Here is a 288358-nt window from a genome sequence, read left to right as displayed (position 1 = left end):
ATATAGTTTAAAGTTTGAGTCTGTCATATTAGGTTTTGGATTTATAGCTGTTTTTGTGTCTATTGCTTCAAAAGCATTTTCAGATAATTTGTGTGTTCTGAAGAAACTACAAGAGATATCTAACCCATACTTTCTGTGCAAGAGGGGCTTGTACATCTGCACAACATGTCTTTTAAAGTTTGAACCTATCTTATTGCATTTTTGAGTTATAGCAGTTTTTACTGTTTTTTTGCTCCAAAAGCCTTTTAAGCCCATGAATAGTTGTTTGTGAGTTCTGAAAAAAAAAAACAAGAGCTATTCAAACCCTATTTGCTGGGCAAGTAGGACCTGTAAATCTACACAATATATAGTTTAAAGTTTGAGTCTATCATATTAGGTTTTGGATTTATAGCTGTTTTTGTGTCTATTGCTTCAAAAGCATTTTCAGATAATTTGTGTGTTCTGAAGAAACTACAAGAGATATCTAAGCCATACTTTCTGTGCAAGAGGGGCTTGTACATCTGCACAACATGTCTTTTAAAGTTTGAACCTATCTTATTGCATTTTTGAGTTATAGCAGTTTTTACTGTTTTATTGCTCAAAAAGCCTTTTCAGCCCATGAACAGTTGTTTGTGAGTTCTGGAAAAAAAACAAGAGCTATTCAAACCCTATTTGCTGGGCAAGTAAGACCTGTAAATCTACACAATATATAGTTTAAAGTTTGAGTCTATCATATTAGGTTTTGGATTTATAGCTATTTTTGTGTCTATTGCTTCAAAAGCATTTTCCGATAATTTGTGTGTTCTGAAGAAACTACAAGAGATATCTAAGCCATACTTTCTGTGCAAGAGGGGCGTGTACATCTGCACAACATGTCTTTTAAAGTTTGAACCTATCTTATTGCATTTTTGAGTTATAGCAGTTTTTACTGTTTTATTGCTCCAAAAGCCTTTTCAGCCCATGAACAGTTGTTTGTGAGTTCTGAAAAAAAAACAAGAGCTATTCAAACCCTATTTGCTGGGCAAGTAGGACCTGTAACTCTACACAATATATAGTTTAAAGTTTGAGTCTATCATATTAGGTTTTGGATTTATAGCTGTTTTTGTGTCTATTGCTTCAAAAGCATTTTCCGATAATTTGTGTGTTCTGAAGAAACTACAAGAGATATCTAAGCCATACTTTCTGTGCAAGAGGGGCTTGTACATCTGCACAACATTTCTTTTAAAGTTTGAACCTATCTTATTGCATTTTTGAGTTATAGCAGTTTTTACTCTTTTATTGCTCCAAAAGCCTTTTCAGCCCATGAACAGTTGTTTGTGAGTTCTGAAAAAAAAAACAAGAGCTATTCAAACCCTATTTGCTGGGCAAGTAGGACCTGTAAATCTACACAATATATAGTTTAAAGTTTGAGTCTATCATATTAGGTTTTGGATTTATAGCTGTTTTTGTGTCTATTGCTTCAAAAGCATTTTCAGATAATTTGTGTGTTCTGAAGAAACTACAAGAGATATCTAAGCCATACTTTCTGTGCAAGAGGGGCTTGTACATCTGCACAACATGTCTTTTAAAGTTTGAACCTATCTTATTGCATTTTTGAGTTATAGCAGTTTTTACTGTTTTATTGCTCCAAAAGCCTTTTCAGCCCATGGACAGTTGTTTGTGAGTTCTGAAAAAAAAACAAGAGCTATTCAAACCCTATTTGCTGGGCAAGTAGGACCTGCAACTCTACACAATATATAGTTTAAAGTTTGAGTCTATCATATTAGGTTTTGGATTTATAGCTGTTTTTGTGTCTATTGCTTCAAAAGCATTTTCAGATAATTTGTGTGTTCTGAAGAAACTACAAGAGATATCTAAGCCATACTTTCTGTGCAAGAGGGGCTTGTACATCTGCACAACATGTCTTTTAAAGTTTGAACCTATCTTATTGCATTTTTGAGTTATAGCAGTTTTTACTGTTTTTTTGCTCCAAAAGCCTTTTAAGCCCATGAACAGTTGTTTGTGAGTTCTGAAAAAAATACAAGAGCTATTCAAACCCTATTTGCTGGGCAAGTAGGACCTGTAAATCTACACAATATATAGTTTAAAGTTTGAGTCTATCATATTAGGTTTTGGATTTATAGCTGTTTTTGTGTCTATTGCTTCAAAAGCATTTTCAGATAATTTGTGTGTTCTGAAGAAACTACAAGAGATATCTAACCCATACTTTCTGTGCAAGAGGGGCTTGTACATCTGCACAACATGTCTTTTAAAGTTTGAACCTATCTTATTGCATTTTTGAGTTATAGCAGTTTTTACTGTTTTATTGCTCCAAAAGCCTTTTCAGCCCATGAACAGTTGTTTGTGAGTTCTGGAAAAAAACAAGAGCTATTCAAACCCTATTTGCTGGGCAAGTAGGACCTTTAAATCTACACAATATATAGTTTAAAGTTTGAGTCTATCATCTTAGGTTTTGGATTTATAGCTATTTTTGTGTCTATTGCTTCAAAAGCATTTTCCGATAATTTGTGTGTTCTGAAGAAACTACAAGAGATATCTAAGCCATACTTTCTGTGCAAGAGGGGCTTGTACATCTGCACAACATGTATTTTAAAGTTTGAACCTATCTTATTGCATTTTTTAGTTATAGCAGTTTTTACTGTTTTATTGCTCCAAAAGCCTTTTCAGCCCATGAACAGTTGTTTGTGAGTTCTGAAAAAAAAAACAAGAGCTATTCAAACCCTATTTGCTGGGCAAGTAGGACCTGTAAATCTACACAATATATAGTTTAAAGTTTGAGTCTATCATATTAGGTTTTGGATTTATAGCTGTTTTTGTGTCTATTGCTTCAAAAGCATTTTCCGATAATTTGTGTGTTCTGAAGAGACTACAAGAGATATCTAAGCCATACTTTCTGTGCAAGAGGGGCGTGTACATCTGCACAACATGTCTTTTAAAGTTTGAACCTATCTTATTGCATTTTTGAGTTATAGCAGTTTTTACTGTTTTATTGCTCCAAAAGCCTTTTCAGCCCATGAACAGTTGTTTGTGAGTTCTGAAAAAAAAACAAGAGCTATTCAAACCCTATTTGCTGGGCAAGTAGGACCTGTAAATCTACGTAATATATAGTTTAAAGTTTGAGTCTATCATATTAGGTTTTGGATTTATAGCTGTTTTTGTGTCTATTGCTTCAAAAGCATTTTCAGATAATTTGTGTGTTCTGAAGAAACTACAAGAGATATCTAAGCCATACTTTCTGTGCAAGAGGGGCTTGTACATCTGCACAACATGTCTTTTAAAGTTTGAACCTATCTTATTGCATTTTTGAGGTATAGCAGTTTTTACTGTTTTATTGCTCCAAAAGCCTTTTCAGCCCATGAACAGTTGTTTGTGAGTTCTGAAAAAAAAACAAGAGCTATTCAAACCCTATTTGCTGGGCAAGTAGGACCTGTAAATCTACACAATATATAGTTTAAAGTTTGAGTCTATCATATTAGGTTTTGGATTTATAGCTGTTTTTGTGTCTATTGCTTCAAAAGCATTTTCCGATAATTTGTGTGTTCTGAAGAAACTACAAGAGATATCTAAGCCATACTTTCTGTGCAAGAGGGGCTTGTATATCTGCACAACATGTCTTTTAAAGTTTGAACCTATCTTATTGCATTTTTGAGTTATAGCAGTTTTTACTGTCTTTTTGCTCCAAAAGCCTTTTAAGCCCATGAATAGTTGTTTGTGAGTTCTGAAAAAAAAAACAAGAGCTATTCAAACCCTATTTGCTGGGCAAGTAGGACCTGTAAATCTACACAATATATAGTTTAAAGTTTGAGTCTATCATATTAGGTTTTGGATTTATAGCTGTTTTTGTGTCTATTGCTTCAAAAGCATTTTCCGATAATTTGTGTGTTCTGAAGAAACTACAAGAGATATCTAAGCCATACTTTCTGTGCAAGAGGGGCGTGTACATCTGCACAACATGTCTTTTAAAGTTTGAACCTATCTTATTGCATTTTTCAGTTATAGCAGTTTTTACTGTCTTTTTGCTCCAAAAGCCTTTTAAGCCCATGAATAGTTGTTTGTGAGTTCTGAAAAAAAAACAAGAGCTATTCAAACCCTATTTGCTGGGCAAGTAGGACCTGTAAATCTACACAATATATAGTTTAAAGTTTGAGTCTATCATATTAGGTTTTGGATGTATAGCTGTTTTTGTGTCTATTGCTTCAAAAGCATTTTCAGATAATTTGTGTGTTCTGAAGAAACTACATGAGATATCTAACCCATACTTTCTGTGCAAGAGGGGCTTGTACATCTGCACAACATGTCTTTTAAAGTTTGAACCTATCTTATTGCATTTTTGAGTTATAGCAGTTTTTACTGTTTTATTGCTCCAAAAGCCTTTTCAGCCCATGAACAGTTGTTTGTGAGTTCTGAAAAAAAAACAAGAGCTATTCAAACCCTATTTGCTGGGCAAGTAGGACCTGTAAATCTACACAATATATAGTTTAAAGTTTGAGTCTGTCATATTAGGTTTTGGATTTATAGCTGTTTTTGTGTCTATTGCTTCAAAAGCATTTTCAGATAATTTGTGTGTTCTGAAGAAACTACAAGAGATATCTAAGCCATACTTTCTGTGCAAGAGGGGCTTGTACATCTGCACAACATGTCTTTTAAAGTTTGAACCTATCTTATTGCATTTTTGAGTTATAGCAGTTTTTACTGTTTTATTGCTCCAAAAGCCTTTTCAGCCCATGAACAGTTGTTTGTGAGTTCTGAAAAAAAACAAGAACTATTCAAACCCTATTTGCTGGGCAAGTAGGACCTGTAAATCTACACAATATATAGTTTAAAGTTTGAGTCTATCATATTAGGTTTTGGATTTATAGCTGTTTTTGTGTCTATTGCTTCAAAAGCATTTTCAGATAATTTGTGTGTTCTGAAGAAACTACAAGAGATATCTAACCCATACTTTCTGTGCAAGAGGGGCTTGTACATCTGCACAACATGTCTTTTAAAGTTTGAACCTATCTTATTGCATTTTTGAGTTATAGCAGTTTTTACTGTTTTTTTGCTCCAAAAGCCTTTTAAGCCCATGAATAGTTGTTTGTGAGTTCTGAAAAAAAAAAACAAGAGCTATTCAAACCCTATTTGCTGGGCAAGTAGGACCTGTAAATCTACACAATATATAGTTTAAAGTTTGAGTCTATCATATTAGGTTTTGGATTTATAGCTGTTTTTGTGTCTATTGCTTCAAAAGCATTTTCAGATAATTTGTGTGTTCTGAAGAAACTACAAGAGATATCTAAGCCATACTTTCTGTGCAAGAGGGGCTTGTACATCTGCACAACATGTCTTTTAAAGTTTGAACCTATCTTATTGCATTTTTGAGTTATAGCAGTTTTTACTGTTTTATTGCTCCAAAAGCCTTTTCAGCCCATGAACAGTTGTTTGTGAGTTCTGGAAAAAAAACAAGAGCTATTCAAACCCTATTTGCTGGGCAAGTAAGACCTGTAAATCTACACAATATATAGTTTAAAGTTTGAGTCTATCATATTAGGTTTTGGATTTATAGCTATTTTTGTGTCTATTGCTTCAAAAGCATTTTCCGATAATTTGTGTGTTCTGAAGAAACTACAAGAGATATCTAAGCCATACTTTCTGTGCAAGAGGGGCGTGTACATCTGCACAACATGTCTTTTAAAGTTTGAACCTATCTTATTGCATTTTTGAGTTATAGCAGTTTTTACTGTTTTATTGCTCCAAAAGCCTTTTCAGCCCATGAACAGTTGTTTGTGAGTTCTGAAAAAAAAACAAGAGCTATTCAAACCCTATTTGCTGGGCAAGTAGGACCTGTAACTCTACACAATATATAGTTTAAAGTTTGAGTCTATCATATTAGGTTTTGGATTTATAGCTGTTTTTGTGTCTATTGCTTCAAAAGCATTTTCCGATAATTTGTGTGTTCTGAAGAAACTACAAGAGATATCTAAGCCATACTTTCTGTGCAAGAGGGGCTTGTACATCTGCACAACATTTCTTTTAAAGTTTGAACCTATCTTATTGCATTTTTGAGTTATAGCAGTTTTTACTCTTTTATTGCTCCAAAAGCCTTTTCAGCCCATGAACAGTTGTTTGTGAGTTCTGAAAAAAAAACAAGAGCTATTCAAACCCTATTTGCTGGGCAAGTAGGACCTGTAAATCTACACAATATATAGTTTAAAGTTTGAGTCTATCATATTAGGTTTTGGATTTATAGCTGTTTTTGTGTCTATTGCTTCAAAAGCATTTTCCGATAATTTGTGTGTTCTGAAGAAACTACAAGAGATATCTAAGCCATACTTTCTGTGCAAGAGGGGCTTGTACATCTGCACAACATGTCTTTTAAAGTTTGAACCTATCTTATTGCATTTTTGAGTTATAGCAGTTTTTACTGTTTTTTTGCTCCAAAAGCCTTTTAAGCCCATGAACAGTTGTTTGTGAGTTCTGAAAAAAATACAAGAGCTATTCAAACCCTATTTGCTGGGCAAGTAGGACCTGTAAATCTACACAATATATAGTTTAAAGTTTGAGTCTATCATATTAGGTTTTGGATTTATAGCTGTTTTTGTGTCTATTGCTTCAAAAGCATTTTCAGATAATTTGTGTGTTCTGAAGAAACTACAAGAGATATCTAACCCATACTTTCTGTGCAAGAGGGGCTTGTACATCTGCACAACATGTCTTTTAAAGTTTGAACCTATCTTATTGCATTTTTGAGTTATAGCAGTTTTTACTGTTTTATTGCTCCAAAAGCCTTTTCAGCCCATGAACAGTTGTTTGTGAGTTCTGGAAAAAAACAAGAGCTATTCAAACCCTATTTGCTGGGCAAGTAGGACCTTTAAATCTACACAATATATAGTTTAAAGTTTGAGTCTATCATCTTAGGTTTTGGATTTATAGCTATTTTTGTGTCTATTGCTTCAAAAGCATTTTCCGATAATTTGTGTGTTCTGAAGAGACTACAAGAGATATCTAAGCCATACTTTCTGTGCAAGAGGGGCGTGTACATCTGCACAACATGTCTTTTAAAGTTTGAACCTATCTTATTGCATTTTTTAGTTATAGCAGTTTTTACTGTTTTATTGCTCCAAAAGCCTTTTCAGCCCATGAACAGTTGTTTGTGAGTTCTGAAAAAAAAACAAGAGCTATTCAAACCCTATTTGCTGGGCAAGTAGGACCTGTAAATCTACGTAATATATAGTTTAAAGTTTGAGTCTATCATATTAGGTTTTGGATTTATAGCTGTTTTTGTGTCTATTGCTTCAAAAGCATTTTCCGATAATTTGTGTGTTCTGAAGAAACTACAAGAGATATCTAAGCCATACTTTCTGTGCAAGAGGGGCTTGTACATCTGCACAACATGTCTTTTAAAGTTTGAACCTATCTTATTGCATTTTTGAGGTATAGCAGTTTTTACTGTTTTATTGCTCCAAAAGCCTTTTCAGCCCATGAACAGTTGTTTGTGAGTTCTGAAAAAAAAACAAGAGCTATTCAAACCCTATTTGCTGGGCAAGTAGGACCTGTAAATCTACACAATATATAGTTTAAAGTTTGAGTCTATCATATTAGGTTTTGGATTTATAGCTGTTTTTGTGTCTATTGCTTCAAAAGCATTTTCCGATAATTTGTGTGTTCTGAAGAGACTACAAGAGATATCTAAGCCATACTTTCTGTGCAAGAGGGGCGTGTACATCTGCACAACATGTCTTTTAAAGTTTGAACCTATCTTATTGCATTTTTGAGTTATAGCAGTTTTTACTGTTTTATTGCTCCAAAAGCCTTTTCAGCCCATGAACAGTTGTTTGTGAGTTCTGAAAAAAAAACAAGAGCTATTCAAACCCTATTTGCTGGGCAAGTAGGACCTGTAAATCTACGTAATATATAGTTTAAAGTTTGAGTCTATCATATTAGGTTTTGGATTTATAGCTGTTTTTGTGTCTATTGCTTCAAAAGCATTTTCCGATAATTTGTGTGTTCTGAAGAAACTACAAGAGATATCTAAGCCATACTTTCTGTGCAAGAGGGGCTTGTACATCTGCACAACATGTCTTTTAAAGTTTGAACCTATCTTATTGCATTTTTGAGGTATAGCAGTTTTTACTGTTTTATTGCTCCAAAAGCCTTTTCAGCCCATGAACAGTTGTTTGTGAGTTCTGAAAAAAAAACAAGAGCTATTCAAACCCTATTTGCTGGGCAAGTAGGACCTGTAAATCTACACAATATATAGTTTAAAGTTTGAGTCTATCATATTAGGTTTTGGATTTATAGCTGTTTTTGTGTCTATTGCTTCAAAAGCATTTTCCGATAATTTGTGTGTTCTGAAGAAACTACAAGAGATATCTAAGCCATACTTTCTGTGCAAGAGGGGCTTGTATATCTGCACAACATGTCTTTTAAAGTTTCAACCTATCTTATTGCATTTTTGAGTTATAGCAGTTTTTACTGTCTTTTTGCTCCAAAAGCCTTTTAAGCCCATGAATAGTTGTTTGTGAGTTCTGAAAAAAAAACAAGAGCTATTCAAACCCTATTTGCTGGGCAAGTAGGACCTGTAAATCTACACAATATATAGTTTAAAGTTTGAGTCTATCATATTAGGTTTTGGATTTATAGCTGTTTTTGTGTCTATTGCTTCAAAAGCATTTTCCGATAATTTGTGTGTTCTGAAGAAACTACAAGAGATATCTAAGCCATACTTTCTGTGCAAGAGGGGCGTGTACATCTGCACAACATGTCTTTTAAAGTTTGAACCTATCTTATTGCATTTTTGAGTTATAGCAGTTTTTATTGTTTTATTGCTCCAAAAGCCTTTTCAGCCCATGAACAGTTGTTTGTGAGTTCTGAAAAAAAAACAAGAGCTATTCAAACCCTATTTGCTGGGCAAGTAGGACCTGTAAATCTACACAATATATAGTTTAAAGTTTGAGTCTATCATATTAGGTTTTGGATTTATAGCTGTTTTTGTGTCTATTGCTTCAAAAGCATTTTCCGATAATTTGTGTGTTCTGAAGAAACTACAAGAGATATCTAACCCATACTTTCTGTGCAAGAGGGGCTTGTACATCTGCAAAACATGTCTTTTAAAGTTTGAACCTATCTTATTGCATTTTTGAGTTATAGCAGTTTTTACTGTTTTTTTGCTCCAAAAGCCTTTTAAGCCCATGATTAGTTGTTTGTGAGTTCTGAAAAAAAAACAAGAGCTATTCAAACCCTATTTGCTGGGCAAGTAGGACCTGTAAATCTACACAATATATCGTTTAAAGTTTGAGTCTATCATATTAGGTTTTGGATTTATAGCTGTTTTTGTGTCTATTGCTTCAAAAGCATTTTCAGATAATTTGTGTGTTCTGAAGAAACTACAAGAGATATCTAAGCCATACTTTCTGTGCAAGAGGGGCTTGTACATCTGCACAACATGTCTTTTAAAGTTTGAACCTATCTTATTGCATTTTTGAGTTATAGCAGTTTTTAAGTTTTTATTGCTCCAAAAGCCTTTTCAGCCCATGAACAGTTGTTTGTGAGTTTCGAAAAAAGCGCAAGAGCTATTCGAACCCTTTTTGCTGGGCAAGTAGGACCTGTAAATCTAAACAATATATAGTTTAAAGTTTGAGTCTATCATATTAGGTTTTGGATTTATAGCTGTTTTTGTGTCTATTGCTTCAAAAGCATTTTCCGATAATTTGTGTGTTCTGAAGAAACTACAAGAGATATCTAACCCATACTTTCTGTGCAAGAGGGGCTTGTACATCTGCAAAACATGTCTTTTAAAGTTTGAACCTATCTTATTGCATTTTTGAGTTATAGCAGTTTTTACTGTTTTATTGCTCCAAAAGCCTTTTCAGCCCATGAACAGTTGTTTGTGAGTTCTGAAAAAAGTACAAGAGCTATTCAAACCCTCTTTGCTGGGAAATTAGGACCTGTAAATATACACAATATATAGTTTAAAGTTTGAGTCTATCATCTTAGGTTTTGGAGTTATAGCTATTTTTGTTATTATTGCTTCAAAAGCATTTTCAGACTATTTGTGAGTTCTGAAGAAAATACAAGAGATTTCTAACCCATACTTTCTGAGCAAGAAGAGCTTGTACATCTGCACAACATATATTTGAAAGTTTGAACTTATCATATTGCATTTTTGAGTTACAGCAGTTTTTACTGTTTTTATTGCTCCAAAAGTCTTTTCAGCCCATGAATAGTTGTTTGTGAGTTCTGAAAAAAGTCCAAGAGCTATTCAAACCCTATTTGCTGAGCAAGTAGAATCTTTAAATCTACACAATATATAGTTAAAAGTTTGAGTCTATCATCTTAGGTTTTGGAGTTATAGCTGTTTTTGTTGTTATTGCTTCAAAAGCATTTTCAAACAATTTATGAGTTCTGAAGAAAATACAAGAGATTTCTATCTAACCCATACTTTCTGAGCAAGAATGGCTTGTACATCTGCAAAACGTATATTTGAAAGTTTGAACATATCATATTGCATTTTTGAGTTATAGCAGTTTTTACTGTTTTATTGCTCCAAAAGCCTTTTCAGCCCATGAACAGTTGTTTGTGAGTTCTGAAAAAAAAACAAGAGCTATTCAAACCCTTTTTGCTAGGCAAGTAGGACCTGTAAATCTACACAATATATAGTTTAAAGTTTGAGTCTATCATCTTAGGTTTTGAAGTAATAGCTGTTTTTGGTATTATTGCGTCAAAAGCATTTTCAGACTATTTTTGAGTTCCTAAGAAAATACAAGAGATTTCTAACCCATACTTTCTGTGCAAGAGGGGCTTGTACATCTGCAAAACATATATTTGAAAGTTTGAACTTATCATATTGCATTTTTGAGTTATAGCAGTTTTTACTGTTTTATACTCCAAAAGCCTTTTCAGCCCATGAATAGTTGTTTGTGAGTTTTGAAAAAAGTACAAGAGCTATTCGAACCCTTTATGCTGGGCAAGTAGGACCTGTAAATCTACACAATATATAGTTTAATGTTTGAGTCTATCATATTAGGTTTTGGATTTATAGCTGTTTTTGTGTCTATTGCTTCAAAAGCATTTTCAGACTATTTGTGAGTTCTGAAGAAAATACAAGAGATTTCTAACCCATACTTTCTGAGCAAGAAGAGCTTGTACATCTGCACAACATATATTTGAAAGTTTGAACTTATGATATTGCATTTTTGAGTTATAGCAGTTTTTACTGTTTTTATTGCTCTAAAAGCCTTTTCAGCCCATGAACAGTTGTTTGTGAGTTCTGAAAAAAAGTGCAAGAGCTGTTCAAACCCTATTTGCTGGGCAAGTAGGACCTGTAAATCTACACAATATATAGTTTAAAGTTTGAGTCTATCATCTTAGGTTTTGGAGTTATAGCTGTTTTTGTTATTATTGCTTCAGAAGAATTTTCAGACAATTTGTGAGTTCTGAAGAAAATACAGGAGATTTCTAACCCACACTTTATGAGCAAGAAGAGCTTGTACATCTGCACAACATATATTTGAAAGTTTGAGCTTATCATATTGCATTTTTGAGTTACAGCAGTTTTTACTGTTTTTATTGCTCCAAAAGCCTTTTCAGCCCATGAATAGTTGTTTGTGAGTTCTGAAAAAAGTCCAAGAGCTATTCAAACCCTATTTGCTGGGCAAGTAGAATCTTTAAATCTACACAATATATAGTTCAAAGTTTGAGTCTATCATCTTAGGTTTTGGAGTTATAGCTGTTTTTGTTGTTATTGCTTCAAAAGCATTTTCAAACAATTTATGAGTTCTGAAGAAAATACAAGAGATTTCTAACCCATACTTTCTGAGCAAGAATGGCTTGTACATCTGCACAACATATATTTGAAAGTTTGAACTTATCATATTGCATTTTTGAGTTACAGCAGTTTTTACTCTTTTTATGGCTCCAAAAGCCTTTTCAGCCCATGAACAGTTGTTTGTGAGTTTTGAAAAAAGTGCAAGAGCTATTCGAACCCTTTTTGCTGGGCAAGTAGGACCTGTAAATCTACACAATATATAGTTTAAAGTTTGAGTCTATCATATTAGGTTTTGGATTTATAGCTGTTTTTGTGTCTATTGCTTAAAAAGCATTTTCCGATAATTTGTGTGTTCTGAAGAGACTACAAGAGATATCTAACCCATACTTTCTGTGCAAGAGGGGCTTGTACATCTGCACAACATGTCTTTTAAAGTTTGAACCTATCTTATTGCATTTTTGAGTTGTAGCAGTTTTTACTGTTTTATTGCTCCAAAAGCCTTTTCAGCCCATGAACAGTTGTTTGTGAGTTCTGAAAAAAGTCCAAGAGCTGTTCGAACCCTATTTGCTGGGCAAGTAGGACCTGTAAATCTACACAATATATAGTTTAAAGTTTGAGTCTATCATCTTAGGTTTAGGAGTAATAGCTGTTTTTGGTATTATTGCTTCAAAAGCACATTCAGACTATTTGTGAGTTCTGAAGAAAATACAAGAGATTTCTAACCCATACTTTCTGAGCAAGAATGGCTTGTACATCTGCACAACATATATTTGAAAGTTTGAACATATCATATTGCATTTTTGAGTTATAGCAGTTTTTACTGTTTTGATTGCTCTAAAAGCCTTTTCAGCCCATGAACAGTTGTTTGTAAGTTCTGAAAAAAGTACAAGAGCTATTCAAACCCTCTTTGCTGGGCAATTAGGACCTGTAAATCTACACAATATATAGTTAAAAGTTTGAGTCTATCATCTTAGGTTTTGGAGTTATAGCTATTTTTTGTTATTATTGCTTCAAAAGCATTTTCAGACAATTTGTGAGTTCTGAAGGAAATACAAGAGATTTCTAACCCATACTTTCTGAGCAAGAAGAACTTGTACATCTGCACAACATATATTTGAAAGTTTGAACTTATCATATTGCATTTTTAGTTATAGCAGTTTTTACTGTTTTGATTGCTCCAAAAGCCTTTTCAGCCCATGAACAGTTGTTTGTGAGCTCTGAAAGAAGTACAAGAGCTGTTCAAACCGTATTTGCTGGGCAATTAGGACCTGTAAATCTACACAATATATAGTTTAAAGTTTGAGTCTATCATCTCAGGTTTTGGAGTTATAGCTGTTTTTGTTCTGTTGGGAAACAGTGTTAGGGCTTGGTCTAAGATAAGATAAGATATTCCTTTATTGTCCCACATGGGGAAATTTCATTGGTGCAACGCAGGTAGATATAGAGGTAGATACAAAGGTAGATACAGAAGAACAGATCACTTATAGGAAGTCTGAAAAACACTTTCAGTAGAAGATCTCCTATAAACAAAAACTCCCATAGACAAATAAATAAATAAATACCATTGCATGCGATCACGACAGTAATTGCACATGAATATGTGTCACGACAGCACATAGATTGCACATGAATTTCACAGTAATTGCACATGAATTGCACATGAATTCCAACAGCAATTGCACATACGACAGAATTGCACATCAGTATTAGGTTAGGTCAGTATTGCGACGGGATAACGTGACGATCTCCGGGTAAGACGACTGTTCTCCGCAGTTTCATGAGTTCCTCCTTTGTGTAAACGCGGTACGGCGCCGGCCGGGGGGCGGGGCCGGAGCCGGGGGGCGGGGCCGGAGCCGGGGGACTCAGAGCCAAGACACATCGCAACGACACAAAGAGATGTGATAAAATGTAAATATATGATTATATTTGTGTGTTAAAAGTTATCTGCATCATTAGCCTGGGGGGAGGGAAAGGCATGTTTTTCTAATAACATGTGTGAAGATGTTGTAGAAGCAGCCGTGAGGAATGTTCCTCCCATCCTGGGGACCAGATGGGTAGAACATTCACCAAGGTTTTTATCTCTAAAGATAATACCAAAGAGTCGTAAAAGACAAGTGCCTTAATGTGAAGCTGACCAATGAGAAATGTGACCCGCCTCCTTTTTATGTGTGATTTTAATAAAATGACTTGTAAGAGGGAGGAACGCTGAGAGTGATTTTGGAAAGTCGTTCAGGTTGCTTACAACATCTTGACTCGGCTAAGCCTTCCTCTCCCTTGCAAGCCACACAAAAGACTGACGTTTCTGTGTCGTTTAATATTCTAAGTTGAATTATGTTCTCTGACTGTTAAGTAATAGCATTGATTCATGTGTAATTTCTTGACATTTTAGTGGTCCTATCGAGCCGGACGACCAGCTGCCCTTCGCGGAGATTGACGGGTGAATCGGTGAAGTCTGTGCACAGCTGAAAGAAGTCCACTTTTCCCGTGGCCGCCCATCGCACCTCATTCTCCGCGAGGACAGCCCGTCGTTTCGAGTCAGCGGAGAACAGACGACAAAGAGGTCAGAAAAAATTTTGTGTGTGAAAAAGAGTTAGCCATAAAACGTTTTATGCATTTAGTTTGATATTTACTGGAAAAATATTGTAGGCAGTTAGGTATTACTGAGGAAATACCCAGTTTCATATTACTGAGGAAATATTGTAGGCAGTTAGGTATTACTGAGGAAATACCCAGTTTCATATTACTGAGGAAATATTGTAGGCAGTTAGGTATTACTGAGGAAATACCCAGTTTCATATTACTGAGGAAATATTGTAAGCTTATGGACGAGATAAGTTTCTCACATAAGCAGGGAGTTTAAATTGCTCACCACGAGATAAGTTTCTCACCGAAAGTGATTTAATGTATGCTTTGTGTACGAGTTTGTTACTGACATAAAGACGAGTGAATGTAAGCGCTGTGCACGGGCGTGGTAAGTAAGGAAGTGTGAATGTGTGAATGAGGATTAATAAGTGATTCACTAACGAGTGTGAGAATCACAATTAATCATACAAGGGTCACAAGGCGTTATTCTGAGAGATCTAAAATTTGCAGTCACGGGTGAATCTTAAACACCACGTTTATGTCCGGAGAAATCTAATAAGGAATTTTCTCTAGAAGCTTGACATTAACCGTGACTGTAAAGCAAGTAGCATCTCTCTCAGACGACCGAGACCAAATAATGATGGAGCCAGAATTGTCACCCCAAACTGTAAGACCAAAAGACAAAAGAAAGGTCAAAAGAGATGAGGATCTGACAGATGCTGAATGGATGCGCAAGTATAATCCAGAAACTGTAAAATTTCTCCAAAAATGGAGGAAGAAATACGGGTTTAATGGGACTTTAGGAGTAGAAGCGACAGAAAGATTAATGGGAGGGTTGATAACTCATGATGGCATGAAGGGAAGAACTAAACAAAACCCAGGAAAACAGATAATAGCCGCTCAGGCCTGGTTAAAAGAATCCAGATCACGAGCAGAAAGAAAGGAAATACTGGAAAAAAGAACCGGTATTTTTGCAGTTGCTAAAAAAGAAGATAATACTGGGGAAAATTGGCCGCAGCGACGACCCCCACTGCTGGTGCCGGGGGGGGAGGCGGGACCAGGACCAGGGGAAATCCAGGAAGCAGTAGAGGCACATTCACATGACGAAGAGAGTGTGTCAACTTTTAAACAACAGCAAAGAGCTCAAAATTGGGAAGCAAAATTACCGGTAGAACAAACTCCTCCTCCATATAATACTTACCCAAAGCCAGTATCAAAATTGTATCCAGCACTACCTACGTTAAGTGTTCCCGTAGATTATGCCCCAGAGGGAGCAAAATTAGTGCAGGCTGATCCATTTAAGGAAGGATCGAGCAGAGTGTTGCGGGATCGTGAAAGTTTAAAGAAACCTCAAAGATACTGTGAGGAATATTCAACAGCAGAGGCATATCCAGCAATTGAAGTCCCAGACGGGGCGGGAGGGACGACATACGTGTACAGGACATGGACTTTAGGTGACGTTAAGGCCGCTCTAGAGGGAGTAACGAAACCAAATGTACACATTGATAGATGTCTTAATGAATTATCACTCCTGATAACACAGTACAGACTAAATGAGGCAGAAATACAACAGGTCCTAATGCAACATCTGGGCCTTCATTGGATACAATTAAAGGGGAATTGGGATCCGTTCAATGCAGGAGTAGCTAGACCATATAATGATGTACCGGGGGATGAGGCTACGACAATGGCCAGATTGCAAGAAGGAGCAGGAGGGGGAGTTTGGGGCAGGGCAAGGGCACATTTTACGAGGCCGGCGGATTACCTGAAGATAGCGCAAACTAAACAGGGGGATGGAGAAACAGTTCAAGAGTTTAGATGCAGGCTTACGGGGATATTTAAAGATAACAGTGGAATCCCAGAAGACGCAGCTGCTGATAGCGTTTATCAGCAGCAGTTGAAAAGAGCAGTAATGGACGGACTTAAGCCCCAAATCCAATGGTGGCTGAAGAAAAATTATGTACATATGGCAACAGGAACACTCGAACAGTTCACAGAACAAGCAGTGCATGCAGAATCAGTGGAAAAAGAAAAACAGAAAAAAAGTAAATTAACAGAGGCGTATGTTATGGTGCCATTAGAAGAATGCGTCCAGACAAGCGTAGGAAAGAGGGGAGCAAGGGGAAAAACAGGTTACAGAGGGGGATATAGAGATAAGAAAAGAGAGGAACAAAGAGAGGAGGATTGGAAATTGGGAAAGTGTTTTCTCTGTCACAAAACTGGACATGTGGCGAATAAATGCCACAAAAAGAGGGACAGGAGAAGAACTGAGGAGGATAGTGAAGAAGAGGAAGAGGCATGACTAGATAGGAAAAGTAAGTGCAGGACAAAGGAGGGTGACTCGGACAAGAAACAGACAAAGAATGAGGGGGACGAAGAGACAGAAATGTTTTTAAATTTAGAATATGTCAACAATAAACACAGGCCTGAAGTGACGATATGGGTAAATGGGAAATTACTGATATTCTTAGTCGACACAGGAGCAGAACGGACAGTGTAGGTGTGACTGCACCAGGGGAGGCTGTAGTACAGATGATATCAGCAAATGGACAAACAAAAAGAAATCCACTGAGTGTACCTACTAAATTTAGGTGGGAAGAGACAGGGGAAGAAATTTTAGCAACAGCTGTGATGGATTCAAAGTGTCCGCATAATCTTTTAGGAAGAGACCTAACAACAGCACTAGAAATGGCAATAGTGCCTCTGACAGATGGGACAATGACCGTTATAAAACACCCGTTACATGAACCCATCAGCGGAGCATATGTCACAGAAGGGACAGGATTGCCATACTATTCATGGACACTAGATTTACCTACAGGTGACTCAGGAGAAATAGTAACCACACTGTTGACATTGGCAAAAGAAAACACAACCAGCCCCCGTGACATTAGAAAGCGAGATCAGTTACAAATGACGTTGCGTTACAAAGCCACACCAGGACCAGACATGACTTACGACGAAGCTGTGAATAAACTAGGTCCGCAGATTATTACAATAACTAATCTGTATTATCATGAGGGAACCTCGTATTGCGATGTAGACGTGAGTGAAAACGTAACATTGCTAATGTCTTCCCAGGAAAAACGGCATCTGCCATTAACTAAAGCAAACAATGCCAGGTGGGAGGATATGGGACAGATAGTCAAAGATAACAGACGAGCTAAAGACTGGGAAAACACAGGAGAAGGGAGAAAGCAGATTAGCAAGAGGACAGGATGGACAAGATGTCCGTTATCTTTACGTATCACAGTGACAATTAACAGCAACACCACCTCAGGGGGGGGTTGACGTGATGGGTAATAGGAAAAGTTAAAATTAACAGGGAAAGAATTTGACATTCTAATGTAAATACCTGAAGGATTGTTGAGATTCAATCAAGAATTGAATAGATTTAAATTAGACAATATCATCTAAATTTAGACGTTATAGAAGTTATGAAAACCTGTGACGCATCGTGGTTTATTACAGACATTATTAATTAATCTACAGCTGCCAAACAAAATAGCTATATGCAAATGCGAAGCACATAAAAAGGGAACAGACCGAGTAACAATAGGGAATAACTTAGCGGATGAAGCAGCAAAAAAGGCAGCACAAGGCCAAGTTACTATTTTGATAACAGAAGAAAGTGCTTCACCAGACAATGAAGATCCTCTCGAGATATTGAAACAACGGCAAAGTGATGCACCACAGTCAGAGAAACGAGTATGGATTGCTAAAGGAGCAACAAAAACTAATGGACTATACAGAAACATTGACGGAAAGCCATGGCTACCGAAGTCGTTGTTCAAATGGGCTGCAGAAATGAGCCATGGGCTGTGCCATGTCTCATGTGGAGGGATGGATGGACTAGTAAACAAATATTACCAAACATATGGATTCAATACTTATTCAAAAAAATGTTGTAAACAATGTTTGATATGCACAATGAATAATGCGCAGGGAAACATGAGACCTAAGAGAGGAAAATTCCCAGCACCGAAGTATCCATTTGAGGTGATACATATGGATTTTATACAGCTAAACAAAAGACAAGGAGTAGAATATTGTTTAGTAATAATAGACGCATACTCTAAATGGGTAGAAATATTTCCAACCGCAAGCCCTGATGCAGTAACAGTAGCAAAAGCTATATGTAAGCATATAGTGCCAACATTTGGAATTCCAAGAATCATAAGATCAGATAATGGAAGCCATTTTGTCAACGACGTGATAAAAACAATGGCTGAAAATCTTCAAATTACTTTAAAAAACCATTGTTCCTACCACGCGATTTCAGCGGGTTTAATTGAGAGAAGCAATGGGACTATTAAAAATAAATTAAGTAAAGTAACTGCTGAAACAGGACGACCATGGCCAGAATGTGTGGAGATAGTGAAGTTGAACATGCACATTATGCCCGCGGAGGGACAGACATTATCACCGTTTGAGATCATACATGGAAGACCTTTCATAATGCCTGGACTCTCAGAAAGCCCTGCAACCAGCAGTGATAAACCTACGGACTTATCATGGCATATAAGACAGACAATGCATATGAGAGAATTGTTTAAAATACACGAACTGCCGAAAGACTCTCTTTTATCACCACAGCCTGTCCATGTTGGAGATCTGGTGTTTACAAAGGCACTGAAGCGGGCCAAGTGGAACAGCCCAAGGTGGGAGGGGCCGCACCGTGTCCTCCTCACCACTCCAACTGCTGTAAAAGTGGAGGGACGTTCAACGTGGGTACATCTTTCTCACTGCAAAGTGAGGAATCTTTCTGACCTGGCGGCGGACAACACAGCGGCGGACAACACAGCGGCGGACAACACAGCGGCGGACAACACAGCGGCGGACAACACAGCGGCAGATCCATAAGATCTACAAGACGCAGGACTTCGGTGTATTCTTCATTTTTGTATGCAGTGAACACAGAGGCCACAGCGCGTAAAGTGCTACACTCTGCTACAATGAACGGGAGCCAGAGACAGCAAAAAGACGTACGTGTTATCATCATCGCAGCGACGGCGGTAATATGGGTGCTGACACCTGTATTATGCATCGGACAGTCGGGGCCACGTGAGAGAACAAACAGCAAGCCAAAGGTACTCTGGGCACCCAACCCATGTTCTAATAGATCAGCATCCACTTGGATGCCACAATTGTGTATACCTGTGAATGAAACATACATTTTTGAAATTCCATACGCAGATCTGAAATACAGGGGGAAGAAAATAACTGATCAAATTGATGTAGAAGAGTATGAAATGTATATGATGGTGGGGCAGCAAGATAGTAGCTGGGAAAACACAATGGCATATTCAGGAAAATCATGGGAGCCATACGCTACTACAGCCGCCGCACAAAGATGGAAAGGTAAAATAGAAATGGCTCAGACTAGTGGTAATGTGTTAATAACGGTAAATCTACACAATCATCAAAATAAGACAGAATGTGAAGTATTCAGACTGTATTGGTGGGTTCCAGGACCAGCTCTGGATCCATTCTGTCATATTCTTGTATGTGTTGTAGCGATCTCAAGCAATCAGGCCCAGGCTCAGACACTAGACACAGTAGGAAGGGCAATGCGGGGATCCATAATAGTTACCAATAAAAAGCAATTAACGCCAGACACCTTTCTATACATGGCAACGGGTGCACATATTGCAACAAATATGTGGATACAAGAAGCATTAGCAGTGGCAAGACCTCTGCGAAAGGATTGCATAATATGCATGACAGTACGACCACAGTTATTATTAGTAGATGCGATAATAGTAAACACGACATGCGTCCAACACCTAGCCAACAGAACCATGAATAATAAACTATGTGCCAATTATGACAGAGCATTTCCAAAATTGACAAATAATATGCAACCGCCATTGTTTACATTACCTAAAAGCGCCTTTTTTGTCTGCTACAACATAACTACATGCAAAGTTAATGAAATATGCCTTAAGATGGGAAATGTACCAGTTCATATGTGTAACCTAACTGTGCAGATAGCGGGAGGAGGTCTCTTGGATACCCAACGCCAGGATGTATGGTGGTGGTGTGGAGACACCGTGCTGAGAGGACACTTGGAAGCAAAGGGAGTAGGACTCTGTACCTATGTATCGCTCTTGTGGCCAGCCGCGGTCATAACAAGCATCACCCAGAACCATACTGAAAGGTCAAGGCGAGACGTTAGTGGACAATCTGGTATGCTCCCAGTAGCACCTGATACTACGTATATAGATTCTATTGGGGTACCCAGGGGAGTCCCTGATGAGTATAAGCTGGCTGACCAAATAGCAGCAGGGTTTGAGGGCCTTCCGCTTGTCTCTGCGATATTTCCCATCACGCCGCACAAAAATGTGGACAGAATTAATTATCTGTCTTTCCAATTACAAAGGTTGACTAATCTGACTCACAATTTAGGACTTGCTCTCGGGTCACAGTTGCATCACACCGCTTTAATGGCGTGGCAAACTCGAATGGCAGTAGACATGTTATTAGCTGAAAAGAAAGGAGTTTGTTCGATTTTCAAAGGTCAATGTTGTACATTCATTCCTAATAATACAGCCGCGGACGGCTCAGTCACAAACACTCTGTCACAATTGAGAACTATGTCTAGAAAAATGAAAGAACACACTGGAATAGACAATAAAATCTCAGAATGGTTAGAAAGCTGGTTCGGCAGGTGGACTGGTATCGTGGTTCCGGTACTGACCTCACTGTTGGTAATAATTGCCTGTTTTGTGTTTTGTGGATGTTGTTGCATACCAATGTGTAGACACACTATAGAACGTACAGTGGAAGAAGCAATCACAAGCCGAGGGCATCATAGTTATGCCTTAGTAGCTATAGAAGAAGATGAAACTGACAAGTATTAATGTGCATGACCCTTTGAGTGTAAAATGTATTATGTTCACACCAATATGAAAAACATGTCGAAAACTGAAAAGAGTGATGTGTTCGGATATGAGAAAGTGGGCTAATGCTTTGATAAACAGGAGGGAAATGTGATAAAATGTAAATATATGATTATATTTGTGTGTTAAAAGTTATCTGCATCATTAGCCTGGGGGGAGGGAAAGGCATGTTTTTCTAATAACATGTGTGAAGATGTTGTAGAAGCAGCCGTGAGGAATGTTCCTCCCATCCTGGGGACCAGATGGGTAGAACATTCACCAAGGTTTTTATCTCTAAAGATAATACCAAAGAGTCGTAAAAGACAAGTGCCTTAATGTGAAGCTGACCAATGAGAAATGTGACCCGCCTCCTTTTTATGTGTGATTTTAATAAAATGACTTGTAAGAGGGAGGAACGCTGAGAGTGATTTTGGAAAGTCGTTCAGGTTGCTTACAACATCTTGACTCGGCTAAGCCTTCCTCTCCCTTGCAAGCCACACAAAAGACTGACGTTTCTGTGTCGTTTAATATTCTAAGTTGAATTATGTTCTCTGACTGTTAAGTAATAGCATTGATTCATGTGTAATTTCTTGACAAGAGAACACTCAATCCAGCCGAATAAAGTCAAAACAAGTTAATTTAAAGCGATTCCAGTGCGTGTATATAAACGTGTACCGACGACACGCCGTACTTTAGCGCGGCCGGAGGGCGCGGGGGGGGGCTGGTGGGCTCGCTCGGAGCTAGCTCACGTCACAACAAAACAACGAACGCAACGAAAAACGCTCAAATCCAGCCGAAAAAAGTCAAAAACAGTTGAATTAAAAAAAATATTCCAGCGCGTGTCCCTATCGTACAGTAAAATAGAAAAAATATACTAACTATTTTAACAAAATATAGGAGATAAAGCACAATAAGTGTGAGAAAGAAGAGAGAGCGTTTACACCGGGCTGCCAGCTGTACCAGCGCCTTATGACGCTCAAGTGTTAGGGCCTAAGCTACAGTGATTGGGCTTAGGCAACAATGTTAGGGCTTTGGCTACAGTGGTGGGGCTTGGGCTACAGTGGTGAGACTATGGCTTAAGTGTTAGGGCTTGGGCCAAAGTGTTAGGGCCAGGGTTAGAGTCATAGGGCCTGGGCTGCAGTGTTAGGGCTTGGGCTACAGTGGGAGGACTTAGGTTACTGTTTTAAGTCTTGGGCTACAGTGTTAGGCCCTCTGTTACAGTGTTAGGGCCTAGGCTACAGTTTTAGGGTCTGGGCTACAGTGTTAGGCTTGGGCTACTCTGTTAGGAACTGGGATACAGTGTTAGGGCTCTGAAAACAGTGGGTCTTGGCTACAGTATTTAGGCTTTGGTTGATGTTTTAGGGCTTGGGCCACAGTGTAAGGGCTTGGGGTACATTGTTATGGCTTAGGCTAAAGTCCTAGGGCTTAGGTTACTGTCTTAAGGTTTGGGCTATAGTGTCAGGGCCTGGGTTACAGTAATAGGGCCTGGGCTTCAGTGTTAGGGCTTTGGCTTAAGTGTTAGGGTCTAGGCTACAGTGATTGGGCTTAGGCTACAGTGTTAGGGCTTTGGCTACAGTGGTGAGGCTATGGCTTAAGTGTTAGGGCTTGGGCCAAAGTGTTAGGGCTTGGGTTAAAGTGTTAGGGCATGAACTACAGTTATAGGGGGGTGTGAGCTACAGTGTTAGGGCTTGGGCTACAGTTTTAGGACTTGGGCTGCAGTGTTTGGGCTTGGGCTACTGTGGTAGGGCTTGGGCTACAGTGGTTGGGCTTAAGTTACAGTGTTAAGTCTTGGGCTACAGTGTCAGGGCCTCTGTTACAGTGTTAGGGACTAGGCTACAGTTTTAGAGTCTGGCTACAGTGTTAGGCTTGGGCTACTGTGTTAGGGCCTGGGCTACAGTTTTAGGGTTTGGGAAACAGTGTTAGGGCTTGGGGTACATTGTTAGGGCTTAGGCTAAAGTCCTAGTGCTGAGGTTACTGTCTTAATGCTTGGGCTACAGTGTTAGGGCCTGGAATAGAGGTTTAGGACTTGGGCTGCACTGTTTGGGCTTGGGCTACTATGGTAGGACTTGGGCTACAGTGGGAGGACTTAGGTTACTGTGTTAAGTCTTGGGCTACAGTGTTAGGCCCTTTGTTACAGTGTTAGGGCCTAGGCTACAGTTTTAGTGTTTGGGCTACATTGTTAGGCTTGGGCTACTGTGTTAGGGCCAGGGATACAGTGTAAGGGCTTGGAAAACAGTGGGTCTGGGCTACAGTGTTGAGGCTTAGGTTAATATATTAGGGCTTAGGCCACAGTGTTTGGGCTTGGGATACATTTTTAGGGCTTAGGCTAAAGTCCTAGGGCTTAGGTTTCTGTCTTAAGGCTTGAGCTATAGTGCTAGGGCCTGGGTTACAGTAATAGGGCCTGGGCTACAGTGTTAGGAAATGGGCTTCAGTGTTGGGGCTTTTGCTTAAGTTTTAGGGCTTGGGCTACGGTGTTAGGGTCTAGGCTTCAGTGATTGGGCTTAAGCTACAATGTTAGGGCTTTGGCTACAGTGGTGGGGCTTGGGTTAAAGTGTTAGGGCTTTGGGCTACAGTTTTAGGGCCTGGGCTACAGTGTTAGGGCTTGGGCTACAGTTTTAGGACTTGGGCTGCAGTTTTTGGGCTTGGGCTACTGTGCTAGGGCTTGGGCTACAGTGGTTGGGCTTATGTTACTGTGTTAAGTCTTGGGCTACAGTGTTAGGGCCTGTGTTACAGTGTTAGGGCCTCGGGTGCAGTTTTAGAGTCTGGCTACAGTGTTAGGCTTGGGCTACTGTCTTAGGGCCTGGGCTACAGTTTTAGGGTTTGGGAAACAGTGTTAGGGCTTGGGGTACATTGATAGGGCTTAGGCTAAAGCCCTAGGGCTGAAATTACTGTCTTAAGGCTTGGGCTATAGCGTTAGGGCTGGGTTAGAGTCACAGCGCCTTGGCTACAGTGTTGGGGCTTTGGCTTACGTATTAGGGCTTATGCCAAAGTGTTAGGGCCTGGATTGAAGTTTTAGGGCCTAGGCTACAGTTTTAGAGCTTGAGCTACAGTGTTAGGGCCTGGAATACAGTTTTAGGACTTGGGCAGCACTGTTTGGGCTTGGGCTACTGTGGTAGGGCTTGGGCTACAGTGGGTCGACTTAGGTTACTGTGTTAAGTCTTGGGCTACAGTGTTAGGCCCTGTGTTACAGTGTTAGAACTTGGAAAACAGTGGGTCTGGGCTACAGTGTTTAGGCTTAGGTTGATGTGTTAGGGCTTGGGCCACAGTGTTAGGGCTTGGGGTACATTGTTAGGGCTTAGGCTAAAGTCCTAGGGCTTATGTTACAGTCTCAAGGCTTGGGCTATAGTGTTAGGGCCTGGGTTACAGTGATAGGGCATGGGCTACAGTGTTAGGAATTGGGCTTCAATGTTAGGGCTTTGGCTTAAGTGTTAGGGCGTTGGCTACAGTGGTGGGGCTTGAGGTACATTGTTAGGGCTTAGGCTAAAGTCCTAGGGCTTAGGTTACTGTCTTAAGGCTCAGGCTATAGTGTTTGGGCTTGGGCTACAGTGTTAGGGCCTAGGCTACAGTTATTGGGCTTAGGCTACAGTGTTAGGGCTTTGGCTACAGTGGTGGGGCTTGGGCAACGATGGTGAGGCTATGGCTTAAGTATTAGGGCTTGGTCCAAAGTGTTAGGGCTTGGGTTAAAGTATTAGGGCATGAGCTACAGTTTTAGGGCGTGAGCTACAGTGTTAGGGCTTGGGCTACAGTTTTAGGACTTGGGCTGCAGTGTTTGGGCTTGGGCTACTGTGGTAGGGCTTGGGCTACAGTGGTTGGGCTTAGGTTACTGTGTAAAGTCTTGGGCTACAGTGTCAGGGCCTGTGTTACAGTGTTAGGGCGTAGGCTACAGTTTTAGAGTCTGGCTACAGTGTTAGGCTAGGGCTACTGTGTTAGGGCCTGGGCTACAGTTTTAGGGTTTGGGAAACAGTGTTAGGGCTTGGGGTACATTGTTAGGGCTTAGGCTAAAGTCCTAGTGCTGAGGTTACTGTCTTAGGGCTTGGGCTACATCGTTAGGGCCTGGAATACAGTTTTAGGACTTGGGCTGCACTGTTTGGGCATGGGCTACTATGGTAGGGCTTGGACTACAGTGGGAGGACTTAAGTTTCTGTGTTAAGTCTTGGGCTACAGTGCCCTTTGTTACAGTGTTAGGGCCTAGGCTACAGTTTTAGGGTTTGGGCTACATTGTTAGGCTTTGGCTACTGTGTTAGGGCCAGGGATACAGTGTAAGGGCTTGGAAAACAGTGGGTCTTGGCTACAGTGTTGAGGTTTAGTTTGATGTATTAGGGCTTGGGCCACAGTGTTTGGGCTTGGGATACATTGTTAGGGCTTACGCTAAAGTCCTAGGGCTTAGGTTTCCGTCTTAAGGCTTGAGCTATAGTTTTTGGGCCTGGGTTACAGTAATAGGGCCTGGGCTACAGTGTTAGGAAATGGGCTTCAGTGTTGGGGCTTTTGCTTAAGTGTTAGGGCTTGGGCTATGGTGTTAGGGCTTGGGCTAGAGTGGTTGGGCTGAGGTTACTGTGTTAAGTCCTGGGCTACAGTGTCAGGGCCTGTGTTACAGTGTTAGGGCGTAGGCTACAGTTTTAGAGTCTGGCTACAGTGTTAGGCTTGGGCTACTGTCTTAGGGCCTGGGCTACAGTTTTAGGGTTTGGGAAACAGTGTTAGGGCTTGGGGTACATTGATAGGGCTTAGGCTAAAGCCCTAGGGCTGACATTACTGTCTTAAGGCTTGGGCTATAGTGTTAGGGCTGGGTTAAAGTCATAGGGCCTGGGCTGCAGTGTTAGGGGTTTGGCTACAGTGTTGGGGCTTTGGCTTACGTGTTAGGGATTATGCAAAAGTGTTAGGGCTTGGATTAAAGTTTTAGGGCCTAGGCTACAGTTTTAGGGCTTAAGCTACAGTGTTAGGGCCTGGAAAACAGTTTTAGGACTTGGGCAGCACTGATTGGGCTTGGGTTACTGTGGTAGTGCTTGGGCTACAGTGGGTGGACTTAGGTTACTGTGTTAAGTCTTGGGCTACAGTGTTAGGCCCTGTGTTACAGTGTTAGTGGACTTGGAAAACAGTGAGTCTGGGCTCCAGTGTTTAGGCTTAGGTTGATGTGTTAGGGCTTGGGCCACAGTGTTAGGGCTTGGGTTAAAGTATTAGGGCATGAGCTACAGTTTTAGGGCGTGAGCTACAGTGTTAGGGCTTGGGCTACAGTTTTAGGACTTGGGCTGCAGTGTTTGGGCTTGGTCTACTGTGGTAGGGCTTGGGCTACAGTTGTTGGGCTTAGGTTACTGTGTTAAGTCTTGGGCTACAGTGTCAGGGCCTGTGTTACAGTGTTAGGGCGTAGGCTACAGTTTTAGAGTCTGGCTACAGTGTTAGGCTAGGGCTACTGTGTTAGGGCCTGGGCTACAGTTTTAGGGTTTGGGAAACAGTGTTAGGGCTTGGGGTACATTGTTAGGGCTTAGGCTAAAGTCCTAGTGCTGAGGTTACTGTCGTAGGGCTTGGGCTACAGTGTTAGGGCCTGGAATAGAGTTTTAGGACTTGGGCTGCACTGTTTGGGCATGGGCTACTATGGTAGGGCTTGGGCTACCGTGGGAGGACTTAGGTTACTTTTTTAAGTCTTGGGCTACAGTGTTAGGCCCTTTGTTACAGTGTTAGAGCCTAGGCTATAGTTTTAGGGTCTGGGCTACAGTGTTAGGCTTGGGCTAATGTGTTAGGGCCAGGGATACAGTGTAAGGGCTTGGAAAACAGTGGGTTGGGGCTACAGTGTTGAGGCTTAGGTTGATGTGTTAGGGCTTGGGCCACAGTTTTTTGGCTTGGGATACATTGTTAGGGCTTAGGCTTAAGTCCTAGGGCTTAGGTTACTGTCTTAAGGCTTGAGCTATAGTGTTAGGGCCTGGGTTTCAGTAATAGGGCCTGGGCTACAGTGTTAAGAAATGGGCTTTAGTGTTGGGGCTTTGGCTTAAGTGTTAGGGCTTTGGCTACGGTGTTAGGGCCTAGGCTACAGTGATTGGGCTTAGGCTACAATGTTAGGGCTTTGGCTACAGTGGTGGGGCTTGGGTTAAAGTGTTAGGGCATGGGCTACAGTTTTAGGGCGTGGGCTACAGTGTTAGGGCTTGGGCTACAGTTTTAGGACTTGGGCTGCAGTGTTTGGGCTTGGGCTACTGTGGTAGGGCTTGGACTACAGTGGTTGGGCTTAGGTTACTGTGTTAAGTCTTGGGCTACAGTGTCAGGGCCTGTGTTACAGTGTTAGGGCCTCGGCTGCAGTTTTAGAGTCTGGCTACAGTGTTAGGCTCGGGAAACAGTGTTAGGGCTTAGGCTAAAGACCTAGGGCTGAGGTTACTGTCTTAATGCGTGGGTTATAGTGCTAGGGCATGGGTTACAGTAATAGGGCCTGGGCTACAGTGTTAGGAATTGGGGTTTAGTGTTAGGGCTTTGGCTTAAGTGTTAGGGCTTGGGCCAAAGTGTTAGGGCCATAATATTAGGGCTTGGGCTACAGTGTTAGGGCCTAGGCTACAGTGATTGGGCTTAGGCTACAGTGTTATGGCTTTGGCTACAGTGGTGGGGCTTGGGCTACAGTGGTGAGGCTATGGCTTAAGTGTTAGGGCTTGGGCCAAAGTGTTAGGGCTTGGGTTAAAGTGTTAGGGCATGGGCTACAGTTTTAGGGCGTGGGCTACAGTGTTAGGGCTTGGGCTACAGTTTTAGGACTTGGGCTGCAGTGTTTGGGCTTGGGCTACTGTGGTAGGGCTTGGGCTACAGTGGTTGGGCTAAGGTTACTGTGTTAAGTCCTGGACTACAGTGTCAGGGCCTGTGTTACAGTGTTAGGGCAAAGGCTACAGTTTTAGAGTCTGGCTACAGTGTTAGACTTGGGCTACTGTGTTAGGGCCTGGGCTACAGTTTTAGGGTTTGGGAAACAGTGTTAGGGCTTGGGGTACATTGATAGGGCTTAGGCTAAAGCCCTAGGGCTGAAATTACTGTCTTAAGTTTTGGGCTATAGTGTTAGGGCTGGGTTAGAGTCACAGGGCCTGGGCTGCAGTGTTAGGGCTTTGGCTACAGTGTTGGGGCTTTGGTTTACGTGTTAGGGCTTATGCCAAAGTTTTAGGGCTTGGATTGAAGTTTTAGGGCCCAGGCTACAGTTTTAAGGCTTGAGCTACAGTTTTAGGGCCTGGAATACAGTTTTAAGACTTGGGCTGCACTGTTTGGGCTTGGTCTACTGTGGTAGGGCTTCGGCTACAGTGGGTGGACTTAGGTTACTGTGTTAAGTCTTGGGCTACAGTGTTAGGCCCTGTGTTACAGTGTTAGGGCTTGGAAAACAGTGGGTCTGGGCTTCAGTGTTTAGGCTTAAGTTGATGTGTTAGGGCTTGGGCCACAGTGTTAGGGCTTGGGGTACATTGTTAGGGCTTAGGCTAAAGTCCTAGGGCTTATATTACAGTCTCAAAGCTTGGGCTATAGTGTTAGGGCCTGGGTTACAGTGATAGGGCATGGGCTACAGTGTTAGGAATTGGGCTTCAATGTTAGGGCTTTGGCTTAAGTGTTAGGGCTTTGGCTACAGTGGTGGGGCTTGGGCTACAGTGGTGAGGCTATGCCTTAAGTGTTAGGGCTTGGGCCAAAGTTTTAGGGCTTGGGTTAAAGTCTTAGGGCATGGGCTACAGTTTTAGGGCATGGGCTACAGTGTTAGGGCTTGGGCTACAGTTTTAGTGCTTTGGTTACAGTGGTGGGGCTTGGGCTACGGTGTTGAGGCTATGACTTAAGTGTTAGGGCTTGGGCCACAGTGTTAGGGCTTGGGGTACATTGTTAGGGCTTAGGCTAAAGTCCTAGGGCTTAGGTTACTGTCTTAAGGCTTGGGCTACAGTGTTAGGGCTTGGGCTACAGTGTTAGGGCCTAGGCTACAGTGATTGGGCTTAGGCTACAGTGTTAGGGCTTTGGCTACAGTCGTGGGGCTTGGGCAACGGTGGTGAGGCTATGGCTAAAGTGTTAGGGCTTGGGCTAAAGTGTTAGAGCTAGGGTTAAAGTGTTTGGGCATGGGCTACAGTTTTAGGGCGTGGGCTACAGTGTTAGGGCCTGGGCTACAGTTTTAGGGTTTGGGAAACAGTGTTAGGGCTTAGGGTACATTGATAGGGCTTAGGCTAAAGTCCTAGGGCTGAGGTTACTGTCTTAAGGCTTGGGCTACAGTGTTAGGGCCTGGGCTACAGTAATTCGGCCTGGGCTACAGTGTTAGGAATTGGGCTTCAGTGTTAGGGCTTTGGCTTCAGTGTTAGGGCTTGGGCCAAAGTGTTAGGGCCAGGGTTAGAGTCATAGGGCCTGGGCTGCAGTGTTAGGGCTTGGGCTACAGTGGGAGGACTTAGGTTACTGTTTTAAGTCTTGGGCTACAGTGTTAGGCCCTCTGTTACAGTGTTAGGGCCTAGGCTACAGTTTTAGGGTCTGGGCTACAGTGTTAGGCTTGGGCTACTCTGTTAGGAACTGGGATACAGTGTTAGGGCTCTGAAAACAGTGGGTCTTGGCTACAGTATTTAGGCTTTGGTTGATGTTTTAGGGCTTGGGCCACAGTGTAAGGGCTTGGGGTACATTGTTATGGCTTAGGCTAAAGTCCTAGGGCTTAGGTTACTGTCTTAAGGTTTGGGCTATAGTGTCAGGGCCTGGGTTACAGTAATAGGGCCTGGGCTTCAGTGTTAGGGCTTTGGCTTAAGTGTTAGGGTCTAGGCTACAGTGATTGGGCTTAGGCTACAGTGTTAGGGCTTTGGCTACAGTGGTGGGGCTTGGGCTACAGTGGTGAGGCTATGGCTTAAGTGTTAGGGCTTGGGCCAAAGTGTTAGGGCTTGGGTTAAAGTGTTAGGGCATGAACTACAGTTATAGGGGGGTGTGAGCTACAGTGTTAGGGCTTGGGCTACAGTTTTAGGACTTGGGCTGCAGTGTTTGGGCTTGGGCTACTGTGGTAGGGCTTGGGCTACAGTGGTTGGGCTTAAGTTACAGTGTTAAGTCTTGGGCTACAGTGTCAGGGCCTCTGTTACAGTGTTAGGGACTAGGCTATAGTTTTAGAGTCTGGCTACAGTGTTAGGCTTGGGCTACTGTGTTAGGGCCTGGGCTACAGTTTTAGGGTTTGGGAAACAGTGTTAGGGCTTGGGGTACATTGTTAGGGCTTAGGCTAAAGTCCTAGTGCTGAGGTTACTGTCTTAATGCTTGGGCTACAGTGTTAGGGCCTGGAATAGAGGTTTAGGACTTGGGCTGCACTGTTTGGGCTTGGGCTACTATGGTAGGACTTGGGCTACAGTGGGAGGACTTAGGTTACTGTGTTAAGTCTTGGGCTACAGTGTTAGGCCCTTTGTTACAGTGTTAGGGCCTAGGCTACAGTTTTAGTGTTTGGGCTACATTGTTAGGCTTGGGCTACTGTGTTAGGGCCAGGGATACAGTGTAAGGGCTTGGAAAACAGTGGGTCTGGGCTACAGTGTTGAGGCTTAGGTTAATATATTAGGGCTTAGGCCACAGTGTTTGGGCTTGGGATACATTTTTAGGGCTTAGGCTAAAGTCCTAGGGCTTAGGTTTCTGTCTTAAGGCTTGAGCTATAGTGCTAGGGCCTGGGTTACAGTAATAGGGCCTGGGCTACAGTGTTAGGAAATGGGCTTCAGTGTTGGGGCTTTTGCTTAAGTTTTAGGGCTTGGGCTACGGTGTTAGGGTCTAGGCTTCAGTGATTGGGCTTAAGCTACAATGTTAGGGCTTTGGCTACAGTGGTGGGGCTTGGGTTAAAGTGTTAGGGCTTTGGGCTACAGTTTTAGGGCCTGGGCTACAGTGTTAGGGCTTGGGCTACAGTTTTAGGACTTGGGCTGCAGTTTTTGGGCTTGGGCTACTGTGCTAGGGCTTGGGCTACAGTGGTTGGGCTTATGTTACTGTGTTAAGTCTTGGGCTACAGTGTTAGGGCCTGTGTTACAGTGTTAGGGCCTCGGGTGCAGTTTTAGAGTCTGGCTACAGTGTTAGGCTTGGGCTACTGTCTTAGGGCCTGGGCTACAGTTTTAGGGTTTGGGAAACAGTGTTAGGGCTTGGGGTACATTGATAGGGCTTAGGCTAAAGCCCTAGGGCTGAAATTACTGTCTTAAGGCTTGGGCTATAGCGTTAGGGCTGGGTTAGAGTCACAGCGCCTTGGCTACAGTGTTGGGGCTTTGGCTTACGTATTAGGGCTTATGCCAAAGTGTTAGGGCCTGGATTGAAGTTTTAGGGCCTAGGCTACAGTTTTAGAGCTTGAGCTACAGTGTTAGGGCCTGGAATACAGATTTAGGACTTGGGCAGCAGTGTTTGGGCTTGGGCTACTGTGGTAGGGCTTGGGCTACAGTGGGTCGACTTAGGTTACTGTGTTAAGTCTTGGGCTACAGTGTTAGGCCCTGTGTTACAGTGTTAGAACTTGGAAAACAGTGGGTCTGGGCTACAGTGTTTAGGCTTAGGTTGATGTGTTAGGGCTTGGGCCACAGTGTTAGGGCTTGGGGTACATTGTTAGGGCTTAGGCTAAAGTCCTAGGGCTTATGTTACAGTCTCAAGGCTTGGGCTATAGTGTTAGGGCCTGGGTTACAGTGATAGGGCATGGGCTACAGTGTTAGGAATTGGGCTTCAATGTTAGGGCTTTGGCTTAAGTGTTAGGGCGTTGGCTACAGTGGTGGGGCTTGAGGTACATTGTTAGGGCTTAGGCTAAAGTCCTAGGGCTTAGGTTACTGTCTTAAGGCTCAGGCTATAGTGTTTGGGCTTGGGCTACAGTGTTAGGGCCTAGGCTACAGTTATTGGGCTTAGGCTACAGTGTTAGGGCTTTGGCTACAGTGGTGGGGCTTGGGCAACGATGGTGAGGCTATGGCTTAAGTATTAGGGCTTGGTCCAAAGTGTTAGGGCTTGGGTTAAAGTATTAGGGCATGAGCTACAGTTTTAGGGCGTGAGCTACAGTGTTAGGGCTTGGGCTACAGTTTTAGGACTTGGGCTGCAGTGTTTGGGCTTGGGCTACTGTGGTAGGGCTTGGGCTACAGTGGTTGGGCTTAGGTTACTGTGTAAAGTCTTGGGCTACAGTGTCAGGGCCTGTGTTACAGTGTTAGGGCGTAGGCTACAGTTTTAGAGTCTGGCTACAGTGTTAGGCTAGGGCTACTGTGTTAGGGCCTGGGCTACAGTTTTAGGGTTTGGGAAACAGTGTTAGGGCTTGGGGTACATTGTTAGGGCTTAGGCTAAAGTCCTAGTGCTGAGGTTACTGTCTTAGGGCTTGGGCTACATCGTTAGGGCCTGGAATACAGTTTTAGGACTTGGGCTGCACTGTTTGGGCATGGGCTACTATGGTAGGGCTTGGACTACAGTGGGAGGACTTAAGTTTCTGTGTTAAGTCTTGGGCTACAGTGTTAGGCCCTTTGTTACAGTGTTAGGGCCTAGGCTACAGTTTTAGGGTTTGGGCTACATTGTTAGGCTTTGGCTACTGTGTTAGGGCCAGGGATACAGTGTAAGGGCTTGGAAAACAGTGGGTCTTGGCTACAGTGTTGAGGTTTAGTTTGATGTATTAGGGCTTGGGCCACAGTGTTTGGGCTTGGGATACATTGTTAGGGCTTACGCTAAAGTCCTAGGGCTTAGGTTTCCGTCTTAAGGCTTGAGCTATAGTTTTTGGGCCTGGGTTACAGTAATAGGGCCTGGGCTACAGTGTTAGGAAATGGGCTTCAGTGTTGGGGCTTTTGCTTAAGTGTTAGGGCTTGGGCTATGGTGTTAGGGCTTGGGCTAGAGTGGTTGGGCTGAGGTTACTGTGTTAAGTCCTGGGCTACAGTGTCAGGGCCTGTGTTACAGTGTTAGGGCGTAGGCTACAGTTTTAGAGTCTGGCTACAGTATTAGGCTTGGGCTACTGTCTTAGGGCCTGGGCTACAGTTTTAGGGTTTGGGAAACAGTGTTAGGGCTTGGGGTACATTGATAGGGCTTAGGCTAAAGCCCTAGGGCTGACATTACTGTCTTAAGGCTTGGGCTATAGTGTTAGGGCTGGGTTAAAGTCATAGGGCCTGGGCTGCAGTGTTAGGGGTTTGGCTACAGTGTTGGGGCTTTGGCTTACGTGTTAGGGATTATGCAAAAGTGTTAGGGCTTGGATTAAAGTTTTAGGGCCTAGGCTACAGTTTTAGGGCTTAAGCTACAGTGTTAGGGCCTGGAAAACAGTTTTAGGACTTGGGCAGCACTGATTGGGCTTGGGTTACTGTGGTAGTGCTTGGGCTACAGTGGGTGGACTTAGGTTACTGTGTTAAGTCTTGGGCTACAGTGTTAGGCCCTGTGTTACAGTGTTAGTGGACTTGGAAAACAGTGAGTCTGGGCTCCAGTGTTTAGGCTTAGGTTGATGTGTTAGGGCTTGGGCCACAGTGTTAGGGCTTGGGTTAAAGTATTAGGGCATGAGCTACAGTTTTAGGGCGTGAGCTACAGTGTTAGGGCTTGGGCTACAGTTTTAGGACTTGGGCTGCAGTGTTTGGGCTTGGTCTACTGTGGTAGGGCTTGGGCTACAGTTGTTGGGCTTAGGTTACTGTGTTAAGTCTTGGGCTACAGTGTCAGGGCCTGTGTTACAGTGTTAGGGCGTAGGCTACAGTTTTAGAGTCTGGCTACAGTGTTAGGCTAGGGCTACTGTGTTAGGGCCTGGGCTACAGTTTTAGGGTTTGGGAAACAGTGTTAGGGCTTGGGGTACATTGTTAGGGCTTAGGCTAAAGTCCTAGTGCTGAGGTTACTGTCGTAGGGCTTGGGCTACAGTGTTAGGGCCTGGAATAGAGTTTTAGGACTTGGGCTGCACTGTTTGGGCATGGGCTACTATGGTAGGGCTTGGGCTACCGTGGGAGGACTTAGGTTACTTTTTTAAGTCTTGGGCTACAGTGTTAGGCCCTTTGTTACAGTGTTAGAGCCTAGGCTATAGTTTTAGGGTCTGGGCTACAGTGTTAGGCTTGGGCTAATGTGTTAGGGCCAGGGATACAGTGTAAGGGCTTGGAAAACAGTGGGTTGGGGCTACAGTGTTGAGGCTTAGGTTGATGTGTTAGGGCTTGGGCCACAGTTTTTTGGCTTGGGATACATTGTTAGGGCTTAGGCTTAAGTCCTAGGGCTTAGGTTACTGTCTTAAGGCTTGAGCTATAGTGTTAGGGCCTGGGTTTCAGTAATAGGGCCTGGGCTACAGTGTTAAGAAATGGGCTTTAGTGTTGGGGCTTTGGCTTAAGTGTTAGGGCTTTGGCTACGGTGTTAGGGCCTAGGCTACAGTGATTGGGCTTAGGCTACAATGTTAGGGCTTTGGCTACAGTGGTGGGGCTTGGGTTAAAGTGTTAGGGCATGGGCTACAGTTTTAGGGCGTGGGCTACAGTGTTAGGGCTTGGGCTACAGTTTTAGGACTTGGGCTGCAGTGTTTGGGCTTGGGCTACTGTGGTAGGGCTTGGACTACAGTGGTTGGGCTTAGGTTACTGTGTTAAGTCTTGGGCTACAGTGTCAGGGCCTGTGTTACAGTGTTAGGGCCTCGGCTGCAGTTTTAGAGTCTGGCTACAGTGTTAGGCTCGGGAAACAGTGTTAGGGCTTAGGCTAAAGACCTAGGGCTGAGGTTACTGTCTTAATGCGTGGGTTATAGTGCTAGGGCATGGGTTACAGTAATAGGGCCTGGGCTACAGTGTTAGGAATTGGGGTTTAGTGTTAGGGCTTTGGCTTAAGTGTTAGGGCTTGGGCCAAAGTGTTAGGGCCATAATATTAGGGCTTGGGCTACAGTGTTAGGGCCTAGGCTACAGTGATTGGGCTTAGGCTACAGTGTTATGGCTTTGGCTACAGTGGTGGGGCTTGGGCTACAGTGGTGAGGCTATGGCTTAAGTGTTAGGGCTTGGGCCAAAGTGTTAGGGCTTGGGTTAAAGTGTTAGGGCATGGGCTACAGTTTTAGGGCGTGGGCTACAGTGTTAGGGCTTGGGCTACAGTTTTAGGACTTGGGCTGCAGTGTTTGGGCTTGGGCTACTGTGGTAGGGCTTGGGCTACAGTGGTTGGGCTAAGGTTACTGTGTTAAGTCCTGGACTACAGTGTCAGGGCCTGTGTTACAGTGTTAGGGCAAAGGCTACAGTTTTAGAGTCTGGCTACAGTGTTAGACTTGGGCTACTGTGTTAGGGCCTGGGCTACAGTTTTAGGGTTTGGGAAACAGTGTTAGGGCTTGGGGTACATTGATAGGGCTTAGGCTAAAGCCCTAGGGCTGAAATTACTGTCTTAAGTTTTGGGCTATAGTGTTAGGGCTGGGTTAGAGTCACAGGGCCTGGGCTGCAGTGTTAGGGCTTTGGCTACAGTGTTGGGGCTTTGGCTTACGTGTTAGGGCTTATGCCAAAGTTTTAGGGCTTGGATTGAAGTTTTAGGGCCCAGGCTACAGTTTTAAGGCTTGAGCTACAGTTTTAGGGCCTGGAATACAGTTTTAAGACTTGGGCTGCACTGTTTGGGCTTGGTCTACTATGGTAGGGCTTCGGCTACAGTGGGTGGACTTAGGTTACTGTGTTAAGTCTTGGGCTACAGTGTTAGGCCCTGTGTTACAGTGTTAGGGCTTGGAAAACAGTGGGTCTGGGCTTCAGTGTTTAGGCTTAAGTTGATGTGTTAGGGCTTGGGCCACAGTGTTAGGGCTTGGGGTACATTGTTAGGGCTTAGGCTAAAGTCCTAGGGCTTATATTACAGTCTCAAAGCTTGGGCTATAGTGTTAGGGCCTGGGTTACAGTGATAGGGCATGGGCTACAGTGTTAGGAATTGGGCTTCAATGTTAGGGCTTTGGCTTAAGTATTAGGGCTTTGGCTACAGTGGTGGGGCTTGGGCTACAGTGGTGAGGCTATGCCTTAAGTGTTAGGGCTTGGGCCAAAGTTTTAGGGCTTGGGTTAAAGTCTTAGGGCATGGGCTACAGTTTTAGGGCATGGGCTACAGTGTTAGGGCTTGGGCTACAGTTTTAGTGCTTTGGTTACAGTGGTGGGGCTTGGGCTACGGTGTTGAGGCTATGACTTAAGTGTTAGGGCTTGGGCCACAGTGTTAGGGCTTGGGGTACATTGTTAGGGCTTAGGCTAAAGTCCTAGGGCTTAGGTTACTGTCTTAAGGCTTGGGCTACAGTGTTAGGGCTTGGGCTACAGTGTTAGGGCCTAGGCTACAGTGATTGGGCTTAGGCTACAGTGTTAGGGCTTTGGCTACAGTCGTGGGGCTTGGGCAACGGTGGTGAGGCTATGGCTAAAGTGTTAGGGCTTGGGCTAAAGTGTTAGAGCTAGGGTTAAAGTGTTTGGGCATGGGCTACAGTTTTAGGGCGTGGGCTACAGTGTTAGGGCCTGGGCTACAGTTTTAGGGTTTGGGAAACAGTGTTAGGGCTTAGGGTACATTGATAGGGCTTAGGCTAAAGTCCTAGGGCTGAGGTTACTGTCTTAAGGCTTGGGCTACAGTGTTAGGGCCTGGGCTACAGTAATTCGGCCTGGGCTACAGTGTTAGGAATTGGGCTTCAGTGTTAGGGCTTTGGCTTCAGTGTTAGGGCTTGGGCCAAAGTGTTAGGGCCAGGGTTAGAGTCATAGGGCCTGGGCTGCAGTGTTAGGGCTTGGGCTACAGTGGGAGGACTTAGGTTACTGTTTTAAGTCTTGGGCTACAGTGTTAGGCCCTCTGTTACAGTGTTAGGGCCTAGGCTACAGTTTTAGGGTCTGGGCTACAGTGTTAGGCTTGGGCTACTCTGTTAGGAACTGGGATACAGTGTTAGGGCTCTGAAAACAGTGGGTCTTGGCTACAGTATTTAGGCTTTGGTTGATGTTTTAGGGCTTGGGCCACAGTGTAAGGGCTTGGGGTACATTGTTATGGCTTAGGCTAAAGTCCTAGGGCTTAGGTTACTGTCTTAAGGTTTGGGCTATAGTGTCAGGGCCTGGGTTACAGTAATAGGGCCTGGGCTTCAGTGTTAGGGCTTTGGCTTAAGTGTTAGGGTCTAGGCTACAGTGATTGGGCTTAGGCTACAGTGTTAGGGCTTTGGCTACAGTGGTGGGGCTTGGGCTACAGTGGTGAGGCTATGGCTTAAGTGTTAGGGCTTGGGCCAAAGTGTTAGGGCTTGGGTTAAAGTGTTAGGGCATGAACTACAGTTATAGGGGGGTGTGAGCTACAGTGTTAGGGCTTGGGCTACAGTTTTAGGACTTGGGCTGCAGTGTTTGGGCTTGGGCTACTGTGGTAGGGCTTGGGCTACAGTGGTTGGGCTTAAGTTACAGTGTTAAGTCTTGGGCTACAGTGTCAGGGCCTCTGTTACAGTGTTAGGGACTAGGCTACAGTTTTAGAGTCTGGCTACAGTGTTAGGCTTGGGCTACTGTGTTAGGGCCTGGGCTACAGTTTTAGGGTTTGGGAAACAGTGTTAGGGCTTGGGGTACATTGTTAGGGCTTAGGCTAAAGTCCTAGTGCTGAGGTTACTGTCTTAATGCTTGGGCTACAGTGTTAGGGCCTGGAATAGAGGTTTAGGACTTGGGCTGCACTGTTTGGGCTTGGGCTACTATGGTAGGACTTGGGCTACAGTGGGAGGACTTAGGTTACTGTGTTAAGTCTTGGGCTACAGTGTTAGGCCCTTTGTTACAGTGTTAGGGCCTAGGCTACAGTTTTAGTGTTTGGGCTACATTGTTAGGCTTGGGCTACTGTGTTAGGGCCAGGGATACAGTGTAAGGGCTTGGAAAACAGTGGGTCTGGGCTACAGTGTTGAGGCTTAGGTTAATATATTAGGGCTTAGGCCACAGTGTTTGGGCTTGGGATACATTTTTAGGGCTTAGGCTAAAGTCCTAGGGCTTAGGTTTCTGTCTTAAGGCTTGAGCTATAGTGCTAGGGCCTGGGTTACAGTAATAGGGCCTGGGCTACAGTGTTAGGAAATGGGCTTCAGTGTTGGGGCTTTTGCTTAAGTTTTAGGGCTTGGGCTACGGTGTTAGGGTCTAGGCTTCAGTGATTGGGCTTAAGCTACAATGTTAGGGCTTTGGCTACAGTGGTGGGGCTTGGGTTAAAGTGTTAGGGCTTTGGGCTACAGTTTTAGGGCATGGGCTACAGTGTTAGGGCTTGGGCTACAGTTTTAGGACTTGGGCTGCAGTTTTTGGGCTTGGGCTACTGTGCTAGGGCTTGGGCTACAGTGGTTGGGCTTATGTTACTGTGTTAAGTCTTGGGCTACAGTGTTAGGGCCTGTGTTACAGTGTTAGGGCCTCGGGTGCAGTTTTAGAGTCTGGCTACAGTGTTAGGCTTGGGCTACTGTCTTAGGGCCTGGGCTACAGTTTTAGGGTTTGGGAAACAGTGTTAGGGCTTGGGGTACATTGATAGGGCTTAGGCTAAAGCCCTAGGGCTGAAATTACTGTCTTAAGGCTTGGGCTATAGCGTTAGGGCTGGGTTAGAGTCACAGCGCCTTGGCTACAGTGTTGGGGCTTTGGCTTACGTATTAGGGCTTATGCCAAAGTGTTAGGGCCTGGATTGAAGTTTTAGGGCATAGGCTACAGTTTTAGAGCTTGAGCTACAGTGTTAGGGCCTGGAATACAGTTTTAGGACTTGGGCAGCACTGTTTGGGCTTGGGCTACTGTGGTAGGGCTTGGGCTACAGTGGGTCGACTTAGGTTACTGTGTTAAGTCTTGGGCTACAGTGTTAGGCCCTGTGTTACAGTGTTAGAACTTGGAAAACAGTGGGTCTGGGCTACAGTGTTTAGGCTTAGGTTGATGTGTTAGGGCTTGGGCCACAGTGTTAGGGCTTGGGGTACATTGTTAGGGCTTAGGCTAAAGTCCTAGGGCTTATGTTACAGTCTCAAGGCTTGGGCTATAGTGTTAGGGCCTGGGTTACAGTGATAGGGCATGGGCTACAGTGTTAGGAATTGGGCTTCAATGTTAGGGCTTTGGCTTAAGTGTTAGGGCGTTGGCTACAGTGGTGGGGCTTGAGGTACATTGTTAGGGCTTAGGCTAAAGTCCTAGGGCTTAGGTTACTGTCTTAAGGCTCAGGCTATAGTGTTTGGGCTTGGGCTACAGTGTTAGGGCCTAGGCTACAGTTATTGGGCTTAGGCTACAGTGTTAGGGCTTTGGCTACAGTGGTGGGGCTTGGGCAACGATGGTGAGGCTATGGCTTAAGTATTAGGGCTTGGTCCAAAGTGTTAGGGCTTGGGTTAAAGTATTAGGGCATGAGCTACAGTTTTAGGCGTGAGCTACAGTGTTAGGGCTTGGGCTACAGTTTTAGGACTTGGGCTGCAGTGTTTGGGCTTGGGCTACTGTGGTAGGGCTTGGGCTACAGTGGTTGGGCTTAGGTTACTGTGTAAAGTCTTGGGCTACAGTGTCAGGGCCTGTGTTACAGTGTTAGGGCGTAGGCTACAGTTTTAGAGTCTGGCTACAGTGTTAGGCTAGGGCTACTGTGTTAGGGCCTGGGCTACAGTTTTAGGGTTTGGGAAACAGTGTTAGGGCTTGGGGTACATTGTTAGGGCTTAGGCTAAAGTCCTAGTGCTGAGGTTACTGTCTTAGGGCTTGGGCTACATCGTTAGGGCCTGGAATACAGTTTTAGGACTTGGGCTGCACTGTTTGGGCATGGGCTACTATGGTAGGGCTTGGACTACAGTGGGAGGACTTAAGTTTCTGTGTTAAGTCTTGGGCTACAGTGTTAGGCCCTTTGTTACAGTGTTAGGGCCTAGGCTACAGTTTTAGGGTTTGGGCTACATTGTTAGGCTTTGGCTACTGTGTTAGGGCCAGGGATACAGTGTAAGGGCTTGGAAAACAGTGGGTCTTGGCTACAGTGTTGAGGTTTAGTTTGATGTATTAGGGCTTGGGCCACAGTGTTTGGGCTTGGGATACATTGTTAGGGCTTACACTAAAGTCCTAGGGCTTAGGTTTCCGTCTTAAGGCTTGAGCTATAGTTTTTGGGCCTGGGTTACAGTAATAGGGCCTGGGCTACAGTGTTAGGAAATGGGCTTCAGTGTTGGGGCTTTTGCTTAAGTGTTAGGGCTTGGGCTATGGTGTTAGGGCTTGGGCTAGAGTGGTTGGGCTGAGGTTACTGTGTTAAGTCCTGGGCTACAGTGTCAGGGCCTGTGTTACAGTGTTAGGGCGTAGGCTACAGTTTTAGAGTCTGGCTACAGTATTAGGCTTGGGCTACTGTCTTAGGGCCTGGGCTACAGTTTTAGGGTTTGGGAAACAGTGTTAGGGCTTGGGGTACATTGATTGGGCTTAGGCTAAAGCCCTAGGGCTGACATTACTGTCTTAAGGCTTGGGCTATAGTGTTAGGGCTGGGTTAAAGTCATAGGGCCTGGGCTGCAGTGTTAGGGGTTTGGCTACAGTGTTGGGGCTTTGGCTTACGTGTTAGGGATTATGCAAAAGTGTTAGGGCTTGGATTAAAGTTTTAGGGCCTAGGCTACAGTTTTAGGGCTTAAGCTACAGTGTTAGGGCCTGGAAAACAGTTTTAGGACTTGGGCAGCACTGATTGGGCTTGGGTTACTGTGGTAGTGCTTGGGCTACAGTGGGTGGACTTAGGTTACTGTGTTAAGTCTTGGGCTACAGTGTTAGGCCCTGTGTTACAGTGTTAGTGGACTTGGAAAACAGTGAGTCTGGGCTCCAGTGGTGAGGCTATGGCTTAAGTGTTAGGGCTTGGGCCAAAGTGTTAGGGCTTGGGTTAAAGTGTTAGGGCATGGGCTACAGTTTTAGGGCGTGGGCTACAGTGTTAGGGCTTGGGCTACAGTTTTAGGACTTGGGCTGCAGTGTTTGGGCTTGGGCTACTGTGGTAGGGCTTGGGCTACAGTGGTTGGGCTAAGGTTACTGTGTTAGGTCCTGGACTACAGTGTCAGGGCCTGTGTTACAGTGTTAGGGCAAAGGCTACAGTTTTAGAGTCTGGCTACAGTGTTAGACTTGGGCTACTGTGTTAGGGCCTGGGCTACAGTTTTAGGGTTTGGGAAACAGTGTTAGGGCTTGGGGTACATTGATAGGGCTTAGGCTAAAGCCCTAGGGCTGAAATTACTGTCTTAAGTTTTGGGCTATAGTGTTAGGGCTGGGTTAGAGTCACAGGGCCTGGGCTGCAGTGTTAGGGCTTTGGCTACAGTGTTGGGGCTTTGGCTTACGTGTTAGGGCTTATGCCAAAGTTTTAGGGCTTGGATTGAAGTTTTAGGGCCCAGGCTAAAGTTTTAAGGCTTGAGCTACAGTTTTAGGGCCTGGAATACAGTTTTAAGACTTGGGCTGCACTGTTTGGGCTTGGTCTACTGTGGTAGGGCTTCGGCTACAGTGGGTGGACTTAGGTTACTGTGTTAAGTCTTGGGCTACAGTGTTAGGCCCTGTGTTACAGTGTTAGGGCTTGGAAAACAGTGGGTCTGGGCTTCAGTGTTTAGGCTTAAGTTGATGTGTTAGGGCTTGGGCCACAGTGTTAGGGCTTGGGGTACATTGTTAGGGCTTAGGCTAAAGTCCTAGGGCTTATATTACAGTCTCAAAGCTTGGGCTATAGTGTTAGGGCCTGGGTTACAGTGATAGGGCATGGGCTACAGTGTTAGGAATTGGGCTTGAATGTTAGGGCTTTGGCTTAAGTGTTAGGGCTTTGGCTACAGTGGTGGGGCTTGGGCTACAGTGGTGAGGCTATGCCTTAAGTGTTAGGGCTTGGGCCAAAGTTTTAGGGCTTGGGTTAAAGTCTTAGGGCATGGGCTACAGTTTTAGGGCATGGGCTACAGTGTTAGGGCTTGGGCTACAGTTTTAGTGCTTTGGTTACAGTGGTGGGGCTTGGGCTACGGTGTTGAGGCTATGACTTAAGTGTTAGGGCTTGGGCCACAGTGTTAGGGCTTGGGGTACATTGTTAGGGCTTAGGCTAAAGTCCTAGGGCTTAGGTTACTGTCTTAAGGCTTGGGCTACAGTGTTAGGGCTTGGGCTACAGTGTTAGGGCCTAGGCTACAGTGATTGGGCTTAGGCTACAGTGTTAGGGCTTTGGCTACAGTCGTGGGGCTTGGGCAACGGTGGTGAGGCTATGGCTAAAGTGTTAGGGCTTGGGCTAAAGTGTTAGAGCTAGGGTTAAAGTGTTTGGGCATGGGCTACAGTTTTAGGGCGTGGGCTACAGTGTTAGGGCCTGGGCTACAGTTTTAGGGTTTGGGAAACAGTGTTAGGGCTTAGGGTACATTGATAGGGCTTAGGCTAAAGTCCTAGGGCTGAGGTTACTGTCTTAAGGCTTGGGCTACAGTGTTAGGGCCTGGGCTACAGTAATTCGGCCTGGGCTACAGTGTTAGGAATTGGGCTTCAGTGTTAGGGCTTTGGCTTCAGTGTTAGGGCTTGGGCCAAAGTGTTAGGGCCATAATGTTAGGGCTTGGGCTACAGTGTTAGAGCCTATGCTACAGTGATTGGGCTTAGGCTACAGTGTTAGGGCCTTGGCTACAGTGGTGGGGCTTGGGCTACAGTGGTGAGGCCATGGCGTAAGTGTTAGGGCTTGGGTCAACGTGTTAGGGCTTGGGCTGCAGTGTTTGGGCTTGGGCTACTGTGCTAGGGCTTGGGCTACAGTGGTTGGGCTTAGGTTACTGTGTTAAGTCTTGGGCTACAGTGTCAGGGCCTGTGTTACAGTGTTAGGGCCTAGGCTACAGTTTTAGGGTCTGGGCTACAGTGTTACGCTTGGGCTACTGTGTTAGGGCCTGGGATACAGTGTTAGGCTTGGAAAACAGTGGGTCTGGGCTTCTGTGTGTAGGCTTAGGTTGATGTGTTAGGGCTTGGGGTACACTGTTAGGGCTTAAGCTAAAGTCCTAGGTCTTAGGTTACAGTCTTAAGGCTTGGGCTACAGTGTTAGGGCCTGGGTTACAGTAATAGGGCCTGGTTTACAGTGTTAGGAACTGGGCTTCAGTGTTAGGGCTTAGGCTTAAGTTTTAGGTGCTTGGGTCAAAGTGTTAGGGCCATAATGTTAGGGCTTGGGCTACAGTGTTAGGGTCTAGGATACAGTGATTGGGTTTAGGCTACAGTGTTAGGGCTTTGGCTACAGCGGTGGGGCTTGGGCTACAGTGGTGAGGCTATGGCTTAAGTGTTAGGGCTTGGGCCAAAGTGTTAGGGCTTGGGTTAAAGTGTTAGGGCATGGGCTACAGTTTTAGGGCGTCGGCTACAGTGTTAGGGCTTGGGCTACAGTTTTAGGACTTGGGCTACAGTGTTAGGGCCTGTGGTACAGTTTTAGGGCCTAGGCTACAGTTTTAGATTCCGGCTACAGTGTTGGGCTTGTGCTACTTTCTTAGGGCATGGGCTACGGTTTTAGGATTTGGGAAACAGTTTTAGGGCTTGGGGTACATTGTTAGGGCTTAGGCTAAAGTCCTTGGGCTGAGGTTACTGTCTTAAGGCTTGGGCTATAGTGTTAGGGCCTTGGTTAGAGTCTTAGGGCCTGGGCTGCACTGTTGGGCTTTGGCTACAGTGTTGGGGCTTTGGCTTAAGTGTTAGGGCTTATGCCAAAGTGTTAGGGCTTGGATTGAAGTTTTAGGGCCTAGGCTACAGTTTTAGGGCTTGGGCTACAGTTTTAGGGCCTGGAATACAGTTTTAGGACTTGGGCTGCACTGTTTGGGCTTGGGCTACTGTGGTAGGGCTTGGTCTACAGTGGGAGGACTTAAGTTACTGTGTTAAGTCTTGGGCTACAGTGTAAGGCTCTGTGTTACAGTGTTTGGGCCTATGCTACAGTTTTAGGATACTGGCTACAGTGTTAGGCTTAGGCTACTGTGTTAGGGCCTGGAATACAGTATTAGGGTTGGGAAAACAGTGGGTCTGGGCTTCAGTGTTTAGGCTTAGGTTGATGTGTTAGGACTTGGGCCACATTGTCAGGGCTTGGGGTATATTCTTAGGGCTTGGGCTATAGTGTTAGGGCCTGGGTTACAGTAATAGGGCCTGGACTACAGTGTTAGGGCTTTGGTTTAAGTGTTAGGGCTTGGGCCAAAGTGTTAGGGCCATAATGTTACGGCTTGGGCTACAATGTTAGGGCCTAGGCTTAAGTTTTAGGGCTTAGCTTAACTGTTAGGGTTAATGCCAAAGTTTTAGGATTGGATTGAAGTTTTAGGGCCTAAGCTACAGTTTTAGGGCTTAGGCTACAGTTTTAGGGCCTGGAATACAGTCTCAGGACTTGGGCTGCACTGTTTGGGCTTGGGCTACCGTGGTAGGGCTTCGGCTACAGTGGGAGGACTTAGGTTACTGTGTTAAGTCTTGGGCTACAGTGTTAGGTCCTGTGTTACAGCGTTAGGGCCTAGGCTACAGTTTTAGAATCTGGCTACAGTGTTAGGCTTGGGCTACTGTGTTAGGGCCTGGGCTACAGTTTTAGGGTTTGGGAAACAGTGTTAGGGCTTGGGGTACATTGTTAGGGCTTAGGCTAAAGTCCTAGGGCTTAGGTTACCGTCTTAAGGCTTGGGCTAAAGTGCTAGGGCCTGGAATAGAGTTTTAGGACTTGGGCTTCACTGGTTGGGCTTGGGCTACTGTGGTAGGGCTTGGGCTACAGTGGGAGGACTTAGGTTACTGAGTTTAGTCTTGGGCTACAGTGTTAGGCCCTGTGTTACAGTGTTAGGCTTGGGCTACTGTGTGAGGACCTGGGATACAGTGTTAGGGCTTGGAAATCAGTGGGTCTGGGCTATAGTGTTTAGGCTTAGGTTGATGTGTTAGGGCTTGGGCCACAGTGTTTGGGCTTGGGGTACATTCTTAGGGCTTAGGCTAAAGTCCTAGAGCTTAGGTTACTGTCTTAAGGCTTGGGCTTTAGTGTTAGGGTCTGGGTTTCAGTAATAGGTTCTGGGCTACCGTGTTAGGAATTGGGCTTCAGTGTTAGGGCTTTGGCTTAAGTGTTAGGGCTTGGGCCAAAGTGTTAGGGCCATAATGTTAGGGCTTGGGCTACTGTGTTAGGGCCTAGGCTACAGTGATTAGGCTTAGTTTACAGTGTTAGGGCTTTGGCTACAGTGGTGGGGCTTGGGCTACGGTGGTGAGGCTATGACTTAAGTGTTAGGGCTTGGGCCACAGTGTTAGGGCTTGGGGTACATTGTTAGGGCTTAGGCTAAAGTCCTAGGGCTTAGGTTACTCTCTTAAGGCTTGGGTTATAGTGTTAGGGCTTGGGCTACAGTGTTAGGGCCTAGGCTACAGTGATTGGGCTTAGGCTACAGTGTTAGGGCTTTGGCTACAGTGGTGGGCTTGGGCAACGGTAGAGTCTATGGCTTAAGTGTTAGGGCGTGGGCTACAGTGTTAGGGCTTGGGCTACAGTTTTAGGACTTGGGCTGCAGTTTTAAGACTAGGGCTGCATTGTTTGGGCTTGGGCTACTCTGGTAGGGCTTGGGCTACAGTGGTTGGGCTTAGGTTACTGTGTTAAGTCTTGGGCTACAGTGTTATGGCCTGTGTTACAGTGTTAGGGCCTAGGCTACAGTTTTAGAGTCTGGCTACAGTGTTAGGCTTGGGCTACTGTGTTAGGGCCTGGGCTACAGTTTTAGGGTTTGGGAAACAGTGTTAGGGCTTGGGGTACATTGTTAGGGCTTAGGCTAAAGTCCTAGAGCTGAGGTTACTGTCTTAAGGCCTGGGCATAGTGTTAGGGCCTGGGTTAGAGTCATAGGGCCTGGGCTGCAGTGTTAGGGCTTTGGCTACAGTGTTAGGGCTTTGGCTTTAGTGGTAGGGCTTATGCCAAAGTGCTAGGGCTTGGATTGAAATTTTAGGGCAGGCTTCAGTTTTAGGGCTTGGGCTAAAGTGTTAGGGCCTGGAATAGAGTTTTAGAACTTGGGCTGCACTGTTTGGGCTTGGGCTACTGTGGTAGGGCTTGGGCTACAGTGGGAGGACTTAGGTTACTGAGTTAAGTCTTGGGCTACATTGTTAGGCCCTGTGTTACAGGGTTAGGGCCTAGGCTACAGTTTTAGGGTCTGGGCTACATTGTTAGGGCTTAGGCTAAAGTCCTAGGGCTTAGGTTTCTGTCTTAAGGCTTGAGCTATAGTGTTAGGGCCTGGGTTACAGTTTTAGGGCCTGTGTTACAGTGTTAGGGCCTAGGCTACAGTTTTAGAGTCTGGCTACAGTGTTAGGCTTGGGCTACTGTGTTAGGGCCTGGGCTAGAGTTTTAGGGTTTGGGAAACAGTGTTAGGGCTTGGGGTACATTGTTAGGGCTTAGGCTAAAGTCCTAGAGCTGAGGTTACTGTCTTAAGGCTTGGGCTATAGTGTTAGGGCCTGCGTTAGAGTCATAGGGCCTGGGCTGCAGTATTAGGGCTTTGGCTACATTGTTAGCGCTTTGGCTTTAGTGGTAGGGCTTATGCCAAAGTGCTAGGGCTTGGATTGAAATTTTAGGGCAGGCTTCAGTTTTAGGGCTTGGGCTAAAGTGTTAGGGCCTGGAATAGAGTTTTAGAACTTGGGCTGCACTGTTTGGGCTTGGGCTACTGTGGTAGGGCTTGGGCTACAGTGGGAGGACTTAGGTTACTGAGTTAAGTCTTGGGCTACATTGTTAGGCCCTGTGTTACAGTGTTAGGGCCTAGGCTACAGTTTTAGGGTCTGGGCTACATTGTTAGGATTGGGCTACTGTGTTAGGGCCAGGGATACAGTGTAAGGGCTTGGAAAACAGCGGGTCTGGGCTACAGTGTTGAGGCTTAGGTTGATGTATTAGGGCTTGGGCCACAGTGTTTGGGCTTGGGATACATTGTTAGGGCTTAGGCTAAAGTCCTAGGGCTTAGGTTTCTGTCTTAAGGCTTGAGCTATAGTGTTAGGGCCTGGGTTACAGTAATAGGGCCTGGGCTACAGTGTTAGGAAATGGGCTTCAGTGTTGGGGCTTTTGCTTAAGTGTTAGGGCTTGGGCCAAAGTGTTAGGGCCTAGGCTACAGTGATTGGGCTTAAGCTACAATGTTAGGGCTTTGGCTACAGTGGTGGGGCTTGGGTTAAAGTGTTAGGGCATGGGCTACAGTTTTAGGGCATGGGCTACAGTGTTAGGACTTGTGAAGTGTATTAAAACTAGGTCCATGCAAAGTTAGGCCTCATTCTGAGACTGGCTTTTAGGAATATGTGTGTTTCTACCAAAATGTCTATTCCACGGAATGTAAGGGGCCCACATCTGATTAACTACCGAATGGGAGATGTCTCCATTGGCTGCGAGGCCTTGAGATGCCTTGTGTACATCTGTGTAAGCGCATGATCTCATTTCTGTAACTTCTCCCCTGGTGCTACCCAAATAAGGATACCTTTACATCTTGCTCTCTCATTGGCTAATCCGTTGGTACATGGATAGGGTCATACCTGTCAGATATTGTTTATCGGTCTTTGTGCGTTTTCAGTATATAAAGGCGAGATACGCCCAGAGACGAGGTTCGTCTTCCTGATCACCAGCGGACCCAGGGCGCTGTTTTCTGCTGTCCTGTATTTGACACTGCTTTCTCTGTAAATAAACTACCTTGAAAAGTTTGCAGAGCTTTGTCAACGTGAATCCTTTGTCTACACCCTACGCCCCAAACGAGCATTGATCCAGCCACCACAAAATGGCGTCACGACACAAAATGGCGCCACGAAATCGGGACGGATTGCAGACTGGATCGAAGCCTCTAAACAGCAGAAAATCATTGGCCTAGGTGAGTTTTACCTTTCGACCTTTGGTTTGATGCTGTGTGAGTGCTGTTGTCCTATGCCTGTTTCCGTTAGAGCTGTGTGGAGGTGATGCTCGGTGAGGCGCGTGTGTGGGAAAGGGGGACACGTCTAAAAATGTGTTTGAATTTGGAAAGATAAATTGTTTTTGTCTAAATACTGAGGAGACGTAGTGATCAAAGACCCTAGATTTAACATCATTTACCGTAGGCCTCGGTGAAGAGTCAGACTAGTATCTAAGTGATGATATACGTGTCCAAAAATGTATTTTGAACTAAAACTGAAAATATAGACGGTTAACGGAAAGAACCTGTCAGAAATAAAACGGCAGAGAGGTAAAATCTAGCCCCCACCTTTGCTCATTTCTCGTTTCTGCTCCGTGTGTGCGGCCTGCAGTTCTGTGTCTGTGTGCGCCGAGCAGAGAGAGAAGGGGAGAAGAGAGGGGAAGAGAGAGAGGAAGACGTGACGTAAAGTCGTTACGGTAGTAGATGTCAACCCTGGCCAGGAAAGAGAAAAAATAAATGCATTATGGTTCCTAAGGTGGTTGTGTTGAAAAGAGAATAAAAAGTACCTGGGAATAGTTTCTTCAAGTTCGAAGAAACGCCGAAGTTTTAAGTCGAAAGAAAAAGAAGATAATAAAGTAGTGCCCCGGGGACAGTTTGACCCTCAGAATGGGTCTTTGTGTTTTGAGAAGTAACGTTACTGTTGAAGTTTAAAGGTTAAAGAGAGCTCCAGGCGCTAAGCCCCCACCTTTTTCGTTTTCCTTTCTGCTGCTGCGTTTTGGTCGGAGAGAGAGAAGGAGAAAGGGGAAGGGAGCAAATTGCTAAACTGAAGAGAGAAGATTTAGTTTTTAGCGCTGTTACAGTTTAAAGTTGAGATTAAAAAGCATGCAATAAGTTTTACGTTACTCGAGTTTGTTGTTGTTTGTTGGTTTTTATGTGGGATTTTGTTTTTTTGGTTAGTTATCCTTGAGGCTGGAACTCGAAGGTTATTTTGTCTTTGTGCGTTTCTTTGTTTGCAGAGTAAAATTGTGTTTTTAGGGTGCGGTCTGAGAGAGGACACAGATAGTCTTTCTAAGTTTGAAGAAACGTGAAGTTTAACTTTAAATAAAGAGAAATTTACTTTAAGTTGAGCAGCGGATGTTGTCTTTGTGTGAGTGCTGATCCGGAGTGTGGAGTCGTTTTTGTCGGTCATTTTTATATCAATTTCTTCGCTCTGTGGAGTCTGTTAAGAGATGTTTCAAGGGGGACAACTGGACCGCGTTTGAGATAGTTTTTAGAAGTTGGGGGCGGAGTTTAGCTCCTCCTACAGGGTGTGAAGAAAGACAGAGAAAGAGTGAAGGCACGGCGGAAGTGCCCAGACAGAGGACAGGAAGAAAGACTGAGCAGGTTAACACTATTGGGGGGCGGAGCTATTGGCTCCTCCTACGTGTGTGTGAGGCAGAGCAGGGTGCGAAAAAGTAGCAGGAAAAGAGAGAGAGAAAAAAGCAGATTGTTAGATACATCGGACTAAGAGGCAATCTCGACCGTTTGTGTTTATCACAGGCTGTACTCGATTTATTATTATAGGATTAATAATAAAAGGGAGGAAGTTGGAGATAAAAAGAGGTTAATTAACGAGAAAATAGAAAGAAATGAATGAATTAATAAATAAATAAATAGATAAGTGAAGGACGAATGATGGTATTACAAAAATAAGATACCTTATTGGATGATTAAGAAAATTATTCATGATGAAAATTATGTTATGATAATTGTTTGAAATAACCTGAATTGGCAAAGGATTAATGTGAACTAATCACTGTTTTCTCTTTTCTGTTATTGCGACAACATACGAGATCGGAGTGACAGAAGGAGACAGGAAACGGAGTGGAACAGTTTGACGAAACCAAGCAGTCAACTGGAGGAGAAGACCTTGGAAAAAGGCCAGTTTGTTTCTATTCACAAACTCTTGCATTAAAAAAGACTGTGTAATTACACATTTATAATCACATACTTCTGTTATACAAAAACTTGGCAATGACTGATTTTTGGGGGTACACATAATTACATAAGATAAGGCGTATCTTTACAATCGAGAACTGTTGCATTGGTGTGGTCCATTGTGAGTTAAGAGAATTGTTTTTATGCTACTTAATCGGATAAAAATTTAGTTGGTTCTATTATATCCTAGTTTGAATAACCAGTGACATAGTACTACAATTAAGAATTTTACATTTTTAGTTGGTCCACTGCGTATCCTGAGATTTTGCTGAAATTTAACTTCAATTGAATAAAAATATAGCTTTGATTTTCTCATATCTTAAGGTTAATTGGATAAGGTATAATTTTGAATTTGTTTATTGTTACTCTTTAGTTAGATAAAAATAACTTTGGTTTTTGATAGACATTGGATTTATTTTTACTCTTTAGTTATAATTCAGATTTTTGATTGACATTGAACACCAATTTCTTTCACATCTGCTGAGATTGGCAAACGGTCTTTGAAGTTTTTACCAAGCAGCTAAATAACTTGGGAAGTGAGGTAAATGAATTTAACAAAATAAAATAAAATAAATCTAAAGAAAGAAAATATAGCATGATGGCGACATCAAGACTAAATACTACAGTGGATTTGGTGCAGATAAACAATCATCTTGTGAAGGACGTAATTAAAATACTACAGGTGTTGATCGAAACATACAAAGCCAACCAAAAGAGAGGAAGAATTGGACGGAAACGCAAAGAGAAGAGAAGAATTGAATTGGAAGTGATGCAACTGTTCGAAAACGAAGTTGTAAAATGGTTCAAAAACAAAGAACGAAGAGATAAAATGAAGATGGAGAGTGAAAAGAACATGCCAATAGTGGACAAAGTGAGGGAAGAGATCAATAGATCATCCTCAAATACGCAGGCAACAGTGAAGATGCCTCCACTTTACGAGAAATTACAGGATATTGCAAAAGAATATCCACAGCTCCCAGTGATGACTCAAGATGGAAGATACAAAATTGAAGATGAAAATGAACAAGTAATAGAGACTGGTAAAGCTACAACAACTGTAACAATGTATCAAAAACTCAAAAACAAGAAGAAGTCAAGCTCAAAAACCGTGGAACAAAAACTCAGAAAATTGTCCACCAAAAATGACAAAAGTGATGAAGAAGAAGGAGCAGCGAATGGATACAATCCAGCTGTGAAGAGAGTTTTGGCTGCCGCGGAGAAGAAAGGAAAGAAGTCATTAAAGGTGACATGCAAAACACAAAAGGAGAACAATGACACTGAAACAGAGGACAGCGATGAAGAGTCAGAAGACGGATCGGATTCAAATAAGGAGACTCAAGATCAGAGTGATGATTCTGATTCAACATCCTGGAGAAATGCGGAGAACAGACCGAAAGCATCTAGTAAACATCGATTTTCATTCTCAGAGTTTTCGGATTATGAACTGCGTGACAGGACAGTGACAAAGGGAATAAACCAGAAGATGTGCCCAATAATAATAAAAGGACAACGTTTGGAATACAAACCATGGCAAAATGTCGATATGTCGGATTTGATGGAAAAGTTGCCCATACTCCAAGATGGTGCACACACCTGGATAGCTAAACTGGAGGAGATGTTAGTGGGGACACAAGCTGCAATGGGAGATATGAAGAGACTACTAGCAACTATTCTTGGCATGGCAGGGATGCAAGAAGTCTTGACAAAAGCAGGACTGAACCAATATGCGAAGACAGCAGTGCACGACGCAGAGCTGTTCGTCGCTCGAAAAGGGTCAATATGGAGAGCGATGTGTGAGATGTTTCCAACAAACGTTCATCCCGACAACATCATTCTACAACCGCTCGGACAGGAGGAGAATCCGAGAGTATACGTATCAAAAGCTTATCAAGTGTGGAGAAATGTCACTGGCAACAATCCAGAGTTGAATCAAATGGAGAAATCAATTCTGCGAGCTAAAATTCAGAAAGGCTTGCCGGCACCAGTAAGAAGGAAATTGGAAAAAGTGGTTGGCCTTGGAAGCATGACAATTAGTGTTTATTCAGACCACATAGCTCATCACGTGGAGCTATATTGGAAAAAGGTACAAGACCAAGAGGTGATGGAAAAGCTAGATCAAGTGCATTTGGTTGACACTAAGAAGAAAGAAAAGAGACAAGCGATGGTTATACAAAATCATCCTCAAGTGAACCAGCCATTGCCTCAAACACAACCAAACCAGGTTCAGAATCTGCCACCACAGACAGGGTCATGGGGACCACAGACTGTCTTCACCAAACCAGCCTTTAACCAGCAACAAACCTGGGGAGATAGAGGCAGAGAAAATTACAACAGAGGTAATTTCAATAAAGAAAACCCGAAGAGATCTTCAGCAGAATGTTACAATTGCGGACGGCTTGGTCATTACGCCCGTGAGCGCAGGAAAGAAAGAGGAAGCTTCAGAGGAGAATGCAGAGGAGGTTTCAGAAGCGGGTTCGTAGGAAGATTCAACGGCCCAGCCATACGACAGAGAGGCCCGGTAAACCCTTACAGGGGCCTGGGTTTTGGGGTTTAACAGATGCCCTGAAGATCCGAGAGGAAGATCAAGGATTCATGAAGATTACAATTGATGAAAGACTGGCCATGGGACTAAAACAGAGTCTAAACATTTTGAAGAAAATTTGGCTGAAATTGAACAAGAATCTGAAAAGGACGATTATTCAAAGACATGGATGACATGATAATTATTCACTGAATCAAGAAATGTGCCATAAAGACTATCAAATGTTACAGAAACAATGGGGGAAAAAGGGAGACAAAGTCTCAAAAGAAGTTACCATACTGCAAGAAGAATTGGAAAATATAATAATAATAAATAAATAAATAAATAAATAAATAAATAAATAAATAAATAAATAAATAAATAAATAAATAAATAAATAAATAGCAATAGCTAAATGTACTACATAAATTAAGTGCTAAAAGTCTCACAAAGTAAACAGAACAGCCGAAGAAGCTGCAAACCTTGTGACCGGTGAAAATGCAGTGAGGAGAAGTTCTTTAAGTCACACATGCTGTGAATTTGAAAGAAAACATTCCATCAAAGATGATTTTGATTTTAAAGATGTTAAAGATTTGATTTTTAGACTGTTGGTTCTAATTATTCTTGAAGCACATGGCTTAGCGCATGGTGCAAGGGAGGAGGTTAAGAGACAATTAGACACCAACCAGAGACAATATTTACTTTGAACTACTTTCAAAACTTGAACAGAAGAGATGCATAATCTGTTGCCAAGTTTGTGTGTAGTGAAGTTTTGTGTAGACAATCATAAGGAGGTGGAGACCGTCAAACAGAATCTTTCTGGTGAAAGACAGAATTTGTGAATAATAAAAAGCTGAATAAGTCTAGAAATTTAATAAAATTAGATCAAATTGGGGTTCAATAGGATTTAAGGGGATTAAACTAGATTAAAGACTAGATTAATGTAGGAAACAAATTAGAAATGGACTTTTGGAAAATAATCTAGCAAAATAGAGGTTTAAACTGGGAGAAGAGCTTCCACCGACACTGACAACATTCAAGTGAGTTACAATTTCAAATGAAACCACATGAGTGGTGACGGGTACACATATGTCAACGCAGCGTTTGCACTAGTGGTAAGAACCATAGTTTAAAGCTATTAGAGAACGAGATGCAAACAGATGTTAAGATATGATGGAACATTTGATGAGAAATTATCTACAGACGTTGCAGACAAATCGGTCTGAAATGGGGAAAACAGTGGTGACAATTGGAACAGAAATTAATCTCTATACTAAGGATTTAAGCAACTTCCACTGACGAAGTTGATTTGATAACTGGGTTCAAAACCAGCTAACAGGAAGCTAAATTTAGTAGTGACTAAAAAGGGGAAATCTTGAATTAAGGGAAAATACGGAAGAGGAAATAATCAGAGAAGATATATTCTTTATAATAATGGGAGAAATATCTAGATTAGAAGAAATTAGGAATGGCGTTTTGCATAAGAAAATTATAGGGGAAGACAAAATTATAGATTGGTGCTGTTTAGAAATATTTGCATTAATGATTACATTAATGATTAAGTACAAGATGACTCTGTGAGTGAGAGTCAACGTTGACATCAACATTAACTAGGACAACACCAAAGATGAAGTTGTCTGTTAAAACAGCAAGAACATTAACTATTACATCAACAGCTAAAATGGAAATGGGGTTTAGAAATAGTTAATAGTAAATTAGCTTAACTCAGCGGGAGTTATCATTCATGGTGATGGTTCCTTAAAGGGGATGCACGCACATGATCATGAATGATGGTTAGCCTATCACTCACATAGAAGGAGTGTTCTGGTTTAAGGGAGGAGTACATTACAGTACATTACATTCCATTACATACATTTTTACATTTATTTTCTATTGTTTTTGTTGTATACATTCCATGGATTGTTTTACTTATTAAATTTGGTTAACCATTATATTATCACACTATATATATATATCTATATTCTGTTCACATAAAAAAAAAAAAAAAAACTTTTTAGAGGATGTTTTTACATGAAAAGATCGCAAGCTACAAGATACTGTTCAGTTATTTTTGTTCCCAGGACGATGCTGAAATGCTGTTAAAAGGACAATGGACATGGACAATAACAATAACTGGAGTGGACATTGAGAATATCAGAGGAGAACGCTGGAGCCAAACGTCACACCATACCAACACCTTTGAAGACAACATAATCATCGCTGAGAGGAGTGGTGAAAAGAGTTACAATAGAATGATAAAAGGGTTAATTAAAAGATTTGGTTAAATAAGTAAAGGGTTGATGAAATAAATTATACTCCTGTGTTGATGTGTTGAGGTGTTGTTGATAATCCAGTGCTGATGTTTAGGTTGTGCGGCGACACGAATATCCTCACACAGTAGCGATTAAGGATTGATTCAATTGGATAATAACTTAAGACTAAATACAAATTTACTCTTAAATTTAATAATAATCAAAGAAGTGAGGCTGTTTAGGTCGTTAGATAACACGATCAAGGACAGCCAGAAGGGGTGGTAGCCAAGATCGGTGAGAACAACTGACGGTTGGTGCCGCGAGAGAATTTTTCCGGCTAAACAAAAGTAAGCATCGACAAGCAGGTTTTTGCTCTCGCTTGTCGCTGATCGTGTCTAATTAATTAATTGATCTGAGCTTAATCACTAAGAAGGGAGGAATATGAAGTGTATTAAAACTAGGTCCGTGCAAAGTTAGGCCTCATTCTGAGACTGGCTTTTAGGAATATGTGTGTTTCTACCAAAATGTCTATTCCACGGAATGTAAGGGGCCCACATCTGATTAACTACCGAATGGGAGATGTCTCCATTGGCTGCGAGGCCTTGAGATGCCTTGTGTACATCTGTGTAAGCGCATGATCTCATTTCTATAACTTCTCCCCTGGTGCTACCCAAATAAGGATACCTTTACATCTTGCTCTCTCATTGGCTAATCCGTTGGTACATGGATAGGGTCATACCTGTCAGATATTGTTTATCGGTCTTTGTGCGTTTTCAGTATATAAAGGCGAGATACGCCCAGAGACGAGGTTCGTCTTCCTGATCACCAGCGGACCCAGGGCGCTGTTTTCTGCTGTCCTGTATTTGACACTGCTTTCTCTGTAAATAAACTACCTTGAAAAGTTTGCAGAGCTTTGTCAACGTGAATCCTTTGTCTACACCCTACGCCCCAAACGAGCATTGAATCAGCCACCACACTTGGGCTGCAGTGTTTGGGCTCGGGCTACTGTGGTAGGGCTTGGGCTACAGTGGTTGGGCTTAGGTTACTGTGTTAAGTCTTGGGCTACAGTTTCAGGGCCTGTGTTACAGTGTTAGGGCCTCGGCTGCAGTTTTAGAGTCTGGCTACAGTGTTAGGCTTGGGAAAAAAGTGTTAGGGCCTGGGGTACATTGTTAGGGCTTAAGCTAAAGTCCTAGGGCTGAGGTTACTGTCTTAAGGCTTTGGCTATAGTGTTAGGGCCTGGGTTAGAGTCATAGGGCCTGGGCTGCAGTGTTAGGGCTTGGGCTACAGTGGGAGGACTTAGGTTACTGTGTTAAGTCTTGGGCTACAGTGTTAGGCCCTGTGTTACAGTGTTATGGCCTAGGCTACAGTTTTAGGGTCTGGGCTACAGTGTTAGGCTTGGGCTACTCTGTTAGGGCCTGGGATACAGTGTTAGGGCTTGGCTACAGTGTTTAGGCTTTGGTTGATGTGTTAGGGCTTGGGCCACAGTGTAAGGGCTTGGGGTACATTGTTATGGCTTAGGCTAAAGTCCTAGGGCTTAGGTCACTGTCTTAAGGTTTGGGCTGTAGTGTCAGGGCCTGGGTTACAGTAATAGGGTCTGGGCTTCAGTATTAGGGCTTTGGCTTAAGCGTTAGGGCTTGGGCCAAAGTGTTAGGCCATAATGTTAGGGCTTGGGCTACAGTGTTAGGGCCTAGGCTACAGTGATTGGGCTAAGGCTACAGTGTTAGGGCTTTGGCTACAGTGGTTGGGCTTGGGCTACAGTGGTGAGGCTATGGCTTAAGTGTTAAGGCTTGGGCCAAAGTGTTAGGGCTTGGGTTAAAGTGTTAGGGCATGAACTACAGTTTTAGGGCGTGAGCTACAGTGTTAGGGCTTGGGCTACAGTTTTAGGACTTGGGCTGCAGTGTTTGGGCTTGGGCTACTGTGGTAGGGCTTGGGCTACAGTGGTTGGGCTTAGGTTACTGTGTTGAGTCTTGGGCTACAGTGTCAGGGCCTGTGTTACAGTGTTAGGGCCTAGGCTACAGTTTTAGAGTCTGGCTACAGTGTTAGGCTTGGGCTACTGTGTTAGGGCCTGGGCTACAGTTTTAGGGTTTGGGAAACAGTGTTAGGGCTTGGGGTACATTGTTAGGGTTTAGGCTAAAGTCCTAGTGCTGAGGTTACTGTCTTAAGGCTTGGGCTACAGTGTTAGGGCCTGGAATAGAGTTTTAGGACTTGGGCTGCACTGTTTGGGCTTGGGCTACTATGGTAGGGCTTGGGCTACAGTGGGAGGACTTAGGTTACTGTGTTAAGTCTTGGGCTACAGTGTTAGGCCCTTTGCTACAGTGTTAGGGCCTAGGCTACAGTTTTAGGGTTTGGGCTACATTGTTATACTTGGGCTACTGTGTTAGGGCCAGGGATACAGTGTAAGGGCTTGGAAAACAGTGGGTCTCGGCTAAAGTGTTGAGGCTTAGGTTGATGTATTAGGGCTTGGGCCACAGTGTTTGGGCTTGGGATACATTGTTAGGGCTTAGACTAAAGTCCTAGGGCTTAGGTTTCTGTCTTAAGGCTTGAGCTATAGTGTTAGGGCCTGGGTTACAGTAATAGGGCCTCGGCTACAGTGTTAGGAAATGGGCTTCAGTGTTGGGGCTTTTGCTAAAGTGTTATGGCTTGGGCTACGGTGTTAGGGCCTAGGCTACAGTGATTGGGTTTAAGCTACAATGTTAGGGCTTTGGCTACAGTGGTGGGGCTTGGGTTAAAGTGTTAGGGCATGGGCTACAGTTTTAGGGCCTTGGCTACAGTGTTAGGGCTTGGGCTACAATTTTAGGACTTGGGCTGCAGTATTTGGGCTTGGGCTACAGTGGTTGGGCTTAGGTTACTGTGTTAAGTCTTGGGCTACAGTGTCAGGGCCTGTGTTACAGTGTTAGGGCCTCGGCTGCTGTTTTAGAGTCTGGCTACAGTGTTAGGCTTGGGAAAAAAGTGCTAGGGCCTGGGGTACATTGTTAGGGCTTAAGCTAAAGTCCTAGGGCTGAGGTTACTGTCTTAAGGCTTTGGCTATAGTGTTAGGGCCTGGGTTAGAGTCATAGGGCCTGGGCTGCAGTGTTAGGGCTTGGGCTACAGTGACTTAGGTTACTGTGTTAAGTCTTGGGCTACAGTGTTAGGCCCTGTGTTCCAGTGTTATGGCCTAGGCTACAGTTTTAGGGTCTGGGCTACAGTGTTAGGCTTGGGCTACTCTGTTAGGGCCTGGGATACAGTGTTAGGGCTTGGAAAACAGTGGGTCTTGGCTACAGTGTTTAGGCTTTGGTTGATGTGTTAGGGCTTGGGCCACAGTGTAAGGGCTTGGGGTACATTGTTATGGCTTAGGCTAAAGTCCTAGGGCTTAGGTCACTGTCTTAAGGTTTGGGCAATAGTGTCAGGGCCTGAGTTACAGTAATAGGGTCTGGGCTTCAGTATTAGGGCTTTGGCTTAAGTGTTAGGGCTTGGGCCAAAGTGTTAGGCCATAATGTTAGGGCTTGGGCTACAGTGTTAGGGCCTATGCTACAGTGATTGGGCTTAGGCTACAGTGTTAGGGCTTTGGCTACAGTGGTGAGGCTATGGCTTAAGTGTTAGGGCTTGGGCTAAAGTGTTAGGGCTTGGGTTGCAGTGTTTGGGCTTGGGCTACTGTGGTAGGGCTTGGCCTACAGTGGTTGGGCTTAGATTACTGTGTTAAGTCTTGGGCTACAGTGTCAGGGCCTGTGTTACAGTGCTAGGGCCTAGGCTACAGTTTCAGAGTCTGGCTACAGTGTTAGGCTTAGGCTACTGTGTTAGGGCCTGGTCTCCAGTTTTAGTCTTTGGGAAACAGTGTTATGGCTTGGGGTACATTGTTAGGGCTTAGGCTAAAGTCCTTTGGCTGAGGTTACTGTCTTAAGGCTTTGGCTATAGTGTTAGGGCCTGGGTTAGAGTCATAGGGCCTGGGCTGCAGTGTTAGGGCTTGGGCTACAGTGGGAGGACTTAGGTTACTGTGTTAAGTCTTGGGCTACAGTGTTAGGCCCTGTGTTACAGTGTTATGGCCTAGGCTACAGTTTTAGGGTCTGGGCTACAGTGTTAGGCTTGGGCTACTCTGTTAGGGCCTGGGATACAGTGTTAGGGCTTGGCTACAGTGTTTAGGCTTTGGTTGATGTGTTAGGGCTTGGGCCACAGTGTAAGGGCTTGGGGTACATTGTTATGGCTTAGGCTAAAGTCCTAGGGCTTAGGTCACTGTCTTAAGGTTTGGGCTGTAGTGTCAGGGCCTGGGTTACAGTAATAGGGTCTGGGCTTCAGTATTAGGGCTTTGGCTTAAGCGTTAGGGCTTGGGCCAAAGTGTTAGGCCATAATGTTAGGGCTTGGGCTACAGTGTTAGGGCCTAGGCTACAGTGATTGGGCTAAGGCTACAGTGTTAGGCCTTTGGCTACAGTGGTTGGGCTTGGGCTACAGTGGTGAGGCTATGGCTTAAGTGTTAAGGCTTGGGCCAAAGTGTTAGGGCTTGGGTTAAAGTGTTAGGGCATGAACTACAGTTTTAGGGCGTGAGCTACAGTGTTAGGGCTTGGGCTACAGTTTTAGGACTTGGGCTGCAGTGTTTGGGCTTGGGCTACTGTGGTAGGGCTTGGGCTACAGTGGTTGGGCTTAGGTTACTGTGTTGAGTCTTGGGCTACAGTGTCAGGGCCTGTGTTACAGTGTTAGGGCCTAGGCTACAGTTTTAGAGTCTGGCTACAGTGTTAGGCTTGGGCTACTGTGTTAGGGCCTGGGCTACAGTTTTAGGGTTTGGGAAACAGTGTTAGGGCTTGGGGTACATTGTTAGGGTTTAGGCTAAAGTCCTAGTGCTGAGGTTACTGTCTTAAGGCTTGGGCTACAGTGTTAGGGCCTGGAATAGAGTTTTAGGACTTGGGCTGCACTGTTTGGGCTTGGGCTACTATGGTAGGGCTTGGGCTACAGTGGGAGGACTTAGGTTACTGTGTTAAGTCTTGGGCTACAGTGTTAGGCCCTTTGCTACAGTGTTAGGGCCTAGGCTACAGTTTTAGGGTTTGGGCTACATTGTTATACTTGGGCTACTGTGTTAGGGCCAGGGATACAGTGTAAGGGCTTGGAAAACAGTGGGTCTCGGCTAAAGTGTTGAGGCTTAGGTTGATGTATTAGGGCTTGGGCCACAGTGTTTGGGCTTGGGATACATTGTTAGGGCTTAGACTAAAGTCCTAGGGCTTAGGTTTCTGTCTTAAGGCTTGAGCTATAGTGTTAGGGCCTGGGTTACAGTAATAGGGCCTCGGCTACAGTGTTAGGAAATGGGCTTCAGTGTTGGGGCTTTTGCTAAAGTGTTATGGCTTGGGCTACGGTGTTAGGGCCTAGGCTACAGTGATTGGGTTTAAGCTACAATGTTAGGGCTTTGGCTACAGTGGTGGGGCTTGGGTTAAAGTGTTAGGGCATGGGCTACAGTTTTAGGGCCTTGGCTACAGTGTTAGGGCTTGGGCTACAATTTTAGGACTTGGGCTGCAGTATTTGGGCTTGGGCTACAGTGGTTGGGCTTAGGTTACTGTGTTAAGTCTTGGGCTACAGTGTCAGGGCCTGTGTTACAGTGTTAGGGCCTCGGCTGCTGTTTTAGAGTCTGGCTACAGTGTTAGGCTTGGGAAAAAAGTGCTAGGGCCTGGGGTACATTGTTAGGGCTTAAGCTAAAGTCCTAGGGCTGAGGTTACTGTCTTAAGGCTTTGGCTATAGTGTTAGGGCCTGGGTTAGAGTCATAGGGCCTGGGCTGCAGTGTTAGGGCTTGGGCTACAGTGACTTAGGTTACTGTGTTAAGTCTTGGGCTACAGTGTTAGGCCCTGTGTTCCAGTGTTATGGCCTAGGCTACAGTTTTAGGGTCTGGGCTACAGTGTTAGGCTTGGGCTACTCTGTTAGGGCCTGGGATACAGTGTTAGGGCTTGGAAAACAGTGGGTCTTGGCTACAGTGTTTAGGCTTTGGTTGATGTGTTAGGGCTTGGGCCACAGTGTAAGGGCTTGGGGTACATTGTTATGGCTTAGGCTAAAGTCCTAGGGCTTAGGTCACTGTCTTAAGGTTTGGGCAATAGTGTCAGGGCCTGAGTTACAGTAATAGGGTCTGGGCTTCAGTATTAGGGCTTTGGCTTAAGTGTTAGGGCTTGGGCCAAAGTGTTAGGCCATAATGTTAGGGCTTGGGCTACAGTGTTAGGGCCTATGCTACAGTGATTGGGCTTAGGCTACAGTGTTAGGGCTTTGGCTACAGTGGTGAGGCTATGGCTTAAGTGTTAGGGCTTGGGCTAAAGTGTTAGGGCTTGGGTTGCAGTGTTTGGGCTTGGGCTACTGTGGTAGGGCTTGGCCTACAGTGGTTGGGCTTAGATTACTGTGTTAAGTCTTGGGCTACAGTGTCAGGGCCTGTGTTACAGTGCTAGGGCCTAGGCTACAGTTTCAGAGTCTGGCTACAGTGTTAGGCTTAGGCTACTGTGTTAGGGCCTGGTCTCCAGTTTTAGTCTTTGGGAAACAGTGTTATGGCTTGGGGTACATTGTTAGGGCTTAGGCTAAAGTCCTTTGGCTGAGGTTACTGTCTTAAGGCTTGGGCTATAGTGTTAGGGCCTTGGTTAGAGTCCTAGGGCCTGGGCTGCAGTGTTAGGGCTTTGGCTACAGTGTTAGAGCTTTGGCTTACTGTCTTAAGAATTGGGCTATAGTGTTAGGGCCTGGGTTACAGTAATAGGGCCTGGGCTACAGTGTTAGGAATTGGGCTTCAGTGTTAGGGCTTTGGCTTAAGTGTTAGGGCTTGGGCCAAAGTGTTAGGGCCATAATGTTAGGGCTTGGGCTACAGAGATTGGGCTTAGGCTACAGTGTTAGGGCTTTGGCTACAGTGGTGGGGCTTGGGATACAGTGGTGAGGCTACGGCTTAAGCGTTAGGGCTTGGGCCAAATTGTTAGGGCTTGGGCTAAAGTGTTAGGGCATGGGCTACATTTTTTGGGCGTGGGCTACAGTGTTAGGGCTTGGGCTAGAGTTTTAGGACTTGGGCTGCAGTGTTTGGGCTTGGGCTACAGTTTTTGGGTTTGGGAAACAGTGTTAGGGCTTGGGGTACATTGTTAGGGCTTAGGCTAAAGTCCTAGGGCTGAGGTTACTGTCTTAAGGCTTGGGCTATAGTGTTAGGGCCTGGGTTGGAGACATAGGGCCTGGGCTGCAGTGTGAGGGCTTTAGCTACAGTGTTGGGGCTTTGGCTTACGTGTTAGGGCTTAAGCCAAAGTGTTAGGGCTTGGATTGAAGTTTTAGGGCCTAATCTACAGTTTTAGGGCTTGAGCTACAGTGTTAGGGCCTGGAATACAGTTTTAGGACTTGGGCTGCACTGTTTGGGCTTGGGCTACTGTGGTAGGGCTTGGGCTACTGTGGTAGGGCTTGGGCTACAAAGGGAGGACTTACGTTACTCTGTTAAGTCTTGGACTAGAGTGTTAGGCCCTGTGTTACAGTGTTAAGGCCTTGGCTACAGTTTTAGGGTCAGGGCAAACAGTGTTAGGCTTGGGCTACTGTGTTAGGGCCTGGGATATAGTGTTAGGGCTTGGAAAACAGTGGGTCTGGGCTACAGTGTTTAAGCTTAGGTTGATGTGTTAGGGCTTGGGCCACAATGTTAGGGCTTAGGGTACATTGTTAGGGCTTAGGCTAAAGTCCTAGGGCTTATGTTACTGTCTTAAGGCTAAGGCTTTAGTGTTAGGGCCTGGGTTACAGTAATGGGGCCTAGGCTACAGTGTTAGGAATTGGGCTTCAGTATTAGGGCTTGGGCCAAAGTGTTAGGGCTTGGGGTACATTGTTAGGGCTTAGGCTAAAGTCCTAGGGCTTATGTTACTGTCTTAAGGCTAAGGCTTTAGTGTTAGGGCCTGGGTTACAGTAATGGGGCCTAGGCTACAGTGTTAGGAATTGGGCTTCAGTATTAGGGCTTGGGCCAAAGTGTTAGGGCCATAATGTCAGGGCTTGGGGTACAGTGTTAGGGCCTACGCTACAGTGGTTGGGCTTAGGCTACAGTGTTAGGGCTTTGGCTACAGTGGTGGGGGCTTAGGCTACAGTGGTGAGGCTATGGCTTAAGTGTTAGGGCTTGGGCCAAAGTGTTAGGGCTTGGGTTAAAGTGATAGGGCACGGGCTACAGTTTTAGGGCTTGGGCTACAGTTTTAGGACTTGGGCTGCAGTGTTTGGGCTTGGGCTACTGTGGTAGGGCTTGGGCTACAGTGGGAGGACTTATGTTACTGTGTTAAGTCGTGGGCTACAGTGTAAGGCCCTGTGTTACAGTGTTAGGGCCTAGGCTACAGTTTTTGGGTCTGGGCTACAATGTTAGGCTTGGGCTACTCTGTTAGGGCCTGGGATACAGTGTTAGGGCTTGTAAAAAGTGGGTCTGGGCTACAGTGTTTAGGCTTAAGTTGAAGTGTTAGGGCTTGGGCCACAGTGTTAGGGCTTGGGGTACATTTTTAGGGCTTAGGCTAAAGTCCTAGGGCGTAGGTTACTGTCTTAAAGCTTGGGCTATAGTATTAGGGCCTGGGTTACAGTAATAGGGCCTGGGCTACAGTGTTAGGAATTGGGCTTCAGTGTTAGGGCTTTGGCATAAGTGTTAGGGCTTGGGCCAAAGTGTTAGGGCCATAATGTTAGGGCTTGGGCTACAGTGTTAGGGCCTAGGCTACAGTGATTGGGCTTAGGCTACAGTGTTAGGGCTTTGGCTACAGTGGTGAGGCTATGGCTTAAGTGTTAGGGCTTGGGCTAAAGTGTTAGGGCTTGGGTTAAAGTGTTAGGACATGTGCTACAGTTTTAGGGCGTGGGCTACAGTGTTAAGGCTTGGGCTACCGTTTTAGGACTTGGGCTGCAGTGTTTGGGCTTGTGCTACTGTGGTAGGGCTTGGCCTATGGTGGTTTGGCTTAGATTACTGTGTTAAGTCTTGGGCTACAGTGTCAGGGCCTGTGTTACAGTGCTAGGGCCTAGGCAACAGTTTCAGAGTCTGGCTACAGTGTTAGGCTTAGGCTACTGTGTTAGGCCCTGGGCTCCAGTTTTAGGCTTTGGGAAACAATGTTAGGGCTTATGGTACATTGTTAGGGCTTAGGCTAAAGTCCTATGGCTGAGGTTACTGTCTTAAGGCTTGGGCTATAGTGTTAGGGCCCTGGTTAGAGTCCTAGGGCCTGGGCTGCAGTGTTAGGGCTTTGGTTACAGTGTTAGAGCTTTGGCCTACTGTCTTAAGAATTGGGCTATAGTGTTAGGGCCTGGGTTACAGTAATAGGGCCTGAGCTACAGTGTTAGGAATTGGGCTTCAGTGTTAGGGCTTTGGCTTAAGTGTTAGGGCTTGGGCCAAAGTGTTAGGGCCATAATGTTAGGGCTTGGGCTACAGAGATTGGGCTTAGGATACAGTGTTAGGGCTTTGGCTACAGTGGTGGGGCCATGGATACAGTGGTGAGGCTACGGCTTAAGCGTTAGGGCTTGGGCCAAATTGTTAGGGCTTGGGTTAAAGTGTTAGGGCATGGGCTACATTTTTTGGGCGTGGGCTACAGTGTTAGGGCTTGGGCTAGAGTTTTAGGACTTGGGCTGCAGTGTTTGGGCTTGGGCTACTGTGTTAGGGCTTTGGCTACAGTTTTTGGGTTTGGGAAACAGTGTTAGGGCTTGGGGTACATTGTTAGGGCTTAGGCTAAAGTCCTTGGGCTGAGGTTACTGTCTTAAGGCTTGGGCAATAGTGTTAGGGCCTGGGTTGGAGTCATAGGGCCTGGGCTGCAGTGTGAGGGCTTTAGCTACAGTGTTGGGGCTTTGGCTTAAGTGTTAGGGCTTATGCCAAAGTTTTAGGGCTTGGATTGAAGTTTTAGGGCCTAGGCTACAGTTTTAGGGCTTGAGCTACAGTGTTAGGGCCTGGAATACAGTTTTAGGATTTGGGCTGCACTGTTTGGGCTTGGGCTACTGTGGTAGGGCTTGGGCTACTGTGGTAGGGCTTGGGCTACAGCCAGCGGGAGGACTTAGGTTACTCTGTTAAGTCTTGGGCTAGAGTGTTAGGCGCTGTGTTACAGTGTTAGGGCCTAGGCTACAGTTTTAGGGTCAGGGCAAACAGTGTTAGGCTTGGGCTACTGTGTTAGGGCCTGGGATATAGTGTTAGGGCTTGGAAAACAGTGGGTCTGGGCTACAGTGTTTAAGCTTAGGTTGATGTGTTAGGGCTTGGGCCACAGTGTTAGGGCTTGGGGTATATTGTTAGGGCTTTGGCTAAAGTCCTAGGGCTTATGTTACTGTCTTAAGGCTAAGGCTTTAGTGTTAGGGCCTGGGTTACAGTAATGGGGCCCAGGCTACAGTATTAGGAATTGGGCTTCAGTGTTAGGGCTTTTACTTAAGTGTTAGGGCTTGGGCCAAAGTGTTAGGGCCATAATGTCAGGGCTTGGGGTACAGTATTAGGGCCTACGCTACAGTGGTTGGGCTTAGGCTACAGTGTTAGGGCTTTGGCGACAGTGGTGGGGCTTGGGCTACAGTGGTGAGGCTATGGCTTAAGTGTTAGGGCTTGGGCCAAAGTTTTAGGGCTTGGGTTGAAGTGATAGGGCACGGGCTACAGTTTTAGGGCTTGGGCTACAGTTTTAGGACTTGGGCTGCAGTGTTTGGGCTTGGGCTACTGTGGTAGGGCTTGGGCTACAGTGGGAGGACTTAGGTTACTGTGTTAAGTCTTGGGCTACAGTGTCAGGCCCTGTGTTACAGTGTTAGGGCCTAGGCGACAGTTTTAGGGTCTGGGCTACAATGTTAAGCTTGGGCTACTCTGTTAGGGCCTGGGATACAGTGTTAGGGCTTGGAAAAAAGTGGGTCTGGGCTACAGTGTTTAGGCTTAGGTTGAAGTGTTAGGGCTTGGGCCACAGTGTTAGGGCTTGGGGTACATTTTTAGGGCTTAGGCTAAAGTCCTAGGGCGTAGGTTACTGTCTTAAAGCTTGGGCTATAGTATTAGGGCCTGGGTTACAGTAATAGGGCCTGGGCTACAGTGTTAGGAATTGGGCTTCAGTGTTAGGGCTTTGGCTTAAGTGTTAGGGCTTGGGCCAAAGTGTTAGGGCCATAATGTTAGGGCTTGGGCTACAGTGTTAGGGCCTAGGCTATAGTGATTGGGCTTAGATTACAGTGTTAGGGCTTTGGCTACAGTGGTGAGGCTATGGCTTAAGTGTTAGGGCTTGGGCTAAAGTGTTAGGGCTTGGGTTAAAGTGTTAGGGTGTGGGCTACAGTTTTAGGGCGTGGGCTGCAGTGTTAGGGCTTGGGCTAGAGTTTTAGGACTTGGGCTGCAGTGTTTGGGCTTGGGCTACTGTGTTAGGGCTTGGGCTACAGTGTTAGGCTTAGGCTACTGTGTTAGGGCCTGGGCTCCAGTTTTAGGCTTTGGGAAACAATGTTAGGGCTTATGGTACATTGTTAGGGCTTAGGCTAAAGTCCTATGGCTGAGGTTACTGTCTTAAGGCTTGGGCTATAGTGTTAGGGCCCTGGTTAGAGTCCTAGGGCCTGGGCTGCAGTGTTAGGGCTTTGGTTACAGTGTTAGAGCTTTGGCCTACTGTCTTAAGAATTGGGCTATAGTGTTAGGGCCTGGGTTACAGTAATAGGGCCTGAGCTACAGTGTTAGGAATTGGGCTTCAGTGTTAGGGCTTTGGCTTAAGTGTTAGGGCTTGGGCCAAAGTGTTAGGGCCATAATGTTAGGGCTTGGGCTACAGAGATTGGGCTTAGGATACAGTGTTAGGGCTTTGGCTACAGTGGTGGGGCCATGGATACAGTGGTGAGGCTACGGCTTAAGCGTTAGGGCTTGGGCCAAATTGTTAGGGCTTGGGTTAAAGTGTTAGGGCATGGGCTACATTTTTTGGGCGTGGGCTACAGTGTTAGGGCTTGGGCTAGAGTTTTAGGACTTGGGCTGCAGTGTTTGGGCTTGGGCTACTGTGTTAGGGCTTTGGCTACAGTTTTTGGGTTTGGGAAACAGTGTTAGGGCTTGGGGTACATTGTTAGGGCTTAGGCTAAAGTCCTTGGGCTGAGGTTACTGTCTTAAGGCTTGGGCAATAGTGTTAGGGCCTGGGTTGGAGTCATAGGGCCTGGGCTGCAGTGTGAGGGCTTTAGCTACAGTGTTGGGGCTTTGGCTTAAGTGTTAGGGCTTATGCCAAAGTTTTAGGGCTTGGATTGAAGTTTTAGGGCCTAGGCTACAGTTTTAGGGCTTGAGCTACAGTGTTAGGGCCTGGAATACAGTTTTAGGATTTGGGCTGCACTGTTTGGGCTTGGGCTACTGTGGTAGGGCTTGGGCTACTGTGGTAGGGCTTGGGCTACAGCCAGCGGGAGGACTTAGGTTACTCTGTTAAGTCTTGGGCTAGAGTGTTAGGCGCTGTGTTACAGTGTTAGGGCCTAGGCTACAGTTTTAGGGTCAGGGCAAACAGTGTTAGGCTTGGGCTACTGTGTTAGGGCCTGGGATATAGTGTTAGGGCTTGGAAAACAGTGGGTCTGGGCTACAGTGTTTAAGCTTAGGTTGATGTGTTAGGGCTTGGGCCACAGTGTTAGGGCTTGGGGTATATTGTTAGGGCTTTGGCTAAAGTCCTAGGGCTTATGTTACTGTCTTAAGGCTAAGGCTTTAGTGTTAGGGCCTGGGTTACAGTAATGGGGCCCAGGCTACAGTATTAGGAATTGGGCTTCAGTGTTAGGGCTTTTACTTAAGTGTTAGGGCTTGGGCCAAAGTGTTAGGGCCATAATGTCAGGGCTTGGGGTACAGTATTAGGGCCTACGCTACAGTGGTTGGGCTTAGGCTACAGTGTTAGGGCTTTGGCGACAGTGGTGGGGCTTGGGCTACAGTGGTGAGGCTATGGCTTAAGTGTTAGGGCTTGGGCCAAAGTTTTAGGGCTTGGGTTGAAGTGATAGGGCACGGGCTACAGTTTTAGGGCTTGGGCTACAGTTTTAGGACTTGGGCTGCAGTGTTTGGGCTTGGGCTACTGTGGTAGGGCTTGGGCTACAGTGGGAGGACTTAGGTTACTGTGTTAAGTCTTGGGCTACAGTGTCAGGCCCTGTGTTACAGTGTTAGGGCCTAGGCGACAGTTTTAGGGTCTGGGCTACAATGTTAAGCTTGGGCTACTCTGTTAGGGCCTGGGATACAGTGTTAGGGCTTGGAAAAAAGTGGGTCTGGGCTACAGTGTTTAGGCTTAGGTTGAAGTGTTAGGGCTTGGGCCACAGTGTTAGGGCTTGGGGTACATTTTTAGGGCTTAGGCTAAAGTCCTAGGGCGTAGGTTACTGTCTTAAAGCTTGGGCTATAGTATTAGGGCCTGGGTTACAGTAATAGGGCCTGGGCTACAGTGTTAGGAATTGGGCTTCAGTGTTAGGGCTTTGGCTTAAGTGTTAGGGCTTGGGCCAAAGTGTTAGGGCCATAATGTTAGGGCTTGGGCTACAGTGTTAGGGCCTAGGCTATAGTGATTGGGCTTAGATTACAGTGTTAGGGCTTTGGCTACAGTGGTGAGGCTATGGCTTAAGTGTTAGGGCTTGGGCTAAAGTGTTAGGGCTTGGGTTAAAGTGTTAGGGTGTGGGCTACAGTTTTAGGGCGTGGGCTGCAGTGTTAGGGCTTGGGCTAGAGTTTTAGGACTTGGGCTGCAGTGTTTGGGCTTGGGCTACTGTGTTAGGGCTTGGGCTACAGTGTTAGGGCTTTGGCTTCCGTGTTAGGGCTTATGCCAAAGTGTTAGGGGCTGGATTGAAGTTTTAGGGCCTAGGCTACAGTTTTAGGGCTTGAGCTACAGTGTTAGGGCCTGGAATACAGTTTTAGGACTTGGGCTGCACTGTTTGGGCTTGGGCTACTGTGGTAGGGCTTGGGCTACTGTGGTAGGGCTTGGGCTACAGCAGGAGGACTTAGGTTACTCTGTTAAGTCTTGGGCTACAGTGTTAGGCCCTGTGTTACAGTGTTAGGGCCTTGGCTACAGTTTTAGGGTCAGGGCTACAGTGTTAGGCTTGGGCTACTGTGTTAGGGCCTGGGATATAGTGTTAGGGCTTGGAAAACAGTGGGTCTGGGCTACAGTGTTTAGGCTTAGGTTGATGTGTTTGGGCTTGGGCCACAGTGTTAGGGCTTAGGGTACATTGTTAGGGCTTAGGCTAAAGTCCTAGGGCTTATGTTACTGTCTTAAGGCTAAGGCTTTAGTGTTAGGGCCTGGGTTACAGTAATAGGGCCTGGGCTACAGTGTTAGCAATTGGGCTTCAGTGTTAGGGCTTTGGCTTAAGTGTTAGGGCTTGGGCCAAAGTGTTAGGGCCATAATGTTAGGGCTTGGGCTACAGTGTTAGGGCCTAGGCTACAGTGATTGGGCTTAGGTTACAGTGTTAGGGCTTTGGCTACAGTGGGTCTGGGCTACAGTGTTCAGGCTTAGGTTGATGTTTTAGGGCTTGGGCCACAGTGTTAGGGCTTGGGGTACATTGTTAGGGCATAGGCTAAAGTCTTAAGGCTTAGGTTACAGTCTTAATGCTTGGGCTATAATGTTAGGGCCTGGGTTACAGTAATAGGGCCTGGGCTACAGTGTTAGCAATTGGGCTTCAGTGTTAGGGCTTTAATGTTAGGGCTTAGGTTACAGTGTTAGGGCTTCGGCTACAGTGGTGGGGCTTTGGCTACAGTGTTGAGGCTATGGCTTAAGTGTTAGGGCTTGCGCCAAAGTGTTAGGGCTTGGGTTAAAGTGTTAGGGCATGGGTTACAGTTTTAGGACTTGGGATGCAGTGTTTAGGCTTGGGCCACTGTGGTAGGGCTTGGGCTACAGTGGTTGGGCTTAGGTTACTGTGTTAAGTCTTGGGCTACAGTGTCAGGGCCTGTGTTACAGTGTTAGGGCCTAGGCTACAGCTTTAGAGTTTGGCTACAGTGTTAGACTTGGGCTACTGTGTTACGGCCTGGGCTACAGTGGGAGGACTTAGGTTACTCTGTTAAGTCTTGGGCTATAGTGTTAGGGCCTGGGATACAGTGTTAGGGCTTGGAAAACAGTGGGTTTGGGCTACATTGTTTAAGCTTAGGTTGATGTGTTAGGGCTTGGGCCACAGTGTTAGGGCTTGGGGTACATTGTTAGGGCTTAAGCTAAAGTCCTAGGGCTTAGGTTACTGTCTTAAGGCTTGGGCTATATTGTTAGGGCCTGGATTACAGTAATAGGGCCTGGGCTAGAGTGTTCGGAATCGGGCTTCAGTGTTAGGGCTTTGGCTTAAGTGTTAGAGCTTGGGCCAAAGTGCTAGGGCCATAATGTTAGGGCTTGGGCTACAGTGTTAGGGCCTAAGCTACAGTTTTAGGACTTGGGCTACAGTGTTTGGGCTTGGGCTACTGTGGTAGGGCTTGGGGTACATTTTTAGGGCTTAGGCTAAAGTCCTAGGGCGTAGGTTACTGTCTTAAAGCTTGGGCTATAGTATTAGGGCCTGGGTTACAGTAATAGGGCCTGGGCTACAGTGTTAGGAATTGGGCTTCAGTGTTAGGGCTTTGGCTTAAGTGTTAGGGCTTGGGCCAAAGTGTTAGGGCCATAATGTTAGGGCTTGGGCTACAGTGTTAGGGCCTAGGCTATAGTGATTGGGCTTAGATTACAGTGTTAGGGCTTTGGCTACAGTGGTGAGGCTATGGCTTAAGTGTTAGGGCTTGGGCTAAAGTGTTAGGGCTTGGGTTAAAGTGTTAGGGTATGGGCTACAGTTTTAGGGCGTGGGCTGCAGTGTTAGGGCTTGGGCTAGAGTTTTAGGACTTGGGCTGCAGTGTTTGGGCTTGGGCTACTGTGTTAGGGCTTGGGCTACAGTGTTAGGGCTTTGGCTTCCGTGTTAGGGCTTATGCCAAAGTGTTAGGGGCTGGATTGAAGTTTTAGGGCCTAGGCTACAGTTTTAGGGCTTGAGCTACAGTGTTAGGGCCTGGAATACAGTTTTAGGACTTGGGCTGCACTGTTTGGGCTTGGGCTACTGTGGTAGGGCTTGGGCTACTGTGGTAGGGCTTGGGCTACAGCAGGAGGACTTAGGTTACTCTGTTAAGTCTTGGGCTACAGTGTTAGGCCCTGTGTTACAGTGTTAGGGCCTTGGCTACAGTTTTAGGGTCAGGGCTACAGTGTTAGGCTTGGGCTACTGTGTTAGGGCCTGGGATATAGTGTTAGGGCTTGGAAAACAGTGGGTCTGGGCTACAGTGTTTAGGCTTAGGTTGATGTGTTTGGGCTTGGGCCACAGTGTTAGGGCTTAGGGTACATTGTTAGGGCTTAGGCTAAAGTCCTAGGGCTTATGTTACTGTCTTAAGGCTAAGGCTTTAGTGTTAGGGCCTGGGTTACAGTAATAGGGCCTGGGCTACAGTGTTAGCAATTGGGCTTCAGTGTTAGGGCTTTGGCTTAAGTGTTAGGGCTTGGGCCAAAGTGTTAGGGCCATAATGTTAGGGCTTGGGCTACAGTGTTAGGGCCTAGGCTACAGTGATTGGGCTTAGGTTACAGTGTTAGGGCTTTGGCTACAGTGGGTCTGGGCTACAGTGTTCAGGCTTAGGTTGATGTTTTAGGGCTTGGGCCACAGTGTTAGGGCTTGGGGTACATTGTTAGGGCATAGGCTAAAGTCTTAAGGCTTAGGTTACAGTCTTAATGCTTGGGCTATAATGTTAGGGCCTGGGTTACAGTAATAGGGCCTGGGCTACAGTGTTAGCAATTGGGCTTCAGTGTTAGGGCTTTAATGTTAGGGCTTAGGTTACAGTGTTAGGGCTTCGGCTACAGTGGTGGGGCTTTGGCTACAGTGGTGAGGCTATGGCTTAAGTGTTAGGGCTTGCGCCAAAGTGTTAGGGCTTGGGTTAAAGTGTTAGGGCATGGGTTACAGTTTTAGGACTTGGGATGCAGTGTTTAGGCTTGGGCCACTGTGGTAGGGCTTGGGCTACAGTGGTTGGGCTTAGGTTACTGTGTTAAGTCTTGGGCTACAGTGTCAGGGCCTGTGTTACAGTGTTAGGGCCTAGGCTACAGCTTTAGAGTTTGGCTACAGTGTTAGGCTTGGGCTACTGTGTTAGGGCCTGGGCTACAGTGGGAGGACTTAGGTTACTCTGTTAAGTCTTGGGCTATAGTGTTAGGGCCTGGGATACAGTGTTAGGGCTTGGAAAACAGTGGGTTTGGGCTACATTGTTTAAGCTTAGGTTGATGTGTTAGGGCTTGGGCCACAGTGTTAGGGCTTGGGGTACATTGTTAGGGCTTAAGCTAAAGTCCTAGGGCTTAGGTTACTGTCTTAAGGCTTGGGCTATATTGTTAGGGCCTGGATTACAGTAATAGGGCCTGGGCTAGAGTGTTCGGAATCGGGCTTCAGTGTTAGGGCTTTGGCTTAAGTGTTAGAGCTTGGGCCAAAGTGCTAGGGCCATAATGTTAGGGCTTGGGCTACAGTGTTAGGGCCTAAGCTACAGTTTTAGGACTTGGGCTACAGTGTTTGGGCTTGGGCTACTGTGGTAGGGCTTTGGCTACAGTGGTTGGGCCTAGGTTACTGTGTTAAGTCTTGGGCTACTGTGTTAGGGCCTGGGCTACAGTTTTAGGATTTGGGAAACAGTGTTGGGGCTTGGGGTAATTTGTTAGGGCTTAGGCTAAAGTCCTAGGGCTGAGGTTGCTGTCTTAAGGCTTGGGCTATAGTGTTAGGGCCTGGGCTACAGTTTTAGGGCCTAGGCTACAGTGATTGGGCTTAGGCTACAGTGTTAGGGCTTTGGCTACAGTGGTGGGGCCTGGGCTACAGTGGTGAGGCTTTGGCTTAAGTGTTAGGATTTGGGCCAAAGTGTTATGGCTTGGGCTACTATAGTAGGGCTTGGGCTACAGTGGTTCGGCTTAAGTTCCTGTGTTAAGTCTTGGGCCAAAGTCTTAGGCCCTGTGTTACAGTGTTAGGGCCTAGGTTACAGTTTTAGGGTCTGGGCCGAAGTGTTAGGCTTGGGCTACTGTGTTAGGGCCTGGGATACAGTGTTAGGGCTTGGCAAATAGTGGGTCTGGGCTACAGTGTTTAGGCTTAGGTTGATGTGTTAGGGCTTGGGCCACAGTGTTAGGCCTTGGGGTACATTGTTAGGGCTTAGTCTAAAGTTCAAGGGCTGCGGTTACTGTCTTAAGGCTTGGGCTATAGTGTTAAGACCTGGGTTAGAGTCATAGGGACTGGGCTGCAGTGTTGGGCTTTGGCTACAGTGTTAGGGCTTTGGCTCAAGTGTTAGGGCTTATGCCAAAGTGTTAGGGCTTGGATTAAAGTTTTAGGGCCTAGGCTACAGTTTTAGAGCTTGGGCTGCGCTGTTTGGGCTTGGGCTACTGTGGTAGGTCTTGGTCTATAGTGGGAGGACTTAGGTTACTGTGTTAAGTCTTGGGCTACAGTGTTAGGCCCTGTGTTACAGTGTTAGGGCCTAGGCTACAGTTTTGAGGGTCTTGGCTACAGTGTTAGGCTTGGGATACAGTGTTAGGAATAGGGCTACAGTGTTAGGGCTTCGGCTTAAGTGTTAGGGCTTGGGCCAAAGTGTTAGGGCCTTTGTTACAGTGTTAAGGCCTAGTCTACAGTTTTAGGGCTTGGGCTACAGTGTTAGGGCCTGGAATAGACTTTTAGGACTTGAGCTGCACTGTTTAGGCTTGGGCTACTGTGGTAGGGCTTGGGCTACAGTGGGAGGACTTAGGTTACTGTGTTAAGTCTTGGGCTACAGTTTTAGGCCCTGTTTTACAGTGTTATGGCTTAGGTTACAGTTTTAGGGTATGGGCTACAGTGTTAGGCTTGGACTACTGTGTTAGGGCCTGGGATACAGAGTTAGGGCTTGGAAAACAGTGGGTCTGGGCTACAGTGTTTAGGCTTAGGTTGATGTGTTAGGGCTTGGGCCATAGTGTGAGGGCTTGCGGTACATTGTTAGGGCTCAGGCTAAAATCCTAGGGCTTAGGTTACTGTCTTAAGGCTTGGGCTACAGTGTTAGGGCCTGGATTAAAGTAATAGGGCCTGGGCTACAGTGTTAGGAATTGGGTTCAGTGTTAGGGCTTTGGCCAAAGTGTTAGGGCCATAATGTTAGGGCTTGGGCTACAGTTTTAGGGCCAAGGTTACAGTTTTAGGACTTGGGCTACAGTGTTAGGGCTTGGGCTACAGTTTTAGGACTTGGGCTACAGTGTTAGGGCTTTTGCTACGGTGGTGGGGCTTGGGATACAGTAGTGAGAATATGGCTTAAGTGTTAGGGCTTGGGCCAAAGTGTCAGGGCTTGGGCAACAGTTTTAGGGTGTGGGCTACAGTGTTAGGGCTTGGGTTACAGTTTTAGGACTTGGGCTGCAATGTTTGGGCTTGGGCTACTGTGGTAGGGCTTGGGCTACAGTGGTTGGGCTTAGCTTACTGTGTTAAGTCTTAGACTACAGTGTTAGGGCCTGAGTTACAGTGTTAGGGCCTAGGCTACAGTTTTAGAGTCTGGCTACAGTGTTAGGCTTGGGCTACTGTGTTAGGGCCTGGGCTACAGTTTTAGGGTTTGGGAAACAGTGTTAGGGCTTTGGGGCACATTGTTAGGGCTTAGGCTAAAGTCCTAGGGCTGAGGTTGCTGTCTTAAGGCTTGGGCTATAGTGTTAGGGCCTGGGCTACAGTGTTAGGGCCTAGGCTACAGTGATTGGGCCTAGGCTACAGTGTTAGGGCTTTTGCTATAGTGGTGGGGCTTGGGCTACAGTGGTGAGGCTATGGCTTTAGTGTTAGAGCTTGGGCCAAAGTGTTAGGGCTTGGGTTAAAGTGTTAGGGCATGGGCTACAGTTTTAGGGCATGGGCTACAGTGTTAGGGCTTGGGCCACAGTTTTAGGACTTGGGCTGCAGTGTTTGGGCTTGGGCTACTGGTGTAGAGCTTGGGCTACAATGGTTGGGCTTAGGTTGATGTGTTAGGGCTTGGGGTATATTGTTAGGGCTTAGGCTAAAGTCCTAGGGCTTAGGTTACTGTCTTAAGGCTTGGGCTATAATGTTAGGGCCTGGGTGACAGTAATAGGGCCTGGGCTACAGTGTCAGGAATTGGGCTTCAGTGTTATGGCTTTGGCTTAAGTGTTAGGGCTTGGGCCAAAGTGTTAGGGCCATAATGTTAGGGCTTAGGCGACAGTGTTAGGGCTTAGACTACCGTGGAGGGGCTTGGGCTACAGTGGTGAGGCTATGGCTTAAGTGTTAGGGCTTGGGCCAAAGTGTTAGGGCTTGGGTTAAAGTGTTGGGGCATGGGCTACAGTTTTAGGGCGTGGGCTACAGTGTTAGGGCTTGGGCTAAAGTTTTAGGTTTTGGGCTACAGTGGTTGGGCTTAGGTTACTGTGTTAGGCTTGAGCCACTGTGTTAGGGCCTGGGCTTCAGTGTCAGGGTTTGGGAAACAGTGTTAGGGCTTGGGGTACATTGTTAGCGCTTAGGCTAAAGTCCTAGGGCTTAGGTTACTGTCTTAAGGCTTGGGCTATGGTGTTAGGTTCTGGGTTACAGTAATAGGGCCTGGGTTACAGTGTTAGGAATTGGGTTTCAGTGTTAGGGCTTTGGCTTAAGTGTTAGGGCTTGGGCCAAAGTTTTAGGGCCATAATCTTAGGGCTTGGGCTACAGTGTTAGGGCCTAGGCTACAGTGATTGGGCTTAGGCTACAGTGTTAGAGCTTTGGCTACAGTGGTGGGGCTTGGGCTACAGTGGTGAGGCTATGGCTTAAGTGTTAGGGTATTGGCCAAAGTGTTAGGGCTTGGGTTAAAGTGTTAGGGCATGGGCTACAGTTTTAGGGCGTGGGCTACAGTGTTAGGGCTTGGGCTACAGTTTTAGGACTTGGGCTACAGTGTTAGGGCCCAGGCTACAGAGATTGGGCTTTGGCTACTGTGTTAGGGCGTAGGCTACTGTGGTGGGGCTTGGGCTACAGTGGTGAGGCTATGGCTTAAGTGTTAGGGCTTGGGCCAAAGTGTAAGAGCTTTGGTTAAAGTGTTGGGGCATGGGCTACAGTTTTAGGGCGTGGGCTACAGTGTTAGGGCTTGGGCTACAGTTTTAGAACTTGGGCTGGAGTGTTTGGGCTTGGGCTACTGTGGTAGGGCTTGGGCTACAGTGGTTGGGCTTAGGTTACTCTGTTAAGTCTTGGGCTACAGTAATAGGGCCTGTGTTACAGTGTTAGGGCCTAGGCTACAGTTTTAGAGTCTGGCTACAGTGTTAGGCTTGGGCTACTGTGTTAGGGCCTGGGCTACAGTTTTAGGGTTTGGGAAACAGTGTTAGGGCTTGGGGTACATTGTTAGGGCTTAGGCTAAAGTCCTAGGGCTGAGGTTGCTGTCTTAAGGCTTGGGCTATAGTGTTAGGGCTTGGGCTACAGTGTTAGGGCCCAGGCTACAGTGATTGGGCCTAGGCTACAGTGTTAGGGCTTTGGCTACAGTGGTGGGGCTTGGGATACAGTAGTGAGAATATGGCTTAAGTGTTAGGGCTTGGGCCAAAGTGTCAGGGCTTGGGCAACAGTTTTAGGGTGTGGGCTACAGTGTTAGGGCTTGGGTTACAGTTTTAGGACTTGGGCTGCAATGTTTGGGCTTGGGCTACTGTGGTAGGGCTTGGGCTACAGTGGTTGGGCTTAGCTTACTGTGTTAAGTCTTAGACTACAGTGTTAGGGCCTGAGTTACAGTGTTAGGGCCTAGGCTACAGTTTTAGAGTCTGGCTACAGTGTTAGGCTTGGGCTACTGTGTTAGGGCCTGGGCTACAGTTTTAGGGTTTGGGAAACAGTGTTAGGGCTTTGGGGCACATTGTTAGGGCTTAGGCTAAAGTCCTAGGGCTGAGGTTGCTGTCTTAAGGCTTGGGCTATAGTGTTAGGGCCTGGGCTACAGTGTTAGGGCCTAGGCTACAGTGATTGGGCCTAGGCTACAGTGTTAGGGCTTTTGCTATAGTGGTGGGGCTTGGGCTACAGTGGTGAGGCTATGGCTTTAGTGTTAGAGCTTGGGCCAAAGTGTTAGGGCTTGGGTTAAAGTGTTAGGGCATGGGCTACAGTTTTAGGGCATGGGCTACAGTGTTAGGGCTTGGGCCACAGTTTTAGGACTTGGGCTGCAGTGTTTGGGCTTGGGCTACTGGTGTAGAGCTTGGGCTACAGTGGTTGGGCTTAGGTTGATGTGTTAGGGCTTGGGGTATATTGTTAGGGCTTAGGCTAAAGTCCTAGGGCTTAGGTTACTGTCTTAAGGCTTGGGCTATAATGTTAGGGCCTGGGTGACAGTAATAGGGCCTGGGCTACAGTGTCAGGAATTGGGCTTCAGTGTTATGGCTTTGGCTTAAGTGTTAGGGCTTGGGCCAAAGTGTTAGGGCCATAATGTTAGGGCTTAGGCGACAGTGTTAGGGCTTAGACTACCGTGGAGGGGCTTGGGCTACAGTGGTGAGGCTATGGCTTAAGTGTTAGGGCTTGGGCCAAAGTGTTAGGGCTTGGGTTAAAGTGTTGGGGCATGGGCTACAGTTTTAGGGCGTGGGCTACAGTGTTAGGGCTTGGGCTAAAGTTTTAGGTTTTGGGCTACAGTGGTTGGGCTTAGGTTACTGTGTTAGGCTTGAGCCACTGTGTTAGGGCCTGGGCTTCAGTGTCAGGGTTTGGGAAACAGTGTTAGGGCTTGGGGTACATTGTTAGCGCTTAGGCTAAAGTCCTAGGGCTTAGGTTACTGTCTTAAGGCTTGGGCTATGGTGTTAGGTTCTGGGTTACAGTAATAGGGCCTGGGTTACAGTGTTAGGAATTGGGTTTCAGTGTTAGGGCTTTGGCTTAAGTGTTAGGGCTTGGGCCAAAGTTTTAGGGCCATAATCTTAGGGCTTGGGCTACAGTGTTAGGGCCTAGGCTACAGTGATTGGGCTTAGGCTACAGTGTTAGAGCTTTGGCTACAGTGGTGGGGCTTGGGCTACAGTGGTGAGGCTATGGCTTAAGTGTTAGGGTATTGGCCAAAGTGTTAGGGCTTGGGTTAAAGTGTTAGGGCATGGGCTACAGTTTTAGGGCGTGGGCTACAGTGTTAGGGCTTGGGCTACAGTTTTAGGACTTGGGCTACAGTGTTAGGGCCCAGGCTACAGAGATTGGGCTTTGGCTACTGTGTTAGGGCGTAGGCTACTGTGGTGGGGCTTGGGCTACAGTGGTGAGGCTATGGCTTAAGTGTTAGGGCTTGGGCCAAAGTGTAAGAGCTTTGGTTAAAGTGTTGGGGCATGGGCTACAGTTTTAGGGCGTGGGCTACAGTGTTAGGGCTTGGGCTACAGTTTTAGAACTTGGGCTGGAGTGTTTGGGCTTGGGCTACTGTGGTAGGGCTTGGGCTACAGTGGTTGGGCTTAGGTTACTCTGTTAAGTCTTGGGCTACAGTAATAGGGCCTGTGTTACAGTGTTAGGGCCTAGGCTACAGTTTTAGAGTCTGGCTACAGTGTTAGGCTTGGGCTACTGTGTTAGGGCCTGGGCTACAGTTTTAGGGTTTGGGAAACAGTGTTAGGGCTTGGGGTACATTGTTAGGGCTTAGGCTAAAGTCCTAGGGCTGAGGTTGCTGTCTTAAGGCTTGGGCTATAGTGTTAGGGCTTGGGCTACAGTGTTAGGGCCCAGGCTACAGTGATTGGGCCTAGGCTACAGTGTTAGGGCTTTGGCTACAGTGGTGGGGCTTGGGCTACAGTGGTGAGGCTATGGCTTAAGTGTTAGGATTTGGGCCAAAGTGTTATGGCTTGGGTTAAAGTGTTTGGGCATGGGCTCCAGTTTTAGGGCGTTGGCTAAAGTTTTAGGGCTTGGGCTACAATTTTACGACTTGGGCTACAGTTTTTGGGCTTGGGCTACTATGGTAGGGCTTGGGCTACAGTGGTTGGGCCTAGGTTCCTGTGTTAAGTCTTCGGCTACAGTTTTAGGACTTGGGCTACAGTGTTAGGGCTTTGGCTACAGTGGTGGGGCTTGGGCTACAGTGGTTAGAATATGGCTTAAGTGTTAGGGCTTGGGCCAAAGTGTCAGGGCTTGTGTTAAAGTGTTAGGGCATGGGCAACAGTTTTAGGGTGTGGGCTACAGTGTTAGGGCTTGGGCTACAGTTTTAGGACTTGGGCTGTGGTGTTTGGGCTTGGGCTACTTTGGTAGGGCTTGGGTTACAGTGGTTGGGCTTAGGTTCCTGTGTTAAGTCTTGGGCTACAGTGTTAGGGCCTGTGTTACAGTGTTAGGGCCTAGGCTACAGTTTTAGGGCTTGGGCTATAGTGTTAGGGCCTGGAATAGAGTTTTAGGACTTGGGCTGCACTGTTTAGGTTTGGGCTACTGTGGTAGGGCTTGGGCTACAGTGGGAGGACTTAGGTTACTGTGTTAAATCTTGGGCTACAGTGTTAGGCCCTGTGTTACAGTGTTGGGGCCTAGGTTACAGTTTTAGGGCTTGGAAAAGAGTGGGTCTGTGCTACAGTGTTTAGGCTTAAGTTGATGTGTTAGGGCTTGGGCCACAGTGTTAGGGCTTGGGGTACATTGTTAGGGCTTAGGCTAAAGCCCTAGGGCTTAAGTTACTGTCATAAGGCATGGGTTATAGTGTTAGGGCCTAGGTTACAGTAATAGGGCCTGGGCTACAGTGTTAGGAATTGGGCTTCAGTGTTAGGGCTTTGGCTTAAGTTTTAGGGCTTTGGCTTAAGTGTTAGGGCTTGGGCCAAAGTGTTAGGGCCATAATGTTAGGGCTTGGGCTACAGTGTTAGGGGTTGGGCTAAAGTTTTAGGACTCGGGCTGCAGTGTTTGGGATTGGGCTACAGTGGTTGGGCTTGGGTTACAGAGTTAGGGCCTAGGCTACAGTTTTAGAGTCTGGCTACAGTTATAGGCTTGGGCTACTGTGTTAGGGTCTGGGCTACAATTTCAGGGTTTGGGAAACAGTGTTAGGGCTTGGGGTACATTGTTAGGGCTTAGGCTGCACTGTTTCGGCTTGGGCTACTGTGGTAGGGCTTGGGATACAGTGTTAGGGCTTGGAAAACAGTGGGTCTGGGCTACAGTATTTAGGCTTAGGTTGATGTGTTAGAGCTTCGGCCCCAGTTTTAGGGCTTGTGGTACATTGTTAGGTCTTAAGCTAAAGTCTTACGGCTTAGGTTACTGTCTTAAGGCTTGGGCTACAGTTTTAGGGCCTAGGCTACAGTTTTAGGACTTGGGCTACATTGTTAGGGCTTGGACTACAGTTTTAGGACTTGGGCTACAGTGTTAGGGCTTTGGCTACAGTGGTGGGGCTTGGGCTACAGTGGTGAGATTATGGCTTAAGTGTTAGGGCTTGGGCCAAAGTGTCAGGGCTTGGGTTAAAGTTTTAGGGCATGGGCTACAGTTTTAGGGTGTGGGCTACAGTGTTAGGGCTTGGGCTACAGTTTTAGGACTTGGGCTACAGTGTCTGGGCTTAGGCTACTGTGGTAGGGCTTGGGCTACAGTGGTCGGGCTAAGGTTACTGTGTTAAGTCCTGGGCTACAGTGTTAGGGCCTGTGTCACAGTGTTAGGGCCTAGGCTACAGTTTTAGAGTCTGGCTACAGTGTTAGGCTTGGGCTACCGTGTTAGGGCCTGGGCTACAGTTTTAGGGTTTGGGAAACAGTGTTAGGGCCTGGGATACATTGTTAGGGCTTAGGCTAAAGTCCTAGGGCTGAGGTTGCTGTCTTAAGGCTTGGGCTATAGTGTTAGGTCCTGGGTTAGAGTCATAGGGCCTGGGCTGCAGTGTTATGGTCTGGGCTACAGTTTTAGGCTAAAGTGTTTGGGCTTTGGGTACAGTGGTGGGGCTTGGGCTATAGTGGTAAGGCTATGGCTTAAATGTTAGGGCTTGGGCCAAAGTGTTATGGCTTGGGTTAAAGTGTTAGGGCATGGGCTACAGTTTTAGGGCGTGGGCTACAGTGTTAGGGCTTGGGCTACAGTTTTAGGACTTGGGCTACAGTGTTTGGGCTTGGGCTACTATGGTAGGGCTTGGGATACAGTGTTAGGGCTTGGAACACAGTGGGTCTGGGCTACAGTGTTTAGGCTTAGGTTGATGTGTTAGGGCTTGGGCCACAGTGTTAGGGCTTGGGTTAAAGTGTTATGGCATGGGCAACAGTTTTAGGGTTTGGGCTACAGTGTTAGGGCTTGGGCTACAGTTTTAGGACTTGGGCTGTGGTGTTTGGGCTTGGGCTACTGTGGTAGGGCTTGGGCTACAGTGGTTGGGCTTAGGTTCCTGTGTTAAGTCTTGGGCTACAGTGTTAGGGCCTGGGCTACAGTGTAAGGGTCTAGGTTACAGTTTTAGGGTCTGGGCCACAGTTTTAGGCTTGGGCTACTGTGTTAGGGCCTGGGATACAGTGTTAGGGCTTGGAACACAGTGGGTCTGGGCTACAGTGTTTAGGCTTAGGTTGATGTGTTAGGGCTTGGGCCACAGTGTTAGGGCTTGGGTTAAAGTGTTAGGGCATGGGCAACAGTTTTAGGGTGTGGGCTACAGTGTTAGGGCTTGGGCTACAGTTTTGGGACTTGGGCTGCAGTGTTTTGGCTTGGGCTACTATGGTAGGGCTTGGGCTACAGTGGTTGGGCTTAGGTTACTGTGTTAAGTCCTAGGCTACAGTGTTAGGGCCTGTATTACAATGTTAGGGCCTAGGCTACAGTTTTTGAGTCTGGCTACAGTGTTAGGCTTGGGCTACTGTGTTAGGGCCTGGGCTACAGTTTTAGGGTTTGGGAAACAGTGTTAGGGCTTGGGCTACAGTTTTAGGACTTGGGCTGTGGTGTTTGGGCTTGGGCTACAGTGGTTGGGCTTAGGTTCCTGTGTTAAGTCTTGGGCTACAGTGTTAGGGCCTGTGTTACAGTGTTAGGGCCTAGGCTACAGTTTTAGAGTCTGGCTACAGTGTTAGGCTTGGGCTACTGTGTTAGGGCCTGGACTACAGTTTTAGGGTTTGGGAAACAGTGTTATGGCTTGGGTTACAGTGTTAGGGCTTAGGCTAAAGTTCTAGGCTTGAGGTTGCTGTCTTAAGGCCTGGGCTATAGTGTTAGGGCCTGGGCTACATTGTAAGGGTCTAGGCTACAGTTATTTGGCTTAGGTTACAGTGTTAAGGCTTTGGCTACAGTGGTAGGGCTTGGGCTACAGTGGTGAGGCTATGGCTTAAGTGTTAGGATTCAGGCCAAAGTGTTATGGCTTGGGTTAAAGTGTTAGTGCATGGGCTACAGTGTTAGGGCAATGTGTTACAGTGTTAGGGCCTAGGCTACAGTTTTAGGGCTTGGGCTACAGCGTTAGGGCCTGGAATAGAGTTTTAGGTCTTGGGCTGCACTGTTTAGGCTTGGGCTACTGTGGTAGGGCTTGGGCTACAGTGGGAGGACTTAGGTTACTGTGTTAAGTCTTGGGCTACAGTATTAGGCCCTGTGTTACAGTGTTAGGGCCTAGGTTACAGTTTTAGGGTCTGCGCCACAGTTTTAGGCTTGGGCTACTGTGTTAGGGCCTGGGATACAGTGTTAGGGCTTGGAACACAGTGGGTCTGGTCTACAGTGTTTAGGCTTAGGTTGATGTGTTAGGGCTTGGGCCACAGTGTTAGGGCTTGGGTTAAAGTGTTAGGGCATGTGCAACAGTTTTAGGGTGTGGGCTACAGTGTTAGGACTTGGGCTACAGTTTTGGGACTTGGGCTGCAGTGTTTTGGCTTGGGCTACTGTGGTAGGGCTTGGGCTACAGTGGTTGGGCTTAGGTTACTGTGTTAAGTCTTAGGCTACAGTGTTTGGGCCTGTATTACAATGTTAGGGCCTAGGCTACAGTTTTTGAGTCTGGCTACAGTGTTAGGCTTGGGCTACTGTGTTAGGGCCTGGGCTACAGTTTTAGGGTTTGGGAAACAGTGTTAGGGCTTGGGGTAGAATTGTTAGGGCTTAGGCTAAAGTCCTAGTGCTGAGGTTGCTGTCTTAAGGCTTGGGCTATAGTGTTTTGGCCTGGGCTACAGTGTTAGGGCCTAGGCTACAGTGATTGGGCCTAGGCTAGAGTGTTAGGGCTTTGGCTACAGTGGTGGGGCTTGGGCTACAGTGGTGAGAATATGGCTTAAGTGTTAGGGCTTGAGCCAAAGTGTCAGGGCTTGGGTTAAAGTGTTATGGCATGGGCAACAGTTTTAGGGTTTGGGCTACAGTGTTAGGGCTTGGGCTACGGTTTTAGGACTTGGGCTGTGGTGTTTGGGCTTGGGCTACTGTGGTAGGGCTTGGGCTACAGTGGTTGGGCTTAGGTTCCTGTGTTAAGTCTTGGGCTACAGTGTTAGGGCCTGTGTTACAGTGTTAGGGCCTAGGCTACAGTTTTAGGGCTTGGGCTATACTGTTAGGGCCTGGAATAGAGTTTTAGGACTTGGGCTGCACTGTTTAGGCTTGGGTTACTGTGGTAGGCTTGGGCCACAGTGGTGAAGCTTTGGCTTAAGTGTTAGGATTTGGGCCAAAGTGTTATGGCTTGGGTTAAAGTGTTTGGGCATGGGCTACAGTTTTAGGGCGTGGGCTACAGTGTTAGGGCTTGGGCTACAGTTTTAGGACTTGGGCTACAGTTTTTGGGCTTGGGCTTCTATGGTAGGGCTTGGGCTACAGTGGTTGGGCTTGGGCTACAGCTGTGAGAATATGGCTTAAGTTTTAGGGCTTGGGCCAAAGTGTCAGGGCTTGTGTTAAAGTGTTAGGGCATGGGCAACAGTTTTAAATTGTGGGCTACAGTGTTAGGGCTTGGGCTACAGTTTTAGGACTTGGACTGTGGTGTTTGGGCTTGGGCTACTGTGGTAGGGCTTGGGCTACAGTGGTTGGCCTTAGGTTCCTGTGTTAAGTCTTGGGCTACAGTGTTAGGGCCTGTGTTACAGTTTTAGGGCCTAGGCTACAGTTTCCGGGCTTGGGCTACAGTGTTAGGCTTGGGCGACTGTGTTAGGGCCTGGGATACAGTGTTAGGGCTTGGAAAACAGTGGGTCTGGGCTACAGTGTTTAGGCTTAGGTTAATGTGTTAGGGCTTGGGCCACAGTGTTAGGGCTTGGGGTACATTGTTAGGGCTTATGCTAAAGTCCTAGGGCTTAGGTTACTATCTTATGCCTTTGGCTACAGTGTTAGGGCCTGGATTACAGTAATAGGGCCTGGGCTACAGTGTTAGGAATAGGGCTTCAGTGTTAGGGCTTTGGTTTAAGTCTTAGGAATTGGGCCAAAGTGTTAGGGCCTTAATGTTAGGGCTTGGGCTACAGTTTTAGGGCCTAGGTTACAGTTTTAGGACTTGAGCTACAGTGTTAGGGCTTCGGCTACAGTTTTAGGACTTGGGCTACAGTGTTAGAGCTTTGGCTACAATGGTGGGGCTTGGACTACAGTGGTGAGATTATGGCTTAAGTGTTAGGGCTTGGGCCAAAGTGTCAGGGCTTGGGTTAAAGTGTTAGGGCATGGGCTACAGTTTTAGGGTTTGGGCTACAGTGTTAGGGCCTGGGCTACAGTTTTAGGACTTGGGCTCCAGTTTCTGGGCTTAGGCTACTGTGGTAGGGCTTGCGCTACAGTGGTTGGGCTTAGGTTACTGTGTTAAGTCTTGGGCTACAGTGTTAGGAGCTTTGTAGCAGTGTTAGGGCCTAGGCTACATTTTTAGAGTCTGGCTACAGTGTTATGCTTGGGCTACTGTGTTAGGGCCTGGGCTACAGTTTTAGGGTTTGGGAAACAGTGTTAGGGCTTGGGGTATATTGTTAGGGCTTAGGCTAAAGTCCTAGGGCTGATGTTGCTGTCTTAAGGCTTGGGCTATAGTGTTAGGACCTGGGTTAGAGTCGTAGGGCCTAGGCTGCAGTGTTAGGGCTTTGGCTACAGTATTAGGGCTTTGGCTTAAGTGTTAGGGCTTATGCCAAAGTGTTAGGGCTTGGATTGAAGTTTTAGGGCCTAGTCTACAGTGTTAGGGCTTGGGCTACAGTTTTAGGACTTGGGCTGTGGTGTCTGGGCTTGGGCTACTGTGGTAGGGCTTGGGCTACAGTGGTTGGGCTTAGGTTCCTGTGTTAAGTCTTGGGCTACAGTGTTATGGCCTGTGTTACAGTGTTAATGCCTAGGCTACAGTTTTAGGGCTTGGGCTACAGTGTTAGGGCCTGGAATAGAGTTTTAGGACTTGGGCTGCACTGTTTGGGCTTGGGCTACTGTGGTAGGGCTTGGGCTACAGTGGGAGGACTTATGTTACTGTGTTAAGTCTTGGGCTACAGTGTTAGGACATGTGTTACAGTGTTAGGCCCTAGGCTGCAGTTTTAGGGTCCGGGCTACAGTGTTAGGCCTGGGCTACTGTGTTAGGGCCTGGGATACAGTGTTAGGGTTTGGAAAACAGTGGGTCTGGGCTATAGTGTTTAGGCTTAGGTTGATGTATTAGGGCTTGGGCCACAATGTTAGGGCTTGGGGTACATTTTTAGGGCTTAGGCTAAAGTCCTAGGGCTTAGGTTACTGTCTTAAGGCTTGGGCTTTATTGTTAGGGCCTGGGTTACAATAATAGGGCCTGTGCTACAGTGTTAGGAATTGGGCTTCAGTGTTAGGGCTTTGGCTTAAGTGTTAGGGCTTGGGCCAAAGTGTTAAGGCCATAATTTTAGGGCTTGGGCTACAGTGTTAGGGCCTATGCTACAGTGATTGGGCTTAGGCTACAGTGTTAGGGCTTTGGCTACAGTGGTGGGGCTTGGGCTACAGTGGTGAGGCTATGGCGTAAGTGTTAGGGCTTGGGCCAAAGTGTAAGGGCCTATGCTACAGTGATTGGGCTTAGGCTACAGTGTTAGGGCTTTGGCTACAGTGGTGAGGCTTGGTTTACAGTGGTGAGGCAATGGCGTAAGTGTTAGGGCTTTGGCCAAAGTGATAGGGCTTGGGTTAAAGTGTTTGGGCATGGGCTACAGTTTTAGGGCGTGGGCTACAGTGTTAGGGCTTGGGTTACAGTTTTAGGACTTGGGCTGCAGTGTTTGGGCTTGGGCTACTGTGGAAGGGCTTGGGCTACAGTGGTTGGGCTTAGGTTACTGTGTTAAGTCTTGGGCTACAGTGTCAGGGCCTGTATTACAGCGTTAGGGCCTAAGCTACAGTTTTAGGGTCTGGGCTACAGTGTTAGGCTTGGGCTACTGTGTTAGGGCATGGGATAGAGTGTTAGGGCTTGGAAAACAGTGGGTCTGGGCTACAGTGTTTAGGCTTAGGTTGATGTGTTAGGGCTTGGGCCACAGTGTTAGGGCTTAGGATACATTGTTAAGGCTTAGGCTAAAGTCCTAGGGCTTAGGTTACTGTCTTAAGGCTCGTGTTATAGTGTTAGGGCCTGGGTTTCAGTAATAGGGCCTGGGCTACAGTGTTAGGAATTGGGCTTCAGTGTTAGGGCTTTGGCTTAAGTGTTAGGGCTTGGGCCAAAGTGTTAGGGCCATAATGTTAGGGCTTGGGCTACAGTGTTAGGGCCTGGGTTTAAGTAATAGGGCCTGGGTTACAGTGTTAGGAATTGGGCTTCAGTGTTAGGGCTTTGGCTTAAGTGTTAGGGCTTGGGCCAAAGTGTTAAGGCCATAATGTTAGGGCTTGGGCTACAGTGTTAGGGCCTAGGCTACAGTGATTGGGCTTAGGCTACAGTGTTAGGGCTTTGGCTACAGTGGTGAGGCTTGAGCTACGGTGGTGAGGCTATGACTTAAGTGTTAGGGCTTGGGCCACAGTGTTAGGGCTTGGGGTACATTGTTAGGCCTTAGGTTAAAGTCCTAGGGCTTAGGTTACTGTCTTAAGGCTTAGGCTATAGTGTTAGGGCTTGGGCTACAGTATTAGGGCCTAGGCTACAGTGATTGGGCTTAGGCTACAGTGTTAGGGCTTTGGCTACAATGGTGGGGCTTGGGCAACGGTGGTGAGGCTATGGCTTAAGTGTTAGGGCTTGGGCTAAGTGTTAGGGCTTGGGTTAAATTGTTAGGGCTAGGGTTACAGTTTTAGGGCGTGGGCTACAGTGTTAGGGCTTGGGCTACAGTTTTAGGACTTGGGCTGCAGTGTTAGGGCTTGGGCTACTGTGTTAAGTCTTGGGCTACAGTGTCAGGGCCTGTGTTACAGTGATAGGGCCTAGGCTAAAGTTTTAGAGTCCGGCTACAGTGTTAGGGCCTGGAATAGAGCTTAAGGATTTGGCCTGCACTGTTTGGGCTTGGGCTACTGTGGTAGGGCTTGGGCTACAGTGGGAGGACTTAGGTTACTGAGTAAAGTCTTGGGCTACAGTGTTAGGCCCTGTATTACAGTGTTATGGCCTAGGCTAAATCAAATCATCAAATCAATTTATTTTTGTAAGGCCCAAAATCACAACAACAGTTGCCTCTGAGGGCCACAGGGAGAGATGAATCAACAATGTCTGTGGTGGCGATGAAGTCAGACAATGTCTGTGGTGGCGATGAAGTCAGACAATGTCTGTGGTGGCGAGGGACGATGTCCCAGGGTCCTCTGTCCTTAGACTCTCCTTCTCGGCCAGGACAAACTACAAAAAAAACCTCTTTGGGAAAAAAGCGTAGAAACCAGGCTACTGTTTTAGGGTCTGGGCTACAGTGTTAGGCTTCGGCTACTGTGTTAAGGCCTGGGATACATTGTTAGGACTTGGAAAACTGTTGGTCTGGGCTACAGTGTTTAGGCTTAGGTTTATGTGTTAGGGCTTGAGCCACAGAGTTTTGGCTTGGGGTACATTGTTAGGGCTTAGGCTAAAGTCCTAGGGCTTAGGTTACTGTCTTAAGGCTTGGGCTATAGTGTTAGGGCCTGGTTTACAGTAAAAGGGCCTGGGCTACAGTCTTAGGAATTGGGCTTCAGTGTTAGGGCTTTGGCCAAAGTGTTAGGGCCATATTGTTAGGGCTTGGGCTACAGTGTTAGGGCCTATGCTACAGTGATTGGGCTTAGGCTACAGTGTTAGGGCTTTGGCTACAGTGGTTAGGCTTGGTTTACAGTGGCGAGGCAATGGTGTAAGTGTTAGGGCTTGGGCCAAAGTGTTAGGGCTTGGGTTAAAGTGTTTGGGCATGGGCTACAGTTTTAGGGCGTAGGCTACTGTGGTGGGGCTTGGGCTACAGTGGTGAGGCTATGGCTTAAGTGTTAGGGCTTGGGCCAAAGTGTAAGAGCTTTGGTTAAAGTGTTGGGGCATGGGCTACAGTTTTAGGGCGTGGGCTACAGTGTTAGGGCTTGGGCTACAGTTTTAGAACTTGGGCTGGAGTGTTTGGGCTTGGGCTACTGTGGTAGGGCTTGGGCTACAGTGGTTGGGCTTAGGTTACTCTGTTAAGTCTTGGGCTACAGTAATAGGGCCTGTGTTACAGTGTTAGGGCCTAGGCTACAGTTTTAGAGTCTGGCTACAGTGTTAGGCTTGGGCTACTGTGTTAGGGCCTGGGCTACAGTTTTAGGGTTTGGGAAACAGTGTTAGGGCTTGGGGTACATTGTTAGGGCTTAGGCTAAAGTCCTAGGGCTGAGGTTGCTGTCTTAAGGCTTGGGCTATAGTGTTAGGGCTTGGGCTACAGTGTTAGGGCCCAGGCTACAGTGATTGGGCCTAGGCTACAGTGTTAGGGCTTTGGCTACAGTGGTGGGGCTTGGGCTACAGTGGTGAGGCTATGGCTTAAGTGTTAGGATTTGGGCCAAAGTGTTATGGCTTGGGTTAAAGTGTTTGGGCATGGGCTCCAGTTTTAGGGCGTTGGCTAAAGTTTTAGGGCTTGGGCTACAATTTTACGACTTGGGCTACAGTTTTTGGGCTTGGGCTACTATGGTAGGGCTTGGGCTACAGTGGTTGGGCCTAGGTTCCTGTGTTAAGTCTTCGGCTACAGTTTTAGGACTTGGGCTACAGTGTTAGGGCTTTGGCTACAGTGGTGGGGCTTGGGCTACAGTGGTTAGAATATGGCTTAAGTGTTAGGGCTTGGGCCAAAGTGTCAGGGCTTGTGTTAAAGTGTTAGGGCATGGGCAACAGTTTTAGGGTGTGGGCTACAGTGTTAGGGCTTGGGCTACAGTTTTAGGACTTGGGCTGTGGTGTTTGGGCTTGGGCTACTTTGGTAGGGCTTGGGTTACAGTGGTTGGGCTTAGGTTCCTGTGTTAAGTCTTGGGCTACAGTGTTAGGGCCTGTGTTACAGTGTTAGGGCCTAGGCTACAGTTTTAGGGCTTGGGCTATAGTGTTAGGGCCTGGAATAGAGTTTTAGGACTTGGGCTGCACTGTTTAGGTTTGGGCTACTGTGGTAGGGCTTGGGCTACAGTGGGAGGACTTAGGTTACTGTGTTAAATCTTGGGCTACAGTGTTAGGCCCTGTGTTACAGTGTTGGGGCCTAGGTTACAGTTTTAGGGCTTGGAAAAGAGTGGGTCTGTGCTACAGTGTTTAGGCTTAAGTTGATGTGTTAGGGCTTGGGCCACAGTGTTAGGGCTTGGGGTACATTGTTAGGGCTTAGGCTAAAGCCCTAGGGCTTAAGTTACTGTCATAAGGCATGGGTTATAGTGTTAGGGCCTAGGTTACAGTAATAGGGCCTGGGCTACAGTGTTAGGAATTGGGCTTCAGTGTTAGGGCTTTGGCTTAAGTTTTAGGGCTTTGGCTTAAGTGTTAGGGCTTGGGCCAAAGTGTTAGGGCCATAATGTTAGGGCTTGGGCTACAGTGTTAGGGGTTGGGCTAAAGTTTTAGGACTCGGGCTGCAGTGTTTGGGATTGGGCTACAGTGGTTGGGCTTGGGTTACAGAGTTAGGGCCTAGGCTACAGTTTTAGAGTCTGGCTACAGTTATAGGCTTGGGCTACTGTGTTAGGGTCTGGGCTACAATTTCAGGGTTTGGGAAACAGTGTTAGGGCTTGGGGTACATTGTTAGGGCTTAGGCTGCACTGTTTCGGCTTGGGCTACTGTGGTAGGGCTTGGGATACAGTGTTAGGGCTTGGAAAACAGTGGGTCTGGGCTACAGTATTTAGGCTTAGGTTGATGTGTTAGAGCTTCGGCCCCAGTTTTAGGGCTTGTGGTACATTGTTAGGTCTTAAGCTAAAGTCTTACGGCTTAGGTTACTGTCTTAAGGCTTGGGCTACAGTTTTAGGGCCTAGGCTACAGTTTTAGGACTTGGGCTACATTGTTAGGGCTTGGACTACAGTTTTAGGACTTGGGCTACAGTGTTAGGGCTTTGGCTACAGTGGTGGGGCTTGGGCTACAGTGGTGAGATTATGGCTTAAGTGTTAGGGCTTGGGCCAAAGTGTCAGGGCTTGGGTTAAAGTTTTAGGGCATGGGCTACAGTTTTAGGGTGTGGGCTACAGTGTTAGGGCTTGGGCTACAGTTTTAGGACTTGGGCTACAGTGTCTGGGCTTAGGCTACTGTGGTAGGGCTTGGGCTACAGTGGTCGGGCTAAGGTTACTGTGTTAAGTCCTGGGCTACAGTGTTAGGGCCTGTGTCACAGTGTTAGGGCCTAGGCTACAGTTTTAGAGTCTGGCTACAGTGTTAGGCTTGGGCTACCGTGTTAGGGCCTGGGCTACAGTTTTAGGGTTTGGGAAACAGTGTTAGGGCCTGGGATACATTGTTAGGGCTTAGGCTAAAGTCCTAGGGCTGAGGTTGCTGTCTTAAGGCTTGGGCTATAGTGTTAGGTCCTGGGTTAGAGTCATAGGGCCTGGGCTGCAGTGTTATGGTCTGGGCTACAGTTTTAGGCTAAAGTGTTTGGGCTTTGGGTACAGTGGTGGGGCTTGGGCTATAGTGGTAAGGCTATGGCTTAAATGTTAGGGCTTGGGCCAAAGTGTTATGGCTTGGGTTAAAGTGTTAGGGCATGGGCTACAGTTTTAGGGCGTGGGCTACAGTGTTAGGGCTTGGGCTACAGTTTTAGGACTTGGGCTACAGTGTTTGGGCTTGGGCTACTATGGTAGGGCTTGGGATACAGTGTTAGGGCTTGGAACACAGTGGGTCTGGGCTACAGTGTTTAGGCTTAGGTTGATGTGTTAGGGCTTGGGCCACAGTGTTAGGGCTTGGGTTAAAGTGTTATGGCATGGGCAACAGTTTTAGGGTTTGGGCTACAGTGTTAGGGCTTGGGCTACAGTTTTAGGACTTGGGCTGTGGTGTTTGGGCTTGGGCTACTGTGGTAGGGCTTGGGCTACAGTGGTTGGGCTTAGGTTCCTGTGTTAAGTCTTGGGCTACAGTGTTAGGGCCTGGGCTACAGTGTAAGGGTCTAGGTTACAGTTTTAGGGTCTGGGCCACAGTTTTAGGCTTGGGCTACTGTGTTAGGGCCTGGGATACAGTGTTAGGGCTTGGAACACAGTGGGTCTGGGCTACAGTGTTTAGGCTTAGGTTGATGTGTTAGGGCTTGGGCCACAGTGTTAGGGCTTGGGTTAAAGTGTTAGGGCATGGGCAACAGTTTTAGGGTGTGGGCTACAGTGTTAGGGCTTGGGCTACAGTTTTGGGACTTGGGCTGCAGTGTTTTGGCTTGGGCTACTATGGTAGGGCTTGGGCTACAGTGGTTGGGCTTAGGTTACTGTGTTAAGTCCTAGGCTACAGTGTTAGGGCCTGTATTACAATGTTAGGGCCTAGGCTACAGTTTTTGAGTCTGGCTACAGTGTTAGGCTTGGGCTACTGTGTTAGGGCCTGGGCTACAGTTTTAGGGTTTGGGAAACAGTGTTAGGGCTTGGGCTACAGTTTTAGGACTTGGGCTGTGGTGTTTGGGCTTGGGCTACAGTGGTTGGGCTTAGGTTCCTGTGTTAAGTCTTGGGCTACAGTGTTAGGGCCTGTGTTACAGTGTTAGGGCCTAGGCTACAGTTTTAGAGTCTGGCTACAGTGTTAGGCTTGGGCTACTGTGTTAGGGCCTGGACTACAGTTTTAGGGTTTGGGAAACAGTGTTATGGCTTGGGTTACAGTGTTAGGGCTTAGGCTAAAGTTCTAGGCTTGAGGTTGCTGTCTTAAGGCCTGGGCTATAGTGTTAGGGCCTGGGCTACATTGTAAGGGTCTAGGCTACAGTTATTTGGCTTAGGTTACAGTGTTAAGGCTTTGGCTACAGTGGTAGGGCTTGGGCTACAGTGGTGAGGCTATGGCTTAAGTGTTAGGATTCAGGCCAAAGTGTTATGGCTTGGGTTAAAGTGTTAGTGCATGGGCTACAGTGTTAGGGCAATGTGTTACAGTGTTAGGGCCTAGGCTACAGTTTTAGGGCTTGGGCTACAGCGTTAGGGCCTGGAATAGAGTTTTAGGTCTTGGGCTGCACTGTTTAGGCTTGGGCTACTGTGGTAGGGCTTGGGCTACAGTGGGAGGACTTAGGTTACTGTGTTAAGTCTTGGGCTACAGTATTAGGCCCTGTGTTACAGTGTTAGGGCCTAGGTTACAGTTTTAGGGTCTGCGCCACAGTTTTAGGCTTGGGCTACTGTGTTAGGGCCTGGGATACAGTGTTAGGGCTTGGAACACAGTGGGTCTGGTCTACAGTGTTTAGGCTTAGGTTGATGTGTTAGGGCTTGGGCCACAGTGTTAGGGCTTGGGTTAAAGTGTTAGGGCATGTGCAACAGTTTTAGGGTGTGGGCTACAGTGTTAGGACTTGGGCTACAGTTTTGGGACTTGGGCTGCAGTGTTTTGGCTTGGGCTACTGTGGTAGGGCTTGGGCTACAGTGGTTGGGCTTAGGTTACTGTGTTAAGTCTTAGGCTACAGTGTTTGGGCCTGTATTACAATGTTAGGGCCTAGGCTACAGTTTTTGAGTCTGGCTACGGTGTTAGGCTTGGGCTACTGTGTTAGGGCCTGGGCTACAGTTTTAGGGTTTGGGAAACAGTGTTAGGGCTTGGGGTAGAATTGTTAGGGCTTAGGCTAAAGTCCTAGTGCTGAGGTTGCTGTCTTAAGGCTTGGGCTATAGTGTTTTGGCCTGGGCTACAGTGTTAGGGCCTAGGCTACAGTGATTGGGCCTAGGCTAGAGTGTTAGGGCTTTGGCTACAGTGGTGGGGCTTGGGCTACAGTGGTGAGAATATGGCTTAAGTGTTAGGGCTTGAGCCAAAGTGTCAGGGCTTGGGTTAAAGTGTTATGGCATGGGCAACAGTTTTAGGGTTTGGGCTACAGTGTTAGGGCTTGGGCTACGGTTTTAGGACTTGGGCTGTGGTGTTTGGGCTTGGGCTACTGTGGTAGGGCTTGGGCTACAGTGGTTGGGCTTAGGTTCCTGTGTTAAGTCTTGGGCTACAGTGTTAGGGCCTGTGTTACAGTGTTAGGGCCTAGGCTACAGTTTTAGGGCTTGGGCTATACTGTTAGGGCCTGGAATAGAGTTTTAGGACTTGGGCTGCACTGTTTAGGCTTGGGTTACTGTGGTAGGCTTGGGCCACAGTGGTGAAGCTTTGGCTTAAGTGTTAGGATTTGGGCCAAAGTGTTATGGCTTGGGTTAAAGTGTTTGGGCATGGGCTACAGTTTTAGGGCGTGGGCTACAGTGTTAGGGCTTGGGCTACAGTTTTAGGACTTGGGCTACAGTTTTTGGGCTTGGGCTTCTATGGTAGGGCTTGGGCTACAGTGGTTGGGCTTGGGCTACAGCTGTGAGAATATGGCTTAAGTTTTAGGGCTTGGGCCAAAGTGTCAGGGCTTGTGTTAAAGTGTTAGGGCATGGGCAACAGTTTTAAATTGTGGGCTACAGTGTTAGGGCTTGGGCTACAGTTTTAGGACTTGGACTGTGGTGTTTGGGCTTGGGCTACTGTGGTAGGGCTTGGGCTACAGTGGTTGGCCTTAGGTTCCTGTGTTAAGTCTTGGGCTACAGTGTTAGGGCCTGTGTTACAGTTTTAGGGCCTAGGCTACAGTTTCCGGGCTTGGGCTACAGTGTTAGGCTTGGGCGACTGTGTTAGGGCCTGGGATACAGTGTTAGGGCTTGGAAAACAGTGGGTCTGGGCTACAGTGTTTAGGCTTAGGTTAATGTGTTAGGGCTTGGGCCACAGTGTTAGGGCTTGGGGTACATTGTTAGGGCTTATGCTAAAGTCCTAGGGCTTAGGTTACTATCTTATGCCTTTGGCTACAGTGTTAGGGCCTGGATTACAGTAATAGGGCCTGGGCTACAGTGTTAGGAATAGGGCTTCAGTGTTAGGGCTTTGGTTTAAGTCTTAGGAATTGGGCCAAAGTGTTAGGGCCTTAATGTTAGGGCTTGGGCTACAGTTTTAGGGCCTAGGTTACAGTTTTAGGACTTGAGCTACAGTGTTAGGGCTTCGGCTACAGTTTTAGGACTTGGGCTACAGTGTTAGAGCTTTGGCTACAATGGTGGGGCTTGGACTACAGTGGTGAGATTATGGCTTAAGTGTTAGGGCTTGGGCCAAAGTGTCAGGGCTTGGGTTAAAGTGTTAGGGCATGGGCTACAGTTTTAGGGTTTGGGCTACAGTGTTAGGGCCTGGGCTACAGTTTTAGGACTTGGGCTCCAGTTTCTGGGCTTAGGCTACTGTGGTAGGGCTTGCGCTACAGTGGTTGGGCTTAGGTTACTGTGTTAAGTCTTGGGCTACAGTGTTAGGAGCTTTGTAGCAGTGTTAGGGCCTAGGCTACATTTTTAGAGTCTGGCTACAGTGTTATGCTTGGGCTACTGTGTTAGGGCCTGGGCTACAGTTTTAGGGTTTGGGAAACAGTGTTAGGGCTTGGGGTATATTGTTAGGGCTTAGGCTAAAGTCCTAGGGCTGATGTTGCTGTCTTAAGGCTTGGGCTATAGTGTTAGGACCTGGGTTAGAGTCGTAGGGCCTAGGCTGCAGTGTTAGGGCTTTGGCTACAGTATTAGGGCTTTGGCTTAAGTGTTAGGGCTTATGCCAAAGTGTTAGGGCTTGGATTGAAGTTTTAGGGCCTAGTCTACAGTGTTAGGGCTTGGGCTACAGTTTTAGGACTTGGGCTGTGGTGTCTGGGCTTGGGCTACTGTGGTAGGGCTTGGGCTACAGTGGTTGGGCTTAGGTTCCTGTGTTAAGTCTTGGGCTACAGTGTTATGGCCTGTGTTACAGTGTTAATGCCTAGGCTACAGTTTTAGGGCTTGGGCTACAGTGTTAGGGCCTGGAATAGAGTTTTAGGACTTGGGCTGCACTGTTTGGGCTTGGGCTACTGTGGTAGGGCTTGGGCTACAGTGGGAGGACTTATGTTACTGTGTTAAGTCTTGGGCTACAGTGTTAGGACATGTGTTACAGTGTTAGGCCCTAGGCTGCAGTTTTAGGGTCCGGGCTACAGTGTTAGGCCTGGGCTACTGTGTTAGGGCCTGGGATACAGTGTTAGGGTTTGGAAAACAGTGGGTCTGGGCTATAGTGTTTAGGCTTAGGTTGATGTATTAGGGCTTGGGCCACAATGTTAGGGCTTGGGGTACATTTTTAGGGCTTAGGCTAAAGTCCTAGGGCTTAGGTTACTGTCTTAAGGCTTGGGCTTTATTGTTAGGGCCTGGGTTACAATAATAGGGCCTGTGCTACAGTGTTAGGAATTGGGCTTCAGTGTTAGGGCTTTGGCTTAAGTGTTAGGGCTTGGGCCAAAGTGTTAAGGCCATAATTTTAGGGCTTGGGCTACAGTGTTAGGGCCTATGCTACAGTGATTGGGCTTAGGCTACAGTGTTAGGGCTTTGGCTACAGTGGTGGGGCTTGGGCTACAGTGGTGAGGCTATGGCGTAAGTGTTAGGGCTTGGGCCAAAGTGTAAGGGCCTATGCTACAGTGATTGGGCTTAGGCTACAGTGTTAGGGCTTTGGCTACAGTGGTGAGGCTTGGTTTACAGTGGTGAGGCAATGGCGTAAGTGTTAGGGCTTTGGCCAAAGTGATAGGGCTTGGGTTAAAGTGTTTGGGCATGGGCTACAGTTTTAGGGCGTGGGCTACAGTGTTAGGGCTTGGGTTACAGTTTTAGGACTTGGGCTGCAGTGTTTGGGCTTGGGCTACTGTGGAAGGGCTTGGGCTACAGTGGTTGGGCTTAGGTTACTGTGTTAAGTCTTGGGCTACAGTGTCAGGGCCTGTATTACAGCGTTAGGGCCTAAGCTACAGTTTTAGGGTCTGGGCTACAGTGTTAGGCTTGGGCTACTGTGTTAGGGCATGGGATAGAGTGTTAGGGCTTGGAAAACAGTGGGTCTGGGCTACAGTGTTTAGGCTTAGGTTGATGTGTTAGGGCTTGGGCCACAGTGTTAGGGCTTAGGATACATTGTTAAGGCTTAGGCTAAAGTCCTAGGGCTTAGGTTACTGTCTTAAGGCTCGTGTTATAGTGTTAGGGCCTGGGTTTCAGTAATAGGGCCTGGGCTACAGTGTTAGGAATTGGGCTTCAGTGTTAGGGCTTTGGCTTAAGTGTTAGGGCTTGGGCCAAAGTGTTAGGGCCATAATGTTAGGGCTTGGGCTACAGTGTTAGGGCCTGGGTTTAAGTAATAGGGCCTGGGTTACAGTGTTAGGAATTGGGCTTCAGTGTTAGGGCTTTGGCTTAAGTGTTAGGGCTTGGGCCAAAGTGTTAAGGCCATAATGTTAGGGCTTGGGCTACAGTGTTAGGGCCTAGGCTACAGTGATTGGGCTTAGGCTACAGTGTTAGGGCTTTGGCTACAGTGGTGAGGCTTGAGCTACGGTGGTGAGGCTATGACTTAAGTGTTAGGGCTTGGGCCACAGTGTTAGGGCTTGGGGTACATTGTTAGGCCTTAGGTTAAAGTCCTAGGGCTTAGGTTACTGTCTTAAGGCTTAGGCTATAGTGTTAGGGCTTGGGCTACAGTATTAGGGCCTAGGCTACAGTGATTGGGCTTAGGCTACAGTGTTAGGGCTTTGGCTACAATGGTGGGGCTTGGGCAACGGTGGTGAGGCTATGGCTTAAGTGTTAGGGCTTGGGCTAAGTGTTAGGGCTTGGGTTAAATTGTTAGGGCTAGGGTTACAGTTTTAGGGCGTGGGCTACAGTGTTAGGGCTTGGGCTACAGTTTTAGGACTTGGGCTGCAGTGTTAGGGCTTGGGCTACTGTGTTAAGTCTTGGGCTACAGTGTCAGGGCCTGTGTTACAGTGATAGGGCCTAGGCTAAAGTTTTAGAGTCCGGCTACAGTGTTAGGGCCTGGAATAGAGCTTAAGGATTTGGCCTGCACTGTTTGGGCTTGGGCTACTGTGGTAGGGCTTGGGCTACAGTGGGAGGACTTAGGTTACTGAGTAAAGTCTTGGGCTACAGTGTTAGGCCCTGTATTACAGTGTTATGGCCTAGGCTAAATCAAATCATCAAATCAATTTATTTTTGTAAGGCCCAAAATCACAACAACAGTTGCCTCTGAGGGCCACAGGGAGAGATGAATCAACAATGTCTGTGGTGGCGATGAAGTCAGACAATGTCTGTGGTGGCGATGAAGTCAGACAATGTCTGTGGTGGCGAGGGACGATGTCCCAGGGTCCTCTGTCCTTAGACTCTCCTTCTCGGCCAGGACAAACTACAAAAAAAACCTCTTTGGGAAAAAAGCGTAGAAACCAGGCTACTGTTTTAGGGTCTGGGCTACAGTGTTAGGCTTCGGCTACTGTGTTAAGGCCTGGGATACATTGTTAGGACTTGGAAAACTGTTGGTCTGGGCTACAGTGTTTAGGCTTAGGTTTATGTGTTAGGGCTTGAGCCACAGAGTTTTGGCTTGGGGTACATTGTTAGGGCTTAGGCTAAAGTCCTAGGGCTTAGGTTACTGTCTTAAGGCTTGGGCTATAGTGTTAGGGCCTGGTTTACAGTAAAAGGGCCTGGGCTACAGTCTTAGGAATTGGGCTTCAGTGTTAGGGCTTTGGCCAAAGTGTTAGGGCCATATTGTTAGGGCTTGGGCTACAGTGTTAGGGCCTATGCTACAGTGATTGGGCTTAGGCTACAGTGTTAGGGCTTTGGCTACAGTGGTTAGGCTTGGTTTACAGTGGCGAGGCAATGGTGTAAGTGTTAGGGCTTGGGCCAAAGTGTTAGGGCTTGGGTTAAAGTGTTTGGGCATGGGCTACAGTTTTAGGGCGTGGGCTACAGTGTTAGGGCTTGGGCTACAGTTTTAGGACTTGGGCTGCAGTGTTTGGGCTTGGGCTACTGTGGAAGGGCTTGGGCTACAGTGGTTGGGCTTAGATTACTGTGTTAATTCTTGGGCTACAGAGTCAGGGCCTTTATTACAGCGTTAGGGCCTAAGCTACAGTTTTAGGGTCTGGGCTACAGTGTTAGGCTTGGGTTACTGTGTTAGGGCATTGGATATATTGTTAGGGCTTGGAAAACAGTGGGTCTGGGCTACAGTGTTTAGGCTTAGGTTGATGTTTTAGGGCTTGGGCCACAGTGTTAGGGCTTTGGATACATTGTTAGGGCTTATGTTAAAGTCCTAGGGCTTAGGTTACTGTCTTAAGGCTTAGGCTATAGTGTTAGGGCTTGGGCTACAGTGTTAGGGCCTAGGCTACAGTGATTGGGCTTAGGCTACAGTGTTAGGGCTTTGGCTACAATGGTGGGGCTTGGGCAACGGTGGTGAGGCTATGGCTTAAGTGTTAGGGCTTGGGCTAAGTGTTAGGGCTTGGGTTAAATTGTTAGGGCTAGGGTTACAGTTTTAGGGCGTGGGCTACAGTGTTAGGGCTTGGGCTACAGTTTTAGGACTTGGGCTGCAGTGTTAGGGCTTGGGCTACTGTGTTAAGTCTTGGGCTACAGTGTCAGGGCCTGTGTTACAGTGATAGGGCCTAGGCCAAAGTTTTAGAGTCCGGCTACAGTGTTAGGGCCTGGAATAGAGCTTAAGGACTTGGGCTGCACTATTTGGGCTTGGGCTACTGTGGTAGGGCTTGGACTACAGTGGGAGGACTTAGCTTACTGAGTTAGGTCTTGGGCTACAGTGTTAGGCCCTGTATTACAGTGTTAGGGCCTAGGCTACTGTTTTAGGGTCTGGGCTACAGTGTTAGGCTTGGGGTACATTGTTAGGGCTTAGGCTAAAGTCCTAGGGCTTAGGTTACTGTCTTAAGGCTTGGGCTATAGTGTTAGGGCCTGGGTTACAGTAATAGGGCCTGGGTTACAGTGTTATGAATTGGGTTTCAGTGGTAGGGCTTTGGCTTAAGTGTTAGGGCTTGGGCCAAAGTGTTAGGGCCATAATGTTAGGGCTTGGGCTAAAGTGTTAGGGCCTATGCTACAGTGATTGGGCTTAGGCTACAGTGTTAGGGCTTTGGCTACAGTGGTGGGGCTTGGGCTACAGTGGTGAGGCTATGGCGTAAGTGTTAGGGCTTGGGCCAAAGTGTTAGGGCCTATGCTACAGTGATTGGGCTTAGGCTACAGTGATAGGGCTTTGGCTACAGTGGTGAGGCTTGGTTTACAGTGTTGAAGCAATGGCGTAAGTGTTAGGGCTTGGGCCAAAGTGTTAGGGCTTGGGTTAAAGTTTTTGGGCATGGGCTACAGTTTTAGGGCATGGGCTACAGTGTTAGGGCTTGGGCTACAGTTTTAGGACTTGGGCTGCAGTGTTTGGGCTTGGGCTACTGTGGAAGGTCTTGGGCTACAGTGGTTGGGCTTAGGTTACTGTGTTAAGTCTTGGGCTACAGAGTCAGGGCCTTTATTACAGCGTTAGGGCCTAAGCTACAGTTTTAGGGTCTGGGCTACAGTGTTAGGCTTGGGTTACTGTGTTAGGGCATTGGATATATTGTTAGGGCTTGGAAAACAGTGGGTCTGGGCTACAGTGTTTAGGCTTAGGTTGATGTTTTAGGGCTTGGGCCACAGTGTTAGGGCTTTGGATACATTGTTAGGGCTTATGTTAAAGTCCTAGGGCTTAGGTTACTGTCTTAAGGCTTAGGCTATAGTGTTAGGGCTTGGGCTACAGTGTTAGGGCCTAGGCTACAGTGATTGGGCTTAGGCTACAGTGTTAGGGCTTTGGCTACAATGGTGGGGCTTGGGCAACGGTGGTGAGGCTATGGCTTAAGTGTTAGGGCTTGGGCTAAGTGTTAGGGCTTGGGTTAAATTGTTAGGGCTAGGGTTACAGTTTTAGGGCGTGGGCTACAGTGTTAGGGCTTGGGCTACAGTTTTAGGACTTGGGCTGCAGTGTTAGGGCTTGGGCTACTGTGTTAAGTCTTGGGCTACAGTGTCAGGGCCTGTGTTACAGTGATAGGGCCTAGGCCAAAGTTTTAGAGTCCGGCTACAGTGTTAGGGCCTGGAATAGAGCTTAAGGACTTGGGCTGCACTATTTGGGCTTGGGCTACTGTGGTAGGGCTTGGACTACAGTGGGAGGACTTAGCTTACTGAGTTAGGTCTTGGGCTACAGTGTTAGGCCCTGTATTACAGTGTTAGGGCCTAGGCTACTGTTTTAGGGTCTGGGCTACAGTGTTAGGCTTGGGGTACATTGTTAGGGCTTAGGCTAAAGTCCTAGGGCTTAGGTTACTGTCTTAAGGCTTGGGCTATAGTGTTAGGGCCTGGGTTACAGTAATAGGGCCTGGGTTACAGTGTTATGAATTGGGTTTCAGTGGTAGGGCTTTGGCTTAAGTGTTAGGGCTTGGGCCAAAGTGTTAGGGCCATAATGTTAGGGCTTGGGCTAAAGTGTTAGGGCCTATGCTACAGTGATTGGGCTTAGGCTACAGTGTTAGGGCTTTGGCTACAGTGGTGGGGCTTGGGCTACAGTGGTGAGGCTATGGCGTAAGTGTTAGGGCTTGGGCCAAAGTGTTAGGGCCTATGCTACAGTGATTGGGCTTAGGCTACAGTGATAGGGCTTTGGCTACAGTGGTGAGGCTTGGTTTACAGTGTTGAGGCAATGGCGTAAGTGTTAGGGCTTGGGCCAAAGTGTTAGGGCTTGGGTTAAAGTTTTTGGGCATGGGCTACAGTTTTAGGGCATGGGCTACAGTGTTAGGGCTTGGGCTACAGTTTTAGGACTTGGGCTGCAGTGTTTGGGCTTGGGCTACTGTGGAAGGTCTTGGGCTACAGTGGTTGGGCTTAGGTTACTGTGTTAAGTCTTGGGCTACAGTGTTAAGTCTTGTGTTACAGTGATAGGGCCTAGGCTACAGTTTTAGAGTCTGGCTACAGTTTTAGGCTTGGGCTGCTGTGTTAGGGCCTGGGCTACAGTTTTAGGGTTTGGGAAACAGTGTTAGGGCTTGGGGTACATTGTTAGGGCTTAGGCTAAAGTCCTAGGGCTGAGGTTACTGTCTTAAGGCTTGGGCTACAGTCTTAGGGCCTGGAATAGAGCTTAAGGACTTGGGCTGCACTGTTTGGGCTTGGGCTACTGTGGTACGGCTTGGGCTACAGTGGGAGGACTTACGTTACTGAGTTAAGTCTTGGGCTACAGTGTTAGGCCCTGTATTACAGTGTTAGGGCCTAAGCTACTGTTTTAGGGTCTGGGCTACAGTTTTAGGCTTGGGTTACTGTGTTAAGGCCTGGGATACATTGTTAGGGCTTGGAAAACAGTGGGTCAGAGCTACTGTGTTTAGGCTTAGGTTTATGTGTCAGGGCTTGGGCCACAGTCTTTTGGCTTGGGGTACATTAGGGCTTAGGCTAAAGTCCTAGGGCTTAGGTTACTTTCTTAATGCTTGGGCTATAGTGTTAGGGCCTAGGCTACAGTGATTGGGCTTAGGCTACAGTGTTAGGGCTTTGGCTACAATGGTGGGGCTTGGGCAACGGTGGTGAGGCTATGGCTTAAGTGTTAGGGCTTGGGCCAAAGTGTTAGGGCTTGGGTTAAATTGTTAGGGCTAGAGCTACAGTTTTAGGGCGTGGGCTACAGTGTTAGGGCTAGGGCTACAGTTTTAGGGCGTGGGCTACAGTGTTAGGGCTTGGGCTAAAGTTTTAGGACTAGGGCTGCAGTGTTAGGGCTTGGGCTACTGTGTTAAGACTTGGGCTACAGTGTCAGGGCCTGTTTTACAGTGATAGGGCCAAGGCTACAGTTTTAGAGTCTGGCTACAGTGTTAGACTTGGGCTAATGTGTTAGGGCCTGGGCTACAGTTTTAGGGTTTAGGAAACAGTGTTAGGGCTTGGGGTACATTGTTAGGGCTTAGGCTAAAGTCCTAGGGCTGAGGTTACTGTCTTAAGGCTTGGGCTACAGTGTTAGGGCCTGGAATAGAGCTTAAGGACTTGGGCTGCACTGTTTGGGCTTGGGCTACTGTGGTAGGGCTTGAGCTACAGTGTTAGGGCCTATGCTACAGTGATTGGGCTTATTTACAGTGTTAGGGCTTGGGCTACAGTGGTGAGGCTGTGTTTACAGTGGTGAGGCAATGGCGTAAGTGTTAGGGCTTGGGCCAAAGTGTTAGGGCTTGGGTTAAAGTGTTTGGGCATGGGATACAGTTTTAGGGCATGGGCTACAGTGTTAGGGCTTGGGCTGCAGTTTTAGGACTTGGGCTGCAGTGTTTGGGCTTGGGCTACTGTGGAAGGGCTTGGGCTACAGTGGTTGGGCTTAGGTTACTGTGTTAAGTCTTGGGCTACAGTGTCAGGGCCTGTATTACAGCGTTAGGGCTTAAGCTACAGTTTTAGGGTCTGGGCTACAGCGTTAGGCTTGGGCTACTATGTTAGGGCCTGGGCTACAGTTTCAGGGTTTGGGAAACAGTGTTAGGGCTTGGGGTACATTGTTAGGGCTTAGGCTAAAGTCCTAGGGCATAGGTTACTGTCTTAAGGCTTGGGCTATAGTGTTAGGGCCTGGGTTACAGTAATAGGGCCTGGGCTACAGTGTTAGGAATTGGGTTTCAGTGTTAGGGCTTTGGCTTAAGTGTTAGGGCTTGGGCCAAAGTGTTAGGGCCATAATGTTAGGGCTTGGGCTACAGTGTTAGGGCCCAGGCTACAGTGATTGGGCTTAGGCTACAGTGTTAGAGCTTTGGCTACAGTGGTGGGGCTTGGGCTACAGTGGTGAGGCTATGGCTTAAGTGTTAGGGCTTGGGCCAAAGTGTTAGGGCTTGGGTTAAAGTGTTAGGGCATGAGCTACAGTTTTAGGGCGTGGGCTACAGTGTTAGGGCTTGGGCTAAAGTTTTAGGACTTGGGCTGCAGTGTTTGGGCTCGGGCTACTGTGGTAGGGCTTGGGCTACAGTGGTTGGGCTTAGGTTACTGTGTTAAGTCTTGGGCTACAGTGTTCGGGCCTGTGTTACAGTGTTAGGGCCTAAGCTACAGTTTTAGAGTCTGGCTACAGCGTTAGGCTTGGGCTAATATGTTAGGGCCTGGGCTACAGTTTCAGGGTTTGGGAAACAGTGTTACGGCTTGGGGAACATTGATAGGGCTTAGGCTAAGGGCTATAGTGTTAGGGCCTTGGTTAGAGTCATAGGGTCTGGGCTGCAGTGTTAGGGCTTTGGCTACAGTGTTAGAGCTTTGGTTCATGTATTTGGGTTTATGCCAAAGTGTTAGGGCTTGGATTGAAGTTTTAGGACCTAGGCTACAGTATTAGGGCTTGAGCTACAGTGTTAGGGCCTGGAATACAGTTTTAGGACTTGGGCTGCACTGTTTGGGCTTGGGCTACTGTGGTAGGGCTTGGGCTACAGTGGGAGGACTAAGGTTACTGAGTTAAGTCTTCGGCTACAATGTTAGGCCCTGTGTTACAGTGTTAGGGCCTATCCTACAGTTTTAGGGTCTGGGCTACAGTGTTAGGCTTGGGCTACTGTGTTAGGGTCTGGGATACAGTGTTAGAGCTTGGAAAACAGTGGGTCTGGGCTACAGTGTTTAGGCTTAGGTTGATGTGTTAGGGCTTGGGCCACAGTGTTAGGGCTTGGGGTACATTGTTAGGGCTTAGGCTAAAGTCCTACGGCTGAGGTTACAGTCTTAAGAATTGGGCTATAGTGTAAGGGCCTGGGTTAGAGTCATAGGGCCTGGGCTGCAGTGTTGGGCTTTGGCTACAGTGTTAGGGCTTTGGCTTAAGTGTTAGGGCTTATTCCAAAGCGTTAGGGCTTGGATTGAAGTTTTAGGGCCTAGGCTACAGTTTTACGGCTTGGGCTACAGTGTTAGGGCCTGGAATACAGTTTTAGGACTTGGGCTGCACTGTTTGGGCTTGGACTACTGTGGTAGGGCTTGAGCTACAGTGGGAGGACTTAGGTTACTGTGTTATGTCTTGGGCTACAGTGTTGGGCCCTGTGTTACAGTATTGGGGCCTAGGCTACAGTTTTAGGGTCTGTGCTACAGTGTTAGACTAGGGCTACTGTGTTAGGGCCTGGGATACAGTGTTAGGTCATGGAAAACAGTGGGTCTGGGCTACAGTGTTTAGGCTTAGGTTGATGTGTTAGGGCTTGGGCCACAGTGTTAGGGCTTGGGGTACATTGTTAGGGCTTAGGCCAAAGTCCTAGGAATGAGGTTACTGTCTTAAGTCTTGGGCTATAGTGTTAGGGCCTGGGTTACAGTAATAGGGCCAGGGCTACAGTGTTAGGAATTGGGCTCCAGTGTTAGGGCTTTGGCTCAAGTGTTAGGGCTTGGGCCAAAGTGTTAGGGCCATAATTTTAGGGCCTGTGTTACAGTGTTAGGGCCTAGGCTACAGTTTTTGAGTCTGGCTACAGTGTTAGGCTTGGGCTACTGTGTTAGGGCCTGGGTTACAGTTTTAGGGTTTGGGAAACAGTGTTAGGGCTTGGGGTACATTGTTAGGGCTTAGGCTAAAGTCCTAGGGCTGAGGTTACTGTCTTAACGCTTGGGCTATAGTGTTAGGGCCTGGCTTAGAGTCATAGGGCCTGGGCTGCAGTGTTAGGGCTTTAGCTACAGTGTTAGGGCTTTGGCTTAAGTGTTAGGGCTTATTCCAAAGCGTTAGGGCTTGGATTGAAGTTTTAGGGTCCTAGACTACAGTTTTAGGGCTTGGGCTACAGTGTTAGGGCCTGGAATACAGTTTTAGGACTTGGGCTGCACTGTTTGGGCTTGGGCTACTGTGGTAGGGCTTGAGCTACAGTGGGAGGACTTAGGTTACTGTGTTATGTCTAGGGCTACAGTGTTGGGCCCTGTGTTACAGTATTGGGGCCTAGGCTACAGTTTTAGGGTCTGTGCTACAGTGTTAGACTAGGGCTACTGTGTTAGGGCCTGGGATACAGTGTTAGGTCTTGGAAAACAGTGGGTCTGGGCTACAGTGTTCAGGCTTAGGTTGATGTGTTAGGGCTTGGGCCACATTGTTAGGGCTTGGGGTACATTGTTAGGGCTTAGGCCAAAATCCTAGGAGTGAGGTTACTGTCTTAAGTCTTGGGCTATAGTGTTAGGGCCTGGGTTACAGTAATAGGGCCAGGGCTACAGTGTTAGGAATTGGGCTCCAGTGTTAGGGCTTTGGCTCAAGTGTTAGGGCTTGGGCCAAAGTGTTAGGGCCATAATGTTAGGGCTTGGGCTACAGTATTAGGGCCTAGGCTACAGTGATTGGGCTTAGGCTACAGTGTTAGGGCTTTGGCTACCGTGGTGGGGCTTGGGCTACAGTGTTGAGGCTATGGCTTAAGTGTTAGGGCTTGGGCCAAAATTTTAGGGCTTTAGTTAAAGTGTTAGGGCATGGGCTACAGTTTTACGGCGTGGGCTACAGTGTTAGGGCTTGGGCTACAGTTTTAGGACTTGGGCTACAGTTTTTGGGCTTGGGCTACTATGGTAGGGCTTGGGAAAAAGTGGTTGGGCTTAGGTTCCTGTGTTAAGTCTTGGGCTAGAGTTTTAGGACTTGGGCTACAGTGTTAGGGCTTTGGCTACAGTGGTGGGGCTTGGAGTACAGTGGTGAGACTATGGCTTAAGTGTTAGGGCTTGGGCCAAAGTGTCATGGCTTGGGTTAAAGTGTTAGGGCATGTGCAACAGTTTTAGGGTGTGGGCTACAGTGTTAGGAATTGGGCTACAGTTTTAGGACTTGGGCTGCAGTATTTGGGCTTGGGCTACTGTGGTAGGGCTTGGGCTACAGTGGTTTGGCTTAGGTTACAGTGTTAAGTCTTGGGCTACAGTGTTAGGGCCTGTGTTACAGTGTTAGGGCCTAGGCTACAGTTTTAGAGTCTGGCTACAGTGTTAGGTTTGGGCTACTGTGTTAGGGCCTGGGCTACAGTTTTAGGGTTTGGGAAACAGTGTTAGGGCTTGGGGTACATTGTTGGGGCTTAGGCTAAAGTCCTAGGGCCCTGCCATTATATCTTTTAAAGTTTGAACTTATCATATTGCATTTTTGAGTTATAGCAGTTTTTACTGTTTTTATTGCTCCAAAAGCCTTTTCAGCCAATGAACAGTTGTTTGTGAGTTCTGAAAAAAGTCCAAGAGCTATTCAAACCCTATTTACTGGGCAAGTAGGAACTGTAAATCTACACAATATATAGTTTAAAGTTTCAGTCTATCATCTTAGGTTTTGGAGTTATAACTGTTTTTGTTATTATTGCTTCAAAAGCATTTTCAGACAATTTGTGAGTTCTGAAGAAAACACAAGAGATATCTAACCCATACTTTCTGAGTAAGAATGGCTTGTACAGCTGCACAACATATCTTTTAAAGTTTGAACTTATCATATTGCATATTTGATTTATAGCAGTTTTTACTGTTTTTATTGCTCAAAAAGCCTTTTCAGCCCATGAACAGTTGTTTGTGAGTTCTGAAAAAACTACAAGAGCTATTCAAACCCTATTTACTGGGCAAGTAGGAACTGTAAATCTACACAATATATAGTTTAAAGTTTCAGTCTATCATCTTAGGTTTTGGAGTTATAACTGTTTTTGTTATTATTGCTTCAAAAGCATTTTCAGACAATTTGTGAGTTCTGAAGAAAACACAAGAGATATCTAACCCATACTTTCTGAGTAAGAATGGCTTGTACAGCTGCACAACATATCTTTTAAAGTTTGAACTTATCATATTGCATATTTGATTTATAGCAGTTTTTACTGTTTTTATTGCTCAAAAAGCCTTTTCAGCCCATGAACAGTTGTTTGTGAGTTCTGAAAAAACTACAAGAGCTATTCAAACCCGATTTGCTGGGCAAGTAGGACCTGTAAATCTACACAATATATAGTTTAAAGTTTGAGTCTATCATCTTAGGTTTTGGAGTTATAGCTGTTTTTGTTATTATTGCTTCAAAAGCATTTTCAGATGATTTGTGAGTTCTGAAGAAAATACAAGAGATTTCTAACCCATACTTTCTGAGCAAGAATGGCTTGTACATCTGCACAAAATATCTTTTAAAGTTTGAACTTATCATATTGCATTTTTGAGTTATAGCAGTTTTTACTGTTTTTATTGCTCTAAAAGCCTTTTCAGCCCATGAACAGTTGTTTGTGAGTTCTGAAAAAAGTCCAAGAGCTATTCAAACCCTATTTGCTGGGCAAGTAGGACCTGTAAATCTACACAATATATAGTTTAAAGTTTGAGTCTATCATCTTAGGTTTTGGAGTTATAGCTGTTTTTGTTATTATTGCTTCAAAAGTATTTTAAGACAATTTGTGCGTTCTGAAGAAAATACAAGAGATTTCTAACCCATACTTTCTGAGCAAGAAGAGCTTGTACATCTGCACAACATGTTTTTGAAAGTTTGAACTTATCATATTGCATTTTTGAGTTATAGCAGTTTTTACTGTTTGTATTGCCCCAAAAGCCTTTTCAGCCCATGAACAGTTGTTTGTGAGTTCTGAAAAAAGTCCAAGAGCTATTCAAACCCTATTTGCTGGGCAAGTAGGACCTGTAAATCTACACAATATATAGTTTAAAGTTTGAGTCTATCATCTTAGGTTTTGGAGTTATAGCTGTTTTTGTTGTTATTGCTTCAAAAGCATTTTCAGACAATTTGTGAGTTCTGAAGAAAATACAAGAGATTTCTAACCTTTACTTCCTGAGCAAGAGGCGCTTGTACATCTGCACAAAATATCTTTTAAAGTTTGAACTTATCATATTGCATTTTTGAGTTATAGCAGTTTTTACTGTTTTTATTGCTCCAAAAGCCTTTTCAGCCCATGAACAGTTGTTTGTGAGTTCTGAAAAAAGTCCAAGAGCTATTCAAAATCTATTTGCTGGGCAAGTAGGACCTGTACATTTACACAATATATAGTTTAAAGTTTGAGTCTATCATCTTAGGTTTTGGAGTTATAGCTGTTTTTGTTATTATTGCTTCAAAAGTATTTTAAGACAATTTGTGCGTTCTGAAGAAAATACAAGAGATTTCTAACCCATACTTTCAGAGCAAGAAGAGCTTGTACATCTGCACAACATGTATTTGAAAGTTTGAACTTATCATATTGCATTTTTGAGTTATAGCAGTTTTTACTGTTTTATTGCTCTAAAAGCCTTTTCAGCCCATGAACAGTTGTTTGTGAGTTCTGAAAAAAGTCCAAGAGCTATTCAAACCCTATTTGCTGGGCAAGTAGGACCTGTAAATCTACACAATATATAGTTTAAAGTTTGAGTCTATCATCTTAGGTTTTGGAGTTATAGCTGTTTTTGTTATTATTGCTTCAAAAGTATTTTAAGACAATTTGTGCGTTCTGAAGAAAATACAAGAGATTTCTAACCCATACTTTCAGAGCAAGAAGAGCTTGTACATCTGCACAACATGTATTTGAAAGTTTGAACTTATCATATTGCATTTTTGAGTTATAGCAGTTTTTACTGTTTTATTGCTCTAAAAGCCTTTTCAGCCCATGAACAGTTGTTTGTGAGTTCTGAAAAAAGTCCAAGAGCTATTCAAACCCTATTTGCTGGGCAAGTAGGACCTGTAAATCTACACAATATATAGTTTAAAGTTTGAGTCTATCATCTTAGGTTTTGGAGTTATAGCTGTTTTTGTTATTATTGCTTCAAAAGCATTTTCAGACAATTTGTGAGTTCTGAAGAAAATACAAGAGATTTCTAACCCATACTTTCTGAGCAAGAGTGGCTTGTACATCTGCACAAAATATCTTTTAAAGTTTGAACTTATCATATTGCATATTTGATTTATAGCAGTTTTTACTGTTTTTATTGCTCAAAAAGCCTTTTCAGCCCATGAACAGTTGTTTGTGAGTTCTGAAAAAATACAAGAGCTATTCAAACCCGATTTGCTGGGCAAGTAGGACCTGTAAATCTACACAATATATAGTTTAAAGTTTGAGTCTATCATCTTAGGTTTTGGAGTTATAGCTGTTTTTGTTATTATTGCTTCAAAAGCATTTTCAGATGATTTGTGAGTTCTGAAGAAAATACAAGAGATTTCTAACCCATACTTTCTGAGCAAGAATGGCTTGTACATCTGCACAAAATATCTTTTAAAGTTTGAACTTATCATATTGCATTTTTGAGTTATCGCAGTTTTTACTGTTTTTATTGCTCTAAAAGCCTTTTCAGCCCATGAACAGTTGTTTGTGAGTTCTGAAAAAAGTCCAAGAGCTATTCAAACCCTATTTGCTGGGCAAGTAGGACCTGTAAATCTACACAATATATAGTTTAAAGTTTGAGTCTATCATCTTAGGTTTTGGAGTTATAGCTGTTTTTGTTATTATTGCTTCAAAAGTATTTTAAGACAATTTGTGCGTTCTGAAGAAAATACAAGAGATTTCTAACCCATACTTTCTGAGCAAGAAGAGCTTGTACATCTGCACAACATGTTTTTGAAAGTTTGAACTTATCATATTGCATTTTTGAGTTATAGCAGTTTTTACTGTTTGTATTGCCCCAAAAGCCTTTTCAGCCCATGAACAGTTGTTTGTGAGTTCTGAAAAAAGTCCAAGAGCTATTCAAACCCTATTTGCTGGGCAAGTAGGACCTGTAAATCTACACAATATATAGTTTAAAGTTTGAGTCTATCATCTTAGGTTTTGGAGTTATAGCTGTTTTTGTTGTTATTGCTTCAAAAGCATTTTCAGACAATTTGTGAGTTCTGAAGAAAATACAAGAGATTTCTAACCTTTACTTCCTGAGCAAGAGGCGCTTGTACATCTGCACAAAATATCTTTTAAAGTTTGAACTTATCATATTGCATTTTTGAGTTATAGCAGTTTTTACTGTTTTTATTGCTCCAAAAGCCTTTTCAGCCCATGAACAGTTGTTTGTGAGTTCTGAAAAAAGTCCAAGAGCTATTCAAAATCTATTTGCTGGGCAAGTAGGACCTGTACATTTACACAATATATAGTTTAAAGTTTGAGTCTATCATCTTAGGTTTTGGAGTTATAGCTGTTTTTGTTATTATTGCTTCAAAAGTATTTTAAGACAATTTGTGCGTTCTGAAGAAAATACAAGAGATTTCTAACCCATACTTTCAGAGCAAGAATAGCTTGTACATCTGCACAACATGTATTTGAAAGTTTGAACTTATCATATTGCATTTTTGAGTTATAGCAGTTTTTACTGTTTTATTGCTCTAAAAGCCTTTTCAGCCCATGAACAGTTGTTTGTGAGTTCTGAAAAAAGTCCAAGAGCTATTCAAACCCTATTTGCTGGGCAAGTAGGACCTGTAAATCTACACAATATATAGTTTAAAGTTTGAGTCTATCATCTTAGGTTTTGGAGTTATAGCTGTTTTTGTTATTATTGCTTCAAAAGCATTTTCAGACAATTTGTGAGTTCTGAAGAAAATACAAGAGATTTCTAACCCATACTTTCTGAGCAAGAGGGGCTTGTACATCTGCACAACATGTATTTGAAAGTTTGAACTTATCATATTGCATTTTTGAGTTATAGCAGTTTTTACTGTTTTTATTGCTCCAAAAGCCTTTTCAGCCCATGAACAGTTGTTTGTGAGTTCTGAAAAAAGTCCAAGAGCTATTCAAACCCTATTTGCTGGGCAAGTAGGACCTGTAAATCTACACAATATTTAGTTTAAAGTTTGAGTCTATCATATTAGGTTTTGGAGTTTTTGAGAAAAAGGCGTGTCAGGGCGGTCTGACTCTGGCCACCAGCAGGAGGCCAGTCTCTGAGTCCGAGATTGTTCATATGGCACCAACATCCGAGATGTACTTTGGCGCTAGATCATGGAGAGCTGCTTTAAAGTCCATTCTCTGAGCCTGAAGCCAGTGCAGAGACCTGAACAAAGGACTAATATGATCGTACTTCCTGGTTCTAGTCAGGACCCGAGCAGCAGCGTTCTGGATGTACTGTAGCTATTTTTGGAGAGGCCAGTGTGCAGGCCGTTACAGTAGTGTAATCTACTGTGACAAATGCATGTGTGGCATTACGAGCGGTAGAGCAGTCTTTGTACCCACAGTATCTGCTTTACATGTAGCACAACGCCACCCTGTTTTTAGAGTAAGGGACAGGGAACCCTCTAATTAATTAATCCTGCTTCATACAGGTAAGTTAGGACTGTAAATCATTGGACAGAGACCAAGATACAAAAGGGTGTACATTTATTAAGATGCATAATAATTTATATAAGTTAGTTCGATAAATTAAAACACATATTTTCATCACAAGTTACATTTCACCCTGGAGAGACGCAGTGACGACAAAGAAAGGACTGTTTAGCAAGCGTTATTACATGGGTTATTTGGCGCTCAGACCCCGGCAGAAGACATTGCGATCATGGGCACTGCATGATCTATTTGTATTAGATGTCTCCCCCCAGGGCCTGGAGACTCGTGGTGGTAGATATGGTGAGAGGGTAGATGATTAGGCTGAGAGGGATGCAGAGGTAAAGGAGGGGAGGTGGTGGGTCGCAGTACGTTCTGAAGCGGCCGAGCCAACTGAGTGAGGGTTAATATTGGACCGGCTGTGCGCTGATTGGGAGCAGCGGTGCGACGTGCTACGGGGAGGAGTGACTTGGGTGCGTTGATTTAAGATGGGGAGCAGGTGTGAGGGGCGATGTCCTGGGAATCCCCTGTCCTTAGGACTCTCCTTCTCTGCCAGGAAAAACTACAAAAACCTCCATGGGGAAAAAGTAGAAACCTGGAGGAGTTCCGTGGTGAAGGAGAGATCTGAACTCTCACAGACGGACAGGCCGGACTGGGTGCGTTGGTTGAGCTGGGGAGCAGGTGGCCTTGATGTAGATGGGTGGAGTTAGGTCTTCCAGGCTGAATTTACACAGGCTTCATTTCAGATTACAGTTTGACAGTTCACTCGCATCCAGTGTTGACACCACTTCACTGTAACTTGACACTTAAATAGTCCATATCAGTTGTTAATCACACAATCTTAGATGGAAGGGAGAAGAAGAGGAAGAAGGGGAGGACAGCATGATGTTACATTCTATGCCTGAAGCGCGTTTCGAGACGCCACCGAGGCCGGCTTCCCGGAAGGACCCCAAACTGCACAAACAACGCGTTATAAGCTGTAGTTTAGAATACATGACTGACGGCTGTATTAGGTTGCTTACCACTGATGAAAGGCATGTTAGGCTCCTGAGTTAAGGACCAGAGCGACGCAACAAGCCGACACCCGAGCCTAGAACACGGACGAGTTAGCTCCCATTACACAATAGTGTAGGGTAATTATACTTGTTTCTTGCTCACACATTTGTTCCAAGATGTAATGTATATTTTCTGGGACTAGCCATTACATTGTGGACAACGCGTGTAGCATTTTAGGTAGTTAATGTTCATATTTATATTTTAAAGGGCACCATCTGAAGCTTGTTCAGCAAAACATTAACATCTACTCAGTCTCATTCTCTGAAGGGGAGTACACGATTCATTGACCGACAATCATAATTCTATAAAAAATCAATACAAAGGCTCTATAAACCAGGATGATTTTGTGTGGTTTAATAAACAAAGATATAAAATCAATTAATTGACACATTCGGTTACACAGGCTGGGCCTGGGCTCAACTTAGTTAAAAGAAATGCTGGTATTAAGAATTAGGTTTTGGGGAATAATTCAAGGGAACCTGTCTTTAAATGCCACTCTGTAAATTCAGCCACTCTCAGGTCTCACGTGTCCAAGGAAGGCTCCGATGTGGAGCGAGGCCTCCCACGTCTCTGCGTCCTTGGAGCTGTCCGGGGCGCTGATGCTTGAGCAGGTTTAGCATTCGAAGAGTTTGATGAATCCAGGATCCGTTGAATTGTGCATTTTCCGATGAAGATGTTCGGGTTATTTGGTGAAAGCCAAGTTTGGAAGACAATGCAGCCTCCCTGGTGGGGGAGGGGCCCCTGCGAGGGTCCCCGACCTGGTGTGTCGTCCTGGCAGGTCACGTGCCGTCGGGAAAAAGAGAGATGGAGCAGAGCTGAGTCTGCTCTTTTATTGACCTGGGAGGAGTGGCCTAGCTTTTGGTCAACTTATTCTCAGTTTGGGCAAATTTAACTCAAACCAGCAAAAATGACATGTGACCATAATAAAATACACAACATTGTCAACGAACACACATCAATAGCAGGTAATGAGACAGTACATTAAGTATGACATGAACACACTTCAAACCAGTTCTTGTACCAGTTCAACTAAACTAAAACATGATTTAGTCACAAGTTAAGATCACACAGTCAGCATCAAGTTGGTTTAGATGTGAAATATAGTCGATAAAAAACGTAGTCCTGAGGAATGTCTTATCAGATTCAGGGGGAAGGGCTCCGGTGAGGGCAGTGTCCTCTCCGTGGGGGGTCATTCCTTTACACCCAACACTATGCTTTGATTTCTGCAACAGTGTGTTGAGCTGTGAAAAGGTATTGTCTTTCAATCGTCTTTTTGGGACATATGGGTCCCCTACAATAGTGCAGAAATTACATGTCATTTCAACTCACCAAGTGTGAGCTAAACTACCTTGAGGCCACGACGCTTTACACTGAAAGTAGCACCAGTTTGCCATCTCGAAATCAACCAGATTCACGATCTGACACAAGGACTTGTTGATATCCAATTGTTAGACGGATTTATTTAAGTTCAAAATCTAAAAAATGAAGATAATTTTGAATTAAGTTTATGTGAGATGTTTTGATGTAATATGTCAAAAAATGGAAGAACCTTCATCTTGGACTGTTCATCCTTGGAACCATGATCACAGCTGGGCTGCCGGAGGGTTCAATTACACCAGCCTCTAACATGGCATACATTACATAAGTGTAAACAAGTCCTTAACTTCTCACAGGACCTGCCATTGTTCCATCTCTTGCCACCCAGGATAATCGATAATCAGGATTATATTCAGGTTATAATATAATTGTAAGAATTAAAAAATAATGATTGTGACAATTTTAGAAGCAAAATTATGCAGTTTCTGTTCAATCTATCATCCAAAAATAAACCTAAATATAAATAACTTTTTTTTTTATTTTTAATCTGGCTCTTCATCTTTATTTTATCTTTCAGGGAGTTCAATTCTGTCACAAACTTGAATAGTCACACGGACCAAGAGAATGAAAGAAAACTGAAGATTCAATTCAATTTATTTTTGTAACACCCAAATCAAGGCAACAGTTGCCTCTAAGGGTTACAGTGAAAAACAGATGTCCCAAGCTCCCCTGTCCTTAGACCCTCCCTCTCGGCCAGGATTAACTACCAAAACTCATTGGGAAAAAGTAGAAACCTGGAGGAGTTTCACAGTGAAGGAGACATCTGACTCCTTCGGACGGACAGGCAGACGTGAAATAGACAGTGGAGGAGAACCAGTTCTTCGAGGCAGATGAAGAACCATTCATCTGGAGTAGAGACCGTTTCTCCAGGCAGTTGAGGAGCATCTGGATCTACAGGTCACTAATGTGCCTGTTGCCCACAAGGAAGTGGGAGAAGAAAAAACAATGGACAGATTGAAAGTGAAATTTAATATGAAATATTGTCGCTAGTAAAAGTTGTCTTTAGCAGAGGATAGTGCTCAAGTAGCCATATTTCCCCCGGTAAAGTTGCTCTGGAAAATTGTAGGTTTTACTGTAAATATGTTGTTTGGTCTCAGTATCAATAATTGTGAATAATCGTGAAATCCTGACGTTTGCTCTCACAATAATCGTCACACTAACATTTGATATTGAGAAAATAAGTTCTACACAGAAGTGGTTTTCAGATCCATGGAATCGTTACAGTGTTGTCTTGTTGGTAACATGATTACAGTGAACCCTATTTTATCGCGGGGGTTACGTTCCAAAAAGAACCCACGATAGGCGAAATCCGTGAAGTAGAAACCTTTTATTTTTTTACAGTTATTATACAATGAAATACTCAATAAAACATTGAAAGCAAGGAACAAAACCTTTTTTACAGGCCCAAGCATTTGTTTAACAAATAAAAGTACTGTATAAATGTTTGTTGTTGTTTTAAGTTTAACTTTTTCTGCGATAGTTAGCATCTTCCTCTGCCTTTTGGGCCCGACCGCAAGTGCCTTTTGTTAGTTTCTTAAGTTTCACTTCTCTAAGTTTCACTTCTCATGCCTGACAGCTAGGGGGCAATACTGTTCTGTTTACCTGTATTACGTGTCTGGGTGGGACCGAGGTAGACGTTGTGGTGTTGGCTAACGTGAACGTGGTGTTCGCTAAATAAATGAACCAAAGTGGAGTTATCATTTGGACTAACACCTTTGTCGGTGCAGAACGTTTTGTCGACATTGTGGGTGTCAATAAAGGTGTAACGTTATTGACACACAGGTAGAGAAGACGCGGAGAGACTGTTTAGCCAATCAGAATGCAGAACACAATGCATGATGCAAATTCGTGAAGCAGCGAGACCGTGAAAAGTGAACCGCGTTATAGCCATTAGACATTTTACACTAATCAGGCAACTTTAGAGATTTTAGACCCATTTTTTTTACCACTCGACCGGAAGTGTGATTACACCAGAAGTGCTGATCCATGTTCCTTTTTCCTGATGTTGTCATCACTTGGTGTTGCCATATCACCCAAAGCAGCTTTCCTCTGCCGTTTCTCCACCACCATAATGTCTGGTTGGTTTATATTACCATTCTGTCTGTCTGTATCTAGAAGTCCCAGAGGATCTTGGCTCAGTCATTCTCTTCCCTTTACACTTATGCAAGTAAACAACAGAAAATATCTAAATGTATCTTAACAGGAAAGTTAAAAAGTTAAAAAACAGTTTCCAAAGTTAATCTGCAGATAGTTTTGACACAAGAGCGTTTATTATATATTATTTACAGACATCCAAACTGTAACAAACGTTTGAAAAACTTTGAATATTCCAGCCCAGTTTCAACATTTGTCAAATTTTAAATATGTCAAACAAACTAAAAGCAACAAAACGGCTCCTGTTCATTGGCCCTTAAAGAGGGTTAAAGTCCTCCAGAAACCACCAGAAAAAAAAAACTTCTCTAGTGAAGTCTTTGTTTATGCTTTTATTATTCTAAAATCGTGTCATTAAAGTAGCAGCTTTCACAGAGGGGTTTTAAACTGAATTCTATAGAAAATAAATAAATGATAATTCCAGTCAATAACAAGCTGCTGTTATTGAAAAATGAAAATGTATGTAGATCGAAATGATAATAAATGGCACCTGTTAACATCTCATTAAAAAAAAAAAAATCTGAGCTAAAAATGGCTTCCAACAAATCAATTGCATTTTAGATAATAATAATAATAATAATAATAATAATAATAATAATAATAATAATAATAATAATAATAATTAAAGCAGCGCACGGCCATAAAGGCCCTCGGGACACGAGCCACCGCGAAGAGCACACCTCTAATCCCCCCGCCTACATCACCCCTCCCCTACAAACAGTACCAAAATTATAATCATAATCACCTCACAGGTGGTGAAGTACCAAATTTATAGTACTTCACCACCTCACAGGTGGTGAGAGAGTTATTTCCCTATTGGCTTTTATGTTCAGTGTGACGAGGAGAATAAGTGTGCCAAATTTTAACTGTTAATGACAAAGTACATTTTTTTCATCCCATTCATAATGCTTGTTAACCAAAAGCGCATACACGATTGCCACGGTAACCTGCTCACAGATAGGTCTGCCATTGTTGGCTTTTTGTTTAGAATGGCAAGGAGAATGTCGGTGCCAAATTGTATTGTCTACGTCAAAGTCATTTTTTTGACCTAATTAAAATGTTCAAAGGGATGTAGAGACCTATATACAGCTATATATATTGGATTTTATTGTGTTCAGCTCATCATTTTGCACAAAACGTATATTAATGTCAGAAAAGAGGACCTCTCATGCCAGAGAAATGCAAGTTTTATTTTTTGTTAACGAGCTTTCCACGCCCACATTTGGAATAATATCAAACATCAAAAGAATTACCTATAATTGCACATGGGTGTAGTTCATTTTGACAAATTTTCAAGCCTTTTGACTGAAAATCCAAGGTGGAAAAATAAGTATGAGGTGTAACATTTTTTAGTAGTCTAAGACAAATAGATTATGTATTTTTTAATATCAAATTTGGAGAGGGGGCTAGATAGCCATTTTATTCTCATTATGTTCCACTGAAACTTTAACCTCCTGTCAGTAATTTAGATGTTTTTGTTTTATGACCTTTTAAACTGTAGGGCTGTGGTGAATGTAGTGGTTAAAGATAGGGCTCTGGAGGATGTAGTGGATAAAGGTAGGACTGTGGAGGATGTAGAATTTAAAGGTCAGGCTGATGAGGATGTGGTGGTTAAAGGTTGTGCCTCCTGGATGATGTAGTGGTTAAAAATAGCGCTGTGGTGGTTAAAGGTAGGGCTCTCCGAAGCGCCGCCGGCACTCCACAACTCCAGCAGGGGGCGGTCTGTCGCAGTTCTGGGTCAGCTTGAGCGAGGCGGGACTCAGGCGATTGTAGGCCAGTCTGTACTCTCGATCGAACGCATCTGAAAAGCAGGAAAATGTGTCGAATACAAGAACACGGAGGGTTGTAGCAGAATGTTCAAATATTTCCAAAGATATATTCGAATCATTGTGACAGATTCAGTTTAGTGTTGGAAAAATAAAACTAAACCTGAGATGAGCAATAATACAGCAATACAAAAATAAAAAAGTGAAGGGGGAAATTTGAGATACATTTATTAGAGCCTCGTAAATGCAACATTACTGTGTTGTTTGAGGTTATTGCTAAATCGTAATGTAAAAAGTATTCAGTTCATGTAAAGTCTAGAGTATGAGTAAAATAGAATATGAGCTGATGTTGAACTGACCAATGTCGATGTTTTCTCTGCCCAGAGCCACAAGAGACAGGAACAAGAGGTCTCTGTACACACTCCTGAAAAACACACCAGTATTGAGTCCCGTTTCAGACTAGTTTCAGTCCAGTCTCAGTCCCATCTCACCTCTGCCTATGACAGTCCAGTTTCAGCCCAGTCTCAGCCCAGTCTTAGTCCCATCTCAGTCTCGTCACAGTCCCGTCTCAATCCCGTCTCATTCCTGTTTCAGTCCTGTTTCAGTCCTGTTTCAGTCTTGTTTCAGTTCTGTTTCAGCCCTGTCTCAGTCCCGTTTAAGTCCCGGCTCACCTCTGCCTGTGGACTCCCAGTGTGAGTCCGAGCAGGTGCAGAAGTTTGTTGATTGGTCGGTTGAGGTCATTTTTCTGGATGTTTCGGATGATTCCACTCAGGACGTCCTCACTGAAAGATCTCTGCTGCTCCGGGACCGGCCGCGGACTCGGGTAGCCCGCGTCTGAGGACAAAAGAACGCTTACAGAAACGGGCATGTGGGAATATTCATTACCCCACATCAAAGAATAGAAGAATATATTAAAAGAATAGAAGACTAGATTAAAAGAATAGAAGAGGATTTTTAAAACTTCTGGTTATTTAGGCTGAACGATATAGATACATAAGATATATATTTGTGCAGCGCAGTAGTGTGCAGGGACTTTTATGGATGGGCAAACAGACAGTATTCATCTGTATTTAGTGGCGACGATGGCTCTCGCCACCCGCTCGATCGCCTTCCCGTGCGACTTTGTTTTGATCGCGATCGCCCCAACACTGCATTCTCTTTTTATTTTAAACTTTATTTATTGCTTTTTTCCAAATATAAGAACATCACACAGAAGTACAGCAGTTAAAATATCAACCTTGCTGTCAATGACACATTGTCACAAGTCCCAAGAGTTGTTGTATCACATGACCATTCACTAAATCCTCTGCCATACGTATAAAATGTATTAAAAATACTAATAAAGCAAACATACAAATATAGCTAACATAAAACAAAACAATTAAAAAAGCAAACAAACATGCTTGGTTACAGAACTTCCAGGGAGAAAGAAGAAAGTTGTCCGCATTAATATCCTATTACAGTGAAATATGCATAGTTAGGGGGCCACTAAAGGTTCAAATGTTCTAGAATGGGTTTCCATACAATGTAAAATGTTGTTGTTGTTGTTGTTGTTGTTGTATGGCGGTTGGCATCCGAGTGTTGCATTTACCGCCAGGCTTTAGTCCCTAGACTTTGTCGTAGTCCTAAAAGTTCCGCTTCCAGTGACCTGACTTCCAGTGCTTTGACAAAGCCCAAGAGGTCATGAGATGCCTTTGTTGTTGTATCCTATAGAAGTTCTTCCTCCCCTCAGACTTTGTCGTAGTCCTTCAAAATTCTTATTCCATTGCTTTGGAAGTACAAAGCCCATGAGGTCATGGGACGTCTTTGTTGTTTTACAAAGCTCATGAGGTCATGGGACGTCTTTGTCGTTTTATCCTTTAGAAGTGGGATCCCGCAGGGGAGTGTGTGTAGCCCTATCTTGTTCAATGTTATGATTAAGGACATCTTTGACGACGTGGATGGGTCTGTTGGGAGGAGCCTTTATGCTGACGATGGCGCTCTATGGGTGAGAGGGAGGAATCTCCGGTTTTACGAGGCGAAACTGCAAAGGGCAATACAGCAGGTGGAGCAGTGGACCCTGAAGTGGGGGTTTAAACTGTCCGTACGGAAGTCTCAAGTGATCTGTTTCTTCAATGGGCATAGGGACGTCTCCCTTCGACTGCATGGGCAGGTGCTCGAACAGGTCAGGGAGGTGAGGTTCTTGGGGGTCACCTTTGACGAGAGGCTTAGTTGGCGTCGGCACATTGATGAGGTCAGTGGTAAATGCAAAAGGGTGAATAACTTGCTTCGTTGTCTATCCGGCCAGGACTGGGGGGCCAGCAGAAGGTCGCTCCTGGGTATTTATCGGGCCGTCATGAGGGCGGCTATTGATTATGGCTGTATAGCCTACATGTCTGCGGCTGAGACTAACTTAAAGAAGCTTGATGTGGAGCAAGCCCAGGCCTTGCGCATCTGCTGTAGGGCTTTTAGGACCTCCCCTGTCTCGGCGCTGCAGGTTGAGTTGGGGGAATTGCCGTTACGGCTCCGGAGGCTAGAACTTCTGTTGGCTTACTGGGTGAATGTGCAAGGTCATACGAGCTCTCACCCGGTGAGGGACTTTCTCAGGGTTGATGGGCGGCAGAGTGAGGCTGGCGGTATGGTTTTCAGCCAGGTAGGAAATGCGAAGGCGCGGCTTGCGGGGGTTGGTGATCTGCGTGTGAGCCCGTCGGTGGCTTTGTCTGCTATAGCTCCGTGGAAGTTTGTCCCGGCTCCTGTTGATGTTAGCTTGCATGGCAAGCTTAGAGGAGTCGCTGGGAGGGCACCGCAGTTTGCCGTTCAAGCGCTCATCGATAAGCACTCAGGTGATGTGTTTATTTATACCGACGGGTCTAGGGATCCTGAGAGTGGGCGTACTGGCGCCGCTTATTTTGTGCCTGACCTGGGGCTAGCGGTCAAGAAGAGGTTGACAGATCGCCTTTCTGTTTTCACGTCGGAACTTATAGCGATACGGTTGGCGTTGGAATGGGCGGAATCTGCTTTGCAGTGTTGCGGCATTGTGGTGGCCTCTGACAGCCTTTCTGCATTGCAAAGCATTAAATCTGGGAAATCGGATTGCAGACAGGATGTGTTGAACGGCATCTTCTGTCTGATGCTCTCCCTGTCCAGGAAGGATGTGAGGGTTTCCTTCATTTGGGTCCCTGCGCATGTGGGGGTGGATGGTAACGAAATGGCTGATGCACTGGCTAAACGTTCCCTTCGGCGGCCATCAATTGATGTGGCAGTTGAGTTGGGCAAGTCTGAAATCAAGCCCGTTATCAGGAGTCATGTGGTCGGCCTTTGGCAGGAATTTTGGAGCCACTGTGTTACTGGACGGCATCTCTATCACATACAGGGTAGTGTGGGTCCTTGCGGGTCTATGGGCAGGAACGCGTGGGAGGAAAGGGCCTTCGCCCGCATGAGGATTGGCCATACTGGACTCAATTGGTCACTGAGTAGGATAGGCAAACATCCGACCGGTCTGTGTGGTCACTGTCGGGTGCCAGAGACTGTCGAGCATGTGCTGATTTGCTGTGAGGCTTATGATAGGGAAAGGGCCGGGTTGGCCTTGTGGTTTCGGAATAATGGGCGGGAGTTCAATCTGCGGAACGTTCTGGCGATCCAGTCACAGGGTTTGTGTCAGGCTGTGGTTGCTTACTTATGTAGTACAGGGCTGGGTAAACGTTTATAGAGGTGGGGGGTGTTGGAGACTGAGCCGAGGATGAGGAGCAAGAGGATGTTCTAACACGGTTGGACTTCATGGGCCTAGAAACGCCAAAGTTGTTGTTGTTGTTGTTGTTGTTGTTGTTGTTGTTGTTTTATGGCGGTTGGCATCCAAGTGTTGCATTACCGCCAGACTTTATTCCTCAGACTTTGTCGTAGTCCTCAGACTCTGTCGTAGTCCGTAAAAGTACTCCTTCCATTGCTTTGGTGTTACAAAGCCCATGAGGTCATGATATGTCTTTGTGACTAGAATAGTTGTTGTTGTTTCAGAGACCAACCGGCTTTATTCCAGGGAGACTCTTCTTCATCTTCCTCTCCTTCTTTGACGTTCGGTGCTTCCACCGTACAGCTTTATTCTTTAGGCCCTCAGACTTTGTCGTAGTCCTCAGACTCTGTCGTAGTCCGTAAAAGTACTCCTTCCATTGCTTTGGTGTTACAAAGCCCATGAGGTCATGATATGTCTTTGTGACTAGAATAGTTGTTGTTGTTTCAGAGACCAACCGGCTTTATTCCAGGGAGACTCTTCTTCATCTTCCTCTCCTTCTTTGACGTTCGGCGCTTCCACCGTACAGCTTTATTCTTCAGGCTTCATTCTATAGGCTTTAATATGTCCACTGATGTCGCCGCTTGGTAGCCGTGCGTCTACGAGACTGGGCGAGGACAGGAGACCACCCCCACCCCCATCTCGTCACTCTGATCACTCTGACTCCCCACAAGCAGACCCCCATCACTCCGACTCCCATTTAGCGCCTTTAGCCTGTTTTCTATATCTGCCCAATCAAGCTCCTTTGTTCCAAGGAATCTCCCTGCAGCTTTAGCAATGATCCTGATCCTTTCAGTTCTGCTTTGAGTCTGAGCAGCACAGTTTACAACATCCACCATAAAGAGTACAAAATCCTCTCTATCCACAACCAGGGTATTCTCATTAATTCTGGAACCTGCAATTCTGGTCCCAGTGGGGACCTCCCCCTGGCCGCGGGCAACGCTGCCCCCTCCCCTGTCGCCTAGGTCACCAGCAGCACTGGCAGCCCGCACCGCATCCACCTTCACCTGACTACCAGACACCTTCTTGACCGCATCCGCGTAGGATATGCCTTGAGAGGCTCTAACTTTTTGCACCTCAGCAGCCCTCTTGCTGAACACGCATCCCCCGTAGGCAGAGCTATGCTCTCCCCCACAGTTACAGCACTTAAGTTTTGCTCCTTCGTCACACTTCCCATACTCGTGGTCTCCTGCACATTTACCACACCTCTGCTTCCCTCTACAGACTGCTGCAATATGCCCAAAGCGCTGACACTTGAAGCAACGCAGGGGCGGCGGAACATATGGGCGTACGCCATAGCGCATGTACCCAACGCACACCACACAAGGCAGGATCTCACCTTCAAATTTTATCATTATCGACAGGCTGTCACACCTTACCCCATCCCGGGTCACCTTCAACCGCCTAGCATCCACCACCTTAGCCGCCAGTCAAATTCTCCTTTTATGTCATCCACAGATGTCGTCGTAGGGACGCCTACGATAACTCCCCTGACCGTGCCTCTTACAGCATCAGACACAAGAATGTCCTTCCCACCCAGACGTTTAGCTTCAATCGCCTTCCTTTGCTGAGCCACGTCCTTGCACACGACCAGCAGCGAGCCATCCCTAAGGACACTCGCATGCTTCACCACTCCCACAGCTACAGTTAGGCTCCTTGTCAATGCAATCGGATCCCACCCCTTAAAGGACGCATTATCCTGCGCGAGCTTTATGAACACCTTACACTCTGAACTCACATCCCCGATATCTGCAACCCCCCCGCCCTGCTCCTCACTGAGAGAGTCCTCCATAGACGAGCAAGAGGACGCCCTACGCCGCACGGGACCAGTGGCTCCAGGGGAGTCCTCCCCGCTGTTCATATCGTCACCGACTAGGTCACTCCTCTTCCTCTTCCTCGAGGCGTTCCTCTATGTTGCCGTAATATCCAAACAACGCTCAATAATCCACTATCAGCGACCGATGTTGTTATTGTTGTTGTTGTTGTTGTTTTATGGCGGTTGACATCCGAGTGTTGCATTACCGCCAGACTTTATTCCTTAGACTTTGTCGTAGTCCTAAAAGTTCTTCTTCCAGTGCCTTGACTTCCAGTGCTTTGTCCTCAGACTCTGTCGTAGTCCGTAAAAGTACTCATTCCATTGCTTTGGTGTTACAAAGCCCATGAGGTCAGGATATGTCTTTGTGACTAGAATAGTACGTCTCAGACTTAAGACTTTATTCTTCAGAAGCACAGGAGTTCAAAGCCCACGAGTTCCAAGCAAGCGTTTACTCACATTGACCATAGCGTAATAGAGGTCATTTCGAATAAACATAGCTCCCCATCCACCTCTACCCTGCTCCCAGTCATTCCGATAATATAATAGATCCATGGTCATTCCTCACACTCACATATCCTTCTTCTTCTTCGTCTTTGGTGTTTTATGGTGGTTGGTATCTAAGTGTTACCGCCACCCAATGTTGTTGTTGTTGTTGTTGTTGATTTATGGCGGTTGGCATCCAATTGTTGCATTACCGCCAGACTTTATTCCTCAGACTTTTCGTAGTCCTCAGACTGTCGTAGTCCGTAAAAGTACTCCTTCCATTGCTTTGGTGTTACAAAGCCCATGAGGTCATGATATGTCTTTGTGACTAGAATAGTTGTTGTTGTTTCAGAGACCAACCCGGGTCACCTTCAACCGCCTAGCGTCCACCACCTTAGCTCCAGTCAAATTCTCCTTAACTTCATCCACAGACGTCGCCGTAGGGACACCTACGATAACTCCTCTGACCGTGTTTCTTTCAGCATCAGACACAAGAATGTCCTTTCCACCCAGACGTTTAGGGACAAAGTCTGAGGAATAAAGTCTGGCGGTAATGCAACACTTGGATGCCAACCGCCATAAAACAACAACAACAACAACAACAACAACAATAAAGCCGGTTGGTCTCTGACACAACGGCTGGAGGGACGGGAGGTGGCGGAGGAGAGTGGATCGGGGATGGAAGGCGTTCTGGACGGCGTGGAGGAGCAGCCTTTTCTGCCTGCACGTGCCCGGAAACGTAGAGGGTCCCTTGGCTCGTCCGAGGGTTCTGGGAATGGGCAGCGGGATGAGGCTGGGGCTGTTGGTGTCCGGGGTGGGAGCAGAGACTGTGGGGTGATCATGGAGCTTGCACGGGATGGTGCATCCTTTGGGGAGTGGAATTCGGTGGCGTTGTCGGGGAGCCTGGCTGTGGCTGTGGGAGTGGTCAGGAGTGCGGGTGTCCTTGGGGATGGCTCGCTGCTGGTCGTGTGCGGGGACGCGGCTCAGCAACGGAGGGCGATTGGAACTGGACGTCTGGGTGGAAGGGACATTCTTGTGTCTGGTGCTGAAAGGGGCACGGTCGGAGGAGTTGTCGTGGGTGTCCCTGCGGCGACGTCTGTGGATGAAGTTGGGGAGAATTTGACGGGAGTTGCGGTGGTGGACGCTGGGCGTTTGAGGGTGACCCGGTTTGGGTTGGGATGTGGTAGCTTGTCGGTGGTGGTGGCACTTGAGGGGAGGTGCCTGCCTGGTGGGGTGTTCATTGGGTGCATGTGCTGTGGCGTCGGGCCGTGTGTTCCGCCGCCCCTGCGTTGCTTTGGGTGCCAGCGCTTTGGGCATGTTGCGGCGGTCTGTGGAGGGAGGCAGGGGTGTGGTGGATGTGCGGGAGATCATGGGTGTGGGAGGTGTGACGTGGGTGCGGGGCTGGGGTGCTGTAGCTGTGGGGAGGAACGTGGCTCTGCCTACGGGGGATGCAGGTTTGGCAAGGGAGCTGCTGAGGTGCAGGAAATGGGGGTCTCTCAGGGTATGTCCTGTGCAGATGCAGTCAAGAAAGTTTCAAGTGGCGAGTTTGGAGTAAATACAGAGAGAGGAGCCAGCGCTGCTCCCAGCCAGGGCGAAATGAGAGAGGCCAGCGTGGCTCCCAAGAGGTGTGAGGGTTTCAGGAGTGGAGGTCCCGGGTGTGCGGGTTCCAGAATTGGTGAGAGTGCCCTGGTTGTGGATAGAGAGGATTTTGTGCTCTTTATGGTGGATGTTGTGGGCTGTGCTGCTCAGACTCGGGGCGGAACTGAAAGGATCAGGATCATTGCTAAAGCTGCAGGGAGATTCCTTGGAACAAAGGAGCTTGATTGGGCAGATATAGAAAACAGGCTAAAGGCGCTAAATGGGAGTCGGAGTGATGGGGGTCTGCTTTTGGGGAGTCAGGGTGATCAGAGTGAGATGGGGGTGGGGGTGGTCTCCTGTCCTCGTCCAGTCTCGTAGACGCACGGCTACCAAGCAGCGACATCAGTGGAAATATTAAAGCCTATGGAATGAAGCCTAAAGAATAAAGCTGTACGGTGGAAGCACCAAACGTCAGAGAAGGAGAGGAAGATGAAGAAGAGTCTCCCTGGAATAAAGCCGGTCACAAAGACATATCATGACCTCATGGGCTTTGTAACACCAAAGCAATGGAAGGAGTACTTTTACGGACTACGACAGAGTCTGAGGACTACGACAATGTCTGAGGAATAAAGTTTGGCGGTAATGCAACACTTGGATGCCAACCGCCATAAAACAACAACAACAACAACAACAACAACCGGCTTTATTCCAGGGAGACTCTTCTTCATCTTCCTCTCCTTCTCTGACGTTTGGTGCTTCCACCGTACAGCTTTATTCTTTAGGCTTCATTCCATAGGCTTTAATATTTCCACTGATGTCGCTGCTTGGTAGCCGTGCGTCTACGAGACTGGACGAGGACAGGAGACCACCCCCACCCCCATCTCACTCTGATCACCCTGACTCCCCAAAAGCAGACCCCCATCACTCCGACTCCCATTTAGCGCCTTTAGCCTGTTTTCTATATCTGCCCAATCAAGCTCCTTTGTTCCAAGGAATCTCCCTGCAGCTTTAGCAATGATCCTGATCCTTTCAGTTCTGCTTTGAGCCTGAGCAGCACAGTTTACAACATCCACCATAAAGAGTACAAAATCCTCTCTATCCACAACCAGGGTATTCTCATTAATTCTGGAACCTGCACACTTGGGACCTCCACTCTTGAAACCTTCACACTTCTTGGGAGCCACGCTGGCCTTTCTCATTTCGCCCTGGCTGGGAGCAGCGCTGGCTCCTCTCTCTGTATTTACTCTAAACTCGTTACTTGAAACTTTCTTGACTGCATCTGCATAGGATACACCTTGAGAGACCTTTATTTTATGCACCTCAGCAGCTCTTTTGCTAAACCTGCATCCCCCGTAGGCAGAGCTATGTTCTTCCCCACAGTTACAGCACTTCAGTTTTGCTCCCACGTCACACTTCCCATACTCGTGATCTCCTGCACATTTACCACATCTTTGCCTCCCTCTACAGACCGCTGCAATATGCCCAAAGCGCTGGCACTTAAAGCAACGCAGGGGCGGTGGAACATATGGCCTAACGTCATGGCACATGAACCCAATGAACACCTTACTAGGCAGGCACCTCCCTTCAAGCGTTACCATTACCGACAAGCTGTCACATCTTACCCCAGACCGGGTCACCTTCAACCGCCTAGCGTCCACCACCTTAGCTCCAGTCAAATTCTCCTTAACTTCATCCACAGACGTCGCCGTAGGGACACCTACGATAACTCCTCTGACCGTGTTTCTTTCAGCATCAGACACAAGAATGTCCTTTCCACCCAGACGTTTAGTTCCAATTGCCTTCCGTTGCTGAGCCGCGTCCTTGCACACGACCAGCAGCGAGCCATCTCTAAGGACACTCGCACTCTTGATCACTCCCACAGCTACAGTTAGGCTCTTTGACAATGCCACTGAATTCCACTCCTTAAAGGATGCACTATCCTGTGCAAGCTTTATGATCACCTTACAGTCTCTGCTCTCACTCCGGATATCAATAGCTTCAGCCTCATCCTGCTGCTCATTCCCAGAACCCTCGGACGAGCTAAGGGACTTTTTACGTTTCCGGGCACGTGCAGCCAGAAAAGGCTGCTCCTCCACGCCGTCCAGAACGTCTTCGACCACCGATCCACTCTCCTCCGCCATCTCCCGTCTCTCCAGACCGGAGACTAGCTCTTCTTCTTCTTCTTCAACTGGAATGTTGTTGTTGTTGTTGTTGTTTTATCCTTTCATGTTATTGTTGTTGTTGTTGTTGTTGTTGTTTTATGGCGGTTGGCATCCGAGTGTTGCATTACCGCCAGACTGGTATGCAAGCGTTGCATTACCGCCAGACTTTATTCTTTATACTTCATTCTTCAGAAACACAGGAGCTCAAAGCCCACAATTTCTTTCATGTTGTTGTTGTTGTTGTTGTTGTTGTTTTATGGCAGTTGGCATCCAATTGTTGCATTACCGCCAGACTTTATTCCTCAGACTTTTCGTAGTCCTCAGACTGTCGTAGTCCGTAAAAGTACTCCTTCCATTGCTTTGGTGTTACAAAGCCCATGAGGTCATGATATGTCTTTGTGACCGGCTTTTTTTCCAGGGAGACTCTTCTTCATCTTCCTCTCCCTCTTTGACGTTCGGTGCTTTGGAAGTACAAAGCCCATGAGGTCATGGGACGTCTTTGTTGTTTTACAAAGCCCATGAGGTCATGGGACGTCTTTGTCGTTTTATCCTTTAGAAGTCCTTCTTCCATCACTTTGGCGTTTCTAAGCCCATGAAGCCCAAGCGCGTTAGAACATCCTCTTGCTCCTCATCCTCGGCTCAGTCTCCAACACCCCCCACCTCTATAAACGTTTACCCAGCCCTGTGTTGTGTCGTCCAGGATGCCAACAACAACAACAATTCTACGACGAGTCACAAAGACATATCATTACCTCATGGGCTTTGTAACACCAAAGCAATGGAAGGAGTACTTTTACGGACTACGACAGAGTCTGAGGAATACGACAAAGTCTGAGGAATAAAGTCTGGCGGTAATGCAACACTTGGAGTAAATACAGAGAGAGGAGCCAGCGCTGCTCCCAGCCAGGGCGAAATGAGAAAGGCCAGCGAGGCTCCCAAGAAGTGTGAAGGTTCCAGAATTAATGATAATACCCTGGTTGTGGATAGAGAGGATTTGGACTCTTTGTGGTGGATGTTATAAACTGTGCTGCTCAGACTCAAAGCAGAACTGAAAGGATCAGGATCATTGCTAAAGCTGCAGGGAGATTCCTTGGAACAAAAGAGCTTGATGGGGCAGATATAGAAAACAGGCTAAAGGCGCTAAATGGGTGTCGGAGTGATGGGGGTCTGCTTTTGGGGAGTCAGAGTGATCAGAGTGACGAGATGGGGGTGGGGGTGGTCTCCTGTCCTCGTCCAGTCTCGTAGACGCACAGCTACCAAGCAGCGACATCAGTGGAAATATTAAAGCCTATAGAATGAAGCCTAAAGAATAAAGCTGTACGGTGGAAGCACCGAACGTCAAAGAAGGAGAGGAAGTTGAAGAAGAGTCTCCCTGGAATAAAGCCGGTCGGTCTCTGAAACAACAACTATTCTACGACAAGTCACAAAGAAATATCATGACCTTATGGGCTTTGTAACACCAAAGCAATGGAAGGAGTACTTTTACGGACTACGACAAAGTCTGAGGAATAAAGTCTGGCGGTAATGCAACACTTGGATGCCAACCGCCATAAAACAACAACAACTTGGATGCCAACCGCCATAAAACAACAACAACAATAATTAAAGCCGCACGCGGCAATAAAAGCCCTCGCCCCCCTTGCGACCGCGGGGTACTTGCCACCGCGAAGAGCACACCTCTAATCCCCCGCCTACATCACCCCTTCCTCACAAGCAGTACAAACTGTATAATACTTTATTCAACATGTTCACAACCGCACAGTTCGAGCTAAAGTTATGTCCCCACTGGCTTTTATGTTATGATATGGAGAGTATGTGCCTAATTTTAACTGTTTAAGATAAGATAAGATAATCCTTTATTGTTCCACATGGGGAAATTCCATTGGTGCAACGCAGGTAGATACAGAGGTAGATACAGAAGAAAAGAACGGATCACTTATAGAAAGTTTGAAAAACACTTTCAGTAGAAGATCTCCTATAAACAACTTTCAGTAGAAGATCTCCTATAAACAAAAACTCCCATAGACAAATAAATAAATACATAAATACCATTGCATGTGATCACAACAGTAATTGCACATGAATATGTGTCATGACGGCACATGGATTGCACATGAATTTCACAGTAATTGCACAGTAATTGCACATGAATCACAACAGTAATTGCACATGGTTAGGTCAGTATTGCGAGTGTTCAGGACTAACAGTGTTTGTTATAAAGTCTGACGGCAACAGGAAGGAAAGACCTACGAAACCTTTCCTTCACACAGCGAGGGTGGATCAGTCTCTCACTGAAGCTGCTCTCCAGAGCGGACAGAGTGTCCTGCAGGGGGTGAGACTCATGGTCAAGCATAGATGTGAATCTAGCCAGGACCCTTCTGTCCCCCACCTCCTGCACCGAGTCCAGAGCACAGCCCAGGATGGAGCTGGACTTCTTGATGACTTTGTCCAGCTTCTTCCTCTCCCTCTCTGTGAAGCTGCTGCTCCAGCAGGCCACACCGTACAGGAGGGCTGATGCCACCACAGAGTTGTAGAAGGTCTTCAGGAGTGGCCCTGTCACTCCAAAAGACCTGAGTCTCCTCAGGAAGTAGAGCCAACTCTGGCTCTTCCTGTACAGTGCGTCTGTGTTATGAGTCCAGTCCAGTTTGTGGTTCAGATGAACATCCAGGTACTTGTATGAGTCCACTCTCTCAATGTCCCGTCCCTGGATGTTCACTGGTGAGGGGGCAGTGGGGTGGCGTCTGCGGAAATCCACCACCATCTCCTTGGTCTTCCCCGCGTTGATGAGGAGGTGGTTCCGCTGACACCAGTCCGAAAAGTCCTGCGCCAGTCCTCTGTACTCCGCATCATCGTCGTCCGTGATGAGTCCAATGATGGCAGAGTCATCAGAGAACTTCTGCAGGACACAGCTGTCCGTGTCGTGTCTGAAGTCTGCAGTGTAAAGGGTGAAGAGAAAGGGCGCGAGGACAGTGCCCTGGGGCGCCTCCACACTGCAGGTCCGAGTGTCAGACACAAAGTCCAAACTGGGGTCGGTCTGTGAGGTAGTCCAGGATCCACTCTGCCAGGTCATACTCCACACCAGCCGTCTCCAGCTTGTGCCTCAGGAGCAGCGGCTGGATGGTGTTGGAAGGCGCTGGAAAGATCGAAGAACAGGATCCTCACAGAGCTGCCAGGCTTTTCCAGGTGAGAGAGACCAAAAGTACATGTTTTAATCCCATTCAAAAGGCCTGTAATCCAAAACGCATGTAAATCTATGAAAGTGTTGTCATGTTGCCATGGTAACATGCTTGCAGCTAGATGTATGTTGTCATTGGCTTTTTGTTTAAAATGGCAAAAAATTATCAGACCAAATGACAAAAATTACTACGAAACATAGATTTTTGGGAAAAATTAACAAAAATTGCGATTTTGTTTAAAAAATCACAATGGGTTAGGGTTAGATTTTGTCATATTGTGCCCGGTCACAAATTAACCTGTTACAATTTTTTTCAGTTGTCTAAGACAAATCGTAGGTGACAGTTCATTTTCTGTTTTACAAACCTTTTTTTTTTATTTATACGTTGTATAAATTAAAAAAAAAACTAATTCAAAAAAAGGTTTGTAAAACAGAAAATGAACAGTATTGAGGTTTAAGCTTTTGCCTCTACAATGAGGAATGAGGTGGACAAAACGGACACGTCTTTTATGAATTTTTTTAAATCAAATTTGGAGAAGGCGCTAGAGGGCGCTAGAGAGCTTCATATTCAAAACACTACATTGCTCATGGGTTTTGTGTCTTGTGGTCAAGTTTGAAGTGATTTCGATGAAAACTGTAAGAGAAAATGCCAAATGTATGACGAGGCGCACTTTTGTCAGCCCCGCGCTTATCCAATATGGCCGACTTCCTGTATGACTTAGGATGGGGTCATAATATTATTTTTTACATGTCCTGCCATGAACTATTTTTTTGAGTGAGCATCATATTTGTACTGCCACTGTTTTTGGCTTCGGGCTCCCATTGGCCCCATGTTATTTGATTTTTGAGGTGGCGCTACTGAGCCGTCTTTCAATATTTTTTCACGAAACCTTCACTCAAAATTAGAACTCACAGAGTTCTAATTTTCGTGTTAGGACATGTTCGTTTTGTCCACCAAAATTAGAACTCACGGAGTTCTAATTTTTGATACCACTCACGAGCATATCCATTTATGTTTTCTACTCTATTTTTGCGTTTTTCCAGCCCCCGGGTACAATATCAATAAGTCCCAAGGACTCGGGCCTACTAAGAATAAGAATATTAAGAAACCTGTCAAGAACAAAGACGCATTCCATTCCATGGCATGGCTCGAGCCAAAGCAATCTAGCAGGAAGCACAAGCGTTTGACACAATGTAGAAGAAGACAACTTTTGTGTATTTTATCTTCGAAATGCTGTGTTTGATTACATTCAGACTTGTATTCACAGAGAAATTAGTAGGAAGTGAATCTAGACGCGGCAGAATACAAAGACAGCGCGAAAACATGCAATATATTGAAATGAGACTCTCTTGGCCAGACCTGACTCACGGGTGAAATGACAACCTGTGCACTACCATGGACCATATTTCTGTGTAAATATTGTTAAGCTAGCATCTGCTCCTGCAAGCTCAGGAGCAGATGAACCAGATGTGAAGACACAGAGACAGGTAAATCAGTTCATACAGAGTAATCAAGAACAAAAGTTAAACTTCAAAATGTTGTGTGTTTTATTATAATCCTACTCATATTCACTTAATTAGTCTAATTAGTCCCAAAGTACAGCGGCTGCAGGTGCACTGCTGTTGGTTCAAAAGACGCGTCACTACCGTATTTATTTATGTGTGAATATCCTATGTTATAGCGTGGGCCGCTGCGGTTTATTGACAGGTGCGGCCCGTATATGTAATTTCCATTTTCTTTCGAGTGTGCGGCTTTAAATCAGGAGCGCTGTATAGACCGAAAAGTATGGTATATTCATGGTCAAATCACTAGTTCAGAAAAAAACTTTAAAGTGTTTCTGTTCTGCCCTAAAGCAGGAGTGGTCGTATCAGGCCCCTCAGATGTTTTAATCTGGCCCACAGAACATTTATCATTTACATGTATTGATTTCTGATCAAACTGCTAATGACTAAATGTGCCTGAAGACAACGGAAAACCGCAACAAGTTGGCGTGGACGCAACTGCGCAAAACAGCTTTTAATCTTTTTTTTTTTCAAAAGAGTAATTTTTGTTTTCTTGCAGAATGTGCAAGTTGAAGTCACGAAGAAGCCGCTCCATGTTTCAGATAACAGTATTGGTTGCCTTAAAAGTATACATTAAGCCGTTAAAGTTGGGTAGTTTTCAGCTTATATATCGGACGCTGGGGAGGTGTTACCTAATTTCAATATGAACTGCACGAGCAAGCTTTGTTATTTTAGTCAGCCAATGAGCTGCGACACACATGGCTACTTATTCAGCGTCATGATAGCGTCACGCCCTGGCCCATTTGCAGGGGGAAAAGACGAAATGAAGAACAAGCTGCAAACCCTCTCTTTATTTTGTTTATATGTCAAAAACCGGGTCAACTGTTGGATGTTATGTGGAAGGACCGAGGACGTGGACAGCGCTGTAGACCTGTATATTCTTGGAGACATCACCGCGTGGAGGACACTGCCGCAGGCTACCGGAGCCGGACGGGGCGAAGCTAAGCTAAGCTAAAACGCTGCTTCAGGCTGGAACTGTTGAGTGCAGACTAATAGGAAATCATTGCTAAATAAGGCCTCTAATATTAAACGGACAATGCAGAGTTTTATAGAAAATGGTGAATCTAATGGTCAATTAATCTTTACTGAGGTTGTTACCAGCTGATGAATGTGAAAAACATAACATTTGGTTCAAGGCAAAAATGCTAATGATTAATAATTACATTACTGAGGCAAAGAAGTGGGTTTTAAGTTGTGGCAAAACAAACAATGAAATAGATGAGAATGTAAACAGTCACTGGCCCAGTGACAGTGCATCTAACATTGGCCATCTGCTCATAAAAGCTGAACGTGTTGCATTGGAGGCAAAGGCTGCAGCTTTTAAGGACCACTGTGTATTAATGCATGCTATTCAGGGCCTTTTGTAATAAAAGCATTTCCATTTTAATAAAGTACCCTCTAATTCTGATTCAAGTCCAGTTTAAGTCCTAAGGAAAATAACACTACATCAATGTCAGTGTGACAGGAGGAGGGCTTATCTCAATGAGATGCAAATGAGCCCCCCTGTGACTCAGGGGGGCTCATTTGCTCACTCAGGTGAGAATCTTTGGAGGCATTTTTCTCAATTAACAACTCTCAGAGGGGTTTACATTCAAATGACCACAACTTATTCAAATATTTAATAACAACCTGTGCACTACCATGGACCATATTTCTGATCTACATGAGTGAGAGATCATTGGATAGCTTTGAAAGTACACTTTCAGAATCTGTGAATAACTCAAAATGTCTCTGGGGAGACTTGTTCCTGTTTTTTCCACGGTCGGGCATAAATATGAACTCAAAGTATTTCACCTGCTGCAGATTTGTGCCACAGACATGACTAAACTATGAAAATGATTTAGGTATTTTAATAGATTTTATGTTATTTTCAGCACGCGACCCAAAATGAGTTTGGCAGCTCTTACTGTAGGAGTTCCAGAGCAGGTAGAGCGGCTGCAGAGGATCCTGGTGAAGTTTGAGATTGTCCCACAGGATCTGGACCAGAACATGTTTGCCATCGTCAGACATGAACTCACGAGGAGCCTGCATTTCACATAAGAATGAGAGAAAAAACAGTTTGAACACAAGAACGAGAGAAAAGTCAGTTTTAACACAAGAACGAGAGAAAAGTCAGTTTGAACACAAGAATGAGAGAAAAGTCAGTTTGAACACACAAATGAGAGAAAAGTCAGTTCAAACACAAGAATGAGAGAAAAGTCAGTTTGAGCACAACAACGAGAGAAAAGTTACTTCGCACACAAGAACCAGAGAAAAGTCAGTTTGAACACAAAGATGAGATAAAAGTCAGTCAACACAAGCAAAGAAAGAAGGAGACGGTGGCTCATGTGGGTCTATATAGTCACGTGACACCGGTAGCTCAGTCCCTTTACACCTTCTCGCATGCAGGTTGTATATGTGGTTGTTGTTCGGCTAATATATTGCCATTTCCACAAATTTGGGTTTGTTTTGCCGCTTGTAACCTGAACGATTAATCGCATTTGCAATTAAATCGCAATGGAGCCGGGAATATTGTGTTGGTCTTATTTAAGTCATTCATTACGTTTTCTTCCGAAAAAAAATAGGATACAATAAAAAAAATTGCACATTAAATAGCAATCGCAATATTGGGGGAAAAAATCGCGATTAGATTATTTCTCCAAATCGTTCAGCCCTACCTGTGACTGTGATACAGTCGGTGCTGCGAGTTCGCTCGTCTTCCTGGGGTGCACCGCCTCTGGCGGTCATCCGGGATTCATAGTTACAGTCGTAACTTTCGTTTTCAACACAGAGATGAAACAAACCAGGGTAAAAACTTGGCTCGACAGGAAAATTCCTCTGTAGTCCCCCCTTCGCCTCCAGTTTTATTGTTGATTTTATATCCTTTTGTTGAGATTTGATCTGATCTTTGTTATTTTGGGTTCTACTCAGATGATTTGATGTTGAGTTGTGTGCAATGCTCCCTGCTGCTCACCGTTGCGTCTCTGTTGCAGTGCTCTGAGCTAAGCACCAGGCCGGGCAGGTGTGAGGGCAACTGCAGACGTCTGAAGAACCACAGCAGGTTCCAGAAGAGGATTGGGTGAAGGTCCACCAGCGAGGGCTCACTGAGGCACGACGCGCCCTCGTTCTCCAGGAGACTCTCTAGTTCCTTCCACAGAACCAGAGGACTCAGGTACGGTACTGTAACCGGCTCAGGGTGGAGCAGAGTCCAATCCAGAGCATCCTGAAACACACAGGCACAAAGGATTAAAGTCCTGGTCTAGACCCAGGTTCAGACCCAGGTTCAGACCCAGGTTCAGACCCAGGTTCAGACCCAGGTTCAGACCGTGGTTCAGACCGTGGTTCAGACTCGGTCCGGACTCTTACCAGATCGTGACTGAGGCAGGGCAGACTCTCCGACAGAGGGACAGATTTGGGGAGGAGCTGTGGGTCTCTGATGTCACTGAAGCTCTGCGCGGGAGACGATGCCCTTTGGTGTCTGTCCAAGGGAACTGCAACTCTCGGGGACACACCAGCTCTGCAAAAACTAAAACACGTTAGTTCAGGTTTTGTTCTAGTTTAGTCCTTGGATATGGTCCAGGACTTAGGCTACGATCACACTGCAGGTCAATTCAGATTTTTTTGCCCATATGTGACGTGAATCCTATATTTCAGGGCAGTGTGAACAGCAAACATCTGATTATTTTAAATCCGATGTGGAAATAAATCAGATATGTATCCATCATTTTAGAATGTGACTTCAGTCTGAACGCTCAGGTCTCCAGATCCGACCTAAATGTCATCAATAGGCAACCTTTCCGGGATAAACGTCACAATTCTGAGTCAAAGTGGAGAGAAATGGCAGACGAAGGAGCCGAAAACTGTCAGTGGAAGAAGTTTGTGAGATAATCAATATGCCGGGTGACAAATTAATTTAGGAAAAAACAAAGGGTTCATACTATAATCGGGCGAAGGAGATTACGAAGGAGTTGGCCGAGCGAGGAATTCAGCACTCCTGGTTGCAATGATAGCAGAAATAAAAAGCCTTCGTGCGGAATTTAAAGAAAACAAGGACATCAATAAAAGGAGTGGACGTGGCCAGGTAACGTGCCTTATTTACTTCCGTAAACACAGTGCACTACGTATGACGTGTTCTTTTGTGCGCATGCAGGACACATCAAGCTGCATTCTGTTCACACCATACACAAACGGCAGTCGCATTTTGTTTGTGACGTGAAAGACCACAAAAAATCCAATTCAAACCAAAAATCCAAATTGGGCCTCAAACCCTGCAGTGTGAACGTAGTCCATGTCCACGCTCAGGCCAGACCTAGTTTTAGACCTGGTTTAGATCTTCTGTTCTTTATTAGTTCCCTAATTAGTTTCTAAAACCTAGTCCCATGTAACCCGTTGTCTGTTGTATCTTTACCTGGATACAGGCATGGCACACAGGTCTGGAGAGCTGGTGGACCGAGCTCTAGTGCGAGGGGACAGTGACGTCATGCCCGAGTTCAGTGTACTGCAGGCAGAGTACGAGGAGCTGCTGGGGTCCTCAGCACTTGTCCTCAGGAAGATTCTGAAAAGAGTGACCACAGTTAATTCAATTGATCCCAGGTCTAGCTCAGGTCTGCTCGTAGAGAGTTTTTAAAATAAAAAATGCTACAAAAAAATGTCGGTGTAATCCCTCATTCGTCCAGGCGTGTTCCATTGTAGAAAAAGCTTCAGTTGTAGTCATCTGGACTCAGTTAGAAAAAATAGACGTTTCGACTCTCATCCAAGAGTCATTGTCAAGAATTTAGGTCGAGAACTCCGATATTTATACTATTCTGTGGTAAGTCCAGCCCATTGGGAGGAGCCTTCCTGAAGAGGAAAGAGTTGTTTGTTTCAACAGAAACTTAGCCTATTCAACCCTTTAATGGGCTATTAGTCTCCCCTTTGTCTTTGTGAGACCCTGGCTCACCCAACCTGAGTACCTGATTAGCATCTAAATGTCCTGGTACTGGTCCTCTAACTCTCCAGGGGTTCAGAATACCATTGTAGACTACAAAAAACCTTAGCCCTCCGTTTCTGTTTTAAGAAGGTTTTTCTTTTTTAACAAAAATAGCTTCCTTAACTCCTCTTTGAAAGATCTGAACCCCTGGAGAGTTAGAGGACCAGTACCAGGACATTTAGATGCTAATCAGGTACTCAGGTTGGGTGAGCCAGGGTCTCACAAAGACAAAGGGGAGACTAATAGCCCATTAAAGGGTTGAATAGGCTAAGTTTCTGTTGAAACAAACAACTCTGGGCTGGACTTACCACAGAATAGTATAAATATCGGAGTTCTCGACCTAAATTCTTTTATTGACAATGACTCTTGGATGAGAGTCGAAACGTCTATTTTTTCTAACCGAGTCCGGATGACTACAACTGAAGCTTTTTCTACAACTACAAAAAAATATGTATATGGAAATTTTACAGTAATTTCACAATTAAACCTCATAACCCCTGCTGTTCTCCCAGGGAACTACAAAACTGTTTGGAAAACTTTTTTGTTGTTGTTGATATTTTCAGTTTTGTCAGCATTTGATTGGATTAGCCTTTGTTAAAGTCCAGTCCTGGTTCAGTCCCGGTCCAGTCCCAGTCCAGGTCCAGGTCAAATCCCGGTCCGGGTTCATATTCAGTCCCGGTCCAGTCCTGGTCCAGGTCCAGTCGCGGTCAAGTCCAGGTCAAGTCCTGGTCTAGGTCCAGTCGCGGTCCAGTCCTGGTCCAGGTCCAGTCGCGGTCCAGTCCTGGTCCCAGTCCAGTCCTGGTCCTGTCCCGGTGCAGTCATGTCCCGTACAGTCCCGGTCCAGTCAGGGACCAGGTCCAGTCAGGGACCAGGTCCAGTGGCGGCTGGTCCATTATGGGCGCTGGGGCGCCCCCCCCTGTCAATCAGCCAACTACGCCAATTTTGTGTGTCTAAAAACAATATAATTTATTCAGAAATATCTTATATTCTTATTAGTGTAAATGTGTAAAATAATAAAATATATATATAAATATATATATATATTTTATATATTATATATATATATATATATATATATATATATAATTATATATATTATATATATATAATTATATATTATATATATATATATATATATATATATATATATATATATATATATATATATATATATATATATATAATTTGTTTTGCGCGCCGTGCGGTCTGCTGCGTGGCGCAGCCTATGTCTCTTTTCTACGTAGCCGTGGGGCAGTTTGAAAAGCACCCCAGATCCCCATAGAAAAGTAATGGGGATTTTTAGCTAATCAAATCACAATCAAAAGTGACGTCACTATGGAAAATGCCATAGGAAAATAGCGACTGAGGAGCACTTTCTCGAGCTCCCATTTTAACGTAGAAGGTACGCCATGGAGCTACGCTTTTTACGCTGGAGAGCGGAGAGACACAGCGCAACAGGTGTGCGCACCCATGCGCACAACTCACACGGAAACATGGCGGCGTCAGGGAAAGCGACTGTGCGATCTCGGCTTCAGAAGCCTTTCGAAAGAAGACCTTTGGCTGAGTGGACGGGACCAGCCCCCTATTAAGGTCAGACAGGAGATTCAAGACAAATTGTCATCTTATGTTATCTATTTAAAAAAATGGTCAAAGACATGCCTAACTTTAACACAAAAGTTATTGAAACGTTTGCAACCCAAAAGGAAAGAAGAGCCACATTTGTATACAAATGACTCAGGACTAAAGGTTAACATGTCAGTTTTATGCAGCTAAAATCTGGAACAGTCTTCCTAAAGATGTGAGACAGGTTCTACTCTGACAATGTTCAAATCTAAGATAAAAACTGTTTTGTTTGGCTGTGCATATGACTGACTGCACTCTATAACTGTTTTGGCGTTTTGTGGTTTACTTCATATTTTCCTGTTCTGTGAAGCACTTCTAATTAGTTTGTGCACAAATAAACAGCGGCATGCGTCTGATTGTGCTATTACTATGCTGTTATTGAAGATTAATTCTTGTTTAAGTGCAGTTAAAATGAGTTTGTTTTAGAGAATATAATCTCACTTCTTTTCATTAATAGATGGTTTGGTTATTAGAACACCCATGAAAAAAATGCTATAAATCAGGGGTCCCCAACCTTTTTTGCACCACGGACCGGAATAATGTGGGTTTTATTTTCACGGACCGGTGCCAGGGTATGCACGGAAGTGGGCGGGGGTTGGGCTTCCATTTGATTCAGCTCGGAAGGCGAAATGTTCTCAAGACGCGTTTGTACATTATTAAGTGTTCTATTCCAAACAGGGCCGGCCCAGCCTATAAGCGAACTAAGCAGCCGCGTAGGGCCCCGATGCGTTAATAGGGCCCCCAATCTGGCAACCCGTCTTATGCGAAGTGCAAGCGCAGCGTGCGCCACTAGTGTAATAGCGCTGCTGGCGCGGCAGCAAACACAGCGGTAACATAACGCACAAACTGCATTTATTTGTAATGACAATCTGGCAACCAAGACACCAAACCTGCGCTGATTGGGCAACTTCATTGTGCGCGAGCAGAACGAGAGCAAAACATAAACACAACAGAACGTGGTCCTCATGTCATGTCCAGAGGAATATATCCCCCCGATGCCGAAAAACGAAAGAAGAAACTTCTTGACGATGTAAAGAAACTGCAAACTCAACAACACTCTCCAGGTATTGAACTTCTCTTACAAAGAGACGGTTAATGCTGCTGTTTGAAACAACACGATTCTGTCACGTTAGTTCGCTCAGGCTCGAGGCGAGGAGAGCTCTGCCCCGCGCACAATATGTCTGAATGAAAGATAATAAGCTTAACATTTACACCAGCCCGGTAGTGTTAGCTGCAGGTGAGGCCGGTGAGGTGGCGTCTATGCCCCGGGTCACTAATAGGACGGAGATTCGGTCCGGACGAGCGCCGTCTCGTCCAGAACCTCTGACGTGAGACTTTGGAGTGAACAGTGTGCCCCTGTCCCGGGCCCCTGAGCAGGGCCCCTGTGCAGCCTCAGTCAGAGATGAGCGGGTTTGAGTTTGCGTCCCTCTCTCTCACATCACCATGTGTGAGCTCAATCGTGACTCGTGATGTCTGTTTTACTTCTTAACGTGGAATGAGAGGAACGTAAAGGTTTATGCGTGTAAGGTCCATCAGCCAATCACATCGCAGCATTGTTTCATGCAGGAGTCCAGTGTGTGATGTTCTGATCAGAACAAACATTTATATTGTAATTAACTTTTAATAGAGCAATAAAACATTTAAATTGATTTAAAAAGCATCATTAGACTATTTGTTATAAATTATAATAAATTGATAGTGAAAAATAACCAGACATATTATGATTACGTCTGTTATAGAATAATACTATATATTTTTATATAAAAGTGACAAAGTTGCAGAAACGCAGTCTCTTCACAATAGCGAGGTTTGGACCTTCACTTCTCGTTCTGTTCATTCTCTGGGAATAACATGTTTGCACTGTGTAGCTTTATGAGTGTTATCAAGGAATGCTGATGCCATTTGTTTAATTTAATATAACTTGTTTTGTCACTTTAGCAAGAAGTAACAGTTGGGAGCAGTAAAAGATAAATTTGTAAGGATAACTATTAATTTTACATTTTCAGTTAAAATGAATCAATTTGATCATAATTATTTTTCATAGCCATTATTGTATTGAGTAATTTAGTACACTAATGTATTAATAACTGGCTTTAATCATTTTTCTCCTGGCACAGTTTCATCACATCATCATTTTATAGCATTATGGACCACATTAAAATGCACCAGAAGACCCAAAAAGGTCTGAAAATCTCCCCCAGACCCCCCCTGTTCATTAATTTAAACTGCTAATGTGGCTGTAGACCCTTAACGCCCACAAATATGCCCAAAAACGTATCTGGGACGTGTGTTATTTGTACAGGGAGTAGAGGTGATGTCAGCGGAATACCAAGTTGCATTGTGGGATTTAAGTTATCAATATTTGAGCTTGTGAGGTGCTGAGAATAAACTAACTGGCAAACATATGCCCTGGAGTTTGGGTGCGCTTTGTTTGCGTTGAAGAAAGTTCCCATATGTGAATTGTTTACTGACAATGGCAATAAAACTGATTCTGATGACGTGGTGAGGGGCCCCCAAAAATGTTTTCGCTTAGGGCCCCCTGAAGGCTTGGGCCGGCCCTGATTCCAAAAGATCCAAATTGGAGTAAGATAATGTAGTTACACGTGTCCTCACTGTTCTTCTGACTGGTAGAAGCTCATCACATAAATATGGCTTGTAAAAGTAAAAACAGGTGATCGCGTAGCGGTAGCAGAATGTTGGCCCAGGAGACATGTCCTCCAAAATCCCCGCGGCCGAAAAAGCCATGTTATTTTTGTGCCGGCCGCGCGCCGCGGCTCCTGAAACTGCGCCGCTATTTGACCGCGTTTTAGTGCCGTTTTAGACCGCACCGGGTTAAGGTTAAGGTCAGGGTTAGCCATGAGGCTATAACGGGCTATAAGGGAAATGCCGCGGTCCCTGAAACCACAACCATTTAAAATACAGTCAATGTAAAATATTCACATTTGGACATTAAAAAAATGTCAAACAGCCCCCCCTATATTTTTAATCACCAGTCGCCACTGGTCCAGTCAAGGTCCAGTCCCGGGTCCCGGTATGGTCTAATCCCCTGTCCAGGTTCATATTCAGTCCCGGTCAAGTCCTGGTCCAGGTCCAGTAGCGGCCCAGTCCTGGTCCCAGTGCGATCCCGGTCCAATCCCGGTCCAGTCATGTCCCTGACCAGTCCGGGGCCTGGTCCCGGTATGGTCCAATCCTGGTCCCGGTCCAGTCCAGGTCCAGGTATGGTCCAATCCTGGTCCCGGTCCGGTCCAGGTCCAGCACCGGTCCAATCCAGGTCCATCCCTGGTCCAGTCACGTTCCAGTCCTGGTCCAGTCCCGGGCCTGGTCCCGGTCCAGTCCAGGTCCAGGTATGGTCCAATCCTGGTCCCTGCCCATTCCAGGTCCAGGTATGGTCCAATCCAAGTCGATCCCTGGTCCAATCCAGGTCCAGGTCCAGTCCCGGTCCAGTCCAGGTCCTTGTCCAGTCCAGGTCAAGTCCTTGTCCTGTCCCGGGCCAGTCCCGGTCCAGTACACACAACCTGCTTTGTAAGGCATGGGAGCTCGTATGGGTCGTATAAGGAACTCCTTGTCTCATTTGATGTTAGGCCTGTCTGTTTTACTCGAGACGGTTCAGGTGGACCAGCCAATACTTGGGCTGGTTGACGCCTCCTTGCAGGCTTTCACCCTCATTTCAAGGGAACTAAGGCGTTTGGCCCGGCTGTCCTGGAGGCTCTGGAGCGCACGGACCAGGCTAGCCGTACACGGCAGCAGTTGGCGGGGCTTCATAGGTTGGTTACCTCCCTGGGCCCCTGAAATCCCGGATCTCGACGTTGAGCAGTGGAAGGAAGGTGCAGGAGCAGAAGGGGCAGGTGGAGTTAAGGTTGGAGTCGTCTGCGCTCCATCCGGCCATGATCTCCTCGTCGTAAACCAGAGTGCCGCAGGAGGTGCACAGGGAGCAGCTGGAGATCAGGACCTGGACACACACACAAGACAGGGAAATGTTCCAGAATATTTTCACTTTGGCCTGAATTCAGCCTCGTTTTATCCTGGTTTGGTTTCCATTTTGTTTTGTTAAATTGTTTTGTTTAGCTTAGAATTGTATCAAATTACAAATATTTTAAACAAGTGAATTACTCTACGTCCAATAATCAAAGAAACCCCAAAAAGTGTAAACTCAAACAAAGACACACATTCTTAAAGCTGCGTTTATTGTAATGTAAATGTGTCATTACTGAGCTGAGTCAAGAAACAACCCAGAGTCAGGTGTGTTGTAATTACATGTTGTAATTAGGAGGAGGTATATTCACGTTGTTTTCTACAACTGGCAAGTTACCCCTTTAATGCATTTCGCCGTAGCTGTGTGCTCGGTAGATTTTTGTTTTGAAACCGTACAACTGTACTTGCAGGCTGCGAAATAGATGGGGGGCCCGGGGCCCCTCAAATCGCCGGCGGGCACAGGGTTTAAATTTCGAGGGGGCCCCCCCGTGCCCCTGTATCAAAATTCCTCGAAAAAAAATCAAGATTTAACAAGTAATTTGGCCATATTTGGGGCATTTTCATCGTGTGGGTGTTCATCTGAACCACAAACTGGACTGGACTCATAACACAGACGCACTGTACAGGAAGAGCCAGAGTCGGCTCTACCTCCTGAGGAGACTCAGGTCTTTTGGAGTGACAGGGCCACTCCTGAAGACCTTCTACGACTCTGTGGTGGCATCAGCCCTCCTGTACGGTGTGGCCTGCTGGAGCAGCAGCATCACAGAGAGGGAGAGGAAGAGGCTGGACAGAGTCATCAAGAAGTCCAGCTCCGTCCTGGGCTGTGCTCTGGACTCAGGAGGTGGGGGACAGGAGGGTCCTGGCTAGATTCACATCTATGCTGGACCATGAGTGTCACCCCCTGCAGGACACTCTCTCCGCTCTGGAGAGCAGCTTCAGTGAGAGACTGATCCACCCTCGATGTGTGAAGGAAAGGTTCCGTAGGTCTTTCCTTCCTGCTGCTGTCAGACTTTATAACAAAAACCGTTCGTACTGAACACTCGTAATACTGACCTAACCTAATACTGATGTGCAATTCTGTCATATGTGCAATTGCTGTTGGAATTCATGTGCAATACATGTGCAATTACTGTGAAATTCATGTGCAATCTATGTGCTGTCGTGACACATATTCATGTGCAATTACTGTCGTGATCACATGCAATGGTATTTATTTATTTATAGGAGATCTTCTACTGAAAGTGTTTTTCAGACTTCCTATAAGTGATCTGTTCTTCTGTATCTACCTCTGTATCTACCTGCGTTGCACCAATGAAATTTCCCCATGTGGGACAATAAAGGAATATCTTATCTTATCTTATCTTATTATGACAGACAAGCAACTTCGCAGTATTCTGGCTTCTCATTGGCCGAGCGATGGCCGTGATCTAATTTCGATGAAAGCGGGCATCTGATTGGCCGCTGTGTTCGGCTGTACTCCGAAATGCCCGGTCTAATTTTCTGCCAAAAGTGAAATCTAGGTTGGCGGGCGGCAATCTACTCAGTCCGCAACTATGCAGTGTTTTTAAAGTTTTTTGCAACAAAAGCTGTAGTTTTGCACATTAGGGACAATGTCAATGTGGAAGTATCTTGAAGGGGGAAAACCCCCACCACCAAAAAAACAAAAAGTGACTGATGAACAGAAAGAAAAAAAAATTGTATTAGGCTGAGCAAATTAATATGTCTGTTTGCCGTAACCCGACCAACCCGGTACGAAACTAGCCGACTGAAAAACATTTATCAGCATTTTGTTGAAAAAACGTCAATCTTTTATTTTTCAATTATTTCGCCGACTCACCGACCGGTCTTTCCTAAACCGCCGTGTCGAATATTTTTATCACGCTGGTAAACCTATCTGTCATCCCAAAGGACTGATAACACACCGCGCAACGCATGTGCGTCTTCATTTTCGGTCCTCCACATGCGTCTAACAAAACAGACCGCACGTCAGGGTCGTCGAATTGCCTTTTACAAGTTGGTTCGCCACTGAAGTCTCCATAGTACATGCCACGCTCTATCACTCTATCACGGTGTCTTACGCAATTCTGGGATTGAAACACGCCCAGCAGCGTCATCACAACAAACATGGCGGCGCCCGTGTCCCCTGCATGTTCCCCCTGCTCGCCTTCGCTACCAAAATAAAGGATAACGGCGTACAAAAGGTCGATTGAAATATCTTAAAATCGTAAGATTTAGTCTCCCGATCGGGTTGATAGAGACGTTTTCCGTCATTGACTGTTGAAGCCTGACCCCTGGCGGTCACTCCGAGTCAAAAAATGGCTAAATGTTGATCTTTTTTTTTTTGCCACTTGAAAAAATTTGGCTCAGGTTACAGCAAACAGACAATTTATTTGGGGTAGCCTTATGAGAAGAATGATAGGGACAGGCAGTATGTGGAGTCTTTGGACACACCTTTCCCCTGGCATCAGTATGACAAGGAGGCAGGATTATTGTACTGCACCGTGTGTTTGGCTTTTCCTCAAAAGGGATACAAGGCACAGGTATTTATTTATTCAAATTTTTATACATTCATTTATACAAATGGGCTGGTTGACGCCTCCTTGCAGGCTTTCGCCCTCATGTCAAAAGAACTAGGACGTCTGCTCTCAACGTTAGTGCAAGCTCACCGCCGAGAACTATTTGGCCCTGCCTTCATGGAGGCTCTGGAGCGCCTGGCCCAGGCTAGCCATACACGGCAGCAGTTGGTGGGCTTCATGGGTTGGATTCTCGTCGACCGGCTCAGGCTTTCCCTACTGTTTCTTCACAGAGGTATGCACCACCGCCCAAGGCCTGGGTTTCATCCGTCTTGTGCTTCCCGTTCCTCTCCCAGGAGCTATGCACCTTGCTGGACAAGGGGGCGATAATTCCTGTGGACCTCCTGCAGGATCCGGGAGGCTATAAGTCCTGATATTTTTAAGTACCCAAGAAGACGGGCGACTTACGCCCGGTTCTGGACCTCAGGGGTCTAAATATGTTTTTAAAGGTGCTCTCCTTCAAGATGTTGGCTGTCAGACAAGTGCTCCAGGCAATCTTCCCAGGTGACTTGTTCACAACAGTAGGACTGGAAACATGCATATTTTAATGTCCCCATTGCACCTCCACATTAGAAGTTTATCCGCTTTGCTTGGCTGTTGAACTAGCGCTGCGCAATTTCTTGCCACACCTGCGGGGCCGTTATGTGATGGTAAAGTCTGACAATGCTAGTGTGGTTTTTCACATAAATCACCAGGGCGGCACAATGGGTCCTGACTTGGGCTACCTGATGGAACAAAATGTAAATAAAGCATAGGTCTTATCATTTGTATCGATATATAACCATGAAAGTATATAACCTCATATAAGTGCTTTTGTATTATTCATTGCAGTAAAAAAAATAGTGCAGATCCATCTTTTAAGACATTAAATCAAGTTTAGGCAGAAGACATGTGCCGTTTAAACTTTGCAGAGATAAAAAAAACAGATGTTAATGTTCAAACAAGGACTTGTGAAAACTAACATTGTGTGTGCTTAATCTTGGGACCATAACCCATACTTGGACAAGAGCCAAACCAGATGTGGAGTGTTTAATATGTAATGTGAACTTTGAACCTGAATTGTAATAAAATTGAGTAGAGATGCAGAGAGATCTCAGAGATGTAGCGGACGGACTGTGATTGAGACCCCTCTGGCATGCTCTCCTTGTGCGAGTAAAATAACTGCCTTCTGTGTTGTTCCTGTTTTTTGGAATGTTTTGAGCTTAACTCTGATATTTTACTTGGTCTTTCAGAGCTGGATGCCAAGAGACCCGTGGACAGACGAGCGGTGGAGCCGTAACCTGTGAAGATCGTGGCCACGGCAGTGAGGGTAGTAAATCTTCACTCAGCACCCATTCAGGGACAGGAGTTGGGCTTCACGGCTCGTCTCTCCCGGGGTGACGGCATTCGAATTCTCAGCGAAAAGAGGACACAGGAAGGTGAGTAAGAAAATCTGTTATAACAGTGGAAGAGAAAAGTGCACAGTGTAAAGCCTAAGTAGTAAATCTCGAGTCAGTGTAAAGAAAATGAATAAATGTAGAACATTTGTTATTGCCTTTGTCAATGAACAGAATTCACAAACATAGGAACTTGCTTTGGTGAATCGGAGCAACATAAAACAATGAACAATGATAAAACAACCTATATAAAGTCTAAAAGAAAAACAATTGAAATAGGTTATAAGATAATAATAAAAATAGGTTTACTATGTACACAAAATGGGTAATGGGTAAAGTTCAACATTGATTTAATTGAGAAGGCAGCAAAATAGGTGGATCAAACCTTGAGTCAGTGAACTCTAAATTTTCTGGTGAAGTCCAAAAGACCGTGTTGTCTAGTTTACGGATAGGGACAAAAACAGGACTGAAAAGAAAATGGATAAATGTGGAACATTGAAATGGGTAATGTTCTACATTTATTTATTTGAGAAATGCATGATTGTAATAGTTGTTGCTGAGATGAAGAATTGGAGGAGATGCAAAATATATGCATGCTAAACATGGAAAAACAGCAATTAAATACTTAAAGGAACAATAGAGGATTTTTTGCGCTAAATCTGAGTCTCATTTCCTCGTGGCGTGGACAGCCGAGTAGTTCTCCCACATGTCAATCATCCCATGCGTCCTACAGCACACCTGCAGCCTCGTTCTGGCTCGTCCCCAGCATGCGTGTTATTATGCCAGTGTGTGTTTAGAGAATTCCTTCAGTGTATAGTACAAAATGACGACAGAGAAATCTGTGAAGACGAGAGATGCGATGCAATCCGTCGTGCTAATAAACAAATGCACGTGTAGCAGCGAGGCTGTTTCATGCTTCCGCACGGGGGTGAGCGTGCGCACTTTTTTAAAAAGGGACAAACAGTAAGATGAAGAATAAAAAAGGACAGCATTATAGTCTGCTGAGGCTAAAAAAAACAGCAGCAGCATCCAGATATTGAAACCCCTAGTTGCTGCTGCAGCAGCAACCAGGGGTTTCAATATCTGGATGCTGTCTCCTGAGGGGAGTGGTTTCATTAATGTTTTTCCCCCTTAATTTTGTCTGTTTAAGTCCTTCCTTTGTTTTTTTAGCCTCAGCAGACAAAATTAAGGGGGAAAAACATTAATGAAACCACTCCCCTCAGGAGACAGCATCCAGATATTGAAACCCCTGGTTGCTGCTGCAGCAGCAGCGGCACCAGACCCCACAGCACTACCAAGAGAGAAGGGGAGGAGGAGAGCTGAGATAAATCAGTGACAGGTCCTTGAAGACCTGAGATGCAACAACATATTTAAACTTTGCCAGTTGTGTATGTGTGAAATTAATTGTGATTGGAGTGCGCTCTTTTGAAGCCGCAGGATGAATAAACTTGTAGTTTGTTGAAGTAGATTGAGAGGGGTCTAAAACGTTCTGTATTTCTGGGATAGAGCCCCCAGTACGTGGCTAGATCAGACAATAAGTTTGACCTAGAAGCTTGCCGCTTAGGAAATACACTACGAGAGTGAGTCATTCTCCTTAAATTCCAACTACACTCCGTACATACTTTGCATAAAATGTTGTAAATTAGTTTGGAAGACAAGTTAATAGATGTAGCTATCCAGCAACTTGTTATTCTGATCCTACCTGTTCGTATATTGACCTGCCCTTTTGGACTTTGGACCTTCTCGTTTGCCTGCTACGTGAGTTACTACCTTGTTTGACCTCTGCTAGTAATTAAAACCCTATTTCTACACCTGAACTGTTTCCTGTGTCGTGCTATTGGGTTCTTGCCGGCCATTTTGTGACACCTGACAAGAAGAAATGCAAGCAATTACTTAACAATAAGAAACTAAAAGTCTAAGAAAGTTGATCTGAACAGGAATGATATGTGACTGACTGTCTGAAAAAACGCAACAAGTCGGCCAAGACGATTTCGCACAAAACAGTGATTTTAGTTTTCTTGCAAAATGTGCAAGTTTAAGTCATGAAGAAGCTACTCCATGTTTCAGATAACAGTATTGGTTGCCTTTAAAAGTATACATTTAGTCTATGAAGTTGGTATGTTTTCGGTGTCTTTGCCGTGCTTGCTGGGGGGTGTTACCCAATTTCCATATTAACTGTTGTATTAGACCAATCAGCTGCACATTAGAAGCGATACACATGGCTACTCATGCAGAGGAGCTGGACATATCGGACGCTATCAGACGAAATGGAGACATTCTGTAACTTTGACTGCAAATGCTACGCAAGAAGAAAGGATGACTCTCTCCTCGGGAGACAAACTTTATCCAGAGCTACAGAGGGATTATATTACATCCACCAAAAAGCAAGTACCTGACCATAAGTAGTCACAAGATCCATTGCAATCCCTGCTACATGCTAAAATGATAGTCTTCTAACCCAGCAGGTGTTGTTTGTTCCTGTGTTAGCCGCGAGCTAAGTTGGGAGCTAGGCTAGGCTGTTCGTTGTTCTCGGCCTCTCTGCGGCTTATTTTTTGGTGATGTTCTGTATTTCTTGACCCGTGGGTTGTGCGGGATGTGTTTTATGGTGGTTTGGCGTTAGTTTTCGTGATTTTATTGTCACTTTTGCGTCCGTGCTTTTGCCTCCGGGTTAGCTGTGGGCCTCGGAACTAAAAGCTTAGAATCTCCGTTTTTGACGTCGGTGGGCTCGTGAAAAAACGTATTAAACTCTCGCCTTACCAATGATGACTGAAGGAAAAGGCCCTTACAAGTAATTGTATTACATATGTTACGTATCATCCTGAAATCATATATAATAGATCTGTACCTTATTTTGATGCAGAAGTTAAAGGTAACTATTCGTGCATTTCATGAAAAGCTGACAGGAGACAGGAAAACTAACTAATGTTTGTAGTGACCTTTACTGGTGGTATGGATGAAGAAGACTGTTCCAGTTCCTCCCTTGCACCTGGCAGCAAAGATGTGCATTCATAATTGTGTCTGACCGTGGATAAAGCAGGTACATGTCTACCGGAGACATTTTGAGTTATTCACAGATTCTGAAAGTGTGAATTCAAAGCTTTCCAATGATGTCTCACTCATGTAGATCTGATAATATTTGAGCAAGTTGTGGTCATTTGAATGTATACAACTCTCAAAACCTTTCACTGAGAAAACTGCCTCTAAAGATTCTCACCCAAGTGAGGCCAGAGTCACAGGGGGGCTCATTTGCATCTCATTGAGATAAGCCCTCCCTCCTGTCACACTGACACCACCTCCCCCTACAGCTGTCACTGAAGACTCAAGAGGAGTGTTGTTATTGATGGTAACTGGACTTGAATCAGAATTAGAAGTTACTGCATTAAAATGGAAATACTTGGATTACAAAAGGCCCTGAATAGAATCAAAGAATCAGAATAGGGTTCATTGCATGTGTCGATAAATATAATTCACAGGTGATTCAGTGCACCAACAATGGTGCACTGAATGATTCAACACAAACAACAAAAGATAAGATAAGATAAAATAGCCTTTAATGTTACAACGCAGTAGATACAGGGGGAAAGGACAGATAACTTATAGGAAGTTTAAAAAACACTCTTAATAGAAGAACTCTTATAAACAGATGCCAGGGCCAGGTATCCACCTGGGTCCATGGCTTTGAATATATGAGATAATAGATAATAGATATGATATGTACACCACCAGAGTCTAATTACATCAGAGATCACATCCTCATCCTCTTCTTCGTCTGTGCACTCTTCTGTGCTGTGACTCTCGGCGCTGGGCATGTGATGTCTTTTGCCTCGTCAGCACAGAAAGGCCTGATTTTTTCATGCAGATAGGTCTGCCTGTCAAAGTTCAGTCCAGGTGGGACCAGGACATGGAGATTGTCGACCAGGTAGCATTATGGAATGGACTTCTGCATAGTTTTGGATAAACTCTACAACGGTGTGAATCACTTCATGGCTGATGAACCTGCGTGAATGTGGCAGTGGCTGTGCACGCTTCTTCCTCAATCGTGGTGTTGCTCCATTTTCGTCATAGTGTTTGATTATGTCAATCAGGGTGTCTCCGCCAATTCTGGAAAGGGGAAAAAAGGGATTAGGAAATATAGGAATAACACGCTTCACAGATAACAGTTCACATTGTTCACATTTAAGACGCAAAACGCGGATACGAGGCAACTTTAGCCCTCTGCTAGCGGGGCTAAAGGGGACTAGCTCTCTTGAGATAAACACGGCTCGTAAAAGCAAACACTTGTAGAACAGCAAACATAAACAGGCCCTCTCGAGCGTGTCTGTGATGGGAACTAAACCAGCTTATTCTCAGAGATATTTCCCTTGTATTTAAGACGCAAAACGCGGATACGAGGCAACTTTAGCCCTCTGCTAGCGGGGCTAAAGGGGACTAGCTCTCTTGAGATAAACACGGCTCGTAAAAGCAAACACTTGTAGAACAGCAAACATAAACAGGCCCTCTCGAGCGTGTCTGTGATGGGAACTAAACCAGCTTATTCTCAGAGATATTTCCCTTGTATTTAAGACGCAAAACGCAGATACGAGACAACTTTAGCCCTCTGCTAGCGGGGCTAAAGGGGACTAGCTCCCTTGAGTTAACACAGATGCCCGTAGCAAAAGCACAAACACTAGCAGGAACTTTCAACATAACATGGATCGAATGTTACACAAACAGTACTTACGCCATGAGGAACAGAAAAGTATTTCTGCAGACTTCCATTCCTCCTATGAAATAGCTGGTCCGAGCAGATTTTCGCTTTGTCTTCGGCTTTTTGGTCGACGTGGTTAACTCCGAAGTGACGACAGAACGTCTGTTTGCTTCCATATGTCTCTCTTTCTGCTGCTAGAGAATCGCTCCGCAGCTTGTACATGACTTCTGGGGTTAGTTTATTGCTACAGGATTCTCTTGAGAGCTGAGAATTTTCTTTTCTTCTTGCGTAACATTTGCTGTTAAAGTTACGGATCTTTTCCATCTCTTCTTCCTCGCCTGTAAATGTTACCGTGCCTATAGCGTTCCTTATTTCACGCTCCAGCTCTTCGGTGTGTCCGGCCGCTTCTTCCTCGTCTTCGTCCTCGTCTAAGGTCAGCCGTAGACTAGGGATATTTTCCAGCTGGATGAAATCGCACTCTTCATCTGTGACCTCATCTTCAGATTCAGAACTTAGATAGTCATCTGGATAAGCGGACTTTTCGCAGAAATAATCCAAAAGCGTGGAGCTGTAACAGCCGCGGTTAAGCTCCAAAGCAATAGCAGAAGGATCCATTTTTCAACTGATTTTACACAGCGTGTGTTGCGTGTCCCTGTGTTGCTGCTTATCAAGTAGCCATGCGGCTGGCGGCTCAGCCCATTGGCTGACTGCAGTAGCTCAGCTGTTCATATGGAAATGCGGTCACACCCACTCTGCACGTACAGAGAGCGCCCGAAAACACCACATTTTAAACGGCTTTATTTATGCTTTTAATGCTGCAAATACTGTTATCTGATACATCGAATGGCTGGTCCATATCTTCAACTTTCACATAGTGCAAAAAAACGAAAATCACAAATTTGGGGAAAAAAAGAGAAAATGCTGTTTTATCTCAGACATGTTCCGGAAATTTGCCCGTTCTGCCACAATTTTTTTAGTTGATCAGATTGCCGCTGGATTTGAGAACCTCCTTCCCTGCAGTGTGTCCTATTACGTCAAATAAAATCTGACAGAATAGACTATATGTGACTGGCCACAGTAAAAACCGCCACAAGTTGGCCCCGACCAAATTGAGATACAGTGATCCCTCGTTTATCGCTGGGGTTACGTTCCAAGAAGAACCCGCGGGAGTCGAAATCCGCGAAGTAGAAACCTTTATTTTTTTACAGTTATTATACAATGAAATACTCCATAAAACATTGAAAGCAAGGAACAAAACCTTTTTACAGGCCCAAGCATTTGTTTAACAAATAAAAGTACTGTATAAACGTTTGTACTGTACTCTCACCGCTCTCTCCCGGAGCTCACGCGCGCGCTCTCACCGCTCTCACCGCTCTCTCCGCAGCTCACACGCGCGCTCTCACCGGCCTCTCCCGGAGCTCACGCGTGCACTCTCACCGCTCTCTCCCGGAGCTCACGCGCGCGCTCTCACCGGCCTCTCCCGGAGCTCACGCGTGCACTCTCACCGCTCTCTCCCGGAGCTCACACGCGCGCTCTCACCGGCCTCTCGCGCGCGCCGCTCTCACCGGCGTGTCCCGCAGCTCACACGCGCGCTCTCACCGGCCTCTCACGCGCACACTCTCACCGGCGTGTCCCGCAGCTCACATGCGCGCTCTCACCGGCCTCGCAAACTTCCATTTGGCAAGCGGTTTTACGTACGTGTACATATTAATCCATAACGTTATTGACACACAGGTAGAGAAGACACGGAGAGACTGTTTAGCCAATCAGAATGCAGAACACAATGCATGATGAAAATCCGCGAAGCAGCGAGACCGCGAAAAGTGAACCGCGTTATAGCGAGGGATCACTGTAAAGCCAAAATAAGATCACACATTTTTCAAATGTGTGATTTTCGTTTTTGGCAGAATCTGCAAGTTGAAGTTATGAAGGAGCCCCTCTGTGCTTCAGATAACACTATTGGTTGTCTTAAACGTATACATTAAGCTGTTAAAAATGTGTAGTTTTCGGGTCTTTTTCCAGCGCTCCTCGGGCGTGTCACCTATTTCTAGCCAGCCATTGTTGTCATTTTTCGGCCAATCAACTGCTAGCCACATGGCTACTTAAAACACCGTCATACTCCATGGTGTTGAAGATGGAGTACACATGTATGGAACACGGAGTACAAAAAGATCCACAAAAAGAAAGTGCCTGGCGTATGTACTCACAAGATCCCTGCATGCATGCATACATGCTAAAATGATATGCACATCGAAAAATAGCTCAGGTGTTGTTTGTTCCTGTGTTAGCAGCGGGCTAAGTTAGAAGCTAAGCTAAGCTAGCGCCATGTTATCGGCTTATTTTTCGACGTTGTTCTGTACAAATTATATAATTATGTAGTATTTCTTGACCCGTCGTGCTTTATGTGTGTTTTATGGTGCTGTGAGTTAGTTTTCGTGGCTTAAAACTAAGCTTAGCCCACGGGCTCCGGGCCGTGGGCATAATTATATAATTATGTAGTATTTCTTGACCCGTGGGTTGTGTGGGTCGTGCTTTCAGTGTGTTTTGTGGTGCTTTGCGGAGCTCGGAGCTTTGCCGTTAATTTTCGTGGCTAAATCGGCATTTGTTTAGCCGGTTTAGTGTTGTTTAGTTTTTGTGAAATCAAAAGTTGGCTAATCCCCCTGGTGCTGAATCAAAAGCAAATATTTAAATTCAACTTCTGGATGGTAGAGATGTTACGTGAAAATAACTTTCACATTCTTGGATTAATACATTTTTATTATGTACTGAATCACCTGTGAATTCTGTTGGCAATATGGCAATAAACCCTATTCTGATTCTTATTCTTTGATGCTATTCAGGGCCTTTTTGTAATCCAAGTATTTCCATTTTAATATAGTAACTTCTAATTCTGATTCAGGTCCAGTTCAGGTCCTAATGAAAATAACACAACATCAATCTGTCAGTGTGACAGGGGGAGGGCTTATTTCAATAAGCTATTGCAAATGAGCCCCCCTGTGACTCTGGGCTCACTCAGGTGAAAAACTTTGAGCCCCGTTTTCTCAGTGAACGGTTTTGAGAGTTGGATACATTCAAATGACCACATGACCTGCATGTCAGAGGTCTGACAGTGTTTGACTTCGTCTTTGTGATTACATGAAACAGAAATCACATTTTAGGAGTAGATGTCGGTGTAATCCCTCATTCCTCCAGGCGTGTTCCATTGAAACGTCTATTTTTTCTAACTGAGTCCAGATGACTACAACTGAAGCTTTTAGGAGTAGAATTGTTTTTTGCTTGCTCAAAGTGAGTGGTTAGTTAAATTCATGGCACTCTTCTTGGCACTAGCAGCTCACATATTTACTGCTGTTTTAACAATGCCAGGTCCAAAATACTTTCCATTCTGACATTTAATGAGTCTGTTTTTATGTAGATTCATATCAAATTTGTTTGAGTATTATTAACCAGCAGGGTTATTTAATCTTATGTCAACTATAACAGTGATTCTGGTTAATCTGTTGAACAAACGTAAAATGTAATGAATATAGGCGTATTATTTTTGACCCTCAACCAGAATGTTTTGTTGTCATGGCTGATGTGTTGATTTGTTGCAATCCCTTCCTTTCTCGCACGCTGTGGGTTGATCTTCACTTCCACTGCTGCTGAAGGACAAGCTGGGCCGGTCCAGAGCAATGATGAGTCACAACAATGACATTTTAAAAACAGCCTCTCTTGATGGACATGAAATCATAAAATAATAACCCTTTCTAATCTAATGAAGCCTGCGTAAATTCACCTGGAAGACCTAACTTAAATCTGCGTCGGCCTCCATGGAAGGACCCCTCTCCCCAGCGCCATCATCGCACTCAAGCGGCGTCCGCCTGTCCGTCTGAGAGAGTCAGATCCCTCACTTCACCATGGACTCTTCCAGGTTTCTGCGCTTATCCAAAGAGGTTATGCAGTTTTTCCCGGCCAAGAAGTAGGGTGAAAGGACGGAGGACGTCGCATCATGGCCCCCGCAGCTGCTCCTCATCACCAATCAACGCTCTCAAGTTACTCCTCCCCGCTCCAATCAGCGCCCAGGCGGTCGCATTTAAGCCCGCAGGCAGATGGCTCGGCCTCTCAAACCGTACTGCGACCCTCTGCCTCCCCCTCCTCTGCATTCCCCTCATCCGCTACCTTCTCTCCATATCTACCACCACCAGTCTCCAGGCTCCGGGGGGAGACATCTAATTCAATTAGATTATGGAGTGCCCATGATCACTGTCTTCCACCGGGGTCTGAGTGCCAAATAACCTCCGTAATAAAGCTCGCTAATCATTCTCTTCTGTTTTCTGTGTCTGAGTCTCTCCAGGGTGAAATGGATGTATGTGTTGCACTAAACAAGACTGCAGCACAACAAAGGGAGTAAGGTAATACCTTATGACTGATATTATCAATGTTGATGAATATTTTACATTTATTAATTTACAGGAACACACTGCAAATATCACCAAGGAGACTTTTGCGCTCTGGCTGTGAAGAAGAAGGATCTGTCCAAGTGAAGTGTCTCTGCTGCTGTGACCTTAACAAGTGCACCATTCAGTGTGCCCCAGACCAAACAATACAATGTTAAAAATGCCAATATTTAGAAGGACTGAGCTTGGAAGTCGTTACTTCTACATGTATGAGCCAAGTTGTATTTGTTATAGTCATTTTTGTTTAGGTTGTTTGTGACTGCCATTATACTTACTCCAATACGTAATGTGATAAGATAAGATATGCCTTTATTGTCCACACATTGGGTATAGAGGACAAGTACAGATAACTTATAGAAGAACTCTTATAAACAAGAACCCTTATAAACAAAAACTCCTATAAACAAAAACTCCTATAGACAGAAACCTCTCATTTCTTAATACAAATAAATAAAGATAAAATAAAAACAGCTAGCGTAAGATAAAATAATACTAATAATAATGGTGAAATAAACACTCTATTTACATCAGTTATATGCACATGAATGTGACAGTCCATTTCAGATGTATTATGTTTATGTTATTATGTTATGTTTATTTCATGATACTTTGCTCTTTTAACCCTCACATACTTCTCGTGTCTCGCTGATGTCGGACCGGGACTAATCAATAATTCATAGTGAGGAAGCTAGTCCATGTTTAGTCCTGACCCTGGCAGCAGCAGGAGGCCACTCCCCTCAGGCAGGAGGCCACTCCCTTCACTTTCTGGTTCCAATGTTTGTTCATTGACAATGGCAATATACCTTTTTCTGATTCTGGAGTATGTACTCGTGTACTTGTGTGGGTGTCGTCATTGGGGCAGTAAATGGGCATCTGTGGCTAACGGGGCTAAAGTGGGCCACCCTCACCAGCTATGCACACCTCTGTCCGGGACGTCCACTCCTGTCTCACCTTTGTGATTATTGTGCAGTATTTAGGGCAGTATTTTAAGTATTCAAAGCACGGGGTTCCCCAACTCTTCAACTTTCCCAAAATAACCCTGAAATGAAATAGATGTCAACAATGTAATTTAATTTGGCTTTTGTTATAATGTATTTATTTTAGTATTTTATTGTTTTCGGACCCAATTTCACAGAAACTGAAAACATCTCGTGACCTCCACTTTGGGAACCACAACCTTTTATTTAGGATTGAACAAAAACTTATTATTTTTCCACGTTTCAAAATTTTGTTGAAGTTTATAACGTTACTTCCTGGTTGGACATGAACACACAGCTGTTACCTAGCAACCACACTGTAAACAAGGGTCAAAACCATACAAATGACAACAGTTTTGATTTGACTAAAAAACGTAAAAACCCCTTTGTTTTGTTGGTTGTTGTTGGTCAGAATAATGTGTCAGTCGTGAGTCGTCTCTGCGACTGTCGCTCACTGATGACATCACAGAGGGATTCTGCTTTACAACTCTGTGCAGGTTTTGTACTTTTATTTTCGGATTCAGTTCCACCGAAACAAAGTCGTCATTAGAAAAACACCAGACCCAAACCCACTTTAAAATCTGAAAACAAACAAATTTTTATTAAGTTTTTATTAAATTGATTAAAAAACAAATGAAACAAACGCACAATAACTTGAAGACGGCTACCTCCACCACACCACCTCCACCACCACCTCTTCTTCTTGCTCTTTTTCTCCTTTTCTCCATCAGCTTTTGGACTTCGGCTTGCTCGGCTTTCAGCTTCTTCTCCAGTTCCTGAGCGTTATTCTGTGCCTCTGAAACCATCTGCTTCTGAACGCTGAGGGAGTCTTCAAGGGCGGAGAGCTCTTTCTGGAGGGCCTGTTTTTCTTCCTCTGCATTTCGTAGCTTGGTGGTGGTGGAGGTCAGAAGTATTTCCCTCCCTGCAGCTTTCTCAAGGGCCTCGTGAAGCCGAATGTTCAGGGCCATGTTCTCCTTCTCGTACGTTTCCATTGTCCTGTCATTGTATTCCAAAGGAGTCTCCTGCTCTTTTTTTCTTCTGCTTTGAGACACCTTCTTGATGTTTTTAAGACAAAGTTCTAGAGTCCTTCCCTCTTCTTCTAACATTTATATGATCTTGCTTCTTTCATCCAAGCAATCTGCTCTTCAGCGGTTCGGACGGCCAAATCCAACTCTTCAGTCAAAGGCTCGTGTTCGCATTGGTTGACTACACAGTGATTGTCTACCAGATCTTCCATGTTCTTCACATCCTCCTCTTTTAAGTGGAGGTCTGCCACTTTTTTGTTGATATATTTCTCGAAATCTTGATTGATCTTTAAAAGCTCTCCAATGTATTCATCAATCCTTTGTTGTCCCTCTTGTAAATGTTTAGGGAAGATATATTTCTCCTCATCCTGTTTCTCTTGGAGTTCCTTGCCAAAGCAAGTTCAGCTTGTTCTTGTCCTTCTTGTTCAGCTCTTTCTTTAAGTCCTGCTTCTCCAGCTGCACTTCCTGAAGAACGGCGGTTGCTTTGGTCAAAAGTGTCTCGTGGCTTTGAACCTTCTCCGTGGTGTTTCGAAGCCCAACGTTTCGAGCATTTTTCTCCTTCAACATCTGCACATGCATTTGCTGAGTCTGCATGATATGGTGCATCTGCTCCACCTTCACCTCTTCATGTACAGGAGAAGGCCACCGTCCACAACGGTCTCCCTGAGAATTAAACTTGATCCATGAAAGTTGATGCAGGTCTTTGTTTCTGTGGATCTGCTCTTGGTACTCTCTGGCTTTGAGATGTCATAAAGGCTCTGGGCGGGCTTTGTGAGGTCATAAAGCCTATGGGCTGGCTTTGTACTTTTGTATATTTTAGTACTTTGTAGTACTTTTTGAATTCTAGTAATTGTAAGTTTCCAGGGCTTTTTCAGCTTTTCTTTCAGGTTAGTTGTTTTGTAGATATTTTTCCGTACTTTTAGAGTTCCAGTAGTTCTAGTACGTTTAGCCTAAGCAGTATTTTGTAGTACAAGCAGTATTTCAGATATTGTAGTACTATGTTGCAGTACTACGTTGGAATACTTTTTTGTACTTAATAATTGTGAGTTTCCGGGTGGTGTTTTTTTTTTAGGTTTTCTTTCTCAGGTTTGTTTTGTAGATTTATTTTTGTAATTTTAGAATTTTAGTAATTCTAGTACTTACAGTGTATTCAGTACTATATTGTAAGTTGTAGTAAAACGTTGTAGTACTACATTGTAGTACTAGTACTATGTAGTAGTATATTTTTTTACCTTCAGAATTCTAGTAATCCTAGTACCAAGTCCAAAAAGTAGTCTAGACCAGAGACCCTGGTCTCAGTAGAAGTACACCAAGTACTACCTTCAAAATAAAAGCATTGTTAAACAATGAATTTGGGTTTTACACAATAAAAGCACTGTAAATCTAGGTTTTTGGGTTCCAGTGATTCACATTGCTACTGTCGGCTATTGCAGTAATAAAGAACTGCATCGAGTACTACCTTCAAAATAAAGCACTCTAAAGCTGCTTTTATTTTGTAAGAAACAAAATGTGCTTAGAAAAACAACAGTTGAGATTTTTACAATTAAAGCTTTGTAAAACTGTTTTCGGTATTTTCACAATAAAAGCACTGTAAATCAACATTTTGTGGATTTTCACAATGAAAGCGTTGTAAATCTAGTTTTTGGGATTTTCAAAATAAAAGCACAGAAACTCAACAGTGGGGATTTTTACAATTAAAGCACTGTAAAACAATTTTGGGTATTTTCACAATAAAAGCGCTGTAAATCTTGTTTGGAGGAATTTTCACAATAAAAGCACTGTACTTGTGAGCTTGTGGTTTGTATTTCCAATGTTTTTACTTTTTTAGAGGTTTTGATTATGTCTGTTCTCTTTACAGTTAAACAGTATTTCTAAAAGTGTTTCGGTACTTTTTTGCAGTGTTTACTTGTTTTTCTAGTAGTACTATGCTGTAGTACATTTTTGTCCTTAGGATCCTAGGACTAGGATTCAGTATTTTTATTACTATGTTGTAGTACTTGTTGTAGTACTATGTTGCAGTGCTACTTTGTAATACTACATTGTAATACTTTTTCGTACTTTAACAATTCTAGTAATTCATTAATAACTCACAGGTATTGGCAAACGAAACTCATGACGGGTTTGCAGCAGCACACGAGCTGCTGGCTACCACCCCCATGATGGCCTAACAGTGTGACAGTGGACATGCTGTTAGTTGAACGCAGGGGAGTATTGAATATTGTACAGTAATCCCTAATAACACAGCCTTGACATGGGACCTTGACCAAAATGCTGCATTGTCTACGGACTTTGACGGAGCGTAAGAAGGAACAATCTTGAGTGGAGATAAGCATGTGTGATGGCTGGGCAGACATGTTCGGGTTTCAAAGCTCTCGTGATATCTTTGCTCACTTCCTTGGCTATTTTCACCGCCATTTTGGGAGACTGTGGCTGCTGCATTCCATGCACAAGGTCGTTGTATAATCATTTAGGGGTGGATATTTTTGCCTCCCACAACGCAACACAGTGCCCTCTGTGGTTTTCGCTAGCGGACGGTGCCAGCCCCCTGGGTCAAGACGCAACACACATACATTTCCCCCATTTCCCCTGATTTATCAGACGCTTTTCAGGGTCCTTCAGGACGGCCGCAATCTCCTCCTAGTGGCCCCGTTTTGGCCGGGGAGGACATGGTGTCCTCTGCTGCGCAGGCTCTGCAGCAGACTTCTCTCCCCCAGGCGGGATCTCTTCTCTCAACTGGGGGGTCAGATGCTGCACCCTAATCCCAAGCGCCTGAAGCTCTGGGTGTGTTCTCTGCAGGGCCCGGCCTAACCTTTTCGAGGTAGGCAGGGGAGATCTGGAACACGATGAGCAATGCTCGTGGTCCATCAACCTCTATTGTCGCCACAGCCGCCCTGAGGCAAACTGATAGAAGAGAGATGGTCACATTATGCTCTGGTCACACCTCTGTGTCTCCCATCCACATCCTGACAAGGTCAGTCCTGCCTTGCCTCAGAGATCTGACCAGGTCAAAGAGTCAAGAGGTCCTATCCAAGTTTAGACTTTGGAGGAAGAAATTTAATTATTTTGATTAAAAGTTTTGTTTATGCTCAGGAAGTTTATATTGAAAGCCATTTTATTTGTATTTGAAAGGACAAAATAGTCACATTAATTCAAATGTATGGAGTTGAAAACATTCATTCAAGTGAGTGTTTGAAGTGGACACTGATCAAATAAACTCTGACCTCGATGGCGAACTGGCTGAAGATGCTGGTGTTGCTGGTGTACTGAGAAGAACACGCCTCGGATCGCTCGGGGAAACCGGGAGAAGAGCGCAAATATCCTGGAACAGCAAGGAAACTCTCATGAAATAATTCATTCATATATACAAAATTTGCTAATGGAAAATGGCAATAAGTGCATGTTTCTCTCGAGCAAGACCTGGTTAAGACCTGGTTCCGCCCAAACTTTGTCCTGGGATAATCCCAGACCAGTATTGGTACGGAATTTAACTTTTTAAAGAATTTCAGAGTTAAATGTATTCGGACATAACAAAAGTGATATTGTTGACAATAACAATATTGCAGGATATTACTATTGTAATATTAAACATTATTATTTAATTACTTAATTCATGATTATTTATTAATTCGTATTAGAATTGTTGGCGGTAATTATAATAATGATATTATTAATATTAATATTGTTATTCATATAAATGTTGTCGTTGTTGTTCTCTTCTTTTGTTTGGCTGGTGATGTCACTGACCTGAGTTGGGAGGAGCAGATTTTATGGTTTGACTACAAACGGGACTTCTCCTCGGAAACGGGTTTGGACCAGGACTCAGACCAGGATCCGGAGAGCTCAGAGTGGGACCGTTTTTCAGCCCAGAAAACCTGCCCTGGTCTGGATCAGAACAGTCTGGGTCAAGTCCAGGGTAGTCCTCATCCTGAAGGAGAGAGATGGAAAAAGAACTCAATGACATTTAGGTGTTCAGAGCTTCAAACTGAAGATGCAGAGATTATTACTTAACACAATATTAGCAGTATTAGAGTAAGTAATTAATTGATTAGTCAGTCAATTGTGTTTTAGTTGACCAAAATGTGTAAAACTATTTAATTTATATTAGAAGTATTTAATTTATGAACGGCAGAAAGGTATGGCGGGAGTTAGCTGGAGATTTATAAGTGATCAGAGGATTTCGATGCCTTTTTACACGGTTTTGCACTTTGTGTGTAAATAGTCATTTGTTGTGCCGTGGTGGTGTTGTGAGTGCAATTTGGATCATATAGTGTCGTCACGACAAAAATCACAATAAACATGCCTTTGAATTAGTAAATATTGTCCAACTAACTTGTTATTTTTGTGTAGTTCCTGAAGTTGTGGTGTTGTTGTTGTTTTTGTAGCATTGTTGTTGTTGTGTTATTGTTGTTGTTGTTGTTATTATTGTTGTTGCGGATATTGTAGTTTTTTTTGTAGTTGGGGTGTATTGTTGCTGTCAATTTTGTAGTGTTGTTGTTGCTGACGTTTTTGTAGTGACGTTGTTGTTGTTGTTGCTGTAGTTTTTGCAGTGCTGTTGTTGTGTTGTCGTATTATTGAGTGTCTGCTTATGTCATAAAGCAGACACTATGTTCTTGTATTTTAAGATTGTAGGATATTTGACGCGTTTCAACTCCTTAACACTTTCACCGATTTCAAAAAGTTATACCTCTTTACGATCGCTTTCACCGTCTTATTGCTGCTGTTGCTTTTGACATTTGTACATTTTACATATTGTTTTTTCCCTGGGGGCGCGGCACCGGGCCGTGTGGATCCACACGGCAAGCTCCATTTTATTCGAGTTTGGGCCGAGTCGATCGCGTCTATGTCCCCATGTGTGACTTTCATCGATGTTCAGGGGGTCAAAAATGCCCGAGTATGAACATGAAGAATAGGAATAAAAGGAATAAGAAACCAGGGGAAGAACAATAGACTCGAGCATTCCATGGAATGAACATTCCATTACATGGCTCGAACCTAACAAGAATAAAGTCTTTACTACACACATGTAGTACTTTTACGCAAGAATGCAGACACTCGCAATGGTTTCAGCCATTGCACATTATCTTGTTGCAGTTGCTGTAGATGTGGCGTTATTGTTGTAGTTTTTGCAGTGTTGTGGTCGTACCTGGCCGGACCCTGGGGCTGACAAACGCAGGTACCAGCGGCTGGCCTTGTCCACCACCTCTCTGGACGCAGACACAACGCTGCTGCGGAACATGTCCAGTTTCGGCGTGAGCAGAGAGTCCAGAGCAAAGGAGGACGACGAGGAGGAGCTTAGGGGGGACACCAGGCTGCTGCTGCGGGACGGGCTGCTGCTGGGGGCAGGGCTCTGGCTATGATGCCGCGGCGACAGACGAGGGGCGGGGCCAGAGGCAGGATGAAAGGTCAGCGAGCGAGGGACTCTGAGCGGAGACCTGAGGAGAGAAAGGAGGATTCAGATATTTACCTCAAACACAGCTCCAACAGCGCCATTGTTCCCCGACCGCTGCGCCATCGTTCCCAGAGCGGTTGTGTATGTCGTTGTGTGTGTACTTCCGCTCCTGACCTGCGGGGGCTGCCCACATGTTCCATGTACATCTCTATCTCTTGAGCGAGTCTGCGGTCGCCCCTCAATTTCTCGTCTTCGTCTCTGCTCATCTGCTGCGAGTCTGTGGTTTTGGTGAGGAGCGAGAGCGGGTCGTTTCCCATTTCGATGTCCATCCGTTTAACTGTAACGCCACTGTAACTCACGCTCCGTCCGACTGCTTTGTTACGAGGTCTCGACTCCAGATCAATGTCCTCCAAGTCAAAGATCGCCTCTGAGTTGTTGTGGTCTTCGTCAATGCGGTCTTCGTCGATACGGTCTTCGTCGCTGGACTCTTCCTTGTTGATCTCGGCATGACGAGGTGCATGCGCTGCAAGAGAAATAACTGAAGATTCACAACTTCATCCTCAAAATACTTTTTTGAGCCTTTAGCTTTGTTCTAACTCTGTTCCTGCAGTGTTTATCTTTCACTTTGTTTGTTTCATCATCATAATAAATCTTAATAACAAAATAATGACAAATAATGACAAATAAAATTAGTCCAATTGTCAAGTCCCATTTAGTCCAAAGTTTACCTGTGCTGTTTTTAAGATCCATAAATCATCACAGACTCGTTCAGAGCATTTCTGACGGGACTTACCGGTATGTAATTATTATTTGTCTTCTTCTTCTCTAAGATGTCTCTTGTTCCTTTGCTTTGGCGTCTTGTGTTTTAGAACTTAAAATAATGGTTGTTCTGAAAACCACACATGACTTTCTCTCTGTCAGGCTTTCCCTCATCAGGGTTTGTGTTAGCGCTTCATTTATTGGCAGCAGAGGGTATTACCATAGGGAAATAAACAAAAGCTAGCTGTAAACTGTGTGGATGGAGCTAAATACAACACAGACTGCAAAGAAAAGAACAAAAATACCAATTTTTCTCACATTTCCCGAGTCGGAGGATCCTGGCGTCAGCGGCCATGTTAGATCGGATCTTGCGTGGGTCGGTCTCTGCTCGATTCAGACCCAGACCCAGGACTGTGGATCTGATGGAGCTGCTGTTTGTCCTGTCCCTGCGCACGCACCAGTCGCTTCCACACTTCAACAGGGAAAGACATAATTGCTTGTTGGTCCACGCTGAAGGTCCACATCAAGGGACTCTTTCGATGCATATTTCACATTTAAATAACAGTAGATATATTTTTAAGTGTCGTAGTAACATTTATTTACTATATTAAGGCACTATATTAAGTCATCTTAATTAACAATTTACATCAGCTTAGTTAGTTGAGACATTTTAAATACAAATTTGAGTCAAGGCATTTAATCTAGAATTATTCAAAATCTGTTTTATTTCCATCCATCCATCTTCTTCCGCTTATCCGGGGCCGGGTCGCAGTCTAAGCAGGGACTTCTAGACTTCCCCTCCCCAGACACTTCCTCCAAATCCACCGGGGGGATCCCGAGGCGTTTCCAGGCCAGCCAAGAGACATAGTCCTTCCAGCGTGTCCTGGGTCTTGCCTCTTCCCGGTGGGATATGCCCAAAATACCTCCCAGGGAGGCGCCTAGGAGGCATCCAGAACAGATGCCTGAGCCACCTAAGCTGGCTCATCTCAACGTGGAGGAGCAGCAGCTCTACTCCGAGCTTCTCCCGTGTGACTGAGCTCCTCACCCTATCTCTAAGGGAGACCGCTTGTACCCGCGATCTTGTCCTTCGGTCATTACTCAAAGATCATGACCATAGGTGAGGGTAGGAACGTAGATTGGCTGGTAAATCGAGAGCTTTGTCTTTCAACTCCGTTCCTTTTTCCCCACAACACTCCGATGCAGCGACCGCATCGCTGCACCACTGCACCTATTCGTCAGTCAATCTCACGTTCCATCCTTCCCTCACTCATGAACAAGACCCCGAGATACTTGAACTCCTCCACTTGGGGCAAGGACTTCCCACCCATCCAGAGAGGGCAAGCCACCTTTTTCCGGTTGAGAACCATGGCCTCAGATTTGGAGGTGCTGATTCTCATCCAAGCTGCTTCACACTCTGCTGCTGTCCCACTAAATGTTGCAGGTCTGGGTTTGATGGAGCCATCAGGACAACATTGCCTGCAAACAGCAGAGATTAGATCCCGTGGTCCCCAAACTGGACACCCGCCGACCCCTAACTGTGCCTTCAAATTCTGTCCATAAAAACAATGAACAGAACTAATGACAAAGGACAGCCCTGGCGGAGTCCAACATACACTGGGAACAGGTCTGACTTACTGTCTGCAATGCAAACACAGCTCCTACTCCGATCATACAGGGACCGGAACGGATCCAATGTTCAACGACCAAGACGAAAACTACTCTGCTCCTCCTGAATCCGAGGTTCGACTATCGGTTGGATTCTCCTCTCCAGTACCCTGGAATAGACCTTACTGGGGAGGCTGAGGAGTGTGATCCATCTGTAGTAGGAATGGTGTTGATGAAGCCCTGCTTCCTCCTACTGAGGTGGACGGTTTGCCAGAATTTCTTGGGGGCCGACTGATAGTCCTCCTCCATGGCCTCCCTAAACTCCTCCCCAAACTCCTTATGCCTCTACGACTGCAGGGCACCTGAGACCTTGCAACCACAGCTCAGGATTGTCAAGAACATGATCCACCCGGACTCAATGTCCACAGCCTAACCCAGGATCTGGGAGAAGGGAGGTGTGAGTTGAAGACCCTGCTGACAGAGGGCTCCGCAAAACGTTCCCAACAGACCCTCACAATGCACTTGGGGCTGCCAAGTCTGTCCGGCTTCTTCCTCCGCCAGCAGATCCAACTTACCACCAGGTGGTGATCGGTTGACAGCTCTGCCCCTCTCTTCACCCGAGTGTCCAAGACACATGGCCGGATGTCAGATGACACAACAACAAAGTCAATCATTGATCTCTGGCCTAGGGTGTCCTGGTGCCACGTGCACTGATGGACATCCTTGTGCTTGAACATGGTGTTTGTTATAGACAATCCGTGGCTAGCAGAGAAGTCCAATAACTGAACACCGCTCGGGGTGTCCCTGACGTTTCTCACGTTGGCGTTGAAATCCCCCAGTAGAACAACGGAGTCTCCGGCCCCCGTCACTCGTTCGGGCTGTTCCAGACGCTCGCCGTCGAGCACCCACCCCAGGCCTGGCTCCAGGATTGGGCCCATGTGACGCCAATCCGGGCGACGTAACTGGCCTTGATTTTTCTCTATTCATAAGGGATTTCTGAACCACTCTTGGTCTGACCTGTCACCTAGGACCTGTTTGCCTTGGGAGACCCTACCAGAGGCTTAAAGCCCAAGACAACATAGCTCCTGGGATCATTCGGGCGCACAAAGCCAGTCAAAAAAAACATCAAAACCACTCAAATACAAACATTTAAACTGTATTCTAGGCTGATATTATCATGTACAAACCTGTTCCTGTGCCACTTCACAGAAATCATCCAAAGACGTACTGAAACAGAGTCCAGCCATGTGATCTGAAACACACATGTTCTAGAGCTGAAGACATGTTTGAACTGGACCTGGTCCCAGACCTTACCTGAGGACCACTTCAGCACAGTTCTTTTAATGGTAGAACGAGTATCATGTGCTCCAAGCTTACTCACTAAGTAGAAATACACTCTAAAGCCAACCTAAATATACTTTTTAAGATTTATATAAAGCAAAGCCTCTACACCACGTTCAAACCTCTCTTTATGTAATGCATTGGTTTTGGAGAACGTTTGATGCATTATGACCTAGAAATATCCTATTTTGAGTCTTGACAAAGCGAGTGCCGTGAGCGACGCTTTAGGACCGAACTATCCAAACAGAACCAGTGAAAACAAAGCTTAATGTCCTCACACACAGGTCCAGGTGATAACTTACCTACGCTGACAGGGGTAGTAGCAGGAGGCTGCAGAAAAGAGGCACTGTTGCGGACAATTCCTCTCTTTCTGAAATGGCATGTTTCTGAGTTGATTTGCTCCTGACTCTCCGACTCCGACACTGAAAACAGTTAATACATTTATTACAGTTATTAAAGGTTAATACGTTGTTATTTAAGGGCAATATGACAAAAAATAAATTAAGATTTTTCCCCCCAAATATTGATACATTACAATTTTTTGTGAAATGGCTTTTAATTTTTCTTAACATTACCAATACAGACATTTACTCCAATAAATAGTTCATTTTATTCCTCCAACAGTAAGTCTGAAGAGTGTTCGCCCTCTTTTAATTAATATTAAAATTTATCTCCTGATGATATTGAGGTCCAAGAGCCTACAGCTCTCATCGCCAGACGCTCAGAAACCTCATCCATTTCTGTAGACTTTTATCGTTCATGTTTCTCGTATGTCTGTCAAATTTAATTCAATCAAAGTATTTTTTTTTAATCTCTTTCGAAATGTTTTAAAACCAAAATGCATGTAAATCAATGACAATATTTGTCAGGTTGCCACGGTAACTTGCATACAGATAGAGGTATGCCATCCTTGGCTTTTTCGATCCGAACAGTAAGAAGAATGTTGTTGTCAAATTTTAACAGTCTATGTCAAAGTAATGTTTTTTTACAAAACCTTTCTTTGTAAAATATAACTATATATTGTACATCGTTGCGTTCAGCTCATCATTTCGCAGGAAAATAAGACATCTCATACCAGAGAAACGCAAGTTTTGTTAACAAGCCCCAACATTTGGAAAATGTGGACTATACCAAGACTAGAGATGCACCGATCAATCGGCCGCCGATTTAAAAAGCCGGTTTTATGCTGAATCGACCAGAATCGGTGACCAGCCGGTCCATGTCGTAATTGCCGGTTTTCGGCCGATCCAAACTGACCCGCATGCGCACATGCACGGTGCGTAGCAGCGCAACGCGCCCAGAGCAAATCAGCTAAAAACTACAAGACTCTTTCAGAGCGCGGCGGCCAAAGTGTCCAGTTTACATTCAAAGTCTATGTAAACGCGCGTCGAACACCTCCTGCATTTCCCGCGGCGCGATTCCTGCTTTTTCGCCGTGGAGCGCGGAAGGTGCGTTTTGGTGTTTTCCGCTCTAGACACTTGACAGGCGTAAAAGCTTCAAGGCGTTAAAATTGGCAGAAAAGTTCAGATTTGTTCAACTTTGGTGGAAGGAGCGAGCCTGGAGGAGGATCAGAGGAGACTGGACTGTGGGGTAAGTTATTACAACTTTGAGACGATTACAATCTACGTGTTGATAGTTGATGCGGTCAAAATAATTTGCGCTGGTTTGTGTTTGACGAGTTCATGTGTTTATTCAGTTATCTGCAGAAGAGTAAGGACACATGAAGGAGCCAGAAGAAGCAGCAGCAGGGCTGTCGGAAGAGTTAGTTGTTGTTCTGCTCAACTAGCAGAGCTAGGCTACGAGCTAATGCTAACAAGAGATCTCATCCACCTGAAATGAGACTTTAAAAATACTTTGATGCATTTGAGACATACATTACGTAGATACAAAACTTAAATTACTGACTCGAACAGCGAAATGAGTGACTACAATCTAATGTCAGGACTATTTAATTGTCCCACAGCCTCAAAAGAAATGTTTACACAATCATCTGTACTCTAGAACCTATAGTGCACAGCTGTTTGTGCTTCTAGTGAGTGTGTGAAGTTATCAAAGAGCTGATGAAACTGGAAAATGATATTGGCAACATATATGTGCCTCATTTAATATACTGTATTATAATAGTAAAAGTTTGAATAATATTGCAGTAAATGTACTGGGCTAAAATATAACTGCTGTACAATGTTCTTTTTGAAGATCTGGATTTGCCTTCAGCTCTGTTGCCCCTGCTCCTGTTGCCCCTGCTCCTGTTGCTCCTGCCCCTGCCCCTGTTGCTCCTGCCCCTGCCCCTGTTGCTCCTGCCCCTGCCCCTGTTGCTCCTGTTGCTCCTGCTCCTGCTCCTGCTCCTTCAGGGGATGCTGGCCCTTCTGCTGCACCCACAGGTGTGTAAAAGCATTTGGTTGGATTACAATTTGTTTTTTAGCCTGTGCCATCTAAATTGCAATGTGTTTTTTTTTGTAGGCCCACGAGGAAGAGGACCTGGAGCCAGAGTCCTCCAGCTTTGAGAGGGAGGTGCTGGCAGTAATCTGGGACTGACCCTCCTCCTGTTCCATCTGCTTCCTCTCCTGCAGAGGGTTCCAGCTCATTCAAAAGACTGTGTAAAATTACAAATGTATAAATTACTATATGAAAATAGTTCATTTGATTTCAATCTGGAACCATTGGAGCATGAAGATGAGATGAATCTTCTGCAGGAGAAATGGACTCCTTTTTCTTCTGTGTCCCCCACTCTTCTCAAGGCCATATATTAGTTAGTATATAGTTATGTATATATATATTATTTTTATATATAGTTATTTATTTTTCTATTTTTCCACAAAATAAATTACATTTTATATTCTAAAACGTGTGTCCTGAATACATGCACCTTTTTCATATATAATACTGGGTAGTTTGTGGGAAAATCAGTGGCTAGATAGAAAATCTGTATCGGAAAAATTGGTTTTGGCAGGTCCAACCTCCTTAAAAAACGGAAATCGGTATCGGCCAAGAATTTTGGAATCGGTGCATCTCTAACCAAGACTATACCTGAACTAAACCAGAACTAAATCAGAACTAATCCAGGATTAAAGCAGGACTAAACCAGAACCAAACCAGGACTAAACCAGGTTTAAACCAGAACTAAACTCAAATTAAAGCCACGGTAGCGGCGATGATCCCGCCACCTGCGAGACCACCTTCCTGTGCGACCGTCTTCCCGTGCAACCGCCTTCCCCCTCGTCCATGTTTTCTGCTGCGTTTTGCGGCATACAAAACAACGCTCAGTAATTCACCGTTGATTGCGTAGTTTGTGATTCAAATAGTAGTTTGTCCTGACAAATTGCAAGATCGTGCTGAACGCACCTGAGCAGGGAGAAAGGGAGAGAGAGCCTCGGTGACCCGGGACTTTTCATTGACGTTCAGTGGGTCAAAAATACCCGAGTTGTGGCAGAAGTCTAAGTCTAAAGACTTTATTCCCTTCCTCCCTGTACTTCCGTCACCTAGTAACAGACTCGCCGCTAATGCTAATAATAATGCTAAGACTGCGGCACGAGAGGAAATTTCCCTTCAAAATAAAAAAGAGGAAGAGGAAGTGAAGGCATTAATTGCGCCCCTGCTGGCCAATGGTGAAAAATACCCAATATCTGTAATGCACTTTTTTTCATGGCGTCTTGAGGAGAATATAACCCATGAGTTTCAAACAAATCAGACAATGTAGAGTTTTTCACACAATGGGTAGGCGGCGCTATAGAGTAAATTTGTTACATGGGTATTAATTATTTCCAATCAGACCAAACGCATTAGTGAGTGAAATATGAGCTCCGTAGATCAATTCCATTTGGCGTCACTTGTCCTTGAAAAAACAGGAAATTAAGCCTTTTTTGAGGGCGTATTACGCGGAGACTGTAAGGAATATAAAATCGTTATTAAATTTCAATGTCTCTAGACTAAACCAGGTCTAAACAAGGTCTAAACCAGGACTAAACCAGGACTAAACCAGGACTAAACCAGGACTTTAACTGGACTCACATGAACTGCAGTCGGCTCCTCTTCGGACCTCTTCTTTGGATAGAGAGTTGTAGCCCAGGTCCGACTGGTCTCCTGAAACACATTTATAACGGCCTCTTAATAAAAGGACCTTAAAAACATTTAAACTGTTTCTAGGGATGGGCAATACATTAGCATATTGTGACCTGTAATCTTTATTTTAACTTAAGATATGGATGAAATCGTATCAATATCGTATCGGCAAATATCTGTAATCTGCCACAGCAGCAAGCCAAATATCGGGTATCGGCTAAAAACAATCCAGTCCATCCCTAGTTGTTTCATTTAAAATAAAACAGGCCTGGAGTTTTAGTCAGTTTACCATTAATATCTGTAACTAAGGCGTGTTTCAGCGATGGAAAGATGAAAGATAAAATGTTCTAGACCAGGGTGCGCAATAAGTCGATCGCGAACTACCAGTCGATCTCAAAGGTACTGCGGGTAGATTGCATGACATTAAAAAATAGACGTCAGCCTATCATCCATCCCGTCACTTGACTGATATAAAGGGCAGCCAGTCAAATTACATCAGACTTTTTTTGACCCTTGCTTTTTGACAGGTTGCTGCGTATGCGCAAACAATTGCGCTAAGCTAACCAGTGAGTTTCCTTCACTCGCGAGGTTGAGTCACTCGCATAAAAAATTACAACACTGTTTCACCTGAACTCTTCTGAAGTGGAAGATGAGATTATGACACTAAATGCCGACATTCAGCTGAAGTCCACAGCTCATGGAGAATTCTTGAACTTACTCACAGAGGAAAAGTACCCCAACATGAGGAAATGTGCTACCTCCTTGACCATATTTCTCCGCTTCACTTATTTATGTGAATAAGCCTTTTCACGCATGAAGATCATTAAGTCAAAGTACCGTTCCACCATGACTGATGATCATTTGGAAATGTGCTTGAGGCTGGCTGTCAGCAGCTACTATGCCGACTATGCATCCCTGGCTGATTCCATTCATTCATTCTGATTCATCAGAGTAAAGTCAGGTAATGACAAAAAAATCTCCATAGTTAATTGTGTTGTGCAATACGGGCTCATGCGTATAAGCAAGGTACATCAACATACATTGTAAAAAGAATTCTCAATATATTTATAAATAAATATATGTTTTACATTTTTGTAGTAGGTAGATCATTTTGACTTTGTCATTTTATAAGTAGCTCGCATGCTGAAACAGTGTGAGTACCCCTGTTCTGGACCTTAAAGAAATCTGTTGTAAATGAGGACAGAGATGGAGAGATTTACCTGAGAGAGAGTGAAGCTCAGAAGAACAGGTGAAATCCAGACGCACTGATGAGGAAGAGGCAAAGAGAAAAGGAGATGAGGAGGTGAGGCGGAGATGACAAGGAGATGAAGAGAAAACAAGATGAGTAAGAGATGAGGAGATGAGAAGAAAAGGAGATAAGGAGGAGATAAGAAGAAATGGAGATTAGGAGGAGACAAGGAGATGGGAAGACAAGGAGATGAAGAGGCGAGGAAGAGATGAGGAGGTGACATGAAGGAAGAAGACAAGGAGGAGACAAGGAGATGGGGGCAAAAAGTACAATGAGGAGGAAGGACACAAGGAGGGGGCAGAATGTGAGTTAAACACAGAAGACACTGTGAGGAGGAAGAGGATTTGATGATGGGTTGAGACGAGACAATGGTGAATCCGTCCATTCTCTGTAACAAACACCTCCTCCTTCACCTCTTGTGTAGTTTAATCTAGACATTTAACGATGGCACCATTTTGGAGTGATCCAAAATCTTCTGAACGGCCAACTTCATTCAGCCATCGCAATGAACTACAAAAAAAAACGTATTTCTACCCCAGATTGGTACCTGGGCTGGAGGCCGGACTCTGTCTGGTACCTGGGCCGGACTCTGTCTGGTACCTGGGCCGGACTCTGTCTGGTACCTGAGCCGGACTCTGTCTGGTACCTGGGCCGGACTCTGTCTGGTACCTGAGCCGGACTCTGTCTGGTACCTGAGCCGGACTCTGTCTGGTACCTGGGCCGGACTCGGGCTGGACTCTGTCTGGTACCTGGGCTGGACTCGGTCTGGTACCTGTGCTGGACTTGTCGTCTGCGGTATCGCCTCTGATACCAGGTGAACTGTCCAAACTGCTGTGGCTCTCTGTGTCACTGCTGCCATCTGAAAACACACATTACACTGCAGTACTTCATCGTCAGTATCTGTACACTGCAGTACTTTGTCAGTATCTGTACACTGCAGTACTTCATCATCAGTATCTGTAAACTGCAGTACTTCATCTTCAGTATCTGTACACTGCAGTACTTCATTGTCAGTATCTGTACACAGCAGTACTTCATCGTCAGTATCTGTACACTGCAGTACTTCATCGTCAGTATCTGTACACTGCAGTACTTCATCGTCAGTATCTGGATCTGTAGAAGCTAAACTTGAACGGCACTAGTGATTATAGTAACAGAAATAGAAGTGGAATGAAAGACCAATGGCAGAGGTAGTTGTTGTGTAGTTGTAGTATTCTGTGTGTTACCTGAGGTGGGGCTGAGGTTGAGAGTTTGATCCTTCAGTGCGCGTTTGAACTGAGCTACTCCGAGCAAAACGTTCCGGAGCTTCATCCACAGGAAGTATCCGCCTCGAGAAGAGGACGGCCACGTGCTCTCCAACACCGCCTACAAGAGATCATAATACCACTACTAACTACTACATATTACTACTTACAACACTACCTCATATTGATAATGAAAAAGAGTGATCAATGCACAAAGCCTTCTACCAAAGACTCTCACTGAGCTGAAGGTCTGGACTCTAGTGTTCAATCCACAAGTGAAAATGATGCTCCTGAACCTCTTCCATAATTTGAGCCTAATGAATCCTGACAGTGTCCTCCTGGAATCTGTCCGTGTCATCGAGGAAGGAACAACCACTGATGGAATGACCTGGTCATTCAGTATATTCACGATGTCAGCTTTGGGCAAATAACCTGACCAACTGCAGCAGCCCCAGATCCCAGCACTTGGGTGTGTACTAGGCATTATGGGAATAGATCACAGCACTGTCCCATGGGCGTGTACAGGAGGCACAAGGCATTATGGGTACAGATTACAACACTGCCCCATGGGTAAAAGTACCTACCGGGTAGTTGTAATAGTACCTACCGGGTAGTTGTAATAGTATTTGAAGTAAAAGTTCCTTGTTGTAGTAGTATTTGAAGCAAAAGTACCTAGTTGTAGTAGTATTTGCAGCAAAAGTACCTTGTTGTAGTAGCCGTAGGTGATGGCGTTGGGCTGGACTCCGGCCTTCTTCATCTCAAACAGAACTCTGACGGCGAGAACAGGCTGACCAAACTGGCCACAGAGCTGCATCAGGACCCGGTAACACACCTGAAAGAGAGCCAGGTCCGAGTCAGGTCCGAGTCAGGTCCGAGTCAGGTCCGAGCCAGGTCCGAGCCAGGTCCGAGCCAGGTCTGATCAGAGCAAGGTTCGAGCCAGGGCATAAATGGGACCACACCCGGGCAAAAACTAGGACTTGCCTCATCAGGAGGCTGCAGGTTCTTGTTGGTCATGGTCCGGAGCAGGTCGTAGGCCGTTCGGAGCGCTCGGACTTTGGATTGGCAGGTTTTGGTGTACGCCGGTAAACAGGTGAACCACAGACCGTAACAAAGACGCACCAGGCACTTGGACCAGAGCTCAGGGACCACAGAGTCCTGCTGGGCCAGCCTCTGACAGGACTTCAGCTCCTGGAACAACACGAGACCGGGTTAAAGATTAGGTCTGAACCAGGTCCGAACCAGGTCCAAACCAGGTCCGAACCAGGTCCGATCCAGGTCCGATCCAGGTCCGATCCAGGTCCGATCCAGGTCCGAAACAGGTCCGAAACAGGTCCGCACCAGGTCTGAACCAGGTCCGCACCAAGTCTGAACCAGGTCCAAACCAGGTATTGCCTGTTTGGTGCGCTTGAACAGAGAGGCGGGGCTTGCGGGGCAGCTCTGGCGTGTGGTTGGTCGAGAGCGAGAGGTGGGTCCATCCATAGGTCTGAACCAGGTCCGAACCAGGTCCGAACCAGGTCCGAATCAGGTCTGAATCAGGTGCGAACCAGGTCCGAATCAGGTCCGAATCAGGTGCGAACCAGGTCCGAACCAGGTCCGAACCAGGTCCGAACCAGGTCCGAACCAGGTCTGAACAGGGTCTGCACCAGGTCCGAAATAGGTCTGAAACGGGTCTGAAACCGGTCTGCACCAGGTCTGAACCAGATCCGCACCAAGTCTGAACCAGGTCACAACCTGGTATTACCTGTTTGGTGCGCTTGAACAGAGAGGCAGGGCTTGAGGGGCAGCTCTGGCGTGTGGTTGGTCGAGAGCGAGAGGTGGGTCCATCCACAGAGTCAAAGAGCTCTGGAGTCAGCACTGGAAATCCGTCATATCTAAAGAAAACACAAGATTCAATACACTTTTATTTATTGCCCTTTTTTAACCAGGGCAGTCTATTTCTAGGTGGAGCGGAGCCCCAGAGGAGGAGCCTGTTGTACATGTGTTCCGTGGGACCTTCTTGCAGTGAGGCGTAAACCAATAAAGCATTTAACTGAACGCTCAAAGTCACATCACAATAGTGATGGCAGAAACAAAGCTCAGAGAAATGGTGCCTTCTCAGATTGCAGAAGGTGAGTGTTTCTCTAAGTTAGACTGCAGAAGGTGGGAGTATGAGTGCTGTTTTTTCGCAAAAGTGCGAACAGAAAAGCTCTTGGGGCAGAGAGTTAACAAATACGCTCTTCCACTGGCCACTTGTGTCTCCTCCTCCACACCAGAGGGTTACCGATTGTGTACCTGTAGGGCAGCAGTGGCTCGTCCTCGCTCGGACTCGGACCCTGAACCGGGCTCAGCTCTGGAGGGTAAATGAAGACCGTGTGTTCACTGCTCTGACATTCTTCTTCAATCAACCGAGAATCCTCTGCTCCATCAACCTGAAACAGAGACCGGAATTGACCAGGACTTGACCAGGACTTGACCAAGACTTGACCAGGACTTGACCAGGACTTGACCAGGACTTGACCAGGACTGGACCAGGACTGGACCCGGACTGGACCCGGACTGGACCCAACCAAAAATATGTCTGAACCCAGACTAAAGCAAAACTAAACCAGGGCTATACCAGTACCAAACTTGGACTAAACCAGGACTAAACCGTGGTTAAACTGTGGCTAAACCAGTATGAAACAGGGACAAAATCAGGACTAAACCGGGGCTAAACAGGGACTAAACCAGATCAAAACGGGGAGTAAACCGTGACTAAACCAGGACTCAACCACTAAAACAGGACTAAATCAGGGCTAAACTGTGCCGTACCTTCTCCACACAGTCGTCGAAGAAGGCCAACCCTGCGTCCTTGTCGCTGACAAACGAACACTCCTCGATGAAGCGGCTGAACATCTGAGTGCGTGTCAGCAGAGAGTAGAACCTCTGATGAGCGCGATCACGACTCCGGTGGAAACCTGGACATCACAGATGTATCAGACTGCAAAACCACCATTGGAACCAACACCGGAACCAACAACACTGACGCATCTGACTGCAGAACCACCATTGGAACCAACACCGGAACCAACAACACTGACGCATCTGTCTGCAGAACCACCATTGGAACCGACACCGGAACCGACACCGGAACCAACACCGGAACCAGGCCTGAACTAATGTACCTATGTTTCAATCTTATTCTATGTAAAAGCTGCTCATTAGAGCTGCAGTTATTTAGTTAGTTGTTTTAGTGTTCGACAGTAAAACAATTATTTCTATGTACAATAAGCCTTTTAAATACGTTTTTAACCAAATAAACATTGAAAATTGGCAACTGAAGGCTTCTCGATAAGAGAATATTTACAGATAAAGAGTATTATTTATTAAAATCTAAAATTGCATATTATGTTTTGACATTTTTATTTCATATCTTTATTGTTAATTGTTGTCGATTAGTCACGATTATTCGATTAATCTTTGCGGTGGCTACAAACATGTTCTACAATCACGAGATTTTTGGATTAGTTCTTTTTCAATCTGAAAACAAGGGGCACAGCCAGAAGCCTACAGCCCGAGAGCTGGCACACGTGCTTTGGACTATTCCCTGGTCAATGACATTTGTGCAGTGTTTATAATGACTAAATATACTATAATCTGTTCATTGACTAGAGGCAAAATTATGTCAGAGCCATTTTCTTTCAGTTATTCGGACACAGTTTGAAATAAGTAAAACAAAAAACTAGGTCAATCAGATAAATCGATGAAAACTCCTTCAGGCAGACATTTGTTTTTGCAGGAGAGTCGTACCATGCAGATTGAAGAGCGAGGTGGCGTCTGTGGCCTTCTCGGACGGCGCCTGAGTGATGGGCCGGAGGAACGAGCGGTATCCTTTCAGAACGGCCGCCATGAACCAGAGAAACGCCTCCTGAATTTCAAGCTCAAGCGACGCCCTGCTCCGCCCACTGCTCAGCTCCCACGAGTCACTGAGGGTCAGCTCCAGAAGGCCGTCGCCAGGCAGAGGGTGGCCTGTGGGGACACGGTGGGAGCAGGTCGGGAGCACACAAAAAAAAGCAGCAATATTGTTTTTACTGCAGTTACAGTTATTGCTGCAGTTATTGCTGAATTTATTGCTGCATTTATTGCTGCATTTATTGCTGCATTTATTACTGCATTTATTACTGCATTTATTACTGCATTTATTACTGCATTTATTACTACAGTTAGTACAGGCTCAGAGCACAAATACATGAATCATTATCTGATCGGCAAGACCAGAAGTATAAATTTCATTCAAACAGTCACTGTGTAGTGTAAAAATGGGACAAACCTCGTGTTTTTACATTTATGGTTTAAACACTCCAAGACACGTTTTACTTTATTGATTCTTTTGAATGTTGTCTTTAAGTAGGGCTGATTTTTTTTTTTTTTTTTATTGCTTTGATGATCTGTTTAATTTACTATGAGCTATAATGTTTATTTCATGCTTTTGAAAATGGTTTACGGAATGTTGAACATTATTCATAGCTGCAGCCCTACTCTGTAAGAACCAAAGAATCCTTGAAGCACCAGAAATCTAGAATGACCTTCATCTAGATCACAAGAAAACACTTTATTAAAGAAACTACTGAGGCTGAGCGATCTGTAGAGATGCTCTGCTGCATGTGCACCATATGAAGTAACTCATCATGCTCATTCAATAAGAGAGAGTCTCCAGCATCAACAGAGAGCTGAGGGACGGTCAGGAACGTTATTACCCTTTTGTCAAACTTGCAGTATTAATATTTACAAATTTACATAAACTTAGTTAAAGCTTGTGCTCAAACCAGATCAGCGGTGGGGACAGCGACAATTTTGTTGTTGTTGAAAAATACAAAAATACAAGTATTTTCATTTCTAAATCGGTGAGTTGAAGTTTCAGATTCATGTCAACACCACCACAAACAGAACAAGAGATATTTGTTTAGACACAAACCATCCAGGAGCTGTTGGTGCAGAGATTGGAGCCTGTTCAGCAGGTTTTTACAGGCTTTCTTTGGGAGGATCTTCCATGAAATCGCCTTCTTCTCCTCACAGCTGCGGACACAACATTTTAGGAGAAGGCTGAACGGATTGTTAGTTTACTGTGGACAGAGTGAAGCATTTACTGTCATTTCCATGCATCTGTGGACATTACTAGGTCTGAACATGTTTAGAAAATATCTGATAGTGATTTGTCTGATGTGGACCTCAGGAAAACATGCAAGGAAATGAACAACGCATATTCTCGTAGTTGACAACAAAAAAGACCTGCCCGGTGCATTAATAATTGATGTGGCACATCTTTATACGTGATAACTCAGATTCAGGCTTCATGTGTTCTTCTTTTTGATGTTGAGCATTTAAATCCTGATTTAAAAAAAAATGATTAGAGTATTGCGTGCGTGTGTGCGTCTAAAAATGTTCAATTTAGGTTTACACATGGATTTGATTGAAAAATTTACCATGGTGGAGAGTCTTGAACATAATTCTGTAACAAAAACAGAAAGCAAGACAATCCCCACTGCCAACTTTAAGGAACTAGATTGTTGCACACACATTATTGGCCACATAACAAACCAATAATGTATACAAGTAAAAGGTCTGATTTTGTCACATTTTAGCAGCATAAATAAAAAATAAAATAAATAAAACCACATTTATTTATCGACGTAAATGTGCTTGAAACACAATTATTTCTTCACATTGTCTGTACTGAAGTGTAGCGAAGGATCATGGTCTATGTAGTTCCAGTGAAAGTCAAAGTGTGTTTCTTTGGCTCACTGGTAGATGGCGCTGGTGTCCAGGTCCACGCAGGTCACGTCAGGCGGGGGCAGGTGCGCGTCAAAGTAGCGCGAGTCCACTCCCACGATGAACGGACAGGGGGCGCTCAAGACGTCGGCCAGGGCCAAAGGACACAGCGGCACGTACGGACACGCCCAGTGAAATGGGAAGATCAGCTGCGACACGTTTAAAGAGTGTTAAAGTAACCCATCGGAAACCTAACGGAAAAGCAAAGCTGCAGCTAACCGTTACTTTAGTGTTCAACGAGTCAAACCATTATTTCTATTGAACACTGAGATGTTTAAATATATTTTAATCAAATAAATGCTTAAATATTGCGACTGGAAGCTTCTAGGAGAGAGAATATTAACAAATAAAGAGCGTTACTGTTGAAAGTCACAGGTTGTTTATTCTTTTTTTTTGACATTTTACCACCGATTTTGTTACTAAGTGTTTTAGTGTCTGTGTAGTTTGTATGGATCGAAATACATAACTTGTTGCAGCCCTACGTTGGCGTAACCTGTGATCAAGTTTGATTACTATTACTTACGGAGACCAGAGCCTCCGTGACGCTGGTGAGGACGGAGGGTCTGAGGGAGTGGATCAGGATCTTGTGCTCGGTCAGGGCCAAAACCAGCAGAGTCACGGCGTTCTCTGGAGCCAGGTTCAGGAGCAGAGCCGACACACTGCCACCACTGAAGACAATGTCAGCGTTTATTTATAAATCACACTGACAACTTTAAAAGCCCAAAGTGCTGTACACAAAACTGCAATAATACATTTATACAATCAATTAAAATACACATCAAGATAATAATAATGCCTCAGCTTAGTTTGTGTTAAAAGGTTAGAGAGAAAATATATGTTTTTAACAAAGATTTTAATTGCTCTAGTGTCTCAGCAGATCTAACATGCAGAGGCTGTTCCAGAGCCAGGGCCCCGACGCAGAGAACGCTCCGGCCCCTCTGCTTTTTAGCTTCGACCTCAGCACAAACCCCTGCTGAGAGGAGGAGCTGAGAGGAGGAGCTGAGAGGGGGACTGCATTGTACGGACAGGAACATGGTGGGACAATAATTCACGCAAATAACAGAGCCAGACCATTTAGAGACTTAAAAACCAAGAGCAACATTTTACACTGTGGGGAACTGGAAGCCAGTGCAGTGATGCCAGTCAGATGGAGACCAATATAAAGAGAGCTGCAGTAATCTAGGCGTGATGTAATAAATGAGTGAGATGTATCCATCAGCACACCAAGAGTTCTCACAAATGGGAGGTTAAAAGAAGACAGAGGAACAACAGCACTATCCACCAACACATCTGAATCAACAAAAACAACTATTTCACTTTTCTTCTCATTTAAATGTAGAAGATTGAGTCTTTAATGTTACTGAAGCTGTGAACCAGAGCTCAAAACAATGAGGTATTTGACAGCAGGGGAACGTAAATGCACACATCATCAGCAAAGCAATGGAACAAGATACTGTATTTTTTAAAGAGCGATCCTAATGGCAACAAATGAATACAAAAGATAAATGGATCTAAGATGGAACCCTGAGGTACACCACAATTCAATGGGAAGAGTTTACAATAACATAAAAAAGTTAAAGATCGCAATGAAAGAAAATACCTTTTTCATGAGCTTTTATTAACAGCAAAAGAAACAAACAGAAGAAACAAGTGAGAATAAACCTGCCTTTAAGGCCAGAGGATCAGTGTGTTCACAAGTGAGCACTGTTATTTCTACATATTAAGAGGCAGAATGCAGAGTATATTTTCATCAGTCCATAGAAACTCTACTCCATTTACTTTAGGCCTGAGGTGACAGAAAACCATTTTACTCTCCTCTTTCATTCTGGCCGCTGTTTACATTCCACCGAGCGCAAAAGTGCAGGAGGCACAGCGCGCGCTCACGGACCAGATTCTGATTGTGAAGCGGACCTTCCCGGAGTCTGTGTTCCTGGGGGATTTTAACAAGGGAAATCTGAGCCATGAACTACCAAAGTACCGACAGTTTATAAAAGTCTCGAGCAGAAAGCAGAACACGCTGGATCACTATTACACAACTCTCAGTAAAGCCTTTTGTCAGGGACAAACAGAAACTACAGTGCATTGTGCCTCTACTGTGAAGGTGATCGGCTGCAGACCCGTATGTCTCCAGGACTCGGGGACAAGCAGGTCGGATCACTGCTGACACTTCTCACCGTGGACACGGACTATTTGAGTCCCCTAAGGAAGGAGGCTACGATCTATCCGGACCAGAACCTCCAGCCACAAGAACAGTTTTTCCCTCTGGCACTAGAATACTTCAGAGAACCTTAATAACACCTGTCACTTTAATACTCATGTAAATACCTCCTGTTCTTGGTTTTGCTTGGCCAATCCTGCCAATCCTGTTGTTGTACATATTCTGTTTTATGTTGCACCTTGCAGTTTCCTAGTTTGTGAATTGTCAAGGCAACAAAGACAATAAACTAATTCAGATTCAGAAAGTCCTATACCTCAGAGGCAGCGGCGACGACACAGGCTGGCTCAGAATCAGACTGTCGTGAGGAGAAAGCTGTGGACAAATGTCAGTTTAATCCAAAGGCACAAGTTTAACCTGTACTTTAGTCAAACAGAGGAACCAGGACGAGATTCTCACCTGGACCATGATCCTGGGCCTCTGAGGCGACGGGAACGGAACTTTGTGCATGAAATGAGAAATGTGTCTGAAAAAAACAAAACCAACTGTCATTTATTACAAATATGTGGCACCGGTGTGGAGTTTAGTCTTGGTTCAGTCCTGCTTTGGCCTTTCTTTAGTCCCGGTTTTTAACCCACTCTAGTCCTGATGTCACTTAGTTTGGACCCATTCTAGTTTAATCCTTGTCTAGTCCAAGTTTAGTTCCAGTTTTTGTCCTGTCCTGGTTCAGTCCCGCTCCAGTCCCACTCCAGTCCCACATCAGTCCCACTTCAGTCCCGCTCCAGTCCCACATCAGTCCCACTTCAGTCCCGCTCCAGTCCCACATCAGTCCCACTTCAGTCCCACTTCAGTCCCACTGTTGTCCCGCACCAGTCCTGGTCCAGTCTTGCTCCGGTCCCGCCCCAGTCCGGGTCCCGTCCTCACTTCTCAATGGGCAGGGCGTGGGGGCCGGAGATGGAGTAACGATAGAGGAAGGTGAGGAACTTCCTGAAGGCGTCGAAGAACGGCCAATGGGAGAGCAGACAGATGCTCTTTGTGGTGTGGACGACGCACTGTGATTGGTCTTCGTTATTGCCGCCGTCAGAACACCGCTGGGTGCTGAAGGTCTTTGTGTCGAGGCCGAGTTTCAGGCGCTGCTGCTCACTCAGACACTCCAGAGGGAACGATTCGTAGAACTGCATCGCCGCTCCATAAACCTAAACAGGACACACATGAGCTAAAAGCTAGCGCTTAGTTACACTTTAAAGAGCCGTGTCATTTCACATTTTTGAGTGTGTGTACCTTCTCCCCCGAGGCGGTCGTCAGGACAAAGGTAGAGAACACAGGGAGGGACGGGTGAGTGTCGGGGGGCCACAGCTCCAGAGAGGCCCCCATCGGCAAACAGAAGAGAGGGACTGACTCGGGGAGAGGGAAGCAGGCGTGGTCCTGCTCAGGGTAACGACTGAACAGACCTGGAACAGACGGAGAGAGGGGAGAGACATGAGGACAGAGCCAACTATGGATGCTTCAGGGGTTGACAAACATTTTGGTTTCAGGTTCCATTTTGAGAAGTTCATACCTCTGAGTGACACCAAAGACACAAACACAGACACTGTTTGTATATTTCATTAATTCACAAAGAAATCTAATTATCAAACAAACTCTAGTTTGTTCAGGCATAAAAAAGCCTGATAAAATCCTGAAATTAAAAACGGGAAAAGTAAATCTTTGCATTCTGGTTAAAAACGGGAAAAGTACATCTCTGCATTCTGGGTAAAAACGGGAAAAGTACATCTCTGCATTCTGGTGTTTTTTGTCGCTTTTTTTTTCTTGAAGATTTTTGCTGATATTTAATGTTCTCTTGCAAAACACACACACTCCACATAGACACAGGCAGAACATGCAGACTCCACAGGCTGGGACTCAGACTCACCTGCTTTGTACGCCATGGTGTTGGTTTTAGCCACCGATTTCTTGTAGCACAGAAAAACTGGCGTTCCCCACTGAAACAAACATGAGAAGATATTCGATCTAATCATGCAAGTCTGTTTTAGTCCTGTTTTAGTACTGTTTTAGTACTGTTTTAGTCCCGTTTTATCCTGGTCCAGTCTTGGTCCAGTCTTGGTCCAGTCTTGGTCCAGTCTTGGTCCCATCCTGGTACCATGGTGGAGTTAAGGTTGCGCTCCACCCTGCAGTAGGTGTGTGGGACGCTCTCTCCTTTGCTGGGCTGGATGATGCAGATGTCGGTCAGTGCCAGGCCGTGCTGTTGCCCCGGCGCCGCTCGTCTATAGGAGATGTAGATTCTTTGTGGCGTGTTTCCGCTGATGCTGGCAACTCGACCGCCGGGAGTGGTCTGGACCAGGGCACAGCCGGGCTTTAGTCGCTCCTTCCACTCATACAAGACTCTACCCCAGGACAGAAGGAAACATGGTCAGAATCAGAATCATTCATCAGTGATGGAGCTCTCAGCACTTTAATGGATCCAGATCTTTGGCCTAGAGGGAGGAGCCTATTGTATAGGTTTTTAGTGGGCGTGGTAAAGCTACACAGACAGAGAGAACATGCAAACTCAAACTATATGGGTTCAAACTATTTAGTATAGGCTATGCATGTTTTATTTGGTCAACTTAAATTATTTTCAGAAATATAAATGTTTATTGTGTGGTCTAAACTATGATTTCCATTTTAATTTATTGTTCGTTAACTTAGTTGCAGTGAACAGTAACTGCACTGAACCTTACTTGAGAAAGGATTACGGATTTGTCTTGGCTTGTAGAAACAAGCCAAGACAAATTCGTATAGTAACTACCAAAAAAGAAAGTAAATTATCTGGCTTTGAGTCCATCTCAGGAGGACAAACCAACGCTGTTTCTTAGGAACACTCCTGATGACACTTTAAATAGTTGATTTAACAAAATACCTGTCCTTAAAATCACAAGCGTGCGTTTACTCCCTTCAGTGTTCTTTCTTGTTTCTAAAGCAGTACAAAGAAAGGTAATTTGTGGTGTTCTTTACCCGAGGTCAGTGAGCGGAGGCTTGTCGCGGCCGCGCCTGTAGCAGAGGAATACCTGAGGAGCCATGAGGCCTCCACAGTTCAGGTCTGCGATCAGGCCGCTGGGCGTAGTCTCCACACAGGTGAATCCAGGCGGAGGCTCCTCCCCCTGAGAGCGCAGCAGTACTGTCACGTCTGTGATGGGAGGGGGAGGAGGAGGCGCACGTGGGAGCGGGTCCTCGAGCACTGCGCAGGGGTCTGTCAGGCCTTTACAGAGAAGTACAAGAGCCACTGACGTACAGGGAAAGTACTGTGATCTAAGACTACACTGAAGTACAGGGAAAGTACTTCACATTGTAGTAATAGAATCAAAATTGCAATCTGAGTTGGTGCTGTTTTGTTATATGACATTATGTAACATAAAAATATGCAAAATATGCATAAAGGGAACGAACACAAACAAAGCAATCCATTCATTTTAATGTAGAAGAGCTGCATTTGATGATGTCATACTCTCAGATGGGGGCTACGTAACTCCACTAATGTTGTCCTTGTCATTATTAGTTTTGGCTCAACAAACGTGTCATATTAATCTTCTGTAATAAACTATAAAGTCCTTTCACCGACAATAATCACGTCTTGGACGTTAAATGGAGTTGAATAAAGACGTTTGAACTTTGAGTGAGTTTTTGTTTCAAGTGAACTTGTTATAATCCTTTTGCCTGCCAAAGATGGAGAAGTCTGGGCGGGTACTCTGACGCACGTGTTGTTATTAATAACATTTAATATTGTAATGCTGGCTTCACACTTTACACCTCTGTCTGCTTCTCTCTCATTGACTCAAGGTCACGTAAAGAAAACTCCTGTGTGTATCTGTCTTGGCTGAAGTAATACTTCACTTGTTTCTTGACCACAACATGACCATATTAGGAACAGACAGAGAAAGAACATCTTCATGGAAAAGTACTGGCTGGTCCTGAGAGTCCTTCATAAATATTCATATGCTTTGTCTTACTGCAGAAGGGAAAATTTGCCACGCAGAACGACTGGTGGACGTGCACGTGAGGGACAGAAATGCGCCTGTAATGTCAGGGAATAAACTCGCTAAACTAAATAAGTGCATCTTTTATCTTGCCGTTTATGTCAAATTGATCATTCAGAAAACTTCATTTCATAAAACGGGTCAGGTGTTAAGGAGCAGCAATGTGTAGGAAAGAATATATATTTTTATTTGTTGTCTTGGTCGTTAATTGTTGCAAATAATCATTAATTCGCAATGTTTATTCTCACAATAATTGTTACACTAAAATTTGAAATCATGACATCCCTGGGCAGGAAATGGCCATCCTGGAGCATGTGTGAGCAGAATGAGCCTAAACCGAGGAAACGAGGCATGATGTCATCAGAATATCGCTGTTGTATCGTGCTATTTAGGCGAATTGGTAACAGCCCTCTTGAGCAGCGAGCGTTAAAGCAGATATGTGACATTTTACTCAAGGAAAAGTATGACGCTGGACCAGAGTTTGGGAACTAGCGACACCGGACCAGACACGAGACTGTGCTGATAAAGCCTCTTGTCCAGTGTCGGTTAAGTCTCACTATGTGACGCTCTTTACAGTTTTATTCACTGCATTGGACTGAATCCGTTTTTGTGTCGGTATCTTGTCCTTAGGATGAATCTGTGTCTTAAAGTGTTGCTTGGTTTAAAATAAACAGGAATTTCATGTGGTTCACTCATGGCCACAAGGGTTTACACAATTGTACACAAGGGTACCGCTGCATCGTAAAAGAGAACATTAGTGTCTGTGAAGCTGCGTTTGAAGTTGTCATCTTTGCCCTGCTCTTTTTACCATGTAAACCTCATTTTATATACAGATTAATGTATGACAACAGTGAAAGTGGAGACATGGAGGGTTCTTTTGGTGAACGATGTGTGGTTAAACCTAAGGAACAAAGTTTGATTGTTGAAATGTATAGAAAAGTGAAAGTTTATAAAAGTGAACAAGAGCTGCCCGTTTTATCACAAAGGATGCAAACATGTTCTGAAACATATATAGGCTTCTTGGATTAGTTCATGTCAGTGGTATTTTGTTTATGAGTAAGATTTTGACAGTATTTAAGTTTCAAAATCAGAGTAAATATTTATCGTCCACATTTGTCGGCTTCTTGTTTAAAACACATTTCTCTTTTTTGGTTTGAAACAGAAATTATCAAGATGAAGGTGCAGCCTCAGTGGGATAAATACAGATGCAGGATACAAACCTGCCACCACAAAGTAATCTGCGACGCGCTGCTCCATCTCTACCAAACAGGAAGCACCGTCCTGGGGTCAGAACGGCAGGTCCAAGACAGCGCTGAAGCCTTCACTACTTCAGTATCAGCGATGTAAAGATTAGACCTGAATACAACCCTACAACTACAAGCACTTATTCTGAACTACAAGTGAGAAGGTCAATGTTTGCTTGTTCTGAGTCATTTTTTAATGACACCCAGCCCTGGTCCTGAGGGTCCCGACTGAGGGTACTGAGGGTCTCTGCTGGTGAAGGATCAGTCCAGTAAGACAAGTCTGTAGAGACAAAACCAATATAATGGGTTAATACTTACTGAAAGCAATTTACTGTATGTGAGCACATTTGTGGTTCAGTCTTGGTTCAGACTTGGTTCAGACTTGGTTCAGACTTGGTTCAGACTTGGTTCAGACTTGGTTCACTCCTTGTTCACTCCTGGTTCACTCCTGGTTCACTCCTGGTTCACTCCTGGTTCACTCCTGGTTCACTCCTGGTTCAGTCTGATGTAACTGCCTGGGCCTCAGACTGTGTATTTTTAGTTTGAGCATGACTCAAATGACTCGCATGTTCAGGTCTAATATTATAACATGGGTTTCAACCAGGTCTTAACCAGGACTAAACCAGAACTAAACCAGAACTAAACCAGAGTTAAACCAGAGCTAAACCAGAGCTAAACCTGAGCTAAACTAGAGCGGGGGGAGGGAGAGCAGGGGGAGGGAGAGCAGGAAGAGCTTGGGAGAGCTGGTGAACTGGGGAAAGCGGGGGGAGAACAGGGGGGAGAGCACAGGTCTGGTTCTGTGACAGCTGCAAAACAAACCCATCTCACATGACTCAAACACAGCTGAGAAAAGACGAGAGGCAAAGTTTACATCCCTCTGTTTGTCTCATTATTTGAGTTCATTCACCTTTATCTGATTTGGTTTATTTTGTAAATGTATTTTCAGAGGTGGTTCCATATGATTTTGTCTGCAGTACAGTACAGTACAATGTACTGTACCTTTAATACCTTCAATATTTTAAATTGATCAGGAACGACTTGAAAGAAACAAGTCGGCTGAGGTTTGGCTCAGATTTCTGCTGTTTCAATGTTATCGAAACGTCACTTAAGAAAAATATATATAATAAAAAAATAATGATCAAAGCCGCACGTGGCAATAAAAGCCCTCGCCCTCCTTGCAACCGCGGGGTACAAGCCACCACGAAGAGCACACCTCTAATCTATGAATCTACCAATGCCAATGAACAAAATTCACAAACATAGGAATTTGCTTTGGTGATTCGGTGCAACATAAAACACTGAACAATAATAAAGCAACAAATATATAATCAAAAGGGCATGCATTAAAGAAAATGGGCCGTAGCTTCCTCCCTGAGGGGAGTGGTCTCCTGCCTGAGGGGAGTGGCTCAAATAGTCCGTGTCCACAGGGTGAGAAGGGTCGGCTGTGATCTGACCTGTTCGTCCCAGAGCTCTGGAGACGTACAGGTTCTGCAGTGATGGAAGTCTGCAGCCGATCACTTTCCCAGCTGAGCGCACAATGTGCTGTAGTTTCTTTGTCCCTGGCTGTGGCTCCAGTGTACCACACAGTGATGGAGGAGGTGAGGATGGACTCAATGATTGCTGTGTAATATAATTTTTAAGTTTTAGAGTAGGACCAAACCCCTTTCACGCCCCTTCCTGTGGCTACACTATTTAGGGATCCAGGTGACACACATCAGTGCAACCAACTGCACATGGGTGTAGTTCATTTTGACACATTTTCAAGCCTTTAGACTGAAAATCCAAGGTAGAAAGAAATTATGTATGAAGTGCAAAGTTTTGATCAAATGTTGTTCCACCCACAAACGCCGACTCCCTGTGGGGTTTAGGTGGGTCATAAATAATTTTCTACTTTCTGACATGAGGTATGTTTGTACCAAGTTTCATAAGTCTACGTCAAAAAAGGCTTGTCATTACAGAGAGCGCTTGAGAGTTATTTTGCAGCTTTAATTTTTTTGGACACAAATTTTTGGGTTGAAAAAAAAAAAGAGTTTTCGTTAATCAAATCAAATCAAATCAAATCAATTTATTTTTGTAAGGCCCAAAATCACAACAACAGTTGCCTCTGAGGGCCACAGGGAGAAATGTTCAGGGGGGTCAAAATTGGGGTGGTTTGTGGGAGAAAAATAAGAAAAAATAAAGCTGCGCGCTCCCACTTACATCACCCCTCCCTCACAAACAGTACCAACGTCATATATTATACTACTATATTTGTGTCATTACATGTTATACATCATTGTATTCATCTCATCATTTTGCACAAAACGTATATTAATGTCGAAGAAAGGATCTTATTCCAGAGAAACGCAAGTTTAACGCTTTAATAAACGAGCTTGCCACTCCCACATTTGGAATTGTGTCAAAAATCAAAAGAATTAACTATAATTGCACATGGGTGTAGTTCATTTTGACACATTCTCAAGCCTTTTGTCTGAAAATCCAAGGTGGAAAAAAATGCTGCAATTTATTTTGAAATTTGAGGTGGCGCTAGAGAGTCATTTTGCATCATACATTTTTTTCCGACACCAAAAATATGAATTTTTCACCAATGGTGAATTTTAGGTTGAAACATATTTTGTTTGTGTTAACTTTCAGGGGGTCAAAATGGGGGTGGTTTGTGGGAGAACATGTTTTAAATAATAATAACGTAAACTTGTTTTAAGGGCATTTTTTTCGGCTATAAAACTCAAGCTAGAGTCAAGTTATTAATCAACTTAAAAATCAACTTTGGATAGGGCGCTAGAGAGCCATTTTATTAGCTAGCCACTACATTTGCATATTGTTGCGTTCAGCTTGTAAATCTTCACTAATGTTTCATTAACATTTTCAGCTTCAAATTTGTAACATTTCATTTGCTCATGGGTTTTGTCTCTTTTGGACAAATTTGAAGTGTTTTCAATGAAAACTGTAGGAGTACAACGAGGGGCACTTTTGTCAGCGCCGTGTTTGATCCAATATGGCCGACTTCCTGTAAGATTTAGGGCGGGGTCATATTATCATTTTTTACATGTCCTCACAAGACATATTTTTTTGGAGTGAGCGCTATTACTGTGACTTTTTTTTGGTGTTGTGCTCCCCAATTGGTTTTTGAGGCGGCACTACTGAGCCGTCTTTCAGTATTATTTCACTGGGTCTTCACTCAAAATTAGAACTCACAAGTTGCGTTCCCACTTGACCAGTTTAGTCCTAAACTGGTCCGGCTCAGTTGGTAGCCATCTTTAGACCGGATCAATTGACTGTACGTTCCCACTCAAGAGCGAGACTGGGCCCGATTTGGCAATTACACTCCGCCGCGAGCAATGTTTACCACTGCATATGTTGGCACTATATTGTTGTGCGCAAGGTTACGTGCCGTTTAAATAATAAAGGCGGAGCCTCCTGTTACTCTTCTCTCTCTGAAACAGAGCAGCTGAGCAGCGTGGCTACCGAACGTGAAATACACTCATGTCTCCTGTCTGTATTGCTAAATTGGTGGACTTCTTGTAGTATTCTGTAAAGATGTCTACACAACCAGAAGGCACGGGTGAGCGTTCCCGTGCACATGCAGAGCAACCCGCAGCAGTAGACTCATCAATTGCCGGTCTCGCTCCTGGCGGTTCCCACTCGCTCCGGAGCGAAACCAAATTTGAAGAGTTTTCAATGAAAACTAGGTGCACTTTTGTCAGCTGAGTTTTCATAGCCAACTTCCTGTATGATGGCGGGGTCATATTATAATATTTTACATGTTCTCACATGAAATATTTTTGGGAGGGAGCGTCATATTTTTACTGCTACTTTTTTGCCGTCGAGCTCCCATTGGTCCTATGTTAATCAATTTCTAAAGTGGCGCTAATGAACGGTCTTTCAAAATTAGAACTCACAGAGTTAAACATTTTTATACCACTCACTAGCAGATTTGTCCTTGTTTACTACTCAATTTTTGATTTTTTTTTGTCCGACAAGTCCCTTGGTGAGCCAATCCTCGTCCTTTGGCTCAGGCCTAATAATAATAATAATATGTGTTATTATACCCTATACGAGTTTCAGTTTTCTGTTTTAGGTTTTCTATTTTTCACCATTGAAAACTATACGTTTTATAAAAAAATCAAAAACAAATACACTTTCAACAAAAAAACATTAACAAAGACAATAAACCTAATATGAGTTGAGGAAAAGACATTTGTAGATTAATACGGTAGTCTTGACTGACTTGAACTTCAATAAGAATTGCCATTTGAGTAAACTAGGTTTATAATCAAAGTCCAAATTATAAACCAAAATGTATGAAAGTAAAAAACATCCAGCTGCCAATTACTACTGTACAATAAGCATTTTAACCAGTTAACGTTTACATATGGAGACTGGGCTTCCAAATTGTTTATTTCTGACATTTGAATAATAAATGTCTTTTTAAGCATTTTAGACTAGTCCGTATACATCCCAGCTACGATTATCATAATACAACAATGAGTATTTTTATGATGAGTTGGTTAATATTGATCGTTTTGGATGATCAAATTCAGATCGGTTATGCTTATTCGTCATCCATCTGTATCAGAATCAGAATCAGAAAAGGGTTTATATTGCCATTTGTCGATGAACAAAAATTCACAAACATAGGAACTTGTCCTGGTGCAACACAGACACTATGACTCGTAAATTTACCCAACGAAAACGAAGTATTTCGCTTCAAATTAATCCGTGAATACAAAATAAATGAAGTGGTGAGACCGTCAGACTCGTTCCAGATCTGTCCCGGTTCCGTCTCTGGTTCCAGCACGTTCACCGGAGCTGTCACGTGCATAATATGCAACGGTCCTGAAGAGCTCCACTCACCGCAGAGAGAGAAGCAAGCTCTTCCAGCGGGGTCCGGAGCGTGTCACTGCCAAGGGGAGGACTACAGGGCACGGTGTAGGTCCGTGAGTGCCGCTGGAGGAGGGTGTATCCCCGGGGAACGTGCGCTCCTCCTCTGCCCGCGCTCAGTGTCCCAGAGACGGCTGAGTGCGGCCTGAAACACATCTCCTGTCCAAGCGCCTCTCCACCGCTGCCATCTTGGAGCAGCTGCTGAGGTACGGAGCCCCGAATGAGACAAACGAGAAACTAGCGACTTTCACCTGACACATCTGGGGCGGGGGGGGGGGATTAGGGATCATCTCAAAATAGGTTGAAGCTGAAAAAGACTACATTTGTTTAGTCTTTCTCTGGACCCCCTCCCCCCCTCGCGCCTTCCGCGCGGCAAAAGTTGAAGCCGGCGAAATTAGATGCGAGAGACCGAACATTGAAGCGGCAGCTGTAAGAGAGCTGGCTTTATTTGAACCGTTTCAAGCCGCCGCGTGCGTCGCCGCTTGTGCCGCTCCGTGAGTTAGTTTAAGACGCTTGTTAAAGGAGCGGGTTGTGCTTTAACTTCTCGCTCAGGTCAGTAATGCTGGTTTAGTGCTCACAAGTTCTCAGTTTATTTATTGATCAGAGTTGGTTACTGTTGGCCGTAACCATGGTGATGGAACAGGAACATCAAAAACTACCTCGTCTCCTGAGCCCGCTCTTAGCTCCGCCCCAGAGACCGCACACACACACACACACACACACACACACATGGATCTATTATATTATCAATATGTAATGACCTGCACTCCACACAATAACATGCATTAACAACAGTGTGAAAGGAACATTTAACCAGATAATGCTTAACATTAGGGTCGCTACAATATGAATAAAATAACTTATGTTGTGGTGTGATGTATTTAGCATTTATTTCAGTGGGTTAATGTGCAATATACATATTTATACATCTAAGTAAATACTAAGTCAAAGTACTATTGTTTAATTGCTGGATTCATTAATTGGAGCTTATATTTTGTAATAGTATTTTATATTCTACAGTTGTCAAATATGGGCTGGTGTTTAATGCTGCTAATATGATGTATTATGTAAAATATTTTCATATGCTATTTTTGATACTGCTAAGTTGATTGATTTATAGTGGTTGACTTTTATGCTAGTTTTTGAAGGTTTTTACCTGACTTTGATGCCAATGGATCTGCAAAATTAAAGAGTGGAAATGTATCTAAAGGCATTAAACTTTAAGTCTGAGGAACAGCCCAGTCAAACCAGTAATACACGTGACAAACATAGTATCAGCTGAAACAGCTGCCCCAATACCAATACTCAACATGCTCATGTTCGGAAGTTGTTCCTAAAGTAAAACACATGAATGTGTGTTAGCTAGCTAGTAGCTTGTGATTTGTAAGTTGTAACTTCTGTTAATAAACAGTGAATAAACCAGATAAATTGAGTTTATTTCAATCTGCAGTTAAGCCTTGTGTTTGATAGTCGTCCTTGTTCATGTGTCTTCAACTCAATTTAGCCAAGTAGCTTGTGTTACGCTGTTATAACATTATGAGTTCAGCCGGACTCATTAGGTCCAGACCTGAACCTAAACCTCTGGATTCGAATCCGGACTTGAATCTGAACGTGGGTTTAGGTATGCATCCCTAGTAGAAGCTATGAACTCTCCAAATAATGTCACTTGTCGCGGCATCTTTGTTTACTCAATCCACATGGTCCACGGGCCCTACGGCCGTCCCATTCAACTGCTACGCCAGCACCATGCAGACTCAACTCGTGATTTAAGTGATTTAAACATTTCTGATTGGTTGCTGTAAATGGATGTTGGCCTAATGCTCGTTGCTGAGAGAGTTTTTTAGCATTTCAAAACAATTACTGCCACAACGATGTATTGAAGCTTCAAAGCAACAAAAAAACTAAATGAACCCCCCCCCCCCCAAAAAAAAAAACAGTTTAACAGAATCCTGCACCTGTATATTCAATCTTGCTTATTTAATTGATTTGATGAATAAACCACACAAATGATAACTCTGATTCCTGGTTTTAGGAATAGAAAAGAAGGTCAATGAACCGAGAATTCTATCTTCAGACTTAACGAGCTGCGATTTTGGAACGTGTATTTAGCCTTTAGAGTATAACTCTGGTGCCCCGAATTATGATAATATTGCTAAATAACTCTCCCTAATCACTAAATTGAACACCTACAATTTGAGACCCTACACTTGTTACACTGAGTCAGGTAAGACATTTCCCTTTTTTCAAGTCCTGAAAACATGTCAATTCTTTTGTAGTTTAAAACTTATAGGTCCCCTTTTAAGTTGTAGAAATGACTGTTTCAGCAAAGGTGGGGGGAGTTTGCGCATTCATGTGAGGAGTATGCATGTGCACAGGCTCAGAGCGCAGGCTCAGACATTGGGACCAGGGAGATATATACAAAGGAGCTTTATAATGGCGTTAACTTCATTGGGAATCCATTTCATATAACTTTCTCTGTGGAACATCTGCTCCAGACCATGGTCTTTAACAAGGGTCTCACTCCCATGTTTTATGTCTAAACTTGTGTTGTGGCATTGGTTATAACATGTTTTCTTTCTTTCTCTTGGTTCAGTCTGGTGACTAATGTCCTGACCCGCCGTTGGACTGTGAGATCTTGACTGGGAGATCTGGACTGGGAGATTGCCTTCAACAGCAATGCAAAGCAATTTCAAACAAAGACTGTGTGGATCTGTGTCAGGGAACAAGGGCCACAAGGACTATGACTTGAATGATGAGATTATACAGCCAAAGATCAACCGTATGAACACGTTAGTCACCAGTATTGTGTAGTTGAATAAATAGAAGCGTGTGAAAATGTGTAGCTTCTTGTGTTTGGTGTGGTATGCCACTCTAATGAGACTAAGAGCTTGTCGCTGGCGCTTTACCCCTAAATGGACAAATTAGTAACATTGGCTAAAGGTACATTTTTGTTCCCTGGGGTACAATTTACCCTCATATGCTCGGTGGAGGAGCTTAAGGAGTGGCTGCAGGTGTCGGGGCCTGTGCAATGGCCCATGTGCAGAGGCAATACAGGCTGCAGAGAGAGGGGCTTTCACACCAGGACTTAAATATTATCTTTATCTCTTTAATTATTTCTGTTCTGGTGGCTTATCATTTTGCATGATTTAATGTATAGGAGCCAAATTTGTAATAGTTTTGTTTATTATTACATGTAATTGTACTTTTCTGACAAAGTCATTAGCATTGGGGACATGAATGCTGAGAATAAGACCAGCCTGACCGAGGATACATCAGTTTCAAAGGGTTGTAAAAAGTATTCAAAGAGGGTACACGCGTTTAATAAATGCTGCTGCAATGTACCCTTTTGCACCCCTCTAGACATGCAATTTAAACACTTTCACTCCCAAAGAGCAACTTTAGAACTTCCAGTCCATGGTTGTCAGAAAGATATATATATATATATATATATATATATATATATATATATATATATATATATATATATATATATATATATATATATATATATATATATATATAGATATAGATATAGATATAGATAGATGATATATATATCCAGCAATAATACATTATATGTATGTGCATAGGATCGGATACCTATCCTATGCCTGTCCTTATTTTATAAAGCAAATAAGGACAGGCAGATTACTTAGAGTAAGATAAATATCCGAGTTCTAATAGTAGACCCACAGATTGAGAATTCCTCTTGGATGAGAGTTCAAACGTCTTGTTTTTCTAAAACAGAGTTCAGATGATACAACTGAATCTTTTTCTACATTGGAACACTCCTGGACGAATGAGTGTCAAGAAATTCACATAAATCAATGCTATTCCTCAACAGTCACAGAACGATTCAACTTAGAATAAAACGACACAGAGATCAGAACTTTGTTTTGGCTTGCAAGGGAGAAATAGCTGGCCAACACTTCGCAGTGTGACTGTGCTAAATCTTAACTTATTTTTCCCTTGCATTGCCTTTTATTAATCATTTTACATAAGCATTACACATAATAGGCGGGTCACAATTCTCATTGGTTAACTCGACATTCTTCAGTTATTTTGCACATTTGCAGTCCCTCCCCTGGTCTGAGTGGGGCAGGATGACTGGTATGTGCTTATTACACAGTCTGTCCTACCTTTCTCAAAACTATTTTCTAATCTTGAGTATGTTACAAGTTTCGACTTCGTCTCGCAGTTTTCAGCACGTGCCGTTCTCTCTTGGACTAATGGTGCAGATAATTGTTTTAACACATCAATGAGAATAAGCTTGCATATTCACATTTTATTACAATGAGGGACTACACTGATTTATTCTTAAAATGACGCTAGTATTTACAATGTCATATCAAGTTCTTCTTTTCTGTTTGTTATTAGTAAAATCACAATTGGATTTGAACATGTTTACTTCATATCTAAGGAAATGTTTAAAATATAAAAAATGGTATGAAGGATTTTCTTTTAAGATTCCATGAACATTATCTGTGTCCCTGTATAATTTGGGTTATTTATGAAGATTGTTTTATTATGATTATCTCATCCATATGGAGATAGTGACTCCAGGAAATGTCTTTGGCACGTTCCCTTGTTTCAGTGCACTCGTTTTGAAGTGTATATAAATGAGGCTAAATGTTTGTTGTTGACATTATAGTGTATATATATACTCAGAGCCACAGCCTCTTGGTCCTGGTTGAAATTCAAAGTAGGTATAGAGATATTATTAGATGAACTACAATTGAAGCTGGAGTATAGAACACAGTTACACAACTTTTAGCTGCTTATTAAATGCCAAGACTAGAACACTACATACTAGGGCTGGGCAACAATTAAATTTTTTTAATTGCGATTAATCACATTATTTCCCTGATTAATCACGATTAATCGCATTTTTACGTGCAAAATTCAAAAATGAATTCAAAAGAAGTGTAAAGTGCATCAGCATTTTTATTCAGTAGCAGTTAAATAAAATATTAAGTATTCACTTGCCACAAAATCCTGAGCCACAATCATTAAAGATTAACAGGCCACTTCAGAGGTAACGTCAGAAACATTGTAATCTCATTAAACATTAGACACTCAAAACACATTTTAGGGAGCAGCATAACCTAGTACCAGTCTAGTACCAAATGTCCCTAAACCAGAAAACACTTCAGTACAGTTTGTAAATTCTTAGACCTTGACACTAAAGCGCCATGGCATTAGTTGTGCAAACAAACACTTAACCAGTTAAATGAAAATAAACACATTGTGTACATTTTAACTTAAACAATGTTATCAAACACAAAACTAAAGCTTGTTGCCACTGCCAGGGCATTGAAAAGAACCAGAAAAGTTTGTAGATTCCTAAAACTGGGTGTTTTTTTACTCCTCTGTACCAAGCCAGTTGCTAGGCACCAGATTATTCACGTTTTCAGCTGATAAAGACACGCCGGGCCCTTCTCGTGGATTTCCCCAGCTACGGCGCCCGTCGGGACCTGCTCACGCGGGCCCCCGGCGCCCCGTCGGGACCTGCTCACGCGGGCCCCCGGCGCCCCGGCGGGACCTGCTCACGCGGGCCCCCGGCGAGACCTGCTCACGTGGGCCCCCGGCGGGTTGCAGGCTGGCACCTTGCAGCTGACTTTGTAAAGTTAATAAACCAAACCCATGGTCCAACATTAAACTCAATTTACACCACAAGAAAAGCAACACAGCACAACTCCTCCACTGCGCATGTGCAGGACGACTCGGACGCACGTCTGCTGCCGAGTGTATTCTACGGACATGAGTCCGGGGCGTCGAGAACGCACGTCCGGTGCGTTTGTCTTTCTAATGTACACGCGCTCAAATTCTGCGTCGGGCGCGATTTGTCCGCAGCGGTTTGTACAAGGCTTTAGAACTGGTGCGGACCAGGGGAATCCGACCTGCGTTAATGCGCGTTAAAATAATTGATCTCTTTAAATAAGTGATGAGTTAACGCGATAATAACGCGTTAACTTGCCCAGCCCTACTACATACTATTTTCAAAATGATACATGAATAATATGTTATACATACAATTATTCATACTTTTCTTTTGTATTTATGTATTTTGGATATTTGTATTTATTTATTTATTTTAACCAGCAGCTCTGAAATGTAATTCAATTGCTCAGATGCCACCAAATAGTACAACAAAAGGATGTTTCATAAAGACCCTTCTGAAAGGCCAAACTATCAAATGATAACTGTGGTCTAAATACCTGAGAGCGAATCTGAATGTACTGAATGTACTGATGTACTGACACAGAAAGACAGTTCAGACATAATGTGACCTGTATGTGAATGTAACATAACCTTCTGCTTTTCCAGCATAAATAACAATAACTAATATTAATATTATCAACATAATATATCAACAACAGGTCCAGACTGCATGGATACAAACATCTCACGACAGACCACAGATCAGCACAACAAGAGCCCACTGTCTGTAGAGACACATGCTGTTTTAGAGACATTACACAGTCATTTCTGTCGAGTTTACAGTCTTTGTAGACATATTCATTATCATTAACTTTCACAATCAAATGAGAGAAATACCACGATATGACCCTACAGGCCTGTTAATCCATACATCCATGAGGAACTGTATTTCATACAAAAGATTTACATTTACTTTTTAGGTTAGCAATAGCCATTAGCTCAAAGCCTACACGCAATTAGAATTACTGGAATGTGAACGACAAATAATAAATACTGAGAATAGTTCGGACACATACCAATCAGAGCCCGCTTCAAAGTGTTCCATAAAGTTGAGTTTACTGAAACGCATCGCCCAGAAACGCCGGCGTGACCTCTCGCACGGAATTTTGAACCGGTTATCAATGTTTTGGACTACAACAGGAACGTCGTAATTCTGCCACTACCGTAATCCGAGCAACCGGAAGTAACACAAATTCACCAGGTGAAGACACGAATGCTCTGGACAGATGAATGGTGAAGACACAAAAGTAGAATGATGAAAATATGATAAAAACTACTACATTTGATGGCAATTACGTGATTAGGACATCAAAATTAACCATGTCAAACGATTCGCAACAACAACATTATTAACACATTTAATGATTCACAACAACCTTATTAACACATTTTGCAATGATTGAGGTTATACATCAAACACAGTTCAATTTGATTTTTGTTACTTTGACCCCTCATACATAATAGGTTATTTGTGGAGTTTTTGGAATCTGCAGTTAAAACCACATAAATATCTGTAACTCCAACACACACAAAGTTTGAGAGTGAGGGAGAGAGAGAGAGAGAGAGAGAGAGAGAGAGAGAGAGAGGTAGTTCCAGAGTATAATCTTACCTGTACACTTTTTTATTCTTCACAAACCTGTTTTTTTTAGGAAAGTGACCCCCACAAACAACAAAATATCCTATTATTCCGTACAAACACTGCTAACTATAATGCTATAATATAACTATAATATAATATAACTATAATATAAAATATTATTTTAGATTCATACAAACATGTGAGTCTTTTAGTACATTATCAATTCATAGGCGTCTTTCAGTCATTTTTTCAATTTGTATTTTTGAATGTGAACTTTGAACAGAATCTTATTACTAACAATCCAATCACAATCTTAGGCAGAAAAATAACAATGAAATATTTTTCACAAATCGGTGCAGCCCTATGCAAGAATCATTAGACTCGATACAGTTGATCAGACCAACAGCTATTTTTTTTATCTGGCTCCGCCCCCTCCACACAAAGCTTGGCTCCAATCCAACTTTATTTGTATGGCGCATTTTACCAACACAGAGTCTCCAAAGTGCTGCACAGATTACAAAACAACCAAGCAAGTAAAATAGGTTAAAACAAATAATAATAAAATAAATATATAATAAAAATAATAATAATAAATAAACACAATAGAAAATAAATACATACGTACAAACAGAATTAAAACAAATTAAAAACAACATAAAAAATATAAAATAATAAAAGACAGCCAGAGGACCACACAATTCTCATGCCGGGTTAAATGCTAGTGAATAAAAGTGCGTTTTTAAACAAGACTTAAAAGCATCCACTGAACGTGGAGTCTTTGTGTGGAGGAAGAGCGTTCCAAATTTTAGGGCAAGCTACAGAAAAGGCCTGGTCACCCCGGCTTTTGAGTCTCGTTTTTAGGACAAGAAGTTGGAACTGGCCCTCAGACCTCAGCGAGCACGCAGGAGTGTAGGGAACAATGAGGTCTGAAATATACGCGAGGGCCAGTCCGTGAATCGCTTTAAAAACTAACAATACAATTGTAAAATCAACTCTAAAATGAATGAGGAGCCAGTGCAGTGAGGATAAAATGGGTGTGTCTAACCCTAACCCTATGTTCTCTACGACATGTGCCAGTTAAAAGACGTGCTGCGGAATTTTGAACTAACTGTAAGCGCGGCAGGTTAGCTTGTTAGCTGTTAGCTTGTTAGCTTGGCTGATCCCAGTGTACAGTGCATTACAGTAGTCAAGACGTGTAGAGATAAAAGCATGGATCACCCGCTCCAGGACCGATTTGAGTCTAGATAAAAGCCGAAGGTGATACAAAATGGATTTAACTACGACATTTATCTGTGGTGACGCCAAGGTTGGTGGCTGTAGACTTGATTTAGGGTTTGAGAGACCCCAATTCCAAGTTAAAATCAACTACTTTGTTAGGCTTAAAAACAACAATTTCCGCTTTGGACTCATTCAGGTTGAGAAATTCACCAAAAGCCTTGACATCATCTAAACATTTCAAGAGGGGTGCCAGGGAACTATTTTTTACTGGTAGTTAGACTTGGGAGTCGTTCGCATAAAAGTGATTGGATATCCCATGTTTTAAAAAAATCTGACCAAGTGGCAGGCGGTATAAAGAAAAAAGAATGGGTCCGAGTATAGAGCCCTATGGGACTCCACAATGTAGAGGGGCCTGTGAGGAAAAAGAGTCCCCAACTTGTCAGCCAGGTAGGACCTGCACCCAGAGGCAGGTCCTACCTGGACCTGCGCCATTAGGCAAACCAGGTCCCCAGGTCACTAAGGGGGCCCCCGCGAAGCCGCACGGTGGTACACGGTGTATAAAGATTTGGGACACGAGAGACGCCGATGCACGTCTAGATTTACGGTACTCCGGAACCGGAAGTCTCAACAACATGTATGCAAAGCATTCTGGGAACAGTAGTCTACCGCAACACGCGGCGCTCTGTCAAAATGTAAACAACATTTTCAGTTCGGCACAACGCGAACACCTACCGGTAAATAAAGGACCCCACGAATCTTGAGTCCTGCCAAGAGACCATGAACCTGTTATATTATTGCAAAAAATGCGCTTACGGGCTAAATTATCAGTCAACTCTGGTTAGAGGCCGGAAGGCATGAAGGCCAGAATCATGACTGAACTGCCTCGTGAATCCGGAATGCGGGCTCACACTGACCAAAGAGATTTTAGCACGGAGCACTATCGGCGCTTTGGCTGCTTTTACCATTTGCGCCCCAGCAGACATTAAACCGGGACACACGGGACGAAGTCCGTGCAAAACCAGGACAAATGACTGGTTTGGGAGAAATGCACCAGGAGACGGGACTGTCCCAGGTAAATCGGGACTGTCCCAGGTAAATCAGGACCTCTTCACCCTATGCGGAATGTACATCCAGCCCAGCTGTTAAACTCGGACACTGAAGATGAAGGATTTGAAGGATTTGAGGATGAAGAATGAACTGAAAAAGTGAGTGTGTTGTATTTTACGTGTTGCAACTGAACGAGGCTTGGAGTTGTTGTGGATATGCTAACGTGTCTGTTAGCGGTTGCTAACGTGTCTTTTAGCGGTAGCAGAGTGTGTTTTGATGTTGAACAATGTTGATCTGAATGAGTTGAACGTGTTTAGTAAAGCTCAACTGACTCTTGACTTATCCATCTGTTTTGATTATCTTAATGCACTTTATGTATGGACCAGTGCCCATGGTACACAAATAGTTGATGGTGCTCTTAATAATCCGGTGCGCCTTTTCATGCGCAAAATACGGTAATATGCATGTGTATAGTAAAATAATGTGTTTATTATAACACATTATTTTACTTTCAATGAACAAATTAATTATCGGACTCGAATCGGTGGCCAAGCACAGGGCAGTGTTGTAGGTCAAGTCGACTGCGTCTGCGTATCAAAATTCCGATTGGGTTGATTGACATTGGTTTGCCCAGTCGAAATCCAGCCCAGGATAGAACAGGTGGATATAACGTTAGGGAACGGGAGATGTTCGGAACAGAACGAAGCTGAGGGAAAATGAAGAGAAACTACCCATCTGGTAGTGAGAAGAGGAAGAAGAAAAAAGAAGATGAAGAAAAGAAAAAGAAAGACAGCGGTAAGTGGAGTAAAGTGGATGATTTATTTAGGCTAAGCATAAAATTAACAGACGACTGGTAAAATGTGGCTAGGCTACTTTGTCCAACTAATAACTTGAATAGCAACTAGCATTAAGTTAGTTAGTTATGCTAACGACTAGCAAAACCTGTTGAAATTAGCTTACTACTTTGACAATATGACGAACTAGTCCAAATCAAATCAAATCAATTTATTTTTGTAAGGCCCAAAATCACAACAACAGTTGCCTCTGAGGGCCACAGGGAGAAATGAATCAACAATGTCTGTGGTGGCGATGAAGTCAGACAATGTCTGTGGTGGCGAGGGAGTCAGACAATGTCTGTGGTGGCGAGGGACGATGTCCCAGGGTCCTCTGTCCTTAGACTCTCCTTCTCGGCCAGGAAAAACTACAAAAAAAACCTCTTTGGGAAAAAAGCGTAGAAACCTGGAGGAGTTCCAGTGAAGGAGAGATCCGACTCTCACAGACGGACAGACGGACACGAGGGAGACTGGAGCTGGACCCACTCTTCAGGCAGATGAGGGACCGACTGAGGCGAACTGGACCCACTCTTCAGGCAGATGAGGGACCGACTGAGGCGAACTGGACCCACTCTTCAGGCAGATGAGGGACCGACTGAGGCGAACTGGACCCACTCTTCAGGCAGATGAGGGACCGTCGGAGGCGAGCTGGACCCACTCCTCCTACTACTACCACTAGTTAGTGAACAACTTTCATAACACAGTCAAACATTAAGCAAGTGCAACACAACAACACACTTAACTCATTCTGAAGGGTAAAATAGTAGCATAATGTTGCTTGTATCTTGTTAATGATATGATAGCAATGAAAGCCATGCTCAAGGAGAAAAATGAAACATCTCTTCCCTATCTCTATTCCCTCCTCAGGATCATTACTTAAATTTATGAGGAAACAGACAAATAAACCTCAACCTGGTGGCTGTCATGATGATGAGGAGCAGGAAGAAAAACCTGAGGCACATCAAGGAGCACCCAGTCCAAGTCATGATACTGATGACTGTGAGTTTAATACTACATTTGACTTTAATTTATAGCATACTATATCCAGTAAAGATTCTTTATGACAATATATACCCTGTTTTTTGTTGTTGTTGTTTTTTCATATCAGTTCCGGCAATGTCCACCTGCACCAGCAGGACAGGAACTCCTACCCCTCATGACAAGTCACCTGGTATAGGTTTGACCACATCAGAAGACCCTGCAGAATTGCCAAGTGTTCTTAACCATAGTGAAGTATGTGCATTAGTCACAAAAGGGCCTGTACAGGTCAAAGATATAGTATTTCCACAGAATTCTGAGAACATTTCACGTAGATTCACAAAGGAAAACTACGAAAAGGTAATGAGAAATGGGGAGAAGATACAGCAGTCATGGCTTCTTTATTCAGTTAGCAAAGACTCTGTATTTTGTTTTGCATGCAAACTTTTTGGTAAACAAGACAATACACTTACAAAGGGAGGTTTTAGATATTGGAAGAATCTGGCTGCACATCTAAAGGAACACGAATATTCCAGAACTCACATTACCTGTATGGCAAGTTGGCATGAACTCCAGATGAGGCTCAAAACTAAAACAGCCTTATATCAGATCAACAAGGATTTAATGCACCTTGAGATTGATCACTGGAGAGGAGTCATACGCAGAGTCATTGCCATAATATGCCACCTAGCTGTGAGAAAGCTTGCTTTGAGAGAGCACACAAATGTGCTACATGACCCACATAGTGGCAATTTCTTATCACAGGTTGAACTAATGGCACAATTTGATCCAATCATGAGTGAGCATTTGAGGAGGATCAAAAACCAAGAAACAATGGTGCACTACCTCAGCAGTCAAATCCAAAACGAAATTATAGCACTAGTTGGAGGCAAAATCATTGGGGAAATAGTCAAAAGGGTGAAAAATGCAAAGTATTTTTCTATCATAATGGACTGTACTCCTGACATCAGTCACACTGAGCAACTGTCTTTCTGCCTGTATTGAGAGCCTTGAACTGTGAACCATTAGTAGGTGTATCTATCTCTGAACATTTCATTGGCTTTATTGATGTATAAGACACAACTGGGAAGGGTCTGTGTGACACTCAAAATAGGAAATTGGAGACGATTGACTTGAGTATTGCAGACTGTCGAGGCCAATCGTATGATAATGGCAGCAACATGATGGGGCATAAGCAGGCGGTTCAAGCCAGAGTACTGCAACTGAATGAGAAGGCTATGTGTGTCCCATGCGGCAGTCACACTCTGAATCTTGTAGCAGATGCTGCAAAATCCTCAGTTGTCTCAATCTCCTTCTTTGGTGTACTGCAGAGATTGTACAATCTCTTTAGCTCCTCTGTACAACGCTGGGCAGTATTAGAGGAGCATATCAAACAGATGACACTAAAATCTTTGTCAGTGACTAGATGGGAGGCCAGGATTGGGAAGTGTGAAAGTGGTGCGTTACTATTTGCTGGAGATTTTACAAGCTTTGTCTGCTCTTGAATCACTTTCAGTGCAGAAGAAAGACCTAGAGACATTGTCCAAGGCAACCAGCATTAAGGATGCACTCATGAAACGGAGTTTTGTGATGTGCACTGTAATCTGGTACAACATATTGTACCAGATCAACAGAGTAAGCAAAATTCTCCAGAAGAGAAACAAGTGCAGTGAGAGTGTATCTGGAGAATTTTAGGGAAAATGGCCTTGCTGCCTGTCAGACTGATGTGAGGGAGATAGCAGAAAATCTGGACATTGATATGACATTTCCTGAAAAGAGAAAGCAGAAAACAACCAGGCAGTTCCTGTATGAGGGCACAGAATGGAGGGTTTTTATCCCATTTATGGTTTTCTGTTCTCTAAAGAAAGCATGTCAAATGCTATTCAGAGTGGCAAACTTGAAGACAGTTGCAAAAAGCTGGAAAAGACACTTCGTGATATTGATTCAGAGGATTTGGTTCTGGAGATCAGAGCTGCTGTCCATGCCTTTCCTGATCATGTATCTGCCTCTCCAAGAGAGATGCTTGATTACATTTACAAGGAACAGATTCTGGACCTTTATGGAAATCTCAGCATTGCCCTCCGTCTGCTATTAACTCTCCCAGTCACTGTTGCCGCTGGAGAGAGAAGTTTCTCCGCTTTGAAATTAATCAAAACCTATCTCAGGTCAACTATGTCTCAAGAGAGACTCTCAGGACTAGCTCTTATTTCAATAGTGTGTGTGGTGTACGCAGGTCTTTGGATCTGGAGGACATAGTGTTAGCGTTTGCACGTAAGCAGCATTTCTAAAATATTTCACTTGACTTTATATTTTGTACAAAGTTTGTAATGTGTTTGTAAAGTGATTTACTATATGTTATTTTATATTTTATATTTTATTGTATTATTATTTATTTAATTATTTTATTTTTGGTAATCATTATTCTTATTATTTATATGTTCAAAATAAGTGTTTTTTTCATGTTTGGAACATGTTCTAATATTTTGAATTAAAAAAAGCTTTTATTTCATACATTTTGCGTCAGCGTCAGATTTTTTTGCCTAACATAAGGTTGATGAACACTGGTCGGTAAGGGCCCCCTAAGAATTTCTGCCTAGGGCCCCCACACTCCCTAGAATTGCCCCTGCCTGCACCACTCCAATGCCATTTCCCTGACACCCACACAGTGCTCCAAGAGAGATGAGAGAATTGTGTGGTCCACTGTGTCAAAAGCAGCTGTTAGGTCTAAAAGCAAAAGAACAGCTGCACTCCCAGAATCAGCCATTAAAAACAATGTAGCTGAGCAAAGTAGCTCCGCCCCTTTGCTCAGCTACTCTTAAGCACCTGAGCAGGTGACGCACAGTTCACGGTTCCTCCAGTGACAGAAGGCTCTGCAGATCTCATCATATCAATAACAATCTAAACACATTTTGCTGAGATGGCGACGCTAATCCGAGCAACCGTAAGTAACAAAAATTCACCAGGTGAAGATGTGAATGCTCTGGACTGATGAATGGTTGTGACGCAAAAGTTGAATGATGAAATTGTTACATTAAATGATAAAAAACGATTACATTTGATGACAATTGCGTGATTAGGACATCAAACCATGTCAAACAATTCGCAACAACATTATTAACACATTTAACGATTCACAACAACCTTATTAACACATTTACTTTCAATGATTGAGGTTTTACATCAAACATAGTTTTTTGTTACTTTGACCCCTCATACATAATAGGTTATTTGTGGGGTTTTTGGAATCTGCAGTTAACCACAGAAATATCTCCAGGCGCAACACATGCAGAGACAGAGAGAGAGAGAGAGAGAGAGAGAGAGAGAGAGAGAGAGAGAGAGAGAGAGAGAGAGAGGGAGAGAGAGAGGGCATAAACTTACCGGTTAAACACTTCACAAACCTGTTTTTTTTAGGAGAGTCATTCTCAAAGTTTCAAGCTCCTCCCTCGAGCCTTAACATGGAGCTCATCTAACTAATACATTATATAATGCTTAATAGAGCTACATTCAACCCATTTGTGGCCATTATAATGTTATTTTATTTTAATTACTTTGCGGTATTAAAAGCAAGGAAGTTAATTGTTATTAAAAAAAAAAGAGTTTACCTCTCATAGGATTATTTGCAAGTATAGAAATACACTAATAATAAATGTTTCCTTTCTTTTTGCTGATAATCATGAATAATCATAAAATCATGATAATAGTCCTCATGATAATCGTGATTCTGAAATTTATATCGTGACATCTCTACTTGTCAGAGATGACAGATGGAAAGTAGCCAATAAGCTAATTCTGGCATATGTGACCGCCCCTTTGCTCAGCTACTTTTAAGCACCTGAGCAGGTGACGCACAGTTCACTGTTCCTCCAGTGTCTGAAGACTCTGCAGATCTCATCATATCAATAATAATCTAAACACATTTTGCTAAGATGGCGACGCTCTGCTTGCAGGAATCCGCCCAGATGCCCTGCCTCTCCCTCCGCTCAACACCACGGTGTCAGGTCACCTACGTCTGGATAAATTCATCTGGGACTGCTCCCAAAGCCAAGACCCGGATTCTGGACTCTGAGCCACAATGTGTCCAAGGTCAGTCCAGGGTTATAAGGTCAGGTCACTATCGATCCAGGCGCGCATGCCTCCACCTCTCGCGTCCTGCCGCCACCTCTAGCAAATAAAGGCAAAAAATGTTTTTAAAAATGTACAGAACGTAAAGCTGTTGGGAGCTAAGTGTTACCGGCGCCAGCCCTAGAGGTAAGCTGGGCGGTAGCAAACGGTACACAGCTAAATGTTTAGACTGTGTAGCCAGAAGGAGAAGGTGTGGCTATTACATAAACATGCCAAAACAAAGATCCAAAATGTTACAGGAAATGTAAAAACCTGACCTTCACCAAACAAAGATATTGTGAAAGCGGTTCAAAATTCTAAAGAATTATTAGTTTGGAAGCTTTGAAAACAACTGGTCGAGAGAACAGTTTTTAAAATAATAGATAGGTAGAATAACGTAATTCGCGTCCCTCCGCCTTCGGGTGGTGGACAGGTCTCTCACTGTTGTGGCGGCCTACGGGCCGAACAGCAGTGCAGAGTACCCGGCCTTCTTGGAGTCCTTGGGAGGAGTACTGGACAGTGCACCAACCGGGGACTCCGTTGTTCTACTGGGGGACTTCAACGCCCACATGGGCAATGACAGTGACACCTGGGGAGGGGTGATCGGGAAGAACGGCTTGATCGGGTGGAGGCCTGCTGACCTCGACTGGGGATGTCGTCGGACGGTGGAAGGAATACTTTAAGGATCTCCTTAATCCTTCAGTCACGTCTTCCGAAGAGGAAGTAGAGACCGGGGACTCGGAGGCTGGCTCATCAGTCACTGAGGTTGTTCGCAAACTCCTCGGTGGCAGGGCTCCGGGGTTGGATGAGATCCGCCCTGAGTACCTAAAGTATCTGGATGTTGTAGGACTGTCTTGGTTGACACGTCTCTGCAACATCGCGTGGCGGTCGGGGACCATGCCTCTGGACTGGCAGACCGAGGTGGTGGTCCCTCAGTTCAAGAAGGGGGACCGGAGGGTGTGTTCCAACTACAGAGGGATCACACTCCTCAGCCTCCCGGGTAAGGTCTATTCCAAGGTACTGGAGAGGAAAATCCGACCGATAGTCGAACCTAGGATTCAGGAGGAGCAGAGTGGTTTTCGTCCCGGTAGTGGAACACTGGACCAGCTCTATACCCTCCATCGGGTGCTCGAGGGTTCATGGGAGTTTGCCCAACCAGTCCACATGTGCTTTGTGGATCTGGAGAAGGCTTTCGACCGTGTCCCTCAGGGTGTCCTTTGGGGGGTGCTCCAGGAGTACGGGGTCCGGGGCCCTTTGCTCAGGGCTGTCCGGTCCCTGTATGACCGGAGCAGGAGCTGTGTTTGCATTGCCGGCAGTAAGTCAGACATGTTCCCAGTGCATGTTGGACTCCGCCAGGGCTGCCCTTTGTCACCGGTTCTGTTCATAATTTTTATGGACAGAATTTCTAGGCGCAGTCAGGGGTCGGAGGGTGTCCGGTTTGGGGACCACAGGATTCCATCTCTGCTGTTTGCAGACGATGTTGTCCTGATGGCTCCATCAAACCCGGACCTGCAACATGCACTGGGACGGTTTTCAGCCGAGAGTGAAGCGGCTGGGATGAGAATCAGCACCTCCAAATCCGAGGCCATGGTTCTCGACCGGAAAACGGTGGCTTGCCCTTTTCAGGTGGGTGGGGTGTCCTTGCCCCAAGTGGAGGAGTTCAAGTATCTCGGGGTCTTGTTCACGAGTGAGGGAAGGATGGGAGCGTGAGATTGACAGGCGGACCGTTGTGGTAAAGAGGGAGCTGAGCCCGAAAGGCAAAGCTCTCTATTTACCGGTCGGTCCACGTTCCTACCCTCACCTATGGTCATCAGCTTTGGGTAGTGACCGAAAGAACAAGATCGCGGATACAAGCGGTCGAAATGAGTTTCCTCCGCCGTGTGGCTGGGCGCTCCTTTAGAGATAAGGTGAGGAGCTCGGCCACACGGGGGGAGCTCGGAGTAGAGCCGCTGCTCCTCCACGTCGAGAGGAGCCAGCTGAGGTGGCTCGGGCATCTGTTCCGGATGCCTCCTGGGCGCCTCCCTCGGGAGGTGTTTCAGGCATGTCCCACCGGGAAGAGGCCCCGGGGAAGACCCAGGACACGCTGGAGAGACTATGTCTCTCGGCTGGCCTGGGAACGCCTCGGGATCCCCCCGGAGGAGTTGGAGGAAGTGTCTGGAGAGAAGGAAGTCTGGGAGTCCCTGCTCAGACTGCTGCCCCCGCGACCCGGCCCCGGATAAGCGGCAGAAAATGGATGGATGGATGGACAAATATCTATCAAATACCTATATACCTATATTATACCTATTATATACATTATACCTATATTATAACCAAGATATATATATACATATATATATTTTATTTTTTTAATTAAACAAAGTACTGACTGACTGAAATATTTATCAAGGCGCATAAATCAAAACTTTCAAGGGGAATAATATCATTACTAATTTGTACAACTACTCTGCTAGATATATTAAAAACACATGGGAAAAAGAAGGTGATCTTGTTTTGACAGATGAAGAGTGGGAAATCTCAGTAAATGTATATCTCAGTAAATCTCACGTATATCTCACGTGTTCTGGGACTGTCCTGATGCTCAGAAATATTGGACTGAAGTTCACAATGCTATGCAGACTGTTTTTGACATTGCCCTTCCTTTGAAATTTAGGACTATGTACTTGAGCTTCAAAACTGCCATGGACACAATAAATAGATACCTTTGGAATGTACTTTTGGCAGCAGGTAAAAAGGCAAAAAATTGGTTGACACAAACATCACCAACAAACAAGGACTGGACTGACATTGTAACATTCTTTAGAAAAACATACTGACTCAATTTAGAAATGGACACATTTGACCGAATCTGTACTCAATAGGATTCTTATTCTAATTTATCCATGTCATGATTGTGTTTTCTTTGATTTCTAGTTGATATCTATTTGTAATTGTATTTAATTTTGCTCTTTGTTCCTGTCTTTTTGTCTGTTCTGTGTTTAATGTTTTAAACTTTGTGAAAAAGAAAAATAATAAACATTTTATTTCTCTAGAAAAAGAACATTTACACATACACAAATTATTTGTCTGCTGGTCGATTGATAGAGATCGATCCTCCTGTTTGATGATTTTGTTCTTAATGTTTTGTTCTCAGATGTTCCAGAGTGGTTTGCGGCGTACAGCAATAACACGGTTGTGCAGGAAGTCACATTGTTTCCTGTTCAGATGTTCCGTGACCCATTCCTTTTGGACCCAAACAAACTGGTTCTGTGCAACGTACTGGAGCTGGATGGGGAACCAGCTCGTAAGTGACATGACAGACATCACATTTGAGGATTTGAGCCAATTGCATCATGAATTGATACCTGGCAAGGCGTTTCATGTGCTCCATTATATCATCTTGTGGTCAAAAAATTGAATGCATGTAAAGTGAGAGTGTCATAAACCAAATAAAATTATTTTACAGAGAAAAATACACAAATAGAATAATTTGATTAAATACAGAGATCATTTTTTGAACATGCACAAACAGTTAGGCAGCACTGACATTATAAGATTCATGTTGAAATCCGAGCAGGTATCGATCCCTCATCCTTCCACAATCCGGACCAACACTACACATTTGCTACACAAATGTATTTGGGACGCATTCGAGATGTAACTTCAAGCTTCAACAGAGCTCAGTTGAGTTGAATCTCTTTCCGAACCACTGTCACTCGCCTGAAACAACACAAGCGACATGCGCTCTTGCCCGAATCTAAAGCATTTATCAAAGCAATTTGATCACCAGTGTTGCACAGTGAGTGCAACACTGGTGATCACCCTAGGCAATACACCCTTTTTAACTTTTATTGATCTTACATCAGTGTAAGAAGTTAAATAAGGCTTAGAATGAGAGCGTGTGAGAGAGGCACAAAATGCATTACGAGATAAGGAAATGCAAAAATAAAATCTGATGGTAGAATGGTTGGCTGGTTCATATATACGGAATCGGGAAATTACTGAATCCAACATGGCGGCTCAGGAAGTTACTGAATCCAACATGGCGGCAACCGAGACCGGTCCCGCTGATACACAGCCAGCTCAGGCAATAATGCAATAATTTTCTCTCTTGGGTCCAAATCCGAAGTGTATGAGGCATTCGATGTTTACAACCCTAACCCCTTACCCTTAATAATACAATCTGAAGCGTATCGAGTGCTGCCATATTGGATTCTGTAACTTCCGTCCCAATTCCGTATACGAACTACTATTGACCATGGTAGAATCCTCAAATTTGGCACTGAGGTAGATGGGGACAAGAGAAGTAAAAAATATTGTTGCGGCTACGTGGTTACCCCCCACGAGACTGAAGGTTCGCTAGTCCAAAGGTTCACAAGTTCGAAGGTTTTAAAGGTTCACTAGTCCGAAGGTTCGCTAGTCCGAAGGTTCACTGGTCCGAAATTTCGCTAGTCCTTAGGTTCACTGGTCCGAAGGTTCACTGGTCCGAATGTTCGCTAGTCCGAAAGTTCCTCATAGGCTAAAGTGAAGGTGCAGACGGCATCGGGATGTAGTCAGTCTGTAAAATGCGCACGAAGCACGAAGACACGCACTGGGGCTTTTTGTGCACAAGCTGCTCACAGGTGATACCGCAAGTTGTACTGTGTATATAAAAATAACAAGGGAACATCTCGAATCCTCCGCTTTATGCCCGCATTTGATCATAAGAAATGTGCGTGAACAGAATCCTCCTTCTATGCCTTCATTTTATCATAAGAAATATGTGTGATCAGAATCCTCCACTCTATGCCTTCATTTGATCAAAGTATAAATGATATATGTATATATAGAAACGCGTGATCCGATCACCGTAGGATTGGTAGTCAAAAAGGAAATTCAGCTGGCCAAGACGGGAGTGTCTACAGAGCCGCGGCGCGCGGCCGAAACTGCTGGGCTATTTGAGTTAATTCATTCATTAATAATACGATAAGGAGCTCAGGCTATGCACAGAAACAAGTCGGTTCTGGAAAATATGTGAGTTTAATCATAAAAAGTGCATCAACAGTAGAAAAGTCCAAAAAGCAGTGTGTGGGGCAAAGGGAGGCGAGGAGAGCCCGCTGCACGGAGACACAGCTTTGGTGAGGAGAGCCGCGAGTAGAGCCCGCTGCGCAGACTCACACCTTTGGACTCGTGAACCTTCGGACTAATAATGAACCTTCGGACTTGTGAACCTTAAAATTTCGGTGAAATTTTTAAAATTTCGGTGAGATTTCGGACTCGTGAACCTTCGGACTAATAAACCTTCGGACATGTGAACCTTAAAATCTCGGAATTTTCGGACTCGTGAACCTTCGGACCAGTAAACCTTCGGACTCGTGGGCAGCCACCGGCTACGTTGTCCACCCAGCCTGATGTTGGCCACATTGGATGAAAATATGCTATGCATGACTCCTGCCAGGGCGTTTTCCCAAAAAAGCAAAAACTCTAAATACTCTTTCAGGCATTTTTTTGTGCTTATTGAAAAAGAAGAGTTATATTTTATTTTGTTATGGGTTTTTTTGTCATGCCGAATATGAAAAATTGTGTTTCACTCATTTACACTTTCCCAGTGGTGTATATCTGATAAGAGCTTTAACAAAGCTACATTTAAAAACAGAGATCTGTTATTCACAGGCTGAATGGAACTGCATTTTATATGTGCTTTGTATTAATTTATTTTACCCAGGTCTAGAGTAGACAGGTCTAAAGGTGTGTTTTTTTTTTTGCGGTTCAGCGGGGAACAAGAGGCCAGAATGCAAGGAGGCTATGGAGGCTGTGAAGGACCAAAAGCCGTGGTTCGGGTTCGAGCAGGAGTATGTGCTTCTAACCCTGGATGGAAAGCTCTTTGGAATGAACGGACTTAACAAACTGCTTGATGGTACTAAATATATTTATCTATGTGGTGATGGAGGCCAGAGTATTCTCAAAAGAAATACATGTTTTAACCTGATTATTTATATAACTGACAAGTTCCATTATCCTGCTATATTCAGCCAACAAAACCTCTGCAGATTAAACTGCTGTGGTTAAATCTAGCTGTCTATCTGTTTTGAACCTAAACTACACATTATCAAGAGGCCAACATCTCTGCTGGTCTGCCCACAGGTGTGTCTAATGAGGTGGGGCTGAACAAGGTGTTTGGCAGAGAAGTCAGCACGCGTCATTGTAACGCCTGTCTCTACGCAGGGATCAACATCGCTGGGACGGCAGGCGAGGACATGCCTGCTCAGGTAAAACACTGCATAATAACGATACACTAATCTCTCTTGTCAAAAGCATTATACATTTATGAGAGGTCTATATATTTAGTATATGTAAAGCAAAGCTGCACAGAAAAGCAGAGAAACAGGTTCTAAAGCTTCTGTATTTTTTTTATTTGATATTTCCCAATTTAATTTAATTATCAGAGTTGACAAGCGGTTGCATTCTGAGTACTGATTACAACCAAAATAAACCCCAGTGTGAGATCAAAAAGGAGAATTAGGCCGCAATTTAATAGAGTAAATTAATAATCCCTGTTATTTTATATAATAATAAACTGTTTCTGGCTCCAATCATATAAAACAGCTAATCAGGCTAATCAGTAAACACAGACTCGTAAAGCCAATACTCACAACATTTACATTATTATTTTACAATTATTTACATTACAGTGTAATGGCCTGATGGCCTGTACAGTCATACCATACCTTGATCTGGGTTTATAACTCGGACTGCAAACTCTGTTTGGCGTTTAATATCATGCAGCCATCACATTCTCTGAAGCAAACTTTCTCTTGTTCTGATAGCTTGACTGCACCAAACTAAGCACCTAACCAATGTAGAATCCAAATCAGACATCCAAATAAATCTGACATAGTTCAACTGTATATACATATTGCAGATCAGGCAAACTTTCATCTGGCCAATTCATGTGTGAAGCATGGATATATGAAAATCCCTGGATAGGGTATTGCTAGCTTAAACCTGTTGTGAGTTGGACTAGTGGCCGGTCAATTGATCCTGCAGCAAAAAAATCCTCCACAGTCCAGAAATCATTTTCCCCGGAGTGCGCACTGTAAAAAACAACTGCTTGTGTACGGCTGGCAGGGACCTACAGCTGAAACAAAGGTTACCTTTTTTAGATCATGAACTTTTTTTCCTTACATTTTATTTCAAATTTTAGTTTTAATCTTTAGCTTCAGGTCACACTGCTTTTCAGTCACATGGTAAATTAGCACTTTTGCACATGTTCAGTGGACTGTGGACTACGATGTGTACTACGACTGGACTCAGTCGTACAACACAGACGCACTGTACAGGAAGAGCCAGAGCCGGCTCTTTTGGAGTGACAGGGCCACTCCTGAAGACCTTCTATGACTCTGTGGTGGCATCAGCCCTCCTGTACGGTGTGGCCTGCTGGAGCAGCAGCATCACAGAGAGGGAGAGGAAGAAGCTGGACAAAGTCATCAAGAAGTCCAGCTCCGTCCTGGGCTGCGCTCTGGACTCGGTGCGGGAGGTGGGGGACAGAAGGGTCCTGGCTAGGTTCACATCTATGCTTGACCATGAGTGCCACCCCCTGCAGGACACTCTGTCCACTCTGGAGAGCAGCTTCAGTGAGAGACTGATCCACCCTCGCTGTGTGAAGGAAAGGTTTCGCAGGTCTTTCCTTCCTGCTGCTGTCAGACTTTATAACAAACACTGCTAGCCCTGAACATATGCAATAACTGATGTAACCATGTGCAATACCTGTAAATAAGAGTGTTCTATTTTGTTTTTTATTCTGTTTACTTACCTGCTAACAGTATTACCTATTACCTAGTCTTGTGCTAGCTATTTTTACTTTATTTTATTCTATTATCATTATTATTTTATTATCTTATTTTTAACTTTATCTTTTTATTTTTATATTATATATATTATACTTTTTATCTATTTTATTTTATTTCCCAAGAGTTCTATTAAGAGTGTTTTTTTAACTTCCTATAATCTGTCCTTTCCTCCTGTTCTACTGCGTTGTAACAACGAAATTTCCCCTTGTGTGGATATTAAAGGATTATCTTATCTTATCTTATGATGTAGCTACCCGCAAAAGGTAAAACTGGCGTCACGCGCCAATGAGCGCTGGCACTGACTTAAAACGGCAGCCATGTTTATGGCTGGGGTTTAGTCTAAAGTGACGTGAAAAACCTGTTGATGCTGCCATCTGTTGAACGAAAGCCACCTGTTCACTGTAGGCTGTGCTCACAAAAATTGTCATAACAAAGGATTCCTCTTCTGAAACATCTGCAAAGACCCCGTTTGTCCATAAATGTATTACTGGGGTCAAGACGGCGTGTATAATCTTGCCATAAACAGAAGAGCTGAAGAAACAACAGAATATACAGTCTTCATTGCGGAGCCTTGTGTCAAACGTCTGTGTGTTGTGCTTCATAATAAATCCGCATCCAGTCGCCCCCTGCTGTGTCCTTGTCAGTGAACTTGTAGAAATGACTAATATGATCCAAACTTTGCCTTAGTACTTGTGCTTGGTTCTGGTAATCTCACAGTAAATGTGGTCATGGTCAAATTCAGCGTGGAGCGGTTCTGCATAAAGATGTGGCTGGTCCCCGGCAAGTTGCAGGAAAAACTAAAATATTATCATAGTCATCCTCTTCCATCAGGTAAACAAATTGTTAAAGCGTAAATGTGAATTAAAAGGATGCTAGGATTGAGGATTGATACACGTGCTGGGCGTGTAGAAAACGAAAGGGAAACTTTAAGTCAGTTGTGTGGCTCTCGTTCACCTATGTTTTAAAATATGATTTAACACAGTTACTGCATGATTACATATTGGCACTATTTTTGGCCATGCAATTACAATGCAGGCACCAAAAAAGACCCATTCACTAGCAAGGACCACACCACAACAATGGAATATGAAAGAATGTTTATTGTTAAAGGTGCCATAACATGCTTTTTTTCACGTTTCGTAGTCTATCATAAGTGTATAATTGATAATAATACGGGTTGTGCAACACCCTTAACATAATAGTTAAGAAATATCACCCAGACCTTGGACCCCCTCACCAACCCGGAAATGCAGACGGCTTGGTTTGATATTCGCCCCCACCCTTGCGAAGAGCGATCTGGCTCCCCCGCCCAACCCGTGATGTAGTCTCAGAGCGCGTGTGCCCCGCCCACCCGTGACGTAGCCCCACAGCTGTCTGCTCCGCGCTGCGCCGCTCCGCGCGAATGAGTGAGAATGGATGGGATGGTGACGCGTGCTTGCCCTTATGACGCGTCTTGCCCCACCGCCCGTCAGTTTGGAGATTCGAGGAAAGGAGATAGTCTGTAATATAGCTAAACACTGCGGGAATCAATCAAAAAAACACTCTGGGAACATATATGAAGCACAAATAGCAATGTAAGAAGGTTAAAAGCTCTGAAAAGTCGATTTTGCATGTTATGGGACCTTTAATCCATGCATATTGTTGGGTGTTGGCCTGTTGTCTTGAATCTCCTCAAATATAAAATAGGCTATAGACATTGTAGGGTAACATACTAGTACAAGTACTGTAAGGTTATGAATGTCCACCCACTTGTGAAGGAGGGGGGTTGATATTGATTAAAGAATTGTTCAAGAATTCAAACATGACACACTGCATAAGTGTGGGTAAGGTTGAATCGTATTTTTAAGAGTAGAATGGGGCACCAGCCGGATAATCGGCAATTTTAACAACTATAATCAGATATCTGAAATAATTAATTAATTAGAAATTAATTTGCTCCTTGATCTAAAGGTTTGAGAACGTAACCGTGACATTGACCCCTTTTCTGGAAATGAAGGAACACTTAACCAAATGTGGGTTATGAAGATTTAATGACCAAATAATTAAACAGATAAATATAAATTAGGAATATGCAAATGAGTCGATAACAGATGGAAAACACTAGACATGATGGCTCTAGATCTATCTAGGTGTGTGCTAGAGTAAACTCTAAGATGAAATTCAGCCAGCCTGTGAAGTGCATTCATACGAACGGAACCAGAAGCTGTGATCCTGAGACGGGCCTGCATGGGGTCCAAGGGCCTGCGTGGGGTCCAAGGGCCTGCGTGGGGTCCAAGAGCCTGCGTGTTGTTCGTGTCGCCTCCAGGCTTCACTCAGGGGTCACGCTGCAGCTCAGTCCACACGCTGGCAGAGCAGGGCTGCTCTGGAGCTCGGCTCTGATGTTGTCTGGCCAAAGAAGGACTGGATCAGGTTCTGCGATCTGCGTTCTCCTTGGCTCTCAGGCGTTCCCAAGTGAAAAGGCCGTCGTGCTGCTCCACAGATGTGGCTGGTCTAAAAAGGCTGTGGACTTGAAAAGTTGCAAAAGGTCCTTGCTTGATTTGCATGAGGCAGTATCAATCACGTTTCTAAAAACGGGCACAGGTTTCTTAGTTCCGGGAGGGAACATTAGCTTCTCTAGGAAAAGTCTTTGTCCCGTAGAGTAGCATCGCTCATGCTAACTAGGCCCGAGGCCTGCTCCCGAGGCCCGGTGTCATGGACCTTGGGTGGAGAGTCGAACTTCGAAGGAAACTCGGATGGAACTCGCTCTGGAGCTCGGATGGAACTAGGTGTGTAACTCTCTGCTCTTTTCTTTTGTCTTCCCCCACGGGGGTTTTGGCGCCGTGGCTTCAGCCAATCAGCATGCACGCTGGGGTCAGAGCTGATAAGGGAACGAGATCTGGCTTTAGGCCACAAGAGTTACACGTAAAGGTAAAATTGTCCACAAAACAAGTTATGAAACAGTTAAAATGACATGTAAAACAAGATAACACAATACATACAGTCATGTAAAGTCATCTGGTGGACACATTTTTGCAATCTGATGATTGTCTACTAAAATCACTAAAACCGCATAGTCTGTTTTAACGTTTTAGCTTTCTTGGAAGGAGGTTTCTCTCTGTAATCCAAAAGGAGTCATTTGATGAAAAGTTATTTTCAAAGTTCAGAGCGTCTCTGTTGTCGCTATTATGTCCTCTTTCTTGAGGGTCGTAAAACTCCACACGGGCAGCTGATGACGCCTTAGCCCGCATTCCTGTCACCATTGCAACAGGGGGAGGAGATCTGCATATCCTACAACATGAAGCTTTTCATTTGATTATCTTTAACAATCTGGTGAAAAACTTTTATACCGTTTTAACAAAAGACTCTAAATCATAAAATCTGTGCTGTTAGGTACAAAACCTTGGTCATAAGCCAACCAATTAAAGAATTTAACATCTTTGTTTAGGTTGTGTTTTAAGTTGTGAGCACACATTTCACCAAAGAGTTTTCCAGTTCCCCAAATGATTCAGCCGCTTGTCATTGGCCAGTAAAGCCTGTACAGGAATCATTAACATCAATCTCAATATTTTTTTCCGTTGAGCTTCATATTATATTATTTGTCACACCAGTACAGCAACGCTCTGATCTGATCTGAAATAAAGCAGTAAATAAAGTAAACCCCATCTTCCTTTTTCTTTTGATAGTTGGAGAGTTTTTAACCTGATTCGAAATTTCTTGCTTAGCCATACAAATCTTGAGATTGTTTTTTTCAACTCATCAAACAGCTGGATGGGGATGGAAATCGTGACTGAACTGATAAAGAAATCTGAGCAAAACATGAATTTTTCTAGTTTCAATCCTTTGACTTAAGTATGGGTATTAGTAAGTAAGAGTGGCAGGGCAAGCTAGGTCATGTGATAAAGTCACATGAGATCATAAAGGTCAAGGGTTAAGCATGTCACTTCCTCTTCCTGGGCAGGCCGGAGCACATGGTGGTGACTGGTGAGCAAATGATTGATCTTGAGGCTACCCCAAATAAATTGGCTGTTTGCTGTAACCCGAGTCAACATTTTTCAAGTGGCTCGGTCGGTAGGCAAATTCTTATTTTTTTTTACTTTGAAGGCAAAAAAAAAGATAAAAATGTTGCCATTTTTTGAGTCGGAGTGACCACCAGGGGTCAGGCTTCAACAGTCAATGATGGAAAACGTCTCTATCAACCCGATCAGGAGACTAAATCTCACGATTTTAAGACATTTCAATCGACCTTTTGTACGCCGCTATCCTTTATTTTGGTAGCGATGGCGAGCGGGGGGAACATGCGGGGGACACGGCGCCGCCATGTTTGTTGTGATGACGCTACTGGGCGTGTGTCAATCCCAGGATGCATTGCGTAAAACACCCTGACAGAGCCTGGCATGTCCTATGGACACTAGAGTGGCGCCGACACGTTATAGTTCAAGGAATAAAGTCTGGCGGTAATGCAACACTCGGATGTCAACCGCCATAAAACAACAACAACAACAACAACAACAACGACAGAGAAGAGCTTTCTGCCTTAGCAAACAACAGAAGATACACACTGACGGTGGATTATTGAGCGTTGTTTGGATATTACGGCAACATAGAGGAACGCCTCGGTCCGTATGACGAGGAAGAGGAGGCGTGACCTGGTTGGTGACGATATGAACAGCGGGGAGGACTCCCCTGGAGCCACTGATCCTATGCAGCGTAGGGCGTCTTCTTGCTCGTCTATGGAGGGCTCTCTCAGTGAGGAGCAGGGCGGGGGGGTTGCAGATATTGGGGATGTGAGTTCAGAGTGCAAGGTGTTCATAAAGCTCGCGCAGGATAATGCGTCCTTTAAGGGGTGGGATCCGATGGCGTTGACAAGGAGCCTGACTGTAGCTGTGGGAGTGGTCAAGCATGCGAGTGTCCTTAGGGATGGCTCGCTGCTGGTCGTGGCTCAGCAAAGGAAGGCGATTGAAGCTAAGTGTCTGGGTGGGAAGGACATTCTTGTGTCTGATGCTGTAAGAGGCACGGTCAGGGGGATTATCGTAGGCGTCCCTATGACGACATCTGTGGATGACATAAAGGAGAATTTGACTGGAGCTAAGGTGGTGGATGCTAGACGGTTGAAGGTGACCCGGGATGGGGTAAGGTGTGACAGCCTGTCGATAATGATTAGATTTGAAGGTGAGATCCTGCCTCGTGTGGTGTGCGTTGGGTACATGCGCTATGGCGTACGCCCATATGTTCCGCCGCCCCTGCGTTGCTTCAAGTGCCAGCGCTTTGGGCATATTGCAGCGGTCTGTAGAGGGAAGCAGAGGTGTGGTAAATGTGCAGGAGACCACGAGTATGGGAAGTGTGACGAAGGAGCAAAACTCAAGTGCTGTAACTGTGGGGGAGAGCATAGCTCTGCCTACGGGGGATGCATGTTCAGCAAGAGGGCTGCTGAGGTGCAAAAAGTTAGAGCCTCTCAAGGCATATCCTACGCGGATGCGGTCAAGAAGGTGGATGCAGTGCGGGCTGCCAGTGCTGCTGGTGACCTAGGCGACAGGGGAGGGGGCAGCGTTGCCCGCGGCCAGGGGGAGGTCCCCACTGGGATCCCTGTGAGTGTGGCTTCCACGGGCAGAGGCCCTGTGGGTGCGGAGGATGTACTGGTTGTGAAGAGGAAAGATTTCTTCCTCTTTATAGTGGAAGTGATTAACTGTACTGGCCAAACCAAGAAGAGATCCGAAAAGACTAGGATCATCGCTAAGGCTGCAGGGAAGTACTTTGGAGCTGGGGGTCCCGAGTGGACGGAGATAGAGGATGCGCTGCGGGAAGGCACCCTGCCCCATTCTGGCAGTGGGAGTGGGGGGGCTCCCGATGCGCCGTCAGGTTCCGGGGGCTCATAATGGCGGTGGTTGTCTTGCAATGGAATGCGCGTAGTCTTCGTGCTAATGGCCAGGAATTTAAGCATTTTGTCTCTACCTTGTTGAACAAGCCTCACGTTATGTGCGTGCAGGAGACTTGGTTACAACCTAGGTGGGTTTTTGGGATACAAGGGTATGTGTGTGTTAGGAATGATAGGGAGCAGGGTAGAGGCGGAGGTGTGGCTGTGTTTGTCCGAGATGACCTAAATTACGTTGTTGTCAGTGTGAGTAAAGCGCCAGAGGCTCTGGCGGTGAGGGTCTGGCTGGGTGGTGAAGCTGTTACTGTGGTTAACCTTTATAATCCGTGTGGTGAGTTAACGTTAGAGTCCTTACATAGTATCGGTAAGGATGTTCGGGGAAAGGCCATGTGGTGTGGGGATTTTAATGCGCATAGCGCTTTGTGGGGCGGTAGTGGTACCGATAGGTATGGGCAGGTGGTAGAGGGTTTTATCAATCAAAGGGAGTTGGTTTGTCTGAATGATGGGAGTGGGACCCGCTATGATATGGGGACCGGTACGGAAAGTGCAATAGATCTTACGCTTGTGTCCAAGGAGTTAGCTGGTGTTTGTAGTTGGGAGGTTCTTGGTAATCTTTCTTTTGGTAGCGATCACTATCTAGTCCGCACCGAGATGTTTGCCGTTCAAGCGCTCATCGATAAGCACTCAGGTGATGTGTTTATTTATACCGACGGGTCCAGGGATCCTGAGAGTGGGCGTACTGGCGCCGCTTATTTTGTGCCTGACCTGGGGCTGGCGGTCAAGAAGAGGTTGACAGATCGCCTTTCTGTTTTCACGTCGGAACTCATAGCGATACGGTTGGCATTGGAATGGGCAGAATCTGCTTTGCAGTGTTGCGGCATTGTGGTGGCCTCTGACAGCCTTTCTGCATTGCAAAGCATTAAATCTGGGAAATCGGATTGCAGACAGGATGTGTTGAATGGCATCTTCTGTCTGATGCTCTCCCTGTCCAGGAAGGATGTGAGGGTTTCTTCATTTGGGTCCCTGCGCATGTGGGGGTGGATGGTAACGAAATGGCTGATACACTGGCTAAACGTTCCCTTAGGCGGCCATCAATTGATGTGGCGGTTGAGTTAAGCAAATCTGAAATCAAGCCCGTTATCAAGAGTCATGTGGTCGGCCTTTGGCAGGAATTTTGGAGCCACTGTGTTACTGGACGGCATCTCTATCACATACAGGGTAGTGTGGTTCCTTGCGGGTCTATGGGCAGGAACGCGTGGGAGGAAAGGGCCTTCGCCCGCATGAAGATTGGCCATACTGGACTCAATTGGTCACTGAGTAGGATAGGCAAACATCCGACCGGTCTGTGTGGTTACTGTCGGGTGCCAGAGACTGTCGGGCATGCTGATTTGCTGTGAGGCTTATGATAGAGAAAGGGCCGGGTTGGCCTTGTGGTTTCGGAATAATGGGCGGGAGTTCAATCTGCGGAACGTTCTGGCGATCCAGTCACAGGGTTTGTGTCAGGCTGTGGTTGCTTACTTATGTAGCACAGGGCTGGGTAAACGTTTATAGAGGTGGGGGGTGTTGGAGACTGAACCGAGGATGAGGAGCAAGAGGATGTTCTAACGCGCTTTGACTTCATGGGCCTAGAAACGACAGAGTGATGGAAGAAGGACGTCTAAAGGATAAAACGACAAAGACGTCCCATGACCTCATGGGCTTTGTAAAACAACAAAGACGTCCCATGACCTCATGGGCTTTGTACTTCCAAAGCAATGGAATCAACAACAACAACTATTCTAGTCACAAAGACATATCATGACCTCATGGGCTTTGTAACACCAAAGCAATGGAAGGAGTACTTTTACGGACTACGACAGAGTCTGAGACCTTTATTTTCTGCACCTCAGCAGCTCTTTTGCTAAACCTGCATCCCCCGTAGGCAGAGCTATGTTCTTCCCCACAGTTACAGCACTTCAGTTTTGCTCCCACGTCACACTTCCCATACTCGTGATCTCCTGCACATTTACCACATCTTTGCCTCCCTCTACAGATCGCTGCAATATGCCCAAAGCGCTGGCACTTAAAGCAACGCAGGGGCGGTGGAACATATGGCCTAACGTCATGGCACATGAACCCAATGAACACCTTACTAGGCAGGCACCTCCCTTCAAGTGTTACCATTACCGACAAGCTGTCACATCATACCCCAGACCGGGTCACCTTCAACCGCCTAGCGTCCACCACCGTAGCTCCAGTCAAATTCTCCTTAACTTCATCCACAGACGTCGCCGTAGGGACACCTACGATAACTCCTCTGACCGTGTTTCTTTCAGCATCAGACCTCTCAGGGTATATCCTATGCAGATGCAGTCAAGAAAGTTTCAAGTAACGAGTTTAGAGTGAATACAGAGAGAGGAGCCAGCGCTGCTCCCAGCCAGGGCGAAATGAAAAAGGCCAGCGTGGCTCCCAAGAAGTGTGAAGGTTTCAAGAGTGGAGGTCCCAAGTGTGCAGGTTCCAGAATTAATGAGAATACCCTGGTTGTGGATAGAGAGGATTTTGTACTCTTTATGGTGGATGTTGTAAACTGTGCTGCTCAGACTCAAAGCAGAACTGAAAGGATCAGGATCATTGCTAAAGCTGCAGGGAGATTCCTTGGAACAAAGGAGCTTGATTGGGCAGATATAGAAAACAGGCTAAAGGCGCTAAATGGGAGTCGGAGTGATGGGGGTCTGCTTTTGGGGAGTCAGAGTGATCAGAGTGACGAGATGGGGGTGGGGGTGGTCTCCTGTCCTCGTCCAGTCTCGTAGACGCACGGCTACCAAGCAGCGACATCAGTGGAAATATTAAAGCCTATAGAATGAAGCCTAAAGAATAAAGCTGTACGGTGGAAGCACCGAACGTCAAAGAAGGAGAGGAAGATGAAGAAGAGTCTCCCTGGAATAAAGCCGGTTGACGTTGTTGTTGTTGTTGTTGTTTTATGGCGGTTGGCATCCAAGTGTTGCATTACCGCCAGACTTTATTCCTCAGACTTTGTCGTAGTCCTCAGACTCTGTCGTAGTCCGTAAAATTACTCCTTCCATTGCTTTGGTGTTACAAAGCCCGTTGTTGTTGTTGTTGTTGTTGTTGTTGTTGTTTTATGGCGGTTGGCATCCAAGTGTTGCATTACCGCCAGACTTTATTCCTCAGACTTTGTCGTAGTCCGTAAAAGTACTCCTTCCATTGCTTTGGTGTTACAAAGCCCATGAGGTCATGATATGTCTTTGTGACTAGAATAGTTGTTGTTGTTTCAGAGACCAACCGGCTTTATTCCAGGGAGACTCTTCTTCATCTTCCTCTCCTTCTCTGACGTTTGGTGCTTCCACCGTACAGCTTTATTCTTTAGGCTTCATTCCATAGGCTTTAATATTTCCACTGATGTCGCTGCTTGGTAGCCGTGCGTCTACGAGACTGGACGAGGACAGGAGACCACCCCCACCCCCATAAGCAGACCCCCATCACTCCGACTCCCATTTAGCGCCTTTAGCCTGTTTTCTATATCTGCCCAATCAAGCTCCTTTGTTCCAAGGAATCTCCCTGCAGCTTTAGCAATGATCCTGATCCTTTCAGTTCTGCTTTGAGCCTGAGCAGCACAGTTTACAACATCCACCATAAAGAGTACAAAATCCTCTCTATCCACAACCAGGGTATTCTCATTAATTCTGGAACCTGCACACTTGGGACCTCCACTCTTGAAACCTTCACACTTCTTGGGAGCCACGCTGGCCTTTCTCATTTCGCCCTGGCTGGGAGCAGCGCTGGCTCCTCTCTCTGTATTTACTCTAAACTCGTTACTTGAAACTTTCTTGACTGCATCTGCATAGGATACACCTTGAGAGACCTTTATTTTATGCACCTCAGCAGCTCTTTTGCTAAACCTGCATCCCCCGTAGGCAGAGCTATGTTCTTCCCCACAGTTACAGCACTTCAGTTTTGCTCCCACGTCACACTTCCCATACTCGTGATCTCCTGCACATTTACCACATCTTTGCCTCCCTCTACAGACCGCTGCAATATGCCCAAAGCGCTGGCACTTAAAGCAACGCAGGGGCGGTGGAACATATGGCCTAACGTCATGGCACATAAACCCAATGAACACCTTACTAGGCAGGCACCTCCCTTCAAGCGTTACCATTACCGACAAGCTGTCACATCTTACCCCAGACCGGGTCACCTTCAACCGCCTAGCGTCCACCACCTTAGCTCCAGTCAAATTCTCCTTAACTTCATCCACAGACGTCGCCGTAGGGACACCTACGATAACTCCTCTGACCGTGTTTCTTTCAGCATCAGACACAAGAATGTCCTTTCCACCCAGACGTTTAGTTCCAATCGCCTTCCGTTGCTGAGCCGCGTCCTTGCACACGACCAGCAGCGAGCCATCTCTAAGGACACTCGCACTCTTGATCACTCCCACAGCTACAGTTAGGCTCTTTGACAATGCCACTGAATTCCACTCCTTAAAGGATGCACTATCCTGTGCAAGCTTTATGATCACCTTACAGTCTCTGCTCTCACCCCGGATATCAATAGCTTCAGCCTCATCCTGCTGCTCATTCCCAGAACCCTCGGACGAGCTAAGGGACTTTTTACGTTTCCGGGCACGTGCAGATAGAAAAGGCTGCTCCTCCACGCCGTCCAGAACGTCTTCCATCCCCGATCCACTCTCCTCCGCCATCTCCCGTTTCTCCAGACCGGGTGTTGAGCAAGGTCTCCTCACAGTTTTAGTCCAGGGCTTGTTCTTCCTCAGACTGTTGTTTTATGGCGGTTGGCATCCGAGTGTTGCATTACCGCCAGACTTTAAGCCCGTTGGTCTCTGAAACAACAACAACTATTCTAGTCACAAAGACATATCATGACCTCATGGGCTTTGTAACGCCAAAGCAATGGAAGGAGTTCTTTTAAGGACTACGACAATCTGAGGACTACGAAAAGTCTGAGGAATAAAGTCTGGCGGTAATGCAACAATTGGATGCCAACCGCCATAAAACAACAACAACAACAACAACAACAACAACAACAACTACGAAAAGTCTGAGGAATAAAGTCTGGCGGTAATTGGTCTGGAGAGACGGGAGATGGCGGAGGAGAGTGGATCGGTGGTCGAATACGTTCTGGACGGCGTGGAGGAGCAGCCTTTTTCTGGCTGCACGTGCCCGGAAACGTAAAAAGTCCCTTAGCTCGTCCGAGGGTTCTGGGAATGAGCAGCAGGATGAGGCTGAAGCTATAGATATCCGGGGTGAGAGCAGAGACTGTAAGGTGATCATAAAGCTTGCACAGGATAGTGCATCCTTTTAAGGAGTGGAATTCAGTGGCATTGTCAAAGAGCCTAACTGTAGCTGTGGGAGTGATCAAGAGTGCGAGTGTCCTTAGAGATGGCTCGCTGCTGGTCGTGTGCAAGGACGCGGCTCAGCAACGGAAGGCGATTGGAACTAAACGTCTGGGTGGAAATGTCCTTTCCACCCAGACGTTTAGTTCCAATCGCCTTGGATCTTGTGTCTGATGCTGAAAGAAACACGGTCAGAGGAGTTATCGTAGGTGTCCCTACGGCGACGTCTGTGGATGAAGTTAAGGAGAATTTGACTGGAGCTACGATGGTGGACGCTAGGCGGTTGAAGGTGACCCGGTCTGGGGTAAGATGTGACAGCTTGTCGGTAATGGTAACACTTGAAGGGAGGTGCCTGCCTAGTAAGGTGTTCATTGGGTTCATGTGCCATGACGTTAGGCCATATGTTCCACCGTCCCTGCGTTGCTTTAAGTGCCAGCGCTTTGGGCATATTGCAGCGGTCTGTAGAGGGAGGCAAAGATGTGGTAAATGTGCAGGAGATCACGAGTATGGGAAGTGTGACGTGGGAGCAAAACTGAAGTGCTGTAACTGTGGGGAAGAACATAGCTCTGCCTACGGGGATGCAGGTTTAGCAAAAGAGCTGCTGAGGTGCATAAAATAAAGGTCTCTCAAGGTATATCCTATGCAGATGCAGTCAAGAAAGTTTCAAGTAACAAGTTTAGAGTAAATACAGAGAGAGGAGCCAGTGCTGCTCCCAGCCAGGGCAAAATGAGAAAGGCCAGCGTGGCTCCCAAGAAGTGTGAAGGTTTCAAGAGTGGAGGTCCCAAGTGTGCAGGTTCCAGAATTAATGAGAATACCCTGGTTGTGGATAGAGAGGATTTTGTACTCTTTATGGTGGATGTTGTAAACTGTGCTGCTCAGACTCAAAGCAGAACTGAAAGGATCAGGATCATTGCTAAAGCTGCAGGGAGATTCCTTGGAACAAAGGAGCTTGTTGGGCAGATATAGAAAACAGGCTAAAGGCGCTAAATGGGAGACGGAGTGATGGGGGTCTGCTTGTGGGGAGTCAGAGTTATCAGAGTGATGAGATGGGGTTGGGGGTTGTTGTTGTTGTTGTTGTTTTATGGCGGTTGGCATCCAATTGTTGTTGTTGTTGTTGTTGTTTTATGGCGGTTGGCATCCGAGTGTTGCATTACCGCCAGACTTTATTCCTCAGACGTTTCGTAGTCCTCAGACTCTGTCGTAGTCCGTAAAAGTACTCCTCCCATTGCTTTGGCGTTACAAAGCCCATGAGGTCATGATATGTCTTTGTGACTAGAATAGTTGTTGTGTCAGAGACCAACCGGCTTTATTCCAGGGAGACTCTTCTTCATCTTCCTCTCCCTCTTTGACGTTCGGTGCTTTGGAAGTACAAAGCCCATGAGGTCATGGGACGTCTTTGTTGTTTTACAAAGCCCATGAGGTCATGGGACGTCTTTGTCGTTTTATCCTTTAGAAGTCCTTCTTCCATCACTTTGGTGTTTCTAGGCCCATGAAGTCAAAGCGCGTTAGAACATCCTCTTGCTCCTCATCCTCGGCTCAGTCTTCAACACCCCCCACCTCTATAAACGTTTACCCAGCCCTGTGCTACATAAGTAAGCAACCACAGCCTGACAGGAACGCGTGGGAGGAAAGGGCCTTCGCCCGCATGAGGATTGGCCATACTGGACTCAATTGGTCACTGAGTAGGATAGGCAAACATCCGACCGGTCTGTGTGGTCACTGTCAGGTGCCAGAGACTGTCGAGCATGTGCTGATTTGCTGTGAGGCTTATGATAGGGAAAGGGCCGGGTTGGCCTTGTGGTTTCGGAATAATGGGCGGGAGTTCAATCTGCGGAACGTTCTGGCGATCCAGTCACAGGGTTTGTGTCAGGCTGTGGTTGCTTACTTATGTAGCACAGGGCTGGGTAAACGTTTATAGAGGTGGGGGGTGTTGGAGACTGAGCCGAGGATGAGGAGCAAGAGGATGTTCTAACGCGCTTGGACTTCGTGGGCCTAGAAACGCCAAAGTGATGGAAGAAGGACTTCTAACCGAACGTTAAAGAGGGCGAGGAAGGTGAAGAAGAGTCTCCCTGGAATAAAGCCGGTTGGTCTCTGACACAACAACAATTCTAGTCACAAAAACACATCATGACCTCATGGGCTTTGTACGCCAAAGCAATGGGAGGAGTACTTTTACGGACTACGACAGAGTCTGAGGACTACGAAACGTCTGAGGAATAAAGTCTGGCGGTAATGCAACACTCGGATGCCAACCGCCATAAAACAACAACAACAACAACAACAACTGACACAAACCCTGTGACTGAATCGCCAGAACGTTCCGCAGATTGAACTCCCGCCCATTATTCCGAAACCACAAGGCCAACCCGGCCCTTTCTCTATCATAAGCCTCACAGCAAATCAGCACATGCTCGACAGTCTCTGGCACCCGACAGTGACCACACAGACCGGTCGGGTGTTTGCCTATCCTACTCAGTGACCAATTGAGTCCAGTATGGCCAATCCTCATGCGGGCGAAGGCCCTTTCCTCCCACGCTTTCCTGCCCATAGACCCGCAAGGACCCACACTACCCTGTACGTGATAGAGATGCCGTCCAGTAACACAGTGGCTCCAAAATTCCTGCCAAAGGCCGACCACATGACTCTTGATAACGGGCTTGATTTCAGTTTTGCTTAACTCAACCGCCACATCAATTGATGGCCGCCTAAGGGAACGTTTAGCCAGTGCATCAGCCATTTCGTTACCATCCACCCCCACATGCGCAGGGACCCAAAAGAAGGAAAGCCTCACATCCTTCCTGGACAGGGAGAGCATCAGACAGAAGATGCCATTCAACACATCCTGTCTGCAATCCGATTTCCCAGATTTAATGCTTTGCAATGCAGAAAGGCTGTCAGAGGCCACCACAATGCCGCAACACTGCAAAGCAGATTCCGCCCATTCCAATGCCAACCGTATCGCTATGAGTTCCGACGTGAAAACAGAAAGGCGATCTGTCAACCTCTTCTTGACCGCCAGCTCCAGGTCAGGCACAAAATAAGCGGCGCCAGTACGCCCACTCTCAGGATCCCTAGACCCGTCGGTATAAATAAACACATCACCTGAGTGCTTATCGATGAGCGCTTGAACGGCAAACTGCGGTGCCCTCCCAGCGACTCCTCTAAGCTTGCCATGCAAGCTAACATCAACAGGAGCCGGGACAAACTTCCACGGAGCTATAGCAGACAAAGCCACCGACGGGCTCACACGTAGATCACCAACCCCCGCAAGCCGCGCCTTCGCATTTCCTACCTGGCTAAAAACCATACCGCCAGCCTCACTCTGCCCCCCATCAACCCTGAGAAAGTCCCTCACCGGGTGAGAGCTCGTATGACCTTGCACATTCACCCAGTAAGCCAACAGAAGTTCTAGCCTCCGGAGCCGTAACGGCAATTCCCCCAACTCAACCTGCAGCGCCGAGACAGGGGAGGTCCTAAAAGCCCTACAGCATATGCGCAAGGCCTGGGCTTGCTCCACATCAAGCTTCTTTAAGTTAGTCTCAGCCGCAGACATGTAGGCTATACAGCCATAATCAATAGCCGCCCTCATGACGGCCCGATAAATACCCAGGAGCGACCTTCTGCTGGCCCCCAGTCCTGGCCGGATAGACAACGAAGCAAGTTATTCACCCTTTTGCATTTACCACTGACCTCATCAATGTGCCGACGCCAACTAAGCCTCTCGTCAAAGGTGACCCCCAAGAACCTCACCTCCCTGACCTGTTCGAGCACCTGCCCATGCAGTCGAAGGGAGACGTCCCTATGCCCATTGAAGAAACAGATCACTTGAGACTTCCGTACGGACAGTTTAAACCCCCACTTCAGGGTCAGGTTCAGTTTCGCCTCGTAAAAGCGGAGATTCCTCCCTCTCACCCATAGAGCGCCATCGTCAGCATAAAGGCTCCTCCCAACAGACCCATCCACGTCGTCAAAGATGTCCTTAATCATAACATTGAACAAGATAGGGCTACACACACTCCCCTGCGGGATCCCATTCTCCACCCCATAGACCCCAGAGTAAGCAGCGCCCACTCTGGTTTGGATACGCCGGCCAGACAGAAAGCTCCGGACCCAGTTAAACAGTTTACCCTTCACACCACACTTCCGCAGCTTAATGAGGAGCGCATCCTTCCAAACCATATCGTACGCCTTCTCCACATCGAAGAGCACCGCAATAACCTTTTCTTTCTGAGCCCTGGCCAGCTCGATATCAGATTCCAAACACAACACGGAATCCATGGTGTTCCTGCCCCTACGGAAACCACTCTGGTGCGCGGGAAGCAAACCCTGACTCTCCAAGAAGTAATCCAACCGCTCGGTAACCATGCGCTCCATCGTTTTCCCGAGCTGCGACGTCAAGGCAATCGGCCTATAACTTGAAGGGTCAGACGCTGGCCTACCCGGCTTCAGAACCGGCACCACCGTAGACTGTTTCCACGCAGATGGAACACAACCTGAATCCCAAACACGGTTGAAAAGACCCAGGACTAGCCCAAGCGTGTCATCAGTCAAATGAGAGAGCATGTCATAGCACACCTCATCTTTACCCGGGGCTGTCTGTTTCGCCTTAGAAAGTGGGCATCCAATTGTTGCATTACCGCCAGACTTTATTCCTCAGACTTTTCGTAGTCCTCAGACTCAGTCGTAGTCCGTAAAAGTACTCCTTCCATTGCTTTGGTGTTACAAAGCCCATGAGGTCATGATATGTCTTTGTGACTAGGGCTTTGTAACAACAACAACTGTCTGAGGAAGAACAAGCCCTGGACTAAAACTGTGAGGAGACCTTGCTCAACACCCGGTCTGGAGAGACGGGAGATGGCGGAGGAGAGTGGATCGGGGATGGAAGACGTTCTGGACGGCGTGGAGGAGCAGCCTTTTCTGCCTGCACGTGCCCGGAAACGTAAAAAGTCCCTTAGCTCGTCCGAGGGTTCTGGGAATGAGCAGCAGGATGAGGCTGAAGCTATTGATGTCCGGGGTGAGAGCAGAGACTGTAAGGTGATCATAAAGCTTGCACAGGATAGTGCATCATTTAAGGAGTGGAATTCAGTGGCATTGTCAAAGAGCCTAACTGTAGCTGTGGGAGTGATCAAGAGTGCGAGTGTCCTTAGAGATGGCTCGCTGCTGGTCGTGTGCAAGGACGCGGCTCAGCAACGGAAGGCGATTGGAACTAAACGTCTGGGTGGAAAGGACATTCTTGTGTCTGATGCTGAAAGAAACACGGTCAGAGGAGTTATCGTAGGTGTCCCTACGGCGACGTCTGTGGATGAAGTTAAGGAGAATTTGACTGGAGTTACGGTGGTGGACGCTAGGCGTTTGAAGGTGACCCGGTTTGGGGTAAGATGTGACAGCTTGTCGGTAATGGTAACACTTGAAGGGAGGTGCCTGCCTAGTAAGGTGTTCATTGGGTACATGTGCTATAGCGTCAGGCCATATGTTCCGCCGCCCCTGCGTTGCTTTAAGTGCCAGCGCTTTGGGCATATTGCAGCGGTCTGTAGAGGGAAGCAAAGATGTGGTAAATGTGCAGGAGACCACGAGTATGGGAAGTGTGACGTGGGTGCAAAACTGAAGTGCTGTAACTGTGGGGAAGAACATAGCTCTGCCTTCGGGGGATGCAGGTTTAGCAAAAGAGCTGCTGAGGTGCAGAAAATAAAGGTCTCTCAAGGTATATCCTATGCAGATGCAGTCAAGAAAGTTTCAAGTAACGAGTTTAGAGTAAATACAGAGAGGGGAGCCAGCGCTGCTCCCAGCCAGGGCGAAATGAGAAAGGCCAGCGTGGCTCCCAAGAAGTGTGAAGGTTTCAAGAGTGGAGGTCCCAAGTGTGCAGGTTCTAGAATTAATGAGAATACCCTGGTTGTGGATAGAGAGGATTTTGTACTCTTTATGGTGGATGTTGTAAACTGTGCTGCTCAGACTCAAAGCAGAACTGAAAGGATCAGGATCATTGCTAAAGCTGCAGGGAGATTCCTTGGAACAAAGGAGCTTGATTGGGCAGATATAGAAAACAGGCTAAAGGCGCTAAATGGGAGTCGGAATGATGGGGGTCTGCTTGTGGGGAGTCAGAGTGATCAGAGTGACGAGATGGGGGTGGGGGTGGTCTCCTGTCCTCGTCCAGTCTCGTAGACGCACGGCTACCAAGCAGCGACATCAGTGGAAATATTAAAGCCTATAGAATGAAGCCTAAAGAATAAAGCTGTACGGTGGAAGCACCGAACATCAAAGAAGGAGAGGAAGATGAAGAAGAGTCTCCCTGGAATAACTATTCTAGTCACAAAGACATATCATGACCTCATGGGCTTTGTAACACCAAAGCAATGGAAGGAGTACTTTTACGGACTACGACAGAGTCTGAGGACTACGACAAAGTCTGAGGAATAAAGTCTGGCGGTAATGCAACACTTGGATGCCAACCGCCATAAAACAACAACAACAACAACAACAACAACAACCGGCTTTATTCCAGGGAGACTCTTCTTCATCTTCCTCTCCTTCTTTGACGTTCGGTGCTTCCACCGTACAGCTTTATTCTTTAGGCTTCATTCTATAGGCTTTAATATTTCCACTGATGTCGCTGCTTGGTAGCCGTGCGTCTACGAGACTGGACGAGGACAGGAGACCACCCCCATCTCGTCACTCTGATCACTCTGACTCCCCAAAAGCAGACCCCCATCACTCCGACTCCCATCCAGCGCCCCCAGCCTGTTTTCTATATCTGCCAAATCAAGCTCCCCCGTTCCAAGGAATCCCCCTGCAGCTCTAGCAATGATCCTGATCCTTCCAGCTCTGCCCCGAGTCTGAGCAGCACAGTCCACAACATCCACCATAAAGAGCACAAAATTCTCTCCATCCACAACCAGGGCATTCTCATCAATTCTGGAACCTGCACACCCGGGACCTCCACTCCTGAAACCTCCACACCTCTCGGGAGCCACGCTGGCCCTTCCCACCTCGCCCTGGCTGGGAGCAGCGCCGGCTCCTCTCTCTGTATCCACTCCAAACTCGCCACTTGAAACTTTCTTGACTGCATCCGCATAGGATATACCCTGAGAGACCCCCATTTCATGCACCTCAGCAGCTCTTCTGCCAAACCTGCATCCCCCGTAGGCAGAGCCATGCTCTTCCCCACAGTTACAGCACTTCAGTTCTGCTCCCACGTCACACCTCCCACACTCGTGATCTCCTGCACATCCACCACATCTTTGCCTCCCTCTACAGACCGCTGCAATATGCCCAAAGCGCTGGCACCCAAAGCAACGCAGGGGCAGTGGAACATATGGCCCAACGTCATGGCACATGAACCCAATGAACACCTCACTAGGCAGGCACCTCCCTTCAAGTGCCACCATTACCGACAAGCTGTCACATCCCACCCCAGACCGGGTCACCCTCAACCGCCCAGCGTCCACCACCCCAGCTCCAGTCAAATTCTCCTTAACTTCATCCACAGACGTCGCCGCAGGGACACCCACGACAACTCCTCTGACCGTGCTTCTTTCAGCATCAGACACAAGAATGTCCTTTCCACCCAGACGTTTAGTTCCAATCGCCTTCCGTTGCTGAGCCGCGTCCTTGCACACGACCAGCAGCGAGCCATCTCTAAGGACACTCGCACTCTTGATCACTCCCACAGCTACAGTTAGGCTCTTTGACAATGCCACTGAATTCCACTCCTTAAAGGATGCACTCTCCTGTGCAAGCTTTATGATCACCTTACAGTCTCTGCTCTCACTCCGGATATCAATAGCTTCAGCCTCATCCTGCTGCTCATTCCCAGAACCCTCGGACGAGCTAAGGGACTTTTTACGTTTCCGGGCACGTGCAGCTAGAAAAGGCTGCTCCTCCACACCGTCCAGAACGTCTTCGACCACCGATCCACTCTCCTCCGCCATCTCCCGTGTCATGTTGTTGTTGTTGTTGTTGTTGGCGGTTGGCATCCGAGTGTTGCATTACCGCCAGACTTTATTCATCAGACTTTTCGTAGTCCTCAGACTCTGTCGTAGTCCGTAAAAGCACTGGTCTCCTGTCCTTGCCCAGTCTCGTAGACGCACGGCTACCAAGCAGCGACATCAGTGGAAATATTAAAGCCTATAGAATGAAGCCTAAAGAATAAAGCTGTACGGTGGAAGCACCGAACGTCAAAGAAGGAGAGGAAGATGAAGAAGAGTCTCCCTGGAATAAAGCCGGTTGTTGTTGTTGTTGTTGTTGTTGTTGTTTTATGGCGGTTGGCATCCAATTGTTGCAGTACCGCTAGACTTTATTCCTCAGACTTTTCGTAGTCCTCAGACTCTGTCGTAGTCCGTAAAAGTACTTCTTTCATTGCTTTGGTGTTACAAAGCCCATGCAATGGAAGGAGTACTTTTACGGACTACGACAGAGTCTGAGGACTACTCGGATGCCAACCGCCATAAAACAACAACAACAACAACAACAACAACAACTACGAAAAGTCTGAGGAATAAAGTCTGGCGGTAATGCAACAATTGGATGCCAACCGCCATAAAACAACAACTACAACAACAACAGGTAAACCAACTTGTTTAAGGCAATTTGTCGTCATTAACTCGCGGTCTGTGTGGATACAGTATGGGGCTCAATGGAAAAGTGTTGGGAGTGGGCAGGCGATTGGGTCGTTTGGAGGAGCTGGAGAACCCGTGAAGAAACTCTGTGCTTGCCGCATGGAAGTAACTAATCAAAACATATGGCCTAGGCAGGGATGCTGAAATCTTGGGCTGGTTATTTGTGATGCAGATTTGAGATTTAAAGTCTGGAAAACGACAGGTGTTTTTCCAGGTTGCAGTGGAAAATCTCATGGAAAGTTTTGGTGTGTTAGGGGAGTCCTTTGACTTGGAGAAGCGAAACTTTTGTGGGTATTTGCAAATAGGGGGCTTTTGTAGATGTTGTTAATCAAACAAAACAATTACCACCGTAATCCCTTGATTGAAATATTGGGGTGGAAATGACATTTGTTCTTAATTTGGAAATAGACAAATTTGACAGACTTTGGACCAAGTGGGACAATTATTTTAAGTTAAATGTGCTGTGATTTTGTTTCTATTTATGTTTAATTGATGTCTCCTTGTCTACATGCAGCCACGTGAATGGGGAGTAACCTGCGAAAATAGTACATCCAAAATTAACTAAAATACAGGAAATCTCTTATGATTTTTTCAAAGTTGACTCCCAAACCCGTTTGTATTGTTTTCTGAGATAAATGTTAAAACAACAGAAATTATAGTTTGTTCCAGCCAGAAAATTACTAATTGCAATAAACTGTATGACATCGCTTAATGGGACCTGTATAGACGTCATCTTGGATGTTGGGTTTCTTTTTGTTTATAATTTCAAGCTTTGGGATTGAAAGATGGATCTAGTCTCCACTAGCAGTACTTTTAGTCACAGAACGTCACTTTTACACATAGTGGACAAATAATTAGAGTTTCAATCATGATTAATTTAGTCATAAAAAAGAACTCATGCTTGACATACTCATTCTTGTGTGTCACAGTGGGAGTTCCAGGTGGGCCCCTGTGGAGGCCTTGAGCTGGGGGACCACACCTGGATGGCCCGGTACATCCTCCATAGAATCTGCGAGGACTTTGGAGTCATTGCCTCATTCCACCCAAAGCCCATCCCGGATAAACTATGGGGCAGCGGAGGCCACATGAACTTCAGCACAGAGAGCATGAGGACCAAGGGAGGCATCAAGTGAGTACAGAGTCCGTCATGCTCTACAGGCGTGTTTTGATTGGAGCCCTCCATAGTGTTTCCACTGCGCAAGTGGTCCGTACTGTCCCGTTTGAGGGGTCTGAATGGGGCCATGAGGGGGCGCTGGCTCGCTTTAGAACACGGATCGGTTTAAGGCACGCTGACTTCATCTGGTGACAAACCACTGTATTATATTTCTTATTTTTTTGTTTTATGGCGGTTGGCATCAAAATACCACCACCCACTGTATTCCAGATCCTGCAAAAATGGCTTTGCAGGATCCAATACCATCTCAGTCCATTCAGGTTTCCCTTCAAACTCGGAACACCATTGCAATAACATTTTCTTAACTCCTGCATCATGGTCTTTTTGAACCTTGCAAACTCCAGCTTTAACATTTCTTTGACTCTTTTAACAACATGCGACTATGAAAGCTTGAAATTAAATCTACAATTTCTAGCTTCTCTGGGATTTTCTGTGGACAGTCAGCCGACCCAACTCTGAGGATTTCCCTAGCAATACAGTTATTGCTAGGACAAACGGACAAACAACCATTACTCATTCACACAGAATCTTTCCCTGCAAACAGAAGTAATGTGCCTGTAATACTGACATGAAAAACATCTTAGTGTGACATGAGCGCTAGATAGAAGTCCTAAAATACCGGAACTAACAACGCCACCCAGGGAATGAGGCCCTGGGACCACAAATAAAGCAACAGACTTAACTAAAAAAAGGCTGCGCTAGTATTGTCCAGACCTAGCGCGGCCTTTTTTTTAAGAGGTGTATTTATTACAAAATCTAATTGTTTTGTTTAAATATTTCAAGAGTTAAAAATAGACATGGTGTGGTGACTCCCCAGAGGTGGTGTTCCGAAGGTGCGTTGGGTAGACGAAAAACAGCTCGCTGACACTGCTCCGTGATTTAGAAAATGGTTTTAATCATGAAGAGCAGCCTCGATACAAATGTCATACAGATGCGACAAATCTGGTTCTCCTCTTAGCCGAATATGAGAAGACCCTGTGTCCCTCGACAGGAGGACTTTTATAGACATTTCAAGACAAATAAACTCCTCTCGTGGACCGTTGTCCCACATGAGTTAAAGGCGGTATGGAAGATTTTTCGGCGATTTGAGAACGCAGACGGAAGTGCGCATGCGCACTCCCCCGTGCGAACCGATACAACACACACGTGCGTTTGTTTATTAGCGCAACGGAGCGCATCGCATCGCTCGTCTCCCGTAGATTTCTGTCCACTTCTGCGTCAGCTCGAACCGTCTTTCTCCGTCTTCATTTTGCCCCGTACACTGAGGGAACTATATTATGATAGATCCATGCGCTTAGGCACGCGGAAATGTGGGGACGAGCCTGACGCGGCAGCAGGTGAGCGGTAGGTGCGTTTTATGATTGATACGAATGATTTATCCACGCCACAAGGAAATATGATAAAAAAAATTGCTGAAAAAAATCGTCCATACCACCTTTAAGCTAAAAAGACAATTGATGGAACTCGGCCGCTAACGCCTTATGCCCAGAATAGGTTGGCAAATAGAATTACATTCTTTAACATAACACAGTACCTCCTATGGCGGTTTCCATAGTCCCCTGATGGAAGCAAACCAACAGGAAGCTATCCTGTTATTCCATACATCTCTATAGAGTTTAAGACACTTCATTGGTTAAAGAGATTTAAAATTGGACAAATTCAAATGAATGGGACGAGCACACATGTAAATTAAACAAAGCAAATTAAACAAAATTCAAACAAAAAGCAAACAAACACGGCAAGCCATGTAAAATAGGCAAACAAAGTAGGCAAACAAAATTAAAAAAACAAAGCAACAAAATAAATGACATAATAACACACATGCAACACACAGGCGGGACTTTAGGTTGAGCCTACACAGCAAAAGTGTTATTTGTAAAATCCCTTTTGTTGTGTTTTGTTGTTCATCAAGACATCTTTTCTAAAGAACACACACTTGCAGCTTCTTTGTTCCACTTTATTCTTCAACATGTGCAGAGCAAAACATGGCGACTGTCACAACAGCGAGAAAATACATATTAGGTCAGGACATCAGGCAGAGGAAGTGGTCACAACCGGAAGTGGTCAAATAACAATGTGTATGAGAAGAGCGGCCGCACGCCAAGCGCCTCGTACCGAGGAACGACACACGAGCGTTACTGGAAGCCGTGCGTAAGCTACGGTGTAAACTGGACTTCTTACCTGCCGGGCAGAGGAGCGCGCACCCGCGGGCAGCAAAAGGGGAAGAGCCGCAGATGAACAGCGGCGTAATCCCGACAGCCCAGGGTCTGTAGCAGCATGTAAAATAAGGCGCGGCCCAAGGACCAACGCACCAGCGGGACAACGTGCGTTAACGGCTCCCCTCCGTGTCGGGAGGGTGTGTGCCTTGGGCACGCTGTGTGGTCTCGGGGCTCCCCACGGGAGGAGCCCCGAGACCACACAGCGTGCCCAAGGCACACACCCTCCCGACACGGAGGGGAGCCGTTAACGGGAGACCGGGTTAAACAGGGCCAAGAAACTTAAACTCAACGCGCGAGGAAACGTGGAGACTAACCTGATTAAAACGATTGATGCACACGCGAGTTGGGAGGAGTTTGGCCCAAATCTGCTCCGGCTGTGGCACGCCACGCTGCCACCACAAAGCCCACTTGAGACAGAGGTGGGTGTCTACGCGCGCACTGCGCGTACCTGTGTTTGAGGGTAGCGTACACGCCGCCCCCAAAGAAACTTAAAGGTGCCACCACCTTGACTTGTCACATTAGTGAATCTTCAAACGGCCTAACTCGGTATGCCACTTAGTCCAAAAACACTTGAGCTGGAAATATGTCGGTGTAATCCCTCATTCGTCCAGGCGTGTTCCATAGTAGAAAAAGCTTCAGTTGTAGTCATCTGGACTCAGTTTGAAAAAATAGACGTTTCGACTCTCATCCAAGAGTCATTGTCAATAAACCCATAGTGTACAGCACAGATTCCATCACTTACAATGTGGCCAAGCATTTAACAACTATATTGGCTCCGCTTGTGGGGAATTCGGTACATCATGTGGAAAACACGCACAACTTTGTGGATAAAGTGAAACATCTCCAACTGGACCCAGATGACCTCATGGTTTCATATGATGTTGTGTCCCTGTTCACCTGCATCCCGACCTCTGATGCAGTAGCAGCAGTGAGGATCAGACTGCAGGAAGACACCACCCTACAGGAAAGGACCAAATTGACACCTGAACACATATGTAAACTGTTGGACATCTGTCTGAACACCACTTACTTTCAATTCCGGGGACAATTTTACAGACCGATTCATGGCTGTGCCATGGGCTCGCCCGTCTCTCCCATAGTGGCCAACCTGTACATGGAGCACTTTGAGAAGAAGGCACTGTCCTCATTCTCAGGCATAGCCCCAAAACTATGGCTCCGCTATGTCGATGATACTTTTGTAACAATTAAGAAACAAGAGCTGGAAACCTTCTCTGATCACATCAATGCTGTGGACCCACATATCAGGTTTACAAGAGAAGACGCTAAGGAGAATCGCTTGGCCTTTCTTGATTGTTCCACGATCAGAGGAGAGGACGGGAAACTCCAAATAGAGGTATATAGGAAACCTACACACACGGACCAGTATCTGCTCTTTGGTTCCAACCACCCACTACAGCACAAGCTGGGTGTGATCAGAACCTTACAACACAGAGCTCAAGGTGTGCCCACCAGCTCAGAGGGCAAGAAGAAAGAGGAAAAACATGTCCGAAATGCCCTCTCAGCCTGTGGTTACCCCGCTTGGACTCTTAACAGAGTGAAGAGAACCAAGAAGCAGGACAAAAGGGAAACTGAACAGAGAAGGAAGGGTGTTTCTATCCCTTATGTGTCTGGCCTGTCGGAAAAACTGCAGAGAATTTTTAGACAACACGAAGTCCCTGTTTATTTTAAACCAGGAAACACTTTAAGACAAAAACTGGTTCACCCTAAGGACAAGTTGCCGACTCAAAAACAGAGCAATGTAGTTTATTCGATCCAATGCAGTGAAGAAAGCTGTAAAGAACGGTACATAGGTGAGACAAAACAGCCTCTACACAAGAGGCTCTATCAGCACAGAAGAAATACAAGTTCAGGACCTCAGAGTGCCGTGCATCTCCATCTTGAAGCCTCTAATCACTCGTTTGAAGACGGTGAGGTGAAGGTTTTAAGCAGGGAGAAAAGATGGTTTGAAAGAGGAGTCAAGGAAGCTATTTTTGTTAAAAAAGAAAGACCTTCTTTAAACAGAAATGGAGGGCTAAGGTTTAATCTTCCTGTTATTTATAATGGGTTACTGAACCCCTGGAAAGGTAGAGGACCAGGACATTTAGATGCTAATCAGGTACTCAGGATGGTTGAGCCAGGGTCTCACAAAGACAAAGAGGATTCTAATAGCCCATTAAGATTCTGAATAGGCTAGCTCGGGGAAGTTTCTGTTGAAACAAACAACTCCTTCTACTTCAGGAAGGCTCCTCCCAATGGGTGGGTCTTACCACAGAACAGTATTAATATCGGAGTTCTCGATCTAAATTCTTTTATTGACAATGACTCTTGGATGAGAGTCGAAACGTCTATTTTTTCAAACTGAGTCCAGATGACTACAACTGAAGCTTTTTCTACTTGAGCTGGAAGTTCTTCTAATAATGCCAACACAAAATCTCAATAACTGTTTGGCTTCACCCACACCAGCCACCCCCATAAAACACTTAAATATGGGCTGCAAAGTTATTTGAAATTGTGCTTTCGAGTTATCGTCGGCCGTTAGTATCCAAGTCTTAATATATTCAGATATTCTTAATACAAAAAAAATAAATAATTTAAAAGAATTACGCTCTTTTGCTGCGTCTGTGTTTTGGCCTTCACCTAACCCGGAAATGTGTCGTCACAGTGGGACATTGTCTAGCCAACACTGAGGATATTTACACCAGAATGACCAATATTCAACTAAATCCTCGTCAAGTGAGCGGATTTAAACAGATGATGAACAGCATATGTAGAACAGGTTCTGCAACTGCTGCCTCATATATTTGAGCCTGACGCCTCGTCAGACGATGAAAATAGAGCGGATGAGAATGACAATGAGGAGACGAGAATGTGCTGCTGCTCACCGATGTGGATGATGGAGTCCACGTTTGCACCAGAATAACCACGGCACAGCGCGCACCGGGCCACGCCGTGCGGCACTGGGCTCCCCCCGGAGGATGCGCACTTCCCAGACAAGTTATTCAGAAAACTATTCCAGATAACTATACCACACACCGGTCCATTCAACTTCCTGGTATATTTATTACAACCAGTGATATGCATTAAGTTAGTACTCTCCCTGTGAACAACAAAATCATGGCGACTATGAAAAGCACAGACAACTGCGACGTGAAAATATCTTGCGATTGGATGTCCGAGGGGGAGAGCCGGGCATTGAACCCCAGTCCCCCTCGGACGATCCACATGAATGATGTGGTCGGATGCTCCGGGGGAAGAGCCGGGGCGTTTTGAACCCTGAAACCATGGGATGTTTCGAGCAGATGATGTAGAGGTCGTTGCTCCCTGGACTTTGAACCTGGTTCGGCTGCGGAGGCTGTTGGATCAATTTCTTACGCAACTAGCCCTCCCGCTTTCTCACACAAGCACATGAGAAATTATTTATCATTTCTAGCATAATCATAATCAATTAATATCAGTATATAGAAGTACATGAGCATAATTATCATAGTGGCGATATCAATATAATTAATATCCTTCAGTAGCAAAGCATTGGACCAGACTTTCCACACATCACCGATCTGGGATTCCAAAAACATTCTCTTAGTCCGGGACAAATCATGTCCAAAAATGTGCTCTACTCTTCCGTTTTAGCCACTCAAAGAGCCCGCTTCCCTCTTGAGAGCAGTGCAGTGCAGATTCGTCGTGTAAAATGTAAAATTTCGCTCTGTTTAGCACATTTGAATGAGAACAATGAGGGTCATCTACATCATGTCACCGGTGTGACGTCACTGATTTTGCGACAGCGGTTAAAGCATTCGGTTACCAAGGCGGTTGCTATGGCGCGTTCTCGGGTTTGGCCAAATTAACTGGTGACATTTTTTTGTCATTGGTTTAAACGAGCCGTCCAGACTTTGTTGTGAAAAAATGAAAGCTATATTCCACTTGTTAGCAAACGTTGCAGCCCATCTTTAAAGCCACACGTGCAAACATGGATGCGCCCATAGGTAAAACGAAACCCATCAAAAGTGCAGCGATTTTCATATTTTAAGATCCCCACGGATAATTTTTTCCAGCAGCTTTTGGATTATCTCACACAATTTGACATTCTATAAAGGTACGGCCAGTAAATATGCTGTCCTAGCATGTCTTTAGACCCTCCTTCTGCAAAGAAAAAAAATCCTGTGGAAAAACCACAGCGAAGAGGAGATCCTACTCCCACAGACAGACCTGCTGCAGATGGTCCAGGACTGACACGCTTCCATTTGTAGAAGAGCCAGAAAGGGTGGCCGGAGCAGGATCAGCAGTGTTTGAAAAATGCCACTCCTCATGGGGGAGGGCAATAAACACACTCTGAAGAACTAAATTACTGAATATTGTTGAAAGTAAGGAAAGTAAGAAGAACCGGAGCATAGTGCTCAAGCTGCCATAGTGCGTTCATGAATTGCAAGTATGCTCTAATAACAAAGCAAGTCAATCAGTGTGGGTCTTGGTTGAGAATTGGTGAGGTTAACTGCAGATTCCCAAAACCCCACAAATAACCTATCGGGGCCCTAAATAATCGCGATAATTGAAAAAAAACGGTTAATCTTGACATCTCTAGTTCAAAGAAGGTATAGCCTTGTGTGGATATGATCTCAGCAAACCAGCAAAAACGTGTCTTCAAACCATGAGTTCAGCCATCTGGATGCAAATCTGTGAAGCCGGAAGTGTTTAGGGGCCATTTTAGACCACCGCTGTTCACTATGGCGCACCACATCCAGGGGCATCTCTAACGAGCACACTCCGGGGCACAAACAGAGGGACCTGATAGAAGCTTATTTGTATACCAAAATCATCAGTAAAATAATTCTAGCTTTGTTTTATTTCAAAGTTGTAATAGCCTGTGCTCCTCACAGTCTGAAAGTTAAAATGAGTCGGTGGGGTGAACTAATTTAGTTAGTTATTTTTAAGTTAGAGCTTGAAGATCTATATTACCTCACTAATGTATTCATTAACTATAAGTGATTTAGCAGTGTTTAGCAGTCCGCATTTTATGGGCTTATTTATTTGTTTATTTGTATCATTTATAAGTACCGTACTATTTTTATTAAGTTATTTGGTCTGATGCCTGAGTGCCTGGGGACACTCAAAACCTTGAATCCGAACATCTGATTTCAGATCAGATCAGAAGCATTTTACACTGCTGCTCTGCACCCGAGCTCGTCTCTGGGTGGTCACACATTAAAAACTAGCCTTTTGGCCAATTCGGGTAAATTTACTTACTGGGTGAGGGTTGACGTTTTCGTTTTTCTGCAGACACATCTTTGCTGCAATCGACCTCCTTGCACAGCAGCACGGCAAGCATATGGAGGTGTACGGCAACGAAGAGAACCAGAAGCGTCTTGACGGTAAAGGGATGGAGTACTCTGACTTTGCCACGTTCTCCTGGGCCATTGCAAGCCGGAAGTGCAGCGTGCGTATCCCTGGGCATGTGAACCAGGCTGGGAAGGGTTACCTAGAGGACAGACGCCCGAGTGCAGACTGTGACCCCTACCTGGTCTGCAAGGCCCTGGTCCAGACCTGCTTACTGCCCCCTAGTGACATTGAGGAGGAGGTCATCAAAATGCTTTAGCAGATTTGTTAATGGTACACATTCACCGCTAAAACATCAACATTAATCCTCCGTTAGAAAGATCAGATTGGTATTATACAATAGAACACTCAAATGAGAGATTACACTAATAAGATCAGTACATCAGTACATGTTGTTGTTTTTTGTTACAGAGACATTGTGTACAATTTTATTGTTGTAATACATCTGACCTGTAAAAAAAATAAATTAACTGTTTAAGATTAAAGGTTTCTTTATTAAAGGTCCCATAACATGCAAAATCGACTTTTCAGAGCTTTTAACCTTCTTACATTGCTATTTGTGCTTCATATATTATGTACTCACAGTGTTTTTTTTATTGATTCCCGCAGTGTTTAGCTATATTACAGACTATCTCCTTTCCGCGAATCTCCAAACTGACGGGCGGTGGGGCAAGACCGCGTCATAAGCGCAAGCACGCGTCACCATCCCCCCTCACGCCTCCCGCCCCCTTCCACCCGGCTCCGCGCTGCTCCAGGCTCCCGTGTCTCCCCATACAAGCCCCAGAGTTTTTCTGCTTCGATTTACGACGAAACACGGTTCAAAGAGGCCCAAAACTTCATTAATGATATCGCACTCTTTACTATTATCACAATGGTGAAGGTTTATGTGGCAGTTGATGCAGCAACCGGGAAAATAAACGGAGAGAAGTTCTATCCGACACCGAAAAAACAGGAAATAAGAGCGCGATGGACATAAGACTTTACTAGACTAGACTCTTTCTCACTCACTAACAGCACACAGCTGTGGGGCACACACTACGTCACGGGTGGGCGGGGCACACACGCACTCTGAGACTACGTCACGGGTTGGGCGGGGGAGCCAGATCGCTCTTCGCAAGGGTGGGGGCGAATATCAAACCAAGCCGCTTGCATTTCCGGGTTGGTGAGGGGGTCCAAGGTATGGGTGTTGCACAACCCTTATTATTATCAATACACTTAGGATAGACTACGAAACGTGATCTATTTTTTTTTTTTTTATGTGTTTTGGGCGTCTGGGGCCCAAACACTGGGGTCTGGGTCTGGGGCGTTGGACACTTTGGCTGCTTTGGCCGCGCGTCCAGAGCGTCCAAAGCGGCCGATGCAGAAAAGTTGGACAAAGCTCAACTTTTCTGTGCAGCAGCCAATCACAGATGACGCTCCAGTGACGTACGTACGCATTTCCCCCGAGAAGAACCACGGCACCGGCAACGATGGCTGACGACAAACTTATCGTGGCGGTGTGTCAGCACAAGGTGCTTTATGACATGCCTTTGGTGGAGTACAGGGACGGGACCAAAAAGGACCAAGCCTAGAGGAAGATCTGCGAGGAGCAGGGCCGGCCCAGCCTATAAGCGAACTAAACAGCCGCGTAGGGCCCCGAGGCGTTAATGGGGCCCCCAATCTGGCAACCCGTCTTATGCGAAGTGCAAGCGCAGCGTGCGCCACTAGTGTAGTAGCGCTGCTGGCGCGGCAGCGCACACAGCGGTAGCATATAATGCACAAACCACGTTTATTTGTAATGACAATCTGGCAACCAAGACACCAAACCTGCGCTGATTGGGCAACTTCATTGTGCGCGAGGAGCTCGAGAGCAAAACATAAACACAACACAACGTGGTCCCTGTGTGGTCCTCATGTCCAGAGGAATATATCCCCCCGATGCCGAAAAACGAAAGAAGAAACTTGTACGATGTAAAGAAACTGCAATCTCAACAACACTCTCCAGGTATTGAACTTATCTTACAAAGAGACGGTTAATGCTGCTGTTTGAAACAACACGATTCTGTCACGTTAGTTCGCTCAGGCTGGAGGCGAAGAGAGCTCTGCCCCGCGCATAATATGTCTGAATGAAAGATAATAAGCTTAACATTTACACCAGCCCGGTAGTGTTAGCTGCAGGTGAGGCCGGTGAGGCGGCGTTTATGCCCCGGGTCACAAAGAGGCGGAGATCCGGTCCAGACGAGCGCCGTCTCGTCCAGAACCTCTGATGTGAGACTTTGGAGTGAACAGTGTGCGGCCCTGTCCCGGGCCCCTGTGCAGCCTCAGTTAGAGATGAGCAGGTTTGAGTTTGCGTCCCCTCTCTCTCACATCACCATGCGTGAGATCAATCGTGACTCGTGATGTCTGTTTTACTTAACGTGGAATGAGAGGAACGTAAAGGTTTATGCATGTAAGGTCCATCAGCCAATCACATCGCAGCATTGTTTCACGCAGGAGTCCAGTGTGTGATGTTCTGATCAGAACAAACATTTATATTGTAATTAACTTTTAATAGAGCAATAAAACATTTAAATTTATTTAAAAAGCATCATTAGACTATTTGTTATAAATTATAATAAATTGATAGTGAAAAATAACCAGACATATTATGATTACGTCTGTTATAGAATAATACTATATATTTTTATATAAAAGTGGCAAAGTTGCAAAAACGCAGTCGCTTCACTATCGCTGGGTTTGGACCTTCACTTCTCGTTCTGTTCATTCTCTGGGAATAACATGTTTGCACTGTTTTATCAGTGTTAATTGTTAATCAAGCAATGCTTATGCCATTTGTTTAATTTAATATAACTTGTTTTGTCACTTTGGCAAGAAGGAACAGTTGGGAGCAGTAAAAGATAAATTAGTAAGGATAACTATTAATTTTACATTTTCAGTTAAAATGAATCAATTTGATCATAATTATTTTTCATAGCCATTATTGTATTGAGTAATTAAGTACCATAATGTATTAATAACTGGCTTTAGTCATTTTCTCCTGGCACAGTTTCATCACATCATTTTATAGCATTACAACCTCAACTTTTTACTCTTATTTTAGCCGGCTGGACCACATTAAAATGCACCAGAAAGGTCTGAAAATCTCCCCCAGACCCCCCTGTTCATTAATTTAAACTGCTAATGTGGCTGTAGACCTTTAACGCCCACAAATACGCCCAAAAACGTATCTGGGACGTGTGTTATTTGTACAGGGAGTAGAGGTGATGTCAGCGGAATACCAAGTTGCATTGTGGGATTTAAGTTATCAATATTTGAGCTTGTGAGGTGCTGAGAATAAACTAACTGGCAAACATATGCCCTGGAGTTTGGGTGCGCTTTGTTTGCGTTGAAGAAAGTTCCCATATGTGAATTGTTTACTGACAATGGCAATAAAACTGATTCTGATGACGTGGTGAGGGGCCCCCAAAAATGTTTTCGCTTAGGGCCCCCTGAAGGCTTGGACGAGGAGATTGGACTGCCTGGTAAGTTATTACAACTTTGAAATGATTAAAATATATGTGTTGATAGTCGATGCGGTCGAAATAATTTGCGCTAGTTTGTGTTTGACGAGTTCATGTGTTTATTCAGAGGACATCTGCAGAACGCGGCGAGAGAGTCTGAGGGACACGTACATGAAGGAGCCAGAAGAGCGAGGGACACGTACATGAAGGAGCCAGAAGACCGAGGGACACGTACATGAAGGAGCCAGAAGACCGAGGGGCACGTACATGAAGGAGGAGCCAGAAGAAGCAGCTGCAGGGCTGTCGTAATCAGGTTTGTTGTTGTAGTGCTCAACTCAACTCAAGAGCAAGACTACGAGCTAATGTTAACCAAGAGATGTTATCCACTTTGAAATGAGACTTTAAAAATACTTTTATGTATTACGTAGATAGAAAACTTAAATTACAGACTCGGATAACGGAATGAGTGACTGCAACCTAATGTCAAGCCTATTTAATCGTCGCACAGCCAAAAGAAATGTATACACTGTAATGTATAGCGCAATCGCGTATTATGTCCCTACTGCAGTCCGTCCGGTACTTCCGGTGTTCCCGCACATGTTCAATAAACAAGTCTGAAGACACTCTCGCCTTGTACCTGGCTCGGCTAAACTTATACGCAACAGTACAGTAAGTACCTGCGCAGCCATGATGATGCAGTTTGACCATCTGAAAATTGACTGGGACGCAGCAGATTTAAATCAAGAGTTCCAGAGGTTTCGGAGCCACGTTAGCTTCGTGTTCAACGGTCCTCTGTCTGCGCTGAAAGCCAAGCAGAAGGCAGGCTGGATCAGTACGTGGATTGGCGAACAAGGGAGAGAAGTCTACAAAACGCTCGAGTGGGCTGACAGCGAAAAAGATGACCCGGTCAAAGTCCTCGACAAGTTTTCCGGATATATCAGACCTCGTAAAAATAAGCGGATCGCCAAGCATCGTTTCAAACTGAGGAAACAAGGTGCAACTGAAACATTTGACCATTTTGTGAAGGATTTAAGACTGTTATTATTGGACTGTGAATATGCTGACTCAGACGACCTGCTAATAGACGCCATTATCGCTGGCGTGAAAGAAAAACGTGTCCAAGAGAGGCTGCTTGACAAAGGTGAGGAGCTGACACTTGCTAAAGCCATAGAAATCCCCCAACAGTTCGAAATGTCACAAACACAGATGAGAATTGTGAGAAAGGAGGATACATACGTACACGTCTCTGCAGTGTCAAGCAAACCAAAATGTGATGCACCGAACAAAAAAGCATATAGTCACGTTCAGAAATAAACTCACGTAACCAAGACAAAATGTGCAAAGCAAAACAAGAAATTGTCCAAAATGTGGAAAAGACCCTACACACAAATGGAACCAAGGTAAATGCCCAGTAAAAGTCTCCACATGCTCATGCTGTCACAAACTAAACCAATGGGCATCAGTCTGTCGCAGTCGCTCAGTAAGTGCAGTAAATGTTGAGTCAACAAATGACATGTATGAAGAGGAAATACTGGACATTAACCTGACAATAGATTAAGTTCCAGCAGCAACATTGGCAAATGACAAGTGGTTGGTGTACATTGACATTTTGGCTCAGGAAGTGCAGTTTAGAATAGACACAGGTGCAAAATGTAAGACGCTGACTCTGAACTGTTACCAATTCCTGGAGTACAAAGGCGAGCTGAAACCTTCTAAAAGAGTGCTCAGAACGTACTCAAACCACAAAATTAAGCCTGTAGCAGCAGTGGACCTCCCATTAAAATACAAAGACCGCAAGACTATTTAAAATAGTGGACATTGCACAAGAGAATGTGTTAAGTGGCACAACAGCTGAGGCACTAGACCTTATTTTGAGAATTGGCTCTCTACAAGACAGTAGAGTGGTGAACGAAGTGGACTCAGTTAATGACACTGCAACTTCAAGCACACCTGCTGGTCTTGAGAACTTTCCAGAGCTGACGCGCACTACAGGAACACTTCCAGGTAAATACACAATCAAGATTGACTCAGATGCAAAACCTGTTGTACATCCTGTGCGTAGACAACCAGTAGCACTCAAACCAAAAATAGTCGAAAAACTAAATGAGATGGTGCAAGACGGCCACATTGCAAAAGTTGACCAACCAACTGAATGGGTTAGTTCCATGGTTGTAGTCACAAACAAAGACAAACTCAGCATCTGTATAGATCCTGTCAGACACTGTAATATTTTCTGGTCCCCAGCCCAATCGGATCAATGCTGAATTGTACAGCCGTCTTTCAGCATTCAACAGCTGGTTATCTAGATGGTGCCCTCAAAACAACGTAGTCTTTATTGATAACTGGAGTGCGTTTTGGGGAAAGCCCGGGCTCATACGCAGGGATGGCATCCATCCGACTTCGGAGGGTACATACCTATTAGTTCGAATTTGACCGATAGTCTTAGTCGTGTTAAGTGACCATCTAGGGATGAGTCCCGGGCGCAGAGCAGCAGTTTAAGACGCCCCTCTGTCGCTGAACCCTCGCCCGTTCTGTCACATGTGAAGTGTTCAGATTCAAGACAGATACTGTGTGTGTCCCTCGTACAAATAATGCCAAAAAGTCACATCTCAGAAAAACTATTTCAGGCGTCAGACCAAATAACTTAAGGAAAATAACAATCACAAATGACACAAATATCCAAATGAATAAACACGTAAAATGTGGACTGCTAAACATTAGAGCAATTTCCTCCAAATCTCTCTTTGTTAATGAATTAATTAGTGACTATAACATAGATCTTCTAGCTCTAACTGAAACGTGGCTTCAACAAGACGACTACGTCAGACTAAATGAGTCCACCCCACCCACCCATGTTAACTTTCAGACCGCCAGGAGCACAGGCCGAGGTGGTGGTGTGGCAGTAATCTCACACTCAAGCCTACTCATGAGCCCTAAAACTAACAATGCATTTCACTCATTTGAAAGCCTTATGCTGTCGATCACATGTCCAAATATGAAAAACCAAAAAGGAGTTTTGTTCATTGTTATCAACCGACCTCCTGGTCCCTACTCAGAGTTTTCAACAGAGTTTTCTGACTTTATATCAAACTTAGTGCTAGCCTGGGATAAAGTAGTTATAGCTGGAGACTTTAATATCCACGTGAACATGAGTGATGACGCTCTCAGTAATGCCTTCAGCGCCTTGTTAGACAGCATTGGTTTCACTCAGAATGTAAATAAACCGACTCACACTCACAAGAACACTCTGGATCTTGTCCTAACGTATGGAACAGAGATTAGTGACCTCATTGTCCTCCCTCAAAACCCTATATTGTCAGATCATTTCCTAATTACCTTTCAGTTTATTCTTAAAGATCATCCAGCCCCACAGAATAAAGTTATAATGAAAAGGACAATATCTGAAAAATCTATCTCAAAATTCAAAGAAATAATAGAGCCAATATTCAGTGATATGTCATGTGATCCTGCTGAGAACAGTTTCAGTCCCAGTATAAGTGATCAATTTGTCGACTTGACCATAAATTGATTTGATTGCTCTTGATGTTGTAGCGCCGTTAAAACAGAAGGTCATTAGGCCAAAGCGCGCCTCCCCATGGTACAACCAAGAACTGCGTTCACATAAACAAAGAGTTAGAAAGATAGAGGGATTATTATTTTGTCGCTCTCACACCGAAGAATCCCTAAAAGCATGGAAAAGTTGCCTGCTGTCCTATAAGCAGGCTCTGCGTAAGGCCCAAATCAGATATTATTCAAATCTAATAGAAGTCAACAAAAGTAACACTAAATTCCTTTTCAGCACTGTAGCTAGGCTAACAAACTGTCACAGCGCAGTAGAGCCCTCAATCCCAGCTTCTCTCAGCTCTGATGATTTCCTCCTATTTTTTAACAATAAAATAAAAACAATCAGAGATAAATTAGATGAAAGAAGCTTTTAGCCCTGAACTAGCCCAAGCTGTAAATCTGATGTCCCATATAAATCCACCTGTAAATTTAGAAAGGTTCATAGCTGTTGATCAAGCAGAGATAACTTGAGCCATTATGTCCTCTAAAAGTTCAACTTGTGTCCTAGACCCCATTCCAAGCAGACTCCTCAAAGACATTCTCCCCCTAATTATATACCCTATTCTTACTATAATAAATACTTCAGTAAAAAGTGGCCATGTTCCACAGTCCTTCAAACATGCAGTCATTAAACCTCTTCTGAAAAAGCCTAATCTAGATCCCGACCTATTGGTAAACTGCAGACCTATTTCAAATCTTCCCTCCGTCTCTAAAATCCTTGAAAAAGATGTAGTAAAACAGCTTTGTCGCCACCTGCAGGACAATAACTTATTTGAAGTTTTCCAGTCAGGGTTCAGAGCCCACCACAGCACTGAAACTGCACTAGTTAAAGTCACAAATGATTTGTTATTAGCCGCTGACGATGGGCTGGTCTCAATCCTGGTTCTGTTGGACCTCAGCGCAGCGTTTGACACCATCAACCACAATATTCTACTGCAGAGGTTAGAATGTGATGGAGGTGTCAGAGGAACAGCCCTCAGCTGGTTTAAATCCTATTTATCTGATAGGTACCAATTTGTTAATGTAAACCAGAGCTCCTCACCTTGCTCTAAAGTAATTTACGGTGTGCCACAGGGTTCGGTACTCGGTCCAATTCTGTTTACTCTTTATATGCTACCATTAGGCAACATTATCAGAAAGCATGGCATTAACTTCCACTGCTATGCAGATGACACTCAGCTGTATTTATCAATGAAACCTGATCAGAGCGATCAAGTAGACAGACTTAGTGCTTGTGTGAAGGAACCTGAATGACACTTAACTACCTGCTTCTTAACCCTGAAAAAAACGAGGTCATTGTGCTTGGCCCTAAGCATCTACGAGACGCCGAGCAGATAGTCACACTGGACAATGTTAGTGTAGCCTCTAGTTCTACTGTAAGAAATCTTGGAGTCTTATTTGACCAGGAGCTCTCATTCAAAGCTCATATAAATCAAGCTTGTGAAACAGCCTATTTCCATTTGCGCAACATAGCCAAAATCAGAAGAATCCTGCCTAAAAGCGATGCTGAAAAACTTATCCATGCATTTGTAACGACTAGATTAGACTACTGTAACTCCCTGCTTGCAGCGTGTCCTAAAAGCTCCATAAAAAGGTTTCAACTGGTTCAAAATGCAGCAGCAAGATTACTAACAGGAACAAAAAGAAGAGAGCACATTACGCCAGTGCTGAAGTCTCTTCACTGGCTCCCCGTCGAGTTTAGAATCAAATTTAAAATTCTACTCCTGACCTACAAAGCCATAAATGACATGGCCCCATCCTACCTCAAAGATGCTTTAGTACCATATGATCCAAACAGAGCTCTTCGCTCTCAGAATGCCGGCCTTCTGGTGGTCCCAAGAGTCTCTAAAAGTACTGTAGGAGGTAAAGCGTTTAGCTACCAAGCGCCTGTGTTATGGAATCAGCTCCCGACCCATGTTAAATATGCTGACACAGTCTCTTAATTTAAGTCCAGACTTAAAACGTTCCTCTTCGAAATCGCTTATGGTCAGACTAGTTAGGAACAGAAATATAAACCCACAGCTCTAGCTATGCTGCCCTAGGAGCAACTATGCTGGGGGAAATATGACAGCAGGAGCACTATCCTCTTCTTCTGACTAATTATTCTATCAAACAATATTTATTTTTTAATTCCACTTGCAAACTGTTCACCGCCTTCTTTTTCTTTCTCTCACTCCTGAGGACCTGTGGACCCAGATGCCCCTCCCCTGGTGAAGTGGTCCCTGCCCCGTGTGGACGGTCCCTCATCTGCCTGAGGAGTGGGTCCAGCTCGCCCCCGACGGTCCCTCATCTGCCTGAAGAGTGGGTCCAGCTCGCCCCCGACGGTCCCTCATCTGCCTGAAGAGTGGGTCCAGCTCACCTCCGACGGTCCCTCATCTGCCTGAAGAGTGGGTCCAGCTCGCCTCCGACGGTCCCTCATCTGCCTGAAGAGTAGGTCCAGCTCGACTCCGACGGTCCCTCATCTGCCTGAAGAGTGGGTCCAGCTCACCTCCGACGGTCCCTCATCTGCCTGAAGAGTGAGTCCAGCTCGACTCCGACGGTCCCTCATCTGCCTGAAGAGTGGGTCCAGCTCCAGTCTCCCTCTCCCGTGTCGTGAGAGTCAGATCTCTCCTTCACTGGAACTCCTCCAGGTTTCTACGCTTTTTTCCCAAAGAGGTTTTTTTCTGCAGTTTTTTCTGGCCGAGAAGGAGAGTCTAAGGACAGAGGACCTTGGGACATCGTCCCTCGCCACCACAGACATTGTCTGACTCCATCGCCACCACAGACATTGTTGATTCGGCCCTCAGAGGCGACTGTTGTTGTGATTTTGGGCCTTACAAAAATAAATTGATTTGATTTGATTTGATCTTAATGACTTAAATAATGCAATGAAACGAGAGCACTACCCAATGCGCAGAATAGAAGAAGTTGTGGCAACAATGCCCAATGCAAAAGTTTTTTCTGTTCTCGATGCAAAGTCAGGCTTCCTGCAAATAGAGTTAGACGAGGCGTCATCGTTCCTGACAATGTTCAATACCCCAATAAGAAGATTCAGATGGCTGAGGCTCCCATTTGGCATCAAATGTACGCCCGAGATATTCCAAAGCATCATGGACCAGATGCTGGAGGGAATTGATGGAACTACTGGCAGAATGGATGATATCCTTGTCGCAGCACCAACACTGAAAGAACATGACAGTATACTGAAGAAGGTTGTGGAGAGAGCCACAAGCTACAATTTGAGACTGAACTTTAATAAATACCACATTCGTCAGTCAGCTGTGCCTTATGTGGGACATTTGATAACAGCTGATGGACTGAAATTGACCCAGCTAAAACTGAGGCTGTTAGGATGCCGCCACCTACAAACAAGGAAGGTGTCCGACGTTTTCTGGGATTTGTGACATACCTGTCAAAGTTTATTCCAAATCTCAGCAAAATCGACGCGCCACTGAGGCAACTCACGAAGAGTGATGTGGAGTTTGCATGGCAGCCAGAGGTTGCCATGCAAACCCACGCTTAACGGTTAGATAAGCTCAAAGATGTACACATCACCCTGTACTTAAGTTCTATGATGTGTCAAAACCTGTGGAGATTTACTGTGACGCAAGCAGCACTGGACTGGGAGTTGCGCTGGTACAGGATGACCAGCCAGTGGCCTTCTCATCAAGATCAATGACTGATGCAGAGACGCGTTACGCGCAGATTGAGAAGGAGATGCTCTCCATCGTTCATGCCTGCACTAGGTTCCACCACTACATATTTGGGAAACATGTCACAGTATTTAACGACCAAAAAACACTTTTTGACATTTATAAAAAAAACGCTGCTTTCTACCCCAATGCGTTTACAAAGAATGAGATTGCGGCTCCAGTGGCATGACATCACAGTTAAATACAGGAGAGGCAAAGACATGGAGCTACCAGACACGCTGTCCCGAGCACAACTGTCTGACAAAACGCCAGAGACAGGGTGCTTAGAGTGTGTCTCCATGATCAGCTTTCTGTCTGTGAGCGATGAGAAATATGCTGAGCTGCAAACACTTAGTCTTCTCTAACAGATCATTCAACAAGGCTGGCTGGATAACAGAAGAGATGTGCCCATCCCTGTACAGCCCTACTAGGACTCAAGAAGTCAACTGGCTGTTACAGATAGCATCGTGTACAAAGGTATGCGTATTGTTGTCCCCCCCACCATGCAGAAACACATGTTAGGCCTGATACATCAGTCCCATTTGGGGATGTAAAATGCAAACAGTGCGCACGTGAAGTGATGTATTGGCCAGGAATGAGTTCGGAGATTGAGAACATGATCAGAAATTGCTCCAAATGTGCTGAAGTTCAAAACAGACTCCCAAAGCAACCGCCAATGCCAACTGAAATGCCCGAGTTACCATTTGAAGTAGTAGCTTCGGATTTGTTTGAGTTTGAGGACAAGCAGTACGTGGTACTAGTGGACTATTATTCAAAATATATTGAAGCTGACCGGCTGAAAGATCAGCGCAGCCGCACTACCATCGAAGCACTTGAAAGCTCAGTTCAGCAGGCATGGCATTCCTACCATTTTGAGAACGGACAATGGCCCACAGTACGTATCAGAGGAGTTCAAGGAGTTCTGTGAAAGCTATGGTATTCAGCACAAGACATCTTCACCATACACACCGCACTCCAATGGTGAGGCAGAGCGAGCAGTTCAAACAGTAAAGAGGCTGTGGAGCAAAGTGTCAGACAAGTAGTAAGTAAGTAAGTAAGTACATTTTATTTGTATAGCACCTTTCACAGACAGAAGTCACAAAGTGGCATCACAAAACACAGAATAAAACAATAAAAACACAAAAAACTTACAGTGAGCAATACACATACAACAATATACAGTCAAATCAGTCCCTAAAACAAATGCAATTAAAAGGCTTGACTAAATAAAAAGGTTTCAAGCTGACCCTTAAAAGCAACAACTGAGTCCAGTGACCGTAGGGAGAGCGGAGATCATTCCACAGTCTGGGGGCAACAGCCTGGAAGGATCTGTCTCCTCTGGTCCGAAAACGAGTGTGAGGAACCAACAGCAGTTTCTGATCAGATCGATGATGTACAGAGGGACCTGACCATTTAAAGCTCTAAAAGTCAGAACTAGAATTTTAAACTGTATCCGGTACGGGACCGGCAGCCAGTGAAGGGCTATTTGCGCGAGTTAAGATCCTCGCTGCAGAGCTCTGGATCAGCTACAGACGAGAGAGCTCCTTCTTGTGAAGACAGGAAAACAAGCTATTACAGTAGTCTAAACGTGAAGACACAAAAGCATGAATTATGAGTTCCAGATCATTTTGAGACACCAGAAGTGCACCCAAGACGAAGTGCACCCAGAAACTCTACCACGACAGGAGAGCAGCACGTCCCCGTGCGCCACATCCTGGCAGCCAGAAATGGTCCCCGGCAGTCGTCGTACAGTGCTCCACGTTCCTACATCGTAGACCGTGGAGGCAAGTTGTTTCGTCGTACCAGCCAACATCTCCTTACCAGCACCGCAACTGCCAACCGGTCACGTCACATCACACCTGATGAAGAGCCCTGGTGTGAACCACCGGAGAGAACACCAGCAGCGAAGGAGCAGCAGCGTGCTTCCCTTCCAGAGCTGCCGTCTACACTCTCTGTGGGCCCCCAGCGCTCAAAAACTGAAACAGGTGAACAATATCGAACCAGACGGGGCAGAGTGGTGAAACCGCCGGATAAACTGAACTTGTAGTCAGGGGCGGGAGTAAACAAACGCCAAAGCGGAAGTGATGAGCTGGCAACCTCTACTTCCTAGCTAGTTTGTATTATTGTTATAATACAAGCATGGAGCATGTCGATTAGACAAATGCGCCGGCATCTTCTGCAGGAGAGGAAATAGACTCCTTTTTCCTCTCCTTCCATGTAAGATAATCCTAAAATAAGATAATCCTTTATTGTCCCACATGGGGAAATTTCATAGAGGAGCGTTTACACCGGGCTGCTAGTTGTACCAGCGCCTTATGACGATGACGATGTGTCCCCCACTCTTCTCCATCACCAGGCCATGGTCCTTTTTGTTCCTGTTCTCTGTATAGTTATTTATGTATATCGTTATTTATTTTTGTATATAGTTTTTATTCTATTTTTCCACAAAATAAATTACATTTTATATTATAAAACGTGTGTCCTGTATACATGCACCTTTTTTCATATATATATATATATATATATATATATATATATATATATATATATATATATTGCTGGGTAGTTTGTTGGAAAATCAGTAGCTATTTAAAGATGTACTTATTTCATTTTCCAAAATGTATCATAAACAAAAACAAACAAGGTCAAGAGCTGAGAAGCTTATCAATGTTTTATTAATTTAACTTGATCTCATTCTGTGTAAACAACCTGGCATTTGGGGTCATTCTTGAGTGAGCATGTGGTCTTTGCAGACATCCAGTCCTCTGTTGTGGGCACAGCCATGTATTCTCCCACCAGAGAGTCCACTCTCCTCCATAGCTGCTGGCAATTGTCCTGTATGAGTCCAGAGTGGCAAGAAATCTAATTTAAAAAAAAAAAGCAAACAAATAACTATATAGCCTAAATATAGTTTACTTGTGCTTTTATCAAATATACCACAATCTAATCTAAAATGGTGCACTAGAACAAAATATTAACGCTATGAAAAAGATATTTAATTTTACTATCAAATGTACTTTTCATTAGTTTTATATACAACCGAACGCACATAAACAGCATAAGACTTTTTAATAAAAATACACACATTTTCAGTTCTGAGAATACCGACAGACAAACTTGCAGTTGTAGAAGCGTCAAGCTCCGTTTAAATATAGTTTTCACTTCGTCGACTATTTCAAATACCTTGGTTACTTTATTAGCAATGTATGTTTTGCAATACACTTTGTTATTGCGCTCAGATTTATGAATATTTCTGTACTGACCGAAGCCAGATGGACAGGCCCCTTTAGTTGGGTGTCCTGGTACCTTATCAGCGGACTAATGCGGGAAAACAAGTAATCAAACTGGAACTGGGTCAAACGAAAGTACCGCTGAAAGTGGTGGTTATCCAGATGCAGCTCTTGAAGCAAATGATGATATTCACCAAACTCGGATTGCCTCTGAAGTATCTGGTGGATCCAGACATGCCGCCGAGCCAAGCGCCTCCGTTTTTGGACTTTGGTCTTCAAGGCAGATGAAGAACTGTTCATATGGAGTTGAGACCGTTTCTCCAAGCAGACCATTTCTCCAGGGAGTTGAGGAGCATCAGGAGCCACAGGTTATTGATGTTCCTGTCCCTGAGAAGAAGGAAAAGTAATGAACAGATTGCAAGTTAAATTAAATATAAAATATTGTTTGATAGAAAAAGTAGTCAGAAGCAGAGGATAGTGCTCAAGCTGCCATGCTTTCCCCAGCATAGTTGCTCGTAGGGCAGCATAGCTGGGAAACTGTAGGTTTTTCTTTCTGTTCCAAACAGGCCTGACCATAAGCGATTTCAAAGAGGAAAATTTAAGCTTGGTCTTAAATGAAGAGACTGTGTCGGGCTCTTTGACATGGACAGGGATCTGATTCAGGACAGGCGCTTGGTAGCTAAACCCTCTACCTACTGTGTTTTTAGAGACTCTTGGGACCACCATAATGCCAGCATTTGAGAGCGAAGTGCTCTGTTATGGCTTTGAGGTAGGATGTAAGGGATCATCTCGAAATAGGTTGAAGCTGAAAAAGACTAAAACATTTTTAGTCTCTCTCTGGACTCAACTCGCTCAACTCGTGATTCAAGTGATTTAAACAACGTTTCCGATTGGCTGCAGTAAATCGCTGTGCGTTACATTTCACAACAAGCAAAGTCATGAGATCATGTCTGATGTCATGGATGTTGGCCTAATGCTCGTTGCAGAGAGAGTTTTTTAGCATTTCAAAACAATTACTGCCACAACGATGTATTGAAGCTTCAAAGCAACAAAAAAACAAAATGTAGGTACAACCCCAGATTTTACGCTCATGGCATTTGGCGAGCATTCACTTTGGAGGAGCAGTGAGTGAGGGGTGGGATACATCAATCAAGAGCAACAGTCAGTTTTAAAATTCTCGCAAAAATCCTCTAATATAGCTTTAATGCCCTCCACAGTCAGAATGCTTAGGAAAAATGTTCCTTTGAATTTTTTCATCTCTTCTGAATATTTTTGTTTCGACCATATCTTGCCTGAAGGTCCTTCTTGTCGCAGGAGGACAACCATTGCTTGTACCTCAACCACCACAAAACTCTTGAAGCAGGTAAGATTTGCTGTAACTAGGATTGGCTGTGTTTTTCCTCGTGATAATCAGGGGAAAGACACCAGGTTCACAGAGGTAAGGTCCTGAAAACCATACTTTGTCCTTGAAAATGTCTCCACCTTGAGCCTTCTGGATGCTGCATCTGCGAGGTTAGAACCTGTGTCCACATAATCTCCACTAGTTCTGATGCAAGGATTAAAAAAATCTCAGCCACACAATTTGCCATTAACACTCTGAACCTGGTTGTCTCGTCCCAGATGTACTTTACTCGACGTGCACTGTGAGTCCAAAATACGGAGTCTACCAGGTTCATGTCTAGTCATGTCCTTTTGCCATAAAGGCATTGATTTGACTGGCAATTGTGGCTACCACAAGCTCCACTCTAGAAATAGTGTTTGCTTTCACAGGTGCAACACAAGATTTCTTCATTATAAAAAGGTTCTGATTTTGTAGGAGCATGTATGTCACTGAACCATAACAATTCTCACTGACATAAAAAGTAATGCAATTACAGATGTAGATGGAGCTGCCCTTAAGGCAGTCTCTGGTATCTTGCTCATCCCAGCCAAGTGTCCTTTGACACAGGTCTCTTAAGATCAACTTTGAGAACACCAGAACACCAGGACTCAACATGTCCAGAGGATTCTAAATGCAGCTCACATTTGAGAGGATTCCTGTCAGCAAGCAGTCTTCCCTTAAGCTCAAAATTGAACGTCCACTGTCTGTTTGGCCCTTTCCAAAGCCATTTCCTTTTCCCTACGCACAAATCATTTTGTGCATTCCCACGAAGGAATCCAGCGAGTCCAGTCCGAAATGGAGTAAGCGAGAAGTGGTCATTATCAGCCACTTCACAGCATGTCTGCATCAGAGCTGACTTAACAGGTGTGTTACAGCAAGAAGCACCACACTGGTTTGCTTCTATATAAATGTAGAAGCGGATAAATTGTAACTTTAGTAATTTATTAGAGTAAGGGGCTTTGATAAATAAAAGAACCATGCTGCCAGCTCAGATTTAACTTTCAAACCAACACAGGTAGTGGAGTGCATACATCTGAAATGCAGACGTCAGGATGCACTTCATTCTGAGCCTAATGCTCAAAAGGAGGACAATTCCTCACTGCACAATGGCAGCGCTTTTTTCTGTAGTTGGTGATTGTTGCTCCGGCGCATTTGAACCGTCATTTGTGGGTTTTTGTGATTCCATCTGCTGACCTTTGGAAAACCATTCCTTTTGTCGTCCCATTTCATCCTCTGGAAACAGTGGCAGCAGCTCATTATGTGGGGATGTGGCCTTTTCACACGGTGGTTGAATTTGTGGAGCATTTTCCTTTGATCTTTCATATATGGAATTGCCTTTTCCATATTTGGGCATCTGGGCATCATGTGATTGACACAAACAATGCTATTTTAAGATTAGATACATTTCATAAAACCTGCAAATCAAAGGGTTAGTAAGTTACTATGCAAGACATGCTTTAGCAAAGCAGTGCACAACTCAACAGGCATGTTTGAGATTTATAGTATTTGAACTCAAATGCAACATAATTTACACAAAAAACTTGCAACAGGCGCGCACGTGCACGCGCGCGCCAACAGCTGACCAATAATGATTACAGAAATTACAAGGTTTCATTAGCCATACCATAAACCTACTAATTTCAGTGCAATTTTGGCAAACCACTACTGTACTTGCTTGGATGTATTGTTCATGGGAATAGTGAAGACAATTAATAATTATTATTAAGTTTCTCTCAAATGTCATGTTAGCATTAGACTATAACCATATGCTGCAGACACTGAACTGAACTGACGCTTTACCTTCTGTTTCCCTTTATGGATTTGAATAATACTTGATCTTGAGCTGGCGGTGTCAGTCAGAGAACGAGGACAGGCCAGGTATTTTAATTCAATCTAACCATTGTCTGAGATTGTCACGGTAATTCCAGGAAGTGGAGTTTTGAGAGGCGCGTGGTAAATGGTTTGCAGTAGCCAATTATTGGCCGGCGAGGCTGTGATTAGAATGCGGGACTGGAGCTGTCCCGGACGGGACAAATCAAAACCACCCATAATTCAGGTTGGCAACCCTACGCTTCAGCCAGTTTATGACGTAGGTTTGCTGTGAATCAAGTTACACTAACAGTGTAATCACAAGAATCATAGTCATACAAGGGAAAATATTCACATGTAACTGATCAAGCCCACAGTTCATAGAATACCCCAGCTGTGCCAATGTGTGCTTTCATTCCAGGCACAATGAGCCCAGAAATAGAATACAACTCATTAGAATATTCTGTAAAAGTCACTGGAACCTGTGGAAGGGTCAGGTCAGCAAACTCAAGATTAGAAGCAGGAAAACACATTTAAAATCACACAAATGATCCACAACCACTGAGAGGCAGGTTTCACAAAGCAACCCTCTCTATTTCTCCAGGCTGGGGACTGGCACAAAGGGGAGACACACAGCGCCCCTTTGTGGCTGGATTAAACCCATCGCCCAGTGCTTGTGCAAGGTTAGTGTTAGTAGTAGTAGTTAGTAGTTAGAGCGTGCACATTTACAGACAAACATGAATCAAATAACAAATCCAACAGGACAATCACATGATATATAAACCTACAAATTCAATGTTTTAGCTTAGCAGTTATTTGTACTCATTAGCATACACAGTTGCGTATAGCATAGGAGTACTCTCATATTTTAGCTTAGACATACACAAACTTCAAAAAAAAAGTTAGACACATATAGCTTCGGAGCCTCTGGGGACGCTCGCCCGCCGCCTCGGAGCCTCTGGGGACGCTCGCCCGGAGCCTCTGGGGACGACGCTCGCTCGCCGCCTTAGTAGTGGGACGATGTTTAAGACCTTTGTGCTAGTGTCACTAAACTAAAATAATATATTCTATTATCTATACCAAAATGATAACTAAATGTTATTTCTCTTAAAGGTCAGGTTAGACAATAGACTGGCATTCAACACAAATTAATCTAATTCTAGTTTTGATAAAGCTTAAGATCATTTTAAAACTGGTCAAGAAAATATAACATTTGTTCTTTTTATGAGATTTTTGTTTTAATTACTCAAAGAAATATATAGAACCTGTCTGACCCCTTATCCTAACCCACCTTTCTGTTTGATGTTGTACTTGTGTGTGTGCAGGGATTAAGCAACTAGAGAAACTGCCATTGAGCAGGGGCAAAATATGGCCTTAAAGTTTTTCTTGGAATAAAAAAAAGGAACTACAAGCGAGCACGAGTAGCACCTGCAAACTGAGGACATAATTTTGCTCTATCTTAAGTGTAAGGCCTTATTAATGTCACCGTACATAATTACATTGGAGCGCCATGCAATGTAATTATGTACCTTTTTTGTAATAAATAAGCATCATATTTGTTTTGTGTAAAATCTGTATTGGATATGAACATGTGCACTTTATATCTGGGGGACACGGATAGACTATGTTCTACCTTAAAGGTCCCATAACATGCAAAATCGACTTTTCAAAGCTTTTAACCTTCTTACATTGCTATTTGTGCTTCATATATGTACCCAGAGTGTTTTTTTGATTGATTAGTGTTTAGCTATATTACAGACTATCTCCTTTCCTCGAATCTCCAAACTGACGGGCGGTGGGGCAAGACCGCATCATAAGGGCAGGCACGCGTCATCATCCCCATCCATCCATCCATCCATTTTCTACCGCTTGGTCCCTTTCGGGGTCGCGGGTGACTGGAGCCTATCCCAGTGACTTCGGGCCTTAGGCGGGGTACACCCTGGACAGTGGCCAACTTGTCGCAGGGTCAACACAGAGACATAGACATTACAGACAGTTCACGCTCGCATTCATTCACTAGGGCCAATTTAGAGTCACCAATTTTACCTAACACATGCATGTCTTTGGATGGTGGGAGGAAGCCGGAGAACCCGGAGAGAACCCACGGTAACACGGGGAGAACATGCAGACTCCACCCAGAGAGATCATGTGATGTTGGTCTGGTCCGGGAATCGAACCCATGATCTCCTTCTTGGGAGGCAAAGAGCGCTATCCGCCTTTGCCACCGTGCACCCGCGTCATCATCCCCCCTCTACACAATGTATAATTGATGTACTGCGTCCCCAGATATGAAGTAAACATGTTCAAATCCATTTGTGATTTTACTAATAACAAACCGAAAAGCAAAAAATGGATATGACATTGTAAATACTAGCACCATTTAAAGGTGCCATATCATGCTTTTTTTCACGTTTCGTAGTCTATCCTAAGTGCATAATTGATAATAATAAGGGTTGTGCAACACCCATAACATAATAGTTAAGAAATATCACCCACACCTTGGACCCCGCTCACCAACCCGGAAATGCAAATGGCTTGGTTTGATATTCGCCCCCACCCTTGCGAAGAGCGATCTGGCTCCCCCGCCCAACCCGTGACATAGTCTCAGCAAGAGCGTGTGTCCCCCGCCCACCCGTGACGTAGTCTCAGAGAGCGCGTGTGTGCCCCGCCCACCCCGGAGACGGTGGGGGTGTAAACAGAGGCAGAGGTGACAGCGTGGACACAGCCACTTTTCACGTACTGTGTCATCTTTCGGCAAAGTAAAGAGTTTGACGCAATTTTTACAGCCGAAAACACATTTTTTCAAACCAGGCATGTTGACGACAAATAATGAGCTTTGTCTGCGGCAGCAAACAAACAAAAGAAGTTATGTTTATTAATTTAAATAGCCCCTTCCCCCCGGCTCCGATGGAGAGGGGGGAGGGTGAGGGGGGATGGTGACGCGTGCCTGCGGTTATGACGCGGTCTTGCACCCACCCTCCGTCAGTTTGGAGATTCGAGGAAAGGATATAGTCTGTACTATAGCTAAAAACTGCGGGAATCAATCAAAAAAACACTCTGGGTACATGTATGAAGCTCGAATAGGACTGTAAGAAGGTTAAAAGCTCTGAAAAGTCAATTTGCATGTTATGGGACCTTTAAATATTAAATCAGTGTAATCCCTCATTCGTCCAGCAGGGGTCCATTGTAGAAAAAGATTCAGTTGTATCATCTGGACTGTTTTAGAAAAACAAGACGTTTGGACTCCCATCCAAGAGTCATTCTCAATCTGTGGATCTAGTCTTAGAACTCGGATATTTATTTTACTCGGAGTGATCTGATAATAGCCTGTCCTTATTTGCTTTATAAAATAAGGACAGGCACGGATAGGAATCCGATCCTATGCACATACATATAATGTATTATTGCTGGAGATATATTTATGCACATTCATTATTGCTTTGGGTTTTCTGCAGCTTGGAAGAGCCATCCACTCTCTTCAGAGATGAAAAGGTCTCTAAATGCACTCTGCACTCCCGCAATGGTGGACGCATGTCAGTAATGGTGAGGTATTTGTCATTGGATTATGATTTGTGTTTACTGCATACATTAATGATATTATTTTATTATCATTAAGTAGACCTGAACCTAGAGGGCGAAATGTAAGCTGAGGACCAGACAGCAACATCTACACACACAGAGCGTTCGAGCCGCATTGTGGTCAAGTGGTCTCCATGTACTGGACTGGAAGTTCTAAAGTTGATCTTTGGGAGTGAAAGTGTTTAAATTCTCCATGCCCGGGTCTAGAGGGGTGCATAAGGGTACATTGCAGCAACATGTATTAAACATGTGTACCCTCTTTTGATGTTGAATGCTTTTTTGAAACTGATATATCCTCGGTCAGGCTGGTCTTAATCTCAGCTTCATGTCCCCAATGCTAATGACTTTGTCAGAAGAGTACAATTACATGTAATAATAAACAAAACTATTACAAATTTGGCTCCTATACATTAACTCACTCATTAACACCAAAACAGAAATAATTAAAGAGATAAAGATAATATTTAAGACCTGGTGTGAAAGCCCCTCTCTCTGCACTGCCTCTGCACATGGTCCATTGCGCAGGCCCCGACACCTGCAACCAACACTTAAGCTCCTCCACCAAGCACGTACATTTTGTACCATATGAGAGAAAATTGTACCCCAGGGAACAAAAATGTACCTTTAGCAATGTTACTAATTTGTCCATTTAGGGGTACCAAGCTCTTTGTGTCTTTAGAGTGACATACCACACCAAACACAAGAAGCTACACATTTTTCCAAGCTTCCATTTATTCAACTACACAATACTGACAACACTGGTGACTAACGTGTTCATGCGGTTCATCTTCCTTTTGCTGTATAATCTCATCATTCAAGTCATAGTCCACACAGTCTTCATTTGAAACGGGTGCTGTTGAAGGCATCTCCCAGTCCAGATCTCCCAGTCCAACGGCGGGTCAGGACATTAGTCACCAGACTAAACCAAGAGAAAGAAAAAAAAAACATGTTAAAACCAAAGCCACAACACAAGTTTAGACATAAAACATCTTTGCATACTAATACTACACCTATTACAAAATGTATCTAAATATCTTTTATCCTAAAGGCAGTATATATTTGTGCGATACTATGTGCGTCCGGTATGCACTGATTACTGATAAATCTTCAGCTGAGTCTTCCTCGGTCAGAAGGAACAGACAACTCCAGTTCACACTTTGAACATTTATTGAAGGGATCAAACATTGGGAGGAGGAGGTCTATATACAGATGGGTTTGAGAGGAAAGGTACGTGAGTGGGTGTGTGTGTGTGTGTGGTTATCTGAAAGAAAGACAATAAAAACTATATCAGGAACAGTCACAAACAGGTTGCATTGAATATGGATAAAGGCATGTAGTTACTTCTTAGAGCCTTTTACCGATTAATCCACGAATTATACACACTATTTACGCATCATATACACAAAGGTGAGCGTTTGGTTTCTCTGCAAACAATCCGGAGCCTCAAACCGCTCACTTTTCAGTATTTCGTGGATTAAAAGCCCTCCTCACTCTCTAGCTCCAGCCTGAACTAGCCTAGCGCAGCCTAGCCGCTAGCGTCATGGCTGGATCTACCTTTACCTGTTTGAGCTGTCATATGTCGAGTCAGAACCCTGGCTCCTTCTCTGATGATAGGTGCGTGAAGTGCAGTGTAGTGGTAGTTTTGGAGGCCAGGGTTACGGAGTTAGAAGTGCGGATCCGCTTTTTAGAGGAGCTAAAGTCCAGTTATAATTCGGTTTTAGCGCGAGGGCTACCGGACCGCGCTCCAGGGCGTAGCATTAGCATTAGCAGTAGCAGTAAAGCCGAGCTCAGCCCCTCAGCATCTCCCGTGCAGCCGGGACTAGACCAGGAACAGAATAGGGACCAATTTGTGACAGTTCGGAGGGGACGTAGCGAAGTCGATGTCAGACACTGTAATATTTTCTGGTCCCCAGCCCAATCGGATCAATGCTGAATTGTACAGCCGTCTTTCAGCATTCAACCGCTGGTTATCTAGATGGTGCCCTCAAAACAACGTAGTCTTTATTGATAACTGGAGTGCGTTTTGGGGAAAGCCCGGGCTCATACGCAGGGATGGCATCCATCCGACTTCGGAGGGTACATCCCTATTAGTTCGAATTTGACCGATAGTCTTAGTCGTGTTAAGTGACCATCTAGGGATGAGTCCCGGGCGCAGAGCAGCAGTTTAAGACGCCCCTCTGTCGCTGAACTCTCGCCCGTTCTGTCACATGTGAAGTGTTCAGATTCAAGACAGATAGAGACTGTGTGTGTCCCTCGTGTCCCTCGTACAAATAATGCCAAAGAGTCACATCTCAGAAAAAATATTTCAGGCGTCAGACCAAATAACTTAAGGAAAATAACAATCACAAATGACACAAATATCCAAATGAATAAACACGTAAAATGTGGACTGCTAAACATTAGAGCAATTTCCTCCAAATCGCTCTTTGTTAATGAATTAATTAGTGACTATAACATAGATCTTCTAGCTCTAACTGAAACGTGGCTATAACAAGACGACTACGTCAGACTAAATGAGTCCACCCCACCCACCCATGTTAACTTCCAGACCGCCAGGAGCACAGGCCGAGGTGGTGGTGTGGCAGTGATCTCACACTCAAGCCTACTCATGAGCCCTAAAACTAACAATGCATTTCACTCATTTGAAAGCCTTATGCTGTCGATCACATGTCCAAATATGAAAAACCTAAAAGGAGTTTTGTTCATAGTTATCTACCGACCCCCTGGTCCCTACTCAGAGTTTTTAACAGAGTTTTCTGACTTTACATCAAACTTAGTGTTAGCCTGGGATAAAATAGTTATAGCTGGAGACTTTAATATCCACGTGAACATGAGTGATGACGCTCTCAGTAATGCCTTCAGCGCCTTGTTAGACAGCATTGGTTTCACTCAGAATGTAAATAAACCGACTCACACTCACAAGAACACTCTGGATCTTGTCCTAACGTATGGAACAGAGATTAGTGACCTCATTGTCCTCCCTCAAACCCCTATATTGTCAGATCATTTCCTAATTACCTTTCAGTTTATTCTTAAAGGTCATCCAGTCCCACAAAATAAAGTTATAATGAAAAGGACAATATCTGAAAAATCTATCTCAAAATTCAAAGAAATAATAGAGCCAATATTCATTGACATGTCATGTGATCCTGCTGAGAATAGTTTTAGTCCCAGTATAAGTGATCAATTTGTCAACTTGACCATGAATTCTCTGAAGTCTGCTCTTGACGTTGTAGCGCCGTTAAAACAGAAGGTCATTAGGCCAAAGCGCGCCTCCCCATGGTACAACCAAGAACTGCGTTCACATAAACAAAGAGTTAGAAAGTTAGAGGGATTATTTCGTCGCTCTCACACAGAAGAATCCCTAAAAGCATGGAAAAGTTGCCTGCTGTCCTATAAGCAGGCTCTGCGTAAGGCCCAAATCAGATATTATTCAAATCTAATAGAAGTCAACAAAAGTAACACTAAATTCCTTTTCAGCACTGTAGCTAGGCTAACAAACTGTCACAGTGCAGTAGAGCCCTCAATCCCAGCTACACTCAGCTCTGATGATTTCCTCCTATTTTTTAACAATAAAAAAAACAATCAGAGATAAATTAGATGAAATTACCCCCGCTATTAGCCCTGAACTAGCCCAGGCTGTAAATCTAACGTCCCATATAAATCCACCTGTAAATTTAGAAAGTTCACAGCTGTTGATCAAGCAGAGATAACTTCAGCCCTTATGTCCTCTAAAAGCTCAACTTGTGTCCTAGACCCCATTCCAAGCAGACTCCTCAAAGACATTCTCCCCCTAATTATAGACCCTATTCTTAATATAATAAATACTTCACTCAAAAGTGGCTATGTTCCACAGTCCTTCAAACATGCAGTCATTAAACCTCTTCTGAAAAAGCCTAATCTAGATCCCGACCTATTGGTAAACTACAGACCTATTTCAAATCTTCCCTTCGTCTCTAAAATCCTTGAAAAAGTTGTAGTAAAACAGCTTTGTCGCCACCTGCAGGACAATAACTTATTTGAAGTTTTCCAGTCAGGGTTCAGAGCCCACCACAGCACTGAAACTGCACTAGTTAAAGTCACAAATGATTTGTTATTAGCATTAGATGGACTGGTCTCAATCCTGGTTCTGTTGGACCTCAGCGCAGCGTTTGACACCATTGACCACAACATTCTACTGCAGAGGTTAGAATGTGATGTAGGTGTTGGAGGAACAGCCCTCAGCTGGTTTAAATCCTATTTATCTTTGATAGGTACCAATTTGTTAACGTAAACAAGAGCTCCTCACCATGCTCTAAAGTAATTTACGGTGTGCCACAGGGTTCGGTACTCGGTCCAATTCTGTTTACTCTTTATATGCTGCCATTAGGCAACATTATCAGAAAGCATGGCATTAACTTCCACTGCTATGCAGATGACACTCAGCTGTATTTATCAATGAAACCTGATCAGAGCGATCAAGTAGACAGACTTAGTGCTTGTGTGAAGGAGATAAAAACCTGGATGACACTTAACTACCTGCTTCTTAACCCTGAAAAAACCGAGGTCATTGTGCTTGGCCCTAAGCATCTACGAGACGATCTATCTGAGCAGATAGCCACACTGGACAATGTTAGTGTAGCCTCTAGTTCTACTGTAAGAAATCTTGGAGTCTTATTTGACCGGGAGCTCTCATTCAAAGCTCATATAAATCAAGTCTGTAAAACAGCCTATTTCCATTTGCGCAACATAGCCAAAATCAGAAGAATCCTGCCTAAAAGCGATGCTGAAAAACTTATCCATGCATTTGTAACGACTAGATTAGACTACTGTAACTCCCTGCTTGCAGCGTGTCCTAAAAGCTCCATAAAAACTTTCAACTGGTTCAAAATGCAGCAGCAAGATTACTAACAGGAACAAAAAGAAGAGAGCACATTACGCCAGTGCTGAAGTCTCTTCACTGGCTCCCCGTCGAGTTTAGAATCAAATTTAAAATTCTACTCTTGACCTACAAAGCCATAAATGACATGGCCCAATCCTACCTGAAAATATGCTATAGAACCATATCATCCAAACAGAGCTCTTCGCTCTCAGAATGCCGGCCTTCTGGTGGTCCCAAGAGTCTCTAAAAGTACTGTAGGAGGTAGAGCGTTTAGCTACCAAGCTCCTGTGTTATGGAATCAGCTCCCGACCCATGTTAAATATGCTGACACAGTCTCTTCATTTAAGTCCAGGCTTAAAACGTTCCTCTTCGAAATCGCTTATGGTCAGAGTAGTTAGGAACAGAAACATAAACCCACAGCTTTAGCTACGCTGCCCTAGGAGTAACTATGCTGGGGGAAGTATGTCAGCTTGAGCACTATCCTCTTCTTCTGACTACTTATGCTATCAAACAATATTTATTTTTTAATTCCACTTGCAAACTGTTCACCGCCTTCTTTTTCTTTCTCTCACTCCTGAGGACCTGTGGACCCAGATGTCCCTCTCCTGGTGAAGTGGTCCCTGCCCTGTGTGGACGGTCCCTCATCTGCCTGAGGAGTGGGTCTCTCGGGAGATTTGCATCCACTATCATAACCACCTGTCCTACAGCAACATCGTCAGTAGATTTACGCCATTTCTGTCTCAGCTGAAGGCCGGAGAGGTAGTTCTGGACAAAGCGCTTCCAAAAGTGGTCACTTATCACCTGGCTGTGTTTCCATCTCCTGTTGGACAGAGCATCATGAGGTCCGTACACAGCCTGAGGTAGTGCTGAGTCATGCCGCCCCATTAGCAAGAGATTAGGTGTGATGGGGTCCGCGTCCGCTACATCGGAGGAGGCGTTCCCGAGAGGTTTTGAGTTAAAGTGAAGGAGTTGAGCGTCATATTGTTTGATGACGAGCATAGACAGAGGATGATCTGCTGCCAGCACTATAGGATGAATGCTGTCTGGGTCTACATCTGAGGCCTGACGCAGACGTCCTCCAACTCTGATTAGTCCGCTGAGCTTGTCGTATTCAGGAGAGAGCACTCAGACGGCTGCTGGTTGGTACTGTGTGGCCTGTTCGGAGGGCTTGAACCTCTTCAGGAAAACTGTCTGTTCCTTCTGACCGAGGAAGACTCAGCTGAAGATTTATCAGTAATCAGTGCATACCGGACGCACATAGTATCGCACAAGTGGTCCTTCGAGCCGGATAATCTTTGGCTGAGTCAACAAGATGACAACTCCACAGAATCCAGATGAGGCGCCTCAGGAGAAGAGTCCAGAGCGTAGTCACCGTCCACGCAGGAGCAGGAAGCTTATCTGACAGCATTTCAATAGAATCAGACAAGGAGGAGAGGTCTAGATGGGAGAAGATGGAGAATGCTTGGGACAAAGTGCTGACAACCATGAAAGAGATGCAAGTCACCATGACGGAAACCAGCAGTGCATTAACCAAGCGCGTTGAAAACCTAGAGCGTGACTGTACGTCAAGTAGCCCTTTTCCTCAGCGCAGTGATGTGCCTGCACCAGACAGAGTTTCTTCTCTTCCGCTTACAGCTGAACCAGCATCAACCCCAAGGCAGGACACCGAAACGCATGTGAACCTGTTGCTTAGGCCAGTGCAACCTGCTGCAGTAAATACAAGCTTTATTGTCCAGCCTGCTCCGCACCCGAGAGTTATTCCGATGGTTCGGCCTGCTCCACTACCTGCTCCCCCACCTAGAGCCAATCATGCTATTCATCCTGAGCGACAACCTGCTGTTCGAGTAGCCCAATCAATGCAGCTTGAAAAAATGGAGCCAACTCCTGTACAGCCCGAGTTTATCAACATTTGTCTCCTCTACACAACTCTAACCAGGTTAACTCTGCAAAGCCTCATGCGCCTGCATATGTCAGTAGGCACTACTCTACACCCTTGTATCAGCCGTCACGGGTGGCAGGAGTACAGCAGCCTATTGCCCTTAACCAACAATATGTTGCTCCGCCCACTGATTGACGTTTACTTTATTTATTCGAAAAAAACGGCGGTTAGCATTAGCCACTAGCTCAAAGCCTACACACAACATTTACTTTTTACAACATTTTACTGGAATGCGAACGATAAAATAATAAAATACTGAGAATAGTTTGGGCACTTACCAGAGCTGCTTCAAAGTGTTCCTTAAAGTTGCGTTGACTGAAGCGCATTGCACAGAAACTCTGCCGTGAAGACCATCGGTTTAAACTTTAAAAATCTTGTTTTGGACTACCGCGGTAATTGTCGTAAATCTGCCCCTGCCGTATTCCGAGAAACCGGAAGTAACAAAAATTCACAGGTGTAGACACGAATGGTCTGGACACATGAATGGTGCAGACGCGAATGCTCCGGACTGTTGAATTGAATGGTGTAGACGCGAATATTAAATTATAAAAACGATTACATTTGATTGCGATTACATGATTAGTACATCAAAATTAACCAAGTCAAACGATTCACAACAACATTATTAACACATTTACTTTCAATGATTCAACGTTCAATTTAATTTTTGTTACTTTGACTCCTCATACAAAATAGGTTGAAGCTGAAAAAGACTAAATTATTTTAGTCTCTCTCTGGAACGAACGAAATGTAGGTACAACCCCCCTCTCGACAAACTCGACAAGAAGCCAGTGAAGAGACTCAAGCACCGGCGTAATGTGCTCTCTTCTTTTGGTTCCTGTTAGTTATGTTGCTGCTGCATTGTGAACCAGTTGAAAGCTTTTTATGGAGCTTTTAGGACACAGGGAGTTACTGTGGTATAATCTAGACATTACAAATACAAAGCGTTTTCCAGCATCACTTTTAAGCAAGATTTGTCTCATTTTAGCTATATTGCGCTGATGGAAATAGGCTGTTTTACAGGCTTGATTTACATGCACTTTGAATGAGAGCTCCTGGTCAAATAAGACACCAAGGTTTCTTACAGAAGAAATGGAGGCAACACTGACATTGTCCATTGTCCATTGTGTAACTATCTACTCGGATAAAGCGTCTCGTAGATGTTTAGGGACGTTTTTTTCAGGGTTAAGAAGCAGATAATTAAGTGTCATCCAGGTTTTTATATCCTTCACACAAGCACTAAACCGGTCTGATCTGGTTTCATTGATAAATAAAGCTGAGTGTTATCTGCATAGGAGTGTAAGTTAATGCCATGCTTTCTGATAATGTTACCTAACTGCAGCATGTAAAGAGTAAACAGAATTGGACCGAGTACAGAACCCTGAAGCACACCGTAGGTTACTTTGGAGCAAGGTGAGGAGCTCTGGTTTACATTAACAAATTGGTACCTATCCTATAAATAGGATTTAAACCCGCTAAGGGCTGTCCATCCGACACCTACATCACATTCTAACCTCTGCAGTAGAATATTGTGGTTGATGGTGTCAAACGCTGCGCTGAGGTCCAACAGAACCAGGATTGAGACCAGTCCATCAGCAGCAGCTAATAACAAATCATTTGTGACTTTAACTAGTGCAGTTTCAGCGTTGTGGTGGGCTCTAAACCTTGACTGGAAAACTTCAAATACGTTATTGTCCTGTAGATAGTGACAAAGCTGTTTAACTATACAACTCTTTCAGTATTTCTAGAGACAAAGGGATTATTTGAAATAGGTCTGTAATTTACCAATAGGTCAGGACCTAGATTAGGCTTTTTTGCAGTTTAATGACTGCATGTTTGAAGGACTGTGGAACATAGCCACTTTCTTATGTATTTATTATATGTCTTTATGGAGTCTACTTGAAATCGGGTCTAGGATACAAGTAGAGGTTTTAGACATAATGGCTGAAGTTATCTCTGCTTGATCAACAGTGAACCTTTCCAGTGAACCTTTCTAGTGTCACTGGTGGGTTTTTATGGGACACTAGTTTTACAGCTTGGGCTTGTTCGGGGTTAATAGTGGGAATAATTGCATCTAATTTATCTCTGATTGTTTTTATTTTATTGTTAAAAAATAGAAGAAAATCATCAGAGCTGAGAGTAGCTGGGATTTAGGGCTCTGCTGCGCTGTGATAGTTTGCTAGTCTGGTTGCAGTGCTGAAAAGAAATCTAGTGTTACTTTTGTTGACTTCTATTACATTTGAATAGTATCTGGTTTGGGCCTGCTTATTGGACAGTAGGCAGCTTTTCCATGCTTTTAGGGACTTTTGTTTATGTGAACACAGATCTTCATTGTACCATGGGGAGGTGCATTTTGGCCTAATGACCTTCTGTTTTTTTAAAGGAGCTGCAACATCAAGTTCAGACTTCAGAGAATTCATAGTCAAGTCAACAAATTGGTCACTTACATTGGGACTAAAGCTGTTCTCAGCAGGATCACACTGTCATGTGATCCTGCTGAGAACAGCTTTAGTTAGACATTTATATTAGAACTTTATTTTTGTGGGCCTGGATAATCTTTGAGAATAAACTGATAGGTAATCAGAAAATGACAGTATAGTGTTTTGAAGACAATGAGGTCTCTAATCTCTATTCCATATGCTAGGAAAGGAGCCAGAGTGTGCTTGTGACTGAGTCAGTTTATTTACATTTTGAGCTAAACCAATGCTATCTTACAGGGTGCTGAAATAATTACTGAGAGAACTACCACTCACCACACGTGTATATTGAAATTTCCAGCTATCACTTATTTATCCCAAGCTAACAGGAAGTTTGTTTTTTAGTTTGAGATTTACCAGAAAAAGTATTCCTAGATTATGTTTGTTACAGGGTGAGACCTTTCACCAGAGGCACCCTGAGGTGCTTCTCACGCCAGGAGTATGGACATAGCTGCAGTGTGTAAGGGAGTGTGAAAGTGTGGAAGCTGTGGAGGATCTGAGTGTAAGAGTGGACAGTGTGAATGAAGACATGGACCCCAAATGTCTGCATTGCTCTGGAGGGCATCGGACAGGAGCTCAGGAGTGCCCGAGACAGAAAAGGGAAGAGGAAGTTAACCGGGTGAGAATGGAGAATCGGGTTTCTAATGCAGAAGCTGTTGAAACTGTAAAGAAGCAAACGACGAGACAAAGGTAACTTTGTCTAGATTCACAATTTCTAGTGATAGAGAAGCAGAGTTTCTTAGCTTTTATAGCAGTTGTGATTGTGAACATTTCTGTGGAGCTGCAAGATTCGTCTGATCGGGTCAAGGTGATATTGGATGCTGCAAAAAGATTTTTAGGTGTTGGGGATGGGACTGAGGAGGAATTGGAGAGGGTTGCACAGAAGGGATTTAGAACAGTGGATGAAGGGGAAATTAGGGTAGAGTAGGGTCTGTAGGGTGCACGTTAAATTTGAATTCACTGTGAAGCACAAATAAGCAAGAAGAAGAAGAAGACTGGCAGAGTGAAAAGATGCCAACAGACAGGAAATAAGTGACAATTACCTAAAAGCAATTTGGAGGAAATTTACCTAAATCTTAGCAGTCCACATTTTCTAAGTTTATTTAATTAGGCCCGAGCCCCAGCAGGGGGAGGGCCTATTGCTCCCGCAACGCTGCCGAAGGCAGCGTTGCAACTGTCTGACCAAACATGCGGGCGCAGCCCGCATGTTTGGTACCCCGTCGCCCCTGGCAAGTACAGTGAACTAGCCCATGCCGAAGGCATGGATCATGCATACTTACTCCTGCTATGACAGAAATAGTCAACAATTAGTGAATGGGCGTAGCCCATTCACTAATTGTTGACAACAGCAGCGCGAAGCGCTGCATTCCTCCAAAAACCCTCCTGGCATCGTCCCGTATGCGAGAATCCATGCCGCAGGCATGGGCCATGCTTGTATCTGCTCAAATCAATGGAAGTCTATGGGGAGTGGGCGGGGCATCCCGACGGAATAGGGAGTGACGAGCGCGTAAGCGCTCGTAATGATAATTCCACCCCATGGCGGCATCGGGAAGGCTTAGAGCTTTCAAACGATGTATCATTTGTTGTTATAGTAAAAACGGCTATATTGTTTTTGCTAAAAATATTATTATTATTATTATTATTATTATTTTTCTTGTTCTTCTTCAGCGCTTTGATCTCTAATTTGACCCCCTGAACATGCTCAAAAACTCACCAAACTTTGCCCAAAATTCAGAATCGGTGAAAAATTTTATTTTTTCTGGGCCATTTTTTTTTTCGTAAAAAAATGGCGCGACAGCGCCACCGACAAAAGTCAAAATACATTGCGCCTATGGGAGACGCCCCGAGGTCAACTTTGGCGTAAAGCTACGAAATTCGGGACACGCATTCCTCTCGTGAGGATAAACAAAAAAAAACATTGTGGCCACGCCCCCAAACTTACCCTATGGCCGCCATCTTCCTTTGAAAATGAAAACAAGCTGAGTTAGCCATTTTGTTTACGTCAAACTTTGACGAACTCCTCCTAGGGCGTTTTGCCCACCGACTTCAAAATCGGCGTACGTCCTCTGGACAAGTGGGGCATCTAAAGTTATTCAATTTTTTGAGATACCTTTTACGGTCTGTGTGCGGCGCAGCCGCAAAGTTGGACAACTTATTTTGGAATATTGCAGGTCTAAAAATTGCTCCCATTTGATCAAAACCAGTCCGATTAGGACCAAATTTGAATCAGTTGTTAAACTTTCTAGTTTGGACCAGTTTAGGCTGACAAAATTGAAATGGCAGTGATAGCGCCCCCTACAGAGTGACCTTTAAATTAACATTGAAGGTCAAAAATTAGTTTTACCAAAATTGTCTAAACTTTACCCAAAATTCTATTTTGCCGTCCCGATCACAAAAGCCAATCACAAAAATGCCTAAATTTTTACGCCGTAGTCGTAGCGATGACAGAAACCTCCCATGTTATCCCTATGGGAAAACCACAAAATCTCTCAAATTACCACATTTTTATGTTTTACACTTTAACGAAGTCCTCCTAGTGCGTTTTGCCCACCAACCTCAAAATCGGTGTACGTCCTCTAGACAAGTGGTGTATCTAAAGTTATCCAAATTTTAAGGATAACTTTTACGGTCTTTGTGCGACGGAGCCGCAAACGTTTCCCAGAATTCTGACTATTTGGCCTTCAGAGTGGCCTATAAACAATAGAGTTTTTCCAAATGACATGATATTTTGAACAAAATTCTAATTTGCCATCCTGATCATAAAAGTATGAGAGCCAAAGTCATATTTTGTACGGCGTAACCGTAGCGTTGACAGAAACATCCCATGTTATCCTTATGGGAAAATCGTAGAATCGCTCAAATCACCACATTTTTACGCTTCACACTTTAATGAACTCCTCCTAGGGCGATTGTCCGATCAAGTTCATATTTGGAGAATATCATCTACACAAGCGGGGCATCAAAACTTACCCATATTTTGATTCTAAGTGCTACGGTCTCTGTGTGGCGGACCCGCAAATATATGTCAGAAATGGGAAAACAGCGAAATCTCTAAAATCACCACATTTTTACGCTTCACACTTTAACGAACTCCTCCTAGGGCGATTGCCCGATCAAGCTCATATTTGGGGAAAATCATCTACACAAACGGGGCATCAAAAGTTATCCATATTTTGATTTTAAGTGGTACGGTCTCTGTGTGGCGGACCCGCAAATATATGTCAGAAATGGGAAAACAGCGAAATCTCTAAAATCACCACATTTTTACGCTTCACACTTTAACGAACTCCTCCTAGGGCGATTGCCCGATCAAGCTCATATTTGGGGAAAATCATCTACACAAACGGGGCATCAAAAGTTATCCATATTTTGATTTTAAGTGGTACGGTCTCTGTGTGGCGGACCCGCAAATATATGTCAGAAATGGGAAAACAGCGAAATCTCTAAAATCACCACATTTTTACGCTTCACACTTTAACGAACTCCTCCTAGGGCGATTGCCCGATCAAGCTCATATTTGGGGAAAATCATCTACACAAACGGGGCATCAAAAGTTATCCATATTTTGATTTTAAGTGGTACGGTCTCTGTGCCGTGGAGCTGCAAATATACTGTCACAAATGGGAAAAACGCCAAATCCTTGAAATGTTCACATTTACGCTTCACACTTTAACAAACTCCTCCGTGGGCAATAGCTCGATCAAGCTTTACTTTGGGAAAAATCATCTACACAAGCGGGGCATCAAAAGGTATCCATATTTTTATTCCAAGTGCTACGGTCTCTGTGCGGCGGCGCAGCAAATTTGACTGACACTTGTGTTCATTTGCACTGGATTGGCCATGTCCAATGTGTCGCCGTCTGTCAAGTTCTTTTTTTATTCAAGACACAATAAGGGCGCCATCTTTATCAAGTCGAAAGCGCAGAGTCGGAAGGCCGGCGGCCCGCGAGGGCCGTTGGATGCCGCTTGCGGCTTTAATTGTTTATTGGTTTCATTTATGAGTTACTATAAGTTAATTGGTCTGACGCCTGAAAAAGCTTTTCTGATTGACTTTTTGGCATTATTTGCACGAGAGACACACACAGTCTCTATCTGCCTTGAATCTGAACACTTAATTTGTGAGTGAGCGAGAGCTCAGTGTCTTACACTGCTGCTCTGCGCCCGGGGCTTGTCCCTGGATGGTCACTTTAGACGACTAAGGCTATCGGTCAAATTCCGAACTAATATGGATCTACCCTCCAAAGTCGGATGGATCGTATGAGCCCGGGCTTTCCCCAAAACACACTCAAATTGTCAACAAAGACAAAGACTGAATGCTGAAAAGCAATGATCCGATTGGGCAGGGGAACAGAAAATATTACGGTATCTGACACCCCTCGTGTGTGCTGAAAGACTGAGTTCTCGTTGAAGAAGTACTGCTCACTGTGCTTAGATCCATAACTCAAAACCTCTGAGCTATGCCACCGCTCAGATATTTCAGATCCTGATCCCATTAGTCCTAATCTCCCGCTGATGCATCTTTACCACAAGCTGTCTACAGTAGCAGTGACCTGACCTGATGGGACATCACTGCTGGAAACACAGCCAGGTCCTGGCAGACAACTTCTGGGTTCAATTCACTAGTAATTACCTGCCCAATCTTCACTAGAGGAGAAAACAGCACACCCACACTCCAGACCTCGATGACTCAATGGTTATTTTAGGTTATCTAAATCTAGGTTTGATAAGGAGGTTAGACATATAATTGGTAGATTCAACCCCAAAGAAGCACACAACAGATTCAACTTTAAGTTTGAAATAGTATTTGATTTTTCAAAGTTGTTTCTCTTTTTTTAAACACACAGGGGCCAAAAGATGAGATCTCATAAAAACAAAAGACAAAAATAAAATCGTTCATTCCAAAATAAAGTTTGGATTTCCCCTGGGTGCAATCAGAACTAAAATTGTACTACCGCTCCTTAAATATTTATCAGGCAAAAAGGGTTAGAGTTAGGGTGGACCAGGGGACCAGGAACCAAGGCAACAAAGAGGGATCCAGCGTCAGCGGAATCAGGTCCAGAAGAATTCTCCATAAAAACCAACCAAGACGTTTATAAACTATAGATCAGTGTTTGTGTCCTTTTTAACACTATTGTACTTGAATGTAACTTGTAGACTTGGATTACCAACATAAAAGTACAATAATAATAATAAATATAGCCGCAAGCGGCAATGATCGGCCCTCGCCACGCCGCAAGAGGAGGGGGCGCTAACGCGCTCCAATTGTCCTTTTAGTACGCCTACTGCTGAATCTGTGACGCTGTCACATCTTCTCCCCTTTGTTTTACCATCAAAAAGCAATTTTATTTTGAATTCTTGGCAAAATGTGCGGCTTTGCCGCACAGACACCGTGACCGTGAAGGTTTCGGTCATCGTTACGGCAACGCCATAACAATTATGACATGGGTCTCATTGACTTTTTTGATGGGGATGCTAAAATTGAGTTGTGTGTCAAATTTCATATAATTTCGCAAAACTAAACATTTAACCTCCATTTAAAATCTGTAGGGGGCGCTGTGGCTCCAAATTAATTTATTTCACTTCAAGTAGGTTTAGGGCAAAGAGTTTAACAACTGATTCTAATTTGACGCAATTCGGACTTTATCTGCGCAAACGGCAGAAATGTAAAATTTGGGAGATTTCTGAAATTCTTGCTACAGTTTGCGGCTTTGCCGCACAGAGACCGTGACAGGTATCAATGTAATTTGAATAACTTTTGATGTCCCACTCCTCAGTAGCATTTTCACCAAATTTCAGCTTTTTAGGGCCAACGCCCTGGGAGGAGTTCGTAAAAGTACGACGTTTGGAAAAACTCCGAAGTCATGTTTAGCCATTTTTGAAGCAATATGGCCGACATTTAGTTGGGCGGACGGCGTTGCCGTAATAATATTTTTTACTTCTCTTGTCACCATCTACCTCTGCGCCAAATTTCATGATTCTACGATCAGATTTTTTTTGGGTCATTTCCCATCTCTCAATGCATTTTTGGTACATTTGGGGGCGCTGACGCGCCAATTTTTTTTATTTTAGAAAAGGGAAATAGCCAGAATGTAGAGAGGCACGATTTTTAGAGGTGTGCAAATTTTTGTGACTTTTCGTCAATGTTCACTGGGTGAAAAATAGGGGGGTTGGTCCCGAGAAGAAGAAGAAGAAGAAGAAGAAGAAGAAGAAGAAGAAGAAGAAGAAGAAGAAGAAGAAGAAGAAGAAGAAGAAGAAGAAGAAGAAGAAGAAGAAGAAGAAGAAGAAGAAGAAGAAGAAGAAGAAGAAGAAGAAGAAGAAGAAGAAGAAGAAGAAGAAGAAGAAGAAGAAAGAATCCAACGGCCCTCGCGGGCCGCCGGCCTTCCGACTCTGCGCTTTCGACTTGATAAAGATGGCGCCCTTATTGTGTGTTGAATAAAAAAAGAACTTGACAGACGGCGACACATTGGACATGGCCAATCCAGTGCAAATGAACACAAGTGTCAATCAAATTTGCTGCGCCGCCGCACAGAGACCGTAGCACTTGGAATAAAAATATGGATAACTTTTGATGCTCCGCTTGTGTAGATGATTTTCCCCAAATATGAGCTTGATCGAGCTATTGCCCACAGAGGAGTTCATTAAAGTGTGAAGCGTAAATGTGAACATTTCAGAGATTTCGCTGTTTTCCCATTTCTGACATATATTTGCGGGTCCGCCACACAGAGACCGTAGCACTTAGAATCAAAATATGGATAAGTTTTGATGTTTCTGTCATCGCTACGGTTACGCCGTACAAAATATGACTTTGGCTCTCATACTTTTGTGATCAGGATGGCAAATTAGAATTTTGTTCAAAATATCATGTCATTTGGAAAAACTCTATTGTTTATAGGCCACTCTGAAGGCCAAATAGTCAGAATTCTGGGAAACGTTTGCGGCTCCGTCGCACAGAGACCGTAAAAGCTATCCTTAAAATTTGGATAACTTTAGATGCCCCACTTGTCTAGAGGACGTACACCGATTTTGAGGTCGGTGGGCAAAACGCACTAGGAGGACTTCGTTAAAGTGTAATACATAAAAATGTGGATATTCGAGAGATTTAGCGGTTTTCCCATAGGGATAACATGGGAGGTTTATGTCATCGCTACGACTACGCCGTAAAAATTAAGGCATTTGTCTGATTGGCTTTTTTGATCGCGACGCCAAAATAGAATTTTGGGTAAAGTTTAGAAAATTTTGGTAAAACTAATTTTTGACCTTCAATGTTAATTTAAAGGTCACTCTGTAGGGGGCGCTATCGCGCCCATTTCAATTTTGTCATCATAAACTGGTCCAAACTAGAAAGTTGAACAACTGAATCAAATTTGGTCCTAATCGGACTTGTTTTGATCAAATGGGAAAATTTTTTAGATCTGCAATATCCCAAAATAAGTTGTCCAACTTTGCGGCTGCACCGCACACAGACCGTAAAAGGTATCTCAAAAAATTGGATAACTTTAGATGCCCCACTTGTCCAGAGGACGTCCGCCGATTTTGAAGTCGGTGGGCAAAACGCCCTAGGAGGAGTTCGTCAAAGTTTGACGTGAACAAAATGGCTAACACAGCGTGTTTTCATTTTCAAAGGAAGATGGCGGGCATAGGGTAATTCTGGGGGCGTGGCCACAATAATATTTGTTTTTTGTCCTCACAAGAGGAATGCGTGTTCCGAATTTCGTAGCTCTACGACAAAGTTGACCTCTGGGCGTCTCCCATAGGCGCAATGTATTTTGACTTTTGTCGGTGGCGCTGTCGCGCCATTTTTTAACGAAAATAAAAATGGCCCAGAAAAAACAAAATTTTTCGCCGATTTTGAATTTTGGGTAAAGTTTGGTGAGTTTTTGAGCATGTTCAGGGGGTCAAATTAGAGCTCAAAAAGCAGAAGAACAAGAAAAATAATAAAAATTAAAGCCGCAAGCGGCATCCAACGGCCCTCGCGGGCCGCCGGCCTTCCGACTCTGCGCTTTCGACTTGATAAAGATGGCGCCCTTATTGTGTGTTGAATAAAAAAAGAACTTGACAGACGGCGACACAATTGACATGGCCAATCCAGTGCAAATCAACACAAGTGTCAGTCAAATTTGCTGCGCCGCCGCACAGAGACCGTAGCACTTGGAATAAAAATATGGATACCTTTTGATGCCCCGCTTGTGTAGATGATATTTCCCAAAGTAAAGCTTGATCGAGCTATTGCCCACGGAGGAGTTTGTTAAAGTGTGAAGCGTAAATGTGAACATTTCAGAGATTTCGCTGTTTTCCCATTTCTGACATATATTTGCGGGTCCGCCACACAGAGACCGTAGCACTTAGAATCAAAATATGGATAAGTTTTGATGCCCCGCTTGTGTAGATGATATTCTCCAAATATGAACTTGATCGGACAATCGCCCTAGGAGGAGTTTGTTAAAGTGTGAAGCGTAAAAATGTGGTGATTTGAGCAATTCTATGATTTTCCCATAAGGATAACATGGGATGTTTCTGTCATCGCTACGGTTACGCCGTACAAAATATGACTTTGGCTCTCATACTTTTGTGATCAGGATGGCAAATTAGAATTTTGTTCAAAATATCATGTCATTTGGAAAAACTCTATTGTTTATAGACCACTCTGAAGGCCAAATAGTCAGAATTCTGGGAAACGTTTGCGGCTCCGTCGCACAGAAACCGTAAAAGCTATCCTTAAAATTTGGATAACTTTAGATGCCCCACTTGTCTAGAGGACGTACACCGATTTTGAGGTCGGTGGGCAAAACGCACTAGGAGGACTTCGTTAAAGTGTAAAACATAAAAATGTGGATATTCGAGAGATTTAGCGGTTTTCCCATAGGGATAACATGGGAGGTTTATGTCATCGCTACGACTGCGCCGTAAAAATTAAGGCATTTGTCTGATTGGCTTTTTTGATCGCGACGCCAAAATAGAATTTTGGGTAAAGTTTAGAAAATTTTGGTAAAACTAATTTTTGACCTTCAATGTTAATTTAAAGTTCACTCTGTAGGGGGCGCTATCGCGCCCATTTCAATTTTGTCATCATAAACTGGTCCAAACTAGAAAGTTGAACAACTGATTCAAATTTGGTCCTAATCGGACTTGTTTTGATCAAATGGGAACAATTTTTAGATCTGCAATATCCCAAAATAAGTTGTCCAACTTTGCGGCTGCGCCGCACACAGACCGTAAAAGGTATCTCCAAAAATTGGATAACTTTAGATGCCCCACTTGTCCAGAGGACGTCCGCCGATTTTGAAGTTGGTGGGCAAAACGCCCTAGGAGGAGTTCGTCAAAGTTTGACGTGAACAAAATGGCTAACACAGCGTGTTTTCATTTTCAAAGGAAGATGGCGGGCATAGGGTAATTCTGGGGGCGTGGCCACAATAATATTTGTTTTTTGTCCTCACGAGAGGAATGCGTGTTCCGAATTTTGTAGCTCTACGACAAAGTTGACCTCGGGGCGTCTCCCATAGGCGCAATGTATTTTGACTTTTGTCGGTGGCGCGCCATTTTTTTACGAAAAAAAAATGGCCCAGAAAAAACAAAATTTTTCGCCGGTTTTGAATTTTGGGTAAAGTTTGGTGAGTTTTTGAGCATGTTCAGGGGGTCAAATTAGAGTTCAAAGCGCTGAAGAAGAACAAGAAAAATTAAAGCCGCAAGCGGCATCCAACGGCCCTCGCGGGTCGCCGGCCTTCCGACTCTGCTCTCTGCATTTTACAGAGATGGCGCTAACGCAATTGTCTAAGAACTAAGACAGCGACACATTGGACATGTACAATGCTGTGCTTAACCAGTGCAAATGAACACAAATGTCGGTCAAATGTGCAGCTCCAGCGCACAGAGACCGTGACACTTGGAATAAAAATATGGATAACTTTTGATGCTCCGCTTGTGTAGATTATTTTCCCCAAATATGAGCTTGATCGAGCTATTGCCCACAGAGGAGTTCATTAAAGTGTGAAGCATAAATGTGAACATTTCAAGGATTTGGCGTTTTTCCCATTTGTGACATATATTTGCGGGTCCGCCACACAGAGACCGTAGCACTTAGAATCAAAATATGGATAAGTTTTGATGCCCCGCTTGTGTAGATGATTTTCCCCAAATATGAGTTTGATCGGACAATCGCCCTAGGAGGAGTTTGTTAAAGTGTGAAGCGTAAAAATGTGGTGATTTGAGCGATGTTGCGATTTTCCCATAAGGATAACATGGGATGTTTCTGTCATCGCTACGGTTACGCCGTACAAAATATGACTTTGGCTCTCATACTTGTATGATCAGGATGGAAAATTAGAATTTAGTGCAAAATGTCATGTCATTTGGAAAAACTCTATTGTTTATAGGCCACTCTGAAGGCCAAATAGTCAGAATTCTGGGAAACGTTTGCGGCTCCGTCGCACAGAGACCGTAAAAGTTATCCTTAAAATTTGGATAACTTTAGATGCACCACTTGTCTAGAGGACGTACACCGATTTAGAGGTTGGTGGGCAAAACGCACTAGGAGGACTTCGTTAAAGTGTAAAACATAAAAATGTGGTAATTTGAGAGATTTTGTGGTTTTCCCATAGGGATAACATGGGAGGTTTCTGTCATCGCTACGACTACGCCGTAAAAATTTAGGCATTTGTCTGATTGGCTTTTTTGATCGGGAAAGCAAAATAGAATTTTGGGTAAAGTTTAGAACATTTTGGTAAAACTAATTTTTGACCTTCAATGTTAATTTAAAGGTCACTCTGTAGGGGGCGCTATCGCGCCCATTTCAATTTTGTCATCATAAACTGGTCCAAACTAGAAAGTTTAACAACTGATTCAAATATGGTCCTAATCGGACTCGTTTTGATCAAATGGGAGCAATTTTTAGATTAGCAATAAGTGGTCCAACTTTGCGGCTGCGCCGCACACAGAGCGTAAAAGGTATACCAAAAATTTGGATAACTTTAGATGCCCCACTTGTCCAGAGGACGTACGCCGATTTTGAAGTTGGTGGGCAAAACGCCCTAGGAGGAGTTCGTCAAAGTTTGACGTGAACAAAGTGGCTAACTCAGCTTGTTTTCATTTTCAAAGGAAGATGGCGGGCATAGGGTAAGTCTGGGGGCGTGGCCACAATGATATATTTTTTTTGTCCTCACGAGAGGAATGCGTGTCCCGAATTTCGTAGCTCTACGACAAAGTTGACCTCGGGGCGTCTCCCATAGGCGCAATGTGTTTTGACTTTTGTCGGCGGCGCTGTCGCGCCATTTTTTGACGAAAAAAAAAATGGCCCAGAAAAAATCTAATTTTTCGCCGATTCTGAATTTTGGGCAAAGTTTGGTGAGTTTTTGAGCATGTTCAGGGGGTCAAATTAGAGCTCAAAGCGCAGAAGAAGAACAATAAAAATTAAAGCCGCAAGCGGCATCCAACGGCCCTCGCGGGCCGCCGGCCTTCCGACTCTGCGCTTTCGACTTGATAAAGATGGCGCCCTTATTGTGTTGAATTAAAAAAAGAACTTGACAGACGGCGACACATTGGACATGGCCAATCCAGTGCAAATGAACACAAGTGTCAGTCAAATTTGCTGCTCCGCTGCACAGAGACCGTAGCACTTAGAATATAAATATGGATAACTTTTGATGCCCCGCTTGTGTAGATGATATTTCCCAAAGTAAAGCTTGATCGAGCTATTGCCCACGGAGGAGTTTGTTAAAGTGTGAAGCATAAATTTGAACATTTCATAGATTTAGCGTTTTTCCCATTTGTGACAGTATATTTGCAGCTCCACGGCACAGAGACCGTAGCACTTAGAATCCAAATATGACTAACTTTTGATGCTTCCCTTGTGTAGATGATTTCCCCCAAATATGAGCTTGATCGGGCAATCGCACTAGGAGGAGTTTGTTTAAGTGTGAAGCGTAAAAATGTGGTCATTTTAGAGATTTCGCTGTTTTCCCATTTCTGACATATATTTGCGGGTCCGCCACACAGAGACCGTAGCACTTAGAATAAAAATATGGATAGCTTTTGATGCCCCGCTTGTATAGATGATTTTCCCTAAATATGAGTTTGATCGGACAATCGCCCTAGGAGGAGTTTGTTAAAGTGTGAAGCGTAAAAATGTGGTGATTTGAGGGATTTCGCGATTTTCCCATAAGGATAACATGGGATATTTCTGTCATGGCTACGGTTACGCTGTACAAAATATGACTTTGTCTCTCATACTTTTATGATCAGGATGGCAAATTAGAATTTTGTGCAAAATATCATGTCATTTGGAAAAACTCTATTGTTTATAGGCCACTCTGAAGGCCAAATAGTCAGAATTCTGGGAAACGTTTGAGGCTCCGTCGCACAGAGACCTTAAAAGCTATCCTTAAAATTTGGATAACTTTAGATGCCCCACTTGTCTAGAGGACGTACACCGATTTTGAGGTTGGTGGGCAAAACGCACTAGGAGGAGTTCGTCAAAGTTTGAAACAGAAAAATGTGGATATTCGAGAGATTTAGCGGTTTTCCCATAGGGATAACATGGGAGATTTATGTCATCGCTACGACTACGCCGTAAAAATTAAGGCATTTGTCTGATAGGCTTTTTTGATCGGGACGCCAAAATAGAATTTTGGGTAAAGTTTAGAAAATTTTGGTAAAACTAATTTTTGATCTTCAATGTTAATTTAAAGGTCACTCTGTAGGGGGCGCTATCGCGCCCATTTCAATTTTGTCAGCCTAAACTGGTCCAAACTAGAACGTTTAACAACTGATTCAAATTTGGTCCTAATCGGACTGGTTTTGATCAAATGGGAGCAATTTTTAGATCTGCAATATTCCAAAATAAGTTGTCCAACTTTGCGGCTGCGCCGCACACAGACCGTAAAAGGTATCTCAAAAAATTGGATAACTTTAGATGCCCCACTTGTCCAGAGAACGTACGCCGATTTTGAAGTTGGTGGGCAAAACGCCCTAGGAGGAGTTCGTCAAAGTTTGACGTGAACAAAATGGCTAACACAGCGTGTTTTCATTTTCAAAGGAAGATGGCGGCCATAGGGTAAGTCTGGGGGCGTGGCCACAATGATTTTTTTTGTTTGTCCTCACGAGAGGAATGCGTGTCCCGAATTTCGTAGCTTTACGTCAAAGTTGACCTCGGGGCGTCTCCCATAGGCGCAATGTATTTTGACTTTTGTCGATGGCGCTGTCGCGCCATTTTTTAACGAAAAAAAAAATGGCCCAGAAAAAATTAAATTTTTCGCCGATTCTGAATTTTGGGCAAAGTTTGGTGAGTTTTTGAGCATGTTCAGGGGGTCAAATTAGAGTTCAAAGCGATGAAGAACAAGAAAAATTAAAGCCGCAAGCGGCATCCAACGGCCCTCGCGGGCCGCCGGCCTTCCGACTCTGCGCTTTTGACTTGATAAAATAAAGATGGCGCCCTTATTGTGTGTTGAATAAAAAAAGAACTTGACAGACGGCGACACATTGGACATGGCCAATCCAGTGCAAATGAACACAAGTGTCAGTCAAATTTGCTGCGCCGCCGCACAGAGACCGTAGCACTTGGAATAAAAATATGGATAACTTTTGATGCCGCGCTTGTGTAGATGATTTTCCCCAAATATGAGCTTGATCGAGCTATTGCCCACAGAGGAGTTCATTAAAGTGTGAAGCGTAAATGTGAACATTTCAGAGATTTCGCTGTTTTCCCATTTCTGACATATATTTGCGGGTCCGCCACACAGAGACCGTAGCACTTAGAATCAAAATATGGGTAAGTTTTGATGCCCCGCTTGTGTAGATGATATTCTCCAAATATGAACTTGATCGGACAATCGCCCTAGGAGGAGTTTGTTAAAGTGTGAAGCGTAAAAATGTGGTGATTTGAGCGATTCTACGATTTTCCCATAAGGATAACATGGGATGTTTCTGTCATCGCTACGGTTACGCCGTACAAAATATGACTTTGGCTCTCATACTTTTATGATCAGGATGGCAAATTAGAATTTTGTTCAAAATATCATGTCATTTGGAAAAACTCTATTGTTTATAGGCCACTCTGAAGGCCAAATAGTCAGAATTCTGGGAAACGTTTGCGGCTCCGTCGCACAGAGACCGTAAAAGTTATCCTTAAAATTTGGATAACTTTAGATGCACTACTTGTCTAGAGGACGTACACCGATTTTGAGGTTGGTGGGCAAAACGCACTAGGAGGACTTCGTTAAAGTGTAAAACATAAAAATGTGGTAATTTGAGAGATTTGGTGGTTTTCCCATAGGGATAACATGGAAGGTTTCTGTCATCGCTACGACTACGCCGTAAAAAATAAGGCATTTTTGTGATTGGCTTTTGTGATCGGGACGGCAAAATAGAATTTTGGGTAAAGTTTAGACAATTTTGGTAAAACTAATTTTTGACCTTCAATGTTAATTTAAAGGTCACTCTGTAGGGGGCGCTATCGCGCCCATTTCAATTTTGTCATCATAAACTGGTCCAAACTAGAAAGTTTAAGAACTGATTCAAATTTGGTCCTAATCGGACTCTTTTTGATCAAATGGGAGCAATTTTTAGATCTGCAATATTCCAAAATAAGTTGTCCAACTTTGCGGCTGCGCCGCACACAGACCGTAAAAGGTATCTCAAAAAATTGAATAACTTTAGATGCCCCACTTGTCCAGAGGACGTACGCCGATTTTGAAGTCGGTGGGCAAAACGCCCTAGGAGGAGTTCGTCAAAGTTTGACGTGAACAAAATGGCTAACACAGCGTGTTTTCATTTTCAAAGGAAGATGGCAGCCATAGGGTAAGTCTGGGGGCGTGGCCACAATGATTTTTTTTTTTTGTCCTCACGAGAGGAATGCGTGTCCCGAATTTCGTAGCTTTACGACAAAGTTGACCTCGGGGCGTCTCCCATAGGCGCAATGTATTTTGACTTTTGTCGGTGGCGCTGTCGCGCCATTTTTTAACGAAAAAAAAATGGCCCAGAAAAAACAAAATTTTTCGCCGATTTTGAATTTTGGGCAAAGTTTGGTGAGTTTTTGAGCATGTTCAGGGGGTCAAATTAGAGTTCAAAGCGCTGAAGAAGAACAAGAAAAATTAAAGCCGCAAGCGGCATCCAACGGCCCTCGCGGGCCGCCGGCCTTCCGACTCTGCGCTTTTGACTTGATAAAGATGGCGCCCTTATTGTGTGTTGAATAAAAAAAGAACTTGACAGACGGCGACACATTGGACATGGCCAATCCAGTGCAAATGAACACAAGTGTCAGTCAAATTTGCTGCGCCGCCACACAGAGACCGTAGCACTTGGAATAAAAATATGGATAACTTTTGATGCCGCGCTTGTGTAGATGATTTTTCCCAAAGTAAAGCTTGATCGAGCTATTGCCCACGGAGGAGTTTGTTAAAGTGTGAAGCGTAAATGTGAACATTTCAAGGATTTGGCGTTTTTCCCATTTGTGACAGTATATTTGCAGCTCCACGGCACAGAGACCGTACCACTTAAAATCAAAATATGGATAACTTTTGATGCCCCGTTTGTGTAGATGATTTTCCCCAAATATGAGCTTGATCGGGCAATCGGCCTAGGAGGAGTTCGTTAAAGTGTGAAGCGTAAAAATGTGGTGATTTTAGAGATTTCGCTGTTTTCCCATTTCTGACATATATTTGCGGGTCCGCCACACAGAGACCGTAGCACTTAGAATCAAAATATGGGTAAGTTTTGATGCCCCGCTTGTGTAGATGATATTCTCCAAATATGAACTTGATCGGACAATCGCCCTAGGAGGAGTTTGTTAAAGTGTGAAGCGTAAAAATGTGGTGACTTGAGCGATTCTACGATTTTCCCATAAGGATAACATGGGATGTTTCTGTCAACGCTACGGTTACGCCGTACAAAATATGACTTTGGCTCTCATACTTTTATGATCAGGATGGCAAATTAGAATTTCGTTCAAAATATCATGTCATTTGGAAAAACTCTATTGTTTATAGGCCACTCTGAAGGCCAAATAGTCAGAATTCTGGGAAACGTTTGCGGCTCCGTCGCACAAAGACCGTAAAAGTTATCCTTAAAATTTGGATAACTTTAGATACACCACTTGTCTAGAGGACGTACACCGATTTTGAGGTTGGTGGGCAAAACGCACTAGGAGGACTTCGTTAAAGTGTAAAACATAAAAATGTGGTAATTTGAGAGATTTTGTGGTTTTCCCATAGGGATAACATGGGAGGTTTCTGTCATCGCTACGACTACGGCGTAAAAATTTAGGCATTTTTGTGATTGGCTTTTGTGATCGGGACGGCAAAATAGAATTTTGGGTAAAG

At 44.8% G+C, this 288358-nt stretch overlaps 2 protein-coding genes and 1 pseudogene across 4 annotated transcripts; 2 read left to right on the top strand and 1 right to left on the bottom strand.

Annotated features, from left to right (window-relative positions):
• Positions 1–114697: 114697 nt before the first annotated feature.
• LOC140380655 (C-myc promoter-binding protein-like) lies at positions 114698–190396 on the bottom strand. 3 transcript variants are annotated; one of them, XM_072464536.1, is made up of 37 exons: positions 190220–190396; positions 185342–185645; positions 183103–183346; positions 182249–182492; positions 182021–182090; positions 181390–181559; positions 181033–181304; positions 180568–180634; positions 180425–180483; positions 178477–178621; positions 177927–178102; positions 177100–177200; positions 175935–176153; positions 174957–175102; positions 174438–174574; positions 173908–174037; positions 173148–173354; positions 172870–172998; positions 172149–172287; positions 171695–171781; positions 170894–170938; positions 169623–169694; positions 165917–166036; positions 165461–165525; positions 162987–163140; positions 162084–162432; positions 161664–161952; positions 160265–160445; positions 159742–159839; positions 141248–141423; positions 135291–135437; positions 134249–134408; positions 133857–134105; positions 132811–132928; positions 117035–117197; positions 116723–116787; positions 114698–116398 (listed from the first exon to the last, which is right to left on the bottom strand). In XM_072464536.1, exons 2-37 carry the CDS (start codon positions 185376–185378, stop codon positions 116262–116264), a joined length of 5367 nt encoding a protein of 1788 aa, XP_072320637.1. In that variant the 5' UTR covers positions 185379–185645; positions 190220–190396; the 3' UTR covers positions 114698–116261. The 3 variants fall into 3 exon arrangements, with proteins under 3 accessions (XP_072320637.1, XP_072320638.1, XP_072320639.1); XM_072464537.1 differs by having other exon boundaries at positions 134249–134399; XM_072464538.1 differs by lacking the exon at positions 170894–170938 and having other exon boundaries at positions 190220–190349.
• A 14078-nt stretch (positions 190397–204474) lies between these two features.
• On the top strand, positions 204475–242480 carry LOC140381605 (glutamine synthetase-like). Its single transcript, XM_072465672.1, has 7 exons — positions 204475–204563; positions 205570–205705; positions 208857–209006; positions 211455–211598; positions 211826–211950; positions 234268–234467; positions 242006–242480. The coding sequence occupies exons 1-7, from the start codon at positions 204540–204542 to the stop codon at positions 242319–242321; spliced, it is 1095 nt and encodes a 364-aa protein (XP_072321773.1). The 5' UTR covers positions 204475–204539; the 3' UTR covers positions 242322–242480.
• Positions 242481–268970: 26490 nt separating this feature from the next.
• LOC140380750 (toll-like receptor 13) overlaps positions 268971–288358 on the top strand; it is a 24415-nt pseudogene continuing 5027 nt past the window's right edge.

The sequence above is a fragment of the Eucyclogobius newberryi genome, unplaced genomic scaffold, assembly GCF_026437365.1.
Source record: "Eucyclogobius newberryi isolate DKJ021-1_F unplaced genomic scaffold, fEucNew1.0.hap1 SCAF_5, whole genome shotgun sequence".
In the NCBI taxonomy this organism is placed as follows: Eukaryota; Metazoa; Chordata; class Actinopteri; order Gobiiformes; family Gobiidae; genus Eucyclogobius; species Eucyclogobius newberryi.
This window is presented reverse-complemented; position numbering and strand designations above follow the sequence as displayed.

Coding starts and splice junctions, on each gene's coding strand:
- LOC140380655 (XM_072464536.1), bottom strand. CDS start 185,378: ATGGAGCAGCGCGTCGCAGATTACTTTGTGGTGGCAG. Junction 178,622..180,424: donor TCGTCGCCGCTGCCTCTGAG/GTATAGGACTTT, acceptor CATTGTCTTCAG/TGGTGGCAGTGTGTCGGCTC. Junction 161,953..162,083: donor CATGTGGGCAGCCCCCGCAG/GTCAGGAGCGGA, acceptor TTCTCTCCTCAG/GTCTCCGCTCAGAGTCCCTC.
- LOC140381605 (XM_072465672.1), top strand. CDS start 204,540: ATGGCGACGCTAATCCGAGCAACC. Junction 205,706..208,856: donor TGAGCCACAATGTGTCCAAG/GTCAGTCCAGGG, acceptor TTTTGTTCTCAG/ATGTTCCAGAGTGGTTTGCG. Junction 211,599..211,825: donor ACTTAACAAACTGCTTGATG/GTACTAAATATA, acceptor GTCTGCCCACAG/GTGTGTCTAATGAGGTGGGG.